This window comes from Camelus dromedarius, unplaced genomic scaffold, assembly GCF_036321535.1.
Source record: "Camelus dromedarius isolate mCamDro1 unplaced genomic scaffold, mCamDro1.pat HAP1_SCAFFOLD_31, whole genome shotgun sequence".
Classification (NCBI taxonomy): Eukaryota; Metazoa; Chordata; class Mammalia; order Artiodactyla; family Camelidae; genus Camelus; species Camelus dromedarius.
In genome coordinates this window covers 931,541-1,219,898 of record NW_026989830.1, presented here as the reverse complement: position 1 = coordinate 1,219,898, position 288,358 = coordinate 931,541, and the positions used below count along the sequence as shown (strand labels likewise).

Below are 288,358 nucleotides of genomic sequence, written 5' to 3'. Positions count from 1 at the left end.
AGAAACCAACTGTTCAAATCTCTGAGGTCCTGCCAGGCTGTTTTCCAAAGTAGCCACACTGTGTTACATCTCACCAGCAAGGGCTGCTATCTCTGATTCCTGTGTGTCCTCATTAGTTCTTGTTATTCTTTTTTTAAATATAACCTTGTAGTGAGTGTGAAGCGGTTTCTCCTAGTGGTTTTGACATGATTTCCCTTACAGCTAATGATTTTGAACATCGTTTCATTGTGCTTATTGGCCATTTGTATATTTTCCTTGAAAAATACCGTTTCGGATCCTTTATTCATTTTTTAATTTAGTTGTCTTTTTTGTTGAATTGGAGGAGCTCTGTTTTATTTGGAGATACAAATTCCTAATCAGATAAATTATTTGAAAATATTTTCTCCTGAGTGTTGTTTTTTCACTTTCTGGATGGTGTCCTTTGAAGCGAAGTTTTAAATTTGATGAACTCAAATATATCTCTGTTTTCTTTTTTCCTTGTTCTTTTGGGGCAATATTTAAAATCTGAGGTATTTGATTTAAAATTTACATATAAAATATCTTAATTCTTAGGACCGTCCTAGAAGACGGGTGCTGTTGTTGTCCCCAGTCTATGGATAGGAGGCTGAGATGCAGAAAATTTCACTGACTTATGAGTGTCAAAGCTACCCAGTGCTGTGGGAGTTCAGAGCCTCATGATTGTCCCCAGCATCTATGCTCCTCACCACCATGCTCCACTAATGCCTGGAATCGTTAATGAAAAAGTCTTTCCTTTTTTGGTTTCTTGTTTGTTTGTTTTCTCATTGGGAACCTCATCTCCTCATTTTCCTTTCGGATATCAGTGTAGGTTTATTTTAGGTCTCATGTAGGCAGAAGCATTGCTATCAGTTAACTTCTTTATTACTCACTCTCCGGTGATCATTGTTGCTATTTGACCTAATCAAGTCATGCTTAAGTCTTTCCTGCTCATGACACTGAAAAGAGTCATGACTTACAGAATGCTCAGAGAAGAAAATAATTGATTGATTTTATTTTGCTACCCAATCAAACCAATCAAATAAAAACCCCGGTGTTGACACAGTCGGTATGCCCTCCAGAATAGGGTCACTGTCTTCCTTGTGTTTCATTTGTTTGGTCACATTGTCTGGATAGTGACTTGCTGTCCAGCAGTTTTGTGAGGATACGGTGCTCGTGAATCATTGTAAGGACAGAATTTTGACAACAGACTCTATTGGTCATTTCACGAGGGAAAAGTTAATATAGAAATACTGCTCAGATCTATTTTAAAATTAAGTTTGGAATGTTGAGAAGAGTTCAAGGAACCATACAAAGATCTTTTTCACTTATTTTAGATCTATCTTAGGCATATTATGATTACATAGCAGAGTAACTTATCAACTAGATTTGACAAGAGGGGTGTATTATTGATTATTTGTTTTAGTTGAAATATTCTACCTGGGAAAAAGTAATCAGTGCCCATAAATGAACAAATATGTTTGTATTTCTATGTAACATGGGAGCAGACTTCATATGTTTCTATATAATATATATGACTGTGTGTTTTAATCTGTCTGTCAGTGTATTTATAGTTTTTCAGCAATGTTCTAACTTTAGAATTCTTCTAAGAAAATCACCCCAGATTCTAGTGCAGTTTGTACTGTGTATCCTGTCTTATGCATGGGATTCCACTGTCTCCTAAGTGAGGAATTTCCTCCCCTACTGAGGTAGTAGCAGAGTTAAAGGAACTGTGATTTCTAGGCCTTTGCTCTCCATGTGTTTGCATTTGGCTGTCAATCGCGATTTTCCCTTTCTTGAATTTTCATTGTTCAATTAGAATTTTTGAAAATAAGTGTTAATATGTTGTATTTGTCTCCCTAGAAACTTGATGTGTTTGTGCTTTTCAGTTTTCAATTTCTTAAAAATGTAAATGCACTCTTGTTTTTAAGTAGTCCTTTTTCACTAGATATTTGTTTACCTCTTTATAGTTAAAATACATTTTTTCCAATGAATGAATCGGTGTGCATGTTTTAAAAGATACCTTACTTTTTATTTTCCTTATTATAACAATTATATTCATTCTAGAGAATTTAGAAAATAAGGATAAACACAGTAATAACTTAAAAATGGCCTCTAATCTCACCTAGAGATACAGTTGTAAAGTTTCAAATTGAGAATTACAAGTCCTCTCATGTTGTTCTTCTTTTTCAAGATCGTTTTGGTTACTGAGACCCTCGAATTCCCATATGAATTATAACAGCAGCTAATCAGTTTTTGCAGAGGAGCCCACTGGGATTGTGATCGAGACCACGTAGAATATACGGATCACTCTGGGGAGCACTGCCATTCCAAGAGCATTGTCTTCTGATCCAGGAATGTACTTGGCGTGTCTGTCCAGGTATTTAGGCCTTCTTTAATTTTTTTTCAGCAATGCTTTGAGTTTACAGAATATTATTTTACTTTTTTTCTTTGCCTTTATACTGAGGACAAGTGTGCAAGGTACCGGGATCAGAAGTGTATTTTAGCCCCGCCCCTTGCTGCCAACATGGTCGCTGCGCTCTTGCTTTGCCTTGTGTACAATCTTGCACAAAATAGGACCTCAGTAACTCTCTCTTGAATGAATGAATATATGATTGAAGGATGATGCTTGAGAGTCCTTGTGATGATTTTTTCCTCCAGCCTTTCCCCAATTCTTAACTATGCCCTTTCTCTTCCTAAACTCCAGCCTGGTTTTCAACCTGCCTGTGACATTGATTTTCCCTGTCTGTAGACTCTTCTTTTCACTGGTTCACGATAATGTTACACGTGGGCTGTGGAAACTTGCTAGATGTCAAGAAAGAGCAAATCCATTGCATGCTAGTATTTTTACAGTGTGGTATTTTTTATCGATTGAAATTAAATCAGGCTGACCCCCTGAGCCCTCCCGTGAGCTCTTTTCACTTTCCTAAATCTGATACTGCTCTGGTTGCTACATGTGCCCTTCCCCCAGCCTTGGTTTTTGGGTTGAGTAAGTCATCATCAGTGGACCCCTTTCTTTAAAAGATGAAGAGAACATTGTCTCTTTCTCACTGGTTGGGGACTTGGATGAGATGAGTTACCAGATAAAGAATGGAGCTCCACCTCATTCTGACCCCCGCTCTTTCCGTTCCGTTCTCCAGAGGAAAAGAGTACAATTCAACAGTATAAAGATTGATTGTGAGCTAATGAGATAGACAAGACAACCGAAAATTTATTAAATATCCTTTCATGCCAGAAACAAATGTATTATACACACAAAAAGCACATAAAGCACGGTAGTACTGTGGTTACAAACATGGGTCTGAGATCGAGTCCTGCTCTGGAGTGACCAGTCCTGTGAGATGGAGAACTGGTAGGTCGGCTTAGGCTCTCCAGGACTGGTTTTCTGTCCTGCAGAGATGGGGCTCGCTAGGCTTCCCTCCCCCGTAGAGGTGCTGTGGGGTGTAACTGTCACGCGTGCACAACTGCTCGTTCCTCGTAAGTGCAGGATAGCATAGATTTTGCGGTGATGGCTTTATGACCGCCCCGTGTAGACTCTCAGTGATCCAAAGGGATGCCTTGTGGTTTGGAGATGGGATTCTCATTTCTGTAAATACCCAAGGATTGTGTTATTGGGCCCTGCTGATTTGAATCTATTCTTTAGAAAGTACATATTGTAGATATATTTTTCAAGCATGTGTGCTTTATTTCTTTTATTATTTATAGTTCTACCCTCTCATCTCTTGGTGTGACTTTTCATGGAATCCAGGAAACAGTCCTAAGCTATCTGCCTCTTCACTCTTCTCCGTGGTGGTTTTCTTCCCTGACTACAAGAGGGTTTTGCACAGGAAATTTTATTTGTTCCCCTTTTCCTGGAGTCTCTCTTTCGGTCTGCCCATCTCTCACCTGTTCATCTGTCCATTTATCTACCCACTTATTCTTCTGACTTGTTCCAAAAAGCATTTCAGGCAGCTTACAGAAGAACAGATACCAAATAAACAGGTTAGAAAATTGGGCCAAGTTCAAACTGTGAGGCTAGGAGGCGAGCCTGTGTGATGGTTGCAGCCATAAGACACACGCCTCTGCCCTGTGACTTATAAGATCGACAGCATGATTTTACCTGATGCTCCCAGCAGACACAGAGTAACAGGGTTTGTGGGAGATGCTCACTGGCTGTGAAATAAATAATTGGCTCAGGAGAAGCCCAACCTTTCCAGCTACAAAGGCTTAGGAGAATATTTTGAGTGTCTTCCAAAATCAGGGTATTGCATTGTTTCTTTTTTCAGAGTTCTACGTATAGTTGGTTACATTCTATACCTGGAAATTTCTCCAGAACTTCTTACCAAGTGAGTGCCATTGCTCGGGAATGGGGTGGTTCTGCTCATTGACGGGGGTTGGCCAGAAATCAAAAATGACAGCTTCAAAGGGGCCTGGGATTTGTCAGTTATGTTTTGTCAGTGCTGTAGATTTCAGGAAATGCTTTCACACTTTCTCTCCATCTGAGGCGGCAGCGTGCTCTCTTAGCAGCATCAGGAGCTCAGAGCCACGGGATGTTGGGGGCGGACTGCACTGCCGTCAAGACAGCCAAGACAGTCACTGCAGGCGTGCTCCTTTCACATAGTGCATTTCATGTTCTATAGTAGAAGGTTTCAACAGGGAGTTAATTAACCGAGTTAATTAACATTTAATAAATATGAAGCTTTGATGAAAAGTCTGTTATAGGCAGAATATAAGTTGTGAACACTTTGAAAACGGTTTCATTACAGAAATTTTAGTAGGGAAGATAAACAGTTTATCTTATTTATGCCTCTCTTTTAAAGTAACACAGAAACAAGGCAGAAAAGGCAGAGGATGATTTCTGTTATTCCTCTCGGCTTGCAGGTGCCCTCACATCCAGTGGCATCCATCCAGACACCAACACTGACACTGGCCATGCTCAGAACTACCTCAGCCCTGAAGACACAAGTGACAAATAGAAGGGGGCCGCGCCCTGTTACAGCAGGTGCTCTCATTTTGTGGGTCCTTATGTAACTGCGCGGTGTTAATCAGGATCGCCCGTTCTACATTGTGTGGCGCTGCTGCGGTGTCTCCTAGTTATCTGTTTCTGTAAGTACTCGTGTATTATTCTCCAATGTGTGTTACTACACATCTAAAAATGCTTTTTTCAGATGAAAAATAATATATATTTAATATAATAAGTCTGAAAAAAGGGACAAAAGAGGCTATCCAGGTCCCACTACTCAGAAATAATAATGAACACTTTAACATCTACTTTCTGTTCTTTTCATCAGTGTGTATCAGCTCTGTCATAAAAACCAGTGAGCACTCTGTGCCTGTTTACTGTGTGGAGACCTCCATTTTCCATTCGGCTTATTACATGATTTTCTACAATATTCTATCTCCCCTGGCATGATTTTTAATGACCAGTATAGCATTATGTCTTGTGGAGGCATTGTCCATTTTACTTCAGACTTAAATAAACTTTTAAATTCCAAGTGTACTTAACTGAAATACTGAAAAGAGAACTGTCGTGGTACCAAAAGAGCCTACCTCCCTTCCCCTTATTTCCTGAGTGTAAAAGCTGTTGCCAATGTGGTGTATATATTTCATGACCTTTATGCCTATGACATATATATATACCCATACATACATACATACATACATATGAGAAATCTATGTATATGTGTGTATATATGCTTTTTTGAAAAATAAGGCCATACTATATGTTTTCTGCAGCTCGCTTTATTCACTCAGGGGTATATCATAGACGTCCTCCCACTCCAGACTCACCCGGTCCTTTCAGATAGACTGGAGGGGTCTCCTGATGTGCAGGTGTGGTCTCTTGTGCAAGGACAACTTTGGTGGGAGAGTGCTGTGGACAAGGCCCTGGGCCACGGTCAAACGCCGGCCCCCTCAGTGCCCACAACTCGCCGTGATTTACCGCATCATTGTCTTGATGGTGGACACTTAAGTTTTCTCCATTTTCCACTGTCAGAAAGGATGTTTGACTGGCATCTTTCTTTAACAGACATTCCTGTGATCTTGTATGAGCATGCCTTTAGTTAAGTCTTCTGGAAATTTAGTCCCTGGATGTGACATTTACGTTCATCACAGGCTACTTTCAAGTGACTAGAAATTCCTTCTCCAGTGTGGAATGAAAAATGGAGAATTACTTATGTAACCAATTCTCTATTGCTGGATATGATTTCACTTCAGCTTTTCTTCCCACCAGTGTAAACACTACATCTATTTGAACTGATTTTTTTTCTAAACGAAACGATTCCTAGAAGTGGGGTTGAATCAGTGTGTACACACGTTTTCAGAGTTTACATATCCATTGACATGTCATCCTCCAAAAAGGTCGCTCACAGTTTTTTCTCCCACAGATGGACACTAGCTACAATATCTTTTAAAAATATTTACCAATAAGATGAGCAAAAGTGCTTTTTCATTATTTTAGTTTTCATTTGATGACCAGTGAGGTATTGAGCATTTTTCACTGATTAGCCATCTGACTTTTGAAAAGTGAATGATCCATTTTGTCCTTTGCACAAATTTAAGTGAGGAAGCTTCTTTTTGCTTTGTGACAGCTCTTTGTATGTTATGAACATTAATCCCTTGTCTTCATCAACATCTATCACAGAGTTTTTCCTTGTCATTTCTTTCGTTTCATTTTGTTCAGTAGGTTTATATTTGTTGTGGCTCAAAATATTCTTAAGATAGTAAATGTCTTCCTTTTGGGTTTTATCTTTGTTATTATTCTTAGAAATACTTTCTTATAATGGTATAAATATCTTATGTAGGTTTATTTAATGTCTAAGATGGAGATGATAATAGTACTTGTTATAGTGAGGAGAAGTTGAATTAATGTGAGCAAAGAATTGTATTTGCTGTTATTAGTATTTTAATATTTAAACCACTATCTGTAATTTTTTTTGTGGTCATTATGACAGGAATAGAATTTGTTCTTTCCAGGTGATTCTCTGATTGTCCCAGGACAATTATTGAATTCACAATTCGCTCTTTGATTTGAAATCCCACATGCACAAAATACTTATGTACACTAGAGTCTCTTTTTGAGCTCATGCTATATTTCTGTCAACCATACTTCCTTACTCCAGTGCCATATCTTACATATTGTAAAAATTAATTATTATCTGACAGTGCGATTTTTTTTGTTCTTTTCTTCCATCCCAAACTTTCTTGGCTATTATTATGACTTTATTATTCCTAAAGAATTCTAAAATATTTTGTTCAAGTTAAAAAAAAAGTCAGATAAGAGTATTCATGGGATTTTTATTAAGTTTTGAATTATTTTTAGGAGAACTTCCATATTTACAAAACTGTTTTCCTCCATGCAATATGTTGATGTCTCTACATTCACACCTCTAATTTACCCCTCAGTACAGTCCTGTAGTTTTCTCCATGTACAACATGGGCATTAATTTTGAGTTTATTCCAGATTATTGTTGATGTTTTTCTTAATTTTGTAAGTGAGAATTTTTTGCTATTATATTTTTTAACTGTTTAAACTGACACCTAGGAAGGCAGATTCGGTTTGTAAATACTCACTTTGTAACAAATCATTTAAAATTGTAAGTATTAAGTAATTGTTCGAGGATCCTTTCTTTTGTGTTTTTAAAAATTTGTTTCCAATATTATCAAAATGGTCATAGCTAAGAAGTATAGGTGTGGAGACTGATGGAGAGAGGTAGTGTGGCTCATGTACAAACTGTGAGCACTTTCATGGCTACCTTTAGGCTGGAGAAGCCCCAGAAGAGCCCAGGTTAGACCAGGGGTGGCTTTGTATGCACTTGAAAGCCAGCTTTCCTACCTGTATGGTGAAGCCTGGTGGGCGTGGCAGGTAGATGATCAAGGTCTGATCAAGGTCATTGGCTGCACAGAGCGCTGTGTCTGTGAGAACTGGAGTCCATCGCCATGGGAAATGCTTGGTGCCAGGAACACTGCAGGGGAGCTGGGGAGTCTGTTAAGGATTTTCCAGTCCTGGGAGTGGGAAGATCAGACTCTGCATTCAGATCTGAGTTTGAATTCATCCTCTCTTGTTTACTGGTCCTCTGACTTTTGTCAAGTTATCTACCCTCTTTGAACTCCTATTTTCTTATCTCTCAAAATAGGAGGATTACGGCCTGCTGCTAGAGTGTTTGACCAGGATAAATGATTTGTTTCTATAAGATGCCACGTACAGTCACAAGCTCAGTGAGAAATGGGCTGTCACCTCTTCATCTGCATCTCAGTGCTCGACAGGACATCGGGGCAAAGCCAGTCCGTAATTTGTTTGTGATGCAAGTAGGAACAAAATTAATGTCTTGCCTTTCACTTGCAGTATTCTTACTCCTTTGCTTCATTTACTTCTTTCCTCCTTTCCTTTCCCCTCCTCCACCAAAATATCCTGAGACTCTCTCAGAACACTAGATTCAAATTACTTTAAAGGGTGTCTCATCCTCATGAAATGACAGTAACTTAAAAAAAATCTGTACAGATCCCAGACGTCATTGTATTTGATTTACACACACACACGCACACCCACCCACACACACAATCATACTACCTACCACTTGCTGAGGGAGAAGGACCAATTTTTCTGAGTTTTCATTCACTGAGCGTGAGAGCAAAGTCTCTTACACAGACTTTCACCTTGCTTAGTGCATGGTGTTTTTAATTGGATTTCTGCTTTGTGGCCATAGAACTATTCTTATAGAAGAGAGGATGTGGAGACATAGACATTCTGCTGAGATATTGGTGTCAAAATATTTGAGTTGGAAAGGACTTAGGACAGCATAGAGTCGTAACATTTTATGGGTGAGAATTCATGATGGTGTAACTTGGACAAGAACCCGGGTCTTCTGTCTTCGTGTCCACGTGGATGAAGAGGCAACAGGGCGGGAGATGGCAGGGATCCTTCTTGCTTGAGTTCCAGGGTCTTGCTAGTTTTCATTGCTCAGCTATCTTTAGTTTAGGTCCGTGTGGCCTCTCATGGGAAGGTCACTCTGTCCTGAAAGACTGAGTTTCTAATCAGCAAAAAGCCCTGGACCCACTCATATTTCCCAGAGTTTTTCTGCTGTCCTGCTGACAGTTTATATAAATGATACCTAAGAAACTACTGGATATAAAATCCTTACTGTTATCATTTGCCCTCAAGTTCCATAGGAATGGGGTGCTGTCTCAGGCTGTCTAAGGCTAGATCTGAACAAAGATAGGGTGATAGGCTGTGCTGCTGGACCCTCCCCAGTCGAAAGGGATTTCCACCTTAGTATTTAGAATCAGACAGATGAGTTCAAATCTTGCCTTTACCAGTTATTAGCTTTGTGAACTTGGGGAAGAAACTGTACTTGTTTGTGTCCAATTTTCTTTATCTGTAAATAAGTTCAGTATTTATTTTAGGGTTTTTGTTTTAGAATTGAATGAGCTAATTTCCTCATTTATACCTAAATTACTGATCGCGTGGTTCTATGCTGGTGCCTTGGTAGAAGATTACTAAGGGACTCAGCAGTGAGAATGCAGGTGGGGGACCTCTGGATCATAGAGCTTATATTCCAGGATATGCTTTTAAAAAACTGGATGTGCAGTGGATTTTTAGTAAATGTCCATTCCTTTCCTTATCCACATTGATTGTGTATATATCTTTGTACAATATATGAACAATTTTTTATTGCAATTTAAATATCTTTGTAGTATTTAAATTATGTAGCTATAACAAAATACGTGAAATAAAATGATTTGTCTTTTATTTTCTTTTCAATATGCAAAACAAAATAAAATAGAAAAGAAAAAAGGTTTTGAAGGAGTAGAAATAATTTTATTTCTGTGGAATCAATTCCCTATGTTAGGTTTTTTAGTTGTGTTGTTAAACAGCATATAAAATTGATAGGTTGTGACTTCAGTGTTGATAGCTAGGTGAGTGTAGTTTCTTTTTGTGGTTGTCTTTGATGAATTATTTGAACTAGATCATAAATGATGTGCATGTTACATATTGGAAACGAGGAAAGAGTGGAGACATACTACCTCCAATGCAGTCATCTTGTTACCAAGTCGAAACTCGTACTGCTTGCTGTATGACAGGCCAATAAATCGGGAGATTGAGGTGTTGGAGCAAGGAATAGTGACTTTATTTGAAAAGCTGGCAGACCCAGAAGATGGCTGAATGACATGCTGGAGAACCGTCTCCCCCAAGTCAGAAATCAGTCCGCTTTTATACTAAAAAGGGGCGGGGATGTGGTTGGTTGTTGCAAACTTCTTGCGGTATGAATTGTTTCTCCTTGGAATTCTTTGTTCTTGCAGCTGTCCACGTGGGTCAAATCATGGTGCCCCTCTAAAACCTCCAAAAAAAACCAAAGTTGATTTTCTATTTTGCAACTTGCCATCTCAACATAAGTGCAGAAGAGTTAACATCGTGAAAGATCAGAGCCCGGAGAATAGGCTCTCCTGGATATTTCAGGCTAAAGACAACTTTCTTTTACAAAAGGTACAGAGCTACCAAGTCTGAGCCTAGAAAACAGCAAAGGTTTAAAGCCAAATGAACAGATCTAACATGCAGTCAAATTTATTCTTTTCTATTACAATTTCTTTTCCCACCACATAAATAATTTTAGTAAGAAACATGAGCAATTTTTTTAGTTTTGCTTCTTAGTAACGGATAAGTGGGCCAAATACATTTATGAGAGCAGGGATGCTGTGTGGGCATTGGGGTCACAGCAAACTCTTGTTGGGGGTGGTTGACTCTGCAACATGTCTGATGCCCCGTGGGTGTTGGTGAGGGACCCCATAACCAGGGGCTCTCTTCAGGAACCAGCATATGGGCATTGACCTCTGGAGACCTTTTTCAGCTGCCGGAAATTTTTTCAGATAATGTGACTGAAAAACCACTTCAGCTGGTGATAATTAGGGAATAAAGGAAGAGGAAAAGGGCTTGGATTAGATTAGAAGAGAAGGACAGAATATCAGGGAACCTGGGGGCTTGGCAGTGGGTCCTTGGGAGAGAGGGGAGCAGAGGTGGGGAGGGGCACGGCTCTGGAACCAGCTCCTGCACCTGTCCCAGGGCCCAAGTCACACAGCTTTAAATTGGCCCAGGACGCTTTCCTGTCTGGGTGTCACCCTGGGCAGAACCTTGAGAATCGAAGGTAAGGGGTGGGCAGCACTCACCTAGGGGATCACTGAGGACTTAGTTCAAGTCCACGGTGCCTTTTCTGGTCATGTGTCTTCACTTGCCCTTTATCTTAGTATCTGAGAAGCAGGAGCAAGGAACGCAGGGAGAGATCCAGTAAGACATCTGACTGTGTTAAGAGACGACAGTCATAGCCACACCGGGAGCAAGGACACTTGCAGCAAAGTAAAACGACTTCACAACTATTGCATCAGAGCTGCCGGTGTGAGAGAGCCTAAGCCTGTCTCAGAGTGCAGGGGACAAGCAGAAAGGAATGGTAAATTTCCACTGACAGTTGAAATTTTGTTAAATAGCCTGCTACTGTTGCTTGTATCACTTGAATGAATGCAGGCATATTTCTATGGGCATTTATATGTTCACTCAAACCCACCAGCCACTCTTGCCCCCATCGGGGATGGGCTTTCTCAAGCCCAGTGCACCTGCTGCTTGGATGGGCCATGCTGCGGGTCCTCGCCTGGGGCCGGGCTGCTGCAGGGCACTGAGTCCCCGAGGCACGGCCTGCGAGACACGACAGGAACACCTCTGCTCTTGACTGAGGGCCTCCGTTTCCCCCTGCAGTGTAAGAATGCTGGTGCCTGAGTTAGAAGCATGCTTCAAAGCTGTCCGTGTCCTTGCCATCCAGAAGCAGAGCCTGGGAGCTTCCTAATTTCTCCAGAATGGGGTTTACATTCATCTTCGACAGGTGAGTTTATGTCCTTTTACAAGTGGAGGAATTACTGCAGTTTTCCTGGAACTAACTCACCACTAGTCCATCTGATTTTTCTGTGCTAGGATTCAATATGGCATGCTAAAAATTCTGGAGTCAGATCTTGAAACCCTGATGAAGAGGATTATTTTATTTCTTTATATGATAGTATTTTACTTTCAAAATTCAGAGTTTTCAGTTCTTTCAAAAATTTTTTGGGGGGTTGGAGAAACAAATTTGCTCTTACCATCTTTGTGACCTGTTGCTATATGCCTGTCACCTGTCTTCTGTCACTTGTGAGGCGGTTCCATTTGTGACCCTGTCCAGGTTGTTCATGTTATAAAACATAAAGTCTGTAAAAGTACAATCCCTTTTACTCCGAGGACATTCCACAAATACTACTTAAATCTGGGTGTGGTTTTAAGAAGACAGAACCATTAGAACATGTACTTGCAGGTTGCTAGTGCAAAATCCCCAAATCAATAGTCTAGCTCAACATCTAAAATCTTTCTAATCTACCTTGGATTTGTATGGATAAGTGAAGCAGTTTGCTAAGAACTCAAGACCAGGGTTTGAATACAGGCTGGTGTAGCTCAGCAGGTCCTCCCAAGCTGATGCTCTGGCAGAGGGCAGGTCCTAGGGGAGAGGGCGTGTCCTCCCATCCCTGAGCTGACAATTTGATGGCAAAGACATTCATCAGGTTAAGAACTTGGAGATTCTTCTAAAAACAGTGGGTTTCAAAACAGTCCTAAAAGCGTGGGAGTGACACAATCCCATTTGTCTCAAGTAGGGGAGAGTGGCTTTGAGGCCACTTGGGAGACTCGTGAGTCCAGGTGGGCAGTGTTGGTGGCTTCCACTTGAGCGGTGGGATGGTCAGCGGGTAAAAGCGAACAGATTGAAGGCAGGTTTAGATGGTAAAAAGGAAAGGATGAATGATTTCTGTGAAGGTAGGATGGAGTAAGGAACAGGTTTCTGGGTGGATTAATGAGGTAAATGATGGTCCTGCTGTGCTCTGAGGAGGGAAATCTGTAGAGGGAGTTCTGGGGGATAACTGATGAGTTCAGCTGTGGGTAAACTGAAAGGCTGTTAGATGTGTGGTTTGGGAGCTCAGGTGAGAGCCAGTAGTGAGTAGGGGGAGGGGAGAGAGACTGTCAAATCAGTTTGTCTTGTGAACATACAAATAAGGATGAGTAATGACACACTTAAAACCTCTATATTCTGTATTTAAAGCCCAGTAACATTTTGCTATATTGACTGCAGAGGTTCTTAATTTTTTTTAATAGAAATAAAATAAATAGAAACAAAATAGTGGAGTTAATGAACATCTTAGAGTTGATGTGTGTCCTTGTATGTATTTTCATACCTCATCTGTTTATAACCATAATCTACAAAAAGTTCGCTTGCTTAGCATAAGAGTTAAACAGAGGGAAGTGACACACAGTGTTGGGGCTTGAAGCTGATCTTCTCGGGCAAATTATGTCACCTCTCTGTGCCTTAGTTGCATCTTCTGTGACTGCCCCCGGGCCCTTCATCACAGCTGATTTCCTAGACTAGATGTTGGGAGGGAGGCTGCTGAAGGGAATAAGAAGCGGCAACTTCTAGGGATATTGAAGAGAGAGACAAAAACAGATTAAAGCCGATAAACTGAGTAAAAATACCATCAAAAGAGAAAGAATCCCGCAGTATTTTGAGCCCCTTAGCGTAAGGGAAACAAAATCAGGTTGAGCCAAAGCTCTTGAGCATGTGAGTATTGTGGGTGGGTGGGTGTCATCAGAAAAGGGTTGAGAAAAGGCCTTTTCATTTCCCTAGATGTTTCCAGTAAGGATGGGGAGCAGAAAAGAAAACCCCCTGCTTCACAGTGGAAGCTGCTGTTTTGTGCAAAACTGACCAAAGGTTGGAGACCATTCATCAGCGGTGCTGGCAAATGAAAAGACTTCGGGATTGGGTGGGGCACTTGCTGCGACTTTCAGGTGACCTGCTGGCTGGGTCTGTATGGCGGGCAGTAGGTTTGCAGGGTGACCCGGGCATAAACCCTGGCTCTGAGGCTGCTGATCTGACTAGCAAACCTGGGCACCCGCAGTCCTAATGGGGCAGCTCGGGATGTGGCCTGGGACACCTGCTGAGGTGAGGGCGAGAAGAGGGCTTTCCTGAGGGGGTGTCATGCGGAGAGTGGGAACGTGTTCCTGTAGGGGAGGAAGAGCCTCTGAGTAGGGTGCTGGATGCACAGGCAAGACCAGCCTGAGCACGGAGGCTTCTGGGAGCCAGAAGTCATACAATGGCCCGAACCGCCTTGTTCCTGCGAGACTGCAGGGAAAAGATGCTGAAAATATAGGCTAGGTTCACACCCTGTGGTGTTTTATGAGTGACAGTAAAGGACTGGTCCGGCAGGCAGGAGAGAACCCTGTGGGCGTCCCAGCTGGGGTGTCACGCCGGAGGGAGGAGCAGAGTTATAGACTTTGCCACTTATTAGCTGTGTGACTTTGAGCAAGATCACCCCACCTCTCTATATATATATCTTCATCTGTAAAGTGACAGAGTGACAAGCTCGTGTCATCAGAAGGCTTAGTTTAGCTCTGATCCTCTTTGTCCTGTCCTGTCAGTGCTGCCCTGTGAGGTTCTGCAGCGGCTGCTCTTACCCTGAGATGGGAGGGCCTAGAGGGACTTTGTAGCGCCCGAGGGCAGGAAGGCGTTGCTTTAAAAGCAGATATGTTGCCGCCTGCAGGCAGTTTGGTTGAAGGTCCTGCAGGGGACTTTGGAGGCCTTAGGTTGTGGAGAGTACTTTGGAATCCTTAGCTTCCTCTTAAGTCTTGTTTTCCCTTGCGGACAGGATTTGCCTTTGCAGATTGATGCTGAAGATTTGGGCTACTAGCAAAGCTGTTTTCAGAGATGGGTATATACGTAAAATATCGTATAAAATAAAATGATTTATTTAACGTGTGGGACTTCGCAGCTGTTGGGAACAGCTCTGTTGTCCTGGTCGTCACGGAGGACACCAAGGGTCAGCAGAGCGTGCGGGAGGACAGGTAGCCTGCAGTGCTGCTGCTGGGTGTTCTCCCGAGTAGAGCACTCTGCTGAGTTGACTCTTCTCTGAGTTTGGTTGCCAGATGAGCAGACAGCAAATTAATGAGTTCTGGTGGGATTGTATAATGACAGGAAGAAAGAGGAAACCGTAATTTTTCCAGACTAAAACACGCTTTTGTTTCCTGATCCAGTGTGTTCCATTACAGAATTGATGAGTTCTGTCTATTCTGGGACTTCATTGAAATAAACGTTCAGCCTAAATGTTAAGAGTTATGTTTTATTTGGCTGGAGGACTCTAGCCGGGATGGCAACCTCTCAGATCACTCTGAGGGACTGCTCCCAAGAGGTAGGGGAAGAGCTAGGATATATAGAAGTTTTACAAGAAAGACCAGGTAGTTGGAACAATAAAATATTTCTTGTTATCTAAAGAAAACCAGATATCTCAAGATCAAGTATTTAGTGCTTTTCTATGTATGGGAGGAAGCAAACATTTGTGTCATAGAATTCATCCCTTTGGCAGGTACCTAGGTATCTAGGGCTAGTATCCTGTCCTTTCTTACTCTGAATCCACTCAGAGGGCACCACTGTGAGTGGCTGAGAGGCTGGGCTGCAGGCATGCACTCGCTGGGGGGTGGCAGCAGCCGCTAATGACTTGGTTTCAGCATTCTTTGTTTACTGACATGGTTGCAGTATTTTCATTCACATTGTAGTATTTTCATTCACGGACTGATTATGGATAATCTGCAACCTTGGAAAGCAACTGAGATGGAATTACTGCAGGTACCTTCTACTTTAATAAGCCGTGTGCAAAAATAAACATGGAGGAAGCATACATTTGGATTTGGTGGTGTAGTGAAAGGTGACTGCACATTATAGGAGAACGCAATGCAGAATTCCTTAAGTCCACGTTTCTTTTCTGTTGTGGTTTCTGAGAACAGTTTATGGTAATTAACCAACATTGACAAATGCTGGCACACATTGCATTTAAGAGCTGGACGGCTGCAAACTTGTGTATTGGACAGGTGGAATTCATAGGCAAGTGGTCAGGTGGATGGGAGAGAGATGGAGGCTAAGCCTGGGCCCAGATTCCGGTTTAAATCACCATTTCCTCACCATACGGCCTTGGACTAGAATATAACCTCTCTTAACCTGTTGGTGAATCTGTGAAATGGGCATAATAATATTCGTTTCTTCCTGGGATTGTTGTAAGTTCTAAAGAGTATTGTAGCACACATGAAGCACTTAGCAGTGTTCACTGTGTGTGGCCGCCCCGCTTGGCGTGTGTCAGAGCCGTAAAGGCAGCATTTGTCTGTTGAGGATGCACTGGTAGCCCCTTGAATATGTTGTGAATTTGGTGATTTCCTTTAATCTTGGTAACTCTGTGTGCCATGGGCAGTTATTTTCATGGACAGATGAGGAATCTCAGGGTAAAGAAGACTGTGTAATTTGCCCAAAGTCAGACCATAATTTTGGGTGCATGGGCCTCGGTTCAGCATGGGCCCCAGGGCCTTCTGCCCTCTCCATTCAGCACCAGAGCCAGATGTGTGGTCGGCTGTTTCCCAGCCCAGAATATCGGGCAGGCCACAAGACACACCTGGCCCTGCGCTGCTTGAGCAAAAACTCCGGAGGAGAGGAAGTTACAAAAGGGATAAACATAAAAACAGATGACAGCAAACTGTGATCAGCACTGAGAAGGAAAGGAACACGCCTCACAATGCAGAGCTGCGAGCTTTCCCGTCGGGTCTGCTCTGGGGGCGTTCATCTCAGCTAAACAAACTCTGCTGCTGCACCAAGGCAGGAAGGCAGGGAGCGTGTGGCCAGGTAGACAGGGCCTTGTTAATCATACTCATTCCCCATTAAGCTGCAGCTGTCACGGGCACTTACCTAGTAAACAGATGTCTTCCATAATCATCACGCAGTTTTCTTGGTAGTTTTATTACCCCACTTTTGAGATGAGGTCATTAAAGCTGGGGAGTTTGCTGCATGCCCGTGATCACCATGGAAATACCCCCACTGGTCTTTCAACCTAGACTGGTGTGGCTGTCATGTCCCAGCCCTGTGAATGGCATCATGTTGCCTCTCCCAAGCGGCCCAAATGACTGACATTGATATTCTTAATTCATAGGAAATGGTATGTGACAATAGGAGAAAAAGGTATTAAGAAATTGTTTGGAAAACTAGAACAAAATCCAATTCTTCCCCAGCTGGGGGAGCGTACCCTGTTTCACTCACCCCACTCACTTCGTGTCACCTCCTCCCTGCCGACTCCACTTTCAGAAGCCACTCTGAGTCTTTGAAGAACATTTTGCCTCATGACATTGTTGACTAGGACCTGCGCCCTCTCTGTCCCTGGTTAACTCTCTCTTGAAAGCCATTTAAATTTCTTGCAGGCTCCTCCGCTCAAATGTAAGAATATCCTCTTTCGACTTCTTGATGCAGCTCCTTAATGAAGATCTCGTGAAGGAAACTTAGTCAAAACCTGGGAAGTATGCACACAGTGACTGCAAACTCAGCACTTTATGAAGTTCAGAATCAGATTTGTGGATGACTCAGGAAAGGCTTTTTTATGGTAACAAGGGGAAAGTGAAAGGATGCAGGCTGTGTGAGACTGAAACATCTCGTTCCCAGCCAGCAAGGCACCTGCTTTCAGGATGGTGTGTGGGGAGTGCAGAGTTCTCACAAAGAAAGAATTGTTGTGATGGGAGGGAGGACAGTTAGGTACTTTACTGTGGAGGGAAAAAGTGGGTTAAGCATTTCCTGGTTGAACAAGAGGATTGTGACATGATGTGCTTGTATTTTGGAGAGAAGGGTTTTTTGGGGACAGGCCTAGGGAGAACGCTCTGTGGCTGGGGAGTCAGCACAACAGAGAAACACAGAGAACTGGGCAGACCCCAAGGCCCCTGCTGGGGAAGAGGCTGCCCGCCAATTCGAGCCCTGGGGGCGGCTTCTGTCCCTTAGCTAGGGCCTCAGAGCTCCCTTCACAACCCAGTCCTGTTGATACAAGGAAAAAAACGTGAGGCATGAGAAGGGCTGTGTCCCAGGCTTTGGTTGAGCCCCTGGGATGTGTCCCACCAGATTTTGTTCCTTGGCTTCGTGCAGTAAAGTATTCAAGAGCAAGCCAGTGTTGAGAAAAGGTAGATTTATTCACAGAGACACATTGAAAGGCAAGAGAAAGGCCACGAGGTGTGGGGTTTGGGTGCTCAGATTAAAAGTAGGTACACACTCCACAGAGTGTGGGCTTTCTCCGAAGAGGGAGAGAGAGGGGTGACCGCGAGGTGGCGCTGTGTTGCTCGTTTTCTTGGGCTTGGTGGTTTCATTTGCTAATATGTAGAAGAACCAGCCTAAGGGCAAGGGGCTGGGATTCCCAGGGAGTTGGCCATTTCCCACCCTTTGACATTTTGTGGCTAGCCTTGGAACTGCCATGGTAACTTGGGGCATGATATTCACCATGTTACTATTACAATGGGTGTATAATGAAGCTCAAGCTCTGCTAGAAGTTAAATCTCTTCATCCTGAGCCTCAAGGCCTTCTGGGGGTTGAATCCTTCACCATTTTGATGTTAATTGCTGTGGCCTTCCTTGAATGGCTGTGCTCTGCCCCTTCCATCCTGTCTCACTGTGATGACACAGAGAGAGCAAAGGCCGGGCCCTGCCTGTGCTCCTGCATTTAACAGCGGGAAGTGTGGAGTGGGCTTATGATGACTCTGAGTGGTGAGAAGGATGTTTCAGATTTTGCCACGTGAGACATGGGGACCTGCCAGCAGCCATCACAGATTTATCTCAAGGGCATTATCGCTTGTGTTGTTACGGAAAGAACAGGCCAGCCAAGAAACAAGCACTGAGATTTATTATGCTGGCGGGCTCAGAGGGGCTCCTGTTCCGAAGCTCTGAGCACCTCCAAGACCTGCACATGAGGTTCTATAGGGTTAATTACAAGTAAGGGGCTATTAGCCAATAAGGCTCAAACAACAAAAAGCAAGGAATCAGTACACTGAAGCTTATGAATTTGGAACAGATCACGTTACTGACAATTGTTGACCTTGGATTTACGAGTTAGGTTATTAGCCCAGTAAAGTGACACTAAACTTCAGATTTACGAGTTAGCCCAGCAATACTTAGATCAGTAAACCGACACTTATCACACTTAGATTTGTGACTTAGCTCGTTAGCCCAGCTGGGCTTTTCCTTCACAGTGTCACTCATCTTTTCTATATTTCTTTTTTTTTTTTTTAAGTATTTAATCCAAATTTAATATCAGGTTTTATTGGAAAGAAATTTCTCTTTTTCTTTTCTTTGGGACTCTTTTGGGGGGGTAGGTAATTAGGTGTATTTATCTGTTAGTGGAGGCCCTGGGGCTTGAAACCGGGACCCCGTGCACGCTAAGCACATGCTCTACCACCCCCCCATGATCTTTTCTTTTTGCTTTAGCTGCCAAGAATCTGACAGCTGAATTTCTAGTCGGCCTTTAACACTTGCCCTGACTCCAGGGAATCCATTTTTATGACTTTACCTCCCCCAGGTTTCATTTAAGTATTGAATCTCCTTTTTCTCTTCACTGTCACTTTTGTCTTTTTGTTGTTATGGTTGTTAAGCTGTGTTTAAAAAAATTGTTTAATTTCTCTTTTAGCAGGAGGCTGAAAGTAAATAAATATGTAAACAAACAGCACACTTAAATGCTTTTATACATTCTAAGCTGTTTAGTAGTTACTTAAAAACCGAATTGAATATTAAAGTGATAACATTTTTAAATTATTTTTTAATTTTTTACAAAGATATAGCTGATTTAAAATGATATGTTTCAGGTGTACAATAGATGCTCCATTTATAGTTACTGTAAACATTGGCTGTATTCCCTGTGTTGTAAGATACATCCCTGAAGCGTTTTTACATTACATGTTGCAGTTTGTATAAGAAAGTTGGGTAACACAGAGTCTGGTGCATGGCTGTGTCTGACCCAGGGTCATGCTCACCCTGCCTGTCAGAGCCCAGGCCCTCACTCCTGTCTGCAGGGCAGCGAGTGGAGGCAGCCCTCATCAGCGCTGGCGCCACCCTCTGAGAGGCAGTGACAGCAGTGTCTGTGTGTGGACGTGCAAAGTGTTTTTCCAGGGGCTTTACATGCATTTCTGCATTTAATAATTAAAGCCCTCCTGTGAGGAAGCGTTTTATGATTTTAATGAATAATACATTTTATTTTGATATTGATAGACTTCAAACCTCCGGAAAATTTACAGAAGTAGTACAGTAAACGCTTAGATACAGTTCACCTTAAAGGGCACTATTTGTCCTTTTGTGTCTGGCTTATTTTCGCATAAAGTTTCAAGGTTCATCCATATTGTAGCCTGAGTCACTACTTTATTCTTTTGGTTTCATAATATCCTTTTTCTTTTTTTTCGTTTTTGGTCTATTTAAAAATATTTTCATTGAAGTCTAGTCAGTTTATAATGTTGTGTCAGTTTCTTGTGTACAGCACAACAATTCAGTTAAATAGGAACATACCTGTATTCATTTTCATATTCTTTTAAACATAAGTTACTATAAGATATTAAATATATTCTCCTGTGCTATACAGTATAAACTTGTGGTTTATTCTATACATAGAATCTGCAAATCTTGAACTCCCAATATATTCCTTCCCACACCCTCTCCACTCTGGTAACCATAGTTTGGTTTCTATGTCTCTGTGTCTGTTTCTGGTCTGTAGATAAGTTTATCTTTTTGTGTCTTTGTTTTTTGATTTTTTTTTTTTTTTAAGATTCCACATGTGAGCGGTCTCATATGGTATTTTTCTTTCTCTTTCTGGCTTACTTTTCTTTGAATGACATTCTCCAGGTCCATTCATGTTGCTGCAAATGGCATTACTTTATTATTATTTTATGGCTGAATAGTAGTCTATTGGAGAAATATACTACAGTCTCTTTATCCAGTCATCTTTCAGTGGACATTTAGGTTGTTTCCATATCTTGCTATCGTAAATAGTGCTGCTGTGAACATTGGGGTGAAAGTGTCTTTCTGAGTTAGGGTTCCTTCTGGATATATGTCCAGGAGCGGGATTGCAGGGTCATATGGGAAGTCAATTTTTTGTCTTTTGAGGAACCTCTATACAGTTTTCCACAATGGCTCCACCAAACTGCATTCCCACCACAGTGCAGGAGGGTTCCCAGTTCTCCGTAGCCTCTCCAGCATTTACTGTCTGTGAACTTCTGAATGATGGCTATTCGGACTGGTGAGAGGTGAGTCTTGATTGCAGTTTTGATTTGCATTTCTCTGATAATGATATTGAGCATTTTTTTCATGTGCCTATTGGCCATTTGTATGTCTTCATTGGAGAAAAGTTTCTTTAGGACTTCTGCCCATTTTTGAATTGAATTGTATGTTTTTCTTCCTTATTAAGTGTAAAAGCTGTTTACATATTCTGGGAATTAAGCCCTTGTCAGTTTCATTTATTGCAACTATTTTCTCTCATTCCATAGATTGTCATTTTGTTTCCTTTTCTGTGCAAATGCTTGTAAGTTTAATTAGATCCTACTTATATTATTTTGCTTGTATTTCTATTGCTTGAGTAGACTGCTCTAGGAAAACATTGTTGACATGTATGTCAGATGTTTTGCCTATGTTTTCTTCTAAGAGGTTTATAGTGTCTTGTCTACATGTTTAAGTCTTTAAGCCATTTTGAATTTATTTTTGTGTATGCTGTGAGGGAGTAGCCTAACTTCATTGATTTACATCCAGCTGTCCAGTTTTCCCTACACCATTTTCTAAAGAGGCTGTCTTTACTCCATTGTATGTTCTCACCTCCTTTGTCAAAGATTCAATGACCAAAAGTTTGTGGGCCTATTCTTGGTAATTTTGTTTATCCGTTCATTGATGGATGGATATTGTTTGTAACCTTTGGCTACTCTGAATGATACTGCCATGAATATTGATGTGCAAGTTTTGTGAGAATATATTTTCATTCTGTTGGCTGTAGAGTTGGCCCGCCATATCTGTAGTTTCCACTTCATGGATCCAGATGGCTGATTGTAAAGGGACTCGAACATCCTTGGATTATGGTATCCAGGGTGGGGGTTTCCTGAAACAAAATCCCGAGGATACTGAGGGATGACTCTATTTGTAGGAGTGGAATTGCTGTGCCATATAATTCTAACCTTTTGAGGAAACACCAGGCTTTTCCAAAGAAGCTGTACCATTGCCCCTTTCCAACGGCTGCGTATTGAGGGTTCCCATTTCCCTGCCTCCTGACCGACACTTGTTATTGTCCATGTTTTGATTATAACCATCCTAATGAGTGTAAAATCAGATCTCATTTTGATGTTGATTTCGCTAGTGATGCTGAGCATCTTTTCATATGCTTATTGGCCAATTGTGTATCTATTTAAATACTTGGCATATTTAAAAATTGGGTCGATTTTCTTTGTATTGGTCAGTTGTAAGCATTTGTTTTATATCCTGGATACTAGTCTCTTATTAGATATATGCTTTGCAAAATTTTTCTCCTATTCTGCAGATTGTCGTTTCACTTTACTTTTTTTAAACATTAAAACAATTTCTTTCTAGGGGAGGTAATTAGATATATTCATTTTATTTTTCTTGCTAAGGACGCACTCTATCACTTGAGCTACCCCCTTCCCCTTTCATTTCACTTTCTTGATGATGTCCTTTGTAACAAATGGTTTTAATTTTGATGAAGTCCATTTTATCTTTCTTTTTTTTCACTTGTGCTCTTGGTATTGTATCTAGGAAGCCATAGCCTATCCTAGGACCACAAAGATTTAAACTATGTCTTATTTTAGAAAGTTTATACATTTAGTTTTTACATTTCCGTCTGTGATCCATTTTGAATTAATATTTTATTTGTTAAATAAAATACGGGGGTCCAGATTCCAGATTGATTCTTTTGCCTTCAGATACCCAGGTGTCTCTGCACCATTTGTTGAATAGACTATTCTTTCAATGGAGTGTTGTTGGCACATTTCTGGAAAAATGACTGTAAATGTAACTTTCCCCCCTGGATTTTTTATTGTGTCTCATAGATTTATGCATTCAAACTTATGCCAGTACCATAATGACTTGAGTACTATAGATTTGTAGTAACATTTGAGTGAGTCCTCCAACTTTGCTCTTATTTTTCAAGATTGTTTTGGCTGACCTGGTTCCCTTGTACTTCCATATGAATTTTGGCATCAGTTTTTCAATTTTTGCAAAGAAGTCAGCTGGAATTTTGATAGGGATTCCATTAAATTTGTAGATCACTTTGGGGAGTCTTAACATTTTTAAGAATATTGTCTACCATTCCATGAAGATGGGATGACTTCCATATATGTAGATCTTTTAATTTTTTTTGGTGATACTTCAAAATGTTTAATGTGCAAATCTTGTAAAATTTTGTTAAATGTATCTCTCATTTTATTTTTAATGATGTTGTAATTGGAAAGGCTGAGCTTCCTAAGGGTGGGACTATATATCAATTTATTTATTTCTAGCATTCCTACACAGCAAATACCCTAGATTTATATTTGCTACATAAATCTATCCACAATTCTTCCCACCCCAATGTCATAAGAAACCAAGACCCAGGTTAAGCTACCTGAACACCTATGTGGAAGTGAGAAGTGAGACCCTTGGGTGGGGCTTTGTGCAGATTATACTGAAAGCTTATTCATTATGGCTTCATCTTAATTTCTTTTAAACAATCCTCTCAGTGTATATAGTCAGATATATTAAGAAAATGCCCTTTCGATGTGTGGAGGAGCTAAGACTATAATTTTCAAATAATTTCTAGTGAGAGTGTTGTATTTGAAACTAATTTGCATCAATCTTTGAAGATTTATGTTTCAGGAGTTTTGACTAAAGAACACCTGTCTTTATTCATTAGTGACAATTAAATGCTCAAGCAACATGTACGAGTTTGAGCAAACTGCCCCCGCCCCGTAGTGCTGGTTGGCTGCAGCTGTAACTGGAGTCAAGGCTTACCTATCCCAGTACGCTTGGGCGGATCTGCTCAAAGGGGTTCGTCCAATAGTTTGTCGGTAGTCTTTTGGACAAAGCCATAAAGCATTGATTTAAGGTTCCTGGAATGCATTATATTCTTATTAATATTAAGTAAGCACATATTGAGTGCTTACTGTATGTTGGGAATTGTCCTTAACTTCACATGAATATTATTTTGCTTAAAACCTCTCATATTTTCTTGTTATTCACACTTTACAGATAAGGAGTCTGAGGATTAGGTCTTCTCTCTTTTGGGGGGAGCTCATTATCAATGATGCGAAGTTGTAAGGAAAAGATATTGATTCATCCAGAGAAAACAATTTTCTGAGAGTCAGCACTGAAGAGGGTGATCATTGTTTGAGTGAGACGAGCCCCGGGTTGTACGGAGTCAGAATCCCTGTCCTGGACACGGCACATGTAGCGCTGCGTGGTGGGTGAGGCGGCGCGGCCGCGCAGGGTACGCGGATGAAGGGGCCATTGGGCTGTGCTCAGGCCCGGTGTGACTTTCTCCTAAGGGAAGTGGAACGTCATTGTCAGATTTTAAGTAGGGGAGAGGGGTTCTCTCGTAGATCACTTTTGTCTTGTAGAATGCTTAGAAACATTTAGAAGGCTCGGCAGGAGGTGATGTGATAAGTCAGAGTAGGGTGGCTGTGAGGTGTAGCAGTGTTCAATTTTCAAGTGATTTTCAGTCCCAGGTTTGTGGCTCAGTAGCCGTGTCACTTTGGATGACACACTCAAGGAAGTGAAACAATTTATCTTATTAATTGAAGCAGTGATATACCGACTTCCCAGGACTTCTGTGGAGATCCAGTGAGATAACGTGTGCTCAATGTGCAGCGTGGTCCCCAGCACAGAGTTAGTGCTGTGGGAGTGCCAGTGAGAATCTGGTAGGTGAGGTGCTGGTGGTGGGACTCGTTGACTGAGGAAATTGGGCCCTGAAGGAGGGGCCCAGTCACATCTATGAGTGATGGGACTGATCTGGGAGAGGCAGAGAGACCTTGCCCCCCGACAAGGGGCCCTGGGCAGGACGGCTATGGGAGGAGCACCGTGAAATCAGCTATTTGCAGGTGGAGTTGGAGGTGCCCTTGAATCATCTAAGTGCAGTGCCACAATCATAGAGGAGGTCTAGGCCCGGGCTGTGCATTTTCCTATAATCTCAATCCCTGAGGATGCCGAGGTATTGATCATTGAACGTGAAGACATACTTACAGGACAAGTGAATAGTAGTATCATCTCTGTCATCAAAGCTCACGTCTCTTTATTCATCACTCACTTTGCTAATTGGGTACTTACAGAGCTCACTTCACCGTCCTCACCTGGGCTCAGGCTCCACAGAAAAGATCTTGTGTGTCTCCCTCTTTTCCAGAAGAAAACACATTTAGCTGGTAGACTTCTCTACCTCGCCAGACTTAGAATTTTAGTTTGTTGATTTAATTCTGTATTCTGTTGGCCGTCTCCTGACAGGAGAGACATTTTACCTCATGGTCAGGTTTCAATTAGCTGTTATTGAGAATTGCTGATCTGATCCATAGTGTATGTTTTCTATTAAATTTGTAGAGTAATTATAATTTTTCTGTCTTTGCCCTTTAATTTTGTTTCCTCTTCAATGTTCTATCCTATTTGGGGCTTTATTTTATTTTTTAATTAAAAATGTCTGTTAGCAGTTAAGAAAACAAAAGCAACGAAAAAAATGCACATGATAGCTAGATTTAGAAAATATCTAGTGTGTTTTCTGTCTCGGCAATGCAGGGTTCTAGAAACTCTTGAAAACCTTCATTACATAAGTTCCTTAAAATGCTGATTAAGAAATAAGACCTTCCTTCCTCATCTTTCAAGCTGCACAGCTAATTGTCAAGAAAGTGAGGGGAAATCCTCAGAAGCCAAGTCAAACCAGAAAGCAAGGATTCTGGGAGATACGCGAGCCTTAGAATCCCTGGGGGGCCGGTTGGCTCCTGAACTGAGTTTCAATTGCATTGACAGGAGGGCAGGAGTTGAGCCCCAGGCCTCTCACACTGGGAGTTGGATGGCTGTTCTTATGTAAGGCCAAGAACATCCTGAATCCTGCTGTATAAAAGGGTGAATTAGAAAGAAAAGTAAAAAAGCATTCCTCAAGGCAAGGAAGTAAGGAAAGTCAATTTTTTTGGAAGCGGGGGAAAATAACATATCCAATGTAAGTATTTAGTTTAAATCTGTTCTGGCATGAGAGTGACAACAAACTCCTGGCAGAAAATCACAGCTCCTCCCGGAAAGAGAAGTTGTGTTTTGAATGAATCAGTGGGCAGCCATTCCAAAAAATGTCTCCAGAGTCTTCTGGATCAAGATACTGGACCCAAACACCTCCCTTCCATGGTCTCATTTAAATAACCAGAAAGGTTTTAAAGGAAAGAAGCCATAATCATAGTTCTATTTATTGACATTAATATATGCTTGGAATTCAGAGGTGACTATGGAGTTGTCTCATCTTTTATGGACCTTCCTTTCTATTTGACATAGTTAGGGAACTTGGTGGAGGGTGGTGTTAGTCTGTTGCAATTAGCCAGGAGAGGAGATTAAGAAAACAGTGAAGGGTGGGTGACATTTTTAGCTGAGGACAGTCCTGTTCAGTTGGTTTGTAATTGCAGACTCGTTGAGTTGTCACTGGAGGGAATTGATCTTATGGAATTTGGACTTAACTCAGACCTCTTCAGAATGGACAAGTGAACCTGGAGAAAGACAGTCAAATCTGTGCAGACATTAAAGTCCAAGTGAACGTGCTGTATCCCTGAGCCAAAGATAGGACAAGTAGGAAGCACTTCTTGAGGACAGAGGAGTGGTTTTTAATGTTCTCCAAGAATGAATCCCAGGGAACTGGGATGGCCAGTTGTCAAACTGTGACTTTGCTCTTTCGATGGTGTACCCACCGAGGTTATTGGCCGTTTATAGGTTTCCATTTCTCTTTAATGCATGACAGGTGATGAGGACGTGGACATACACTTTTGACACCTTGTCGAAGTGACTGGGTACCTGCCTAGAAGCGCGGGCACAGCTATGGCTGTGCCATACATCTTACCGCCCATCCCGCTCTCCGGCTCCGTGATCACGGCAGAGTGGTTCCTTGTTGAGCTGTCCGTCTCCTCTGTGACATCGTAACCCAACAAAATACCGGAGCGTATTAGCTTGGCTTTGTTCTTTTCCATCCTTCCCTTCAAATGATGATGACTGATAATGGACCCAGTTATGTTTGCAGATGATTTACACGTAGGGCTGTCAGTAAAAACCTTGTAATCCCCACTGTGTGATCTAGAGAAGAAAGTTACATTCTTTCCAAATTGTTTTGATGCACTTATGTGGGAAAATGATGTACGTTTGAATATGTATTTCCTCTCTGAATCATCATGGCTACAGATGAATATTTGTAGACATGGAATGAGTTTACTGTATTTGAACTGTATGGTCCCCTAAATTCTCCCCAGCTTTTTAAAGTCATCACTGGAGTGCTACCTCCAGAGTGTCCCAAAGCATCCACCACTGCCTGTTCTTCGGACACTGTGAGTTTCCAAGTTGGAGAAGGCTGCTGGCTGTTGAGGCATTCTCTGGCACATCTCTGGCTGGCTGATGTGAGCTTAGCACACAAGATTTGGCAAACAATATCTAACCATGGTCACGTCCATTTCTGGAACATTCATTTAGGATTTTACACCTATGCTAGTGGCATACGTTATTTCATTTAGTTTTCCCAACAATCATAATTAGATTTTATCAGCAGTATTAATAAGGAAACTGTCAAAGCGAGTGATGTGCAGACTTTGGACTGGAACACTGGTCTTTCTGATCCCTATCTCTGTTCCCTCCCCAGCCTATCCTTCCAAATGGCCAGGAGACTCTTCCTCAGTCTTGAGTTTCCCGCTGATGTTACCACTGTCTTTGTTTCTGGAGAGGAAACAAGTCTAAACTTACTTTCCAGTTGGAAGTGGAATGGAGAGTTAACGTTGGAAGCCGGGAGAGTCTGTCCTGTGATGAAGCGGTCTCTGAGCCACTTCCATGGGGACGTCACGTCACTGTCTGGGCCCCTTGCACAGCCTGTGCACAGGTGATAAGCCAGATGTGCCGAGCAGTCCTACCGGACAGGGAAGTGCGTTGGAAATCAGTTTGGGTATTTGGTTTCATTACATAGGTTCCTGAGGGCCTTGGCCTGGCACTTCAAGTGGGACCACTCCCTGTCCCACTGACTCATGCTCTGGGCCCGTGCAGACCTAACGTGGCCTCAGCCTGAGGCTCAGGGCCCGTGGTGATGAGGAGCATTTTAGTCCAGGGTCTGCCGGAGTCTCTGACACTTCTTGGCCTTGGGAATTTGTCCAGGATGATAATAAATCCTCCCCGAGATTCAGATTTCCTTGCCTGTTAGCCGGGGTAGTAATAGTTTCTGAAATGATTGTAATGATTCAGTAACGGGCACACCGTGTGCTGGCAGGTAGCTTGTGTTTAAGGAGCAGAAGTCGCAGTCACTCTGTCAGCCTCTCACTGTGTGCTCTGTGCTTTGAGAGGTTGTGTGTTTGGTGAAAGTCCCGCCCAAACACTAGGGTGTAGATGAACTGTTGTTCCTTTACTTTCCCATCCTTTTCCTCTTTCCCTTCTCTGTGTCCCATGTTTAGGTAGCAGATTCCTCTGTTTCAGGGAATACGCGCCTTTCTAGTAAAAGGTGAGGCGGAACGTGGAAAGGTGGGGACCAGAGGAGGTCTGGAGCGTCTGCACAGCGCTGCTTCCCTGCATTTCTGCATCCGGTCCCATCAGTGCACGAAGTCAGCCTTCCTCTTCCTTCTTGTGTCATTGGGTCTCTGTTTTAAGGGAAAATTTTTAAGGGTCTTTTTTCACTTACATGTTTCGTTCAGATGCTAGTTGCTTTTCTCCCTGTGCTTCAGCATTCCTAGGAGAGAATTCAGCAGTGCAGCATCCTCTCCGAGCTCTATGAGTTGATCGGCTTCCACCGCAAGTCCGCCTTCTTCAAGCGGGTGGCCCCCGTGCAGCGCGCGGCCCCCGGCATTACAGAGCCTGGCGGGAAGGCCTGCTACCGACTCCTTCTGCAGACGCTTCCTGGCTACAGTCTGTCGCTGGATCTGCAGGAATTCAGCAATGGTGTTGGAACTAAAACATTGCTTCAGTCCCATTAACCATGCCTGGTTTGGGCCCTGCTGTCCTGTCTCATCAGGGTGAATTGTGATTCGTTTAGAACAGGGCTCAGCAGAGTTTTTCTGTCAAGGGCTTGGGAGTAAGTATTTCAGGGTCTGCAAACCTCCTGATCTCTGGTGCAGCTGCTCAGCTCTGCTGTTCAGACGCCAGAGCAGCTGGACATTCCACACACCCACAGAGTTTTATTAACAGCTTTGGCTGGGGCTGGATTCGGTGTATGAACTGCAGTTTTTCCCCAGAGCTCCTCACTATTGACGCCTGCACCAGAGCGTGCATTTGCGACAATGGGTGAACCTGCACTGACAAGTCATCATCACCCAGAGCCCAGACTTGACACTAGGATTTACACTTGGTGGTGTGCACTCTGTGGGTTTCGACAGATGTGCAATGACATGTATCCACCGTCACAGCATCATACAGAGTAGTCTGTCTTAGTGACCTTAAAATGCTCCGTGCTGCACCTCATTCATTGCTCCTTCCCCTCTAGCCTCTGACAGCCACTGATCTTTTAGTCTCTGTGGTTTTCCCTTTCCCAGAACACCATACAGTTGGAATCAGACAGTTGCGGAACCTTCCCAGATTGGCTTCTTTAACTTAGTAATATGTATTTAAGGTTCCTCCATGTATTTCCATGCCTTGATAACTCATTTCATTTTAGCACCAAATAATAGTCCATTTTCTGGCTGGACCACAGTTTATCCATTCACCTACTGAAGAACAGCTTAGTTGATTCTGAGTTCTGGTGATTATGAATAAAGCTGCTATCAACATCTGTATGCAGATTTGTGTGTGGACACAAGTTTCCATTTCGTCGAGTAAACACCAAGGAGCACAGTTGCCAGATCATATGGTAGGAGAATATCTAGTTTTGTAAAAAATTGCCAGACGGTCTTCCTAAGTATTTGGGCCATTTTACATTCCTAACAACTATGCATGAGAATACCTGATGCTCCACATCCTCACCAGCATTCGGTGCTGTCAGTGTTCTGCGTTTTGGCAGTTCTGACAGGTGTGCAGTGGTACCTCGCTGTTTCAGTCTGCATCCCCTTTATGACAGATGCTGTGGAGCATCTTTCCATAGACTTCTTTGGCATGTAGATTTCTTCTTTGATGAGGTGTGTGTTCAGGCATTTTGCTCATTTTTTAATCAGGTTGTTCATCCTTCTTGTTGAGTTTAAAGAAATTTTGGTATATTCTGGATATCAGCCCTTTATCAATGTGTCCCTGCCCTTCACCTGCAGCACCGGAGTTGTCCTTTGGGTCTCAGTGGAGTGTCAGCTCTTCAAAGAGGTTCCCTGTCTTCCCTCAGCCTAAATACTGTCCTTGTATTTTTCACTTTCATTGACTCATTTTGTTCTTTTTAAATAGCATTTCCCATAATTTGTAAGTACATTAAAAAAAAGGGCAATGATTGAACACCACCTCCCCCACCAGGCTGTGTGCCCTGTGAGAGCAGAGGCCCTGTCCCCACTCACCGTTTCCCATGACAGCACATGGCACATGTCCATGTAAAAGTGTGTAACGTTGGGCCAAACCTGATGAGCAGCTATGATGACATGTGTTGGCTACCATTTATTGAGTAGACTTTGTTTCTGATCTTAATTATTAAATCATATGAATGAAACTTGTTTGTTTTGAAAAATAAACAACAAAGCACACCTCCATTTGATTGGTAGTTTTCACTTAGCCTTCTGACCCAGGAGGGGATGTTCACCATCATTTTGTGGAGGAGGTTGGGGAGGTAAAGTAAGAGAGTGAGATTAAATAAAGTAAAAATGATAACTATCCGTTGGCTTTATTTTCACTAAGACATAAAAGTTACTTTAAACCCTATCTCAGGTGTTGTTCTGTTGTTTTAAACATTTCTCATAGAATTAAATGGAAGCCCACTAAACCCTGAAAGGGAAATTGTGTGCTCAGGTCCTGAAAAGTGTTTATGTCTATTTCTTGAAATGCACATTTTCCCTGCTGGTTACAGAAATTCGAGGCGGGAACACAGCCATCCGCTGTGTATCTGCCGGGTTCACGGGCTGCTCACTTTCATTTTCATTTTCTTGTGTTGCAGTTTATGAAGGTTTTCCATAAGATATATTGCTCAGCCTTTTCCTGAATGAAGGATTGAATTTTCCACAGGAAATCTTATGAAAGAGGGTAACAAGGCACATGGGTTTCCCAAAAAGGAATACTTGATGTAATAAACTCTCACTATGGTGAACTTTTTTAATACAAGCCAGTTGAAAATTTTATCACTAGGTCATAGGCCACAAATCTGTCTTAAGAATAAAAAGATTCAAATTTTATAGAAGAAGCAGTTTGAATCAAGTAGAAATTATGATATGTACACTAGTTGGTGTTAGAACTTATACTCAGTCTTATCATAATTGCCTGTGGTAGGAACTGGATCATTATTTATTTATTAAAAAAAAATCCACTAGGTGCTATTTGCCCCATTCTTGATGCAGCAGTGCTGAGGTTAGTTATGTTGGGCCATTTAGGATTGTTAGCTAGGTTTTCCGGACATTAATTTCAGCCTCTTTATCTTTTTTACAATCTCTTCTTTTGTATCGGCCTTTGGTCTTTTGACAACGTGGAAATACTCCACGGATCTGCCTTTCCCTTTTTTCCTGTCTTTGTGGGAAAAGATTTCTGAAAGACAAACTACTAGGATATTAAGGATTTTGTGTGGGGTAAGTTTATTCAGTTCTAAGGATTTCAATTAATACGTATTAATACTTGCCATTCAGCTAATGACAGTAAAATTATAAACTAACTTATGTATACATCAGTAAGTATAGTACAATCAGCCCATTACCCAGATTAAGGAATTAACAAACTTTTCCATATTTCCTTTATTCAGACCTTTGTTCTTTTATTTGTCCTTTGTTGAAGTATTTGACAGCAAATCCAAGAAGACATGTCATTTTACACTATGTGTTCAAGTAGGCATGTCTGAAAAATGAGGGCCTTTTTTGATCAGGATTTTCCATTTGACACATGTGCTTGTTAAGTATCAGCTTTATCAGGCATCTCACTAGGAATTAGGGATCCTTGGGGCAATGAGACAGTCCTGGCTCCCAAGGAATTTAAGGGCTGATGGAAGAAATCAACACAGGAGCTTGGGTGCCTCACTTAAGGTCCCTACTGGATGACACCAATTGGACAAAATTTGTGCACAATACAGTAGGATTCACAGAAGGGGCTGGTCAGACTTGTAGGGCAGGCCGTGAGAGAGGCGGTCAGCAGGGCTACAAGAGGAGGACTCATTTGATCAGAATCTGAAATCCTTTCTGCCAACCTTTCTACCAAGCCCCCAGGGCCCATCACACACAACCCTGTGCTGTAACTGTTTTTGATTCCAGTTACCACATCTCCTTGAGGAAGGATTTTAAGTTGGAAAATATTTAAAATCCGTAATTGTTGCCAGAAGGGACATAGAAAAAGGAACATGTAAACAACACAAATGTCCATCAGCACATGACTGGATAAAGACGAGGTGATACATATATACAATGGAATACTACTCAGCCATAAAAGATGCCATTTGCAGCAATATGGATGGACCTGAAGACTGTCATTCTAAGTGAAGTGGGGTGGAAAGAGAAAGAAAAATGCCATATGACTTCATTTATGGGGAATCTAAAATTAATAGCAATAATAATAAGACCACAAATGAACTAAATATTGTTTTGATTTTTTGAATATATGCAAGCACATCTGACTGTCCTTTGTGATTGGATTACCATATTCTGTTTATTCTTTTGTAGATGTCCTTATTCCTCTAGTAACTAATTTTAAAAATCTAAAGCTCTAATCTGTTCTTAGAAACAATAATTAGTACATATATTTAAACAAAAAATGCAGTATGCTCTATATATGTATTTGCATGCAATATGTGTATGTGAAGTTGAACTGTAAAAATTCTACCTAATAAAACTGAAAAAGGAAAAAAAATAAAAAATTTATTTTAAAAAATCACCCCTCTTTACATATTAAAACGTTCATTTCTGGGATTCTGTGAAAGACAGCATGGAAGTAGGTTTTTAAGATTTTCTCCTTGTTCCTCGGTGAGCAGCCTGGGCTGCACAGCTTGGCCGCCACAGGCCCCCAGGACTTGCCGGCTTGCTCCTCACTTGTTGGGAGGAAGATTAGCTGCTTCAGGAATATTTATGTTCTTAGAAGTTGCTGAAAACCCCACAGAGCTTCTGTTTACATGGAGTGTATCTGTCAATATACCCCATTTTAGAAATTTGAACAGAAAATTTAAACCCAAGAACTGACAAGCACACGCTGCCCCAGCACGTGGTCAAAGCAGTGCTGCCACGGTGGCGTGTGTTGGTTCTAGAAAAAATGCACAATACACTCAAGAATGAGGGTGAACCCACAGATCTCATCTCAGCAATGCTATGAAGAGGTGGGAACCAAAGCCCCTAAAACAGTGTTGAAGTCCCCAGATGTCTCAGAACACACAGAGCCATGGGTTCAAGAATCCAGTGTCTCATGGATCATCAGCTGTGGAGACCGCGTCCTGGGTCAGGAGAAGCAGAATTAGGGACAGAAAGCACACAGTCCTATTGACAGCAAAGTTTTAAATGTTTTGAATTGACAAATTTTGGCAAAGATTTGCATTTAGACTACTACATTTCCTCTCCTGGAGACGTTAGAAGGATAACACTGATTAATAGAGGATGATTGTAATGGATTAATTATGATACTGATGACATGGGCTGCGAACACTAACCCTGCACTCAGTGTATAATAAGAATTTTATGTACACAATTCATTAGGTCTCCACACCCCTGCAACGTGGCATTAAGCACTCATACAACCATGAAACCAGTGACTATAAAACAGTCACAAGCCTTCCTCTCCAGCATGAGGTAGCAAAACCAGAAAGGATTTTCAATGACAAAAGCCAAAATCATATATTTTGGGGAAGGAAAGCAAATGAAACACTGAAGAACAATAAACCAAAAGAGCAGATGGAATGGAAAATTTTATTGAAGAAAGCAATGATTGATTCAATTAAAACAGCTAATGTCCCTGGTATAATTGAACCATCAATCCAAATTTTTGGAAAAGTGGGTTGTGAAATTACTGTCTCATTTAATATTGGAATTCCTATTTGGACCAATTTGATATGCACCACTGGTGTGAGGTTAGATATTTAGGTAAATAACAATATTCCTATTTTTTAAGTTAACAGGAAACATAACACAGGACTCCAGATTTAGGGAGAGAATGCAAAAAACTACTATCATACTCCATCCAGTAAGGACAAGTGTCCCTGCGTCACCAAAGCAATGAGAATTTGCACAAAGAAAACACAGTTCTCCAATTGTGACAAATACTAGACCGTGAGCCATGAGTTACGAGAACAAGCAACTGTTTAAATGCCATGGGCAAATTTTTTTTATCATCTTGAAAACATCACTGATGTTCTAGGTAAGAAATAGAATTGTTTTACTAACAAATCCAACTGACACAGGGGTATTTCCAAGTGAGAAGGTGATTCCAAAAAGTGCAGTAAAATGAGTAAAGATGATCTGCACAGTGACGGAGATGGTCTTAGACTAACCAGCACCACGATTCCTGGTTTTACACTTGCTTTCTGCTCGTCACCTCTGACACAAGAACTCATCAAATGATTGTTTTTTCTTTAGGGAAAAAAAATAAATAAAATCTAACTGCAAGATGTGGTATGTAAAGCGGTAATGAAGTTTTCTAACCTTACGATGCAGCCAGTGTAATGTAGCACTTATTCGGGCACTAGAATTTTTAATTTATTTCTTTTATACCCTATTTCTATCCTAAAGGAGACACTTAAAGTTTTCTACTTTATTCAATGTATCTTGTGAGGGTTGTGATAAACACTGGTATGGCAGTTTTCAGAGATTCAAAATAGCCTCTGTGGTTGAGGTCAGGAAAGGCAAGGCTCCCTCACTGCTGCGAAGGAGAAGGAATCCCCGGAGTCAGCCTCCGGGCAGCTTCCGAACCGCATTTGCTTGCACTTAGCACAGGACACCATCAGCAATTGTAACTCTGACAAGGAGAATTCCCCGGGGACATGGAGGTGCTCTAACATTCTGAAGCCACTTGTTTCCCATTTAGGTAAGGCTTGAAAAAATAGTTTATTAGAAGTGACTCTCTTTGTATGTGCCTTTTGTCCTGAGAGGTCACTAAGTAGCATAGAATATAAAATACCCCATAATATAAGAATTTAGGCACCACATCTTTCCATCTACCTATTTGTTTATCATATTTATAGTTAGGTTACATTTTCTATGACGTTCACTTCCGGGCACCAGAAAAGAAAGGTTACAAAATATTTATTATAAATAGGGGGGACTGGGTCTAAGAGTTAAAAACCACTCCTGCTAACAATAAAAACCATATAATAATTTTAATCTCAGTTGCATCAGACCTTCCAGAATTACTCCCTCAATTTCACTGTTAAAACAGTAATGGAATCTCTGTTCTTCCAAGACTCTGGCCTGATCACCACCCATCCAGACATCTATCTGTGGGTCCCTACTTGTCCTCGAGGCCCCCGAACACACCATATGGGGTGAACTTTCTTCAGTGTCCCTACTGTAGGGGGAACCTGGAAGTCCCAGGCACTGTCCAGGAGTCACACCTACCAGCAAAAATCAAAGTCATGTGACTGAAACGGGACAACACAGGTGGTGTGATAGGGCTGAAAGCTCACCAAAACAGGTTTGGGGGCCTAACCCAAGCCCTCCGGCTCCTAACATGAAGAAGGACAGGGAGTCCCAATTAGCCACGAGACTGGGGGGCTTCATTACTCCATGAATAAAGGATTTGTGCCATTGCCACCTTTAGACAGGGAACCCCAGAACCCAGACTTTGAAGCATCCTGTCCCCTACCCTCTGAACAAATATTCTCTCAAGATACGTAGTGAGAGATGGGAGCCCCAGTGAGCTCTGGAATAAGATGCAATCTGAAAGACTGCTGGTAACAAATGGTGTGGAGCTCGGGCAGCCCCCAGGGCCACCAGCCATTCTGGTACCACTGATGCCCACACTTCCATCCACAACAGCTTCTTCAGGACACTTACGCACAATAACCATCACACAAAAATGGTTGCTTAGACATGTTTTAAGAGAAATAACATTAAGAGAATGCCAAATTCATGACAAGTCAGAGAAAAGACCCCAGAGTATTTACTGAATGAGATCTCACGTGTGCTCCGCATGAGCTTTAAACCCTTAGGACACAGTCATGGAACAGTAGGCATTTTCTTTCTTTCCTCCAAGTTGGTTTGCTGGAGAGCTCCGTAGACAAAGGAAGACTCTGGATCCCACCTCTACTACTTACACAAAAGGCACAACACGTAGAGAGGTATCAGCGCTGGTGCGACCGCCTCCAATGTGCGCACTGCAGTGCCCAGCTCCCCGAGGAGCAGAGCTTCCCCCACAGGAGCAGAAACCCCCAGGAGCAGAGCTCCCCCAACGGGCACTGCAGTGCCTGCGAGAATCAGGTATCTGATGAGTGAGCCTAGGGCGGGCAAGACAGGAAGCAAGAACCACTCCCTCACTCTCTGCAGGTGATCTCTGTGTCATCTTGAATAAATACAGTCAGCATTAAAGATGTTTGACCAGAGGGTAATAGGTAAGGCCTCCCCAAATCTCGCATTCCTTTAGTGGGAGTCCTGTTAGAACACATGGTGACAAGAGACGCTGGCTTTACATGCGCAGGTTGCCCTCAGGGCTGCAGTGGAGGCCACGGTGCTGCCTCTGCCCCACCTCCTGCCTTCTTCCCGCAGACCTCACAGGGGCCGCTGACTTGTTCCTTTGACTTTCTCTCCTTGGTTGTGCTGCTCTTCCAGCTTTTAAGAGCTCATAAGAACCTCACCAGAAAATCTTTAACAATGAACGCAAATCAAATGAAATCAACCAAAGAAACACACTGCCTTCATCATTACTTTACATTTTAGGATGAAATTCTTGAAGACGACTCCCTGACCTGAAGGGATGGATGGAGGAGTAAAGAAAAGAAGACAAGCATCTTTGGCCCATAAAAAATGAGAGGTAACCAGATGGTGGCTAGTTTTCATTGCACCTCTCTGCCCTCCTCAATTTCACATGCCCCTCCCAACTCAACTCATCGGAACTCCACTGAAGGAGACGGCTTTGCAAATTTATTGGTAGCCAAAGAAATCGCTTGAGAAATAGTCTCCCAAACCCAACGAGAACACTGAAAGCTGACCAGTGCCAGGATCTGAATACTAAAACACACAGATTCAAACTCCGACACCATCCCTGGTGGGTGTACTTACAGTGGGGGTGTGGCCGTGCAATTTGTCAGCATCCAACATATAAAAATGAAAGGGATACCAGTTTTCAACATCACAGTCCCTCTGAAACAACTGGTAGTCAATTAGCGTTTGTCGGCAGCAAAAGTCGATTTTCTCCCCTGCATGTGGATGTGAACACACAGAAGGGACTGATGATCCCCGCTGCGAGTGTAGCTAAGTGTGTCCAAGCAAACTGACTCCACCAGCCTTCTGATGAACAGGGGAGTGTGTGAGCCGTGTGGCTTTGCAGACTGATGGCCAGGGAAAGAGGGCGCTTCCTTAATTTTGGGAGAAAAACGCGGAAGCAGCACTCGCTGGAAATAAATTCTAATTAAAATTTCAGTTGCGCTTCCTGCAGCGTAACCCACGCCAATAGATGAGGCTCCTTCCGTGCTGTCCAGTCATGTGAGCCAGGCTCATTACTGTACCTGTGTGTTTGGCTTAGCAAGTGAATCATGTCTGTTTTCTGGAAATTACATGAGGGTGGAAAACTTCCAAACATGTTCATTTATTTGCTGTGGAATTTGTTTAATCCTCTTGAGAGCATTTACAATGACAACCTTCTTAAATAAGCATCTTTGCCCGAGAAACCTTCCAAGGCACATGCGCCGAAACCTAGGACAACCCAGAAGCAAAATCAAAACCGTTAATAAATAATAATATGTCATAGCACTAACCACCAAAATTATATATATTAAAAAAAAAAAAAGCCAGGGCTTTATGCTGTCCAGGGTTTGAATCATTTATTTAACGTGTCAATTATTACAAGAATAAACTTTTCTAAATGTAAAACCTCCTCAGAAATCTTCAACTACTATTCAAGAAAAATATCACAGAAAATTTCTGAAAAGCATTTAAAGGAAAATCATTTTTAACTGAATCTTATTCTAGGCACACAGAATAAATTCTCTTTAGAGAACTCCTACATTTTTTTTAATAAATGACCTATAAAAATACAACCAGCATTAATCAGTAAATCTTCATTCCTTATTTTTAAAATTTTTAGGGCATGCTATTTTTTTTAAATCAAATGAGGAGGTATTCGCAAGCCAATGGACAACGGAATTACCTAAGGAGACATTATAAAGCAGCAAGAGCAACTAGCATTTTGACAAGCATTCTGCCTGAGAGTCACTCGTACCATCTCATTTTGACCTGGCCACTTGGAGGTGAGCTCCATCAGCCCACTTAACACATGAAGATACTGAGGCTATGGGTGGTCATGTTTCCAGTACTTAGGGGAGCCAGGATCCAAACAGGGATCACTGTCTATAGAGCCTGTGCCTTTACCAGATCACACTTACATTTCTCACACTTCAAATGCACTCAGTCCCCGAGGTAACACACCTTCCTTGTGTTTCTAAGAGTTTTAGGAAGTACTGAAATACAAAGACTTATCAGACATTTGTGTGGGCTAATTTTTTATTTTCTGATTTTCCTGAATCAGTTCAGGCTGAATTCATACTACTTATGAGGAGAAGTCCTGAGGCCGAGGAGAGAGGGGAAGATAGTCCAGACATAAACAATTTCAAGAGATCCACTTCATCAAGGAAGCAAAGTATTAAATAAACAACTTCAACAACAAGCTTGTCAATAAACCTTGGTGTCTCTGTCTCTGCCTGAAGGAGGGTAAGCCCTCCAACCCATCTGCCTTCCAGCCACATACCCTGGATGATCTTGGTTCAATCACCTGTGACACGTGTGTTCTCCAGGAAATCTTTGTAGAGATTAAACGATAAAACTATATGCATAGGGGATACTTATTTGTTAAGCAGTAGGCACTAAACAAATAATAAAATTATTTTATTTCATGAAAATGGGAGATAGGTCTCCCAATTAAACATTCCTGACAGAATCCCAACAAGCACTTTAATTTATCTGCCAGAAATTGTAAAATAACATTTCTTTTTAAAGGCTGTATCCATTCTCCCTACTTTTTACCAATCCTGGCTGTTATCCTGAAAATCTATTCCCAGAACTTGGCATCCATCTCCCATATTTAAATCCTTTAAGTTTGAAATTATGATGAAGCTTGGGCACATAAAGATTCACACCATAATTCACAGAATAAACAAAGACCACAGGAACAGGGCCACTTCCAGACCCCATGTGCTCAGGACAGGCTCCAAACTTCATAAAATCAGATGCATGCTGTTTGAAGGGAAAGAAAATTGAATGTGATCAAGGAGGTTGACATAGAGCACTGGCTGGCTCAAGAGACGACTCCTTCAACCCCTCGTCTGACTTAAGTCATCTAACAGTTATCAGGTGATGTCTAACTAAAAGTAAAACAGGGGTAGGGTTGAAAAGTAATTTTTTTCCTACAATATATACATATTGTCAACTAAATATTGGCACGTGTCATCTGCCTCTGATTTGATTAAGTCATGAGCCACTGCAGCTGCTGACCTTCAACACCCTCTGAAAGTAGTCCTGTGTGGAGATCAGGAATGGGGCGCTCTGTGCTCTGGGAAAATGGGCAGAAAATCTTTCAGATATTTAGACATTTTCAGGAAATTTTATGAGCCCAAATTCTTGCATCTCCTCCTATCTAGAAAAGCACTAAAATCATTAACAGAGACACCTGTTCCTCGACTAGCAGCAGCCTCGGACTTAACGTATACTTGACTGCACGTCCGCATACAATGAAATCTCATATAATGCTGAGCTCCACCTCATCGTCAGAGCAGTTCCTCCGAGCTCTCTGAGATGCTGTCACCTGGGTTCTGGTCCTCATTTTGCCGCAGATAAAACTTAACCCAGAACTCTCACGTTGTGTGCCTTATTGACAGTACCACAAAAATTAAGCTTACATACTTAAACTCATAGTAAACATTCAGTATCAAATATTTCTTGACTTAAATTATTTTTTAAAAGTAAATAATTATTCCATTTCTTAAATATAGCATCTTTAAATATAAATTAACAGATATTTGTGAATTTTAGAATAATAAATTCTGGAGAAATTTTTAGCTACTTAATAAAAAAGCTATTGTGTGGAGTTTTAGAAATTCAGAAGTGGAAAAGAATAGTATTGTAACTCAAGTTCTTGTTTTAATTGCAGAGATCCTGAGGCCTCAAAAGACATATAAAGTTTCCTGATTTTATACACTGTCCTTTAACAGAAAGCCTAGAACTAAGATCCTGGTCTTTGAGAAACCAAGACTTGATCGGCTGGTGCAGGGCTGAACTTTATGAAAATGGGTCATGAGAAAGAACCAGAATGCTGGGGCCTGGGCAAGGCAGCGGAAGGAAGGAGGGTCTCACATGGTCGTGGGTGAGAAATAGGCTCCCGCAGTGCTGGTGTGATGGGCATCCCTCAAGGGCCTGAAAACTACTATTTAGCACACCTGCCACCGAAAAGCACACTTGCTGTTTAACAAGAAGGCTGACCAGGAGGCTTTCTCAGTGACACAAGGTGCTATTTTCATGTGAACTCTACAACTACAGGAAGAGAAAGAATAGAAAGCTGATATTAATTACTAATAATTTACACCAAGAACCAAGGAATTTCCAGGAGAAATATAAAGAATTGTTGGAAGTTTCATTATGTGAACTTACTGCCAATTCAGTTGTCTTAAAAATTGTTCTATAAAATATATAGTCCTTTGCTGTTCCAAATCACATTTGAAAGAATAATGTTTCTTAAGGGTGTTTCTGGAATTTTCTTCTATTTCCTAACACCAAATCTCAGAGCTTTAGAGAAATGGAGGGTTGGAATTTCGTCCACTCTTCTCTAGGCAATTTATTGTTCCTGCAAAGAACAAGGGGGGAATCACACAGAAAAGCATTTGAGCATCAGGCTGCTTACATTTCCTCTGGAAGTCTTGGGAAATAACGTGGAAATGAACAGCAGGACAGAAACCTGGCGGGAGGGTCACTGGCTAGAAGGTGAGAACAAATGTGTTTTCCAACGTGCTCTGGTCGCCACTTGTTTAAATGAACCGAGAAATTGGTCCAGCATACACGCACTTCTACGGGAAAATCTCAACCGTTACCAAACGATCAGTGCAGCCCGAAGCAATGGACGGACTGCAGATGCCCCCGGCGGCTCATCGTGGTGTCTTACACCATGTGCAGGATGATCGGTTCCTTCCCGCCCACTCCCTCCCCTCCCCTCCAGGGAGATGGCTGGTCCTGAATTGAGCTTACCTCATAGAAAGCTGTCTCTCAGCCCTCTGTCTAAAGCAAAATAAAAGCAGGAAAGCTACAAGGGACTTTACAGAACCATCCCAAAAGGGAACTGAAGCACATTTCTTCCCTCCTTTCTGCTCCTGGAATGTGGACCTGATGGTTGACCCTCAGGCAGCCAATTTGGGCCATCATGTTGATGGGCTGAAGATAACAGGCATCTTGTTCTCTGACCCAGTGGCCATCATGCAAACCAGCCCTGGGCTACCGATTGCTTGACTTCTTTATGTAAGAGGGAAATACAATTTTAGCATGTTTAAGCCACTGCTGTTATCTGGGGAACTAGGTGTTGTACATTGCCATGGTAAGACCTAATAATAAAGTTCAATATTCACCAAAAACTATTTACCAAATAGTTAATAAATGATAAAGAGTTCTTGATTTTTGTTTTAATGCTATGAAATGTAAATCAAGTTTCAGCATATGCCAATAAAACAAGACACTGTGGAGATGAAGCAAAACAGAGTTTGTAGAACAGAGACCAAATCATCCTCCTCTCTAAGGCACAGGAGTACAGCCGTGACTATACATGCCAAGGCTGTGGTCACATGGGCTCCCTGTTTTCCATGTCTTGGGTTGTGTTCTGTTTCCAGCCTTGGGAAAAATGGATAAGGCTGCTGGTCAAATCATTTCAGGAGCAGTTTCCATCATGTAGAACCCATGTATCTTCCTTTCCTCTGCCTCCTGGAATGTTCTGACACAATTAATCAGTCCAGCCTTCTAAACTGAGCAAATGGAGCTCAATCAATCTGCTTTTAGACAGAGCTAAAAATAGACATTAAAAAGCATAACTAGGAAATCTTACCTTCCAGAGGTCATTGCACAGATGAAATAGGAGAATATCTGTGAATCACTTTGTAAACACTAAGTACAATACAAAAAATATTAGTACTGATTCTATGTTACATTCATCAGTAAAGGAATACAGAACCCTTTCTTACCAGAAGGAAAAGTGCTTTGAAATTTTCTGTCACTTTAATTCTTCAAAAGTTTCTATAAAATTGATGTCCTTAAAAAAATCAGTATTTGGAACTAATTTTAATTACTTCATCTCCCCCGGTTTAACACATATCAAGAATGTTACCATTTCTAGATATATTATTTAGGAAAGCCTTTGGTATTCATGAGGCACAGAACACGGCAAATTGTCAGTATCACTCAGGATAGGAAAAGCATTTTTGATACCCGAACTTGAAGACATGAAGAAGATGCCTGACATGTCCCACTGACCTTTCAAGCTATTCTTTTTCAAACACTTGCTTCTTCTTGGTCCAGAACAGACACGCATTTGTTGATGTGAGACTCTTTAAGTGAAAAGGTCAACCCATCATTACCACTTTAGAGACTGAAATCTTACCCTCCTCATCCATGTGGACATAGCATCCTTACTGATTCCTAACATGAAAAATGACCATCGATGACATCTCAGGATGCTCCAATGCAGTGGTTCTCTGCTGAAGTGAGGAAGAAAGAGCCGTATGCTTCAAGACTCACTTCCTGTCTGTAGCTCACTTGGCAAGATGCTACAACTTGTCTAAGCTAAAGCTTAAAATTGGAGAATACAGACAACATCTATGGCAAAGGGCAATCGGAGGCTAATTCCTTGGCCCCAATTCATCGCTTCTCAAGAGCCTTGGGCAATACCTTGAGAAAGGCAGCAACATGGTACCCAATTCATCAAAACCTGCACCTCCTACTAGTTGACAGTAAAGCAAGTGTCATCTGGCTCAACAGATCTCCCTGTGTCTCTACAGTGTACGGCTACATTTTCTTTATTTTCTCAGTTGGGGGACATTCCATTTCTGAAAATCCCCCTCCCTGCAGTAGAAGTTCTTAGTTTCCCAATCACAATGCAGGATTGAAGGGGGGATAAAAGATCTGACAAAACATAGATCACTATTTATTCCTTGATATATTTTTGGCACATGGACTAAAAATATTTGGGTCAGTTGGGCACCAAGAACATATCTAATTTACACAATTGTCAACTGTCATTTTATTAACAGCTCCTGAAACAGTCACGTGGTCACTAGTTTTTTTTTTTTCTTTTCTTACCTTGACCCATGGATTTGATGATTTCTAAACAGACACAATAGATTTTTGAAAAGAAATCTGTTTCACCTTTTGCTTTTAAACCTAATTTGTGTACCTGACCCTGACTTCACTCTAACATTCACAAAAAGCTTTCCAAAGACACCCCCTTTTGACATCATCTATAGATGTCTTGAATATACTGCTCAGCTGATTCTTCCAGATCTTTAAAATATATATGCACATTATGCTGTGGTCCTCTTCAATTTGTGGTGTTTTCAGTAATCATTACCTCTTTGGATACTTTATTACACATTTAGCATTTCTTTATCCAATTCAGTTACATTTGTATATAAGATTTCAAAAGAACTGGTTTCTCAAAATGATGATATTTAACATCTATGGCCTTTTCTTAATCAAGTAATTCTATAAGGCTGTCAAGGGCAGCAGTGAACTTTGTGTGTGGTGATTGCTGCTTCAGAGTCTCCGGTGCTGACCCAAGATCTTGCAGGTGTTTATGCATCCTTGTGAATGTCAACACATCAGTCTATTAGGAGCTGAAATTAAACTACCTGGATGCTAATTTTTCTTTTTAAAAACAATAAACTCAATTCCCCTTACTAATTCTTTATTGTTTCTTATACTGAGTCTCAACACTTTTCCTAATATATATGTTTGGTGGGGAGGGGGGCACAGCCCTGAATGCCTGCAGACAGCAACAACTCTATAAGATTAACCAGAGGTGGCCGTGGATGTTGTGTGACTTCAGTCACTGAGCACGAGCACCTGCTGTCCCTCCAACTGTTCTGCCTCCATTGCTGACAGCCCTGAAAGTCACTGCCTCTTGTAAAATTCTACAACATTACAGTTCATATATTTTTAAAAGGTATCAACTTGTGAAAGTCATCTGTGTTAAATGGGTGGTACTTGTCTTTGCTCATTTCAGGCTAAACTAAGTTCAGAAGGCCACACTCACACACACACACACACACACTCAGTTCTGAGTGCCCCCAAAGAAAAGTATAAAAGGCTTCGGGACAGTGGTGACACTCAAACCTTTGGAATTTTGAGCTCTATGAAAGTATCACTTATTCAGAAATTAAGCATTATAATTCTAGGCCAAGAGAATCAGTATCCCCCACAAGTTACTTACCAGAATTTTTTTAAAGAAACTATCTTCCCTAAAATCCAATGATAAATCAAATATCCATGGAAAGAATATAGATCAGTAATATCAAGCAACAATTTCTACACTAATGCTGATTAGCCATCAGCCCAAACCAAAGGACATAGAAATAAGACAACTGGAGATAAAGAGATGGAAGGGAGGTATTAAAAAGCAAGAATATAAAAGAAGTAATGGCCCTATGGAAACCTGCTCATTTTTTTGAAATAATTACTTGGTTAAAGGAACTCACTGTTGAGGATTTGAAATGCACCAAGGGGAAATCTAGCAGGGAAAAGAAGCAGAAGCAGGTCTCAGTTTTCTCCGAGGATGATCCTAAATGAAAAATAAATCCTTGGCTTCCACAATACACAACCTGCATTGATGTCTAAGCAGAAGAGTGAGGAGGAGAGAAAACCGAAAGTGTGTGGAAGCCATCCTTCACCAACACTGCTGGAAGCACAGAACTGTGGTGTTGGGGCACTGCCCGACTGATATATATAACAGCAGGAATAAGCTCTAACTAGGTTTCTGAGCGAAAAATGCTTTTAGCTTTAAATCTACTCAAGTAAACATGCAGAGAAATCATGGTAAGTGCTTGAGATGAAGCCTTGCTGTTTAGGTAAGATAAAGGAATGCTTCTACACTTGTTCCATTTTGGAAACATATGTGAGTAGAAGCCAACCTTCACCAAGGTTTTTGAGAACCCAGAGTTTCTGGCCTCGGGGAATTACGGTACTTTCATATATAAGGGGAGGCACAATCTCCAGGAGGCTTTTCCATTCCAAAGAGCTTTCACTTGAAACCGGCTTTCAGAATCATGCTGAGAAATCAGAGTTAGTGTTTCTATATGTCACTCCATCTTTTATGCTGTATGAAAGAACTCCACACCACATGCTCAATTTTTAGATATGTATGAGTTTGGAAGCCATCCTTCAACTAGCTAATTGGGAACCCACAGTTTTTGGGATAGGGAAACTACGCTACATACATATCTATTGGGATGCACTAGTACCAAAAAGGTTTTACACTGCAAACCGCGTTTACTTGCAACCGGCTCTGAAAAGCATACTGAGAAATCAGTGTAAGTGTTTCAGTATGTCACTTAACCTTCAATGCTGGATGAAAGAACGCCTCTCCACATGATAACTTCTGACATTTGAATGTGTGTTGGAGCTGTCCTTCACCTAACTTGTTGGACACCCAGAGTTTCTGGTCTAGGGGTACTACGCTACTTACATATCTAACCGGAGGCACTCGCTCCAACGCGGTTTTCCTAAGCAAACCACTTTTACTTTGAAACCAGCGTTAGTAAACACGCTGAGAAATCAGAGAATGTGTTTCTACATGTCACTCTGCCTTTTATGATGGGTGAAAGAACGCCACTCCACATGCTCTATTTTCAAATCTGTATATGTACGGAAGCCGTCTTTCACCTAACTTTTTGGGAACCATAGTTTCAGGACTAGGGGAACTACGCTGCTTTCTTATATTTGGGGACGTCCTAGCACCAACTCGCATTTCCACTGCAAAACGTTTTTACTTGAAACGGATTTCAGAAACATGCTAAGAAATCAGAGTGAGTGTTTCAGTATGTCACTTAACCTTCAATGGTGGAAGAAGGAAAGCCTCCCAACATGCTCACTTCTGACATCTAAATGTGAGTTGAGGCCATTCTTCACATTACTTCTTCGAGAACAAGGGTTTCTGGTCTAGGGGAACTACGCTGCTTACATATCTAAGCAGAGGCTCTCGCTCCAAAGCGGTTTTCCACAGCAAACCACTCTTCCTTAGAAACTGGCATTAGGAAACATGTTGAGAATTCAGAATAAGTATTTCTGTATGTCACTTATCCTTCAATGCTGGATGAAAGAACGCCTCTCCACAAGATCACTTCTGACATTTGAATTTGTGTTGGAGACGTCCTTCTCCTAACATGTTGGAAAACCAGAGTTTCTGGAATACGGGAACTACCCAATTTACATATCAAAGCAGAGGAACACGATTCAAAACAGTTTACCAAAGCAAAGTAATTTTTTTGAAACCATCATTTCACAGTAAACATAAAAGGCAGAGTGAGATGTACAAACACGTTCTCTGATTTCTCAGTATGTTTCTTAAACCCGGTTTCAAGTAAAAGCAGTTTGCAGTGAAAAACTGAGTTCGTGCTAGTACATCCCCATATATATGAAAGCAGCGAAGTTTACCTTGGACTGAAAATCTGGGTTTCCAACAAGCTAGGTGAAATGCGGGTTCCACACTCCTACATTCCTGAAAATTGAGCATGTGGAGAGGCGTTCCTTCAGCATAAAAGGCAGAGGGACTTCTAGACACACATTCTCTGATTTCTGACCGTGTTTTTACGCCGGTTTCAATGTAAAAGTGGTTTGATCTGGAAAACGAAGTTGGAGCGAGAGCCCCCCCTTACATATGTAAGTAGCATAGTTCCTCTATACAAGAAACTCAGGGGTTCCAACAAGTTAGGTGAAGGACTGCTCCACTAGAAATTCAGATGTCAAAAGTGAGCTTGTGGAGAGGCTTCTTTCATCAAGCCTTGAAGGTTAAGTTACATACAGAAACAAGTACTCTGATTTCTCAGCATGTTTCTCAAAGCCGTTTTCAAGTAAAAGCGGTTTGCAGTGAAAAAAATCGAGTTCGTGCTAGTACATCCCCATATATTGGAAAGCAGCGTAGTTTACCTTGGACTGAAACACTGAGTTTCCAAAAAGCTAGGTGAAGAACGGCTTTCACACTCATACAGATCTGATAATTGATTATGTTGAGACGCGTTCCTTCATGCAGCATAAAAGGCAGAGGTATTCGAGACACAAATTCTCTGATTTCTAAACATGTTTCCTAACGCCTTTTTCAATGTAAATCCAGTTTGCTGTGGAAAACCACTTAGGAGCGAGTGCCTCCCCTTAGATATGTAAGTAGCGTAGTTCCCCTATACCAGAAACCCTGGGTTTCCAACAAGTTAGCTGAAGGACGGCTCCAACACAAACTCAGATGTCAGAAGTGAGCTTGTGGGGAGGCTTTCTTTCATCCAGCATGGAAGGTTATGTGACAGAAATAATTACTCTGATTTCTCAGCATGTTCCTCAAAGTCGGTTTGAAATAAAAGTGGTTTACTGTGAAAAACCTTGTTGGTGCCAGTACGTCCCCATATATATTAAAGCAGCGTAGTTTACCTTGGACTGAAACTCTGGGTTTCCAACAAGCTAGGTGAAGTACGGCTTCCATACTCATACAGCTCTGAAATTTGAGCATGTGGAGAGACGTTCTTTCATGCAGCATAAAATGCAGAGGTATTCTTCACACACACTGTTATCTCAGCAGGTTTCCTACCTCCGTTTTCAATGTAAAACCGGTTTGCTGTAGAAAACCAAGTTGGAGCAAGTGCCTCCCCTTAGATATGTAAGCAGCTTAATTCCTCTATACCACAAACTCTGCGTTTCCAACAAGTTAGTTGAAGAATGGCTCCAAGACACATTCAGATATCCGAAGTGAGCTTGTGGAGTGGCGTTCCTTCATCCAGCATTGAAGGTTAAGGGACATACAGAAAGAAATACTCTGATTTCTATGCATGTTTCTCATAGCCGGTTTCAAGTAAAGGCGGTTTGCACTGTAAAATCGAGTTCGTACTAGTACGTCCCGATATATATGGAAGGAGCGTAGTTTACCTTGGACTGGAACTCTGGGTTTCCAACAAGCTGGGTGAAATACGGTTTCCACACTCATAAAGTTATGAAAATTGAGCATGTTAAGAGGAGTTCCTTCATGCAGCATAAAATGCAGAGGTATTATAGACACACATTCTCTAAAATTTCAGCATGTTTCCTAACACCGTTTTCAATGTAAAAGCGATTTAGTGTGGAAAACCACGTTGGAGCAAGTGCCTCCCCTTAGATATGTAAGTTGCGTAGTTCCCCTATACCAGAAAATCTGGTTTTCCAAAAAGATAGGTGTAGGACGTCTCCAAAACAAATTCAGATGTCAGAAGTAAGCCTGTGGAGAGGCGTTTTTTCATCCAGCATTGAAGGTTAAGTGATATACAGAAACACATTTTCTGAGTTGTCAGCATGTTTCTCAAAGCCGGTTTCAAATAAAAGCGGTTTGCAGTGTAAAACCGAGTCCGTGCTAGAAAGTCCTCATATATATGAAAGAAGGGTAGTTTCCATTGGACTGAAACTCCGGGTTTCCAACAAGGTAGTTGAAGGATGGCTTCAACACTCATTCAGTTCTGAATATTGAGAATGTGGAGAGACATTCATTTGTGTATAATAAAGGGAATGGTTTGCAGTAGAAACACCTACACTGGATTCTCAGTAAGCTTCCTAGTGCTGGTTTGAATTTCATACAGTTTTCATTGTAAATCCCAGTTGGAACTAGTACCTTCACATTTACACAAATGTAGTGAATTTACCCACTCATAAGAAACTGTGTTCCCAACAAGCTAGCTGATTGAAGACTTTCACACAACTTAACTCTCAGAATTGTGCAAGTGGAGAGACGTTCATTCATCTAGCATGAAATAATGGGTTGCAGTCGAAACACTTGCTCTGGTTTCTCAGTATGTTTTCCTAGTGCCGGTTGGAGATTCATGCAGTTCTCACTGAAAAACCGAGTTGGAGCTTGTACCTCCCAAAATATATTTATTTAGCTTAATTTTCCACACAAAAGAAACTGTGTGTTCCCAACAAGCTACGTGATTGACGGCTTTCATACTCATTTAAAAGTCAGAATTGAAAATGTGAATAGACGTTCGATAATCTAGCATAAAGGGAATGGGTTTGTAGAAACACGTACTCGGGTTTCTCAGTATGTTTTCTACTGCCGGTTTGATGTTCATGATGTTTTCACGATAAAACCGAGTTTGAGCTAGTACATCCATATACATATATAAGAAGTGTAGTCCCCACATAAAAGAAACTGTGTGTTCCCAACAAGCAAGGAGATTGATGGCTTCACAATTAAATCTCATAAATGAGCATGTGGAGAGAAGTTCGTTCATCTAGCTTAAATGGAATGGTTTCTACTAGAAAGACTTCTACTGGGTTTTCAGTATGTTTTCCTCTTGCCAGATTGAAGTTCATGAAGTTTTCACTGTAACACCGAATTGGAGATAGTACTTCCCATTATATATGTAAGCAGTGAATTTCCCGGCTCTAACGAAACTGTGTGATCCCAACAAGCTAGGTGATTGAAGGTTTCCAACACACTTAACTTTCAGAATTGAGCAAGTGGAGAGACATTCGTTCATCTACACAAAGGTAAAGGGTTGAAATAGAAACACTTACCCTGGACTCACATTATGTTTCCTAGTGCCGCTTGGAAATTAATGCAGTTTTCACTGTAAAACGGAGTTGGAGCTATACCTCCACACATGTATTCATGTAGTGTAGTTACCCACTGAAAACAAAATGTGTTTCAAACAAGTAAGGTTTAGGATGGCTTGCAAAATCATTTATCTCTCAGAATAGAGCATGTGGTGAGATGATGTTTCATCTAGCAAAAATGGAACTGATTGGGGTAGAAAAAATTTCACTGGTTTCTCAGAATCTTTGCCTAGTGCCCTTTAGAAATTCATGAAGTTTACTCTGTAAAGTCGAGTTGGAGCTAGTAATTCCACATATATATGTATGCAGTGTAGTTACCCACTGAAAAGAAAATGTGTTCCAAACAAGATAGAAGATAGAAGAATTCCCACACACTTAACACTCAGGATTAAACATATAGACAGACGTTCGTTCATTTAGATTAAAGGGAGTGGTTTCTAGTAAAAGAAATATTCTGGTTTCTCAGTCTGTCTCCTAGTGCCTGTTTGAAGTTCATGCGGTTTTCAATGTAAAATCTAGTTCGGGCTAGTACCTCCCCATATATATGTATCGAGTATAGTTTGCAACTGAAAACAATCTTTGTGTTTCCAACAAGCTAGGGGAAGGACTGCTTTCATACACCATTATCTGAGAAGTGAGCATGTGGAGAGAAGTTTTTCATCTAGAAAAAAGGGGACGAATTGCAGGAGAAACACCTACTCTGGTTTCTCAGACTGTTCCTAGTGCCGGATTGAAGTTCCTGCAGATTTCACTGTAAATCTGAGTATGAGCTATTAAATACCCTTATAGAGGTATGTAGTGTAGTTTCCAACTGAAAAGAACCTTTGTGTTACCGACAAGCTAGGTGAAGAACGGCTTTCACACACACTTATCTCTCAGATCTGAGCATGTGGAGAGACGTTCGTTCATTTAGCACACAGGGAACGTTTACAAGAAAATCACTTACTCAGTTTTCGCACTCTGTTTCCTTGTGTCTGCTTGAAGTGCCTGCAGTTTTCAATCTAAAACCGAGTTGAAGATAGTACCTCCCTATATATACGTACGTACTGTAGTTTCAAACTGAACAGATTATTTGTGGTCCCAACAAACCTTGTGAAGTTCGGTTTTCACACACAATTATCTCTCAGAACTGAGCTTGTGGAGAGACGGTCGTTCAACTAGCACAAATGGAATGGCCGCAGGGAAAACACTTAATCTCGGTTCTCAGTCTGTTCCCTAGTGCCGGTTAGAAGTTCCTGCAGTTTTCACTTTAAAACCGTAATGGAGCTATTATCTCCCGAAATATATGTAAGAAGTGCAGTATACAAATGTAAAGAAACTTTATGTTCCTAACAAGCTAGGTGAAGTAAGGTTTTTACACATACTTATCTCTCCGAAAAAAGCACGTGGAGAGACGTTCGTTCATTTAGCACAAAGGGAACGGGTTGCAGGGAAATCACTTACTCTGTTTTCTCATAGTGTTTCCTAGTGCCTGATTGAAATGGCTGCAGTTTTCCCTGTAAAACCGAGTTGGAGCTTGAACCCACCAATATATATGTATGAAGAGTAGATTCCAACTGAAAAGATATTTGCGTTCCCAACATGCAATCTGAAGGACGGCTTTCACACACACTATTCTCTCATAACAGAGCATGTGGAGAGACATTCGTTCATCTAGCACAAGGGGAAGTTTTTGCAGGATAAACAATTACTGTCGTTTCTCAGTCTGTTTCCTAGTGCAGGTTTCAATATCCTGCCCTTTTCCCTGTCAAACTGCGTTGGAACTTGTGCCTCCCTGTATATATTTATGTTTGGTAGTTTCCAAAGGGAAAGAAATTTGTGTTCCCGAAAGTTTGTTGAAGGACTGATTCCACACACAATTACCTCTCAGAAATGAGCATGTGGATCTACTTTCGTTCATCTAGAACAAAGGGAACGGGTTGCTGGGAAACAATTACTGTGATTTCTCAGTCTGTTTCCTTGTGTCTGTTTGAAGTGCCTGCAGTTTTCACTGTAAAATCGAGTTGGAGCTAGTACCTCCTCATATATATGTTTGTAGTGTAGATTCCAACTGAAAAGAAACTTTGTGTTCCCATCAAGCTAGCTGCAGGACGGCATTCACACACACTTAATACTCCGAAATGAGCATGTGGATAGACGTTCGTTCATCTAGCAAAAAGGGAACGGTTTTCAGGGGAAACATTTACTCTGTTCTATCACCCTGTTTCCTAGGGCTTGTTTAAAGTTCATGCAGTTTTCCCTCTATAACAGAGTTGGAGCTAGTACCACCCCATATATATGTATGAAGTGTAGTTTCCAAATGAAAACAAACTTTGCTTTCACAAAAAGTTTGCTGAAGGACGGATTCACACACAGATAGCCCTCAGAACTGAGTAAGTGGAGAGAAGTTCGTTCAACTTGCACAAAGAGAACGGGTTGCAGGAGAAACACTTACTCTGTTTTCTCAGTCTGTTTGCTAGTGCCGATTTGAAGCTCCTGCAGTTGTCACAGTAATGAATACTTGGAACAAGTACATCTACATATACATGTATGTAGTGTAGTTTCCAAAGGAAATGAATCTTTGCGTTCCCAACAAGCTTGGTGAAGGCGGCTTCCACAAAAAATTATCTCTCAGAACTGAGCATGTGGATAGACTTTCGTTCATCCAGCACAAAGGGAACGGGTTGCAGGGAAAATACTTTCTCTTGTTTCTTAGTCTTTTTCCTTGTGCCTGTGTGAAGTTTATGAAGTTTTCAAACTTAAAACGTGTTGGAACTTCTACCTCTCCATATATATGTAGATAATGTTTTTTCATCTGAAAAAAATTTGTGTTCTCAACAAGATATATGAAAGACGGCTTTCTAAGAAACATCTCTCAGAACACAGCATGTTGACAGACGTTCGTTCATCTAGCACAAAGGAAACGGTTTGCAGTGGAAACTTTTTTCTGCTTTCTCAGTTTGTTTCCTAGTGCCCGTTTGATGTTCCAGCAGTTTTCATTGTAAAACTTTATTGGAGCTAGTACCTCAATATATATATCCATATAGTGTTCTTTCTAACTGATAAAAAATTTTATGTTCCCAGCAAGCTAGTTGAAGGACGTCTTTCACAAAAAATTTTTTCTCAACTGAGCATGTGGAGAGACGTTCCTTCATGTAGTCCAAAGGGAACTGGTTGTAGGAGAAACATTTACTTTGTTTTCTCAGTCTGTTTCCTAGTTCCGGTTAGAAATTCCTGCAGTTTTCAATGAAAAAATGAGTGGGAGTTTGTACCTCCCTTTATACATTTATGCAGTGTAATTTGAACTAAAAATAAACCTTGTGTTCCCAAACAGCTAGGTGAAAGGTGGCTTTCCCACACACGTAGCTCTCAGAACTGAGCAAGTGGAGGAATTTCATTCATCAAGCTCTAACGGAAAGTGTAATAGTAGAAACAGTTACACTGGATTTTCAGTCAGTTTCCCAGTTCCCGTTTCAAGTTCCTGCAATTTTCACTGAAAACAGAGTTGGACCTAGAACCTCCCCAAATATATATGTATGTAGTAAAATTTCTAACTGTAAAGAATCTTTGTCTCCCCAACAATTAAGGTAAAGTACGCATTTCACACATACATATTTCTCAGACTGGGCATTTTGAGAGATATTCGTTCCTCTAGCACGAAGGGAACGTGATAAAGGAGAAACATTTTGCTTTCAAAGTGTTTTTCTTTCTGTCGGTTTGAAGTTCCTACAGTTTTCAGTGTAAAACCGAGCTGGAACTTGTACCTCCCCATATATGTGTAAGTATTGTAGTTTCCAAATGAAAAGAAAATTTGTGTTGCCAACAAGATATGTGAAGGGCTGCTTTCACACGCACTTCTCTCTCCGAAAAGACCATGTGGAGAGACGTTCGTTCATCTAGCACGAAGGGAACAGTTTGCAGGAGAAACACATAGTCTGGTTTCTCATTCTGTTTCCTAGTGCCGGTTTTAAATTCCTGCCCTTTTCACTGTAAAACTGAGTTGGATTTAGTACCTAGCCATATATATGTATGAAGTGTATATACCAAATTAAAAGAAACTTTGTGTTCCCAACAAGCTAGGTGAAGGACGGCTTTCACACACACTTAACTCTCAGAAGTGAGCGTGTGGAGAGACGTTCGTTTATTTAGCACAAAAGGAACGGTTTGCAGGAGAACACTTACTCTGGTTTCTCATGCTTTTTCCTAGTACCGGTTTCATATTCCTGCCGTTTTCACTGTAAAGACGAGTTGGAGCTAGTGACTCCCCATATATATGTATGTAGTGTAGTTTCCAACTGAAAAGAATCTTGTGTTCCAAACAAGCTTGTTGAAGGACGGTTTCCACACAAAAGAATCCCTCAGTATTCAGCATGTTGAGAGTCGTTCGTTCACCTATTCGAAAGGGAACGGGTTGCAGGGAAAATATTTTTCTCTGATTTCTCAGTCTGTTTCCTAGGTTCTGTTTGAAGTCCCTGCTGTTTTCACTGAAAAACCGTATTGGCGCTTGTACCTCCCCATATATATGTATATATTGCAGTTTCCAAATTAAAAGAAACTTTGTGTACCCAGCACGCTAGGTGAAGGACGGCTTTCACACACACATATATCTCAGATCTGAGCATGTTGAGAGACGTTTGTTCATCTAGCACAAAAGTTAAGTTTTCAGGAGAAACACTTACTCTTTTTTCTCACTCTGCTTCCTAGTTCCTGTTTCAAATTCCTGCCGATTTCACTGTAAAACCAAGCGGGAGATAGTAACCCCCCAGATATATGTATATAGTGTAATTTCTAAGTGAAAAGAAACTTTATGTTCCCAACAAGCTAGGTGAAGTACGGCTTTCACACACAATTAACTCTCAGAACTGAGCATGTGGAGAGACGTTCGTTCATCCAGCACAAAAGGAACGGGTTGCAGGGGAAACTCTTATACTGGTTTCTCAGTCTGTTTCCTACTGCCGGTTTGATGTTCCTGCAATTTTCACTGTAAACCCGTGTTGGAGCTAATACCACAACACATATATGTATATTATGTTGTTTCTTCCTGAAATAAACTTTATGTTCCCAACAAGATAGTTGAAGGACGGCTTTCACACACACTTATCTCTCAGAACTGAGCATGTGGAGAGACGTTCGCTCATGTAGTAGAAAGGGAACTGTTTGAAAGATAAACAATTACTCTCTTTTCTCCGTCTGTTTCCTAGTGCTGGTAAGAAATTCCTGCAGTTTTCAATGAAAAACCGAGTTGAAGCTTGTACCTCCCAGTATATATTTATGCATTGTAGTTTCCAACTAAAAAGAAACTTTGTGTTCTCAACAAGCTAGGTGATAGTCGGCTTCCCCACACAATTATCTCTCAGAACTGAGTATGTTGAGAGACTTTCTTTCATCTAGCACAATGGGAACGGGTTGCAGGTGAAACAATTACTCTGTTTTTTCTGTCTCTTTCCTAGTGCCGATTTGATATTCCTGTATTTTTCACTGTAAAACCTATTTGGAGCTAGTACCTCCCTATATATATCCATGCTGTTTTGCTTCTAAGTGAAAGGAAACTTTGTGTTCCCAACAATCTATGTGAAGTTCGGCTTTCACACACACTTATCTCTCAGAACTGAGCTTGTTTAAAGACGTTCGTTCATCTAGCACAGAGGGAACGGCTTGAAGGTGAGACACTTACTCTGGTTAGTCAGTCTTTTTCCTATTTCAGGTTTGAACTTTAAATTTTTCACTGTAATACCGTGTTGGAGCTAGAAACTCCCCATATATATGTATGGAGTGTAATTTCCAACATAAAAAGAGCTGTATGTTCCCTATAGTCTAGGTGAAGTTAGGCTTTCACACAAATTTATCTTTCGGAACTGAGCCTGTGGAGAGACGTTCTATAATTTAGCAGAAACGGAAGGAGTTGCCGTAGAAACACTTACTGTGGTTTCTCAGTATGTTTCCTAGTGCTGGTTTGGAATTAATTCAGTTTTCACCTTAAAAACCTGTTGGAGCTTGTACCTCCCCACATATATATATTTTCTGTTATTTCCAACTGAAAATAACTTTTTTTCCATCCAACTATGTGAATGTCGTTTTTCACACACATTTATCTCTGAGAACTGATCATGTGGCGAGACGTTCGTTCATCTAGCACAAAGGAAATGGGTTGCTGTAAAAACACTTACTCTGGTTTCTTAGTATTTTTCCTAGTACCGTTTTGAAGTTCATGCAATTTTCAGTGTAAAACCGAGTTGGAGCTTGTACCTACCCATATATATGTATGTCGTGTTGCTTCCAAATTAGAGAAACTTTATGTTCCCTACAAGCTAGATGATTGACGGCCACACACACACGTATACCTGAGAACTGAGCATTTGGAGAGATGTTCTTTCATGTAGCACAAACGGAATTGGATGCTGTAGGATCACTTACTCTGGTTTCTCATTCTGTTTCGAAATGCCAGGTTTTAATTCATGCAGTTTTCACTGTAAACCCGAGTTCGAGGAAGTAACAATAAATATATATTTATGTAGTGTAGAATCCAACTGAAAAAAAAATTGTTTTCCTAACGAGCTAAGTGAATGTCTTCTTTCACTCACACTTATATCTCAGACCATAGCATGTGGAGAGATATTCGTTCATCTAGCTCAAATGTAGTGAGTTTCAGTAGAATCACTTACTCTGGTTTCAGTATGTTTCCTAGTGCCTGTTGAAAGTTCATGCAGTTTTTACTGTAAAACAGATTTGGAGCTAGAACCTCCCCATATATATGTATGTAGTGTAGTTTCCCACTGAAAAGAAGCTGTGTTCCCAACAATCTACGTGATTGACTTTTTCACTCACACTTATATCTCAGAATTGATCATGTGGAAAGACATTCGTTCATCTAGCTTAAGGGAAATGGTTTGCAGTTAAAACACTTACTCTGGATTCTCAGGATGTTTCCTCTGCCGATTTTAAGTTCCTGCAGTTTTCACTTTAATTCCCAGTTGGAACTTGTTCCTCCCCATATGTATGTATGTAGTGTTGTTTCCCACTTAAATGAAACTGTGTTTTCTCAATAAGGTAGGTGACTGACGGGTTTCACACACACTTAACTCTCAGAATTGAGCATGTTGGGAGACGTTCGTTCATCTAGCATAAATGGAATTTGAAAGTGATGATCATGACCTGTGCTTGTAAAAAAACAGTTAAGGGAGCATTAATTTAGAGCCTTTATAGTTATGGCCATGAGACATTACAGAATTTCGTTTTCAGCAGTTGATTTCTTTTTTTTAAACTTCAGAAAACTTAAGTCTTTCCTGTAACTGGATATAGATAGTGAATATCTTAAAATCTTGAGCGACCGCTTCAAAGTAGATTAGTTACTTTGCTTTTGGTCTTTAACCTAAAGGAATATCCAGAAGTCCAGTGGCAGTTCGTAAGCAAGGGCATTATCCTTGCCTTTTCATTTTTTATGTGGAATAGGTATAACTGTATACTAGGTTACTGTGTTTATCTGAAGAGCTTCTTGAATATGTATATGTAAGTTATATTTTCAAAAATTATAATATTATGAAAATCAATTAACCTTGGAGATATATTTCATATATTTTATTCTTTAATAATATAGATTTAGATAGCCCTGTTTTATGTAATACTTATGAAAATAAGTTGGCTTTATATAAATCCTTTTTCGATAAATCATTTAAAAATTGGTTTTTTTATCATTTGCTTCTTAAAAATAAGATATTAATTGCACAATATGTATTTTCCTTCAAGTTCATCCTTTTTTCTCTATACTATCTTGAGTTGCTTAGATAATTTTTCCCGCAGTATTATTTATTTTAAACACTCTATATGTGCTTCTGTCTGTTGCTTTATTAGAGAGCAAGAATTCATTATTATTTTTAATAAAATATACTTTCAGGAAACTATACTGGGATTCTTTCATTCACACAGTTAAGCAATGATACCTGTTTTGTTATATCAATTGTCTAAGCCTCTCAACTTCCAAAAGATTACATGGACAAAGTTTAAAACGTCATAAATGATTGACTAACAAAGTTTATTGTGTTCCTTGATTAAAAGTACAAATATGAGTCAGTCTTAAATTCGGATGTAAACGTCTTATAAATTACATGAGTCTTCTCCAAAATTCTTTAATTTGGGCTTTAAATCCTCCAGTAAAAAACTGGTTTGAAGAAGAAGAAAGTCGAGAATAGATTCAATCCAAATTCTATGGGAATAAACAAAGCTAAATGTTTCACTCATTTTTTTGAAGTAGAATAGGTATGTTTTGTGCACCATATGATTTTAATAGTATTCATCTGAACATACGGTTTTGACACCATGAGACCACAAGCCAGCAAACAAGATCTCAGGCAAAGCAAGAAAAACAACTGAGGGGATTTTCTGCTGCAAAATTTCCCCTAACTAAAACTGTAATTGAGAACAAATCTGACGCCATATTGGATCTGTTCCTTCAGTTTGAAGCACTGTGCCCTGTTTTCCAGGCTTAATCTTGCTGGCTTTGCACCTTTTGTAAAACAACGTTGCCTTTAGCCTAAAACCTACAGGAAAGCCTATTCTCGGGGCTCTGACCTTTAAGGATGTTAGCACTTCTGCACTTATGCAGAGATGGCAAGTTGCAAAATAGAGAATAACCTTTGTTTTGTTGGAGGCTTACAAGGACACAATAGCCTGAGCCACATGGATGGCTGCAAGAACAAAGAATCCCGGCAGCAAGAAGTTTGCACAACCAACCACACCCCCTCCCCTTTTTAGTTCAAAAGGAGCCTTAATTCTGACTTGGGAAAGATGATTCTCCAGGACATTAGTCCCCCATCTTCTTGGTCTGCCAGCTTTCTGAATAAAGTTACTATTCCTTGCCCCAAAACCTTGTCTCCTGATTTATTTATTTATCACTGTTGTGCAGTGAGCAGAACAAGTTTGGCCTCAGTAACAGAACCAGCTTTGTCATTCCCTCTGATGTGAAATCTCTCTGGGTGTACAAGTGCTTGCCTGGTGGTGGTGGTGGCGGTGGTGGTGGTAGGCAAAAATATTTCACATCTCCTGATTTCAATAGGCTAAAATTTACTGCTATTTAAGTCAACTCTAGACTTTTACTGAATCACCTGCAGATGTGCTTCTGGGAGCTACAAAAATTCCAACAATGAAAATAATTCTATTGTCTCCAGACAAGATAATTTTCCTCAAAATTGAGCAGCTCTGAAACACACTTCAGGAGTACAGATAGATGCAGTGTTCTTCATTTCCCATGCTGTTCTGACACAATTTTCCACTTATATCAAAGTAAATTAAAATCAGTCTTCAATAGCAGATGCTCTGCCATGATACAACAATGTCAATTCCACTTATTTATTGAGCCAGAGCAGCTTTAGAATAAATGACTTTATACCAAACTCCTGCTTGATATCCTGTCTTCTCCATGGTGGCTAATTCCTTCTTCTTACTTCCTAAAAGTTCTCCTGTTATGGGAAGTTAGCCTTTACTGTGCACATTCAATTGGGAAGGCACAAATTAAATATGTGAGGGGATGACATACATATTTAATTCTTACTTATACATAAATACAAGCACACAGGACCTGTGTCGTGGAAGATGTCACTTTCTAATGTGGGCAAAAGGATGGTCTATAGTTCAATCAATGATCTAAAAGCAGTTTTCTAGGATATAATAAAGCAGTGCTTGAGTTATAAGACAGAACAACTCCTGGATATGAAACAGTGGCACCAATCAGCGGGTGCACATGTGTGCATACACACGCCTATGCACACGGAGCAACCTTGGAGACACTCCATCTGTGCTGATGGAGCAAAGCCATGCTGGGGAGATGAGGAAAAAGTGCCTAATACAATCAAACCAGGACACCTGAGTAATGGGTAATAGGAGTCAATTGAATTTTCTGGTTAGCTGAAGGCCAAACAAAAACACTTTTAGTTTCAAACGTCATTGTTAAAAACTTTCTTAAAGCACAGAAGCCTGTTTTCCTGCTTTGCTTAGTGTCACATGGCATATTAAACATGACAGATTCTTAGTTCTCTGACTGTGGAACGGGAAAGGCCTTGCTGTCATATTTCTGAACATTAGTCTATGTTTTGCAGCACAGTGGATACTAAAAATTGGGCAATTTGAGTGAATGGGAATGGAAATAACCTAGCAGTCATTGACTGTGTGTGATTTGCCAACTTTCTCCAAAAAGTAGGGGTAGCAAGCAAATCAGATAAATTGAGGGATCCTGGGGTGGGGAGTCAGGTGGGCTGACAGCTGGTGGTCCCAGGTAGCTTGTTTTACTGTGTAAAATTGTGACTATGATCCAGACAGTAACACACTGTCAAATTCTTGTGCCTGTAGCTTTGATACCTGGCCAAGTCTGTGAGCCAATTTTATCGATGGTGCATAATGAAGATAACTAACATTCCCTGAGGACCAGGTTGTGTGACTTCCATGCATTGACTCACTGAATTCCCTAAGCACACTTTGTGGTACATAACAGTCTTAAAATCTGCAGCAGGGGATTATTCTTTTTGCAGATGATAAAATGAAACTCTGAACTGTTGAAGCCTGGCCCGAAATAATGCAGATGGGAAGACGCCGTGTTGGGAGCTAAGCTCGGGCCAGGCTACAGAACCTGAAGCTCCCAGCAAGTCCCCTCACCCAGGAACCTGGCCCACAGCCACTGCCTGGCCCTGTTCTATTTCTATGAGTGCTCATAGGAAAAAGCCAGGTACTCAGGGTCAATGCGACTTGATTAAGAAATTCAAACTGGGATAGCCTTTTGATGGGGACTGTAACCTGGGAGTGAAACTGGCAGTGAAGTAAGGGAGGAAACATCTCTGGTTGTAAGAATATTTCTAGGGAAGAAGGTTCCCTGATGGGCTGGCATGGGAATCGCTGTGATTGTGAGCCCCGTGTTGCACTGTTGGGTTGTGGGCAGGGAAGGAGAGAGGCTGTTCATACTGGTCATAGTCAATACAGTTTGTAAACAGCTGAGTTCTGTTCCCTCACAGCTCAGACACATGCAGGACATGAGGATGCTTAGCTAATGACCAACAGTTGTTATCAAAGGCCAAGAGTGGGGTGGGGAGGAGAGATGGGGCCACCTTCTGGAAGAACCGCTGCCCCAGGGGACCAGGAAGGTAGTGAATGATTGGGGATGCACAAAGTGTTTCTATGGCCTCATCAGGTAGTTCCTATTTTAAACTGATAGTCTGGAATATATGGTCAAATGCGGTGGAATGTCTGCTCTTATTTTAAGTTCTACAAACACTTAAACGGATAGATTTCTATCTCCATTATACAAGCACTGCTGGGTGACCTTTATAGTCAATGTGAGGATCAAAAGAGTGAGTACTTATTAATGCTATTACCATGCTTCTACTGAATTAACACTTCAGCAACAGTATAACGGCCACGCTCCTTAACAACTGCCTCTGTAAGGGTCTTGTAAGTCACAAATAATAATTATAAAGAAAATATATTAAAAATAATAACAATTACAGTTACAACAACTATGTTGTTTATAACGATGATAGTGTTAGCATCTCCCTCTCATATTAAACAGTACCCAACACTAGATTCCTTAGGAAACAACACCAATGCATTTTTGGACTTTTCTAAGTCTTCACCCAATGAAGCCTTTTTATTCACATTGGTCCACCAAAGCCAGAATTGCAGTTCCTTGCATGGTGGGCTGCCATGCTGCGATGTTCTGGGCTTTCTGGCACAATGCATCTATACTGGGTAGTCAAGGTTCCACGTACCCACTCTGATTTCCAATATATTGTTCTCCAGAGCCAACAGAGGGGCCACTGGAAAGAGGCCACATATACTGTGGTGAACCCAAACTGAATACCTGTTGAAGGAATGGACACAAAACATGAAGTGGTGGATGGATGGAAGGACAACATAAATTCTTTTACTCCTGTAAAGAGAGAGGGGAAAATGGTGAACTAAATCCCAAAGAGAAAAGAAGTTCATGGTAATAATAATGTTCAACAGTGAAAGAATCCAAACAAAAGGCAAATATAAAATCTCTGGGAAGAAGACTCATTACAACCTGTTTCTTTCACATATATACCCTTAGTAGGAATAACATACTTAAAAATCTTCAACCAACCATAATTATTTGCTCATAATAAACTTGGGAATCTTGAAGCATATTATTCACTCTCAGTGTTGAAATAATACAATCTTGGAAGATGATTTGTATTTGAGGATTAAAAAAAGAATATTGTGGATGTATCTAACAATTTAAATAGAAATAAGAAATGTACCTTTGGGAAAGCTATGCATAGAGAATGTTGGAGGAAATACACTGAATATAGGCAAGTGAGCAAGCTCCCTTGAGTCTGGGAAAGTGAGTGCAGCACATTCAGAGGGTCTATGAAGTTATTACAAGTCACAGAAAGGTATGCAATTAAAGTGTCTTCCTAAGCAAAATATTCTTCTTCAGGAATTTTTATCTTGATATTTCTATGGTCTGTGTGGTCACAGGAAGTCAAAGTTATGGTGGTGGCTTAGAAGTTCTTTTCTCTCTGTGTGTAATTTACAGGGCAATGCTACAGATGGGGCAGCAGAGATCTGTGGTAAGCTGTTCCATAGGGTGGGGGAGTGGTTAGAAATGATAAGGTCAGAGATCTAAAAGACTTTTAGACCCTCCCCTCCTAACTGGCAGACCTTTAAAGTAAACTAGCACAGGTATGTAACTAAGACAGTGGATGAGAGGCAAATTTATAGTCCCTTTAGTGTTACTGCTCAGTCAAGGGGTAGGGACCACTCTGGCCAGGAACGGCAAGACCGTGAATGGGGTGGATGGGTAGGAGGAGCTGACATTTGCTTCTGACCTGAGAGGCAGGCGTGTGTTGCAGAAAAGCCGACAGTGCTGGAAAGATGCAGTAGGTCCACAGCCCAAAAGGAGCTGTCATATTCAGGGAGGTCAGAGAGCAAGAACCAGAGTTAGTGACGCCACAGGGTCAGCAGCGTGGCAGCATTGATGTCAGTATCTGTGTCCATAACCCACCTAACCCTACATGAGCTCATCTGCCTACGGGGGCAGGTAAGTAGCAGAAATGCTTGGAGTGGGTGCAGCCACTGGCAAATTGGCAAGTGGACATCCTAAGGAAACGCAATGCTCACCATCACCATATTGGAAATAGGGCCTCACAGTGTCAGATCTCCTTCTTATTCAAGAGAAGCCAGAAATTATGAGTTTATTAGCAATCAACCCAGATCAAAACCCAGAAAAGATATCATTTTATAATGACAAAGCAGGCACAGACTATTCAGAAATAAATTAATGAAAAATATTAAGAAGATTCTGATAAATGATTTAAAAAAAGAAAAAAAAAAGATGATTGAATGAACAGTAGAATGCACCACCCTCTTCAGTGGGCAGACTCAAATTTGGGGGACATAGAACATTTTTTCTCCAAAATAAATTTAGTATCTGAATGCAAATTTAGTTAATATTCCCAAATGGATTTAAGAAAAAAATCTGAAAGGTGATCCTAAATGTATTCCAGAAATATACCCATATATACAAATAAAATAATGAGGAGGGATGTTTGAATTTGTAGTATTAGAGACATTCTGGAAAAGGATAAAACAGGACCAACTCTAGGAGGTATTAATCTATGTTCATGGAAACATTATAGAAATAGTGCACTGAGAGTATGAATGAAATAGATTACATTTCAAGAATAGACGTGGATATTTGTGAGATTTTAGTAATATTATAAAACTGACACTTCAAATCAGTGGATTCAAGTACTGCAGTAATTAGCTAAATCATTGGAAGACCTGGTACAGTGTCCTCATTTATGACATTAAAATAAATTCCAGATAATTTTTTAATTAAAAAATAAAACACCAGAAATAACCCAACATGATTTAATCTGTTCAGATTTTCAAGCGAGAAGAACTTTCTAAAAAGCTTTTGGAGCAAAGACCAAAAAGAGCAAAGGCCCAGCAACTCAGCAAGGCCAGAAACGCCCACTGTAAAACAAAACTAACCCTCGCCCAACCCTCTCTCACGGTCCTGTGTTGCTCTCTGATACTTTCTACACTTTCTTCTTCCCTTTAAAGTCCAGTTTCTTGGAGAAGTACCTGCGCTGAAGACTTCTCCAGGGCTCAGAGCCCTGCATCCCCCACGGCCCTCATCGCAGCACTGAGACAGGAGTTGCATTGCCGGTGGCTGCGTGTTTCAAACTAGTCGGCACTTCCAGCTCCTATTTATTTGATTACCAGTTAGCTTTTGCCGTGGACAAATATTTTCCTCTCAGTGGAATATTTTCCCCCCTTAATTTTTGTTTTACTTAAATAAATTTAAAAAGCCCAGACAGAAAATTGTGTGTGCACATATGCACACACACAGATACACACAGATCTGTTTTTTAAAGTCTACCTAAGTATAGTCCTCCTCTGCCTTTTCCCCAGTCTTGGCAATTAAAGCTGGGTTTTAGCTCTTGCTTTTTTGCCCCACACACACACCCTTTCTCACTATGCTCCTTTTAGTCAGTGTTCAAATCCCTCTGAAGCCAAGTTACAGCCTTCTCTGTGTTGCCTCAACTAGTTTCTCCCAACTGCTCTGATATTATTCTTTCTCTTGCTGGATTTCTCTTCTCCCATGTGCCATGTACATGGCCCTTTTCCCCAGGGCCTCGTCCTCAATCCTTCACTTGGCAGGAATGAATCGCCCCCACGGCCTCACCCGCAGCTCCTCTGAGCTCCTGACTGTTGAATCCAGCTTAACAACGGGCATCACTCCTCAGATGTCCCATAGACACTTTGCAATCAAAATGCCACACACAGAACAATCTCCTGGAAACCATCTCCTCCCCTTACACTCCCCCTGCAGATCCGCTCTCCAGATGGGTCACTGGAAAGTCACCTCAGCAGCTCTGTGGCCCGCCGCCGCGGCCCTGCAGTCCCCTCTGCAGCAGTCACCACTTCTGCCGCCCACGTCTCTATCCCTCTGCCCAGGGCCTCTCTGCAGGCATGTGCCACTTGTCTGGATTACCTGGAGTGGCCCCCGAAATATCCTTTCCCACCAAAATATGGGCCTCCTCCCAAAAATATTATTTTCCATTCTGCTGCCAGTATAACCAGATCTTCTTTAACATAATCATTATGCAATTCTCTTGCTTACATATATTCCAATATAGCGCTGTTTTTTTAAGGATACATTCAAGTCTAAGCACACAAGACCCATCATGACAGAGGCCTTGTGCACCTGATATTCCCACCTGTGGATACTTTGTTCTAACCCTACTTGTTGTTCTTCAGTCTGGCCAAGCCGCTTCATGCCGTGTACTCTTATATGTCTCTACCTCTCTGCATGAAGTGTCCACTCCCTCTACCACACATTAGAGAGCTAACTTCCTTTCACCTTTCAAAATTCAGTTCAAATATTTCCAGCTCTATGAAGTCCAATGTGTGTTCACCTGCTTAGCAATCCATCAACTACTCGCCAAGTCTCGCCTGCCCTGCAGAGTGCAGACACCATGTCTTACCTGTCTTGGTCTCCCCAGCAGTTGATACAGTGTTTGGCATAGCAGGTGCTCAGTGTTTGTTGGATAGATAAACGAATGAATCAGTAAAGAGATGAGAGGTCTACAATCCCCCCCAGTAACTCAGCTGCCATTTTGGAAAGTTCATTCTGCGGAGTTAAGGAAATGTCAATGCAGGTGGTGAGCAGACAGAACAGAGGTAAGGGCGTGGGGGAGAAAGGCGGTCCTGGAGAGCGCAGGAGAGGCGTGGGTGGGAGAGCACTGGAGAGAGAGGGAATGGAGGGGGCGGGTGCAAGGAGATGTTGAAGAACAACTGATATTAAATGCAGTAAATTAAATAGAGAACATAATAAATGAAGGGAAGATCAAGTTAACACAGCAAGGATGGAAAAGGCAGTACCAGAGACGAAGAGCTCTCACTTCATCACTTACTGCATTTCACTTACGGCACCCGCCCTCTGGGAAGGCAGCGCCAAGTTCTTGAGAGACTGGTGTTTGTGCTGTGGGTGCTCTAAGTACAAAACGGTATCTTATGGCTTCCAGATTTTAAGACTGATAGATTATTTCTCTTATGTCCCGTGTCTGAGTTCTCAAACAGCAGGATCTTTTGCTTCTGGGGGTGAGCTACTGTGGTTAATAACTCAGGGTTACTCCAATAATCTCAAAGGACAGTGGGGAAATCACTAGAACAAATAAAAGAGAAATTTCACTCAGAAAAAAACATATGCCCTATAGAAACTTGTGGGGGCCTTGGGGGCAATGTTACCGCCAACTCATCTAACAGTTGTATGTGAGTGCATTGAAACTCCAAGCTCAAGTCACTTAAACACGTATGAGAACCAGGGTCCAGGCTGTGGTGCTTCAGACATGCACGGGAAGATGAAAAGCCTGACTATTGCCTCCGACAGGATCAGTCCAGCCGGGGAGCGCAATGGACACAGACATGATCACGCACCATCAAGACAAGAATCAACTGCAATTCATGCTTAGAAAGGAGAGCAGAAAATCTCTAAAAAGTTGAGGGTTTGCTGCCAAGGCTTGGCAAGAGCCCTTCCAGGCAGAAAAGCAGAGAAAGATACTTCTGGCGAAGGAGACTAGGGATGGTGGCAGGGTGCGAGGCCTAAAGAAGCAAGGGTGGAGGGCTCCAGGGTCATCTGTCAGAAGCTGTTCCCCTTCAGCAGCTAAGAGGCCTAACTAAAAAGGCAGGTGGGGTGTCATTAATGATCATGGGGAAAACTGGGAGGAGGAAACTGAGGTCAGGAGATCACCACCAAAGGCACTTTATTTGAGAGGAACAAAAATAATTCAAAAAGCACTTGGAAATCCTATCTCCCATGAACGAAAAGAACACAAAATAAGTTTCACTCCAGCGTTGAATACAGAATAACTGACTGCCTACTCTCAAAAATGGATTGAAATTTCTAATTCGTTAGGGATTATTTAGAGAATAGGAAAACGAATAAATCTGAACAATCTCTCTAGAATAGCTGTTACTCCATCCTGTTATGTAGGGTAGAGTTAGGCTGAATTATTTAATTAGTATTTTAATGAGACTATAAAGTTCTAAAAGTCCTATCCATTTCTCCCAAAAGCGTGCAACTTTTCCTTTCAATGACCTTTATTTGACTTAACTAGAACAATAACTATTTTCCAAGGCTTTTTTCGTGTGTGTTAAAATACCAAATGATATGCTGCCCTCAGAATGTTGTTGTTATTATTAATGCTGATAATAGCCCCAATAAGAAATATTTACAATTATGACTCATTTTGGAATAACAGGTCATTGGATTAAAGTCCTTTTGAAAATAAGCAGAAAAAACGAACATAATTTCTACACCAGGGACAGGAGCTGCACCCTTAATCGAACCTGGTCACTAAGCACAACAAAAGCAAAGATGAAACTCAAATCAGACACCAGGCCACAAAGCATAGCTGACTGAAGATGACACAAAATGACCTTTCATTCACCGAGGGAATCAGATGCTTTTCTATGTATATTATATATTTTAAAAGCAATTATTATATATATAGCATGTAATTTAGGAAAAAGAAAACTCCCTCTTTCTGTAGACTTATAAACAGGAAGCCCAATGGGGTGTCTTGCAGACATGAACCGGCATGCATAAATGCAAAGCCTATTGACAAAAATACTTTCCTGTCTCCTAAGCTTAAAAAAAAAAAAGTAATTCAAGGCAGTGGTGAGCTCAAAGGTCTCAGATACAAAACGTGCACATCATCAGCCTTCTAGTAGATAAAAGTGCGCCATGCATAATAGAAAAGTTGAAGTTTCCTAGGGAAATCTATTTTGAGATGCAACAATTTAAAGGCAACCGAGAGCTCAAAACCAAGTTCAAACAAAGAGAAACAAAGGCCAAGCAAATTTACAGAAATGGACAAAGACATTGGAGAAGGAGGGGATCTGTGTTCTACCAATACTCCAGATCAGCAAATTCATCCTGAATTCAAGCCAGTGATGTGCCATGAGGTGACTCAAGGAACCAGGCTGAAACCATCGGCCAGAAGAAATAGGAAAAATGTCAAAGGCAGGTGTGAGGTGTGGAAGGGGTGACCCTGTGACCCTTGCTGCCATGAGGCAGGATGCTCTTGCGGGCTTTCTGCACAGGCTGGCGGGCTCACATGACTCTGTTTAGAAGGATATCAGCCAACAGCTGTGCCACACGGGCTGCAGCCCGTGCTGAGTCACATCTAGTAACGGTTCTGAGTTCATCCTTAGACGACATGACCAGAAGGATCTGAGAATCAATGATGGAGAATTACCTGAATGAGTATTCCATTTCATTCCTTGGCAGTAAACCTTCAGCATTGTACAACATAAATATTGACAAAGATATACACAGGCAACCTATTTGAAAGCCTGACTGCATAATTGCATCTAATTGAGAAAAGCGGGATCCGTTTCGGTATGCTAGGTCTTTGTTTGGCTCGGTAACCGATGCTTCTGAGACCCAAAGCATATTCTAGTATAACCGACAGCACAGAAATCCCCACTGATGACTTACTCATTTCAGGGTATTCATAAAATAACCCCAGTTTGCCCGTTGGATACAGATGGTTGTCCCATTCCCATCGTGGGGTGGTCTGTTCTGCTTCCGTAACTGTGGCATCATTAGATTCATGACCCAGCTGTCAAACAGATCAAATTATAAAGCAAGATATTATCAGACCAAGGTCATAAAAGTATTACTGACATTTCAAGCTGAACACATCATCTTCCCAAGAATTTAATTTCTTGTTTTCAGGATAAATTTCTTTTTATTGCTGCCTACCTACACTCAAGTATTGTGAAAACTAGTCCTGACTACGTACCTTGTGTTTACCAAAATTGTAACGACTACTACTACTTTATCTCCTACCTCCTTTTCAGGTGGGCACTTTAGCTTTTAGAAGATACCTACCCTCATTAGTTTTTTCCCCCTATTTCTCTGCTATTATCCACCATGGCATTTCCAGTTTGTAAATTGTCAGAGAAAATAAGTAAAAGAAAGAAATACAGGGTCGGTGAGCTGGTGATAAGTGCTGCAGAGGAAAATAAAGGAGGGCGAGGAATGTGTGGTAGGGAGGAGTGTGGATGGGGCAAGTGACCTTTGAATAAGGCAAAGACGGAGGCAAAGGTGTGGGCAGAGGGAAGAGTGATCACAGGCCTTGAGGTCCCTCACGCTGGACAGACAGCATGGAGGCTGGTGTGGGCCAGAATGAATAGGAAATAAGTGGTGGTTTTGGGGGGTGGAGCCTTAGAGGCTGCCGTGAGGATGTTCATTTTTCCCTCTGAAGGAATTGTGGAACCATGGAGGATCACTGATCAGAAAAGTGATACTCTACCGTTGGATCGAACAGGTCCAAGACCCTAACTTCAGCTGAACAAATCAAGGGCCAAAGAAGAGACATGCCACCTCAAATTCAGTGCAGAGCTTGAAAGAAACAGCCTCGACTCGCAGCCCAGTGCTCTGCACCCTTCTGGATGTTGTCCCACAGAGCTGTCTCTAAGGTTAAATTTTTTCCTCACTCAGAGGCTTGTGGGACAACTGAATGCTTCCCCCTTTTTCAAATGGCAATTTGTCCTGAAAGGAATTCGGAGTTGGCAGTGAAACAAGGCATGGACCTGTAGACTACAGAGCTGTTGTTCCTGAAAGCAACAGCTGGCGCTTGGTTTACTCGTGGAGTTCAGCAGAAGAGACAGAGCAACAACAGACAACTTAGCGTCTGGCGGAGCTTCGGCTGACTGCACTGCACGTTTGGATGGATTTCAAATTTGGACAGTGAGGCGTCTTCACACGAAAGGCAGGTGTATACATCATACATGCCCACACGTCTGTATGCACACACACGTGGACACACACAGAGTATATGATGTGACTTGCAAAGAGCTTCCCCTGCTAGGTTTCCCACTGCCTCTGATCTCAGCGTTAAACTTTCCCTGGCCATGCTCCCAGGGTTGCTACGAGATTTCTTTGCAATGGAACATGCCCTTCGCTTCACAAACTTTCCCCAATTCTTTCAATGATATTAGGGGAAGAGCAGGGAGCTCTGTGAAGGGGTGGGGATATGGACTCGTGATACCCCTGAATCTGAATCCACACTTCATGGCTTATTTGTTATTTAACTTTATTTACATTCAAAATGCAATTGTTGCAGATCTCAGAAGTTGATTTACACTCACTGCTGTGGCAGAATGTTGCGGTCAGTAGACCCATCACTGGATCCTCTTATTCAACACGTCCTTCCAATAATTCAGATATTACTGTATCACAAAATGCCCATTTCTATATTTTGATACCTGCTTTTAAGTATAATTATCTTCCTTCTTTATTCTCTAAATCTTATGATTTTTAAACATTTTTCTGAGAAGTGTTCCACAGGCACTTTACATAAGATAAGTTGATAAAGAGATCCTGGAGTTCAAAACCACATTTAAATCCTGAGATAAACTCATCTGTGCCGTATACATGGCTAGGTTTAGTCTGCTTCCTTTGTTACTTTGTTTAGTAATTTTTGTTTCAAACAACAAGATCCTACTGCATAGCACAGGGAACGACATTCAAAAACTTTTAATAGCCTATAGTGGAAAAGTATATGACAAGGAATATATATATATATATATGTATGTATATGTGAATCACTATGCTGTATACCAAGAATTAACACAATATTGTACACCAACTATACTTTCAACAAAAAATGTTGAAATAAAATTGGGAAGTGAAACTTCGACTGCCCAGGCTGCTGTCAAGATGAAACGATTCAAAGCAGGCCAGGTATTAGCAAACCCCCTAACACATCAAAACCCCATATGGGATCTTCTTTTTGAGCAGCACAGGCTAACCAGCTGTGGTCACCTGTAAATAAGGTTGAAGTCACTTAGACCCTTGGCTTGGGAACGCCGTGGCCACCGGGGTGGGGGTCACTGCAGCACCTACGAGAATGACGGGGACAGCCTGCTCCTGATGCCGCTCCCCAGGCCGCAGCCCGGAGCACTGCAGTCAGGTCTGAGGTCCGGCCGGGAGCGCACAGCTCCACAGCCACTCGGAGCCCTGCGGTGCGGGTGGAGCTGGGACCGTGCTCGTCCATCACCCTTCCAGGCACCCAGACTCGGGAGTCCCCTGGGGGAATTTTTCTCTGCCTCATAATTCCTGTCTCAGCCTCTTGTGGAATGCGGTCCATGCCCAACGGAAGCAGGGCTTTAACCCTCCGGGACCCAAATCCATCACTGTTTGGATCCAGGATGTAACTTCCATGTTAACTCACCTGGTGCTCCCTTCTTGTGCTGAACTGCCCTCCCCCGTCGATGACATTAGGTCGTATTAGAAGTCCCGACTTGCTTGTCCTTAGCTAAGACTCTGAGCCTCTTGCTCAGTCTTCCTGACTGGAACCACTCTTCTGTGGCAGAAAAGCTTGGGCTGTCGGCAACCCATCATTGTCCTCGGTCTTTTGGGTTTTCTGTTGGTTTATGGTTCTCATGCAGGGATACCAATTTGCACATGAGAAACACCTGTAGACATTTTAAAAAATACAGACACTGGATCCTCCCCACTCTTCAGCCAAGGCTGGAAGCTTTCTCCCTCTAGCAGGGGTTACACAATAATTTGCTTGGGAATTGACCACACATATTGGCATAATCATGGTAAATTGCCCTTTACTCAGTGCTTCCCACGTGGCATTTTCTACTTCATGTTGTCTTAGTACGTTCATTATCACATTTAATCCCTGAATTATAGATAATCACCTTTTCTTTTGAGGACACTCCTACTTGCTAATCTTGAATACAAGTATCTTTGATTCTCTTAATCTATTTCATTCCTGAGTTTCCTGTTCCTGGATTTAAAGAGTGAATTATGGACACATGTATTTAAGATTCTCTTAATATATCTATCTGACTCATCCTCTAACCAAATCATATCTGGAGAAGAGAGATTTTCTCTTTTAAATATTTGCATTTTCTTACTATATAGTAGTGCGTACACACGGTGGAAAATGTAGAAAGCATATAAAGTAAGAAAATTACAGCCATACATTATCTAAACACCAAAGGACAGTGCTATGTCATGTTGGGCATTTAACCATTTTTCTTAATATTTTATCATAAAATTTCCCTAGGGCAAGTTACTTAACCCTGGAATTGTACTAGACTTTTGTCAAGTACAGAATAACATTCCCAGAAATGACCCCAACATCAAAATAGTACGGGAGGCTGGGAAGGCCATAGGGCACTCAGCTTATTCTCTGAGTCCTACAAAGAATGCTGTTAATTCACTGATGTTACTCATTCGATGCCTGTGAGTCACTCACTCACTCAGCTGGCTCGGACTGAGACCTACTTTATACCAAGTGCCGATCCAAGTGCTGGGGAGACCCCAGAGAGAGCCTGGATCACGGCATCACTGTCCTTCTTCATTTGCTCCCAGAATCCTACTCAACAAACCCACATGGGATTGGGGGGTGGAGGCAGGTGAGATATGGTAAAATTCATTTCATTATGTTCCTTTAGACATATTTAAATAGCATGAAAATAGTCACTAACTTTGATAAGTTTTCTTTTCCCTTCCGATGTATTTTTGAGGATGGGTATAGTTTTGGGGCAGCAAGAGTAATTGATAGATCTTTAGTATGTTAGGATTTTATATGAAAAATTAAGAAGGAAACTGGCACCTTATACAAAGGGAAGAGGCAGTGAGGAAAACACAAGCCACCCTCGAACTTGGCTACCATTCAGAATTTCTGGTATTCAAAAAAGGGAAACATAATTCAAAATATTTTCCCTAAATATTTTAGCCCAGAGTAGAAATACATGTAGGCAAAGTTCAGCTCACTGGAACCTACAACAATGTGCTTACTTAAGCGAAGGTATAAACAGACCACAGATACTATAATGCATCCTTTACTTTAAACTAGTTAATGTGAGCAAGTTTCATTTCACATGAATTGCTCAGTACCAATTTAGGAAATATATCCTTCTTGATTGGTAAAAATAGCTCACTGATAACCAGATTCAACAAAATTTAGTGTTAAATAATTAACCTATTTCCTTCAGGAAATGCTTTTGAGTAATCTGAGTTAAATATTTCCTCTATCTGATCTATTTCTTTTCACAGAGAAAAGTAGTATTATTTGCACATGAGCTACTTTTACTCCTCTGGAGAAATCTGACTGTGAGCTCAGGGTAAGAGTTGTCTACTGCACAGTAGGGAAAAAAAAGATTCATTTCACAGCAAAGATCAGAATCTTTTTTTTGAGGGGCATGGTGAGCTGGGGGACAAGGGAAATGCCTTTGTTTGGAGACAGACCACAGTAATCCATCCTGAAGCTGAAAGATGAAAACCTTGTGAAGAAATGTGGAAGGACACACTGACACACAAATGTGTTCACTCTGCAAAAACAGAAAGAAGGAAAGAAAAAATAATTTAACTGCCCTATAAAGAGAATGGACAGAAAATTGGTAATAAGGGAGAGTGAAGGAAAGTTAGGGAAGGGAGGAGAAACAGTGAAAGGGAACTTGGATGCGGTGGGCAGAATAGCAGGTTTCTGGAGCTTACAATGAAGGATGATAAGAAAAAAAGTAAAGTTTAAAAAAAGTTACAAAGTTTAAAATAGTTTAAAAATTAAAAAATGAAGTTAAAAAATAATTTTTCTATAGTGACATGGAAGATTGTAAAATGATGGAGGATTTTATTTCAAAATTCAAGTTGTTTGAGTTTCTCCTCCATGCTCCAAACAACAGTAAGATCTGCTTGTGTAATTGGTTTTGGGGGACACCACAGAGAGGGGTGAGCAATGCAGTTCGGTTGGCCAGGAGCAGAATGCTTTTGTGGAAGGCAAGACAGAAGAGAGATCAACAGTTTCATGAGGACAGAAACTCAAAGCCAGAAATTATCTTAAAAAGCTTAGTGTGGTGGGCAGAAAAATGTCCCCCCCCAATATGTCTATGTCCTTATCCCCAGAACATAGGAAGAGGTAATTTTCCCTGGCAAAGGGGGCCTATGTTTGCAGTTGTGGTTAACGTTGCTAACCAGCCTACTCTAAGAGAGATGAGCTGGATTATAGAGGTGGGCCCATTTTAATCACCAGGGTAGTTAAATGAGGAAGAGGGAGACAGAAGAGGGGAGAGAGGAGAGGAGATTTGACCACAGGATCAGAGTCAGAGGCACACAACCATGCTGACCTTGAAAGAAGGAAAAGAGGTCACAGGCCAAGAGACGTAGGTGGCCTCTGGAAGCCAGAAAAGTCAAACATACAGTTTCCCCTGAGGCCTTCAGAAACAGCCGTGCCAATATTTTGACTTCAGCAGGCTCCTGCGTTCAAGAACCCTACAAGGTTAAATTTGTGTTGTTTAGTGGAGACTATTTCTTTTTTCTTCCTACTACCATGTCATTTGGGGATACTTGTTACAACAGAAAGTGAATACACTAAGCTCCTTGAAATGTTCAGAAATTGCAGATAACACTGGACTGTCCACTTTGATATGGGATAGGGCTTATGTGAAAGTCCAAAGGACAGTGTGACCTTTGCTAACATCTGCTTTTCTCATTTTTAGGAAGAGAACAGTAAGTCAAAACCTCTGTAGTTATTATTTTAGACAAGTGTCTCTTAAAACATTATGTAGCCCTGTGCCTTAGGACACCAAGAGAGTCTCTGTTCTTAGAAGAACATGAATCCCATGAGATAGGGTCTTACATCTGAGTCCCACAGTGGTCTCTTATTGGCAATGAGAACTTGGGCAAATCATTTACCCTCTTTAAGCCACAGGATCTTCATTTGAAAAGGAAGATAAGAATAAGGATTGTTTGGGTGATTAAATTGTACACACACACACACATATATGTACAACATTTAATACAGTGACTAACACATACTAGGCACTCAACAAATTCCTGTTATGGATTTTTAAATGCATGTATAAAAGGAGGAGAAAGTTGCGGGAAGTTGTGGGAAAACTTAGTTCATGGCCCCAAAAAGGGCCATCTCTCAACGGGCTCTGATCAGTCAGTCCCCAGTGATGGGCTAATAAGCAGAAACTATAGCACTTGAGGATTTAATTTAAACATAAAAAGGAAGGAATTTAAACATAATTATTAAACAGGAGGTATGTTTACACTGTTGGCTGGATCATCTTATCTGGAGAGCTTTAATAAGCAGAGAGTCTCCCCTGTTTTAGAGATGGGCATGCAGGAAAATTACTTGGATGGGTGGGCCGTTCTCACCCCAAGATCACATGACTTAGTACTCACGGAAGTAACACCTCTTGTATGTTATTCCAGATGGACTGTCCTCCCATGATTATTGTCAGCTGCATCATCAGTTCAAGGAGACAGCCACCTGGGTCACACTGGAATATTAGAAAGAAAATCTCATTTAAATTTTAGATAGCTGTAACATGAAATAAAGTCATTATTTTATGCCTAAAAAAATCTAAGGAACAGAGAGTAAAGACACTCTTCATTGGGCAACTAAGAGAAAACATGAAACAGGTTAGACTGTCAGAACACAAAGCTGTATTCACACGTCTTCATTTCTGTATTTTCACAGCCAATACACCAGATCTCCAGGATAAGTCACAAATCTGCCATTAAAGAATGTGATGTAGAAACACGAGGAGTAGTATTTGACAAACTGGAAGAAGAACACCTTCATGGCTAGGTTGTTCCCACAGTCAGTCTGGTCCTTGGGATCTCTGCAGCTAGAATAAAGAAAAGTTAAGTCTGTAAAACTGTGAACAGCTTTGAGATCATAATCAAAGCCACGGACACATGAGTTAACAAGCTAAATATGTATATATATATATATATATACACAATTCACACTTTTTTCATATAAGCTGTTTTGAATTCCTTAAAATAGCTACTATGTTAATTCCAACTGTACACACTGTTGTAAGAGTTTCTCCCACTATGAATGCAATATCACACAAGGCAAAAAAAAAACAAAGTCACCCGTTCCTTAAAATTTATAAGCACAACAGTATCCAATGGGCAAGAACTGTCCTCTGTCAGGTGTAAGTTGAAAGAAAGCTACTTCTAAACATCCTGCTAAGTGAAATTCTCTTGTCTCCCTGAACGGCAGGAAGGTAGGACTATTGAAGAAAACAAACAAAACACGGGGCAACTTGCTAGAAGCATTTGGGGAACATAAAACATCCTCCTAGTTCAAAATTTGAATTGGTCTTAGTGTTTTCAGAAGATGACCACTGAGCAGACAACTGGGAGAACGACCCAGCCACATGCAGTGTGTGGGAAGCAGTTAACTAGGGCCGCTAAGCCGCTGGCTGGGATACAAGCCAGAGAGAAGAAACATTTGTTATAGAAGCCACAGCTGATGAGAATGGAGCTACACTAACAGGAACAGCATGGGGGGAGGACACATAACAGTGTGATTACTTGTCCTCTCCGTAACGCACAAGCAAATCTGCCACTGGAACCACGACCCTCTTCCACTTATTTGCAATAGAGAGACTATTTACTTTCAACAATAGGGTACATGATCTAATGTAATTGAAATTATTATTAAGCACTGACATATTTACACAGAGCTTGGACATTCTAAAGCTATCTTTGTCCCTTTTACTAATGCATAGCTGCAGCTAATTCACTTCTCATATAGGCTAGAGAAAATACGTTTACACTTGAAGTTTTCTAAAGACTGTAATGTACTGGAATTGAAGTGCCTAAAAGATAAAGTCTCTGTTTTGACCTGGTTCTAAAACTGGTGTAGAAATGACCTCAGCTGCAGAAGGAGCTTAACAGACTCAGTCATCTTGATTGCCACTTTCTCATATATGGCGTTCAGGGTCACGATGATGTTAAAACTGATGAGGGAAGCAGTGATGGGCGTGGCCCACCTGCACAGTCAGGTACTTCTGGATTGGGTCTCTTCCATTCAGGTTCTTGGGAAGTTCTGCTGAAAATACAATGAACACTGAAAGTCCGTAGACAATGATCCCAATAACTGAAGCAATGGTCAACAGGACCTGACAACCCAAAAGCCCAGCAGCATAAGGCTCACTAATGATCATATTTTTACACAGAAAACTTGCCCCCAATCTACGCTTAAACAGACAACATGCACGTGCTGTAAACCTCACATAAACCTGAGAAGTGATGTAAATCTCATGTAAATGCCACAAGAGACGTGAATATCCGGCATGTTAAATTTTAGGGGAGGAGGAATGAAGGATGTCAAAAAGAATGAGTGCATCCACTAATGTAACATGCTGACAGCAGGAGCAGCTGTGTGCAGGGCATAAGGAATATATGGGAACTCCACTTTCTGTGAATTTTTCTGTAAACCTAAAACTGCACTAAAGAAGGAAGCCTGTTAAGTATATCTTTAAATGGCTGAAAATGGAGTAACTGGTGGCATGTTCTTTTGGAGACAAGTCTGTGATAGCAGAACCAATGAAAGTATCCCTTCTACATCTATAGAATTATTTAGGTTATGAACTAGTTGTAACCCATGAAGGGGATATGCTTTCTTTCAAGGGAGAACCTATCACTGATTCAGGGGTCAGCAGGTGCTAGCTGTCATCTTCATTCTGAATAGGACCAGTGAAGCTGTGGACATGCCCTGAGGGAAATAGTGGAAGTGACTGCAGGTCTCTGCTGATGAAAGCTTCACATGCTTTTCATACTCCTTGAGATCTTAAAATGACAGGTACTCCTACTCCCTGCATTTGCACAAGATTCATGTCCCTGATCCATTGTAGTTCTGACTGTGTGGACTCAAGGGCAACGGGAGTGTCTGAATCATAATTTGCACGTGGCTGGTAAGGCTTCAGTTCCTCACTAGGCAGGTATTTTTCTGCCCACTGAAGAATGCACATTAAAGGTACCATTTTTAAACTGTTTTCCTTCCATCTACCTTCTTGGTCATAGTCCAGAAGCATGTACTCAGGGTCCCTGGCTGCTCCTGATGGCTGCCCCAGAGAGAAAGCTACAAAGAATGTGAATTTCAAGACTAGGTGAACCACATCATGTTATTTACAGTAACAGCGGGAGGCTGGCTTGCACCTGCAGGGGAGAGCAGATGGAGTGTTTACAAGCCCCTCCTGGAGCCACACTCCTGCATCTGGATCCCAGCTCCGATGCTAGCTGTGGGGCCTTGTGCAAATTTCTTAACTTCTAGGGGCTTCAATCTCCTCACCCATATAATGGGGGGATAATAATAGCAATTTATAGGACTATTGTGATGAGTCAATGATTTATTAATTGTGAAAACAATTAGAACATTAACCACAGGCATGTGAAAAACTATACCTAAGTGTTAGCTATGAATATGGTGACCAAAGTCTTAAAAAGGTGTTTTTCTTAGTTTTTAAGCCATCACTTTGTAGAGAAAGCATTTTATTTTCTCCTCTACTCTCTTTCATCATCCTTTTCTTCACAGTAAGTCTTCATGATTGTGAAAGGAATAACTTTTTGGTGTGTGTGTGATTAAATGTGAAAATTAGTTAAGGCTGTGAAAAATGTATTATACAAGGTATATTAAGCCTTCCTCTCTTGTACAGCACATATAGGCTATTTAAATACTATGCATTTTTAAAAAGTCTGCATAATAATTTTTTAATTATATATTAAGTAATCTTAATAGTTAAGATTCTTTAAATGCTTACTATTGCTTCAGCACACATCTATTTTTCTAAATCCTCACAATCACCCTGTTGGGAAGGTAATATTATATCTCTTTTACAGATGAGGAAATAGGGCCACATGGAGATGATGCAATTTGCCCCAAATGAAGCAACTATTAAGTGAAAGAACTGAAATACTCAAAGAGCCCAAAGACACACTAACTGTAGAGCACTGTCTACTACATGGTCTGTGAAATCAATTGTAATTCATTTCAGAACTTTTACAAACTTGACACATTTCCATTTTTCTTCCAAGCACTTAATGGGTTCAATATTTCTTACGAAACAGGAAAGCTTTCCATTCTCCTTCCTCAAGTTTCTTCTTATTTATCATCATTTCTGATCATAATTTTAACATTTGCTCATTAAAGATAATTTGAAAGTACTCAGTACTGGACAGAACTGTTGTCCTGGATCTGTCCCCAGTCTTAGAAGAGGGCCCAGAATTTGCTTTAGGATAAATAACCTCCCTTTTGTTTTTAGTCCTGTGATTTAAGCTCGATTAACCAACTCTTTCTGAAGCACCAGAGGTAGATCTCAGTTGGTTTAAGACAAATAATACCCCTCATTGTATTGGCCTCACACATGATTGGAGAATTGGCAAATAACCCAGTAAGAGCCACTATTATGTGAGGAGATACGTGCTTGTGCCCATGTGAATGATAAGCTTCCTCTATCAAGAGAGGAAGCTGCCAAAGAGACCTCTCTTGGTTTGGATGGATGATCTGGGATGCTGAGTGCCTAGAAGCAGCATGCTGAGACATAATTGGACACAGAATGAAGACAGGAGAAGACCAGCCCTTGACATCATCTGGGCTACAGTATCTCTCCTTGACTGAAGCCAGACCTCAGATCTGAGGTTTTCATTTACAGGAACCAATAAATCCCATGCATCCCCATTTTTTGGGTGTTGTTTAAACACATTGGAAATTGATTTTGTCACCTACAATGAAAGGACTCCAACTCTGAAAATGAATAAAAAATAAAATAAGGAAAATGCTTCTACCTATAGACATAATTCCTTCAGAAGGGTACATTGTTTGTATATTACAAATCATTTTATATATTAATTTTATTCTCAAGCCTATCGTAAGTGTAACACTTTGACATGTCATAAAATATTTTCATGGACACACTTTTTCATGGCTGCAAACTATTCTACTTTGTGAACGTTTGGAAGAATATTTTGGCTGAGATTTTATATATATATATATACATATAAAAATATGTCTGTGACTTGCATCCGTACTGACTTTTCCCTGCCATTTTGAAATACTTCCTGATTAAAAGTTTTTCAAAGCTGAATTAGTTGATTAAAACATAGGAATATTTTTGACTCTTGATATCAACTGCCAGACTGCTTTCTAAGAAAGCTTGAGGAGTACACCAGAAATTAACACAGCATTGTAAATCAACCATACTTCACAAAAAATATCCAGTAACCTAGGCATGGGATTGGTGATCACTGGCATTTCATCCTCATAAACAGAGCTGTGTCACTTGAGAGGTGGAAAACTACTTCATTTTGATGTGCACTGAGTGAATTACCATTGGAGTGTGACATCTATTTTTCTTTGTGAATGTGTGTTCCTTTTCTCTGCCTTCTATGCTCCTGAGATTTTTTGATGTTACCTTTGAAGTGATCTGAACTCTCTATGTATTGAAGGAATTAGCCCCTTGTTGGATTTGTAAACAAATAACATCCTCTGGTGTTTTGTTTAAAATTAGGATGCTTCTGATGCATGGAAATCTTTGTATACTTTCCTCAGAAACTTACTGTTCATCTAGAGTTTGTGTAAACATCCATATTTATTTCTAGTTTTTTTCTAATTGTGTTACTTTTTAAATGTTTCTGGAATTTATCACAATATATGGTTCACTGTATGATTTCAATCTTTTCTTTTCCCCCCAAGTAGCTAACGAGTGTTCCATTCACTGAATAACCTTTATTTATCTCCCTGATTTGTAATGCCTTCCATCTCTTATATTAAATTATTATTGATATCAGAGCCCATATCTGGACTTCCTGTCCTATTTTCTAATCTGGCTATTCTTGAACTACTAAAAGTCTCATTATCTTATTAATTATTATATTACTAATATGATTTTATTCACAATAAACCCCAAATCAATTTTATAACTTCTGATATTTTGGAGATATGATCTTTTAATCTAGAATCATGTGATTAAAGCATCTTTTATATCTTTCAGTAGTTTTTACTTTTATTTTTTGATAGTTCCTACTATCCTTTTCTTAGGTTATTCTTAGACATTTTACCTTGGTTGTTACTCTTGGGAAATTTTAGAAATCTTAATGCCTCCATCTGGTCTCTTAATCAGACCCTGGAGAATCCTAAACCACTGATCTGATTTGAACAAATGAGGTGAAAAGAATAGGGGGAAGCACTGTGAGCAGAAGAGACTGTGGAACCTCCAGAGTGGCGCCCTGCATTGGCTCAGATGTTCTCTGGAAAAAGTTTTCTCTATGAGACTTCATAGTTCCCAGCTTGATTTTCAGTTTTCTCAGGATTTCACATTAGATTTTAAAAAGTCTGTGGCAGGTTCTTACCCAGAAAAAGAGCACTTGCACAAAGGGTTATATGTATAAACTTTCCCCAGGTGGTAAATGGAAAACTCTCTTCTTCCTAATTAAAAAAACAAGTTAAGTCAATCAAGGGATTACACCAATGAAATGACTTTTCTCCTAATTGGTCAATAAATCCTAAACATAATTTAAAAAAAATAATTTTCAGACATAGCCTCATTATTTGTAATTGCATGGGTTTTTTCCTTTTTTTTGTTCTTTTCTTTTCCGTTAACGATGTCAAACAAACAACAAAATACGTACAGTGTTCATTTTAATACTATTTTTTGAAAATGCATATGTGAACAGTAAACTATTTCCCTGCCATGGTCTGAGCTTGGGGGTCTGGGTACCTGACGAGGCCTGAGCTTGCCTTAGATTTCAGAAGTGACGGTAGTGACAGCATAGAGTCTGTGCAGGACAGAATGTATCAGAGGTATCGGCAGCTAACTGGTCTCCACTGTGTGTTTCTTGGTTGAGCTTTATGTGTTAATTAGCTACAACTATGAAGTTTTAGTGTTTACATTTTAGAGTTTATATTTCGAATATTTTTAAGAGATGAAATCAGTAAGAATCAAGGTTTACCTGGATTATAAAAACAGATATAGTATAATAATAGCTGTCCCTAAGTACATGACCCTTCCTCTGTGCCAGGAAGTCTTCCAAGTAGATTCTGTACATTACTTCGACCCGTCATTGCCACAGTCATGAAGAAGCAACCCTCTTATTTTTATTTTATAGGAAACTATGGCACAGAGAAGTTAAGTTGTCCAAGATCACTCAGGAAGCAAGCTGCTGTGTTCAAATATGAATTTAGGCAACTTCATTCCCAAGCTCTCACTACCACAACGCTGGCCTCTCTAAACAATGGAGCATACTTTCGCAAGTAAAGTAAAATGCTTCAATTAAAAAACTAAACAAAAAAATATTAGGCAATTTTTTAAAAAAGGAAGTACGATAAAGTGAAATGAGTTTTCATCTTCAATTTTTCAACAAGCATGTTCTAATGAAAATTTAAACTTATTAGCTGGCAATTTTAAATTTAAAATTGGCAGTTTAAATGACCAAAAAACTTTTCTTCAGTATGTTTTGTATGCTGCCAATATGATACGTTTTTGTTTTTCAGGACTCAAAAGCATTATGTACATCTAATTTTGTCTAAGTTTCAGCTTTCAACTCTGAATGTACAGTCTTTTACCAACATATGCTTTGACCCCCATCTTCAGTTGTAAACAATGGGAAATATTCATAATGGGGATTATTAGAAGCTTATTACATTGTAAAAGACAAATGTCACTTTCTATTGGTAGCTGAACCTCATTTTTTTCCATTTATAAAAAGAGGAGTTTTACCTGCTCCCTCCAGAACTTTTCAGTGCCAACATTCTGTAGATCTGTGATTCAATTTATTAAATCTATAGTTGGAGACATTTTCAGATGCTCCTAGTAAAAGCATTTTCTTTCCAAGTGTTATTCATGTTCACAACATACTGTCCTGCTGCTGCTGACTGCAAGTACCATCAGCTCTAAATTATCTCAGCTGATGGAAAGAAGCAATAATACAGATGACTCAAAAAATCATCTTTTCATAGCTCTGGAACGTTGATACAAAGATATATAGTTTTATTTTTTTAATTTTGCAGCAGGAGTGGCAGCAATAAATTTACATTTCCAATTATATAAAATGCCTAGCTCAAACACTGCTCAAACACTGATGGCATCTCAACAAATGTTTCCCTGCTTCTCCTAACCTTTCTCTGACTTTAGGATGAGAGTCATGCTGCTTTGTGCACATCCCAAATGGAAGTGGGAGCAGTGACCGGGACTTAGTTAAAGACAAAGGGGCACCTAGTCTACGATGAAAAGGAGGCGGCAATAATGAAGGCACATGTGAAAAAATGGGAGTCAACTATAAAAACCAATGTGTCTTTCCTCCTACATCTATGTCATAGCAGCTAATTTATATTTTGCATTTATTTATTGGTGTTATGAAAGGATAAAAGTCAATGCCTCTTTTCTTATACACTTATACAAGACTTTTTCTTTTCCCCCATTTTACTGTTACTATGAATGAAGGACCACACTTCTCTTCTGTGTACACCATTCCAGTCAGTGCTCCTTCAACTTGGCTGCACATTAGAATAACCAGAGGAGATTTAAAAACTTCCCTATGCCAGAATGCACCAAAGGCCACTAAGTACCATCCGAGTTAGCAGTGATGGAATCCAGGCACCAACATTTTTTAAGGTACCCTGGTGATTCCAACATGCAGCCAAGGCTGACAAGCCCAAAAGTAAACAGACTAAAGTGCATCTAAACAGCGCCCGCTTTTCCTGGGTAATCTCATCTGTCTCCACGTGGGGACACCGCGCCTCCTATTCTGGCTGGACTTGTTCTTCCTGTTCAAACGTGTCCCATTTTTACTCAAGTTCTGCCTGGCGCCGCTTCCAGAACTCCAGAAGTAAGGTGACTAACAGAGAGAGAGAACAGCAGAATGTGGATCTTCAGTGATGACTGATGCTTCAGAAACCAGCACTTAATATTTATTACCGTTAACACTTTGGTAAACGGTTAATAAAATCACATTTATTTATAGGCGATACTAAAGAGAAACATGAGTTAATGCCTTTTTTTTAGAAAAAAGAAAATGTAGATTATTTATTGAACTTTTGGAAACAGACTAGCTCTCTAGCTCAAGAAAAAGTTATTAACGTGATGGTCTGACGCAGGTGACTGTGTCTGATGCTAAAGTACCTGCTACCAGCATATTATGCCCACTAAAAACACAAATATCAGGGGGATGGGTATAGCTCAGTGGTAGAGCACGTGCTAAGCATGTACAAGGTCCTGGGTTCAACCCCAGTACCTCCATTAAAAAAGAAAATTAAAAAAAAGTAAAATTAACTGTCACAATTTAAAAGCAGTGCACGGTCCACCCTCCAAGCCTTCTCCTCACATCCCTGTCTCTTCTGTCCAAAGGACCTGAGGGTGGGGAAGGGGATAACAATGCTTTAGTAACCCTTGCATTTCTATTTTCCACCACCCCAGTCACACAAAATTAAAATAATATTCTTAAATATGGAAAACTGCCATTTTCCTCAATCTTCGGTAAAGTAATTTTTAGAAATCGTCAATCTGTTTTAAGACTCGTAACTTCAAATAGTAGACAAAAACAACATGAAATGTTTATTGAAAAATGTGGCTTCAGGGTAAATCCCCTAAGCCCTTCTTCCAACCAGACTGTTACCCCTAGGCCCTAACTCTAGAGAAATTCCAGAATAACCACTGTTCCCTCCACCATTATACCTGAGTCTCTACCATGCTCTGAGAATAAAGAGAAAAAAGACACAGTCCCTGCTTCCGGGAGCTCCTAGGTGCACAGGACTCATCATGAAATGATGGCTGAGGAGGCGTGTTAAGACGGCTTGGATAACAGTCAGCAGTGGGTGCTCGGGGCAGAGAGCCGGAACTGTAGCCAACGCTCTCCCAGAGGAGGGAACCACTGTGGTGAGTTCTGAGATGCCCTAGAAGTGATCAGGTGAAGTTATAATGTTAAGGCCATTTCTCCCTGGGGAGCTGCACATGCAAAGGAGGGAGGCCAAAGAGAGCCAGGTCACTTCCAGGAACTGCAAATAGTCTAGAAGTGAGAACAGGGTGTGGGAGGCAGGTGAGGCAACCAGGTGGAGAGATCACAGGTGCACATCACACAGGACTCTGTGTGCCTCCAAGGTAAAGGAGACATGCAAAGTGATCTAGAAAGAAAAAAGATAGAGGCAGGGAGACCTATTGGCAGGTTCATGTGAAGGCCTGCTGAGGCCCCGCTAGGAGGAGAGAGAAGAAAACATTTCAGCAGGTGGACGGATTGGCCACAGATGTGATGGAAGGGCAGGAAGAGGTCAAAGATGCCGGCCAGCTTTCTGGCTTTGGCAGTGTCCTAAATTATAGTGCCATTTCCTAAAACAAGAAGGGCAGGAAGAGGAGCAAGTCGTGAGAGGAGACAACTGATTCAGTTCTGGCTGGGTGCCTGTGGGCTCCAGGAGAGATGTCCAATAGGCAAATAAAAGTCTAGAAATCGGGAGAAAGTTCTAGGCTGAGCCAAGTAGTTTTCCTGCTTCAAGAGGCTAATGGTTGTGAGTGGACAAGCTCACGAGAAGAGATGTAGAGGGGTAGCTCTCACCGTCCTGCACATGGGAAGCATCTGGGAGACTTTAAAACATAGTGCGCCCCAGCCTGGTGTGGGGCCTTTGTACTGTTTATTGTTTTTTAAATACTTTCCTTTGTTGGGGGGGTAGTTAGATTTATTTATTTTAATGGAGGTACTTGGAATTGAACCCAGGACCTCTTGCATGCTAAGCAAGTGCTCAGCCACTGAGCCATACCCTCCCCACCATTTTTTTGTTTTTAGACATTAGCTCTACTGAGCAGTCAGGGTTGAGAATCAACCTGTAGAGAGCAGAGAGCCTTGGGGTAGAGATCAAGGAGAAGCTTCCCAGAGCCCTGCAGACCCCAGCAAGGGCAGCCGGAGATGCAGGGAGCCTCGGATGGGCTGTGAGGAACGTGAACTCAACACTCCCCAATGACAAACATGTTTCAAGCACCCACTTCCCAGCAGTGTTTCTTCTGAGTTTACTACTTTTCCAGTAATACTGGGTGAGAATAGAAATAATCTGGACAAAGGGATCAAATTCAAATGCTCGTTCTGACCATTCTTAGCTGCGTGATTACTGATTAAAAGGTTACCGGTCTGCCACGTGTAAACTGGGGGACCTAGAACCGTGCTCGTGGGCTGCTGTGAGCGTAATGAAATGACAACTATAAAGGCACTCCTGACTCTCAGAGGTAATTGCTACTATTGTCCCCATTTGGGACACCAAGAAACAGAGTCACAGAAAGCTTCAAACATTTGCCCAAGATGAAGGTTAGTGTCTGGAATCAAGCCAATGACTTCGTGGATCCAGAGCCCAGGATCTTCTTACGAATAACACGGCACTGCCCAGGCTCCCTGCTCCAAAACCCGCCTCCCTTTGGCTCAGTTCCATGGGCCCTGCGCTGCACAGATGTCGTCACTGCCTGCCTGCCCGCCCGGTGTCTGACCCCGGCACTGCTCCCTCCATCTCACACACCGCTTCCTTGGGCACACCAACCCTCACGAGGCCATTGCTGTGGGTACTCGGATGTTTACACGGAAACGCAGGTGGCAGCCCAGCTTTTTGCTATAGATGCTGCTGTCAGTGGAGGCAAAGAGCTCACAGTTGGTGGCGGAGGCCACTTCTGGTATCCTCCTTGGCTGGAGAGCTGGATGGAATCCAGTTTCCCTCTGCAACTTAGACATCCAGCATGAGAGTTATGTAAGGCCATCTGGCCTCTCAACATAGAAATGATGCCCCCGCAGTCGTACTTAATATTGTAATCTCCTGGCTCCACCAGGGAGCAGAGGCCATGGCCTGTTGTCCAACAAGTTTTGTTTCCTTACACGACAGCTACAATAGGGTGAGTAAACACCGGACCAGAAAATCTACAAAGCCCTCGTGTACTATTTCCTGACACTTGCAGGTCACCCAAATACCCCAGATCCTCCAAGTAAACAACTAGTAAGAGGAACTGAGCTGGCTCGTCTGTCAGATCCCTGATGGCAGGACGGATTTGTCCTCTCCTGCTCTCGGGATCATCCGTTCTCCTTCTGTGTGCCCTTCCCCGATTGAAGGAGACTGTTCTTTGTTTATGGGCTATGGAGTATTTGTGGCTGTCTGACGAGAACCTTCGAAACTAGAGCTCTTGGTGAGAATGGAAGCATGGCACCCATGTCTCATGAGCTCAGCTACCGAACAGCCTCATCTAGCCAAGACTGTGGCCAACACCAGGGGTCCACGCTGTTGAGTGTTGGGTCTGGAGAGCAATGCCTCCACCACTGAGAAGCTGCCCCACCACTTGTGCCCTTGTCCCCATCCAGGGGGAGGTGACGCATCCATGGGGTGAAAGCCTTGAGGGCACTAGGTGACTGTGGACCAAGCTGTGACTGGCTGGTCCTGCCCCCCAAGTGACCCATGTTACCCTCACATGCAGAAAATCCCCAAAGAGACCCCTGCTTGAGGGAATGGGTCACCTATAAGCCAACTGTCCTTGGGCCACCTAAGAAGCAACACAGTATACACAGTGAGCCACCCACTCACTACAGTATCCAAGGCTCACAGTTCCCTCATGTGACACCATGTACCCCCAGCAAAAAGAAGACCGTTACTTTGTAATTGACTTGAGAATTCTACTGAAAACACTGCCTTCCACCTTCCACTTATGAAGTTCTTTCCACTGTGTCCCCTGCTCTGCAATTGTGCAATCAGTCCAGAGCTCCCTCATGAGAAAGGAAGGGGCCGGGCAAATCCAATAAAGGAATGGCACAGCCTTTAGCACCAAGATGGTGGAAAAGTCAACTCCCAGTAGATCTTGAGCTTCAATACACACTCACCGAAATACAGCAGGATGTTAAATGGCACTCCCACAGGTCCCAGGACAGGTTCAAGGCTGACCATAAAATGTCAAAGGGTGAGTGGTGGCCCAATTTCTGGGAATCCCAACACCTTTCCCAAAGCAGTTGGAATATTCCTCCCACTTATTAGCATATGAAGATACTGAGTGCATAAAATCTAACTATCCCACAGCTCGTGGTTGCTCTCTCTGCTGAGATAGACAGCCCACACACTGTCTGTGGAGTGTGTATCTACTTTTACTTTAAACTGGAGCACCCAACCCCCATGCCTCATGGCCTTTCTGTTGCCTTCTGAAACAGCCCACTCTGTCTATGGTGTATATATCTCTCTGAATAAATCTACTTTTACTGAACTGTGGCTCTCGAATTTGTTGCTGGGCAAACCAAGGACCCACACTTGGTGAGGTGCATCCCAGGGACCCAAATACGACCTGGGATATGGCCATCCTCTCCCCCACATTTTCCTGTATCATACATTCCTTCCCAAAGGATCTCACCTTGTGCACTCCAAAATAGACAGCACTCATGTGTCCTGACCAGGATCTGCTCCTGTGTGTATCATTTCTTATTTCCACTAGAACATCAACTTCAGGAGGACAAGGATTTGGTTCTGTTCACAAAGGAAGCACCAGCACATCACAGGTGCTGGAGAAGTATTAGCTGAATGAATGAGCTGTGGGAAGTCCTGGGATTTCCACCTGGAACTCCTAGCCTCTTGGGTCCCAGCTGACTACAGGTGCTCCCTGCTACTCATGGCTGACCTCTTGCCACCACTCTCTGCTCTGCCATCACCTGAGCTGGGATGAGCTGAGATGGGCACACACCCCGGAGAGCATGGCGCATGGTTCATGCCGTTACAACACACTCGCCCCTTGACTGTTAGAGGTTACTTAGGGTGGACAAACTGAAGGCAGCACCATGTGCACCGCCCTACCCCACAACTCACTTGAAGCACCAGGACTGCACACAGGGGAAACGCTGGCCCTTTACAACCTAAGGAGAGGGACTATGGGTGAGAAGAGGGTCTCTGTCAACTAACAGTCTCTTTACAAGCCCAGTCTTAGGAAAGCTCTTTAAAGATACTTTTTGTATCATCCTTGTGTTTCTATAATCCCTCTAGATTTTGTCATTTTAATCTACACATCAGAAATACAGATATTCTTGAAATCTCTATTGATTTTCAATGAAGAAAATCCTCAATTTCCTACACTGCTAAGAAAATTACTGCACTTTATTTAAAAAAAGCAGCTTCCTTTCATGACTTCCTATCTTCAAACACCTAATTTCACAAGAATCAGTGAAGCAGGACATGAAAATCATGCTATGCTTTATCACCTACAGGTGGGCAGGGATGAAATGAATGAGTACTGATCTCATGAGACGGGTGAGGGTGAGGAAGGACCAAGGATGAGAAACCAACGTTTTCTAACCCATTTCTCTTTTTCAGAGTCCCAGACAAAACAGTGTGATTGTATCAACTAAAACAAGAATATCTGCACCCTTCTAAATGCACGCTACAACTTTACTACTACACACGGCACTCTGTCATTGACCTAAAGGCTGATGACAGCCAAGAAATTTGCAGGGATCTTATTCTGTGCTCATCCCTTTTTGTCTTTGGAACCTCAGGATATTTGCCTCCTCTCCCTGAGTGTCATTTTCCTCATCCTTCAAATGGGAGTGTAACTGTCATTCATTTGCTCAGGGTCTATTCGACAACTGGAGACGGCTTATGAAAACAACAAGAACAAAAAAAGCAAAACAGAAATTCTGATCTGTGTTGTCTTCCTCCTCCTCCCTGAACTTGAATGGCATCTTTCACTGAATCCCGTACTTAAGGAGTAGTTCTGATGAGGAAGTCACAGGACTGCCGTGTAACTGAGAAATGACCTGGTGTAAAAGAATGAATTGCCAGCAAATCCTCAAAACCCATAAGGGTGCAAACCCTGGGAGCTACAGGCATGGGTGGGAGTTCCTTGGTTCCCCATTTCACAAATGGGGAGAATTTTGCAGGGTCCATGAAAGACACAGATAGCCCAGTAAAACCACACCATGTTTTGGAGTACACCAGGGCCACGTCGATGCTGACCTGTACTTCTTCGTGTCCCAGAGCAAGGGCCCTGGGCAGGGGTGACTGTGCTTGAGGCTGGACAAGAACTTTCTGTTCTGTCTCTTTTGCTCTCTCTCTTCCTGCAATAAAACAACTGGTAGGACTCTGGTGGGGAGCAATATACCCACATTCTCTGGCAAGCCACACACCAGGCAGCTCTAGCTGATCTGAGAGAGGACTCTTCAATGAACATATATACATCAAAGTCAGGCAGAAGGCTGCCTGTGACCTTGGGAATCCAAACCAGCTTGTCCTCTTAATCAGGATATTAGACATCTAAAGAAAGTGTGCACCAGATGAAGACGATGCATTAGACAGCGTTGGTGGTTATGGCCAGCAGTATCTAAGGACAAGTCATGCTCTGGCAGATGGGAGCATTTTGGTTGCTTTAAGAGTTTGCTACTGAAGGGCTGGGACATTTCATTGGGCCTTGAATCTCCAGACCTCTTTACTCACAAAGGCAGACAAGTTAGGTGAGCCAGCTCAGCCTTTATTCCAACTTCCTAACCAAAATGCTATGAGGTTGAAAATATATTTCTCAGACTCTTCTGCAGCAAGGGTTCCAGATGTGGCTTTAAAAATGCCCATCAGAGATTGAGATTTACAAATATTAACAACTATATATAAAAATAGCTAAAAAAACTAAATTTCTTCTGTATAGCACAGGGAACTATATTTAATATCTTGTAATAACTTTTAATGAAAAATAATATGGAAAGGAATTCATACATATATATGTGTATATGAATGACTGGAACATTGTGCTGTACATCAGAAATTGACACATTGTAACTGACTATACTTCAAATAAAAAAAAATATATATATATATAATGCCCATCAGCAGCTTCTGAGTGTCACTTAAAGCAGAAAACCAGATGAATGGAGGCAAAGGTGGGTGGAGGAGCTACGTTATTTTGCTGGGGTGGATGCAGCGGGCCTGGCAGAGATCTAGAAGGAATGCTCACAACAGCCACTTACTGATCTGCAAGTGAGTTTTGGTAATAGCTTCCTGAAATCCTCCCCACCCCTCCTGATGAGCCAGGTGTCTGGCGTTTCTCTGGAAATCACTAGGCACAGCCTGGGACTCAAAGGTAAAAATTAAAAACTGCAGTAAGGTAGCGAAGAGGCTGGCAGGACGTGTTGGACAAAAGTAGGTCAGAATCAACAAAGAATGAGGAGGGGATACAACGTGGGCTGAGGACCCTGACTACAGTTGTGGATTGTCTGTGTTAAGGACTCTGAGTCAGTATGAGTAGATGGATTGGTGTGGACTAAAATGGTGGCCATTGTTCAGATAAATATGTGATTTGGACTTTATTTATTAGAGGAGGGATTTTTTTCCCCCTTCAACATTGATCATTCCTAGGGAGCAGAAAAATACTCTGCCACACAACATCTAAGTGCAAAAGAGATGCTACGGGATGGTGGTGGTGTGAAAAATTTCAGTCCCGCAGTTCCAAGTTTTCCTTAATGAGGTTCACAGAGTTGGTACTTAAAATAAAATAAGGTACTTATAATAAAGACATCATCATATGTACATATCCTTAAAGATACACATATGGTGCTATAAGTGGGCCTGAAATGTGTTCTACATTCTAAAATCCGATGAAATATAATCAGTAGCTCAATATGCCTCTCGGCTCTATAATCATGATGTAGCTAATGATCACAGAAAACAAGATCAGCTAGTAAATTTGAAATTTGTCTTTTCCAGTGTCGAAGATAATATTTTTTGCTTTACTTAAAAAGCATTTTTTTAATTAGGACTGTCAGTGTCCATTGGTATATGGGGTTCAGTAGATATGTTCAGATGTTCTAGACAGTGAATCAGAGCAAAGACTGAGGTTTAGACAGTAGTTAAATGCCTCACCCGTGTAATCAGCATCCACATATTGCTATACTGAAAATCCTTAAAACTGAGAACTTCATTAAAGCAACTAAAAGAAAGGGAAAAAAATAGCCACAGACTAGTGGAAGATTTGTAACGTGTAAAAATGACAAAGGGCTATTCATGAGCATATTCTTAAAAACCCCTACACTTTAATAAGTAAAACAACAAACGGACAACAGGTTGCACACTTCTCCCTGTAGGAGAAGCCATGCAGATGGACTCTTATGTGAATGGGGCTGTAGCTGTAGAATTAGTTACTCTTGCAAGTAACTCAGTTAAAAACAAATGCAAATGGGATACACTTCTACAATATCTGAGTAAAAATCTTGGAAAACTTACTCCTCTGTTAAGCAATGACAATGGCAAAATTTGTTAAAATTAACCTCTGCAGAACTCTGGAAATTTAACCAAGGCTTCCAGCAATAAGGGGAATGTTTATTTGAGAAAAAATAACAGCTAAATCTCCATAAAGATAGTCAGGTTTGTCATATCGTAACTTGAACTACCCCCATCCCCGTATCCTCACCTAAATGGTGGCCTTTGAAAGCAACAGTCTCACAATCAAGGAAGAGGCAGAAGTGATTTGAAGTTACCCAAAAAATCCGCCCCCAGAGAGCTGTCACTAATTCACCTATCTCAAACTCATGCTGTGCAAACAGCCTGTCCCCAGAGTGTTTGTGGAAAACAATCAGCAGTGAGTAACTTTACAACTGCATGAGGCAGTGGTACCAGTACAGGCTAATTAGATGCTGACTAGGAAACTTAGAAGGCAAAATTGAGTATTGAGACTTTCTGGGGTTGGAGGTAGGGTTAAATAGCTCCAAAAAATTCTGAGAATTGTAGAAGTCCGTACACATGTGTGGCATATGGCAAGGAAAGATCTGAGAAAATCTTAAGCCTTCAACTCTGGCTGAACTTGAGGTTCTGCATAAGCAAGAACTAAAGTCTACAGAATAGCTGCAGACTGCCTGCCGGTGCTGAGGGCTTCCCTCAGCACGCAGGCACACAGCCACCTGGCAACAGCTCAAACGATTGGCTCCAGGCATTGAAAGAATTCACTGTCCAATCATTATTACAGTGATGACAACTAGGCTTTCTGCACACATACAGATCTCATGGCCATGCATGATAAAGAATACAGACTTTACAGAATTTGTTCAGGAAAGTAACTACATAAATAGCTGCAGCAGCAATGACAATGGAAGCAACGATAAACCCTGGAGATGAGGAAAATCTGGCTTTCAGATCTGCCATATTGTAATATTTTAAATGTCCAATTTTCAACAGAAAATTACAAGATGTACAAAGAAACAGAAAAGTTTGGCCATAACACAGGGGAGAAAGTAGTCAATAGAAACTCCCTGAGGAAACCCAGACACTGGACTTACTAGACAAAGACATAAATAAGGAATTACACATATGATTAAAGAGCTAACCGAAACCATGCCTAAAGAATTTAAGTATGTGAACATCTCATTGTACAGAGAATATCAATAGATAAAATTTACATTAAAAACCAACTGGACATTCTAGAGATACAAATATAATGACTAAAATGAAAAATTCAATAAGAGATTTCTCTGTAGATATGAACTTGTTGAAGAAAAAGTCAGTTAATTTAAAACTACTGAGATTATCCAGTCTGTGGAACAGAAAGAAAAAGGAATGAAAAAAAATAAACACTGTGTCAGAGATAGGTTGGACACCATCAACAATACCAATACACATATAATATGAGCGCCAGAAGGAAGGAGAGAAAAGAAGGGGTAGAAAAAATATATAAAGAAATAATGGCTGAAAACTTCCCAAATTTGATGAAAACATTAATTTGTACATCCCAGCAGCTCAACAAACTCCACGTGGTATGAACGTAGAGACATCGAAAATAGGCACATCAGACTAAGTGTGTCAAAAGAGAAGAACAAAGAATCTTGACAGCAGAAAGAGAAAAGAGGCTCAACATATTCAAAGGCTCCTCAGTAAGACAGTTGATTTCTCATCAAAAACCATGGAGACCAGAAGGCAGTGGGATGGTATCGTCAAAGTGATAAAAGGAAAATACTGTCACCAAGTATTTTATAGCCAACAAAATGATTCTTCAAAAAAAAAAAAAAAGAAGAAATTAACACACTCCTACAAAATCTGAAAGGATCAATTGCTAGCAGGCCTGCCCTACAAGAAATACTAAGGATAGTCCAGCAGGTGTAAATGAAAAGACACTCACTTGAAAAATAAAGAGCACTACTACATGAGTAAGAAAATAAAACAGTATAAATACAGTATTACATGTACGTGTTTTCTTCTATTTGATGTAAAAGACAACTACATAAAACAATACTTATGAAACAGTGTAGATGCACTTATAAATGCATAAAGGTGTAACTTGTATGACAGTGACAGCATGAGGAGGGGGAGGGAAAAGATTGTTATCAAAGCAAAGTTTTTGTGTACTATTGAAATTAAGTTGGCATTCATGTGAATAAGATTGCTTTAAAACAATATGTTAATAATAATCTCCAGGGCAATGGAGGAGAAGGAGGAGGAGGAAGAGGAGGAGGAGGAGGAGAAGAAAAAGATAAAATAAACAACAAATTAAAATGGCACACTTGAAAATGCCTACTTCGTACAAAAAAGTGTAGTAATAGAGCATTGGGGAAATAAAAAGTCATATAGAAAGCAGATAGCAGATGTAACTTCAACCTGATAAGAAATTACATTAATGTAAATGAATTAAATATTCTAATCAAAATAGTAAAGGCAGAAATAAATGGAATAGAGAATAGATGAATAACAGAGAATAATCAACAAAAAGAAAAGTTGGTTCTTTGAAAAGATCAAGAAAATTGACAAATTTTTAGCTAATACTGAAGAAAAAAAGAGAGAAGGTTCAAATTACTAAGATGAGAAATGAAAGGAAGGATGTCACTACTGCCCTAACAAAAATAACAAGGAATATAAGGGAATACCATGAATACTTGTATAGCCAATAAATGAGATAATCTAGATGAAATGGATAAATTTCTAGAAGGATATGTGACTAAATCTAATTCAAGGAGAGATAGAAAACTCAAATAATCCTACAATAAGTAGTGACTGAAACAGTAATCCAAAACATTCCCACAAGGAAATGCTAGGCCAGTATGGCTTTGCTGGTGAATTCCATCAACTACTTAAAGAAAAAACAAAAACAAAAAACAAACAAACAAAAAAATGCTTCACAAACTCGTCTAAAAATAAAGAGGTGGGCACACTTCCCAATTCATTCAATGACACGAGTATCACACTGATACCAAAACCAGACAAAGGCATCACAAGAAAACTAAAGACTATCTCTTATGGATATAAATGCAAAAGTCCTCAACAGAATAAAAGCAAATCCAATCCAGTAACATATAAAATAGACCACAATTCAGTGGGATGTATCCAGGTATGCAAAGGCATTTCAACATACAAAAGTCAATTCATGTAATATGCCATATTAATAGAATAATAGATAAAAACTAGGAATAGAAGGGAACTTCCTCAACTTGACAGAGAACATCTATGAAAAACCTGGAGCAAAGATCATACATAATGGTGAAAGACTGAATTATTTCCTCCCAAAATCAACATTGTACTAGAGGTTCTAGTCAAAGCAAACAGACAAAGAAAATAAAGCCTCTAGATTAGAAAGAAAGAAATAAAACTATTTCAATTCCAGATGACATGATATTATACATTGAAATCACAAGGAATCCACAAAGAAAAAAGAGAGAGAGAGAGAGAAAAAAAAAACTATTAGAATTAACAACATAGTTTGACCAAAATTGTAAGACACAAATCGATATATAAAAAAGTAATTATATTTCTATACAACAGCAGTGAATAATCTAAAAATAAAATGTAGGAAACATTTTCATTTACAATAGCATCAAAAAGAATAAAATACTTAGGAATATTAAGAAAAATTTGTGGAATACTGAGGAAAATGTCTGAAACTTGTATATTGAAAACTAAAATACTACTGATAGAAGTTAAAAATGACCTAAAATAAATGGAAAGCTCTTCTGTGTTCATGGATCAGAAGCCTTATCATTGTTAGGATGGCATTTGTCCTCAAAATGACCTATAGATTCAATGCAAATCTGGCTTTTTGGGAGAAATGAGCAAACTGTTCCTAAAACTATGGAAATGCAAGATACCCAGAATAGTCAAAACAATCTTGAAAAAGAACAAAGTTTTGAAGTTTCCAAATTCAAAACTCAGTAACAAAATGGTAATCCATACAGTGTGGTACTTGCATAAGGGACACACAAATAGATTGAGAGAAAAGAACTGAGAGTCCATAAACAAACTCTTACATGTAGCCAGTTAATTTTTCGTAAAGGTTCCATGACAATCCAACGGGAAAAAAGTAATTTTTACAAAAATGATGCTGGGACACCTGAACATACACCTGGAAAGAAAGAAAACTGAACTTTTACCTTAACACCATTTATGAAAATTAACTCAAAATAAATCACAGACCTGAAATTATAAAACTTTTAGAAAATGAACAATGAGAAAATCTTCAGGATTTTGAAGTACAAATACTTCTAAGATATGACAGCAAAAGCACAAACAACAAAAGAAAATATATCAAGTGAACTGGACTTCAGTAAAATTAAACACTTCTGTGCTTCAAAGGACTTCATCAACAAAGTAAGAGGACAATCCACAGAATGGGTGAAAATATTTCCAATATTTTCCCTGATAAGGGACTTTTTATCCAGAATAGACAAAGGAGACTTAAAACATGAAAATACAAAGACAAATACAATTAAAATGGGCAAAGAATTTGAATAGATGTTTCTCCAAAGAAGACATACGAATGGGAAATAAGCACATAAAAAGATGTTCAACATCAGTAGGCATTAGGGAAACAGAAATCAAAAGCACAATGACATGCCACTTCATACCAAATAGGATGACAAATATATATGATATATGATATATAAATATGTATCTATAAACTCGGTAATAAAAAGTGTTGATGAGGATTTGGAGAAACTGGACTCCTCATACATTACTACTGGAAATATAAAATGGTGCAGTCACTTTAAAAACTACTTTAGCAATTCCTCAAAATGTTAAAAGTAGAATACATCCCAGCAATTCCATTTTTTGATATATCCTGAGAAGAACTGAAAATATGTGTTCACACAAAAACTTGTCCATGAGCATTTACAGCAGAATTATTCATCATCAACTGATAGATGGATAAGCAAAGTGGTGTATTTATAACAATGGCATATTATTTGAACACAAAAAGGACTTTGGGTACTGATATATGCTACACCATGGATGAGCCTTGACAACGTCACACTAAATGAAAGACGACAATCAAAATAGGCAGCATACTGTATGGTTCTACTTATATGAAATGCCCAGAACAGGCAAATCCGTAGAGACAGAAAGTAGAGTGGTGGCTGCTGGGGTCTAAGGGAAAGGAAGTTTAGGGAGTGACTTACTAAAGGGTACTGGTTCTTTTTGGGAGTGATGGCTACAAAACACTGAAATGTACTTAAAATCCTAATGCACAATTTCAAAGGCTGCATTTTATTGTATGTGAATTATATCTCCATAAAGCTGTTACTTTTGAAGCTGAGCCCACATATGGAGCAACTGGCCCAGCACTGACTGCAGCATCTGGAGGGGGAGTGACCCACCCACCCACCACAAAGGAAAGGATCACCTGACCCAGTGTTGGAGGGGTGCAATCTTCTTGCCGAAAGACACTGTGAGCAGCACAGACAAGGGGGCAAACAGAGCAAGGTGAGTTTGTGAAACAGGGCGAAGACACAAAGGCCTCTCAATAAAACCATTAAGAGCACACAGTCTCTAGGAGAACACATCTTTGTTTTTAAAATCTTTTTATATCTGTTTTATTCCTATTACATTTTTAATCTTTATTTTTAAACAGTCCTATATGTTTACAATTCTCATTTCATTTATATTCTCTTGGTTTTGATCTGTTATTTATTAGTCACAGTTTTCAAATATTGTATTTTGAATTTTCTCTTCTTTTTATTAAGATTCTTAAAAGATATCTCAACTCGATTGCTATTCTGCTTCAACTTGCTCTTCTATTATTGATTATACACTCTTTTCAAACCTTCTTTTCCTCCATTCTTTTAAAATTCTCTCTCTCTCTCTTTTAAGTTTTATTCCCACATAGGCTTTAGATAGATAAATAAATAAACTCCTTTAAGGACCACAATAGATAACTGATACTCCAAAAGCCACAGGGCCAGAGAGATATGAGCAGAATGAGGAAGCAGAGGAAGTCCTGCCAATTAAAATAGCAAGAGAAATCCCCTCAAAGAACGATCAATAAAATAGACATTGATGGCCTACTAGATCAAGATTTCAAAAAAGAAGTGATCAAATTACTGAAGGAACTAAAAGAGATAGTCTTTAGAGACATAAAATATATCAAAAACAAAATAGAAGCTATAAAGAAGAGCCAAGTAGAATTGGTAAATTCATTGGCTGAAATGAGATCTGACCTAAAGGCTGTACAAAGCAGGCTAGATAATGCAGCAGAACGAATAAGTGACCTAGAAGACAGGACAACAGAAAGCACCCAATCAGAACAGCTGAGAGAAAAACAAATATAAAACAATGAAAACAATATAAGGAACCTATGGGATAATATAAAGCATGCCAATCTATGCATAATAGGGGTACCAGAAGGGGAAGAAAGAACAAAGGGGATGGAAAAGGTAATTAAAGAAATCATGACTGAAAACTTCCCAAACTTAAAGAAGGAATCAGACACCCAAGCACAGGAGGATCAGAGGGTCCCAAACAGGAAGAGCCCAAAGAGAAACACGCCAAGATATATCATAAATCAAGATGGCCAGACTGAAGGATAAAGAAATGTTCCTAAAGGCAGCAAGAGAAAAACAAAGAGTGAGTTACAAGAGAAGGCTCTCAGCTGATTTCTCTACAGAAACACTACAGGCCAGAAGGGAGTGGCAAGATATATTCAAAGTCCTGAATGAAAAAAAAAGATGCAGCCTAGGATACTTGCTCCAGCAAGGCTATCCTTTAGAATAGAAGGAGAGATAAAGAATTTCACAGAGAAGCAAATACTAAAAGAATTTAGCAACACTAAACCCATGCTAAAAGAAATATTGAAAGGTCTACTCTAAATAGAAAAGAAGCAGGATGCTACAGAAATGAGAATTCATGACTGTGAGAGTATTTTTCCTTTCTTCTTTTTTTTTTTTTTAAATCTTGTTCTCAGTAGGATGGGTTTGAGATTACATTAATATCTGTTTAGTACACACAGTTACAGTAATTGGTTAACAGACTTACAAAAAAGTGTAATCACAAGCCAAAAACTTACAAGTGAGTCACAAAAACTAAATACAATACAAAGGAAAATTACCATACCACAAAAGGAAGAAGAAAGGAACCAAGAAGAAATACCAAATCAACTGCAAAAATAAGTTGAAAATAGCAATAAACTCTCATCTATCATTAATTACTGTAAATGTTAATGGTCTAAATGCTCCAGTCAAAAGACATAGTAGCAGACTGGATAATAAAGCAAGAACCTTCAATACACTGCATACAAGAGACACACTTTAGGGAGAAGGACACATATAGATTGAGAGTGAATGGACGGAAAAGGATATTCCATGCAAATGGAAATGCCATAAAAGCAGGTGTAGCAGTATTGATTTCAGACAAAATAGACTTTAAAACAAGGCCCATAAAGAAAGATAAATAAAGACATTTTATAATGATTAAAGGATCAATACAAGATGAAGATATTACAATCATTAATATATATGCACCCAACATGAGCACCTAAGTACATTAAACAACTACTAACAGAGATAAAGGGGGAAATTGATGGGAATACAATCATTGTCAGAAATTTTAACACCACATTAACATCACTAGACAGATCTTCCAGACAGAAAATAAATAAGGCAACAGAGAAATTAAATGATACAAGAGAATAATTGGATTTAGTGGATATTTTCAGAGCATTACAATCCTCCATAATAGAATACATATTCTTTTCAAATGTGTGTGGAACACTTTCTAGGATTGATCATGTACTTAGTCACAAAAGAAGCCTCAACAATTTTAAGAAGATAGAAATTATCTCAAGCATCTTTACTGACCACAATGCCATTGAAACCAGAAATCAACTTCAGAGAAACAAAGGAGAAAGAAAGGAAAGCATTGAGATTAAACAACATGCTATTAGAAAACAAATGGGTCGATGATGTAATCAAAGTTGAAATTAAAGAATACCTTGAGACAAATGAAAATGAAAACACAACCACACAAAACACGGTACACAGCAAAAGCAGTACTAAGAGGAAAGTTTAGGGTAATGCAGGCCTTCCTCAAAAAAGAAGAACAATACCAAATAAACAATCTAACCCACCAGCTGAAAGAACTAGAAACAGAAGAGCAAAAACACACAAAAGTCAGCAGAAGGAAGGAAATAATAAAGATCATGGAGGAAATAAATAAAATAAAGATTAAAAAAATAGAGAAAATAATCAATCAAACCAAAAGCTAGTTTTTTGAAAGAGTAAATAAAATCGACAAACCTCTGGCCAAACTCACAAAGAAGAAGAAAGAGAGAGCACAAATTTGCAAAATAAGAAAGGAAAATGGAGAAATTACAACAAATAACATAGAAATACAGAATATCATATGAGAATATCATGAAAAACTACATGGAAAAGTGGATAACCTAGAGGAGATGGACAAGTTTCTGGAAACATACAGTCCACTAAGACTGAATCAAGAAGAAACTATCCACTTGAACAAATGGATCACTAGGAATGAAATTGAATTAACAATAAAAAACTTCCCTACAAATAAAAGTCCAGGACTGGACAGCTTCACCAGGGAGTTCTACCACACATACAAAGAAGAACTCATACCAGTCCTTCTCAAACTCTTCCAGAAGATTGAAAAGAAGGAATATTCCCAAACTCATTCTATGAAGCCACCATTACCCTGATACCAAAACCAGGCAAAGACACCACCAAAAAAGAGAATTACAGACCAATATCACTGATGAACACAGATGAAAAAATCCTTACCAAAATACTAGTAAATAAAATCCAACAGCACATAAAAAAATAATACATCATGCTCAAGTGGGGTTCATCTCAGGGACACAAGGGTGGTTCAACATATGAAAATCAATCAATGTAATACTTCACATCAACAAGAGAAAGGACAAAAACCACATGATCATCTCAATAGATGCAGAAAACTTTTGATAAAATTCAACACCCATTTATGATAAAAATTCTCACCAAAGTGGGTATTGAGGGAACATATCTCAACATCATAAAAGCTATATATGACAAACCTACAGCCAGCATAGCACTCAACGGTGAAAACCTCAAAAGATTCCCACTAAAATCTGGGACAAGTCAAAGATGCCCACTATCACCACTCCTATTCAACATAGACTTGGAAGTCCTGGCCACAGCAATCAGGCAAGTAACAGAAGTAAAAGGGGTCTAAATTGGAAAAGAAGAGGTAAAAGTGTCACTATATGCAGATGACATGACAATATATATAGAAAACCCTAAAAGGTCCACACAAAAACTACCAGAGCTGATCGAAGAATATAGCAAAGTAGCAGGTTACAAGATTAATGTTCAAAAATCAGTTGCATTTCTTTACACAAATGATGAATCAACAGAAAAAGAAAGTAAAGAAACAATCCCCTTTAAAATAGCACCCAAAGTAATAAAATATCTAGGAATAAATCTAACCACAGACGTGACAGAATTATACACAGAAAACTATAAAGCATTGGTGAAGGAAATTAAAGAAGACTTTAAAAAATGGAAAGGTATCCCATGCTCTTTGATTGCAAGAAGCAATATTGTTAAAATGGTCACACTGCCCAAGGCAATCTACAGATTTAATGCAATCCCTACCAAATTAACCTGGACATATTCCATAGAACTAGAACAAATCACAATAAAATTTATATGGAACCATCAAAGACATAGAATTTCCAGGGCATTACTGAAGAAAAAAAGAAAGAGGCTGGAAGAGTAACTCTCACAGACTAGAGACAATACTATAGACTTACAGTCGTCAAGACAGCATGGTATTAGTACAAAAACAGACATACAGCCAAATGGAACAGAATAGAGAGCCCAGAAATGAGCCCAAATACTTTTGGTCAACTAATATTCAACAAAGGAGGCAAGAATATACAATGGAATAAAGATAGTCTCTTCAGCAAGATAAACATAAGACAAGATACAATAAACCTCCTAGGAGAAAATACAGGCAAAATATCTGACATACATCTCAGAAATCTTCCCCTAGGGCAGTCTACCCAAGCAATAGAAATAAAAGCAAGAATAAACAAATGGGACCTAATGAAACTTACAAGCTTCTGCACAGCAAAGGACACCTTAAGTAAAACAAAATACAACTTACAGAATGGGAGAACATTTTTGCAAATGAAACTAACAAAGGCTTGATCTCCAGAATATATAAGCAGCTCATATGACTTACTAAGAAACAACCAAATAACCCAATCCAAACATAGGCAGAAGACCAAAACAAGCAATTCTCCAAGGAAGATATACAAATGATCAATGGGCACATGAAAAAATGCTCAATATCACTAATTATCAGAGAAATGCAAATCAAAAGTACAATGAGGTATCACCTCAAACCAGTCAGAATGGCCATCATTCAAAAATCCACAAATGACATATGCTAGAGAGGCTGTGGACAAAGGGAAACCTCCGACACTTCTGGTGGGAATGCAGTTTGGTGCAGCCACTGTGGAAACAGTATTGAGTTTCCTCAAAAGACTAGGAATAGAATTGCCATATTACACAGGAATCCCACTCCTGTGCATATATCCTGAAGGAACCCTACTTCAGGATGACAGCTGCAACCCCAATATACATAGCAGCACTATTTACAATAGCCAAGACATGGAGATAGCCTAAATGTCCATCAACGGATGACTGGCTAAAGAAGTGGTATATTTATACAATGGAAAACCACTCGGCTATAAAAACTGACAATATAGGGCCATTTGCAGCAACGTGGATGCTCCTGGAGAATGTCATTCTAAGTTAAGTAAGCACGGTAACAAGGAATAAAGAGAAGTTACCTCTAAGTACAGTTATTTTGATTAAAATATACATACAGAAAGCAAGTCACCCCCACGACTGCTGCCAGAAGGAGCATCTGAATGTAATAGCCCAGCCCAAGCAAAGTAGATTCCGACCTTCTCTCCGTAGAATTTCCTGTAGAAAGACAGAAGGTAGTTTCAGAAGACACACATATTCACTCTGTAGCTTCATCCTCATGTTAATTTCTTTTTTCTTTGTTTTTTGGTGGGGCATAAATAGGTTTATTTATTTGTTTTTTAAATGGAGGCATTGGGGATTGAACCCAGTACCTCATGCATGCAAGGCATTCACTCTACCACTGAGTTATACCCTCCTTCCATCATACTAATTTCTGATTCTAAATCAAGGGGGCTTTAAGTTTAAACCTCTGACTCAATTCACACTTAAAACATATGCGCTTTCACAGCAGCCCCCAAATTCTACCGTGAAATAAGAAGTATTTTACGTATCATAGAAATACAGATCACTGGTTCACCTGCTGAAGAGAGATAAATGAGAACAGAGCAAAGGAGGGGACGAGGCCGACTCCGGAGCAGATGCAGGGGATCATCACCACTCACTGGACAGTCTGGCACATTCAACAAATCCCACCAAAGATCATTCTTAACAGGCTTGACACAAGTGGACTTCAACTACTGGCTCAGTCATCTGAGTCTGCCTTATCTCGGGAACTTCCCAGGAGCAAATGCATCGTAAACCACAGATAATAAGGAAATGGCTGATAATGATAACAACTGGGAGTGCAATGTCTCTCTGACAAAATATTTATAAAACTCATGTAGGAATGGGAGAGGGCAGGAGGGATGTGGCTGAGTAAGGAACTGCCCTGTATTCTTTTTATCTAGCACGTCGGCTGTTCCTAGGTTTCAAAAACCCTTCAATGTTACTCAGTTAATCTGGAGTAGACGGAACAGGCCAGGGAGGCAAGATTAGAAGAAAGGAGTCAGGGCACGAAGCGGTGCCAGGCTGGTCCTGAAAGGGAGACAGACACAGACAGGCAGACACAGAGGGCTTAGGGATGAGGCGGAACAATGAGGCGGCGGCTCAGGTGTGTTTGCTGCTGCTGATACTTCCCTCAGCTGGAGCACTGCTGACGCGGCAGTGCTGGGTAAAACCTGTGACTTTCCTCAGCTCTGAGTTCTCTCGGAAGCTTCCGGCTCAGTCTGGAGCTGAGATGAGCTCCGAGGGCCTAGTCTAGGGGGGACTCAGCTCTGAGAACAGCCTGGAGTCCTGAGAAACTTCACGCAGGAACCCCTAGGGCTGGACCAGCGCTCACAGGGCTGCTGTGAGACCAGCTCCATCGTCAGAGACCTGGGCGTGGACCATTCCATGGGGAAAATGGCTGAGCCCGATGCCAAATCAGATAGGAGGGACAAAGTGTGTTCATTCTCATGTGACTGGTCTTTGTGGCCTGGCTCACAGATGGCAGGCTCAGGATGGTGTCTGGCAGAGAAAACCCTGGCAATGGGTTTGAGATATCTTGGACTCTTTCTTGTTAAGCTTTTTGTAATACATTCTTATCAACTATCCATCCTGAAAATGCCACATTCAAAACTGAAAGAATGTTAGAAGTTGCTTGCTCCAACTGGCCAATGGTAAACACACCCTGCTACAGTTAGAGAGCTGGTCAGGCAGCCTCTGCCTGCATATTTACAATGACGGAGAGTTCATTACTTCCAAAGGTTACATGTCGGCAAGAATGTCAGAAAGAATTTTTGAACCTTAAACAGATGTCTGCCCCCTAGTCCTTGCTGAAAGGCTAGAAATAATGAGGATCCCTTCAAATGTAGTTTTGTCTGATTGTTATCTCTCTCTGTCAAAAACACCCCAATTCTTAACATCAATTTTTCAAAATTCAGCTTTGATTTCTTTTTATCAAACTTATACCATACATTCATTAAAGAGTCAAACAGTTCTCGAACACCGATTGTAAAAAGGAGCAGTTCCCAACAACCACCCCATTTCCTGGTCAGAAGCAACAATGTTCAGCTCCTACTGCTGACTCTTGGAATAAAAGCTCCCTATTTCTGACTAATATCCTTGTAACACAGCCTACTGACTTTTTCAGCTTTATGTATCACCTATTTAACTTTCTATTTTGGAAAATGAATATTAAGCTCTCTTTCAAACCACATCTCCTCTACACACCCAAACCTTCATTCTTCCAACCTTTTGATACAAATACATTATAATTTTGATCAGCTCAGTATCCCTGCTTTACATTATTAGGACTCTCTACAGACTGTTCACAGCTGTAGCAAGTTGTCTGCTAGGCTTACTTTTTTATTCCCTACTTTGTTTTTCCTGGAGTTAATAATTGTCTTGGTGGTTCATAGCTTAGATTTTTCTGCGCTTAACAATTCAACCCCATACCTTCTCCTAATGAATAACTTTCTCAATACTTTCCAATTCACTGTCTACAAATTTCATCTCCTTGAATAAATCTCTTCAGATCTCCTTCAACCTGGATTAAAGACATGCTAGTCTTGTCACAGAGCTCAAGGGGCCACTAGTGGGAAGCAACAAGGGAATACATGGACCAGGAGAAGGGAACAGATCAACATAATTTCCTTCACAAAACATACTTAAAATAGTGGGAAAATTGTTTTCTTTACAAACACAAACACACACACCAACCCCAAAATCCCATAAAGAATGATTAAATAGCCATCAAACCCATTGCCCTGCCATCAAATTTTGTATAACATAAAACAAAAATAACAGAAGGAATATATCATATAAATATGAATCTCAAGGGGGATGGGGTACACTCAGTGGCAGAGTGTGTGCTCAGCAAGCATAAGGTCCTAGATTCAATCTTCAGTACCTCTATTAGAAAAAAACATTAGAAACAATAGAAAAATGTATCAACTTTAAATATTTACAAATATAAAAACTTCCTGTTTTAAAACTGTTCTACAGGATAATCCGGGTTAATGAGAAAGTGCCTCTTCATGACTGTGATCCTGCTGATAATTGTGGGAGGAAATTAGAGTATGACCACATGAAATAAAATCCCTTATGTAATAATGATCCCGGGTGACAATCATTATTGGCTGCTGTCATCACAAAAAAGAGAGTCAACTGGACATTATGTACCTTATGACAGGAGTACAAAACTTCATATAACAAATATTCTTGCACAAATTTGAACCTCGTTCAGATCAAGCTTTTAGGGGAGGATAAAATCACTTAGCTAAAGCCAATACATAGGATGGAGAAATAAGTCTAACCACAGGGGAGAATGAAATCAACCAAACAGGAAATAGAGAAATCCCTCAGCAATTTCAAGGAAAATGAGAAACAGGAAAATTATAGATTAGAACCCACTTGAGAGATATGCTAGCTGCAATGTGTGAACTTAGTCTGGATCCTGATTTCAACCCCAAAACTGCTTAAAAGTGTATTTTTGTGACAATCAGGGAATTATTTTGTAACCCTAAAAAAAATGAATATTCCAATTGTATTTGAAAGAGACCTTGTCATTTCACTAATGAAAGGTTAAGCTACGTAGGATTGCCTTCAAAATGATCCCGAAGTGGGGGAGGGGAAGAGGTGGAGATGAAAGTTGCAACAACAGTGACTCTGAGTTGATAATTCTGGAGATGGGTGACTGATACAGACAGGCTGGCTGTGCTGTTCTCTCTACTTCTGTACGTGTTTGTATCTTTCCATAAAATGTGAAACAAACAAAAAGACTTCAGTGATTTAAAACCCTCACTTGGAAGGTTAAGAGGTTTGCCCAAGTAGGTGGGCATCTGAATGGGGCACTGAGATTAGGAAGATCAGGCACCTGGCTCCAGGCCGACCTGGGGCTACCTTGACCCTTCTCTTCTCCTCACCATCCACAGCCAGCCCATAACTGCATCCTGTCAGCTCCACTCCCCAAACGCATTCTCCCTGGCTCCCACCATCTCTCATCTGGCCCACTCCAAGAGCCTCCGACCAGGCCTCCCTGCTTCCTGGGTCCCTGCAATTCATTCTCCACATTATCTTTGCAAATTGTGAGAGAAAATTACCTTAGTGCTTAAACTATCATGACTGCTTCTCACTGCACTTAGAGTCTACACTACTTTCCGTGCTCCTGATGCCCTTCTAAACCTCGCGTCTCATCACTCTCACCAGCGTTGGCTCCAGTATCTCCTCAAACCTGCTGAGCACATTTGTGCCTCGGGGCAATGGACAAGCTGCCTCTATTCCTGGGGTGACTTATCCCAGATCCTCAAAGACCAGCCTCCTTATCACCATCTCAGCTCACATGTAACCTTCTCAAAGATAGCTTTCTTGACTCCATTTCCCCCAAGTCTCCCATCTCAACACTGTATTATTTCCTTCATTTCAATCTGAAATTGTTTCCTTATTAGCCCGATTATTTTTGTTTGCTCAGTTGTCCTTGGCCTCCCTCCTCCCAGAAGCCTTGCACAAACAGCATAAGCTCCCGGGGAGCAGCCGGCGCTGATGCTCTGAGAATACACATGCTGAGCGCGACATTACAGTCACGTGGTGTAGTGAAATGGTGTCGAACAGCAGATAGAGCTAAGCAGTGAGAATACTTCTCTTATTTTATAATTTAAGTGAAACCTAACATTTACTCCTGTTTAATGAAGAATTTGGTAGGTCTTTGTTCCCAGTTCCTGGACGGCAACCCCTAAAGCCTTGAAATTTCCCAAGATAGGAGTGTCTTTACTATTCATGGTGGACCCTTGGATGGCTTGTGTTCATGAGATAACTCAGGATGGGGACTGGCCAGCCAGAGACACCAACCATGTGATTAGAGGAGTGGGGCTTTGAGCTTTGTGACAAGTGACTGACCATCAGGAGAGGTAGGGGCTCAAATGTTAGGGCTTTGACTTACAGTTATTGTGTGGGGTAGCCATGTCAGTAGTGACCCAATAAACCATGTCTTTGTAATAAAGTCTCCAGTAAAAACTTGGGGCAACAAAGCTCAGAGCTCCTGTGAGCTTCCTGGTTGGTAACACTCTCGGAGGACTGTCACACTCAGAAGCCATGAGGGCAACCCTGAGCCCTTCCCACTGGAGTGCCCTCCACAACAGCTCACCTGATGAGATCTAAGGGCTGCTTCTTGTCTATGCTTCGAGGAGGAGCACATTCCCTGTACAGAAGGCCCTGTTCGCTGGGGCAGCTGAGGTCCTCTGATGGAGGCTGAAGTTGCACTGGGAAGCAGAAGCAAACAGGTGAGCGTCACTGTCACCACGTGTTCACATGTTCTGCTAATAAAATGTGGTGCTAACACTTTGTGGTCATTTGTAAATAAGGGGCCCTCCTTTGCCAGAAGGGATGGAGGTACCATATAATTTTTCATAATTCTCACCGAGGATTAATACTAACCCCTTGAGGGTCATTTGCAAACGTGGCTGGAAAGGAACACTTGGATGTTACACTCCTGGGACCACCGTGGGTACCTGGTGAGGGCCTTGCAGATGCTTAATGTCCTACAACCGGGCCAGTCTTCCACAGCAAAAAAAACTACGCCACCCAAGTGCCCAAACTGCTTCAGTGGAGGCAGCAGCCCCCTCCTTGGACACCCAGAGGAACCTGGACTCTGGCTGTTTAGGGGCAGGGTCAATTCTAAAACCCAGGCTATTTTGTCCCCACAATTCAGTAGTTATTCGGTGACAGCACATGGAATATAAACAATAAAGAAACTTGACATGATGTTATATATTTAGCTTACTCAAGAAACAAAATTTAAATCCAGTCATTCTCCTTCCCACCTGACCTACTTTCCTTTCTCCTGTACTAGAACCAGATTATTACCCACCCAGCCTTAGCATGGGTCCTGACTCCACTTACCTCCCTCCCAAACAACACATGAGATGATTCCTCAGCCTGGATGTGGAACCAGCAATTACAACAGGCTTTAGTGGAAAAGAAATGGTTGTGTGCAGATGCCAACTAAACACTGTAGAATCCTGGTGTCCCACATTAGTAATCATGACAGCTGTTTGCAAGTGTCCCCAAAGTTCATTTCAGACTCTCACTGCTAATTTTGCTCGGATATAAATATAAAACATGTGGACTGCTGGGCTGGACTGCTATGCTGAGTCTCTGATCCAGGAAGCTCAGTGTCTGCTCCCTGCAACCAGCTCCCTGTTCTGTTCATGCATGTGCATCAAGCAGCTGTTTAGTGTCCATTTTAGTATCTTAGACAGTGTATTTCAGTATGGTCTTCATCCACAAATACGTGTACCACACAGTAGTAATGATCAATCTCAGTCTTTGCTTTCTTTTGTCTTAGAGAGTCAGATAAACGGATAGCAAGGTAACAAAGTCATAGAGCGCTATAATATAGTATTTCCTTTATTTCAATGACAGGATTTATTTAAAGAGCTTAGATATAACATCTTTGCATTTATGGCATCATTTAGCGTCTGAAGCTCTTACATTTTACAAACTTCATTTCATGCGAGATGTTGTCAGTTAGAGAAGTGCTTCTGAATTTGAGGGGTTGCTGTCATCTCAGATGGAGTCCCTAAAAAATGTCAAAACTCTGCAGTATTGTCATCATGACAAGAACTCAGACAGATGAAATTTGGAAAGCCCTGTGATTTACTAGTGCACAGACAGAAAATGGTATTTCAGAGGGAAAAAGCCTGAATTACAGAAAATGATAAATGAAATGGTCTAACATGCATTTCCCTTACAAAGAACTAATACTTCTTTGGTTGATAATAACATCTGTCAGTAATTATGAAAAGAGCTGGCAAATGCATAGTACTTAATATTAGCCAGGGCTGTTCTAAAATTCAAGCAGATTCATTAATCCCCATAGCATCTCTACGAGGTGGGTACTATTATTATCCCCATTTTATTGATGAGGAACTTGATAAACACAGAGGCTAAATGACTTTTACAAGGTAGACAGCGAGAAACCAGCACAAGTGTTCCAGCCTGAGTCTATGCTCTTGGCCACTTCTACCTTTTTTTTTTTTTTTTTTTTGGTGGCAGGGAGATAATAAGGTAATTCTGGTGGGGGGGTGGGGAGGTAATTAGGGTTATTTGTCTATTTTAGAGGAGGTGTTGGGGGCTGAACCCAGGACTTTATGCGTGCTAAGCATGCGCCCCATCACTTGAGCTGTACCCTCACCTCTCGTGTCTATGTTCTTAGATGCTAATCCACACTGCCCCACATGGTAACTCTGGGGGAAATACAGTTCATTCATTCACCCACTTGTTAAACTCAGCCTTCCTGGTGCCTGGGATTCAGCAGTGAACAAGACAACATGGTTCCTGCCCTAAATGGGCTTGTCGACTCCTGACATATTATCTTCATTTTACCCAGGAAGTAACAAGGTCAAGAAGACTCACCTTTTCCTGTTAACACCGGAGGATACATGAAGTGCTTTATTTCATTTCTGCCATTTGACTTACACCATGGGAAGGGAAAGCTGCCTTGCAGATCCCGGAGCTCACAATCCAGTTAATCCTGAATTTTTTTTTAAAACTGTCCCTTACTTGATACTTGATCTGAGAAAGGATGAAGTAAACCTAAATAGATTCTAAGAAAGCGTGTGGTTTATACAGGGTAAATAACCAGCCACTGTTTACTATCCTAACAGGAATCTGTAGGCATATTTCTTTTCTTTCTCTTTTTTCATTTTTATGGGCAGCTTTTAAAAACCAAACCAAACCAACAAAACCAAATCACTTATAATTCAACAGCAGGTTCTAAATCACCCCCAAGACAGCAGCTAAACTCGGTTTAGACTTACAGTGCGGCTCCTGGTGGTTGGATTGATGAATGTATCTCTATCCTGAATATAAAAGTCGTTCACGCAGCTCTTCTCAAATAGGGCAATGAAAAACTCTTGTTCCGGTTGTTGACACTTTCATCCACTTGGAGGACTTTCATAAAACAGCTGAAGGTATCAAAGGCTGAGGACACGGTTTTCAGATGATTGGGATTCAGAGGCAATTTTATGTACAGTATCTCAGCGTATGTACAGATCACCTCCCACAGGGTGTGTACATTTGCAAATACAAGCTTGTCATCCAAAACCTATATTGGGAGAATGAAAACACAAACCAGGAAACTATTTTCACATTTTTAGTACACAGATTTTTCTTACATTGCTGGTAGTTAAAGCACTTGTGCAAACACACACAGATATGACACTGGTAAAAGTGAAGATATAATGAAAATAGATTTGCAAACCATCATACATTTTTGCATTAAAGTTAATTTCTTTGTTGAAATTACTGAAAAGTTATTTAAAATCCTTACAATTCATTCATAAAATAACCAATGTTTTAGATGAAGAAAAGTAAACTTGTTAACTTTTAGTCCAAATTAGTAACTAAGAATAGAAACACGAAAAAATTCTTTGCAGGGGCACTGTAATGACAATTTTTTAAATTTCTTAAACCTAGGACTATTTACATATCTGTTCAATATAATGTTAAACAGCCATTAAAAGGGATTTAAAAGAATTATATTTATTAATATGGAATATATAATAAAAGGAAAAAGAAAAAAATGTGAAATAATAATTTTCATTTTTGGAAGGGAAAAATATCTACATTTGAACAAAAAAATGTTTAGAAGGATTTTAAGATTCTTTATGTATAACTAAGGTACAGATGATTTTTAATTCCACTGTTTTTAATTCCATTGGATTTTAATTCCAATGTTCTTTCATTTTCAATTTTGGGGGAAATTTTTATAATAAAAAAACTTTAAAATTGTTCTTGCATAAATACATTAATAGATATATTTATGACTACATTCTCTGGCTATTAAAAAAGATCTCGTAGCTTTGGATCTGAAAAATACATTCCATAATGCAGATTCTGACTGACTCGCCTCCCAGTCCAGAGCGAAGGCACGGCTAGGGTGACATGTTTCATATATCAGTCCAGGGAACATGCAGGCTCCCAGCCAACGGCTGCAAAGGGACTGACACTGATCTGCTTGCTCCCAGCTGCAGACCATCACAGATGAGTTTAGATTCATAGGCTCAAGTTTTCTCTGTCAAAAGAAATCAGAAAATGTTAGGCTTTTACTTTCACCAAGGGAACAAGAAGTTGTTTGATTTTCTTTTATTAAAAAAAAAACAACAAACCAATTTGAACCTGAAGAAAAGACATTTGCTCAAAATACCACAGTAGCAATGAAGGTGCTCTGGCTGGCAGGGACTTGTTGGATTCCTTTGAGTGCTGGACTCCTCACATGGAATTCCCTTGGCACTCCAGAAGGCCTGTGGTTGTCCCCATGGGTTTGTGGCCATATGTGGTGCACAAAAGTCTCTGGCTTTGCCACAATTTCAAAGCCTTTTTTGGCTTATGAAAGGCTTTGCACTCAAATGGAGTTTTCTTGAGTCCACTCACTGATGTCATTCACCAGAGTTATAGTCCAGATCTGACATTCTAGACTCTTAAAATCTTGCAGACATTCAAATGGTTCAGGTTTGGATGTGTATTCACCTCTGCAGGCCTGGACCAAATTCCATAAAGCCACCCGGACAAGTTCAGCAAAATGCAAAGACATTTTTCTTTCTGCAAGACTGAAATGTCTGTGAAGCTATAAAAACTTCTGCATCTACAAAAATAGGGAACCAACTCATCAATAACATATCTATCCATAATGCATGGACATTTGAAAAAATACTGTATTTACTCCTATTAAATTCTATCTGGCTTTTGCCAAATTGTGTCCTAAACTGTAAGGAAAGTATATAAATGTAGAGAATTTTTGACCTTTTAAGAGAAAAAGGAACCCTCCTACTCGGTTGGTGGGAATGTAAATGTTGCAGCCACCATGGAGGACAGTATAGAGTTTCCTTAAAAAACTGAAAATATACTTCCGTGTGATCCAGCAATCCCATTCATGGGTATATGTCTGGAGAAAAATATAATTCAAAAAGACACATGCACCCCAGTGTTCACAGCAGCACTATTTACAATAGCCAACACACTGAAACAACCCAAATGTTCACTGGCAGATGATTGGATAAAGAAGTTGTGGTATATTATATATATATGTATATTTACATATATACACGCATATACACACACATATATACACATGAACACACACACACACAATGGAATACTGCTCAGCCATTAAAAAATTAAATAATGTCTTTTGCAATAACATGGATGGACCTACAGGGTATTATGCTAAGTGAAATATGTCAGAGAAAGAAAAACAAATATTCTATTTATTAACTTATATGTATATCTAAAAAATAAAACAAATTAATTACTATAATAAAACAGAAATAGACTCACAGGTACACAGAACAGACTGGTGGTTACCAATGGGGAGAAGGAGGAGAGGGAGGCAGGAAGGGGGTAAGGGATTGAGAGGTAAAAAGTACTATGTATAAAATGGATAGGTTATAGGGCTGTATCATACAGCACAGGGAAATATAGCCATTATTTTATGGTGACATTAAATGGAATATAATATATAAAGATGTTGAGCCTCTGTGTTGTACACCTGAAAATAATATGATGGAAATCAACTACTCAATTATAAAATACTTAATCAAAGTTTTTTTCATATTATTTGCAATAAGTTAGAAGCCAGCACTGTCAATAGAATCATAGTGCAAGTCACAATTTTCCAGTAATCCCATTTAGACAATAAAAAGGCACAAGTGTACTTAATTCCAGGAATAATTATATTTATCCCAAAATATCCAATATACTATCATTTCAAAAGTGTGATTAACACTTTGAAAACTTTTAATAAATATTTTACATTATTATTGTTGTACGAAGTCTTGAAAATCTATTATGTATTTTCCACTTATAGAACATCTCAATTCACAATAGCCACATGTGGCTGGTGGCTATCATACTAGACAGAGCAGATTACACCATTCACACTTCTGATAAATTACCTGCTCTTATTTATTTAAAAAACTTCCAGAAAAGGCTTTAGATATTCCCTATATCTAACAAAGCAACCTTGACGGGTGAGGAATATCTTCATTATAAAGTGAAAAATAAAGGTAAGAGAGCCATGGTTACATGTAAGTTAATGTAACAATTCCTTCTTAATTCATTCAGGACTTTACAATCTTTCTTCATATTCCAAGGATTCACTGTCACTGTGCAATGTTTTTCACTATAATCATCTTTGGAATTGAGAGGCTTCTGATGACCCTGCTTTGTGCATCTGTACATAAAAGAAAATAACAAAACAGAGAAAAAGACCTTATTAAAGATAATTTAGGGGAGTATAGCTCAAGTGAAAGATCATATTCTTAGCATGCACAAGGGCCTGGGTTCAATCCCCAGAACTTCTTATAAAAATAAAATAAATAAAAACCTAATTACCACCCCCTGCAAAAAATTAATTAATTACTTTAATTAAAATTTAAAAAAAGATAATTTAGAGAAGCCTTATCAGGCTACAAGAGCTACAATGAATGCCCCTCCTCCATTAATTTAGAAGAAGTTTCACAATATTTCCCAACATAAAGGCTAAAATATAATTCGGAACACTTCCTGATGGTCAGCATCATTTTAACAAAAATGTAGATAATTACCTCCCTGGTGTCAAAGCTCTGTCAGAGATGGGCACAGAAAATTTAGTAAAAATTATTTTGCAACTACCTTTGAAAGAAATGCTGAGAAATGATCTTTTCTGTTGGAAATTAGCCTGCTTTTACATTCTGCAGTAGGCATACGTGTTTACAAACCAGGCAGGAACTGGATCATATTTTACACATACTTTAGAAACTGATTTGAATTTTGCTCTCTACCTGCAAGGCTATTTCTTAGGTAATAACATAAGCTGGCCACTATACTAAATTTTGTTTCCCTGTTTGCTTAATCCTCACAACTCTGTAAGCTGCTATTATTACACCCATATAACAGACATAGAGCTTGAGACAGAAAATAATTTGGGTAACTTGGTAAATGGTGGAGCTGGGTAATATCGCAGCCAGTCTGACACTCAAGTCCATTCTTCTCACCGATGTCTGATACTGCTGCCTACATTCAGCAATGACTCCTGATTTCATATTTAAGTGTGTCATTTCTAAAAGTGCAAAGCTATATTAGTACTGCTGTGTAAATTATTCTTTTCAGATGTGATTGCCAAAAAAACAAAAACAAATAAAATCAGGGTGCCACTGAGGGGAGGGCGAACTGCATATGGATGGACACAAGGGGACTTTATGAGGACACAGTTGCACAACTCTAGAAATAGTTAAAATGGCTGAATTGTACAATTATAATATGTGAATTGTATGGCCTGTAAATTACACCTTAATACAGCTATTAAATTAAGAAACTGAGATACCAAATTAAGACTAAAACACATATATATATATCATACATAGTACAACAGGCAAATATCATTATTTACTGCACTATTTTCCTTCATGCAGCTTCCTTTCCTCACCTGTTAATGAAAGGATGATTCATTTTTAAAATAGCCTTTTAATTTATTCAGCAAATAATTTTTGACGGCCTACAATGTACCCAGGACTACTCTAGGCACTTGGAATAGATCAATAACAAAACAAAAGTCCAGTCCTCACGGAGCTTGGTTGGAGTCTAGCTGGGGTGGGGGGTGGAGATGACAATACACACAACAGAGCAGCAGAGGAGGTGGCATGCTAGGAAAGAGGAACCATGGAAAAAAGTAAAAAGGGCAAAGTAAAGAGAGTTGAGGGTATAGGATGAGGGTGATGTTGTATTAAATACCAGAGCAGGGCACACTGTGAACTGAGGTTAGAATTAAGACTAGGAGGTGAGAAGTCCCAGGAGGACGGAATAACCATCACCAAGGCCAGCGTGACCTCGCATGTTCCAGAATGGGGGCACGGATGGAGCTGCGGAGAAGGGTCAGTGCAGATCCTGTATGGCCTTGGAGGAGATTGTAAGGACTGTGGCTTTTACCCGGAGTGAAATGGGGAGGCACTGCAGAAGGACGACACAATCTAACTTAGGTTTTCAAGGCTCACTTGACTGCGGGGTGAGAATAGTGCAAACGGGTCAGAGATGAAAGGTGGGAAGCTACTGAGAAGGGCTATGCAGGAGGAGAGGACAGTGGCTCAGGGCATGGAAGCAGCAGTGGAAGCAGGAGCCATGGTGAGAAGTGGCTGGGCTCTGGATATGTTTTAAAGGCAGTGTTAAACCAGATCTATTGACAGAATTCATGTGGTATGTCAGTGAAAGTCAGAATAACTCCAAGTTTTTTGACCCAAGCAGCTGGAAGGATTAAGTTTCCACTAACTGAATGGGGGAGGCTGCATAAAGAACCAGTTTGGGGGGTAGGAGGACCAAGAGTTCAGTTTTTACACATGTTGGTTTTAAGATATCAGAGTTCCAAGTGAAGATGCCAAATCAGCAGAATATTATAAGAGTCCAGAGTTTGAGAGAAAAAGTCTAACGGGAGACAGAACTGTGGGAATCATGGGTCACACAGGTGGTACAGGAAGACATGAAACCCAGGTACTCAAACATTAAGATACCCTGGCATTAACCATAGAAGTTATCCTTGAGGGCTTGCCTACTAGGTGAGGATATCAGTCCTATTTCCCGACCACTCGAGTTTTAAAAAGGAACTTACAAATGAATTCGTGCAAGACACTGCCTCCAGTGTGTGGGATCAGAGCTGGAGTCAGAGAATGGGATGGTGCACGCTACTCCCTACGGCACATTGTGTGTGCGTGTGTGTGTGTGTGTGTGTGTGTGTACGCATATTTGTGTGAGCAGGGGGATGAGTTACACCTGTCTTAAGAAAAAGAGGTAGAAATTCTAGAAGCCGAAAGATGAAAGAACATCCAGATCTGGTAGAGGGAACAGGGGAAACACTGTGTACTGTAAGACATATCCCCATAATGCCATTTCCCACCATTCTTTTATCAGGAACACAGTTGGAACCTGGGGAATTATGTAGATACGTGTGATGTACACAAACTTTCTGACTATGTAACACTAAATATCTACATATGTAGCAAGTTAATGATATTTATATCTGCTTCAAGTTTAATAACAAGTTCACAACAGAAGGAAAATAAAATATTGAGGACTGGTAGAATAATCCTTGAAGGCCTTTCAATGCTCAGAATGGAAGCAAAAGCGGCTTCACCCCACAAAGTATGTCATTAACAGTCAAGAATGTATTTATTTGCTTAAGAAATTGAGAGTTACAACTTCCTGCTTTAAAGAGTTAACTTTAAGACAGATACCATACTATAAACAACATCTATACTGGTGCTTTCTTAAAGCTATTTTTAGTTCCTGCTTGTTCTGATGTACTCCAGAAACTCTGCAAAGAAAACCTTCTATTCAAAGGCTTAAAGGAATAAAAAAAGAAATAACACCGCATTCTTTTAAGTGTTCTCTGTACTGAAAGTCATTTGCAAATGCAGCACTCTGCCACATATCTACATTTTTAACAATAAAGACTTTTGTGCAATTTTTCAATTGCTATGTGACTTTGCATCAGTCTCTCACTCAGAAGCAGAATGGAGTACCAGAAAATGACACATCATGTCTAAAACTACAGATGTGGAATATGAACTTACACCAGGAAACAGCTAAGTGGGAGGGTAAGGTTTACCTTTTAAGTTACCGTAAGTGCAGTTACACCTTCTCCCTGCTTCCCCTGTGAAGTGAAGAACTAGTCTTTTCCAGGAAAGCTCTCATTCTGAGTACTGTTTTCTTTAAAATATTTGGAGATTCTTTTTTAAGGTTCTTTCACTTTTAAGTCTTTCCCCAACTCTACATCCCATAACAAGTGTTAAAATTATCCAATAGCCTATTGTTACAGAACATACTCTACAAAAGCTGAGGTTGCCCAGGGCTTGGATCCCACAACTCTGCTACCAGATAATCCTAAAGCCTTCCTTCCATAACTGACTCTTCTGCCAATTCCCAGCTGAGGGCAAATTTGGCTTCTCAGCACAGTTAAATTTCTAACTCTGCCTACAAACACTCTACTGCCAGTAAGGGAACTCTAAGGGAGCCAACAAAGCCCCTAGTGAGTGTTGCCTCCTTCAAACAATCAAGATGCCATCACCAAGCAAATATTTAAACCTACTGCAAAACTTCTGAAGACACCTTACAAACAATATAGTTTATATAGATTCATACTATTTGCTCTGGAATAGTGATTTCCAATGGAGGGAACAAAGGACCACATGACCCAAGCAATTATTTAAAATTTCACATAACTATCCCTATTCACCTGAGGATTCAGGCAAGCCCGTCTTATAGGTCTAGGTGTAACAGAATGGCAGCACCTCTTCAGTAGGGTGAAAAACAGCGAGGTAGACTTTTAGTGAAAGGGAGTGATGTAATAGGACCCACCGCCCACTTACCTCCCACCACAGGACAATCATCTCAGATCGAGAACAAACACTTTGGGAAACAGAAGTTGTTTATGTTTTTATGGTTTTCTGGTGGAAATAATGCCCTGAGTCACGTGAAGTTGTGGCTGCAAAATTGAACAGGAGACCAGACATTTTCACATTCAGGACACAAATAATCAGCCCCCGAGTGGTCACAATAACTGTTCTCCCCTTTGCCTGTTCACCCCAAAAGCTGCAGGACTCTCCTGCTTGCAGTGACACCCACCATTTCTCACAAATTCCTGCCAAGTTCACGTCAGCAGCTGGTGGTGTCAAAGTCAACATTTGTACTGCTCTGAAGTCTCTCCATTACTTTATATCCTTCTATTTTCTCTGTTGTCTTCCTAGCTACCCTTGCATTCAGAAGCTGGTTAACGCACTAACATTGACTCTGTAATCAGTCCAGGATATAGGAAGCAGAGATTCAACTGTAACCAGTCCCAGAATACTTGTCATGCCACTCTAGTGTCCCAACAAAATACTCTGGCATCCCTCATCTCACCCAAAGAACCACCGCATTACTTAGAGGTTGTAAAATTAGAGGGTTTCTCTACTGGGAAACACTGGCTTGTGGTAGAGTCTTGATTTCAGTTTTTGCAACTAGTTACAGGCAAAAAGACATGGTCCGCAAATTTTCTTCAAGCGTTTGGAATTTAAACTTTTATTAGATACAGAGCCGGCGGACTAACCGTAATCTATGAACATATGGTCATATTATAAAATAATGTCCATGTCTGCCTTACAGCCATGTAAGAACTTGAATTACACCTGCATCCTGTAGGCCTTTAGAATTGGATGTGAAGCATCCTGTGTTAAAAACCTCCTATCCAGTCCCAGAACACCTTAAAGACAACATCACATTAATGCCACTGAATACATTAGTATAGAACTTGTATGGTTAAGTTACATCTCCAATTTCCCAGAGCTGGAAAGCAGATGCCTAGAAAGGCTGGAAAAGCCCAACTACCAAAACAGCTCAAAAGTTGAAGCAGACTCCTGCACCTCCCAGGGCGGAAGGCGGAGGGTGGAGGGGGCATTGCCAACCACACTGTCCTCCCCCAGGACGTGGCATGTGGGGAAGCAGGCAGAAGTGGGTGGCTGGGACTCACAGGTGGAGAGGTGATGAAAGCAGGAGTGGAACTGCTCTGGTCCTAGAACAACAGAGCTGTAAAAAGCTCGGCTTCAGTTCAACCCGCTTACTCTCCCACTTCCCCTCCCACCTAAGTGACAAACAGAGCACAGTCAGGCACTTTCTGCCCATGACGGTGACTACTAGCAGGAAAGGGACCAGGATAAAAGCATGTCCTACAAAAGATCAGTCTGATTTTAAAGACTGTGTTATAATCAATGAACAGCAGTGTCAGAGTGGGACACTTGTGAGGTGCTCAAATAGGGAGGAAGAGGCTGAGGATCCATTTCCAGCACTTCCATGTCTTTTATCACTCCTATTTCTGACCTTTCCTTTGCCACGTTTTGTAGCACTGCCATCACTGGCAGGTAAAGGGGCAGCAATGAGACTTGGCCGTTTGGCTGATGGGGCTACATTTCCCAGCACTGGAAGAGGAGCAGCTGGAAGATGTGAACCGCGGTCCTGGCCTGTGCCAAACACTAACCAGGTGACCCTGGGTTAGGCTGTTAGTCTCTCTGGGCTTCCAGCTGTTTACTTAAAAAAGAAGGTTTTGTCATTGCACAAATATATCCAATATGAAATGTAACGTGAAAGTCAAACATAATGACAACTCACCTGCTTGCCTCAGGGAACTGTAAAAGCACTGAACACTATGTGAATGTAAACACAGAATTAAGAAAACTGTTGAGGTAAAGCGCTAAACTGAACATGGAGATAAAGTTTTATGGATTTTCTTGGCTTTCTTTTTTAATTGCAACACTGAATTAATAGTTATTAGCTATACTCCAAACCACCACCCCTGCGAATAAAGTAGGTTAGCACTGCCTGGATGCCTGCTATTGCCCGATGCTAAGCAGGGTGAGGGTATAAAGGAGGCTGAACAAGGGAGTCTTCTCCAGTTACCAGCTAAGTGAGGAGACACATTGGAAACCAACCGGCAATGGTACCAAGTCAGTACTCAAAGACTAGATTACAGGCTACCGATCATGAACAGTGCAGAAATACAAAGAGGAGCTAGAAATATTTGGAGTAAATAGGGAAGAATCAATGAAGGGGATGGGGCTCCAACTAGTTCTCAGGGCAATTCTAAGCTGTTTTAACTGAGGACTGGATAGGAAAAGACTGGTGACTCCTGGTTTTTAATAAGGCACAGGTTACCCTAGGAGGCTAAGTCACATAATGATTGGAACAAATAAGGTAAGGCCAAAGTGATTAAGGGTCGAGACTACCTGGCTGAGATCTGGTTGTGGTAAGTCTTTGACTTGACTCTAGATGTTGGAGGGTCAAAACTGAAGGTTGACTGAAAGGAGGGGAGAGAATATTCAAGAATTCAGCAGAAGGAAAAATTCTTGTATCAGGGATGAACGCTCTTCATCAGAGTATCAGCAATCAGAATAGACATTTGAAACCAAAAACATACAGTTCCAGAAGCCAAGAATATGTGGAGGGTGGTGAGAGAAATATAAATCAAAGACCATTCCAAGCCTTTGGGTATTCAAGACTAGAAGAATGATTATGCCACTGAATAAATGGATACGCTGCAAGAAAAATGATTATGAAATCAGCTTTAGACATGTTGAATCTGACATATGAGCTAAGAGTAGGTGTTCTCTAAGAAGCTCAAAATTCAAAACTGAAGCACAGATCTAGAGTACAGGCTTAAGATGCAGATGGACAAGACATGATAAATCTCCTAAAAGAAAACATACGCAAAACATTATCTGACATAAATCTTAGCAACGTTCTCCTAGGGCAATCTACCCAGGCAATGGAAATAAGAGAAAAAAAACAAAAGGGACGTAATTAAACTCATAAATTTCTTCACAGCATAGGCAACCATAAGTAAAACAAAAGGAAACAACAACCTACGAATGGGAGAAAATATTTGCAAATGATACGACTAACAAAAAAGCCTTAATTTTCAGAATATATAAACAGCTCATACAACTTAAAAACAAAAAAACAAACAACTCAATCCAAACATAGGCAGAAGACCTAAACAAGCATTTCTACAATGAAGACACAAATGGCCAATAGGCACATGAAAAAATGCTCGATATCACTAACAAACAGAGAGATTCATATCAAAACTACAATGAGATATCAGCTCACACCAGTCAGAATGGCCATCGCTCAGAAGTTCATGAATGATAAATGCTAGAGAGGCTGTAGAGGGAAGGGTACCCTCTTACACTGCTGGTGGGAATCCAGTTTGGTGTAGTCATTATGGAAAGCATGGAAATCCCTCAAAAAACTAAAAGTATACTTACCCTATGACCCAGAAATCCCACATCTGGGTATATAACTGGAAAGAACTCCAATGTGAAAAGATATCTGCACCCCAGTATTCATAGCATCACTTTATACAGTAGCCGAGATATGGAGGCAAGCTAAATGTAGCAACAGATGACTGGATAAAGAAGTTGTGGCATATTTATAGACTGGAATATTACTCTACCATGAATAGGACAAAATAAAACCATTTGCAGCAACATGGGTGGAGCTAGAGATCGTCATTCTAAGTGAAAGCAGCCAGAAACAGAAAAATACCAAATGATATCACTCATATGTGCAATCTAAAAAAATAGAGAAAAAGACACTGTGAACTCATCTACAAAACAGAAACAGACTTGCAGACTTAGTCAACAATCTTAAGGTTACCAGGGAAAGGGGATGGCAAGGGATATATTTGGGAGTTTGAGATTTACAAATGTTAGCCACTATATATAAAAATAGATTTTAAATAAAGTTTCTTCTGTATAGCAGAGAAACCTATGTTCATTATCCAGCAATAACCTATAATGAAAAAGCCTATACAGCCACCAACTGAGGAAGCAAGAGAAGAAAGGAGAGTTAGTTATGCTGGGCTAGAGCCCACTTCCAAAATCATTGTCAGCCACTGAGGCTGCCCCGAGGGCACTGAGCACTCCTCCCAGGGACAGACTGACATGACATGCGTCCTGTGAACCTGGAGCAGCAGAGGCCGTCCACAGATCTGGCCCTGGGGGAGATGGGAGCAAGTCCACCTGATCCCCTTGGGGCAGCACCCCTCCCCGCAGACCCCGCCTCCTGACTGCACCGCTCCTGCCTCTCAGGAACCCACTGACTTGAAAACAAGTGATCCACGAACCTGGGGCAGCGGCAGGGAGATGGGCAGCGACCTGGCAGGCTGGTCGACTTGCCCCCTTCTCTCCCACGGCCTGTCCAGGGCTCGGCTTTTGCTGCTCCAGGCATGGTCCGCAGGTCAGCCTGCTTCTGGAAGGAGGGCACGGTGTGGTCGAAGGCAGTGGCGGGTTATGGGGTCTGCCCATGAGAGCCCGTGGATTGGCTTCAAACTCCCCAGCGCATGACCTGAGATTGGCCTCTGCTGCCCCAGATTCGTGGAACTCAGGTTACAGGCCAGCCTGCTCCTGGAAGGCAGGTGCTGTGCTGTCAGGGAATGGCGGCGGCTGCGATGGCGGGACTGGGGCTGCCCTGTGAAAGCGCGGGGTTTGCGACCATTTCCCGCTGTTGCTGCAGCCATCCCAGCACACTGATCACACTGCGCCCACCTCCCAGGGGCAGCCTGACCTGTAACCTGAGTCACAAGAACCTGGGGATTTAGAGGCCGCCCCCAAGGTCAGGCCGCGGGGAAGATGGGAGCAAATCCAGGGGCTCTCATGGGGCAGCCCCCATTGCATCCGAGGCCCCGCGACCGCACCGCACCCGCCTCCCGGGAGCAGGTCATGGTCTGAGGGCCCGTCAGAGATGCTTCGAAGCCGTCCGGTGCCCTCCCACCTCCCGGGGCAGTACCTGCTCTCCTAAACCCGGGTATAAGCGGCGGCAAAAACGAGGGGTTCAGGAACTACTAATAGCGGGGTTACCACTAACCACAGCGGCGGCTGGGAACCGCCTCAGGGTCCTAACGGGACGCGCGGCCGTGACCTCACCTCCGCACCCCTCCCTGTGCACCTCCTCAGTCGCACAGCCCAGGCGTCACCCGCCGGCTTCGAGCAGCACGCCCCCACCAGCACCCCCTTAACTGCCCGGCAGCGGCAGCCAAACCAAGGGCAAGAGGCGGCCCAGACCCCAGGCCGTGTTCCTCTTCCAGGAGCTGGTCCAGGAACAACCGGCTGCCTCCAGCTTCCACTCGTTCTGGGCGGGTTCCGGCGTCCGCGCATCTGTCCGTCAGCGCGTGCGCGCCCCTCCTCCTCCTCCCTCCTGCAGCGCAAACTGCTCGGGTGGGTCTCCTGCTTTACCAGACCTGGCCACTGGGGCCGGGAGGAGCCAGGTGGTGCCCCTCCTGCTCGTCCCGCCGGGTCTCCATCCCCAGAGCCTTCACCCCGCCACCGACTGGGTCCTGGCACTGAACTAGAACCACGACTGCCCTGGGCCAGGCCACACCCCACCAGCCCCACTTCCCCTGCTCACCTTCCCCTCCCTGTTACTACCCTCCCACCCCTGGCCAGGCCCAGTCTCCCACCAGACCTTAAAGACAGGGCTTCTTCTCCTCACACCGAGGTCTGTGCCCTGACACTCCGTCCTGCTTGGTCTTAACCTATGGCCCCTACACCCTCATGCCTCACCACAGGACCCCCAAAATCCTGAAACTATACTCCTCACCTCTCAGCCAGGTCAGTTCCAATCTGAGCGGCCCCACACTCCTCAACCTATACCCCCTCACCATGGGATCCCCTTCACTCTGAGTGCACCCCTACCCTAAGCTCACTCCCTCACCCCTAACCCTGTGGTTGGGGTGGGGAAATCTGAGCTCCAGTAATGATGACTACTGCCACCAGCGGGGGATCCAGCCTAGTGTGCACCTTCATAGTTAGTGTCTGAGGCTACAGGGCGAGGCAGGCTGGGCTGAAAGAGGTTCCAATTCCCGCCCTGGCACCCTGACCCCCGCACCCTGTGTCTCATCTGACCCGATGGGTCAGGGTGATCCCAGGCTGCCAGCCAATGGCCTGTGGGCCTTGGGTGGTTGATGGTCCTGATGGTGATCTGGACCCCTAGGGCGGAGGCACTAGGCACGCGGACGTTTGGGGTGGGGGAGTTCAGAGGGTGCACTTGAGCCCAGGGGTAGACAGCAGATGGTGGGCTGTGTGCATGGGGCTGTGTGCGTGGCCTGGCCTCAGCCCAGGTGGGTGCAGGTATCTTTTTCATTCACACCAGGCCAGAGGGAAGAGGGACGGGAGCTTTCAAAGCATCAATTTTAGGAAGCCAAGGCTGGAGAGAAAAGTAGGAATGTGCACTGTCCAGGCCACCATGGATCCCGCCGTGACGCTGGTCCCTTGCATCAGGGGAGACTGGCAGTTAACTGGCCAATGAGACATCCCCTGCTGTGGTATAGTTTACAGGCAATTGAAGGGATTTTGACAGGTAATTTTAATCCAATAATTGTCACTTTCTCTGCGGGAGATCAGGTCCAAAGTCATGGTGAATCTGGCAGGGACCCTGCCTGAACTGCAGCCTGGGACTGTAGAGGACCCACCCAGGAGTCATCCTCTTAGCTCTCACCCAAAGGCACTGTAATAGAGAAGAACAAATCTGACTCCATATTGGATCTTTTCCTTTCCTTTAACCCTCTGCCGTGTTTTCTAGGCTTAGTCTTGCTAGCTCTGCAACTTTTGTAAAACAATGTTGCCTTTAGGCTGAAATAAACAGAAGATCCTATTCTCAAAACTCTGACCTTTAAGGATATTAACACTTTTGCACTCTTATAAAGATAACAAGTTGCAGAATAGAAAAAGTTTGTTTTGTTGCAGGTGTTACAGGAACACGGTGATCTGATTCACGTGGACAGCTGCAAAGGATTCAAAGGACAAAGAAATCCGACACCAAGAAGTTTGCAACAACCAACCACAGCCCCTCCCCTATTTACTAGAAAAGGAGCCTGAAGTCTGACTTGGGGAAGATGGTTCTCCAAGATATTAGTCTGCCATTATCTTGGTCTGCAGCTGTCAACGTAGACCAGGTCATAGGGCCTCTGTAAAACCTCTAACAAAGCAAAAGTTATTTTCTATTCTGCAACTTGCTGTCTTTATATAAGTGCAAAAGTGTTAATATCCTTAAAGACCAAAGACTTGAAAATAGGCTTTCCTTTATATTTCAGGCTAAAGGCAACACTGTTTTACAAAAGGTGCAGAGCTAGTAAGATTAAGCCTAGAATATAGGGCACAGGGTTAAAGCCAAAAGGACAGATCTTCTATGGAGTCAGATATTTTTCTTTTCTATTATAGTATATTCTATTTTTGTTTTAAGTTTACAAGAATAAAGTTTAGCCTTTTCCCATTTTAAATTGTGCAATTTTAAGGAGCATTAAGTGCATTAAAAATGTTGTGAGACCAACACCACTGGTTTAGACAATTGCCTTCCTCAAACTAAAAGCTTGTATACAAAGCGCACCCCACATCCTACCACCCCCAGCCAATGAGAAGCACTAATCCCCTTTCTCTCTCTGTCTTAACCTATCCTGGATGTTCCCTATCAATGAAATCATATAAAAGGTGGCTTTTTTTTTCTCGCTGCCCTCATATTTTAAGTAGGGACGGGTGAATTTTTTGTTTGTTTGTTTTCACGTGAATTAGCATTTTTGTATTTTGAGAGGGAAATCCAGATGGATTAAAGATGAGACGTACCAAATGAAGCCATTTTGGTAACTCTGTGCATAATCTCGTGGTAGGCACTGCTGTTCTAAGTGTGAAACCAGAGCCAGAAGGGAGATGCTTAGCTCTTCTTGTGGCAAAATAAAACCAAACTAAAGCAGAAAACAAAGGCCAAGAAAGACAGCTGGAAAGAAAAACCACAGCCTGGAAAAAGCTTTCCTCATGACCCAAGGTCGGAGAAAAGCTTCACATCGCTGTGGTGCAAAAACCTCTTGAAGCCCAGTGTTCTGAAAAGAAACAAAACACACACAGGCAGTTCCAACGAGAGGCAGTGCAGGTGGCCAGTGTGTGCTAGAGATGCTCGACCTGTAAGGTGAGGACATAGGCAGATGGACAGACTGCAGAGATAGCATTGGCCACCATCACACTGGCAGGTCTTTAGCCCGGTGACAACCAGCCCTGGTGACAACGTGAGCAGGCAGAGGCCCCAGGAGGTCCCCTGGAGGGAAGAGCAAATGGACGCTCCTCTCCAGCAGAACAAGGTACAGGATACATCAAAGTGCCACAGGAACATCCCTTCCCTAGCAGTGCTGGTCCTTAGAGAAGATTCCACCAAAGTGTTTGCACAATTTTCAAAGATAATTTTTCTTTAGTAACATGAATTCAAAATAATCAATATGTCATCAAGGGATTTTCAGAAGTGACCTGCCCTGCGCCCGAACAATACACACACATAAATACACACATATACACATAAATATATACACACATACACACCGGAAAAGAGACAGACAGACTGAAACACAGAGAAGCAGGGGAGACAGAGAAACAGAGAGAAAAGACAGAGAGAGAGGCACTGAGAGACAGAGACAGAGAGAAGGAAAACTGGAGCTGGGAAGGTGTGGAACTCACGCACATTTTCACAAGTCAGTCTGCATGTCAGAACCTGGTCTCAAAGTCCATCCATCCTCCAGGGGAGGGTGTGGGGATCACAAAAGGGCGTGGGAACTGAAGGCAAAAAGTATGAAGCCATTGTGGGGCAGTCCACCACAGAGGCCGAGATCAGACACTGGGCCTGTATGTCAACATGACAGAAAGACCTAGGAGGTTGTATGCCAGAGCTGACGACGTCAGAGTTGTATTTAAATTTAGTCGCACGACTGGGAGCTGGGAAGCAAGCAATAAGGAAAGTGACTTTCTCCAGACCTCAGGGCAGACCCAGGCCTGTGTGGCATCTTCTCTGCGCTCCGCCAGCCCTCTGTGGGGTCATTCCTTTGCTAAGTCTGTGCACGAGCTCCCTGTGATGCTAGCCCATGGGGGTGACAGATGCAGTAGGTGTTTCTAGGCCTAGAGACAGGATGGCTTCTCTAGGAAGCAGGGGCCAGAATGATCCCCACTGTGCTGACGGGAGATTGGGGAGACCCTGAGAGGCACGTGGCTTTTCCATGGTGATAGCACTGTTGAGTGGGGGGAGCCATGTCTGAACCCAGCTGTATCTTCAGAGCTGCAGCACTGGCTGCATCCAGGCCTCCCCAGGGCTATGAGGGGGGCTGAGTTGGTGTCACTGTGTGTGGACATGGCATGGAGTGAGAAATGATAGATCGGCAGCCCAGAAAGGTCCTTGGGGAGCTATGTGTCAGGAGGAAGCTTGGGTAAGTGGACCCCAGGAAGTGATCTCATTTCCCCAGCAATAGAGCCCAACAGAACTTGGAACTAAAGTCACCAGGCACCCACTCTGTAGAGAAGTCCCTACTCAGCTCACTTGATTGGAGACAGAGTCACGTTCTGCTGCATCCCAATATCCCGAGGCCACAGACCCCGGAAAGCCCGCAGCGAGGGGCTTTACCAACGCTGCCAGCGCTGGGTCATGTCTCACCCAAGGCGCCTCTGGACTTTTGGCCAGAGAGACCCAAAGGTAACACAGGGAGGCCCAGGGCAGGCCCGCCCAGGCCAGGCCACCACTCTGATCCCACCCAGGTATCCCGACGGCCGGGTCCTGGCTGGTGGAGGTGGAGCAGTCAAGTTGGGGATGGGTTTCTGCCCAAAGCAAGAGCAGTTCAGAGGCCTGGTGGGCCGGTCACATCCACAGCCCAGGGCAAAGCTGGCTGGCTGGGATGTGGAGAGCCAGGGAAGGGTCCTGCTGCCCAAGGTGGAGCCCATGCATTCTGGGTATGTCTTTTCCCTCCCGGGTGTCTGAGCTGAACAAGGTCTCGGTCTGATCTGGCAGCAGAGGGTCGAGTGGACAGAAGCAGGAGTGTTCCTGGCCGGGCAGGGCTCTGAGGCTTCCAGGCCGGGTCAGCTGCTGGTCACTGTCATTGCAGAGCTAGATACCACATATTGAACAGCAGCTGATGAATAAGAAAACCAACGCCCCCTCCCCCAAGTGAAGGGCTGATGTGCCACTCTTCTGAGGGCCAGCGCAGGATCCAGGTGGGTCTGGATATGGCAGGGTCCCCTCCACCGTGGCCCACAAATCAGTGGGGCACGCCTCCGACCCAGAGATCACCCAGGGCTCTCCCCTGGTACCTGCCCGGGGATGACGGGTTGCTCAGCACACCCTGCTCTGACATGGAGCACAGTGCCCACCTCGCTGCAAGTCAGGTGGAGGACCAGGAGCCCCCAAAACAGAGCCCAAGTTCAGGAAGGCAGGGCTGATGCGTGTGTGTAGGTGAGGGAGGGGCGAGGGCTGGGCCACACAAGGAGGTGTACCCAGAAGCTACTGTTGGGACCAGAGAAAAGAATGGCCTCAGACCACCTGTCTGGAAAAATTCAGTCACAGAACACATCCTGTGGGCACTTTCTGGGTGGGAGCTGTCTGGAAAGCTCTGGGAAGTTTTCTGTCCTTGAAGAGGCACATGGAAAGGGAGGCAGGTGGGTAAATTTTTCCTCTCACACAGCATGAGCTCTTCCACAAGACTTAAATCTCTCTCCACATCCAATAGTTACAGAGGAGGCAGGGGCAGGGGAAGATGTCAGAGACCAAAAAAAGGATGATCTGGATCCAGCAGGAGACCGCGAGTTCCCTCCTGCCGCTCCTGCAACTCCTCCTGAACCTGCATCTGCAGCTGGACTGCTGGACAATGGAGAAACAGTTCAGGCATCACCACCAACTGGGGCAGAGCCCCCTCTGCACCCACCCACACCTTCTTCTCCAAAATGTTCTCCAAATTCCCACTATCATTCCCCTCCCCCTCCCAAACTTGACTTCCCTTCCTCTGGAGATGTTTTTGTTTGGTTTTCTTTAGTTTCCTTTGTTTGTTTCACTTCATTTATGGCAAGCTTTATTTTTCTTTTTGGAGTTTCATTAATAAAATATAGACTTTTCCCCTTTTAAGTTGTGCAACTGAGGAGCATTAGAGGCATTCACAATGTTGTGCGACCATCACTACCATCTAGTTTCATACTATTTCTTTCCTCAAAGTGAAACCTTGGATCCAGAGCGCGCACTCCCCTCCCTCCTCACCCAGCTCCTGACAACACCAAGTCCTCTTTCTCTCTGAGTGTCTTTAACTCTCCTTGGTGTTCCCTGTCAATGAAACTTTAAAAAAGTTTTCTTTTATCCCTGCCCACTTGTTTTTAGCTGGGGCTGGGGATTTTTTTTGTTTTCACTTGAAACAGCATTTTTATCATTTTAAGGGGATATCCAGGGCGATTAAAGATGTGATGTACAAAATGAAGCCCTTTTAGTAACTCTGTGCATAATCTCAGGGTAGACACTGCTGTTCCCCCTGTGACACCACAGCCAGAAGACATAAGGGAGATGCTCAGCTCTTCCTGTGGCAAAAACAAAACCAATCAAAAAAATTAGCAAAAGCCCAGAAAAACTGCTTGAAAATGAGACCACAACCTGAAAAAAGCATTCATCATAACCCAAGGTTGGAGAAAGGATTCCCATCCCTGTAGTCCAAAATCCTTTCGAAACGCAGTGTTCTAAACAGAAACAGAACAGACATGGGCAGTTCCAATGAGAGGCAATGCAGGTGGCCAGTGTGTGTTAGAGATGCTTGACCTCTCAGGTGAGAACACAGGCAGAAGGAAACTGCAGAGAGAGCACCGGTCACCATCACACTGGCGGGTCTTTAGTCAGGTGACAACCAGCCCTGGTGACAATGTAAGCAGGCAGAGGCTCCAGCAGATCCCCTGGAGGGAAGAGAGAAGGGACACTCCTCTTCAGGAGAACAGGGTGCAGGACGCATTAAAGGGTCACAGATGCAGCTCTTCCCCAGAAGTTCTGATCCTTACAGTTCATCCCACTAAAATCCTTACACACCTATTCAAAGATGCCTTTTCAAGGGTGATCATCACAGCACTGGTTGAAACAGTCTGAATTAAAGCAATACTAATGTTGATGAAGAGTGTATGGGGTCCATTTTTTCTGGTTCATGTGGATGAATGAATGCTGTGCAGTTGGAAAAGTGGGTGTCTGGTCTCAACCCAATGTCAAGGGAGGCCTCAGGGTGGAAGTATGCAGACCCACTGTCTGCACCCAGGGTCCCATCTGCATGACCACATATGTGTGAAATCAGTATAGGTGTAAACTGATCTGATTGTGAGTGTGCGAGAGACAGAGATGGAGAAAGACATACTGAGAGACACAGAGACTGAGACATAAGAACCAAATCATTCATGATAGTCACCTCTGTGGGTGGGAATTACAAATCTCTTCTCTTTTAGGCAATATTTCAATTTTTTGTACTGTGTCTATATTACTCTACTAATTCTAAAAGGATTAAAATCCTATCTTAATGTGACCCATTCATTACTCATCTAGTAATTAAAGTACATTAATCCTATTTTTAAAAGAATTTAAAGTCTTCTCAGGACGCAGTTCCATGTCAGCTCCATGGCAGCAGAGGTTCTCCAGGAGGTCGTGTCTCTTCTGAATCAGCATCCAAAGAGGTGAGGAAGAAGTACCAGACTTGGACACTTAAGACTACAATAGATTAGAGATTCTGTTGAGAGAAACTAAGACCTACATTCACAGAGAATAATCCCATATTCATGGAGCAGAAGGCTTCATTCTACTTAGATGACAATAGTCCACGAATAGATCTAAGGATTCAAAGAATGCCTACCCAAATCCCAGGTGGTGTTTTGCAGGAATTGACAATCAATCTAAAAGTCATGTGGTAAATCCAGGGGCTCAGAATACATGAGTGAATGTTGAAAAAGAAAACAAAGTTCGAGGAATGGAAAGTCAGATGGAACCCATGGTTAATACAAAAGCACTTTAAGCTGAAGACACCTGAGATTCAATAGATGTAGAAGAAAACCTGTCATGGAAGCCAATTCTCTCCTCTCCCTTTGCCCTATTAAGTTAGGTTGATAAAAAAGGCTTTAACTTTCACCATTTAACATGGTACTTACTTTTCTGGTTGGCTCCTGCTTGTGTATAAATAAACCGTTTCTCTCGTTCATCTCCTCCTTACCTCTGTGTGCCCTTTGGGAGGGACTCTGGATGATGGGGACCTGCTCTTTTCTCACCTTCTTTAGTGACATCTTTTGTCCATGGTGAAGTGCTTAAAACAAAAAGGCTCATTGGTTTTGGGTCAGATTTGGAACATGTAAACCTTTGGAGAACCCCTGGAGGTACAAGGGGGTTCAATACTGCTGGGAGAATTTACTTGTCCAAATACCTAACAAGATACAATTTGCATAGTTGTTTGTTTTTTTTTTTTTAAAGATTCTTACCCTAAAACAAATACCCTATCTAAACCTCTTGGATGATCAAATAGAAAGAAAAAAGAGAATCATGTCTAGCCTAAGAACTCTTCCTTAATAAAATGGAAGGACAGAATCAGATTCAGAGCAAAAAGTAAAATCCATTTATACCATCAACCCTCCCACTCTTTTGTACACTGTCTTCATGTAATCTGCCAGATGGCGCCCTGGAGAAGGCCCTTTGCCCGGAACTCGTGCTCATTTTCAGAGCTCTGCCAAGAATGAGGTTGGTCCCCAGGGCCTGAGAGGGGCTACTTGTGAAATCTTCTCTGCTGAGACCCACCGGACTGAAGGGAACTGTGTGCTCTGAGGGAGAGAGAGCACACCAAGCCTCTGTGGAGGCATCTCTGACATCATTCCAAAGGCACACAGCTCTAACTGTGGGCATGGGAATTTTTGAGTGGCATCTTAGATGGAAATCTCCTCCTGGATAGAAAGAAGCCGATTCAAGATGTTGCAATTGGATGGGCAGGTCGGCCTCTCGAATTTGTCGATGAGAAGGACACGCAATTCACTGCAGAATTAGGAACACCCATCCCTGCTCTGCTGACTTCATCTACAGAGAAACAGAGACGCGGCTCTAGGGGGAATTAAACACCCACCAACCCTTCTTACCGATGTCAACGTCCCCACTTTATTCTCCTTTCAGGTCTCTGCACAAAAACTGTGGCTCAGCCCCAAATATCACATAACCATCACCCTGAACCACTCTGTGTCTGTGTCCAACTCGAGCATTAAGGCCTGTTACCATTACTGTCAAATCGTGTCCCCCTTTCAGCCCGTCTCCCGCCATCATCCCAGCCCAACCTCGGTGTCTCTCTCCAGGTCAGCAGCACTCTTCCCATTGGCTTCCCATCAGCTTACCTTGCCCTGCTTCCATTGCTTATTCCACATATATTACCCACAACGGTCTTATTAAATTATGAATCGGAACAAGCTGTTCCGCTTTGCAAAATAATCTCGTAATTTTCCATTGTATTCAGAAGGATATCCAGAGTCCCTACCAAGGCCCTGTGTGATCCGGTCCCTCACCCGTCTCTGCAGCCTCAGTTCTCACCGTTCTGCTCCAGCCCATCTTCAACGCCCAGATGGTCCCCACCAGGAGAGCTGTGTTTGTAACTCCAAGTCTCGTACCTACACTTCTCCCGGCCTGGGAGGCTTTTCTTGTCTGTTACCTATGTGGCTTATTCTTTTGCTTCATTCAGGACTTTGTTCAAATTATTTTACCCTCAGAGAGGACTTACCTGACCACATTATTTAAAATAGCACGCACATATTTCCTATTCAATCATTTTCTCTCCTAATATGCTTTATGTTTCTTTCTGGCAATTATTAGAACCTGGCAGTACGTCATATATTTATTTGCTTACTGGTTTATTGTCTGTCATTCTTACTAGACCTATATTCATGGAACCACAAATAACTTTTAACCAGTAACTTTCAAAACGCCTTTAAATGAATTCTTTTATAGGATGAGAATTTCAGATGCTTCCACGGGTTGCTTAGGGGAAAAAAGAGAAAGGATTCAGGTTGAACTAGGTTATTAAGGACCTGGGAGTTGGTTATTTATTTTATACATAGTAGTGTGTATCTGTTAATCCCAAACTCCTAATCTAGCAAAAGACTGAGCTGACTACTATTTTTAAAAGACATTTTTTTCTTTTTAAACTTGGGTTCTTTGAGATCTCTTTTCTTATTTGTTATTTTTCTTTTATTGTAAAGACTTTTTCTTATTATATTTTTACACTGAGGTACTGCGAATTGAACCCAGCATGTACTCTACCCCTTCAACTATACCATCCCCTCCAAAGACAATTATTTTTATACTTTGACAATACCATATTGAATTAAGATTTTTTGTTCCATTTTCCCTTCATAGAGTTTATAACTGAGGGAGAGAGTCAGAGGAAGCCCTGGGCCATCCTTTCCTTCCAGCGGGTCACTACACAGCAGAGGAGCTTGGCTGTTTCCAGGCCCAGCTCACCTTTCTGCTCTGAGGGCCTACTCAGGCCACTTCTCTAAACAGCGGCATGTTAGAAGCAGCAGAAAGCCAACTAGCGAGCAACAATGACAAAACTGACCCACCTGCAGTTGGACATCATCTGATCTGAAATGACCCTCTTAAAGCTCTTCTTCCTATTAGTGGATGGTTTTCAAAAATATTCCCAAGGAAATGAATCTCACTCTATTTTTCTGGATTTCTTGGGACTTCTATTACTTTAACTGCAGGCTTGATTTTCTGCAGAACATCTGTAGGGAAGCCAGGCAGAACATGTGAACAGACCCTGAAGGTCACGGCTGAGGCCTCCGGTCAAAACATCCTTGTTGTGCAGAGCGTACGTTCATGGGACCATTTTCATGACTGCTGTAATTAGTTCTCATCCAAGTGTCCCACCTAAAATGTTTCTAGATAGAAGGTGGTCTGACGCAGGTGAGCAGTGGGGATGTGGGATGCAGATGGCAGACAGACTGGAAGGAGAGAAGTGAAATGTTTCTTCAGGCTTCAGTTTGGAAGATTTCTGATTTTTATATGGACATTAAAGTTGGTCAGGCTGAAGCACCGTTTGTTCTAAGACGGGGTGATGTACACGTATCCCTACAACTTCTAAAAAATATGTTGAAGCTGGACGTGACAGCCTAGGGGACAGACAGCTTAGAGTGACACCTCCGTTCCAGGCTGCCTATGATCTCGGGCTCACAAAGAGGAAAAGTATACACATATTTTTCCTGTGTAGTTCTATGTGAAATTATTTTGACCCTTGCCGGATGGTGTAAGATCAGACATCATGTAGTCTTTCTTACATCGCAAAGACGACAATTCTTGATGAGTCAGCAGACTATTTCCGATGGCCCGGGGTCTGTGCCAGACATTAGCTGTCTAGACAAATACCACACAGCCCCCATCCCTCAAGGAGATCACAGTGTGTCATGGAAGAGACAAATTTAAATAGGTTTTCAAAACAATGTGTTAAGATTCACTTGGCATCATGTTTACTGTATGTTCAGAGGGGCTTTTGCACTGCCTGGGGCAGGGTTCTAGAAGGTAGGGAAGGTGTCAGAGAGGAAATGCTTTCTGCACTGACATCTGAAGGATTCCAGCAAATCTGTAGACCAGGAGAGTGCGTGGTGGGGACGGGATTCTCAGCAGCTTGCGTGTCTCGTGCAGAGGTCTGGTCGTGTCTAACAGCACTTTGCAATTAGGGAAGGAAGGTCAGTGAGGCTAGAGGCTGTGAGGAACTAACGGAAGCTGAGGCTGTAAAAAAGCAGCAACTAGGTTATGAGAAGGTGTGACGTTAAATCAGAGAGCGGGGACTTCCTCACATACGCAGCGGGGAATTCTTTGGGGTTTTAAGGAGGAGAGTGACACAAATTTGTCATTAAAAGTGAGCAAAGTGGATTGTTCACTCTAAAGAACAGCACTGGGCAGACTAGCAAGGGGTGGGAATTAATGCAGTGGGGAGCGAGGAGCAGGGACTTAGTTGGGGGACATTAAGGAATAGAATAGTAGTACTGACGGGGGTGAGGGAGTGGAAAAGTAAAGGAAAACTCCCAGATGTTTGGCACGGAAAACAGAAGGGATAGTGATGCCGTTGTTTGAAAATGTAAACCTAGGTCTCAGCGAGTGTAAATCAAAACATACAGAGCTTGAGATTTTTATGGGCTAATAAAATGGGAATGTCTAGTTGTCAATTATACGTATATTTCTGGGACTGAACTGAGATGCCCATGCTGGAAAAGATTTGACAGTTAATCAGTGGACAGAGAGCAGTTGAAGCCACGGGAATAAATGCCACCCACTGACAGTTTAACAAAGGAAGGGGAAGCAGGGCACTTCTGGTTCAGAAAATATGGCAGACCAGAAACTTGAAGACCCACTAACTAAAGACACATAAAAAAGTAGGACAAAATGCCGCCAATCTTTTCTTGTTTTTTTACAGGCACGTTTATTGTCGTATGATTCCTGTACAGTAAAATACACATATTTCACATGTTCAATTTGATGAATTTGATAAATGTCTACACCTAGAAAACCATCACCACTATCAAGATAGCTAACATTTCCATCACTCCCCAAGACGGGCACTTTTTGAATCCCCATATTTATCCCTTCCCATCCCCTTCTCTCCCTGGGAACCGTAAGTTTGTTTCTCTATGTCTGTGGGTCTGTTTCTCTTTTGTAGTTAAATTCATTTGTGTCTTTTTTTAGATTCCACATATAAGTGAAATCATATGGCATTTTTCTCTTTTTCTGGCTTACTTCACTTAGAATGACTATCTCTACGTCCATCTATGTTACTGCAAATGACATTGTTTTGTTTTTTTTCATGGCTGAGTAGTATTCCATTGTATAAGTATACTACTACTGCTTTATCCAGTCAGCTGCTGATGGACATTTGTGTTGTTGCCATGTCCTGGCTATAATAAATAGTGCTGCTGTGAGCATTGAGGTGCATGTGACTTTTTGAATTAGAGTTTTCTTCTGACATATGTCCAGGAGTGGGAAGGCTGGATCATGAGTTAAGTCCATTTTCAGTTTTTAAAGGAACATCCACACTGTCTTCTCTAGTAACAATGCAGCCCATTTTGTGAAAGCAGAGCCATTCTCAGAAAGTAACGGGTATTTCTAGGGGCCAGATATGAAACACAGTGAGTGTGGCCTGTTCAAAAATCAGAGGGCAGTCTGCCAGGGCTGGAGGAGAGTGACAAGGGAAGTGTGGTACAGGTAGGATTCAGACCACATGGGGACCTGACAGGCTGGGATAAGGAGCCTGGGCCTCCAGTCATTCCTTGGTAACCATGGGGCACTTGTTCCAGGACTCCCCCCAGACGTCAACATCCATGGATGTTGACACCTCTTGTATAAAATGACATAGGACTTGCATGGGACTCATGTACATCCTCCCATCTACTTTTTCAATATATATACAAACTTTTTTTATTGAGATATAGTCATTTTACAACATTGTATCAAATTCCAGCATACAACAGAAGTTTTCAGTTATACATGAATATACACGTATATTTGTTGTCACTTTCTCTTTTGCTGTGTCCTCCTGTGTACTTTAAATTATCTCTAGGTTACTTCTGGTATCTAATAAAACATGAATGCTATGTAAGTAGTTGCCAGTGTATGGCAAATTCAAGTGTTGCTTTTTGAAACTTTCTGTTTTTTCCCGAGTATTTTCAATCCACAGTTAGTTGAATCTGCTGGATAGGGAGCCCCTAGATCCGGAGAACCCCCAAGCTCCTCCTTCCCACCTCCTAAATTTCCACTGCAAGCACTGAAGGGGTCCAAACATAGAAGAGCGCCATCTACCTGCTGGAAACCCTGAGGAATTCCGTCAGCGTATGTAGCGCAGGAGAGAAGGCTTAGGGCCAACTAGTGGGAAAGGAGGGCCTGCCTGGAGTGGAAGGAGGAAGGACCGCAGCGGAAGCCATCTCGTACTCTTACTGGAACTAGCTGATAGCAGTGAGGGACGCCGAGGAACTGGGGACACGGTGCATGGGGGGCGATCCTGGCCGCCAGGTGCAGGGTTCACATAGCTGGGACCCAGTTTGCAAGATCAAAATAACAAGGAGGGAGAGGGGCTGCCTCAGCCCCGGGATCCTGACAACGGCCACAGCGCCTTGACCCCAGCTAATGCGGCTCCCCTAGTAAGCCAGAAAAAGGAAACTCTGTGCCAAGATATTGCAGATTCCACCGCAGCCACACGGATAACTAGATCTCTAAGCTGACAAAATGTAACCACCAGAAACAGGAATCTTTCCTTTTCTCTTCCTTTGGACCTTTGGACAGGGAGTCACACATCTTTAACTGGAACCACCTTTAAACCGATAGAGAGCTCACTTTTTCAGGAATAAGCATGGAGAAAAAGAGTGGGGTGATGGTTTAAGGCGGAAGTCAAAGTGGAAGCCCATGTGATAAATGGTAAAAACATGCTTCTCAATGAATTCGAGTTATGGCAAAAAGAAGGAGGAAGGTTAAGGAAATCTCTATTAATATCCATTCAGCATACAAGACTAGCCAGCCATAAAAAGACAGCACCTTAAATTAAGAATTTTTTTTTTTTTTTTTGGTGATGAAAGACAATGCCTTAATTTAAAATAAGGTTTGGGCTATGAACAACACACTGAGAGTTGTTGATGAGGAGAACATAAATCTGCATATAGATATGAAAGTTTTCCAAGTCAACCGCTTGAAAAAAATTAGTCAATCTTGTGTCCAGTTGATTGGGAAATCCCGATAAGTAAATAACTCAAAAGTGGGAAACACATGGAATTAAATAGTGTTAGTGAGCAATGAAATCCAAGATGTTTATACCTATATTTTCTTTGTTAATGTAACAAACTTAAAGCAACTGTCTAAAAAGTAACTGGAGCACACAAACACACACACGCACACACACACACACACACACACAGTTTGGAAGAGCAGAGAGGTAAAATATGCTAAATTTTTCATTATTGAGGAACAGGATCTAATAGATTATTTCATTTTTGAGACTCTTATAGGAATACTGGTCCAATTGCATATAAAGTTACGAACTTAGAGATGATTTTTAAAAATTTAGAGAGAATTTTCATTAAGAGGTAATATAGCTTCCAAATCACTGAAGAGAAAATTAACAATAAAAAAATTAATTAATCCAGGTAATATGGAGTAACACTGACCATAATTACCACCCTACAATAAACCACAAAATGGATAAAATATATGAAGCAATGATTTTTAAGACACTTGAAAACGATCATCCACTAGGACCTTGTCCTGCCACCTCTATGCCAAGGCTGCTAGGCCTCCTACTGCCATCACCAATAATGTCCACCAAGAGGCGGCATTTCCTTCCTCTGCTCCTACTGCAGAGCCAGTCCTGAGCAGTCCTTTTCCAGGTTTTGGCAGGCAGCTCCCAGAAGTGCTCTCATAGGCCTTGGTCCCTTTTAGCCACCAGCAAAGGGATCAAGGATTATCAGTGAGCATCCTTCCTCATCCAAGACCTAGGAACCTTTCTGACTTCTGAGCAGCCCTTCACTCTTGTCTGCTGTCTGGTACTCTCCGCCCAGCTTCCCGAATCCCCGGCTTGGGCAGCCTGCACGCTGGCCACAGCCCATCAGAATCTGTTCCCCCGCCAAGAGGCCACGCATGATCGTGAGCAGGGCTCCAGGCCTCTGGAACAGCGTGGCTTGGACTGCGTCCTGGTCCTGGGCTCGCTAGCCCCATGTCCTTGGTTGAGTCAGTTAACATCTCTAAGCTACAGTTTCCTCATCAGTGAAATGAAGACATAATCAATATGGAAAAAAAATCAGAATCTGAGGGGGAATAAATTTCTGGTGATTGAAGATTATTTTAATTTTGAATTATACAGCAAAGGACATCATACAATTTTTATTACTTCATAATTCTAAAGGACAGCTTCTACTATTAAAACTAATACATGCACGTACACACAAACACACGTGCAGACACACTGGCTCTGCTCCACATACATCCCCACGGGCACACACACATGGAGTCATGTAACACACACACACTCATAACATACACACAACCACACACGTTCTCAGGCGCACACACATACATAACATACAGAACCATATACATCCCCAGGCATGCGCATGCAAACACACACACACACAGTCATGTACCACACACGTCCCCAGGTGCGTGCATGCGTACACACACGTCTTACACACTTTGGCGTTATTCTAAATCAATTTACAATTGAGGGTCACAGTGTCCATTGTTTTATCCACTCAGAAGATCCTGACTTTGGAGCGTGAAGCAGGAACCCCTCCTCTCTGGAGATGGTCTTTACCACTTACAGTCTCAGTAGAGCTAACATAACTGCTCTGGACCTTTGGAAGTGCAGGGCCAGAGCATACCTGGGAGCTCACATCCTATATATGTAAACATGTTAAGTGCAGTAGGGTCTAATCTCCTGCCTTTACAAATATACATTCATTATAAGGGGGAAGTCCAGGTTCAAATTTAGAATTCCCAGACACAGGGGAGTCCGGCAAAGAAAGTGAGCGTGTGGGGAGAGCTGATTCCCAGTCTCTGATCACTAGCCTGACCGTTTTCTTCCCAATGCTGGGTCCATCCCTTGCCACAAGGGGCCTTGGATGTGCACAGGGGGACACACAGACCTCATGTCCGGGCTCTGCTCATACCCTCCATGCAAACAGCTATGCTTTGGCCTCTCTGTGAGTCCTAGGAATCTGAACTCCGGGGAGAGCTGATGCAGGCACTAGAAATGGGTCAGGGGCTGCTGAGACAGGGCATTTGGGGTCCTGGGTTTCTAGAGCACAGGGCGGAGCCAATGACCATGTCCCCTTGGCCCTGCTGACTCCACCCCATGGAGGGCATGGCCAGAGGAAGTGTCAGGGCCAGAGGGACCCTCTGTAGTGCAGGACCCAGGTCAGAGGGCCCCCTTGCCGGGGTCTAAGGGCAGAAGCCCCAAGAAAAGGTCTGAGGAGGCTGTAAGGTATCTTCATTCCCATTAATTAAAAAAAATAAAAGCATACCACAATCGTGGGTGGAAAGGTTTTGTTACAAGGGAAGGCACTTGACAATGTCTGGCCATAGAGGGCTGGTAGGTTTGCCAGGTTGAGGAACCAAGATGCCGTTAGTCTCCACTGGGTCTAAACACCTCCTGAATTCCTCCGGGTGACACTGAAATGCAGTGAGACACGGAAACCTCTTAAGTTGTTAAAATCTTCATGGTGAGCCATTCAACTCTCTCCTCATTCTTGGCTATGAAAGCACGATAAACACAGGCCAGAAACGCATCAGCCTGTTGGTTGGTTCACTATCCGCCTGGTGCTCCCTCTTGTAGGAGCTTTTATCACATCACCCAGGGCTGACCCGGCTCAGGATTATAGCTGATTTTCAGCACGTGGCATCACTTGCTGGTGACACGAATCAGGCAAGTTAGCCACCTCCAAAACTCTGAGGCTCCTCCTGGGAGGAGCCTGCAGACCCCCAGTCTAGCCTCTGCACCACAATGCTCCTTATTGCCACTCCCATCTTGCTGCCCTGGCCTCTAGCTCTGACCAGAACCTCGCTGGATTGTCGATAAATGTCACCCATATACCACGTCTAAGCTTGGGGTCCAGATGTGACCATGGTTCTTATTTACTTCCCATCGATTGATTGATCTTTGTGTAATCGTGTTGGCAGGAAGGCCATTACCACCCTCTTGAGGCCTCCTCGAGCCGCCTCTGTGTATAAATGTCCTAGCACCCCAGGGGATCGGGTCTGAATCCTGGAACTCACACAAGATGGCACCTGGAGAGACAGGAATCCACTCTTGCCTTGGCTTCTGCTGAGGCTCGGTGTGGCCATAAAAACGGATCCCACAAGCCCTGACGTCACTTGACTCGCTGCAGGGATGCTCCCACACTGCCCCGTTCCCCCCAGAGACTGAGGGCTTTCTGCTTGTTCCCGAAGGCCCCAGCCCCGTGGGGGCACCGGGTCCAGTGGAGCATCCAGCCTGGTTCCCCGCCAGCCCTTAGGGCCTTGGTGGGGACTGGAACATCAACTACCCTCCCCTTAGGGACCCGTTTGTCTTTTCCAGCCAACAGACCTAGGTCTTAAGCACTTTAACTCACCTGAGGGTGTTTTCCTCACTTCAGGGGCAGTGAGGACTGGGCTTCTTCACACTCCAAGAGCCCCCGGTCTGGATGCAGACAGTCTGGCTCTCCCCCCAGTCCTGCAGTTCCCGGCCACACCTGCTGCTGGTCACAGTCTGTGCTGTGTTCTCTTCCAGGACAAGAGGTGCATTCTGACCCCAACCCCGCCCCCACCAGCGGTGGCAGAGGCAGCGGACAGGCAGGTGAGCAGGGGCCTGAGACCATCTCCGAAAATCAGTGCCCCAGAGGCCGCTGGTGACTAGAGGGGCCACGGGGCAGAAGGCAGCATGGGATGGGAGGAAGAGGAAGGCTCAGGACAAGGAGATGAAAGGGGGAACAGATAGCACTGTGAGGACCTCGGCCATGAAAGGGAAGAAAAAAGATAGTGACAGCTGAAGCGGTGTTGGCGTTAAAAGCTGCGGGCTTTTTCATTTAATTTTATTAATTACCATTACATATAGTGGCATATTTTTATTTGATTAAAGATTAGGTGCCATGCCATATAACAGGATACAGTATGTTATTATTTATTAAATAATACATAATAGTGGATATACTACCATAATATGTTCTGTTTATTTATTATCAGATAGTATATAATACGTATGTAGGTATTTATAAACATAATATATAATTCATGCATCTATATAATATATAATACATAAAAATGTAGGATTATGATTAATATATTTTATAACAAGATTACATAACAATAATGATGTAATATTACACATTGTATGCCTTGGTTCATGACACAATCTCACCTTAGGTGCCTTTGAGAAGTATTTATGTATTAAAATTAATATTATAAGAAACAGTTGTGAACCTATCACCCAGCATCAGAACAGGACTATTGACAGTGACATACTGTGTCCTAACCTGCACTTGGCCTCTTCTCACAGGAAGTAACCAGCATCCTGAATCCTGGCTTACCCTTGCCTTGTGTTACTTTCACACACACAACACTTAAGATCAGTTAAAACAAATGAACTGCAGGTACATGCAGCGAAGTGGATGAATCACCCACTCTATGTTAAATTGAAACATAAGCCCTAGAAGGTAGGCGATAGTGTGCTATGCTTTTAACTGTGTATATATATGTCAACTAATCTCACTGAATTAAGAACTACAGCTAGAGTCCAGGTGGGAGAGGGACAGATAAAAGATGAGGTGAGAAGATTTGCTGCAGGTGAGCGAGTTCCTTTCCAGTGACATGTCATTCTCTCTGAAGCAGGAGGGAAGACCATCTGATGGGAGTCAGGGAAGAGACAGAGGGAAGCTTAGAGGTGTGCAGAGAGCAGAGAATGTTGACACCACTGAGTGATAAGTGGGGAAATGTGCTCACTAGAGAAATCCTGGAGGATTGCCTGGCAGTGGCAACACGGTGGGCATTGATTTGTAGTCTTAGAAACCTGTGCTGGGAGAGCCTGCTGCCTGCAGGCTCAGAACAAATAGAGCTGGGTGAACCGAGATGGAAGTCGGCCTGGTGAGGAACTGAAAAGGTCAAGGCTCAAGGGGGTTTTGTTTGTCATAAAGAGAGTGCTGACTGTGGATGCAGAGCTGGAAGGTGGGGTAGTGGAAGTAAGAGGAATGTGGACAGGCAGGAAAGCAGAGGAGTCAGTGCATGATGCCTTAGTGAGGGTGAATGAGGGCCAACGAGGCTGGTGGAGAAGCAGCTGGATGGCTAGAGGTGGGCACTTAAAAGAGAGAGGCTAGACCTGGGGTGGAGACACACCCGGGTATGAGCCCGTGGGTAGGGTGAATGGGGGGTGGCTGGCTCAGGCTGACGGTGAAGAAGAACCTAAAATGAACATACTGGGTGGTGGAGGGAGAATGAACTTTGACGTCTTGATGGTAGGAGGCGAGGCAATACAGAGCTGGTGGTCCAGGTGCTCCTGACTGAGGCAGATGAGCAGGGAGGCCAGGGTGGCAGGCACTGCTAGGAAAGGATCTGGGATTTCCAGGTGCTCCCAGGAGAGTAGGAACAATCATCTGAAAGGGGAAAGTGAGCACAAGGAGGCAAACCCAGGCTCCTTATCAAACGGGGGGTGTGAGGGGGCAAAGTGTCAACTCCAGAGATGGTGGGCCAGGAAGCAGGGACCACGGGTGAAGTGAGGGGACACTCAGAAAAGAGAGGGAGAAGAGTCTTCTGGGTGTAGGGGAAAGAGAGGCCCCAGGACAAAGTAGCAAAGGGGCACATTGATGAGGATGGACTGGCTCTATGGTGACACTGCAGGGCTGGCTGGATCTTTGTCCTGAGGGCTTAATTTGGGGGGGGCTGCTGGCCTCACGAGGACACCCCTCTCAGCAGCCTGGACAGACGCTCCCGTTCTTGAGAGCTGTGTGGCCAACACTGTTCTCGGAGGGGCTCTGCCTCCATCTTCTATCAGACTTTCCTGCCCAGCCCCCGTCCGCCAGCGAGGGAACCTGGGCCTTGCAGCTGTTTCCCGTGGAGGGAGACAGGCTCCTTGGAGAAGCAGGCTGATCTTACTTTTCTCCGTAACCCAGGTCCTAGCAAAGCTCCAGTGTGGCCCATTCAGAGGATCAGATACTTAATAAATTAACTTAAAGCAGTAGAATAGCAGAGCTGGAGGAATTGACCACTGAGCTCACAGAATTCACTGCCCATACCCCCATTCTACAGATGAGGAAACAGAGACCAAGCGGTGAAACAGCCTTGGCCAAGGTCACGCTGCTCCTTAATGCTGGCCTGTGTCGGGCATGCCAAGTGATGAGCTGCAGTGAAAGGCCTGAGAGGGGGCTCTGGGGCCAGACAGTTTGGGTTCAAGTCCCAGGTCTGCCATTTACTAGCTGTGTGATTAATGACTGTCCTTCCTGTAAAGTGCCACCTCATTGGGTTGTCGTGAACACAGAGTTCCTGGAACAGCAGGACAGAGTTCTGTAAGGGTTTGCTGTTGCTTTGTTTACTATTATTATCACCAAGTGAACCCTGAAATGAAGAACAAAGACAGCAAGAATTTTTATTTTAAAGGATTTTAAAATCCGATGATGAATGTTTGATTTAGTCTATTGAAGTCTGCATTTGACCCTTATTAACAACTACACAATGGATGACTTTTGAGGAAATGTTGCTTCATGTCTTTAATTCTCACTAACGACACAGGCTATTCAACAGGAAGCAGCTTTTTTCCAGGAAGAGGGACAAAAATTTAACAAAATCTCGGTAACTCTCGGTCCCCAGTGAATTGGTTGTGACCTGTCAACCCAACTCTGGGGAACTGCCCGCTCCTCCTGGGCTTGCTGCACTGCCCCGCGGCATCCAGGGGGCGCTGTACGCCCACACGAATCCAGTCTCTTGGTTCATATCTTTGCTTCAGATCCCTCAAGGACTGCCCATGCCCCAGGGCCCCATCTGCCCCGCCAGCCTCGCCTGCTGGACTCCAGGACACCATCCTGGGTCTCAACCATCCTCTCCTCCTATGCCCGCCCCACTACTCTTCACTTTGTCCTTCAAATGTGGGCTCCTGTGGCTCTCCACCCAGCAGGGGTCTCCCTGTCCTCCACCTCGGGTAACTGCATCGTCCTGCACGGTGCGGTGCGTAGCAAATCCTTGTGGAGTCAGGAAGAATACAGAACAACAGGTGCTCAGAGGGGCTGCCTTTCCCACTGCAGGGGCCCTTGAGAGCTTTCTCCCGGCTGGTTATTCACAGGCGCTGAAGCTGTAGAATCTCGATCTCACCAATTTAAAGTGCATCATCACTAATTACAAAAGCAATCATTTTTTCAGTAGCAAAAGGACAAAAGACTTTGTGCCCCGCACCTCCAACTTTCTTCCTCCGCCTTCAGAGGTGATTCTCACTCTCTGGGCAAGGGTAGAAAGCAACACACAGAATATTATTTTTCAATGTTTTCTTTCCCACTATGAAGATTGCTTTCCCAGAACCGATGAAGGCAAGGATGGTTTGGCTTCCCTGCACTGAGGATTCAGAGACGCAGGGGGGGAGGGGAGTGGGGAGATAATTCAGCATTATTGAACCAAACCGAGACATTAAAAGTTTCTATTCTAAACAGAAAGAAAGCAGGATGCTATACAAACGGGAAACCATAGTTGGAAATGCAATAACGAGTTACAAGACAATAAACATGAAGATGGAAAAAAGAAAAATTACATCAAAATACAAAAAGGTGGTAATGGGAGACGGTAGCATGAAAAGATAGATTTTTTTCTCTTTCTTTCTTTTTTTTTTCTCATTATTCTTAGGATGTGTTGGAGCCTACGTGATTATCAGTCTAAAGGAAATAGATATAGTAATGAGTTGATATACTTGAAAAAATAGATAACCACAAATCGAAAGCATACAATAGAGTCGCAAAAAAAAAAAAAAAGAAACAAGCTCAAAATTGCTTAAAGACTTAAACATTAGACAAGACGCTATAAATCTCTCAGAAGAAAACATAGGCAAAATATTATTTGATATATATCTCACCAATGTTTTCCTAGGGCAATACACCCAAGCAACAGAAATAAAATACAAAATAAACAAATGGGACCTAATTACACTTATCAGCTTTTTCACAGCAACAGAAACCATAAGCAAAACAAAAAGACAACCTATGGAATGGGAGAAAATTTTTGCAAAAGATGAGACTGAACATGGCTTAAATTCTAGACTATATAAATAGTTCATACAACTTAATAAGAAAAAAAAATAAACAACCCAATCCAAAAATGGGCAGAACAACTAAACAAGCAATTCTCCAATGAAGATATACAAATGGCCAATAGGAATATGAAAAAAAGGTTCAATATTGCTAATTATCAGAGAAATGCAAATCAAAACTACAATAAGTTATCATCTCACACTAGTCAGAATGGCCACCATTCAAACATCCACAAACCACAAATGCTGGAGAGGCTGTGGAGAAAAGGGAACCCTCCTACATTGTTGGTGGGAATGTAGTTTGGTGCAGCCACTGTGGAAAAGAGTATGGTGAGTCCTCAAAAGACTAAAAAAAGACTTATCATTTGATCCAGCAATCCCATTCCTGGGCATATATCCAGAGGGAGCCTTAATTCCAAAATATACCTGCACCCCAATGTTCACAGCAGCATTGCTTACAATGGCCAAGACATAGAAACAAACTAAACACCCACAGACAGATGATTGGATAAAGATGTAGAATTTAGATATAGAAGAATATTACTCAGTCATAACAAAGAAGGAAATAATGCCATTTACATCAACATGGATGGACCTGGAGATTATCACACTAAAGTGAAATAACTCAGACAGAGAAAGACAAGTATCATATGATATCACTTGTATGTGGAATTTTTAAAAATGATACAAATGAACTTATTTACAAAACAAAAACACACTCACAGACTTAGAAAACTAACAGGAGTTTGGGATTAACAATTACAAACTACTATATGTAAAATAGACAAACAACAAAGATTCACTGCAGAACACAGGGGAAAATATTCAGTATCTTGCAACCTTTAATGGAAAAGAACCTGAAAAAGAATAGACTATGTATATGTACAACTGAATCACTATGCTGTATACCTGAAACTAACAAAACAGCTGTATATCTGAAACTAACAAAACATTGTAAATCAACCACATTTCAATTAAAGAAAAAGATAAGTTCTAAATACCTTTATTCAAAGAAAATCTTCAACTCTTACCTCTTACGGAAAGTAAAATGGGAAGCTTGAGCAGGACCAAATTATACTGAATGAGAGGTTACATACCGTCTCCAGCACGTGGCCCATGCTACACACACATCGTGTTTTCCTTCAGGTAAGAATGGCCCTTACTGCCCAGGGAGCGAGTCCTCCTTAGACAAGGCCTGTGTGGCAGTGGCCTTCTTGTCACCGCTCCATCTCACCAGGAGGCCAGGATTTTCAGAGCGGAGGGAACACATATCTCATACACTTCAGATCTATTTCCTGAGAAAAACTATGGAAAGACCAAATTCACCTGCAGTGCGGGAAACATGAGCAGGACCCCTTAGCAGACCGACAAGCCCGAAGCAAGATGGCCTGATGTTCACATCAGAACCAGAACAACAACCGTCTGGCCCCAGTTAAACGATCACCATCTCCCCTGCAATGAACGGTTGGTACTCAGTGTCAGGGATGTTTCTGTTGAGACTTGAGAGATCAAAAAAGTCAGACCAGGGAATCCGGACCTGGTGGATGTCCAGGCTCTGCCAATGGTAGAGGCGGCCCCAAGGGGGTATCACCAGCACCGATTCCTCCATTTTCAGCAGGGTCTTCAGGAGGAAGGCGATGTGGATACAGACGCTCCTATGGAGGCTGAAGCCCTCTGGAGGGTTGACGTCACACAGAAGGTACCTGGCAGGGAGCAAAGGAGAGCGGGTCTTCAGGGCCAAGCCTCTGCACAGGAATCCCGGCTTAGATAGAACAGATACAACGGGAATCCCTGCACAGCCCATGGCCTACAATCCAGACACATTCAGCAGCTTCTGGTTTGTATAGTGGAGGCACTGCCCACCCGTCTCCATGTGTCCAATTACTTCGAGTCCGGGAGCACATGCAGAAGACATCTTGGCATCTGTCTAACAACGCTAAGTACCTGACTAGTACCTGAGCACACGTTCTCCAGGGGCTCTCAAGCTTCTTGGCCTACAGACCCCTGTACACTCTTAATTACTGAGGATTCCAAAAGGCTGCTGTTTATGTGGGTTAAATCTATCAATAGTTCCTGTGTTAGAACTTAAATAAGAACTTTAAAAAATGCTTATGATTTCACTTAAAAATAATAACAACCTACTACATGTTACCATTAATACTCTTAAGCAAAAAATAAGTATATTTTTCTAAACAAAAATCATTAATGAGAAGAAGAGCAGTGATTTTAATTTCTGCAAAACTCTTTTGGACTGGTGAGTTCTGAATTCTATCTGCCTCTAAATTCCCTGTTTTGTGATATCACAGACCAGGTTTTCCCTGGAAATCCCCACAGGAAACTCGGGAGTGCAAGAGTGTGCAAAAGGCAGGTGACATACCGGCGTTTCTATCAAAATAGTCTTGCATCTCAGGGGCCTCAGACACACTTTGATAACTGCTGCCCTACCCTAGGCGAGACTCTCCTACACAAGAGCCAGGCAAGGGTCCTGGCTTCTTTAATGAGTTATCGCAGCCACACTCCTCCCTTCTCTGTGTTAATGTTCCCACAACCTCCATTACCGCAGATGAAGATGTAATCCTCAACTGGGGACTCTAATCCCAGAAGACTGCCAACTTTGAGAGGGAAGGCCCATCTACCATCCCTACACCCCGCACAGTCTATTTTGAGTCAAGCCCTAGATAACTGCTAATCGGCAATGACCCTTGTCTTATTCCTGAGTTTTACCGAAGGAGCCAACATCTGGATGGAACTGAAATTTCCCTGCAGATAAACAAGGCTGATAAACCACCCCATTCCAACATCTGATTCTGGGGCTCTTCAAAACCCGGATAAGGCCCCGCTTCATAAAAGTCAGGTCCTCCGCCTGCCCTTCCCGGGGGTTCTGGGAGGCCGCGGCCAAGCAGGGCTACCCGGACTCGCGGTCCCAGCCCCAGTGCCAGAGGGGGAGGAAAGCCCGTGGCTGTGCCCCAGCCCTGTCCTCCCCGCCCCAACCCGCTCCCTGGCACCACAGCGCCTCCCCGGCAGCCACACCAACCCGGATCCCACCCCGGTCCATGTCCACTGGCCCCGCCAACGGCGCGGCCGTACGTTTACCGTCTGTGGGACGCCGCCCCAGACAGGATGTCGGCCTCCGACTGACCAGGCAAGAACTAGTCGCCCAGGCGAGCAAGCCGCCAGCCCCAGCAGCAAGCACCGCCATGGTCCCGGGTAGCTGCACACTTCCGGAGCCCGCTGCCCGCCCCAGAAGCTCACACCGGCCAGCGCAGAGCGCGGCGCATGTAGCCATGGCAACGCCGCGGGGCCCTCCTCTAGCGCTTGCGTCTGTGTCCTCCCGAGGCTAGACGTGAGAGGGCAGAAATTGCGGAGCCAATGGGAGCCAGGGCTCGGCCAGGACGGGGGCTGGGGGGAGGCTTATGGGGCAGCTGGGCGGGGCCGGGGCGGGCGGTGCCGAGCAGACGTCCTCACCTGCAGCTGGCGCCGGCCGGATGCTGGGGCGGTGCTGCCACCAGTGGGCGGGGCTGCGGGGCGGTGGGGCAGCGGGGCGGGGGCACCCTCACCTGTCCGTGTGTGTGGCTCAGCCTGGGCTCCGCGGCCTCCCCTTGCACCGGACGTGGACCCAGGCTGCCGTTGGGCAAGATAGAGGACTGAGCCAAGGCACAAACGGCTGGCCAGGTAGGGCACCTGAAGTGCAGATCCTCCAGGCCCGCTGCCGGCCTTGAATTCACGCTGCTGGGCAGTTTCCAAGGAGACGGGATCTGTCCTAAGAGGGGAGATAGGGCAGGGGTGCCAGATGCCGGGTTAGGTGCAGTCTTACAGGCTAGCCACGGTGAGAGTGTTCAGAAAAGCCCCTGTGTTGGCGGGGCTAGGAATTTGGGGTATGGGGTGGGGATTGTGTGTGCCATGCTCTGTGGTCTCCCCAAGAACTCTCACCCCCAAGCAAGGGACCCTGCTCCCTCCACCATTCACTGCACCCCCTGCCTTCCCCAGCACCACTACCCCTGCCCCCGGAGTGTCCCATGACCTCTCCCCACACCGGGCACCGTCCCTGTTACAGGTACTGAGGTCCTGGTGGTTCCAGCCCGAGGGTGGGGGCTGTATCTGACCAGTTAGGATGCCTGGAGCTTTGTATGAAACCTCAGAGCATAATGCAGACGTGCACAGAGGCCCCTCAAACAGGATTCCCTGCATGGCCCTCCCACCACGGACCCACAGCGCAGCTGCCACATCAGGCCAAGCCTGCTGGAAGACCGCTGGTCCCTCTCATCCTGTTCCTGATCAAGAGTGCACCGGCCACACTGCTGGGTATTTAGGGGGCCTTAGAAGAGCAGCTGGTATTTTCATGGGCAAATATTTGCTCTTTTGGGAAGATTTCAGTGCAAAGGGATGTAGGATATGCTTTTTCTGTTGCCCTGAAACTGGTGACTAGGATGCAAACTTAAGTCAAAACAGGTTTTAGAGAGAGCTGCAAAATATCTAACCCAAAGATCACTGTTCCCCAGCAAAGGCAACACCACCTGGCCGGTGGGGTCCTGGTCCCTCATTCTGGAGGTTGGGGTTTGCACCCTCCAGCTGGGACAGAGCCCGAAACAGCTCTGAACACGCTCCAACAGGCTTTCCCAGCAAAAACGGCCTTTATTTTGAATCTGGGTGAAGGAACCAGCTGAGACATCTGAGTAAATCTTCCTGGGTGTAACCAGGCCTTTTATGCTGAATGAAAGAGCGGCTCTCCACATGCTAACTTCTTAGAACTGAATGTGTGTCAAAACCTTCATGCATGTAGCATGTTGGGAACAGCGTTTCATGGTGAGGGGAACTATAAAACTTACATGTGTATGGGGAAGCCCTCACTCCAACCGGCTTTTCCTGCGCACACTGCCTTTATTTCGAAATTGGCTGTTGCTGAGAAATCTTGGTAAGCTTTCCTAGGTGTAACCATGCCCATTATGCTGGACGAAAGAGCGGCTCTACACTTGTTCACATCTCAGAAATGAATGTGTGTTGAAGCCGTCATTCATGTAGCGTGTTGGGAACAGTTTCGTGGTGAGAAGAACTATGTAAATTACATGTCTATGATGAAGCAATTGCTCGAAATGGGTATTCCAGCGCATACTGCCTTTATTTCAAAACTGGCTTCTCAGAAGACCTGTGGTCTCCACTGCAGGTCTGTCTCCAAGCTCTGGGCCAGCATGGTGACTCTGCTCCCCCTGTCTATTCTGGGAGGTCTAGGGGTCCTCCATGGCCCTTCCACCATTGTTTCTTTTGGAAACACCCCACAGATGAAATGGGCCTGAGAACAGGAGAGCTGGATGCCAGCAGCCACTGCCCAGTTTGTGGCTCCTAGGAGGGGCATCTCCTCTCTGTGGGCTCTGATCTCCCCTACCCTCTCCCCTACCCCCACCCCTCTCCTCCTGCATTTCCCGATTGATCCCTGGATAATGGTCCATACCAGGAATGACCTGGGAGAGGTTTTATGAGTCCTTAAGGGAAAAAAAAAGAAATCTTTAAACAAATTACTGAAAGTAACTTCCAGCTTTCCCGGGAAAGCCCTCTTTCCAATGTTTAAGGCTAGTTGACAGGGTGTCAAATTGCCTAACCACTCACATCTGAGCAACTGCTAACTCTTTCCAGTTCCCCGCAGCATCCACCTCTGGCAGCTTGGCCACAAGAGGGCAAGAAAGCTCTTTCCCCATGCCAGCTCCAGCGTGGCTTTGGAGGCAGTGGAGGCTGAGAGAAAGGGCCCCGCCCTGAAGTTTGGGGGGCCTCCAGCCACAGCCAGAGGAGCAGGAGTTTTCAGAGTGCCCCAGGAGGGAAACCAGGCAAGGCTGCCTGGCCCAAGTCTTCCCTGCCCAGAGAGCCCCATGAACTGCTTTGGGCCCCACTCCCCATTTGGGCCCCCTGCAAAAAGGTACCACGGGATCCACACCTGAGAAGGCAGAAGGATGGCCCTTTGGCCTGGGGTCCCAGCAGGTGTGTCCTGTGATACCTGTGGCCACATATCTTCCTTGTCTCTCCAGGTCAGTGAAGGGTCTGTGCTGGGCACCTTGGTGCTCAGGAACATGGGAACAACTCTAAACTCAGAAGGACAGAGAGACTCTGCCTGGAAGCAAGGATTCCAGGGAGACGCCTTGCCCAGAACTGGGGGACTGTGTGCTGAGTAGACTCCTGGAGGCAATGTGGGGCTGTGGGGTCCTCATCAGAGAAGGGAGCAGGTGTGCTTTCCGGGGGTGGAGCCCTGCTTTGTCCAGTCATGTCCTTGTGTAAGACTCATTTACAAACACCTTCCAGTCCACCTAGGGGTGGCCTCAGAGTTGGGGGTAGAGGAGGAGAGTGAAGGGTGCAGACTTAGGGCCCCCTGACCCACCCAGGGAGCCAAGGGTCAGTGGGAACATCGTGGGAGTCTAGTGCAGGGGTGGAGGACGAGAACTAAGAACATGCCAAGTCATGCAATAAAGTGACCTGTGATCACGAGACACAGGTGGCTGTACACCAAAGGAGGGAGATAGAAATTTAGACCCAAGCTCTGAGAACCTTGAGAGGGGCTGGAGGGTCCCAGGAGCCCTGAGGAACAGCTCTTCTAGGGGCACAGATATCCCAATAAACACATTTCTCATGGATGCTTTTTGGGGTGCAGAGTGAGTTACCAGGATCCTAAAACTAGTATGGAATCCCACCCCCTTGTTCATCACGATTCCTGGCAATAAATTGCTGTCATTTGTTCCTGGACATGCACAGGGGAGGTGACTGCTGTGGTGGTCACTGCAGGACTAGAATCTTCTGGTGTGGGCTCTGTGACCACAGAAACCCAGGGGGATTTCTTAACGGGAGCACCTGGAGTCCATGCCTTCAAGGACCACCCTCATGGGATGGCCAATGATCCCGTGGTACCCAGGTCACCAAGTGACGAATTTGTGAGGTTGCCTGGGGTAACCTGGGGACATGTAGGTTTCTGTGGTCAGCACGTGGGCCCAGCACTGCGGGATGGTCTGCACAAAGAGGGGCCTGCCCTCCTGATGATGGCTTCTAACACCTGCAGGGAAACTGCTCCCTGGGCGCCTGGAGGTCCATATTGAGAGCGTCCTGCCAGCCATGAGAGATCACCTTCCCCTGATGCAGAGGCAGACCTCTCCCCCTTGAGGCCCAGTGGACACCTGGCTCAGGTCCCAACTGTGTGCCCTGGACACACAGAGCCCCAGATCTCTGGCACAGACTGGGGTGTGGTTGTGTCGGGGCAGAAAAGGCCCAGGTAAGGGGCTCATTCAGGGACAGAGGCCACTCTGCAGGGATACTGGACCTGGCAGCAATACACTGCTTCAGAACTTACCTGGGCTGGGTTTCCAAGCTGTGGGATGGAAGGGCCTCTCCTTCCTGCGGTGCAGTGGGGGGAACTAGATCCATCGTCAATATCAGCCCTGAAAATGGAGGCTGCACTACATCCATTCCTGGAAAGAAAAATCAGGCCCCTCCAGTCCAGGTGACTCAGAAAGTCATTCAGCAATGTTCGGGGCCCCCAGTTTAGGCTTTGAATTAGAGCTGAGCGGCTCAGGAGGCCAGATCCCTGTCCGTGGCTCCAGGAGTAGGCTTTCTGCTTGGGGACAGGATCCTCACAAACACCTGTGTCTTTGTGGGACTTTCCCCTCTGACCAGCTGGGAGGCAGGGTGCAGTTGTGGGAAATGGTGTTTCCATGAGCAGAGGGCCACCAAGTGGTGGGGGCACAGGAGACTGTGAGAATGAGTCCCGCAAAATTTCTGGAATCAAAAAACTGGCAAATGTGAAAAAGTGCATAATTTGTTTTATCGAACAGGCTGCTTATGTACGTTTGGAGGGCCAGGTTCAAAGACTCTGCATCCATCCAGGACAATAGCATCAAGAGAAGAACAGACAGAGCAGAAGGAGATCTGGGGTTTCCCCCAGGAATGAGGTGGAACAGGGATTTCTGCAGATTTGCAAGGCGTCCCCTACCACTGAGCATGGGGTTACAACCCCACGTGACTACCGTCGTGTTTGGCTTGGGCTCTGGATCTGGCCTGCTCATTTATTCTTCCAGCTGAGTTCCAGAAACTCAGAGGGTGGACTTTGAGGGGCTGCGTTTGGAACCTAGTGAGGAGCTGGATGGTCCTTTATATTGAGTCCCTTCAGCCTAATCACCGTAGCTGAATCCCAACACCCCCCAGGCACCCAGGGTGGCTGTGGAGGGAGAGAAAGCCTGGCAGGCGACCTAGGGGTCCCACTGCTCTGTCCCTCCCTTGTCTTCATTCCCTTTCACCCCAGAAGGTGTGATTGTCTCGTGTCATGGTGGCCGCCGTAGTGTCCCTCCCAGCAATCTCTCTTCTCCATCAGGTGGGGTTCCCAACCCCACTCAGCCTTCTCTCTGCATGGATGCTGAAGGACCAGGACCACCTGAATTTCTGAGCTTGAGCAGTAAGGTGGAAAAAAAGAAACCAATGGAAACAAAGAAACAAGTTATTGTGGCAAAACTGCCCACCACAGAGAAGCTGCCCTGAGTGGAAGGGAGGGTGTGGGCATGCCCATTTGTTTCCTGTCTCCCAGTGCTCTTAGCTTTCTTATTGCAGACCTGCATGGTTACAACAAAATGATCTGCAAAACTGAAAATATTTACTCTCTCGCTTTTACAGAAAAGGCTGGTCAGCCTCTGGTCCGGTACCAGGCAAGTGATTGGAGTCCCTTTCCAGTTTGGAAACATCTGGGCAGGCCCAGGTTTGCAAAAGTCTTTAAGAGTAGTTACGGAGTTTTGCTTCTAAAATTCTTTACGGCTGTATATACTTCTGAGATGCGGTTGTGCTGTGTAATTCTGAGCCGGGATTTTCTCAAACTGTTTCTCACTTCTTATACCAGACATTCCTAAATTCCAAGGGGAACTGTATATTAAGGAAGCCATGGAATTTAGGAAAAGGATACAGATCTCATTTCCTTTTAAGCATCAGTGTACCTCCATCATGGCAGTATTGGTTATGAGTTATTGATAGGGGAATTAAATAGTAACCAGATTAATAGAAAATAGGGGATTTTAGGTACACAGGTTCATCTTTTCAACATTTTTTGTAATATTTGCAGTTTAAGATGGCCATTCCTGAGAAACAGGTAGCCTCTTAGAATGAAATAGCATTTCCTCTGAACCATACTTAATTTTTATTTCGTAGACAGCAGGAAGGGTAATCACACATCACACATTTGGGGACGTCAAAGAGAAAATGTAACTTTCTGGGAGCGCACTCCCCCATCTCCCCCTGCTCTTTTCACTGTCCCATTCTCCCTGGAAGGCTCTTTCTTATCTTCTTCTCATGGCTCCAGTAACTCTTTCTTCCTCCTCATCCCTCAGCTGATAAGGTTACTTTTCTACTTTGAACAAGCAAACAAGCCAACAGAAGAGAAGTTTCACAAGCAACTCCCAGCACATCCGCTCACCTAGTGTTGTCTGTGACCTCACTCTCGGTGCCCCACCTCTTATTACAGGTAACATCGAAAGCCAATTCCTCGAAAAGTCCCCAGGGCCCCATCCCTCCCATCTTCTCTGGGTTGTCACTCCCAAAACCATCCTCTCTTTCACTACCTCATCTATTTTGTTCTCCTGCTAGTTGGCTCCCATCAGTATATAAACGTCCATCTTCTTAAAAGAAACAAACAGCACTCCTTGACCCTAATTCACCCCCACCAATTGCCACCCTGTGTCTTTGCAGCAAATATTTAAGGAGTTGTTTAAACTCACTGTCTGCATCTTCTCTTGAGCCATCCCCTTTTACACCCACTCTGGCTCTTCCCCTGATCCCTCGCTCTATGGAAACTGCTCTGTCAAGGCCATCAGTGACCACACGTTGCTAAATATAGTGGTCAATTTTCAGTCCTCATCATGAGTAGACCCTCGGCAGCATTTGACCCAGCTCTTCCATCCCTCCTCCCCCGTGTTCCTGCTTCACTTAAACTCCAGCCCATCGCTCAGTCTGTTTTCTGCTTTTGGTCTACTGGCTGGTCCTTTGCCAATGTCTCCTCTTTTTCCCAAACATACACTGTGGGTGTGCCCCAGGGTTGGCTCCTGGGCCTCTCATCTCTCTCTCTGCTATTCCTTTGGTGGAAGCAACCCAGCCTTGGAAAGTGGCATGCCATCAATTTCTCGATTTCTCCAAAACTCCCTGATTTGCCCTTTCCATCTGGACCTTTATCCCTGAGACTCACATTCTTTTTCTTTCATTAATCTTGCTTTCACATTCATACATATGTTCTACTATGTAATTACTTTTCCAAATTTTGTATCAGTAAATATATATATCATGTAAAATGCTCAAATCTGTATTATTTCCACTAAGATGCTTATTCTAACTTAGAACCTTTCTGCATTTCTGTATTTATGTGGAAAAAGCGAATAGCATTTCTACAAGCCTCATAGTTAAACAGTGTGTTTGTTTGGGGCTATTATGTAACATGAAATAATGATACATTAACATAGTCCTTTTTCATTTATTTTTATGTAACACCAAGATGAGGTTTTTTCACTGAACACTGGTTTTATTGAAATTTTACCTACGTTATGGACAGTCAGTTTATGTGAAAGCCCTCATTTCTCCCCTTTCTGATATATTTTCCATTTGGCTATATATAACATATACCTTGGCATGAAACAAACTTCCCAAATCATTCACATAATACAATTAATACATTTAAATTATATTTTTTAAATGTTAAAAAGAAAAAGAAAACAGACTCCTCTACCTATTAGGCATTTCTGTGGCAATATGTAATACACACCTTAACCATGACATTGAAGAACTGAGCTGATACCAGCCCCTTTCCACCTGCTCAGCCCCACCTTGTCCCATCCCTTGTGGATGGAGAGGACATCCCTCCCATTGTCCAGGTCCAGATGTTGGAACAATGTTCTTTCTGTCTTTCTCTTACACACACAGACAGCAAATCCAGCTTGTTAGAAAATTCTGGGTATTCTGTCTTCATTAACCACCTGCTCCCTGCTCCCCGCCCTCCTAAGAGCCACCTTCAGCCCTTCCTGGACACCAATAGCCTCCTGTTTCCATCTTTGCTTTCCTACAATCTCTCATCCACACAGAGTCACAGGGAGCCTGCAAAACATACATTGATGGGGTGGGTTTAGTTCAGTGGTAGGGCGCATGCTTAGCATGCAAGAGATCCTGGGTTCAAAAATGATTATAAATCAATAAAAAATGTTAAAAAAAAAAAAGAGATCCTGGGTTCAATCCCCAGCACCTTCATTAAAATAAATAAATTACCTCCCACAAAAAAACACAAACACAAAAGCTTAAGTTGGACTATATCACCCCTCCCCTCAAAACTCACTAAACGGGTCATCATTTCATTAGGAGCCAAAGTCATCACAAAGGCCTCAGGACCCGGCGTGCTCTGCCTCTCTGCCCACACTCTCCCCCTCACTCAGGGGGCCTCTGACTCCGGCTCTTCCTTCTTCCTCCGGATCTATTCTGCTTCAAGTTCATTACTCCGTGAGATCTGCCAGGATTGCCTTATTCCCTCCTGCCTGCCTCCCACCCCACCGCCATCACCGGAGTTTGCTCATATCACTCTTTTTTTTTTTTTTAATTTTTCCAAGCTCTTACTACCCCCAACATGCTGCCTGTTTCCTCTACTAAAACTCTGAGCCCCCAGTGATGGGGAGTCATGTCTATTTTGTTGACTGATAAAGCCCGAGAACCTTGTGAATTGGTCTAGTTAGGAGATTCCCGTACGTAGTAGGAGCTTATACACATTTGCTGAATGACTGTAGATGCCCTGGTCCAATCCGATGGAGCACTTCTGTGTCCTGCTCAAAGAATAACTGTCCTTTCCACCTGAGAGGGGGTGACAACTTCCTTGGTGATCAAAGGCAACATCTTTTTGCTTTATGCTGTTAACCTTAGGCGGGGAGACTGGGGGATCTTCATATATATTTTTAAATTTGGTTCACTCTGCAGTTTGTCTTTGGTCTCTGTATAATTTTGAAAAACTCTTTATGAGTGATCATTCTTCCATCAGATTGAACAGGGTCCAGGGGGAAGGACCAAGCCTGTCCCATCGGCCATCCTATGTGTCATGTCCTGGGACCCAGTGGATGCTCAGCACGTAAGTGAACAGACTGGAGTGAGTGAAGAAATGGGAGCATCTCCTTATTGTGGTGGCTGCTCTCTGTCAGATGCCTTGAGATTTGAGGAAGGGTTTACAAGTGCGGAGAGGGGAGATCAGGTCCTCTGTGCTCTTCCTGAGTGCCCTGGCTTTACCCATTCCCCCAGCCCACTCTGGGCAGCCAAGTTGAGGAGCTGGGCCACCGGAGGTTGTGCTGATCAATAATCCACCTTCACCCCAAGTCCGGGGGGTAGGGACCCCTGGTTGTAGTCTCTGGAGTCAGGTCCTTGGAGGAATTCCTCACTGAACTATGTTTTGGACCTTTTATTTTTCTCTTTAACCTCCAGCTGAAGAAGATTGTCTTAGACACATGGAAGCTGAGGACGCCTACTGTCCCCTCGGAACCCAGGTGGGGCTGGGAGTCTGCTGTTTGTATAGCCGGTGGGCTCGTGTTGCTTTGGGCATCCCTGTGTCTGAATTCCTGCAGTACACTCGGTGGTAAGGAAGGGGTGCCTGGCAGGGAGGGAAGTGGGTCGGGAGACTGCACAGCTGGGGAGATGTTAACCTGGGGTGTGCAGGAGCCTGCTGATGCATGGCATCTCGGTTCAGGGAACTCTTCACGCTCAGAGGGGTTCCCACTCCCGCAGGGGCCATTTGATCAGGGTGCTGGGCTGTCAGGGGACCGCAGGGGTCCCAGTGAGGATTACAGTGCCTTCAGGCAATGGGAAATGAGGGGTCCAGCGGCACTTGAATTAACTGTGCACCCAAACCCAGCCCCCACCTCTTTCAGCCTTTATCCTTATCTGCAAAACTGGAATTTTATTAACCATCCCGCGGGGTCGTTGATGGGCTAGGACAGACTAGACAGTCAAGAGCTGGAATTCCTCTGTCCCCTGATTGTTTTCCTTCTTTCTGACTATTTGCTCTCACAAGCTCAGTCTCTCTGTCTCTCTCTCTTTCACTTCTAACTTTCTCTCATGCTCTGGTTTCATTTGACTTCCAACCACCGCCCCTCGCCAATCCCCAGATGAGTGAACTTGATTTCTGTGTGTCAGTTCCAAATTCCCAGGAAAGATGCTCTGTCTCCCTCTGGATCTGTTGTCCAACCCATCAGTTGTGGCCAGATGAGGGAGTCCCTCTGGGACCAGTGGAGGGTCTCCGCCCAGCCCCCCAGCCACCACTTTGGGAGCACATATCTCTCCAAGGAGGAGGTACTGGCTGTGACCTTGTGTCAGTCAGTATGAATTTATGTCTCCTCTTGCCCCTCCTTCATCCTCCTAAACAAAGATGAAAATTAAACACTCCCGGGATTTGTGTCATGGAACACGCAGGGTGGGGGCTAAGGGGGCTGGAATCTCTGCTGCATTTAAGGGACTACAGTGAATCCCCAATGAGAGCCTGCAAAGGGAACACCACCACCCCCACCTGGCACTTATGGTGCTGAGTCTGAGTGATGTTGAGCTAGGCTTCTGACCACAGCTCAGGGGTCTGGTCTGACCAGTTAGCCTTTGAAACCAACCAGCTTTGGATTCCTCAATCCCTCCCTGAGGTTTTACCTGAACCACCAGCTTCTGCATCTCTGAAGACAGATGATGAGGACCCTTCACGTAAGCCGTTCGCACAGCCCTGTGCAGGCCTTTGTGCTGCGCGTTCTGCCCGGCGAGATAACTGAGGTTGGTATTTTACTGATGTTAGAAATAGTCTGGTTTCCCTATGTACTGTTTCACTGAACAAGCAACAGAAGCCACCTCTCGCTGATAAAAGCAAAAAGGGACTTAATGAGAAGATGCTGGGAGGGTGTATGGATTGGCCAGGACCGGAGCCAACCCAGGAGCTGTAGGAGGTGTTAGGGAGCCCCAGGCACCAGGCCGGGCTGGGTGCTACCGGGCCCCCTTCCACCCCAGAAGGGACCCCTCTCCACCCGACCCTCCACCTCACTCACTGCAGGTTCATATCCCGGCAGGGCCAGGTCACACTGAAGCCACCAGCACACACCTCAATGGGGGAGTTGACACCGTCTCAGCTGAGGGCGTGCCCGGTGTGGGGAGAGGCCCAGTCAGAAGAAGGCGGTTCCCCTACTATTCCGAGTTAAGGTGCAAGTCAGTGCCCATCACTCAGGAGAGCCAGGCTGGACGGACCTCATTGCGGTGACTAGGCCGTCTGAGTTCACTTAATACTTTCTATGTTTGAAGGCCCTGGAGGGAGAAAAAGTGAAGTTTCTAGAACTTATTTTGTGTTTCCCATGTACCAGGTGCGGTAAGCAAGCCACTTCAGACAAGACCCAGAGCAACCACGTTAATAGGCCACGGAGCAAGTAGTGCAGTCAGGCCTCTGTGGACCCGAAACCCGTGTCCCCATCAGCTCAGTAGTTACCAGTGGAAACTGGGGGGATTTATGGGACTGTGTGCTCCTGTAGGGGCTGGGATGTGTGTGTTTAAATCCACATCTTCAGAAACTCGGCTAGAACCACAGAAACTTATTGCACGAAGGCAGAGGAGGGGAGGATTCCAGCCTTTGTTCCAGCTCGTGTGGAGCTCAGAAATTTCTCCTTCTGTCCTGAAAACAACACCAGAGCTGAGGGAGCTGCAATCCCACTGTACTTCTTAGATCCCAGAAAAATGAGGGGAAAATCTGCTCCCAACACAGAGAGGCAGCCAGGCAGGCTTGGCGAGTCACAGCTCCCAGGGCAGAACCCGCTTTTGTAACAACCCCCAGGGCAGGCAGATTTAACAGGTCCCTGAGGCCAGTGGAAATCTCAGCGTGGGGAAGTCCGAGTGTGACAACTCCAGGGGGCCAGTCAGAGGGGCCCCCTGCTCTTTTTCATGCATTTTACCTCCAGGACCGTGTCCTGTTCTCAGAATGAAGGCCTCAGAGGATAACTCCTCATGCTTCCTGCCTGGAAAGGAGAAAATAACTCTATTGAAATATACCCAAAACATTCTGTTTCATTTGGGGAAGTTGTTTTTTGTTTGTTTGTTTTTTTAATGAGAAATTATTTTACCAGAGCCTAACCAACCTGGGAGAAGGGAAATCCCTTCTGTCTCACCCAAATTGGGGTGGGGGGAAAGAGACACAGTTGTGGAGGTCACAGCTCAGGGCATAGGCTCAATGAGAACTAATCACAGGACTACAGATGCCCTGCTCTGTCCTGCTCCCCCAACACCTTACCTCCATGTCAGTAGGGCCCCTGTGTAATAACAGGAATAAAACTAAAAGAAGTAAATGTCTCAGGAGTGTCAAGGGAAAACCCAAAGACAGTGGGGAGATGAAAACAAGGACACACAGGCTGTTTTAGCCTCTCATACCAATAGCTGTAGCAAACTACACACAGCCCATCCCAGTAGATAAACAGAAAACCTCACAGAAGAAATTATTTATTTTGGTTCTCTTACCCAGTGCATTCCATGGTGCATCCTCGCCTAGAATTGAGTGGAAGCAAGTCCATCTCAGAAGGGACATAACTGAAGAGGGATGGCTTTCCAGACTCTGATGGGCAGCGAGAGCTGCAGCCTGGGTGAGAGCATGGTGAGGGGTGGGGTAGGGGGTGGGCTGCCTTCTTCCCCAAATAAGGAAACTTCCTGAGGCCAGCACAGGAGGGAGGGCCATGGGGTGGAAGCAGCCAGACTTCTTCCTGAGAACTGATGGGATGCCTCAAAGGGACCATTCAGGTACCAAAACTGGGCCGTGAGTGTGGGAGCCAGTCGGTCTGACTCAGAGCCCAGGACTGAGGTGGGCGTACAGCAGGCCAGTCTTACTTGGCTGGATCCATTTCACTTCTCCGAAGCCCTGTGTAAAACATGAAGCGTGGACGGCCTGTTGAGCACAGCTCTGCCCTCAAGACCTGTTTCAACTCCTCTCTTCCCGGAAAACAGCATCTCTGAGCCCGCCCTTGGTGACCTCAGAGAGATCACCCTAGTGGCCCAGGCTAGTGACCGGGAACATGTACCTTCCTGCAGCCAACCCCAGACGTCCACTGATGCATCATATACTGGCAAAGATGTGAGTTCCTGTGCATTGGTCTAACAGCAGAGACTCTGCCACAGGCCCAAGAGGTGGTGTGTGGGACATGCAGAGGTGCAGGAGTGTAGGCAGTGCAAAAGTGTAACTGGTGACAGGGGTGCAGGGGCTGTGGAGGGCGCAGGCAGTTCAGGGGATGCGGGGGTGCAGGGGTGCAGAAGTGCAGGCAGTGCAGAAGTGCAGATAGTGGCAGGGGTGCAGAGGTGCGGGGAGTGTAGGGATGCAGGGAGGTGCTCAGGCACGTGGCCAGGATTAGAAGGCAAGTGCACATCCTCGCAGTCAGCCTGACCCCGGGAGGCTAGTCCAATCGTTTGGGGCGGCGGAGGCGGCGGTGCGTGGGAGGCTGCCCGGGCAAGCCGGTCGATTTCTTCTCTTCCCTGCAGCCTGGCCTAGGGGGGCCTTGGCCGCTGGAGATTCGCCAGATGTTGGACTCCAGGTAAGCTTGCTCCTGGGAGGTGGGGCGGTTAGGTCAGGGGGCAGCGGCAGCGACAGGGGGGCGGAGCGCGGCTGCCTCTGGCGAACTGTTGGAATAGCTGCCTTCTCCCGGCTGCCGGGCCTGGGAGCGGCCTCTGCTGCCCCTGGTCACCGTACACGCCTGTCCCGCTCAGCTTGCTGAGTGGGGACGGTGCCATTAATGTGCGGGGCCCACGGGGTTAGGGGGGCTGCCGCGCGGAAGCCGGTCAGTTCGCTCAGCTCTCCCCCGCGGCGGAGCCAGTGGCAGCTTCTGCTGCCGTAGAGGCGGGACGCCGGTCTCCAGGTGAGCTTGCCCCTGGGAGGCGGCGGCGGCGGCTGCAGGGGGAGGGGGTCCGTTCCAGGGAGCTGCTCCATTTCTTCTGTCCCGCGCGGCCTGGCCTGAGGGCGACCTCTGCCGCCGGAGATTTGCCTGCGGTCCGACTCCAGGTGAGGTTGCACCTGGGAGATGGGTGCGGTGCAGTCAGGGGGCTGGTAAGGTGGTGGCTGCGGGGATAGGGAGGCTGCCCCGGGGGAGCTTGTGTATTAGCTCCCATGTCTGTGCCGCGTGGCCTGCAGGCGGCCTCTGCTGCGCCAGGTCCCCGGACACCCCTGTCCCACTTTGCCTGCTGGGGGCGGGAGGCAGGGTAGTCAGGGTACACGGGTGGCGGGGGTCGGGGGCCTGCAGCGGGGGAGCGGGCCCATTTGCTCCCATCTTCCCCGCGGCTTGTCCTAGGGGCGGTCTCTGTTGCCCTGGGTTACGGGACACGTGTATCCTAGTCGGCCTGACCCCGGGAGGCGGGCGTGGTACGTTGGGGGTGGTGGCAGCAGCGGCAGGTTTTCCCATGGAGCCGGTCCATTTGCTCCCATTTCCCCCCATGGTTTGCCCTGAGGGCTGTCTCTGTTGTCCCAAGTTCGCCGGACGTCCATCTCCAGGTCAGCCTGCTCCCTAGAGGAGGCCACCGTGAGATCAGGGGGCAAGAGAGGTGGCTGCTTCAGGGGTAGGTGGCTGCCTTGGGGAGCTGGTGGATTGGCTCCCGTCTCCCCGATTGCCTGGTGTGGGAGTGGCCTCTCCTCCCCCAGATCACCAGACACACCTGTCCCATTCAACCTGCTGGGGGAGGGGTGCCCTGGGCGGTGCCTTTAAGGTGCGGGGGTGGCGACGGCGGGGGTAGAAGACCTGCAGCGCTGAGCCTGTCAATTTGCTCTCCTCTTCCCCGCTGCCAATCCTGGGGGCGTCCTCTGCTGCCCAAGAAGCCGGATGCCCGTCTCCAGGTCAGCTTGCCCCTGGGAGAAGGGCGCGATGCGGTCGAAGGGCAGAGGCAGCTGCGAGGTCCGGCTGCCCGTCCTAATGGGGCCACTTCTTCTCCTCTCCACTGACCTGGCCTGGGAATGGCCTCTCCCGCGCAAGATTCGCCTGACACCCCACACCCGGTCAGGTTGCTCCTGGGAGGTTGGCGCGGTGAGATCAGGTGTTGGAGAGGAGAGAGTGGCTGCCCCTGGCGAGGTGAAGGATAAGCTCCCATCTCTCTGGAGGCATGACGTGGCCGACCCTCGTTCCCAGGTCACGTTTCTCCGGGTCATATTGCCCCGGGGTTGCAGTAGGGTGAGGGGGCGGCGGGGTGTTGGCTGGGGTATGGAGCCTGCCGCTTGGGAGCTGGTGGTTTAGCTCCCATCTCTTCCGCAGCTTGGCCTGGGGGCAGCCTCTTTTGCCCCAGGTCCCAAAGCACAGTTTCCCTGACAGCTTAGCCACTGGAGGTGGGCAGGATGTGCTGAGGGGGCGGAGGCAGCTGCCAAGGCAGCGACGAAGGGGGCTGTCCCTGGCCAGCTGGTCAATTTGTTCCCATCTCAAACTTTGCTGCCCCAGTTTCGCAGAACGCCCTTCTCCAGTTAATTCTTCTCCTGGGAGGTGGGCGCAGTGCATGCAGCCCAAGGTCTGGGCTCTCCCCTGGGGAGGGGCAGAAACCTCTTGTTCTCCTTTGTCTTTATTCTTCAGCAAAGGGGTTACTTGACCCAATTCTTAATTCTGAGGAAGTGTAGCCTGTGTTACGGAAGAGTTGCTGGACAGTGAGGTTTCTGGGTGGGTTTTCACATCAGCTGATGCCCCAGGCAGGCAGGAAATCTATTACTTAGAGCTTCTTAGTCTGGAGTTGGGGGATGGCCCCGCCATCCTCACCATGCTTTTTAAAAATGTGTTACTCCTCTCTTTTTCCTAGGTGACATTTTAGGTTATTGGGTCACAGATTGCTGGCACACTCATCCCTGTTCTCAAATATCTTTTAAACTTGGGTGAAGTGATAAGTAGGGGAAGATGATTTACTGAAAGGTAAGAATACTTAAATTTGCATTAAAGCTAAATTCTGTCAATCTTTCTCAAATGATTTTTCTCTGATTCTAAATCCACGACCTAGTGAATGTTGTACTCCTGTGTAAATCATTGATCTTCACATCACATTGGTTGAGTGGTCAGCGAGATTTGTTAATTAGATTATTCCTGAAAGGAAAAGCTCAGGCTTTTGAGAATTCCTTGTCGGATGTCACCCAGGCAGTCACAGTAGAAGACAGAGCTGATATAAAAATCCCTCACCTGCCTGAACTGCAAAGCTTCTGGAATTACTGATCCCTGAAATGCAGGTGACATTTGATGATAATCTGGGGGATGGTTTATATGATCAGATTCTTCCAGTCCTGTAAATGGTTTCCGTGGCCCCAGCCCTGAAAGAACTAGTCTTAGGGGCCATATCATGAGGGGTGGGATGGGAAGGCAAGGTCTAAGAGCTGAAATCACTGAGATTCCACACTCGCTAAACACAGACTCCAGAGCCTAATTTTTGTCAGGTTCTGTTCTGGATTTGAGAGTGTGTTCAGACATGATTCTTGCCCTTCAGGAGACACTGCCTGCGTGGTAGTAACCTTTACATAGATCTGGGGAGGATGGCAATTAAGTAGATGGGCTGTTACGGTTCTCAGTGTGCCCAGGCTCGCTCTTCCAGGCATTCGTGGGACTAACGAGTCATCTTATTCACTCATTCACTAATTTATTACCATTGAATTGATCATTTGTCCCACAGTAAGTGAAAGAAGGTATCAGGAAGCTGAGTTTTGTCCCCTCTCCTATCACTGATTGTATCTGTCAGTCGGGCTCCTTGAGTATGCATTGTGAAATGGTGGTATTTCTTGCCCAATGGGGCTGCACTGTGAGTTTTGAGAATCAGGGGAGTCACGTGGGTAGGACAGCACCCTGACACACATGGCCACCCCACCACATGAGACAGCATTGTCGATGCTCAGGTGACCCGATGTAGACCGCTGTGCTAAACCTGAGCATGTTTAGTGATCTTGGTGGCTATGAAAATACAGACTACCCGTCCTTACCTCTGAGACTCTGAGGGTGTGCACACCAGAATTCTGCATTTTAAGAAGCACTTTAACTAAATCTGATGAAGATGATCTGATTGTCCCACTGAGAAACACTGGTGTGCGAGACACCAATATTGTGGATTCTCAGGAAGCGATGTCTTTTCAGGATTGTCCAAGGGTCCTCACTTGAGACTTTTGCCTTGGGTGTAATTGTATGTGTTCAGAAGTGATGTCTTTCACTTCCAGTGCTTGTCAGCATGCTCTCTGCAGGGGTTTGCTCTCAGTAGATGGCAAAAACTATGATTCTTCAGGTCACCGAGCTAGAGTGTGAGCGATATTTTATTTTGGTTTTCTTTATAGCAATGCAGAGTCTCCCGAGAACAGATTCAGACTGAACAGATTTGTGTCAGACTTTGGGAGACCGCTGGTGCCCCAGATGTTCTCTGGCAGGTCAATGACGAATCTAGGTCCATCTTTCACTGCTACGTCAATGAAGTGGGCCACTTCGACAAGGCCAAAGCTAGTATCCCCACCATAGCCCTTGACAGTGATGTTCGGCTCCAGGAAGCCATCAGATGCAGCGGACGGCCAGAGGAGGAGCCGAACTTGCCCATGAAATGTGACATCCCCAACTTCATCAACACGGACCAGAACTCTTCCTTTGGGGAAGATGATCTGATTTTCGAACCACCGAATGTTCTAGAAAATAAGCCAGTTGCCCAGACCCCACACAAAGACTTGAGTTGAGAAACGTGCTTTGTCAGGTGTCTTTTTGAAGATATGAATTTTGTCTTTGTATGGCAGGAAGTCCCGTTTCACAAAATTGTATGTGTTTTTCTCTGAGAGAGAGAAATGGAGACAGACAGAAAGACGAAGAAGCAGAAGAGAGCGCCCTCAGAAGAGAGCTAGTTAAGGTGAGTTTTGTGCCATTAAAAAATATTTGGGGTTTTGGGGGGAACAAAGTATTTACACTGTCTCATTCTCCTCGTTGGAAACCTTGGCCCCACACTCAGTGTCAGCATCCTTGAACAGGGGTTGGCACGGTGCATTTTATCTCGCGCTGCCTCTTCCACGTTCTGCCTTTAGCACGTTGTTTTGCCTCCCAGGGCTGCCACCCTTTAAACTGTAATGTGAGGAGTCTGGAGTAGATGATCCATCCCAGCTCTGCTGTTTTGCAAATTTCTGATTTCGTATTCGGATTAGGCTGGGATACACCCAGAGCAGTATAAACCAGGCCCTACCTCCTGTCTCTTGCTGGGGCATCCCTCAGGTCTGTGCCTTCTACTCAAGCCTTTACTGAGCCCAGCTTTTGTCAGGAGCCCAAGTGCCTACCGGGATGGCAGGAGACCTGTCTCTCGTGGTCACGGTGGCCGAAAATTCTATTTGTTGTGCTGAAACAGCTCTTCTGAGATCCTCCGGCCACCCTTGCTCCAACCTGAGGACAGACCTACCGTTCCTTTCCTAGGAGGAGGATCAATCCATGGTGCATTTTATGACAATCCTGTCCCCAGGAATGCACGGAAGGTTATCAGCTGAGTGAGGGGAAGTGCCTCTGTGTCTCTGTGTCCCTGTATCTCTGTCTGCTCACAGTGCCCTGCCACCGGCTACTGAACAAGAAAAGTGCTATTCACCATGCTGTGTCTTTTGCAGATGTGTAGGTGATGGTCTTGTGGCTCATGTGTGGGCTTTGTGCTGGGATGGTGAAGGGCTTATAAATACCTCATCAACATGTATTCGAGATGGCCTGGTGCCACACAGACTTGATTCATGAAGGCATCAAGCCTGCACACTGGTTTGGAAACAACTTGGTTTTGATCAGTCACACTGCATGCATGACTCACTGCTGATCTCTGGGTGTTTTTTTCATTTTAGATTTATTCACCCAGTGTCTTGCTTAAGCTGAAAAATACATTTATTTCACTAGAATATTCTCGGATTCTTTGTTTCACACATCCAGTTGTTTAATTCTTTAAAAATCATTTTGTGTTTATAATGCCTCCTAATTTCTATCAACTCTAGGTTCCCAGTGGCCTGAGCCATGCACCAGATTTGATGTAGGAACTGTTCCACCAAAAGAAATCCCTTTGCCATAATATCTTTTGAGGAAAATATTATTCTTTAAGGCTCTAACAGTAAATCGTAGAACAAAGCATGGAACATTTATTGTAGTTAATACATGTTCATGCAAAAAGAAATGATATTTTCATTAAACAATGTTGATTTTAATAACTTTTACTAATGTGAATATTATTATTCATAATTTAAATAACCAAATAAAACCACAGTTATTTATTATGAAGATTGAAAACTATTTACACTGTCTCTCAATTAGAGGTAGCTTTATTAGAAGACTGAAGGGTATTTAAAAGATGGAAAAATACCCATGATGACACCATCATTTTTATTAACTAAATATCAAGAACTGTGCAGGGTTAAGATTTAACCATCTGCAAGCTGTCAAGTTAGCATGAGGTAGTTTGTGGATGCTGCCAGAAGACAGGAGTCTCCCTCAGGATCAGAGACAAAGAACTTCCTGCCAGCACAGCAGGCAGCTTGGGGTTCATGTTCATGTTGGTTCCTGAGTTTCTTTCCTTTTGCTGTTGTAACAAAGGACCACAGACTCAGTGGCTTAAAGCAATACACATTCATCGTCTCACTGTTCTATTGTGCAGAAGTGCAAAGTCATTGTCAGTGGGCTAAAACCAACGTGTGGCCAAGGCTATGTTCCACACCGAGGCTCTAGGGAGGGATTCGTCCTCCTAACTTTCCCAGCTTGCAGAGGTGTTCACACTCCTTGGCCCAGGGCCCTGTGTCACTGTGACCTCTGCTGCCACTTTACATCTCTGTATCTGCCTATATAGATATGAAGGAAGAGTCTTCTACATCTGGTATGGACCGTTTTTCCTAAATGGACATTGTATCTCTATGTGCAGATTAAAACCCCTTCCCTCCAGGGTGTGGTGGCATCAGCTCACAAGATTACCACTCTGGGCTTTAAGTGTCCTCTTTGTATTGTCACCTGGGAACTTCTCTTTCCATAGTTAGCTCTGTGTTACATTTGTTGTTGTATTTTACCCGGTATTACTGAAAGTTTTACTTAAAAGGGATCCTAATTAGCTCTGTTTACCTGTTTCCAGAGCTGAAAGCTTCAGTTCTAGAGTATCTGTTTGATTTCTCTTAAAAATACATTCCAGTATATTTCTCTGGTGAAAGTCTTTACCCTGTTATCTATTCTCCCATAATTTCCTTATTTTCTTGAATATATTAGAAGTATTTCATAGCCTTTATTGGTAACTCTGATGCCTACATCACCTGGGGGTTTGCATCCTTTGTCTAATGTTTCTTATTCTCATATTATCCGTTATATAGTCTTGACATGTTGCATGTCTTGAAATTCTTTATTACAAGGCAGACATTGCAAATGAAAAATCCATATGTTATTTTCCGTGAGAGGTTTTCTACCTTCCTGTTAGGCAAACAGGGTGAGGGACTGATCATGTCACTCCAATCAGGCGCTGAAGTGGATCAGGACTGAAGTGCCTTTTTTCTTAAAACAGCTTTGAGGTATACTTGGCAAAGTAATTTTCACACGTATAAAGTGTACAGCTAATAAGTTTTGACATAAGTATATCCCCAAGAAACCATGACCACATTCAAGAGAGTGAACATACCCATCACCCACAAAGCTTCTCTCCTGCCATTTGTTGTCCCTCCCTCCCTCCCAATCTCTTCCCCTGGAAACCATTGATCTGCTTTCCATCACAACATATTGGTCTGCATTTTCAACATCGTTGTATGAATGGATTCATGCAGTATCTACTCTATGTTGTCTGACTTTTTCATTCAGTGTAATTATTTTGAGAGTCATCTGTGTTGCTGTATTAATAGCTTTTTTGTCTTATAGCAGAGTATTGTTTTGTGCTGAGTTTTTACTGAATAGTTTGTTGTGAGCAGTGTTTGGATAGACCATCATTTGTTTCTCCATTTACTTCTTGATGGATGCATGGGTTATTTACAACTTGAGCTATTATAAATAAAATTGCAGTGAATATTTGGTTACAAGTCTTTATAAGGACATATGCTTTTCTTTTCTAAAGCACCAGATGAGGAATATCTGGGTTATATGGTAGATAGGTATTTACCTTTTTTAAAGAAACTGTAAAAGACTGTTTCAAAATGGTTGTACTATTGTAAATTCCTTGTGGTGTGTATCAGCTCTGCTTGCTCTACTTCCTTACCAGCACTTTGTAAGGTCGGTCTTTCTAATCGTATTCATTCTTGTATGTATGTGTACTAGTATCTCACTGTGGTTTTTGAAAGCATTTCTCTAATGACTAATGGCATCTTTAATCAGCATCTTTTCATATGCTTATTATCCATCTGGATATCTTTACTGAAGTGTGTTTTCTGGTCTCATTCATTCATTCAGGTGTTTGCATTATTATTGAGTTTTGAGACCTCTTTATTCTGGATCAGATACAAAGAGAGACCTTTATCAGATATATGATCTGCAAATAGCTTCTGTCTATGGCTTGTCTTTTCATTTGCTTAGCAGTGTTTAGAACAAATTTTAAGAGTCTTCATTTTGATAAAGTTCACTCTATCAGTTTCTTTTTAAAATAGATTATACTTTTGGTGTCATAGCAAAGAAATATTTGCCAAACCCAAGGTTATAAAGATTAAGCCTATGCTTTTTCTCCTAGCTGTTTTGTAGTTTTAGATTTCCTATTAAGATCTATGATCCATTGTGAGTTAATTTTTGTATATTTTGTGAGGTGTGGATCAAAGTTCATTTTTTTTTTTGCATATCACTCTCTAATTCTTCCAGCACCACTTGTTGAAAAGATCCTTTCTCCACTGCATCCTTTTTGAGAATCAATTGTCTATATAAGTGTTGGTTTAGTTCTGAACATTCTATTCTGCTCCATTATTCTATTTTCCTGTTTTACACCAACACCATACTTTCTGATTACTGTAGTTTAAAAAAAAAAAAAAGCTGAAAATCAGATAGTGCAAGTCTTCCAACTTTGTTTTTCTTGTTCAAAATTGTTTTGGATATTTGGGATCCTTTGAATTTTTATATGAAATTTAGAATCAGTTTTAAAATTCCTTACATCCTGTTCTGCCAAAATTCCACCCATGTCTTTGGCCATCTCCAAAGCCACATTTTTTGAAGAAGTCTCTCTAGATCCCAGGTGAAAGGAATTTCTGTTTCATCTGTGCTCCAATCACATTTGATAATATTTGATTACATTTATTCATATTTGGCTGGATGTACTTGTGATCTTTCCTGCCATATAGTAAATCTCTGAAGATTTGGAATCTTGACTTGGTTCCCTCTGTCTGCTGAGAAAACTAGTTCTATGCTTTGCAGGACAGCGCCCTGCAGTAAGAGCTATCTGCAAGACACATCTAGCTCATTGCTTGCATATCGTCAAGGAATCCTGCAGATTTAGAATTGTTTATTGATTGTTGTCTCCAAGACGGCTCAGCCTTTTTTATTTCTATTGCTACTGCTGCAGTTTCAAAGGACAATGGGCTAATTATTTTCCAAATATCAAAACATACTGTAATTGAGTTGTGACGCAAATTATGTGCTGCTGTTTCTTAACAACCTGCTTAGTGTTCACAGGTACCTTCACTCATGGAACTTTTGGGAGAATGTCATATCCTCAGAGATAGCAATGCTGTCTTTGGCGACCTGAGCGGTAGTATCTGAACTCACTCCTGCTGTTTTTCCAGTGCCCCCTCTAGCCCTCCTCCAGCCCTCCATGGGGGGCCTGAAGTTCTGCCCTCGAAAATCCTGTTGCTTCTCAGGAAGAATTCCCTATGAAGCATATTCATGTCCTTCTTGTGGGGACATTCAGTCCAGAGACCTGACAGCAGGGGAAAATGTTTAGACTGCTTTTGGTAGAACGTAAATTCTTCCATACTTGTTAGAAGCAAATCCAATGAGGAAACTGTGTTGTCATCTAACAAATCAGCATAAATGTCTGATGAGGAAGATCAGCTTCCCCATCCCACTCAGGCGTCATGTTGATGTGACACTCACCTTGGCTAACATTTTCTCCTGTGAGCAACGTGAAGTTCAAGACGTTATGAATGGCTTTTTGTTTTTCTTCCTTAGTCTTTCCACATTCACTGTGTCTGGTGAGATTATATGAATCCTGCTTATTTTCAGCCCAGCACTAAGTTTTTAAAAGGATCACGTGTTTAAAAGGCTAGTGGACAATTTGTTAGAAGATCAAAATCCTTAGACTTTGGTCCTAGAGTTGAATCTTGGTTACTGGTGAATGAGAATTCCCGTTAAAATTTTAAATTCAGTGATATAAAGTTTTAAAAATAGTTATATATTAGTCAATTTCATTAAACACTATAGCAGTTATTTACATTTAAGCCTGTCTCTGGGGCAATTTTGCAATGATTCCCTCCCTTTATTGATTCCCTCTTTATCAGAATCCTTGAGAGTTCCCTGTCATCGTTGTCAGTATCATCATCATCATCACCATCATCATGGAACTGATTCCTCTGGGAGATTCTAGGAAAATAAAGAGCCGGACGTGGTTATGTGAAGGTCAGTGTGTGCATATACAGTAAGAAGAGTTGTCAGACATTAGATTCAAGATACCCTTTCCATTTAGAGAAGAATGTGGTCATGAAATCCTGATGTGCTGAATGAAGGAAGTGATGGGAACAGGGTAGTCAATGGAAAGGAGGAGGAAGTGAGTGAAGCGGGGAGCATAGAGCCTTGGATAGGTGATCAGCACATCAGCACATTGAAAATGAGGGGAGTGTGATGGCAGAATCATGTCCCTCCCCGGCCACAGGGTAGCCACCTGTGACATGTTACTGTACATGGCAAAATGCATGACAGATATTTTAGGACAAAAATCTTAGAAGATTTCTGTCTTCTAAATTGTCTATCAGTTAGCGTTTTAAACCCATGATACATTATTAAAGATTAGTGCAGGGGAACAAATAAAAAGGATTCATATAATCCACCAGACATACTGAATGCAGAAAGGCTAAGGAAGAAAAACAAAAAGTCATTCATAAGTGCCTTGAACCATAAAATGCTCATGAGAGGAAATGTTACACAGGTGAGTGTCGCAGCCACATCCATAATGCCTGAATTGGATGGGACAAGGGGATCCTGAGATGAGATAATAGGGTGAGTAGCCTGGATTGTCCATGTGGGCCGAATGTATTCACAGGGGTCCTTAAAATGGAGGACATTTCCCAGCTGAGTTTAAAATCAGAGGGAGGTGTAGCCATAGAGCAATGTTCAGAAAGGCTGCTGACCATGAAAATGGAGGAAGTCGTTGGGCACAAGCTAAGGAAGGTGGGTGACCTCTGGAAACTGAAAAAAAAAAAAAAACAACAACAAGGAAACATTCTCTTCTAGACCCTCTAGAAGGAAGGAAACCTGCTGCTACCTTGAATTTAGCACAGTGAGAACTGTGTTGGATCTCTGACCTCCACAGCCATAAGCTGATAAATCTGTGCTGGTTTAAGCTCTTAAGCTTATGGAAATTTCTTACATTGGTAAAAGGAAAATAACATAGTGAGCCGTAGTGTAACGGATTAAAGGTATAGGATGGGGTGTGGAGAGGATTCTGACATTTACACCTAAAAAACAACCAGGTGAAATGGGAAGGTGTTTTAAGGAAGACTTACCTGGCAGGGCTGTTAAGCAGACTGGAGCGAGGGGAGCATTGGAGTTAGAGGAATCAATTAAATCTCCACAAGAAAAATAAGGAATAAAATGTAACAGGGCTTCAGTGATAGTGGATGTAGGAATGGAAATGGGCAGAGAGATATAAATATTACTTTGAAATTAGCTACAGGTTTGATGACTGCATGTTGGGGAGACTTAGCCGATGTGTGGACTGAATGTTTGCATCCCCTCAATATCCGTATGTCGAAACCCCATCTCCCAGGGTGATGGTATTGCGAGGCGGGGCCTTTGGGAGGTGATTTGTAGGATAAAATGAGGTCATGAGAGTAGAGCCCTCATGAATGGGATTAGTGTTCTTATACAAGCCCCCAGAGTGCTTGCTTCTCTCTGCTCTCTGGGATATAAAGATATTGGGAAGACAGCCATCTTCGAGCTGGCAATCCTCTCAAGGATACATTGACCTTGAAAGTCTCAGCCTCCAAACCATAAGGAATATGCTGTTTGTTTAAGCCACCCGACACGCGGTAATTTGTTACAGCATCCCAGACTGACGAAGACAGTGGAGAATGCCTCTGAGTTTGGCACTGATTGCCTGGAGAATGCTGAAACCCAGGGAAGTGGGCAGCACAGACGTTTACTCATTTAATCCTGCCAACACAGTAGGAGATAGAGTCCACATATTCCTCGCTACTTAAAAGGTAAGGAAAAAGAGGCACAAACAATAACAACGACAACAAAAACAACAATAATTTGTCCAAGATTCACACAGAACCCCCTGGAGGCAGAGTGAGAATTTATACTCAGGCAGGCTGGCCCAAGAGCCCCTGCTCATAACTAATAAGTCAGATCACCTTGCTTATGTGGATCAGTTTTTTCAACTGTGATATAAGGATACTGTGTCTAGTAACTTATAATTTCAAAATACATCACTGTAACGGAATCATTAGTCACAGGCCTTACAAACCACAGAAACCTACACATACAAAAATAACTCGTTAGGTCAAGATAACCAATAACGTTTTTAAGTATTTTACCTGCTGGGCCTTTGCAATAAAATGTCTTTTTATAATTCTGTCTGGCTACAGAATAACTTCATAATCCTGCATGTTGCTGGTGGCTCCCATGTTGGACAGCACGGGCCTAGAGATTTTAAATTACTTGCCCAGACTCACCCAGGAAGCTCGTGGTGGGATCCTAGCTATAGTCTGGGACTTTTCCTTCCTATCCAACAAGTCCCTCATGGAAGTTTAGAAGCTTCTCCTTTGGTGCCCAGCTGTCTATCCGTACTTATAACATCTTGTCAGGTGTTCCAGCCTGCTCCTGAACATCAGCCAGAACCCACTTCTGCTCTATTTTGTCCAGGTAATACCTTCTAGCAACTTCCATTGCCTTCTTGGCATCAGTTCTTACCTGGAAGGGTAGTGGCTAGAGGTGGAAATGTGTCCACATGACAGGTTTTTCATAAACATAGCAGGAGTGTTCAAGAGAAAAAAACGTCAGGAAGATGAGTAGAAGCAGGTCATTTAATATACCAAATGGGTACTTTCAATGTCTGTGTTTCCGAGTCCAGGCTTGTTCTGCTCGTGCATTACAGGCCAATAAATCAGGAGACCAGGTTTTGGGGCAAGAAATAGCGACTTTAATTTGGAAAGCCAGCTGAGAAATGGTAGAATAATGTCCTGAGGAACCATCACCCCAAGTCAGATTTCAGGCTCTTCTTTTATTAAAAATGGGAAGTGGGAATGCTTGGTTGTTGCAAACTTGGTGTATGAATTCTTTGTTGTTAGAATCCTTTGTTCTTGCAGCTCTTCACCTGGGTCACATCCGTGTAAACCTCCAACAAACAAATGTTATTTTCTATTCTGTAACTTGTTATCTTTATGTGAATAGAAAAGTGTTAATATCCTTCAAAGTCAGAGCCTTGAGAACAGGTTCTCCTGTATATTTCAGGCTCTAGGCAACATTGTTTTACAAAAGGTGCAGAACCAACAAGACTAAGCCTAGGAAACAGGGCACAGGGTTAAAGTCAAAGGAACAGATCTAGTATGGAGTCAGATTTTTTCTTTCCTATTTCAGTAGTGCCATGGAGAAGGCAGTTTGGGCAGCTTTTCGTAGGGTCCTGGAGGCTTTCTCTCTCAGCCTCTGTGTGCCTCTGTTGAAAACCCTTCATAGCTATCTAGCCTGCTGGAAAACCACTCCGCCTGTTTTGCCCTGAAGATGTGTTCTGTTTATAACTGATCTCTACTTCTTGGAAAACAACTCAATAAAAACTCAGTAGGTTTTCCACCAGCCATGGGCAGGGGTGAGGAATAGCACTTTATTATTTTATAAAAAAAAAATAAAAGAAGTCTTAAAACAGCACTGGGCACATAGGAGAGAGTCAATAAATGCTTCCTGGCTAAAATCAAAATTGATGGCTCAGTGATTCCATGGCTGCTGTATTTGCTGAGCTTGCTACTCCTTTGCTCCATTACACATTTTTTTAACTGAAAAAGAAATACATGCATGTGGTTAAAAAATTTCAAACAGAGCACAAAAATACACAAGTGAAAGAAGTTTTCCCTCATCCTCTCTTCTGTCAGCCCTCCCTGGAGATGCCACTGTTTACAATCCTTTGTGTGTTTTGCAGATATGCTATGCACATTCCGACCTATGTATGTAAATTCCTTTAAAGTATTACTTATTTTTAACTTAAAGGGATTTAAAACCTCGTGTCTTCTGCCCTGGTAATAGAAAAGAACAAATCTGACTCCATATTAGATCTTTTCCTTTGACTGTAACCCTGTGCTCTGTCTCCTAGGCTTCATTTTGCTTGTAAAACAATGTTGCCTAGAGCCTAAAATATACAGGAGAGCCTATTTTGAATGCTCTGACCTTTAAGGATATTTAACACTTTTCCATTCATATAAAGATAACAAGTTACATAATAGAAAATAACGTTTGTTTTGTTTGAGGTTTACAGGGATCTGACCCAGGCAGATAGCTGCAAGAACAAAGGATTCTAACAACAAAGAATTCCTACACCAAGAAAATTGCAACAACCAAGCACGTAGGAAAGGAGCCTGAATTCTGACTTGGGGAGATGGTTTTCCATGACATTAGTTTGCCATCTAGGTCTACAGAAAGTTGCTACTCCATGCCCCAACAACTGGTCTCCCAACTTACTGGCCTGTCCTGCACTAAGGAGAATGAATTTGGACTCAGTAACACTCCTATCTTCCTAGCAAGCTGGGCACTGGAATTGAGGGCAGCTATCCCACACCCAGGGACATACTGTGTGCCTTTGATGGTTCCCCGAGGGTGGGGAGTGGTTTACCCAGGAAGGATGGGGACTAAGCACCAAAACTCAGGCAGTATGCTCCTTTTGGGATCTGACCTTGTACCTCCCGCTCCCCGCCAACACAACACCTGGGACAGTGGAGGTAAGGCAGACATCTTGCCTGCCTGTGTCCCAGCATGTAAAAGGGGAATATGTACTCTTTCCAAGGTAGTTCTGAGCGACAACACCTGCGGGTGCTTGGTTCCCAGAGCAAGAGAAACCCAGCTCCACTTGGGAGCAACGGGTGTGATCCCCATAGGGGTTCTGCAGAGGCCTTGGGTGGAGGGCTGGACCAGGGAGGTAAAATATGAGCTGCGGGCCTTAAAGGGTTAGAGAAGTGTGCAGAGGCAGGACTGTTGCCTCCTTCAGGATGCCCCCAGAGTTAAAACTATTTCTCTCCATCTCTGCTACTGTCCTCCACCCTCCAGATCCCTGCCTTCTCTCTGTTCCTCCTGTCCATGTCTCTTCCTCCACTTTTCCCCTTCTCCCGTCCTCCTCCCATCTTCTCCGTCCCTTGCTTCCCCACCTTCTCTCACAGAACTCGGAGAGGATCGCTGGCCCTCCTGCGCATGCGCAGTCTTTGCCAGCTGGAATGAGGGTTGGAAGCTGCAGCTCCGAGCCGGGGATCGGCCCCAAAGGCTGCTCAGCTCTTTCGCCCGGTAGGACATTTGCTCCTGCCCCGGCGCCCCGGCCACAGCTGTCCAGGGTCAGGTGTGCACCTGCCGCCTCTCGCCCCAGCCGGGCTCCCCTGTGTCCGTGGCTGGCGTCCCTTTCCCTTCTCCCACCCGCGAGTCCTCTCCTCCCGGGCTGCCTCTCCTCGGCCGCCGGCCCGTCCCCGCCCCTGGGCGGGCTGTGTCCCGGGCGGGCGGGGTCTGCGGACCCGGACGGGGGCGGGCGGCTGGGGCTGGGGCTGGGGCTGGCCTCCGAGCGGGGCTACAGCCCGCGTCCCCCCCCCCCCGCTTTCCCTGACCCGCGACCCCGGGGCTGCCCTCCTCTCCCTTTCCCGCCCCCTGGGGACCAGCTCAGTGGCGTCTGCGCTGCTCCCCCGGCTGAGTGCCTCCGGCTGTAAACCCCAGCTTCTCCTGGTGGAGTCGGGAAAAGGGAGCGTCAGTGCTGAGCGAGCTTCCGTCTCCTCCCTCAGTGTTTCTGCCCCAGGTAAGTACCTTGAACCCTTTCACGTGTTATGATGGCGGTGCTTGATGATGTCACTGTTTTTATAGTGAGAGGGATTACAGTGTTGAAAGCAAGGCTTGGTTCAGTTAAAAATCAGCTGAAGGCATGAGGCTGTGACATCCTCCATCCTTCCCTCTCCCAGGGTGAAACGTGTGACCGTCGATGTTAAAAAAATAGTTACAGTCCCTAACTAGCCCAATCCAGCTAGGGTTTGTTAACAGGAACAGCACCACCAGAGGCTTTGTAGACTCAGGGACATTGCAGTCCTAAAGAGCTCCTGGCAAAATTTGGTTTGTTTTGGTTTTTTTGTTCTTCTTAAATTGTGGGGCAGACTAGTTGTATAGAGGGAAAAATAATTGTCAAGAAATATTTTTTCATTTAACATCTTTATTGTGATATTGTTCACACACCATGAAGTCCACCCACATAAATGCTACAATTCAGCAGCTTTAGCATATTCACAGTGGTGCAACCATTAATATTCCAGAACGTTTTCATCACTTCAGAAAGACCAGTGGAAATGAATGACCTATCCACACCTTCCCAGTGCTGGTTCTAAAGAAGTTTCTTGGCTGTTCCTGACCATAAATTATCTTGTTACCCATAAAAAATCTGGTAGGAAATCTAAACAGAATTGTATTGAATCTGTCTATCAAAGCAAGAAGAATTAATGTCTTTATGGCATAAATTTCTTCTAGCCATGAATATATCTCGGACCCTATAATTTCATATTTCCAGAGCCTGGCCCATGGGAAGTCCTCATTAATTGTTGGGTTTGTGAATGATGAGATACATCGTTAGTTGCAACTGAAGCCTTTCACAGAAGAGAAAATAAACTCACTGAAGCCAAGTGACTCTCTGATGGTCAGAAATAGTGACAGCCAGTGCTGGAGTGATCCAGTGGACTTGGTGTTTGTAACCAGAATTCTCCAGCACCTACAGCTAAGGGGATCAGAGTATTCTTTTATTTTTTCTAAATGGCGTTGCTTTTATTTTTACTTATTTTTTAAAATTATTTTTTATTGAAGTGTAGTCAATTTAGAATGTCAGTTTCAGATGTACAGCAGAGATTCAGTTATAAACATATGCATATGTATCTACATATGTTTTAGATTGTTTTTAGTACAACTCATTACAAGAAATTGAATATAGTTCCCTGTGCTATATAGTAGGTCCTTGTCATTTATTTTATATTTATTAATGTGTATCTGTTAACCCCCCTTTTCCTGCCTGCTAACCACAGTTTGCTTTCTATGTCCATGAGTTTATTTATAGCAGCATCGATTTTCCTAGTAATATATGCTGGTAGGCTGCTTTCAGTTTCAGTAATTCCAACTTATCTGTGGGCATTTTCCTTCTGGTGCGCCTGTTTGTGTTTTGCACACGTGATATAAGAGTTGTGTATTTGGGAGAACTCCAGGCCTCGTGTAGTGCCTGGTACAGAGCACCCACTGAGCTGATGCTTGAACTGGGAAAAAAAACATAGTAAATGTTGGAATTTCCACTATGGTTGAGACTTCCAGGTTTCTATAACCGGTTTAGCCCACCTTAATATTGGCTGCACCCATACTGTGTAATTTGGTGGAACTTCATGGTATGGTGGTGTAGAGACGGGGCCTTGTATGCTTCTTCTCTTTCCGTTTTCTAAGACTCATTCTCCTGGGCCTTCCAGATCCTCCCCCAGCAGAGCACAAGTCTGGCTTGGTGCTGCGCTGAGGCAATATTTGTTAATAAGGCCCTTTCCTCATCTCTTCTGAGCCTCCGTTTCCTTCTCTGCACAATGAAGACTTAGACTAGAAAAGTGCTTTTCAGTTTCTTTTAAGCCATGTTTCCTTTGAGAAACAGAAAATACAAATCTCTCCTCCCATTCAACATATACATTTTGACACATCCTCCAAGGAGTGACATAGCTCTTTGTGGAAAATTGAAGTGATTGTGATTCCAGGTGGCACAGAAAAGACTCTTCAGACATTTACTGCACGGAGAGGGCAGGAAAGGGGCAGTATATCCCACTTTCTAGTGTGAGCACTGGAACAGGGGCTTGGGCTTATATACAGTGTCCGACGTGGCCTCTCTCTAATCTTTTTTTTTTTTTTGCCTCTCTCTAATCTTGCACAATGTGATAAACTTCTCTCCCTCAGTTTCTTAATGCGTCAAGTTGGGGTGATAACAATTTAACTCTTTTGTGAAACATTATACACATAAGATATTTGTTTCTCGGTAGAAACAAAACCTGCGGGAGAATCAGGGATTTTTTAAAAAAAAAATAAAATCTTGTCCACAGCTCTCTGTCTGTGTCTATTTTGAAGTTCCTTGAGGGTGAGGGTTGGGTCTAAAGTCCATCGTGGGACAGGTGGCCCATGGGTCTGTGTGCCGCAGATGGCCCCCTCCTCCCCAGGCCTCTTCCTCTCAGTCCAGGATGAGGTTCCCTAGTAGATTTACACAGAGATCTTGTGGAAATGGCTTTTCATTTTATTGTTTCATGAAGAAGGGCTGCCATCATGATCTCTGTGGTCAGGTTTTGGTGACCTGAAGGCTATGCAATTACGTTTTTCTATTTAATAAAAAGAAAAAATTTACAAGTACAAAATTAGGCCTACGGTGGTGGCAGGGGCTCTTGAAAGTGGGGACCATTAGCTTTGTTAGCTTCAGGTGCAGGGGCCTCTGGCCATGAGGACACATCATCGTGCTCTGAAGTTGGAGGGACCAGTGGGCTCAGTGGGAATGTTTACTGAGTGTATCTCATGGGCTGGGCATTGACCGATTTGTACTGTGTGTTCCTTATTTGAGACAATGAGCTCATTTAACCTCAATAGCCTCTTTAATAAATTAGACTTTTTAATTTTGAGATATAATGTAGATTCCCATGTAGTTGTAAGAGATAATATGGAGAGGGCCTACGGACTTTTTGCCCAAATTTCTTTAAAGGTTCCATCTTGCAAAGTTGGTATACAATTCAGTAATGACTCACTAACCCTTTGAGGTTTGTGTTATTGCCCTCATTTCTATTCATGATTAAACTGGGGTTTAGAGGAGCACACAGGCCTGCCCAGGTCACCCATGGTTAGTGTAGAGTATGGTGAAACTTGGGCTTGGGATTTCCTGGCAGTATCATCATGATTCTCTGTGGCAGGGAGCAGCATTCACATTGCTTGATTATTCATTCATTCAACAAGCATTTATTGAGTAAACCCTGTGGGTCAGATGCTATCATAGATTTATCTGATTCTTCAGCAGTATGGAGAATCCGATAATGTTTCCTTCTTTTTTTTAATCTGAGAAAATTAGCTCTGAGAGGTTATAAACCCCCCAAAGGAAATATAGCTCATAAATGAGGGATAGTAAATTTGTACAGTTCCTTCTTCTTATGCAGGTGGGACCCTAGGCATTTTACATTTGTAAACTTCCATAATCCAGATATATTCTTGTAAGGCAAGGATTTTTTTTTAATTGAAGTATACTCATGTTTACAATGTTGTGTCAATTGCAAGGTGTTCTTTTTTTCTTGAATTTGGAATTCAAAAAATATTTTTTGAGGGGGGTAAATAGGTTTATTTATTTGTTTCATTTTTTTTAAAATGAGGTACTGAGGATTCAACCCAGGACCTCATACATGTTAAGCATGTGCTCTACCACTGAACTGAACCCTCCTCCCCAAAGCAAGTTTTCTTATCAAGTATTCTGCAGCTTAGGAGTTCAAATAAATTGGAGTTGAAATCCAGGTCTTTTGATCCTACTGTGTTTCTTTGCATTATATCCTGCTGAGGGGTGTGGAAGCAGTTCCTTTATTCATTCTTTTATTCAGCAGTTTTGAGCACTGACTTTGCATCAGGGCCTGGCTAGGTGCTTGGAAACAGAAAACAAGAAATGACCCTTTCTGCAGAGGTCGGAAGCCTAGACCAAAAGCTGCGTAATGTGATCCGACCTGCGGTAGCCATGTGCAGATGCTGAGGACAAACTGTACCCCCGGCTTTGTTTGGGCTCCCCCTGCCTTCTGACTGGTACACACCAGGTCACCGCAACCCAGTGAGGCCCGCAGCCTGCAGCACAGTATGTACCTCGGTCTCCTCTTCCCTCTCGTCAGGGCCTGCAACATGAACATCCCTGACTACGTGCAGTGTGCTTAGGACCACCAGACTCTCCCCGTGGTGGTCCAACCCGTGGGGATCATCTCAGAGGAGAATTTCTTTTGCATCTATAAGCGAATCTCCTTGGTGAGGCAGATCATCCCTTGCGGCTCGCAGTGGGCACTCTGTATCCACTACAGTCACCACTATGCGCCCGAGAATGGGTGGAGAGACTTCGAGACCCACCGCAAGGTCGTGGGCCTTTTCACCATTACCGACTGCCTCTTGGCCAAGACCTTCGAGAAGCTCCACGTGCAGAGGAGCTGTATGGCACCACGCTCTATGACTCTCGGCTCTTTGTCTTTGTGCTGCATGGGGAGGTTGCCGAGCAGCCGCGCACCAACGTGGCCTTCAATTTACGAGGACTGCAGGGTGGTGGAGAAGAGGATCGAGGACTTCACTGAGTCTCACTTCATCATGCTCAAGTCCAAGTGGCTGGACTGTGCATCCGACAAGACTGGGGACAAGATCCTCCTGCTCTACATCCTGTTTGAGAAGGAGGACTTTGTGGGATTGGACACAGAGAGCAGGAAAGTCTACCTGGATGCACGGACACCCTGGCTGTGTGAAGGGTTGCTTCCCTACATCCAGAAAGGGATCAGCAAGGAGGAGGGCTGTCTTGTAGCCAAGGCGTGAGGGAGGTGAAACCCGCCGGTTTTCAGACGTTTAAAAGTGAATCCACCTTTGTTTCAGAGAGATACTTTTAGGGTTATTATGGACACTTACTCCCGCTTTTCAGCCAATTCCCCTGGTGTGACCCCTGGAGTTGCTGTCCAATAGAGTAGCCAAAGCCACTGATGCTAGGAGAGCTGGGGAGGAGGCTGCTCTGAGCTGAGATGTGCTCTAGGTCAAATGCACATCAGACGCTGAGACTTGTCTAGTAAAAAGAATGTAAACTATCTTGTTACTTTCTTTATTGATTACGTGTCAAAATGATAGTATTTTACATACAGTAGAATAAGTAAGATATGTTCTTAAAATCAGTTTCTAGGGTTTTTTTGGGGGGGGTTACATTTTTAAATGTGGCAACTGGGAAACTTTCTTTACATGGCTGTCATTTCATTCCTGTTGGACAGCATGTCCTGGGACAGTCTCATCCCTTTGCTTATAGATGTCATGCTGAATCCTGAGACGCAGAATGAGGTGCTGGTTGAGCTGGGGGTGGAGCCAGTGTCTCCTGCCTCCCAGGTCCAGCACCTGCACGGCTTAGGAGCTCTCTCCCTGCCTGACAACCACCATGCCAATTTAGGACAACAGAAACACTGCCAGGGGCTTCCAAATGAGCTCCTTACGCAGGGAAAGGCGTGTCACGGAGCATGGGGCACACAGGGAAAGATTCGTCCTCACTTTGTCCCTGTGATTAGGTCAACGGACCCACTTTGCCTTGGAAGTGCAGACGAGCTCTTCTGGGCTGCCTACCCCCCCACATTCTGCTCTGTTTCCCTGTGTATCTATCGAGATGTCCCTCGGGAAGAAGAAGGTGAGATGCCTTTGCCGAGAGGTGGTCCCCCTTTGCTGGGGAGAGTGTGGGAATCTGTGCCACCCCGACCTACGGCCTCGGGCCTTGAGTATTGAGAGGGCTCATGGCGGTCCCACAGGTGACGGTCGGAGGGCCTGGCACGAGCTGCCGGGCCTGATGTGGAGGAGGGTTTCTGCGATTCTCTGTGAGTCTAAAATCAGATTCTACTTTCTGGTTGTTGGTAAGTTGGAGGAGAAGATGCCAGAGAATTGATAAAAAGATAGTCCAGACCAGTCCTGTGAGTGACAGGCACAGGGGACCCGAGTCCCACCTGCTTGTGGTGCCTGGCGGGCTCTGGATGAATTTTCACTTCCTCCCCGGACATACATCTATATCTTAAGGAAGGGGCGAGGCTTGTCGTCTCCATGACCTGTACTTGTCCTCACAGGGCCCCGTGATCTACACGGCTTTCTCCCCTTCTGCTTCTTGTAGATGAGCTGGCAGATGTAGTGGCCTGGGCAAAGCTGAGGACACAGATGCCAGCACCGTGCCACTCCCAGGCTGGCTCCATTCCCGTCACCTGTCACCTCCTGCTGAGTCCCCAGGCGTCAGTCAATGTCGGTACATCGGTGCAACGTAAGTAGGGACCAACATCTCCCCCTGGACATAATGGTGGGTGAGCAGTGGAAGCCTGGAGCCCTGCCCCAGCCCCCTGACCAGTGCCTCCTCTTTTGTCACAGGAGGCACTGGTGACATGTTTGCTCAGCAACTGCTTGGCTCTGAGTCTGCAGACCCACCAGAGAATACCAGCTTGTTTTTGCCTTTTGAAGTCTGTCCTTGGGATTTGGCGGAGTAGCTGGATGTGTGCTTAGCCCATAGTGGTTGACACTGTCACCATTGTTTACCCAGAACCTCGTGTACCAGGCATGGCTCCCGGCATCAAAATACAGCAGGGCATTAAACCTCCCTCCTGGTGGGTCTGTCTGTTTTGGTACCGTAAGGGCTCAGCCAGCCTCTGAACGTCAGTGAGATAACGCGGCCAGTGAGCTCGGGTCAAGTAAGTTCTCCTCCAGTCACTTTTACTCCATTGTTTCTTTTACTATTACACAGTCATTAATTTTTTAAACAATGCTTTGGTGCAGGAACAGAGCCTAATTCTCTCCTGTTACTCTTGGTGGGAGTGAGTAAAATTGTCCAGCTTGAAATGCGACCACATTTTGTAGCTCAAAAGCTGTTTACACGCATCTAGGTGAAGTTTAGGTTTGGGGCGCTGACCTCGTTGTGGTCCCCCGGCAGCGCCGCTCGCCTCAGGCCCCTGCCTTCCCTGGAACAATAGGTGAGGGTGGGTCTCACCGTCCCCTCGTCCCTGTCCTCACCAAACTCACCTAAATTCTTGTAATTGCTCTCAGTTATTTTTATTCTCATGTGTTTCTAATTTTCGCTGTTCCTCTTTTCCTTTTTCTATTTCCCTTTCTATCTTGTACCGCCCTGTGAGCATGTTGTTGCGTCTGAAAAGTGGACTGTGCACACCCTGCATTGGAAATAGCGAGATTGTCCTCCGTGCTGTCCCCATCGCTTTAAAAAGCAAAAACCTTAACAGTTGCCTTGATCCATATATTATCCTAGTCATCTTTTTATTTTCTAGATTTTTGGAATTTTTGCTTTGTTAGCACATCACCCACTGGTGTTTGATACCTGTTAAAATCCTTGCTTTGGGGAACAGTTTGGTCCTCCTTATGTTTGGTGACAAATGCGCCCTTATTAAATTTGTTTGATTGTTTTGAAGAAGTGAGATGTGAATTGATTTAGGCGGCTGCTGAGGGATTTTTTTTCAAGGAGTATTTAAACTTGGAATGTCAAAATCTGCAGCATCTTCCTTGATTCTGGCTTTTAGACAAACGTGCTTGGCACGCGGTTCAGGGCTGTCGTTGTGTGACGTGCGTGACGGAGCTTCCTGGCCGGCGGTCACTGGTGAGAAAGTGGCAGTCTCGGGGGTGAGCAGCTGCAGGGGATGCTGTTGGAAGAAGCAGTCACCGGTTTTTTGTTTTTTGTTTTTTCATTCACCTTCCCGGTGCCATTTAATTTACTTTGCCTTCATAGAGAGGCAGGAGCGGGTCTAAACTCCATGCCACTCTTATTTTCCCTTTACGAGGCTGGTTTTTCTGAGTATCAGAACAACATGGCCTTCTCCTAAGTAGCTGGCTCACTTGGATCTGGTGGACACAGGGACCTCTAAAGGGGACTGTAGCTTCCTCTCTGCTCCAGCCGGTGGGCATTCAGAGCCGGGTCTGTGGTTTGCCTCAGCAGCCATGCAGTCCTCCCTGCACCAGCCTTTACTATTAACCCATGTTGGCAGTAAATAGCTGACTCCGTGTCTGTTGCAGCTGACGTCCACCACTGACGGCCGTGTCGTTAGTTTGCGGTAGTGAGTCTCCAACACCCTAGTCAGCTGTGAAGTGACCTTGCATTCTCACCCACACCCTGGTTCATCTCACCCGGGGGAAGGGTTTGGCCACCACTGTCATGCTGGCCATGAGACCTTGTTTTACCTTTCATGCCCTGGTCCAATTGTGGACACTTCATCCTTCACTGACTTGGTCTCGCTTGAGACAGACCAGACATTCTGAAAGAGCCCATCACATTCTGGGGGGGAACAGAACACAAGAATCGCAAGTAGGAGTCTAGGCTCTCTGGGTTGGCAAATGCAGGCTGGGATCTGTGAAGGCTGGGCTGTGCCCTTCACAGGCCTTTCCCGTGGCTCCCGAGAGCCCAGGGGTCGGAGTGAGAACAGCCTTGCCTGGGTTCCCCCATCCTCATCTGCTCACTGGCAGGTGTGTCTGCTAACTAGGAACTCCCCCAAACCTCGGGCCCTGCAAAGTTCAGACCACAGGAGAACCTTGAGTCCCTTCTCCTGGGCCTCCTTTGTGAGAATCCAGTGCCTTCTGAGGTGACCAGAGGCAGGAGATGCCTCCCACTCCAGGGAGCTCTCTTCGGAGGACTGTGACGCACTGCACCTTGCTGTCAGCTTGTGGGGTTCCATCCGTGGTCCTTGCAGAACCAGACTTGAGATTGGCTTAGCAATAGAAATGACAAGACTGATTCCAGGGCAGGGCCGGGGGGAGGAACAGGGGAAATTGAATGTGACCTCAAACACCTAGGTGGGTTCTGGGTCTGTTACTAAAATCGGGAGCCTGGGAGGTACCTGCCAGGAATCGAAATCTAGAGTAAATGGTGGACATGAGGCATTTTTAAGATTCCATTTGTCATCCAAGTTAGGACTTCAAAGAGGCACTTGGGTCTATGGCCCCGGGGCTCAGGTGAAGGAGCCGGACTAGAGATACACGTTGGGAGTCGTCATTCTTAGCTGGTGTTCACAGCCGTGCAGGTGGATGAGTTCATCTCGAGAGGTGCAGACTGAGGCTGAGGCGGGTCAGGGCTGTGCCTGGGTTGGAGGAAAGCCCAGACCATGCAGCTTTGGCGTGTCACTCAGTGGCGTTTGGGATTTTCAGAGCAATGGCATTTATCCTTAAGGGTCTTGGGGGTGGGCAGGGCCACCCAGGAAGAAATCTGAATGGAGGGTTGTGGCCACGCGTGCGCATCTGGGGATGAAGCAGTGGCTGCATGTTCCAGGAGGGGAACCTCCTCGGAAGATGGAGTCGGAGTGGGGAGTGTTGAGAATGTAGTCACACTCACCTGTGAGGGAGGGACAGAGGCCTAATGAGTCTCCACCCTAGCGGACTCTCTTTCCCATGAACAAAAGGCCAGCAGACAGAAGATTTGAGGTGAGAAATAGCCAAAGTGGAGAATGGTGGTTGGACAGTTCTGGAATTGTCTCCCTGCAAAATAGAGTTAAAAAAACCCAGACTCTTAAGAACATTGATAGTGACGTTGGAGGAGATAGTTCTTTTTCTGGCCTCCTAAGGGTAAGACATGTATCCGGGGATACACAGAAGAATCGGGCAGTCTGGTCCGGGGCTTGACCCTTACCAGGGGGAACAGGGCAAGTTTAAAGGGGGAGAAGGGCAGCGGAGGGAAACTAGCCAGGTCTCGTGTCAGGTAGCAGTCGGCCTCACTACTTGCGTGTTGCATTCACATCCGTGCCTCCCAGGTGGGCGGTGGCAGCCCCCTTTTGCAGATTGGGAAGCCTTCTCAGAGGGGTTAAGGAATTGGTCCATTTCGCGGCTAGTAATTGCTGTAGCAGGATTCAAGCAGGGCCTTGTCAGACTTCAAGGGCATGTTCTCTCTACTAATTCCGGTACCTCCATGTTGTACCTGGATTGGTGAATTGGGTCAGTATTGGAGCCTTTCACAAAAAGTACGATTTAAGTGCCTCAGGACTCTTTCCCAAATCTCAGTGTTCTTTAATTGTTCAGAAGCACCGCAGTGCTTTTCGCCCCACAGAGGTAAGGTCTTACACTTTTGACGATGACGTGGTTGCAAATGACGTACAGGTGCAAAACCAGACTTAGCAGCTTCTGAAGGGAAACTCTCCAGTTCTCCCTTGATAGGCTTTCTTCCACGGGATGTAACCTGCTGCACCGTAGGTCTGAGCTTTCTGTATGGAGTGAGGGTTTGATATCCAAAGTTAGCAAATAAGGGTCAGATGGAGAAAATCGACGTTAACTATTTATTTTGGGGTTTCATTAGACAAGATGCACTATCGCTTAATGGCCCATATAACGTAAGTAATTGAGTACAGAACATTGCATTCCTTACTTTCTAATGAGAGGTGTCTTGCATCGTAATGTTGTCTGCTTTGGAACTTCAGCTCAGCCAGTAGGGCACCTGTCAGTGTGTTGGTGTGATTGCATTTACACAGTGCATGTAATCTGGGCTTCCTCTGCCCCAAACACTCCAGTGCAGAATCATAGGCTGTAGCCATCACTTAATTATACAAATACTTCTACAACTATATGATACAAAAAAAAAAAAAAACAAAGAGAGAGAGAGCGAGAGAGATTGCCTTATCAAATTTCCTTTGATTTTAACTGCAAACTGTTGTTGAGCAGCTCTGGTTTCCTTTGGATATGAATATGTACATTTCTTTGCATGTAACTTGGATCTTAGACTAGAACACCAACCTCTTGCTTTCCATGAGCCACAAAAATCATAACCAAATGACATACGTATTAAACATTTTATTCTTTTCTTCTGAGACAGAATCCTTGAATCTGGGACTTGGGCTGTGATTTTGCTTTTTGCTCTTCCCACCCCTCTTATCGTCTCACTCCTTTTTCCCACGTGGCCTCCAAGAGTTCATGGTCTCAGAGGAGCAGGTGGACAAACACCAGTTGGTCGCCAAGCAGTCCTGCTGTAGAGGGAGCCCAGCCAAGAGCTAAAGGACTTCATCAGAGAGGGCTTCCTTGAAGAAATGGGCTCTACATTCAGTTATGAGGACAGAGTAAGAGTCAGCCAGGAGAAGGAATCAAGAGGGTGACTCAGGTTGCAGGAGCAGCCCGGGTAGAGGCCTGGAGGCTTGTGGGGTGGGGACTCGGGGAGAGTGCACTGTGTGGTCCAGGGTGGAGGGTACCCCTGCTTGGGAGGACACTGGAGTGGGCCTAGGGATGGAGGGCTTAGGAGGAGCTTGGTTTTTTACTAGAATTGACACAGAAGAGGCAGTGAAGGGTGTCAGCAGAAAGTGACCCTCAGGAGAGGTACTCCTGGTTTTGCTTCTGATGTTCTACAGAAAGAAGGGGTCGGGGTGGGCGAGAGCAGCTCTGCCCGTCCCTTTGAGACCCACCCCTTCATTCATTTATTCATAACACATGCAATTCTGAGTGTCCAGGGGAGAGAGGGTGGACTCACAGTAGTAAGCAAAATGTATTGCTTCTTGAGAGTTTAGCATTGTCAGAAGTTGTCTTAGCGTAGAATGTTCTGGGAACACAGCAGGGGCACCTAACCCAAAGTGTAGAGGTTCGAGGGAAGGAAGGCTCCCTTGACAAACCGTCAAAATGCGCCTGGAGGCAAGTGGGGAGTAGCAGCAGTTCAGGGGGCGCCTGAGGTCATTGTGGACCTGGGTACTGTGGTGAAGGTGGGCGAGCAGCGTCGGGGGTGGGGCTAGAACTCTACCAGGGAGCCTCTGAAGGGTTTGAAGTGGGGGTGATGTAATCAAATTTGTGCTTTGGGAAGGCTGTCCTGGCTCCGTGTGTGTGTGTGTGTGTGTGTGTGTGTGTGTGTGTGTGTTTGTGTGTGTGTGTGTGAAGCAGGGAAGAGGGGGAGAGTGCCACCAACTGGGAGGGTCATTAGAAGACCATTGACAGGCTGGGCGGCCACCAGTGGGAGAGGGGCGTCGGGGCTGCTTGGGGACGGCAGGGGCAGTGTGAATGCCGGATTTCCTCATGAGGAGAGCTTATTAACGGGGACCCCCTAGCGGCACCTTGTGGCTGGAAGAAAACGGATGCAACCAGGTGGACTTTTCTCTTCTTCCCTGCATTGTGTGATGATCTTAGCTCAGCCAACATTTGGAAGAGAATAGCTAAGTTTCAGGGTAGCACAGGATATTTTTGAGCTCGTTCGAGAGAGATCTGATAGGATTTAGTCTTGTGTTGAGATCTGCATGTTCACTTAGCTAGAAACGTCCCGTCTTTTGGATTTCCATAGGGGTATTTTTTCTTGATAAAGATTGCTTTCTTGGTGAGAGGAAATTTAATACAGCTGCTGTGTTTCTCAAAAAAAATCTTATCTTTTAAGAAATTTAATATTCAAAAGAATAGCAAAATTTTAAATTGATAAAGTAAGGCTTTGGTGTAGTTTCTTTGGTTTCTGAGTTAATGTAGAGTTAGAGCCTTTGCATTACTTAAATAGCACATCCTTGTCAGTATTTAAAGAGCTGTTAGTGAGCGCCCCAGGCCCCACTTCTCAAAGCATCATTAAATCTTGCTCTGAAATAGTGAAGTCATAAAGGTCTTGTTGGCAGAAGCCAAATAGTTGGTTTATAATTTGCAGCATAGCACCCTTTATAAAATAATAATAGGTTCAAAATTAAGAAAGTGGAAAATAATTGATTTTTTTAAAGCTGAAACATAATCTTTCTTGTGTTAATGTTGCAACTGGAAATTTCGAAAAGAAAAATCCTACTGTAATATCATCTACGTGGAATACATATATGTCTATCACGTTTGCAATGTAACTGCGCAGTGGTTTTTGAAGTCAGGACAATTCCAGCTGAGTTACTGGCAGTGATGGTGGCTGGTTTTCAATGGAAGACCCTAAATTTGCCTTCTGAGCTTTATTCTTTTCTGTTCTCTCTCTCTCTCTTTTTTTTTTTTTTTTGTAGTGAGAGGGCTCAGTAGTGCTTTGCCAGCATGATTTTGGGGCAATTTGGGGGCAGATATCGTGCACAAGCAGTGAGATATTTCCATGCATTTTACTTTCCGGACATCACCATGGAACATGTGGGGGTTTGTGCCTGCAGGCCGGGATGCTGCAAGACTCCCTGGTCCATCACCTTTATGTCTTGGAGCTGCTCCAGTCAGTGAATGACTTTCTGTGTCTTAGAGGTAAGGTGATCTGATGCAGATGATCAGATGTGTAACTAAGTACTGTTACTTGAAATAGAAAACCTATCAAAAATGGCTCTAAAATACAGGATGAGGGAGGAGAATTGTCTGAGCTGCTTGCATGGGGAATATTCTCAGGTGACTCCCTCATTGTGTCTCCTGTCACTCCTCCCCAAGCCCTGCACGGCAGTCATCGTGAAGCAAGCATGCACTTTCTCAGAAACGCGCTGAATTTCCTTGTGCCTCTGTTTGTTGGCTTTTTTTTTTTGAAAGCACATCTTGCCCTTTGCTTAAATGCCATCCCTGCCTAGTCACGTCTTACACTCATTCGTCTGGAGCTCGTCCATACATAGCTGCTGAATGGATGAACAGAATGTAGTATCTCCATGTAGTGGAACATTATTCAGACGTAAAAGTGAATAAAAAAGAAAAAATAAATAAAGGGGAATATGAAAAAGGCCACCTGCTCTGGGAAGTCCACACTGACTGCTCAACCAGCCCTTTTCCCTTTGAAACCCAATCACTTATGCTCCTCTCTACTCTTTTTGATAGTACTTACCACCTTCTAATAAACTTTAACACTTTCAAAAAAAAAAAGAGAGATGCTGATACCACTTCAACCTGGACGAGCCTTGATAACAGCACGTTTAGTGAAAGGAACCAGACACAAACGGCCACATATTGTTGAATTCAGTGATCTGAAATGCCCAGAATAGGCACATGCAGAGGCAGAGGGCAGGTGATGGTTGCAAGGGGTTGGGTGGAGGGGGGTTGGGGAGTGATTGCTAGTGGCAGGGGTGTTCTTATGGGATGATGAAGTGTTCTGGAAATAGATGGTGGTGAGGGCTGCACAACCGTGAGTGTGCAGAAGACTGCTGAGCGCTGTCTCTGGGAGTGCCTGTGGTTGGGGGCGGGTTTATTTTGTTCTCATCCGTGAAGAGTCATCTTGTGCTGAGGCCATTCTACTGCTGTGAGTGGTGAGGGTCAGAGACTTTGCAGAGTCATGTGTTATTTTCCCACTTGCTGAGTGTAGGCAAAAAAGGTTTAAGCCTGAGAAAGTGCTCCATCTGCAGAAACGTCTTTTAGTTTTGCATGGTGTAAAATTCTTGAGAGCTTTTTAATAGTTGAGGACAGCCTGTGGGGGGGAAACAGCCCATGAATCCTGGGTGAGTCCCGGAAGAACTGCGCTTCCCTCCCTGACACGGGTGGGGATTTCACCCCCGTTCAGGCAGTGAAGGGCCCAGACCCGAGAGCGGAGTTGACAGTCGTGAATATTTACATGTATCCGCTGCTTCATCTTGGATATTAATTTCAAGCTGAGTCAGTATGTGGCGGCAGCCTCATCCTACGTCAGGAATCTATAGTATCTGCTCTTTGAGGTGAAGACCTGACAGACTTGATTATTTAACAGTCTCCCTTGAATTGATATGTCAGATTCCTTTCTCAATAATAGAACAGCAGAATTATAGACGTCCTTTATTGCCGATGTGACCTGGAGCAGGTTTAGTCTCTGTGCCTCAGTGGCCTTATCTTCGGTTGGGGAAGATGATAACAGTGCTTCCCTCAGAGGGTCTGGTGAGGGGGGAGTGAGAAGTAGAAAGGGAGGACTTACACGTGATGCTCATGAATGACCGAATTTAGTGCTCCCAGCCTGGTGAGGCCTCAGGGGCAGAGATGGCAGAACAGACCATTCGTAGCCGGAGCTCGATCTGTGTTGGCAGCTGTTATGATCAGGATCACCCCTGTGGGTTATCAGGCAGTTTTAAGACTTGGTAATATGAATTCATGAATAATGTTAAAAGATTAGACAACTCAGATCCGGTTTACATAGTTCTCAAGATTTCCTGTGAGAAATGGATATTTTTTTCCCCATCTTAAATCTGAGTTGATTCTCTAAAAAAAATTCTGCATTCCTCCACCTTTTTGAGTTAATTCTCCATTTCTCAAAAAAAAAGTTTTTAAATGGAGTTACTGGTGTCTGAACTGAGGGCCGCATGCATGCTGAGCACATACTCTCTCAAGTGAGGTATAATCTCCCCCCTGATTTTTTTTAAACTTTACTTTCTTTGTATGCAGAGGTTAGTGACCTCTAATTCTTTTTCTGGAGACTTGTCCATGAACCTGTAAATCTATAATTAGTGGACAAAATTTGATTTATTAAAAAAATCAATGGAACATTCTGCAATCCATTCAAAAGGAAATGCTCATTGACATAAAATGTTTCTCCTTTATGGTGATTTCTAATTTTTGGTCTGCCTTAACTTATTAAAAGTAATCCTCATCATCATAATGACCAAGCTTGCTCTGAGTGGACACTTACCTAAGGCTAAAATGCTTTCCTCATGTTTTAATTCATAGCAGGTGTTTAAGGGTAGGTATCAGTGTCTCCTTTTCTGCAGCTGAGCGGTTGAGAGATGGGGCAGCTTGTCCCAAATCTCACGCAGCTGGCGCTGGCAGGCTCAGTGCTGGAACCCAGGCTGCACAGGATGCATTCTCAATGGCTCCTCTGATCAGCCCCAAGTTGAGTGGTTTCCCGAACTCCTGTGAGTCCATAAATGAACGATTTTAGCGATCTCAGCTTCATGAAGCCTTCAAAGGAGAGACACCAGTGAGAATGTTAGACAGAGTGGCATAAATTAAAATTGTACATTTTCACAAATGTTGCTTTCTCAGGCAATGAGTTAAAAACTTTATATTTTTTTATTTTAGTGCTCTGTAAACACTAAAATCAAAACATTAAAAATGATTATAGTGCAAAATTGGAGTGGGCTTTGAAAGTCCAACCATTTCTAATGATGTTGCTTGTTTTTCTCTAGTGGTGCTTATTGACAGAAAAATTTACAAAGACTGAATTGGTTCTATGTAGTCTTAGTATGGAGGAAAGTTTTGTCAGTGAATATTGTAAGTAAAATCTTTACTCTTTTCTTTCCTGATGATGAATATGTAAGTTGTTTTCATGGCTTAAGTACATTTCCTCATTTGTGAAATTTGAGTGATGCCCTTTACCTTGTTTGACTGTGAGAGGTGGACGCCTTGTATATGAAGCACCCAAGAGCTGCTTATAAAAATATGCTGTCACAAGGACAGATAGTTTAGAAGGATCAACTCTGAATACTAAAGAGGGTGGCTTGTTTCTGATGCATATTCAATATGCATATTTATGAATATATGAATATGGCTTAAAGTAACAAGGATTCAGGGTTTTGTGTGTGTGTGTGCAGTATGAAGTTTTAATGAAATCTTTATCATTCTAGTGAGACAGGGACTAGTAAAATCACCTTAAGCAGACGGCCTTGAATATTATTTACACAGAATGTGTGTTGTTACAACTCAGAATTCATGTTGCCGTGTAACCATCCACTCAGACATTTAAATTCGTAGGAATCTGACCAGAACCATTAAGTTTAGAAAAATCTACATTGATCATTTTCAGGGAATAAGCTTCTCTCTTTTGTGATTAAAGAAAATTTTGATTTATTTTTCTGCACTCTTAATAGGTTTTAAAATATCAAAACATTGATTTGACATGTCACTTTTTTTAATAGAATAAAGCTCATGCTGTTTTAATGTGCAAATAAATGTTTTTGAATTTCAATACACTTGTATGCTTTCCTGGCACTTTGAGAAGTATTTTGCAAGATACCTAGATTAATTACTGTTGGAAAAATACAGACGTGACTTTTATGAATATAGGCCTAGTACAGATCTGTTGGTTTTTGCTACAGTGCAAGACATGAGGCCTAGGAGAGATTTGCTGCTGATTGCCAGGAGGACAGATCCCAGATCTCAGTCTCCCCTCCTGTAAAATGAAGTGGCTGGACTGGATTCTTTCCTCTACTAAGAAGTTTCCATGAGCCTATGTCTTTTGTTTATATTCAGGAGTATTAGCAATGTCAGATTAAATACTGAATACACCTCCCTTCCCCGAAGCAAAGTGCACTATGTGCTACATAAGATTTAATTATCTGATTCTTCTTTCTGATCCAACAGGCAATTTTTGTGTTGCATCTTTCCCAGCAACCTGGAAGGTGTTTTTAGCCATAGGTGGTGCTGTTGCACCTTCTAACAGTCTTAATATTCCTTTTGCAAAAGAAGGTTTAACAAATGTTATTTTGTTTTGATTCCGTTGCTTAGTGCTTCAGAATAGCACAATGTCCATTATGTCTGTCTACCTGGAAAAATTATTCTGCTTATGTCTTAGACTTATTCTGTCATCTCGCTGTGAACATTTCAGACTTGCTGTGCAAACAATGGCAAAATCGGTCTTTTCTTCCAGTGTTAGCAACCAGTGAGCCGGAATTTTATAAAGCAGCTAAGAGCGGCCTCTGGAGCACCTTAAAGCTGAAAAGTGTACTGAGTTCCCTGAGTATTGACCCAGCAGCTGTGTATCAATTGTTGGGAGGTGATTTTGTACATATAAGAAGGGGTGTAGTTTTTTGTCTTGGGTTTGCGTGCACGTGCTGCCACTGAGCCACGTGAGCCTGAGTCAGTTTGCTCTGAGTTATTCCCTCGTCTGTGAGATGGGGACGCTCGTATCTGCTTTGCAGAATTGTGAGAATTAGAAATTATGTAAAGTGTTTAGCACAGTGGGAATGTCAAAGGGCTCATAAAGTTTAGCTCCTGTTTTGTATGAAGCCATCATTTTACAGTCTTTGGCAGTTACTAAGAAACAGGAAAATAAGAAAAGCTGGTTTTATGCTGAAAGATATTTGAGGAGGTTCCATATTTCCTATACCCATAATTTAGCATCAGCAGGGTCAGGACAGTTACACAGTCGCCTTGAACCAATGTTAAGCCACAGAATTTTTTGTTACTTCATATATATTGGGGCTTAAGGGGACCCAATACCTATACACATGTTTTCTCCAGCAGCCAACTGAGAGATGACACAGAAGAACAGGCAGGCGATAAATGTCTCCTGTATTACTGATGAAGCCACGTTCTCCATGAACTTCAGGGCTGTGGGAAAATGCGTGTCATGATACTGTGCCCCAGAACTAGAGACTCATGCAGTCCCAGTTAGCTCTGGGCCACAGTGAGCCTTCCCTTAAGAGGATCTGCCCCATCATGCACAGGGCTGCCCTGCCATGGAGCTGAGCATCCCGGGTGCTTCCCAATGGTGGCCAACACTGGAGGGAAAGGAAAGGTTTCATATGCCCTGCTTGTCGATCCGGACTCACACCTCAATCTGTTAGTGTGAGGAGGGCTAGCCGTTGTCCAGAGGTCAGGGGTGTGAAGGGAAAAACACTCTCCATGGACCAGATTGTGGAGGAGGCATCCCTTCCCTCAGTTTAAACAAGTGGTGGGATGCAACAGAAGGGTGCTCCCCAAGAGTTTATAAGAAGGGAAATAAGGATTTCCTTTGGGACTCAGACTAGCCATGAAACACAGAAGATGATTAGAAGGGAGATTTGTAAATCACTTTCTTATTAAATTCACATTTGTTGAGCACCAGAAATGTGCTACATTCTTTTCTGAGCGTTTTACAGAAATGAATCCTTCAATCTTCACAACAAGTGAGTAAGGAAGGTTTGATAGTTATCCCAGGTTTACAATGTGGAAATTGAGGCACGGAGAGAGTAAGTAAGTTGGCCAAAGTCACAGAGCTAGTAAGTGACAGAGCTGGTATTTAAACCCTGGCTGTCTGGTTTCCAGGCTCCCAGGGATGGGCTTTGGGTGTTTAGAGGTATCTGCATCCCTGGATCTCTGTACCTCTGTGCATCACTTAGCCCAGAAAGGACAGGGAAAGGAGAGATACACAGGTGCTCACAGTCGTGTCTCAGCCACAGTCCACGGACAGTGCACTGTGATTGGCGTTAAATGTCTTCTGGGCAGCAGATCTTTTCGTATAACAGAAATTTAGTCCATTGAGTTAATCTAGAAACCCTTCCTGCTCTGCTTCTGTCCACTCTTGTCATGTGACTGCCTGCCTGTGATTGGGCTGTTGAGGAGAATCTGTACTCATGGTTGAACTCTGATATTTCAGTCTGGTTTGTAGTTTCACATCTCCTGTTACATTAATAAATTAAATTTCTGGTTTTCTTGCATCGGTCTCTCATGAGTTTGGTTAATTTGAAACCAGTCCATGGGAGCCCAGGGGTGATGACGGTATAATTTCTGAGCACGTTGTGGCACTTCTACCTGTGCGGACCTGCGTGGAAGATTTCTGCACAGCAATGACCCAGGCACTCAGCTATAAACGCTGGGCGTGCTTGCTGTTAGATAGTACATTATTCCCAAAACAGGGACCTGGCTGATCTGGTGGTCTGCTTTGTAATGAAGATATCTAAAGAATTTATCTTGTTCCCCTCTCCCCATGTCTCCCCTAAAGGTAAACTAAGCCTTTTTACTCATTGCGGATTCTACAATCTCTGCCTCATCCCATCTTTCACGAAGTTCCTCCTTACTATCACACAACTGTTAAAGACTATTTCCTTTGATTATACACAATAAATATGGGAGCATTTGAGAGGTTCTTGGAGTTGGCTCCCTAATCCCTCTCGCTTTCTTTCCTTTTTCCACAGTCTTGAGTAATTCATTCCATGTTGGTAAGACTTTTGCCAGCCAGAATCCACAGTTCCAGGTGAGAAGGATGCAGACTTTATCTCTCCTACCCGAGGGAGAGAGAGGAAAGAATTGAGGTCTGCTCCCCCGTGGTCCCTTTCTGCCCCAGGGCCACTCATGTTCACCTGCAGCCTTCTGGCCTCTGCTCAGAAGGCCTCTGTCCCAGGACTGACTGCAGCCTTTTCTTCCCTTGTCTATATTTCCTGTGCCTTTCAGAAGTTGGTCTCTTCTCTGCAATTCAACCCTGGCAGATGTGATGGTGGTCAGCGAGCTGGTGGGCAGTCATTTGGTGACTCCCAGGAGCCATGATGATTCTCCTGAGTCTCTCATTCGGGGTTACAAATCTGTCGAGCACCGGAGGAAGCCCATTCACGTGAGGTCAACACAACATCACATCACTTTAATTTTGTTTTTGAATTTTCAGTGGAGAAAGTATTTGTAGGAAACTGTTCCAGATTTTCGGCCGCCTGCTTTCCTCACCATTATTTCCTTTTTGGCTCTGGCGCTTTTTTAAAGAACCAGGTTACTTCTCTGGTCATTTGTAGCAGGTGGGCTTGCCGAATCCTTGATCTGCATTTGAAGCAGAATGCTTCTTCGTGATGTCAAACTGATTTTCCTTGTCATGTCTTAATAATTTGTGTACACTCATCAACTGTTTCAAGTTAAATGCTCTTTTCCAATTTCTGTTAACTCACATTTGCTGAACTCCTGCTTTCATGCTGAGGGCAGTTTCTTCTTCCTGTAATAAAATTTAGCAATTTGCATTTACTATGGGAAGGTAACTGGCTGGAGGTGCTTTTTTTCTTACCAGTTTTAATAACAATTCACCCATTAAAATGTACGGCAGTTTTTACTCTATGCCCAGAATTGTTCATCCCAGTCAATCTTAGAAAATTTTCATACCCCCAACAGGAAGCCCCTTACGCATATGCAGACATCCCCATCTTCCCCATCTTCCCACAGCCTCAGAAAGCCACTTTTCTCTCTCTGTGGATTTGCCTGTGCTGGAAATTTCATGTAAATCTAGTTACTTCATGTAAGTGGAACCATCTATTGTGACTGACTTCTTTCACACTGAGTAACGTTTTCGATATTTGTCCAAGTTGTGGCCTGGGTCAGTACTCTATGCCTTGCTATTGCTGAATAATATTCCACTGTATGTCTGGGCCCCTCTGTTTACCCATTCATCACGTGATAGACATTTGTGTTGTTTCTGCTTTTTGGCTGTGATGAGTAATGGAGCCGTGAATATTCCTGTAGGAGTTTTTATATGAACATTTGTTTTCAGTTCTCTTACGTGTGTGCTCAGGAAGCAAAATTGCCTGGTCATTCAGAAACCAAATGTTCAACTCTCTAAGGACCTGCCAGGCGTTTTTCCAAAGTGGCCAGTCTGTGTTACATCCTCACCAGCAACGGCTGCGACCTCTGCATCTTCTGTGTCCTCATTAGTGCTTGTTACTCTTTTATTGATTATAATCTATTGTAGTGAGTGTGAAGCGGTTTCTCCTAGTGGTTTTGACTTGATTTCCCTTACAGCTAATGATATTGAACATCGTTTCTTTGTGCTTATTGGCCATTTGTATATTTTCCTTGAAAAATATTTTTCAGATCCTCTATTCATTTTTTAATTGAGTTGCCTTTTTATTGTTGAGTTGTAGGAGGTCCTTTTTTTTTTTTTATACATACAAATTCCTTATCAGATAAATGATTTGAAAAAATTTTCTCCTGTGTGTTGTTTTTTCACTTTCTGTATGGTGTCATTTGAAGCAAAGTTTTTAATTTTGATGAACTCCAATTTATCTCTGTTTTCTTTGTTCCTTGTGCTTTTGTGGTAATATTTAATATCTGAGGTATTTTATTTAACCTTTTATATATAAAATAACTTAATTATTAGGACCGTTCTAGGAGACGGGTGCTGTTGTTGTCCCCAGTCTATGGATAGGAGACTGAGATTCAGAAAATTTCACTGACTTATCAGTGTCAAAGCTACACAGTGCTGTTGGAATTCAGACCCTCATGTTTGTCCCAAGTATCTGTGATCCTCACCACCATGCTCCACTCCTTCCTGGAACCGTTAATGAAAAAGCCTTTACTTTTTTGATTTCTTGTTAGTTTTTGTTTTTCTCATTGGGGCCTCATCTCCTCATTTCCTTAAAGAGATCAGTGTAGGTTTATTTTAGGTCTCTTGTAGGCAGAAGCATTGCTATCAGTTAACTTCTTTATTACTCACTCCCCAGTGATTGCTGTTGCTAGTTGACCTAATGAAGTCTTGCTTTAGTCTTTCCTTCTCATGACACTAACAACAGAGTCATGACTTACAGAATGCTTAAAGAAGAATGTACTTGATTGATTTTATTTTGCTAACCAATCAAACCAATCAAATAAATACCTGGTGTTGAAATATACGGTAAGCCCTCCAGAATAGGGTCACTGTCTTCCTTGTGTTTCATTTGTTTGGTCACAGTGTCTGGATAGTGCCTTGCTGTCCAGCAGTTTTGTTAGGATATGGTGCTTGTGAATCATTCTAAGGACAGAATTTTGACAACAGACTGTGTTGTTCATTTCACGGGGGAAAAGTTAATATAGAAATACTGCTCAGATCTATTTTAAAATTAAGTTTAGAAATTTGAGAAGAGTTCAAGAAACCATACAAAGATCTTTTTCACTAATTTTAGATCTATCTTAGACAAATTATGGTTACATAGCAGAGTAACTTATCAAGTAGATTTGACAAGAGGAGTGTATTATTGATTATTTGTTTTAGTTGAAATATTCTAGCTGGGATAAAATATTCAGTGCCCATAAATGAACAAATATGTTTGTGTTTCTATGCAACATGGGAGTAGACTTCATATGTTTCTATATAATATATATGACTGTGTGTTTTAATCTGTCTGTCAGTGTTTTTATAGTTTTTCAGCAATGTTGTAACTTTGCAATTCTTCTAAGAAAATCACCTCAGATTCTAGTGCAGTTTGTACTGTGTATGCTGTCTTATGCATGGGATTCCACTGTCCCCTTAGTGAGGAATTTCCTCTTCTATTGTGTTAGTATCAGAGTTAAAGGAACTGTGATTTCTAGGCCTTTGCTTTCCATGTGTTTGCACTTGGATGTCAATCACAATTTTCCCTTTCTTGAGTTTTCATTGTTCAATTAGAATTTTTGAAAATAACTTAATTTGTTGCATCGGTCTCCCTAGAAACTTGATGTGTTTGTGCTTTTCAGTTTTCAATTAATGAAAAATGTAAATACACTCTTGTTTTTAAGTAGTCCTTTTTCACTAGATATTTGTTTACCTCTTTATAGTTAAAATATTTTTTCCCAATGAGTGAATCGGTGTGTATATTTTAAAAGAAACCTTACTTTTTATTCTTTTTATTGTAACACTTATATTCATTGTAGAGAATTTAGAAAATAAGGATAAACACAGTAATAACTTCACAATGGCCTCTAATCTCACCTGGAGATACAGTTGTAAGGATTGAAATTGAGAATTACAAGTCCTCTTAAATTGTTCTTCTTTTTCAAGTACGATTTGGTTACTGAGACCCTTGAATTCCCATATGAATTGTAGCAGCAGCTAGTCAGTTTCTGCAGAGGAGCCCGCTGGGATTGTGATCGAGACCATGTTGAATATACGGATCGCTTTGAGGAGCACTGCCATTCCAAGAGCTCTGACTTCTGATCCAGGAATATGCGTGGTGTGTCTGTCCAGTTATTTAGGTCTTCTTTAATTTTTTTTTCAACAATGCTTTGAGTTTACAGAGTTTTATTTTACTTTTTGTTTTTTGCCTTTATACTGAGGACAAGTGTGCAAGGTACCAGAATCAGAAGTGTATTTGAGCCCCGCCACTTGCTGCCACAATGGTCGCTGCGCTCTTGCTTCACCCGCTCTACAATCTTGCACAAAATAGGACCTCAGTAACTCTCTCTCTCTCTTGAATGATTGTATGATTGTTGGATGATGCTTGAGAGTCCTTGTGATGATTTTATTTCCCCAGCCTTTCCCCAATTCTTTACTATGCCCTTTCTCTTCCTTTCCTCCAGCCTGGGTTTCAGTCTACCTGTGGCATTGATTTTTCTTGTCTGTAGACACTACCTTTCACTGGTTCACGATCATTTTACATGTGGGCTGTGGAAAATTGCTAGATGTCAAGAAAGAGCCAATCGATTGCATGCTAGTATTTTTAGAGTGTGTTACTGTTTTATCGATTGAAATTAAATCAGGTTGACCCCCTGAGCCCTCCCGTGAGCTGTTTTCGCCTTCCTACAGGTGATACTGCTCTGGTTGCTGAATGTGCCCTTTCCCCAGACTTGGTTTTGGAGTTAAGTCACCATCAGTGGAGCCCTCTCTTTAAAAGATGAAGAGAACATTTGCTCCTTCTCCCTGGTTGGGGACTTGGATGAGATGAGGTACCAGATAAAGAATGGAGCCCCACCTCATTCTAACACCCGCTCGTTCCATTCCTTTCTCCAGGGAAAAAGAGTACAATTCAACACTATAAACATTGATTGTGAGCTAATGAGATAGACAGGACAACCGATCATTTATTAAATATCCTTTCATGCCAGAAACAAATGTATTATACACACAAAAAGCACACAAAGAACGGTAGTAACGTGATTACACACGTGGGTCCGAGTTCGAGTCCTGCTCTGGAGTGACCAGTCCTGAGAGATGGAGAAATGTTAGGTCAGCTTAACTTCTCCCGGACTTGTTTGCTGTCCTGCAAAGACGGGCTTGCTAGGCGTCCCTCCCCCTTAGAGGTGCTGTGGGGTGTAAATGGCGCGTGGGCAGCCCGAGCACAGCTGCTCATTCCTCGTAAGGGCAGGATAGCATCGCTTTTGCGGTGACAGCTTTATGACCGTCCCGTGTAGACTCTTAGTGCTCCGAAGGGATGCCTTGTGGTTTGGAGATGGGATTCTCACTTCTGTAAATACCCAAGGATTGTGTTATTGGGCCGTGCTGATTTGAATCTATTCTTTAGAAAGTACATAATGTAGATATATTTTTCAAGCATGCATGCTTTTTTCTTTTATTATTTATAGTTCTACCCTCTCTCTTGGTGTGACTTTTCATGGAATCCAGGAAACAGTCCTAAGCCACCTGCCTCTTCACACTTCTCCGTGGTGGTTTTCTTCCCTGACTAGAAGAGGGTTCTGCATAGGAAATTTTCTTTGTTCCCCTTTTCTTGGAGTCTCTCTGTCTGTCTGCCCATCTCTCACCTGTCCATCTGTCCATTTATCTACCCACTGAATCTTCTGACATGTTCCAAAAAGCATTTCAGGCAGCTTACAGAAGAACAGATACCAAATAAACAGGTGAGAAATTGGGGCCAAGTTCAGACAGTGAGGCTAGGAGGCAAGCCTGTGTTAGGGTTGCAGGCATGAGAGACACGCGTCTGCCCTGTGACTTATAAGATTGACAGCAACAGTGTGCCTGAGGCTCCCAGCAGACACAGGGAAACAGGGTTTGTGGGAGATGCTCACTGGCTGCGAAATAAATAAGTGGCTTAGGAGATGCCCAGCCTTTCCAGCTACTAAGGCTTAGGAGAATATTTTGAGTTTCTTCCAAAATCAGAATATTGCATCTTTTCTTTTTTCAGAGATCTATGTATAGTTTGTTACATTCTATACCTGGAAATTTCTCCAAAACTGCTTCCCACATGAGTCCCATGGCTCGGGAATGGGGTGGTTCTGCTCATTGACGGGGGTTGGCCAGAAACAGAAAATGACAGCCTCAAAGGAGCCTGGGATTTGTCAGTTATGTTTTGTCAGTACTGTAGAGTTCAAACTCTTTCACAGTATCTCTCCATCTGAGGAGGCAGCGTGCTCTCTTACCAGCATCAGGAGCTCAGGACCACAGGATGGTGCGGGCTGAATGCACTGCCATCAAGACAGCTGTGCTTGTCACTGCAGGTGTGGTTCTTTTTCATACGGCATTTCATGTTCTTTACTAGAATGTTTCAACAGGGAGTTAATTAACTGAGTCAATTCACATTTAATAAATATGATGCTTTGTTGAAAAGACAGTTATAGGCAGAATATAAGCTGTGAAGAATTTAAAAACGGTTTCATTACTGAAATTTCTGTAGGGAAGATACACAGTTTATCTTATTTATTCCTCTCTTTTAAAGTAACAAAGAAACAAGACAGAAAAGGCAGAGGATGGTTTCTGTTCTTCCTCTCCGCTTGCATGTGCCCTCACCTCCAGTAGCATCCATCCAGACACCAGCACTGACACTGGCCGTGCTCAGAACTGCCTCAGCCCTGAAGACACAACTGACAAATAGAAGGGGGCTACACCCTATGACAGCAGGTGCTCTCACTTTGTGGGTCCTTATGTAACTGCACGATGTTAATCAGGATCGCCCGTTCTACATTGTGTAGCGCTGCTGCGGTGTCTCCTAGTTACTTGTTTCTGTAAGTATTCATGTATTATTCCCCAATGCGTGTTACTACACGCCTAAAAATGCTTTTTTCAGATGAAAAATAATTTGCATTTAATATAATAAGTCTGAAAAAAGGGGCAAAATAGTCTATCCTGGTCCCGCTACTCAGAGATAATAATTAACAATTTAACATTTATTTTCTGTTCTTTTCGTCAGTGTGTATCAGCTCTGTCATAAAAACCAGTGAGCACTCTGTCCCTGTTTACTGTGCGGAGATCTCCATTTTCCATTCGTCTTATTACATGTTTTTCTACAATATTCTATCTCCCCTGGCATGATTTTTAATGACCAGTGTAGCATTCTGTCTTAAGGAATGCATCGTCCATTTTACTTCGGACTTAAATAAACTTTTAAATTCCAAGTATACTTAACTGAAATACTGAAAAGAGAACTGTGGTGGTACAGGAAGGCCCCTAACTCCCTTCTCATTATTTCCTGAGAGTAAAAGCTGTGGAAAATTTGGTATATATATTTCATGACCTTTATGCCTATGAGATACATATATATACACATATGAGAAATCAATGTATAGGTGTGTGTATATATGATTTATTTAAAAATGAGACCATACTATATGTTTTTCTGCAGCTCGCTTTATTCACTCAGGGGTATATCATAGACGTCCTCCCACTCCAGACTCACCCGGTCCTTTCAGATAGATTGGAGGGGTCTCCTGATGTGCGGGTGTCGTCTCTTGTCCACGGACACATTTGGTGGGAGAGTGCTGTGGACAAGGCCCTGGACCACGGCGAAACGCCGGCTCCCTCAGCGCCCACAGCTCGCCTTGAATTACCGTAACATTGTCTTCATTGTGGACAGTTAAGTTTTCTCCACTTTCCACTGTCAGAAAGAATGTTTGACTTGCATCCTTCTTGTACAGACATTCCTGTGATCTTGTATGGATATTCCTTTAGTTAAGGCTTCTGGAAATTTAGTCCCTGGATGTGACACTTACATTCATCACAGACTCCTTTCAAGTGACTCTAGAAATTCCTTCTCCATTGGGGAATGAAAAAATGCGCAATTACTTATGTAACCAATTCTCTATCGCTGGATATGATTTCACTTCAGTTTTTCTTCCCACCTTTGTAAACAGTGCTGTGTAAATGCCCTGATGGATACATCTGTTTGGACTGATTGTTTTTTTTCTAAAGGAAACGATTCCTAGAAGTGGAGTTGAGTCAGTGTGTATGTACGTTTTTCAGAGTTTACATATCCATTGATATGTCATCCTCTGAAAAAGTCGCTTATGATTTGTTCTCACACAGATGGACACTAACTAGAATATCTTAAAAATATTCGCCAATATGATAAGCAAAAGTGCTTTTTCATTGTTTTTGTTTGCATTTGATGACCAGTGAAGTTTTGAGCTTTTTTCACTCATTAGCCTTTTGAATTTTTTAAAATGAATGATTCATTTTGTCCTTTGCAAACATTTAAGTGAGGGAGCTTCTTGTTGCTTTGTGACAGCTCTTTGTATGTTATGAAAATTTACTTCGTGACTTCATCAACATGTATCACAGAGCTTTTTCTTGTCATTTCTTTCCTTTCATTTTGTTCAGAAAGTTTTTTATTCTTGTTGTGGCTCAAACTACTCTTAAGATAGTAAATGTCTTCCTTATGGGTTTTATCTTTGACATTCTTAGAAATACTTCCTTATAATGGAATAAATCTCTTCTGTAGGTTTTTTTAATCTCTAAGGTGGTGATTGTAATAGTACTTGTTATAGTGAGGAGAAGTTGAGTTAATAAGAGCAAAGGGTTGTATTTGCTGTTATTAGTACTTTTTAATATTTACATCACTATGTGCAATTTATCTTGTGGTCATTATGACAGGAATAGAATTTATTCTTTCTAGGTGATTCTGATTGTCCCAGGACAATTATTGAATTCATACTTTTCTCTTTGATTTGAAATCCCACCTGTACAAAATATTTACATACACTAGAGTCTCTTTTTGAACTCATGGTTCCTTTCTGTCAATCTCCATTCCTTATTCCAGCACCATATCTTACATATTGTAAAAATTTATTTAATCACTGGCAGTCTGATTTTTTTTGATTCTTTTCTTCCATCCCAAATTTTCTTGTCTAGTATTATGACTTTATTATTCCTGAAGAGTTCCAAAATATTTTGTTCAAGTTAAAAAACATCAGATTGGAATTTTCATGGGAGTTTTTAGTAAGTTTTGAATTATTCTTAGGAGAACTTACATCTTTACAAAACTGCTTTCCTCCATGCAATATGTTTATGTCTCTACATTCATACCTCTTACTTTAACACTCAGTATAGTCCTGAAGTTTCTCCATTTAGAACATGGGCATTATTTTTGAATTTATTCCAGTTTATTGTTTATGTTTTTGTTAATTTTGTGAGAATTTTTTGCTATTATATATTTAAATGCTTAAAACTGACATTTAGAAAGGAAGATTCGGTTTGTCAATACTCAATTTGTAACTTGTCATTTAAAATTGTAAGTATTAAGCACTTGTTCCAGAATCCTTTCTTTTCTGTTTTTAAAAATTTGTTTCCAAGATTCTCAAAATGGTCATAGCTAAGTAGTAGTATAGGTGGGGAGACAGATGGAGAGAGGTAGTGTGGCTCATGTACAGACTGTGAGCAGTTTCATGGCTGCCTTTAGGCTGGAGAAGCCGCAGAAGAGCCCAGGTTAGACCGGGGGTGGCTTTGTATGCACTTGAAAGCCAGCTTTCCTGTCTGTATGGTGAAGCCTGGTGGGCGTGGCAGGTAGATGATCAAGGTCCGATGGAGGTCATTGGCTGCACAGAACGCTGTGTCTGTGAGAACTGGCTAACATTACCATGGGAAATGCTTGGCGCCAGGAACACTGCAGGGGAGCTGGGGAGCCTGTGTGTTAAGGATTTTCCAGTCCTGGGAGTGGGAAGAGCAGACTCTGCATTCAGATCTGAGTTTGAATTCATCCTCTTTAGTTTACTGGTCCTCTGACTTTTGTCAAGTTATACATCCTCTTTGAACTCCTGTTTTCTTGTCTCTCAAAACAGGAGAATTACGGCCTGCTGCTAGAGTGTTTGATCAGTGTAAATGATTTGTGTCTATAAGATGCCACGTACAGCCACAATCTCAGTGAGAAATGGGTTGTCGCCTCTTCTTCTGCAACTCAGTGCTCGATAAGACATCGGGGGAAAGCCAGTCCCTAATTTGTTGTGATGCAATGAGGAACAAAATTAACGTTTGCCTTTCCCTAGCAGTATTCTTAATTCTTTGTTTCATTTACCTCTTTCCTCCTTTACTCTCCCCTTTCACCTCCTCCACCAAAAGAGACTGAGACTGTCTGAGAACACTAGATTCAAATTACTTTAAATGTTGGCTCATCCCCATGAAATTACAGTGACATTAAAAAAAATCTGTACACATCCCAGACGATTATATTTGATTTATACACACACACACACACACACACACACACAATCAGGATGCCTCCCGTTTGCTGAAGGAGAAGGACCACTTTTTCTGAGTTTTCATTCACTGAGCGTGAGAGGAAAGTCTCTTAAGCAGAAATTCACCTGGCTTCGTGCATGGTTTTTTAAATTGGATTTCTGCTTTGTGTCCATAGAAATATTCTCCTATTAGAAGAGGGGAAGTGGAGACATAGATATTCTGCTGAGATATTGGTGCCATCATATTTGAGTTGGAAAGGATTTATGACAGCATAGAGTTGTAACTTTTTATGGGTGAGAATCCATGATAGTGTAACTTGGACAAGAACCCGGGTCTTCTGTCTTCGTGTCCACGTGGATGAAGAGGCAACTGGGTGGGGGATGGCAGGGATCCTTCTTGCTTGAGTTCCAGGGTCTTGCTAGTTTTCATTGTTCAGCTGCCTTTAGTTTATGTCCATGTGGCCTCTCATGGGAAGGTCACTATGTCCTGATAGATTGAGTTTCTAATCAGCAAAAAGCTCTGGACCCACTAATGGTTCCCAGAGATTTTCTGCTGACCTGCTGACACTTTATATACATGAGACTTAAGAAATTGCTGGATATAAAATCCTTAATGTTATCGTTTGCCCTCGAGTTCCATAGGAATGGAGTGCTGTCTCAGGCTGTCTAAGGCTAGATCTGAACAAATATAGGGTGATAGGCTGCCCAGCTGGACCCTCCCCAATCTAATGGGATTTCCACCTTAGTTTTTAGAATCAGGCAGATTAGTTCAAATCTTGCCTTTACCATTTATTAGCTTTGTGACCTTGAGGAAGTAACTTTACTTTGTGAGGGACCAATTTTCTTTGTCTGTAAATAAGTTCAGTATTTATTTTAGGGTTTTTGTTTTAGAATTGAATGAATCAATTCCTTCATTTATTCCTAAAATACAGATCACATGGTTCTATGCTGGTGCCTTATTAGTTGATTACTAAGGGACTCAGCAGTGAGAATGTGGGTGAGGACCCCTGGATAATAGAGCTTATATTCCAGGATATGCTTGTAAAAGACTGGATTGCAGTGGATTTTTAGTAAATGTCCACTCCATTCTTAATCCCCATTGATTGTGTATATATCTTTATACTAATATATGAACAATTTTTTATTGCAATTTAAGTCTCTGTAGTATTTAAAGTATGTAGCTATAACAAAAATACGTGAAATAAAATTATCTGACTTTTATTTTCTTTTCAATAAGCAAAACAAAATAAAATAGAAAAGAAAAGAAAAAGTTTTGAAGGAGTAGAAATAATTTTATTTCCGTGGAATCAACTCCCTATGTTAGGTTTTTCGGTTGTGTTCTTAAACAGCATATAAAATTGACAGGTTTTGTGTTCAGTGTTGATAGCTGGGTGAGTAGTTTCTTTTTGTGGTTGTCTTTGATGAATTATTTGCACTAGATCATAAGTAATGTGCATGTTACATATTGGAAACGAGGAAACAGTGGAGACATACTACCTCCAATGCAGTCATTTTGTTACCGAGTCCAAACTCATTCTGCTCACCAAATGACAGGCCAATAAACCGGGAGATGAGGTGTTGGAGCAAGGAATAGTGACTTTATTTGCAAAGCTGGCAGATCCAGAAGATGGCAGACTGATGTCCTGGAGAATCATCTTCCACAAGTCAGAATTGAGTCTTCTTTTATACTAAAAAGGGGCGGGGTTTTGATTGGTTGTTGGAAACTTCTTGCTGTATGAATTGCTTGTCCTTTGAATCCGCTGTTCTTGCAGCTGTCCATGCGGATCAAATCATGTTGCCCCTGTGAAAACTCCAAAAAAAAAAACAAAGGTTATTCTCTATTTTGCAACTTGCCATCTCTACATAAGTGCAGATGAATTAGCATCCTTCAAGATCACGGCCAGGAGAATAGGCTGTCCTGGATATTTCAGTCTAAAGGCAACTTTCTTTTACAAATGGTGCAGAGCTAGGAAGTCTGAGCCTAGAAAACAGGGCACAGGTTTAAAGCCAAAGGAACAGACCTAACATGGGGTCAAAATTGTTCTTTTCTATTACAATTCCCTTTTCTGCTTCATAGATAATTTTAGTAAGAAACATGAGCAATTTTGTATTTTTGCTTCTTAATAACCGATAAGTGGGCCAACTATATTTTTGTGAGCAGAGATGCTGTGCGGGCATAGGGGTCACAGCACACTCTTGTTGGGGGTGGCCGACCCTGAAACATGTCTGATGCCACGTGAGTGTTGGTGAGGGTCCCCCTAGCCAGCGGCACTCTTCAGGAAGTAGCATATGTGCTTTGACTTCTTGAGACCTCATTTTCGGCTGCAGGAAATTTTTTCAGATACTGCGATTGAAAAATCACTCCAGCTGGGGATAATTAGGGAAAAAAGGAAAAGGAAAAGGGTTTGGAGTAGAGTAGAAGAGAAGGACATAAGATCACGGAGCCTGAGTGCTTGGCAGCGGGGCCTCGGGAGAGAGGGGAGCAGAGGTGGGGAGGGGCCTGACCTTGGAACCAGCTCCTGCACCTGTCCCCGTGCCCAACCACATAGCTTCCAATGGGCCTGGGCCACCTCTCTGGGCTGGATGTCACCCTGTGCAGAACCTTGAAAATCGAATGTAAGGGGTGGGCAGCACTCACCTAGGGGGTCACTGTGGATTTCAGTCAAGTCCACAGTGCCTTTTCTGGTCATGTGCCTTCACTTGTCCTTTATCTCAGGATCTGAGGAGGAGGAGAAAGGAACTCAGGTAGAGATCCAGGAAGATATCCGACTGTGTTAAGAGAGGACAGACACAGTTAAAAGGGGACCGAGGACACTTGCAGCAAAGTAAAATGACTTCACAACTATTGCTTCAGAGCTGCAGGTGTGAGAGAGCCTAAGCCTGTTTCAGAGTGCAGGGGACAAGCGGAAAGGAATGGCAAAATTTCCACTGAAATTTGAAATTTTGTTAAATAGCCTGCTACTGTTGCTTGTATCACTTGAATGAATGCAGGCATATTTCTGTGGGCATTTATATGTTCACTCAACCCCACCAGCCACTCTTGCCCCCATCGGGGATGGGCTTTCTCAAGCACAGTGCACCTCCTGCTTCGGTGGGCCACGCTTCGGGTCCTCGCCTGGGGCCGGGCTGCTGCAGGGCACTGAGTCCCTGAGGCACGGCCTGTGATACACGACAGGAACATCTCTGCTATCGACTGAGGGCCTCCTTTTCCCCCTGCAGTGTAAGAATTCCGGTGACTGAGTTAGAAGCATGCTTCCAAGCTGTGCGTGTCCTCGGCATCCAGAAGCGGAGCCTGGAAGCTTCCGAATTTCTCCAGAATGCAGTCTACATTCACCTTCGGCAAGTGAGTGTATGTCCTTACACAAGTGGAGGAATTACTGCAGTTTTCCTGGAACTTACTCACCACTAGTCCATCTGATTTTTCTGTGCTAGGATTCAGTACGGCCTGCTAAAAAATCTGGAGTCAGATCTTGAAACCCTGATGAAGAGGATTATTTATTTTATTTCACTATATGATAATCTTTTACTTTCAAAATTCAGAATTTTTGGTTCTTTCAGGCATTTTTGGGGGGGTTGGCAAAACAAATTTGCTCTTACCGTCTTTGCGACCTGTTGCTTTGTGCCTCTCACCTGTCTTCTGTCACTTGTGAGGCAGTTCCATTTGTGACCCTGTCCGGGTTGTTCATGTTATACAACATAAAGTCTGTAAAAGTACAGTCCCTTTTACTCCGAAGACATTCCACAAATAACTCCTTAAATCTGGGTGTGGTTTTAAGAAGACAGAATCATTAGTACATGTAATTGCAGGTTGCTAGTGCAAAATCCCCAAATCAATAGTCTAGCTCAACATCTAAAATCTTTCTAATCTACCTTGGATTTGTATGGATAAGTGAAGCAATTTGCTAAGAATTGAACACCAAGGTTAGAATACAGGCTGGTGTAGCTCAGCAGGTCCTCCTGAGCCAGCGCTGTGCCAGAGGGCGGGGCCGAGGGAGAGGGCGGGGCTTAGGGAAAGAGGAGGGCCAAGGAGGAGGGGGGTCCTGCCCTCCCTGAGCTGACAGTTTCATGGCAAACACCTTCACCATGTGAAGAACTTGGAGTTTCTTCTAAGAACACTAGGTTTGAAAAGAGTCATAAAAGAACGGGAGTGACAAAATCTAATTTGTCTCAAGTAGGGGAGAACAGCTGGAAGGCCACTTGGGAGACTCGTGAGTCCAGGTGGGCAGTGTTGGTGGCTTCTACCTGAGCGGTGGGACAGTCAGTGGGACAGTCACCGGGAAAAAACGAACAGATTTTAGGCATGTTTAGATGGTAAAAAGGAAAGGATGAATGATGTCTGTGAAGGTAGGATGGAGTAAGGCCCAGGTTTCTGGGTGGATTAATGAGGTAAATGATGGTCCTGCTGTGCTCTGAGCAGGGAAAGCTGCAGAGGGAGCTTTGGGGGAACCCTGATGAGTTCAGCTGTGGATAAAGTGAAAGGCTGTTAAATGTGTGGTCTGGGAGCTCAGGTGAGAGCCAGTAGCGAGTAGGGGGAGGGGAGAGAGACGTTCAAGTCATTTTGTCTTGTGAGCATACAAATACTTATGAGTAATGATACACTTACGCCTCTATATTCTGGATTTAACACCCATTAACATTTTGTTATATTGACTGCAGAGGTTCCTAATATTTTTTAATAGAAATAAAATAAATAGAAACAAAATAGTGGAGTTAATAAACATCTTAGAGTTGATGTGTGTCCTTCTATGTATTTTGATACCTCATCTGTTTATAACCATAATCTATAAAAAGTTAACTAGTTTAGCATAAGTGTTAAACAGAGGGACGTGACACACAGTTTTGGGGCTTGAAGCTGATCTTCTCGGGCAAATTATGTAGCCTCTCTGTACCTTTGTTCCATCTTCTGTTACTGCCCCCGGGCCCCTCATCACAGATGATTTCCTAGACTAGATGATGGGAGGGAGGCTGCTGAAGGGAGTAAGAAGTGGCAACTGCTAGGGACACTTAAGAGAGAGACAAAAAGAGATTAAAGTCAATAAACTCAGTACAAACAAATACTCTCAAAAGAGAAAGAATCCTGCAGTGTTTTGAGCCACTTAGCATAAGGGAAACAAAATCACGTGGACCCAAAGCTCTTGAGCATGTGAGTATTGTGGGTGGGAATGTGTCATCAGAAAAGGGTTGAGAAAAGGTCTTTTGGTTTCCATTGACGTTTCCATTAAGGATGGGGAGCAGAAGTGAAAACCCTCAGCTTCAGTGGAAGCTGCTGTTTTGTGTGAAACTGACCAAACTTTGGAGACCAGTCATCAGCGGTGCTGGCAAATGAAGAGGTTTCGGGATTGGGTGGGGCACTTGCTGTGACTTCCAGGTGACCTACTGGCTGGGGGCTGTGAGGCGGGCAGTAGGTTTGCAGGGAGACCCGGGCATAATCCCTCGCTCTGAGGCTGCTGGTCTGACTAGCAGACCTGGGCACAGGCAGTCCTAATTGGGCAGCTCGGGATGTGGCCTGGGACACCTGCCGTGCTGAGGGGGAGAAGAGCGCTTCCCTGAGGGGGTGTCCCTGCGGAGAGTGGAAACATCCTCTTGCAGGGGAGGAAGAGCCTCTGAGCAGGGTGCTGGTTGCACAGGCAAGACCACCCTGAGCACTGAGGGTTTGGGGAGCCGGAAGTCACACAGTGGCCAGAGCAGCCTTGTTCCTGAGAAACTAGAGGGAGAAGAGGCTGAAAAGTCAGGCTAGGGTCAGACACTGTGGTGGGTTATGAGTGACAGTAAAGGACTGGTCAGGCAGGCACGAGAGAACCCTGTGGGTGTCCCAGCTGGAGCGTCACGCCAGAGGGTGGAGCTGAGTTATAGACTTTGCCACTTATTAGCTGTGTGACTTTGAGCAAGATTACCCCACCTCTCTATATATACCTTCATCTGTAAAATGACACAGTGACAAGCTCGTGTCATCAGAAGGCTTAGTTTAGCTCTTATCCTCTGTGTCCAGTCCTGTCAGTGCTGCCCTGCAAGTTTCTGCAGTGGCTGCTCTTACCCTGAGATGGGAGGGCATAGAGGGACTTTGTAGCGCCCGAGGGCAGGAAGGGGTTGCTTTAAAAACAGACATGTAGCCGCCTGCAGCTGCAGGCCTGCAGGCAGTTTGGTTGATGGTCCTGGAGAGGACTTTGGACGCCTTAGCATCGTCATAAGACTTGTTTTCCCTTGGGGGCCAGAATTGCCTATGCAGATTAATGTGGAAAATTTGGGCTTCTGGCAAAGCTGTTTTCAGAGATGGTAATATATATAACATATCGTAGAAAATATAATGCTTTTATTTAATCTGTGGGACTTTGCAGCTGTTGGGAACACCTCTGTTGGCCTGGTCTCCACGGAGGACACTAGGGGTCGGCAGAGCGTGCGGGAGGGCAGGTAGCCTGCAGTGCTGCTGCGGGGTGTCCTCCCGAGTAGAGCACTCTGCTGAGTTGACTCTTCTCTGAGTTTGGTTGCCAGATGAGCAGACAGCAAATTAATGAGTTCTGGTGGGATTGTATAATGACAGAAAGAAAGAGGGACCCGTAGTTTTTCTGGACTAGAACACGCTTTTGGTTCCTGATCCAGTGTGTTCCATTACAGAATTGATGAGTTGTGTCTATTCTGGGACTTGTAGACTGAGAGAAATGTGTAGCCTGAAAGTTTAGAGTTACACTTTATTAGGCGGGAGGACTCGAGGCGGGATGACAGCCTTCAAATCTGTCTGAGGGACTGCTCCCAAGAAGTAGGGGAGGAACTAGGATTATATAGGAGCTTTACAACAAAGACCAGGGAGTTGGAACAATAAAAGATTGCTTGTTATCTAAAGAAATCCAGGCATCTCAAGTTAAAGAATTTAGTGCCTTTGTATGTATCATTTGACCTCACTGGATTCATTCTTTAGACAAGCACCTAGCTATCTAGGGCAATTATCCTGTCTTCTTATTCTCAGTCTGTTCAGAGGGCAGCATTGTGAGTGGCTGTAGAGGCTGGGCTTCAGGTCTGTCCGCACTGGGGGGTGGCGGCAGCCTTGATGACTTGGTTTCAGCATTCTTTGTTTACTGACATGGTTGTAGTATTTTAATTCACATTGTAGTATTTTCATTCACAGACTGATTGTGGATAATCTGGAAACTTGCAAAGGAAACGAGATGGAATTACTGCAGGTACCTTCTACTTTAATAAGCCGTGTGCAAACATAAACATGGAGGAAGCATACATTTGAATTTGGTGGTGTAGGGAAGGGTTTCTGCACATTACAGGAGAACGCAAGGCAGAATATCTCTTCTTTGTTGGCAGGGATGTGGGTCAACCTGTCATTTCTGTAGCGGTTTCTGAGAGCACTTTATGGTAATTAACAAACATTGACAAACGGTGGCACACTTTGCATTTAAGAGCTGACCTGTGCAAACGTGTATTGGACAGGTGGATTTCATAGGCAAGTGGTGAGGTGGATTGGAGAGAGGTGTAGCCCAGGCCTGGGCTCAGATTCAGGTTTAAATCGCCATTTCCTCACCAAAGGACCTTGGACTAGAGTGTAACCTCCATTAAACTGTTGGTGAATCTGTGAAATATGCATTATAATATTCGTTTCTTCCTGGGTTTGTTGTAAGTTTAAACAGTATTATAACACACATGAAACACTTAACAGGCACTTAGCAGTGTTCACTGTGTCCTACCGCCCCGCTTAGCGTGTGTTACAGCCGTAAAGGTAGCATGTGCCTGTTGAGGACGTACTGGTAGCCCCTTGAATAGGTTGTGAATTTGGTGATTTCCTTTAATCCTTGAAACTCTACGTGCCATGGGCAGTTATTTTCATGAACAGATGAGGAATCTTAGGGTAAAGAAGACGGTGTAATTTGCCCAAAGTCAGACCATAATTTTGGGTGCAGGGGCCTCTGTTCAGCATGGGCCCCTGGGCTTTCTGCCCTCTCCGTTCAGCACCAGAGCCAGACGTGGAGTCGCCTGTCTCCCAGCCCAGAATATCCGGCAGGCAGCAACACAAACCTGGACCTGTTCTGCTTAAGCAAAAACTCCGGAGGGGAGGCAGGTACTAAAGGGATAAATGTAAAAACAGACGACTGTAAACTGTTATCAGCTCAGAGAAGGAAAGGAACACGCCTCGCCGTGCAGAGCTGGGAGCTTTCCCTTCCGGGCTGCTCTGGGGGCGTTCATTTCAGCTAAACAAACTCCGCTCCTGCACCAAGGCATGAAGGCAGGGTGCATGTAACCAGGCTGACTGTGCCTCGTTGATCATATTCATTCTTAATCCAGTGTCAGCTGTCACGGGCACTTACCTAGTAAACAGATGTTGGCCATAATCATCACGCACTTTGCTTGGTAGTTTTATTGGCCCCACTTTTGAGATGAGGTAATTGAAGCTGGGGAGTTTGCTGCATGCCCGTGATTACCTTGGAAATACCCCCACTGGTCTTTCAACCTAGACTGGTGTGGCTGTTACATCCCAGCCCTGTGAATGGCATCGTGTAGCTTCTACCAAGTGGCCCAAATGACTGACATTGATTTTCTTAATCCGTAGGAAATGGTATGTAACAATAAGAGAAAAGGTGGTAAGAAATTCTTTGGAAAACTAGAACAAAATCCAATACTTCCCCAGCTGGGGTAGCGTACCCAGTGTCACTCATCCCACTCACAGCCTGGCACCTCCTCCCTCCCGACTCCGTGTTCAGAAGCCACTCTGAGCCTTCGAAGAACATTTTGCCTCGTGACACATTTGACTAAGACCTATGACCTCTCTGTCCCTGGTTAACTCTCTCTTCAAGGCCATTTAAATTTTATGCAGGCTCCTCCACTCCGATGTAAGAAAAGACTCTTTAAACTTCTTGATGAAGCTCCTAAATGAAGATCTTGTGAAGGAAACCTAGTCAAAACCTGGGAGGTTTGCACACAGTGACTGCATGCAACCTCAGCACTTTGTGAAGTTCAGAATCAGAGGGGTGGGAGACACAGGAAAGGCTTTTTAAGGTAGAAAGGGGAAAGTGAAAGGATGCAGGCTGTGTGAGACTGAAACATCTCGGTCCCAGCCAGCAAGGCACCTGCGTTCAGGATGGTGTATGGGGAGTACAGAGTTCTCACAAAAAAGAAGTGGTGGGATGGGAGGGAGGACAGATAGATTCTTTACTAGGGAAGGAAAAAGTGGGCTGAAAATTTCCTGGTTGAATAAGAGGACTGTGAATTGATGTGCTTGCATTTTGGAGAAAAGGGTTTTGTGGGGACAGGCCTAGGAGAACGCTCTCTGGCTGGGGAGTCAGCACAACAGAGAACCACAGAGAACCGGGCTGACCTCAGGGCCCCTGCTGGGGGAGGGGCTGCCCGCCATTTTGGTCCTGGGGGCTACTTCTGTCCCTTAGCTGGGGCCTCAGAACTCCCTTCACATCCCAGTCCTGTTGATACAAGAAAACATAAGTGGGGCATGGGAAGGGCTGTGTCCCAGGCTTTGGTTGAGCCCCTGGAATGTGCCCCACCAGACGTGGGTCCTTGGCTTCATGCAGGAAAGATTTCAAGAGCAAGCCACTATTGAGTAAAGGTAGATTTATTCACAGAGACACATTGGAAGGCAGGAGAAATGCCACGAGGTGTGGGGGTTGGGTGCTCATATTAAAAGTAGTTACACACTCCACAGACAAAGTGTGGGCCTTCTCCGAAGAGGGAGAGAGAGTGATGACCGCGAGGTGGCGCTGTGTTGCTGGTTTTCATGGGCTTGGTTGTTTTATATGCTAATAATTAGAAGGAGCAGCCTAAGGGCAAGGGGCTGGGATTCCCAGGGAGTTGGCCATTTCCCACACTGTGACCTTTTGTGGCTAGCCTTGGGATGGCCATGGTGCCTTGGGGCGTGTTATTCACCATGTTACTATTACAACGGGTGTATAATGAAGCTCAAGATCTGCTAGAAGTAAAATCTCTTCATCCTGAGCCTCAAGGCCTACTGGGGGTTGAATCCTTCACCATTTTGATGTTAATTGCTGTGGCCTGCATTGAATGGCTGTGCTCTGGCCCCTTCCATCCTGTCTCACTGTGTTGACACAGAGAGAGCAAAGGCCGGGCCCTGCCTGTGCTCCTGCATTTAACAGGGAGAGGGGTGGGGTGGGCTGAGGATGACTCTGAGTGGTGAGAAGGATGTTTCAGATTTTCCCACGTGGGACATGGGGACGTGCCAGCAGCCACCGCAGATTTATCTCACGGGCATTATCGCTTGTGTCACTCATCTTTTTCTATTTTTCTTTCTTTTTTTTTTTCAAGTATTTAATCTAAATTTAACATCAGGTTTTCTTAGGAAAGAAATATCTCTTTTTCTTTTCATTGGGGCTCTTTTGGGGGGGTAGGTAATTAGGTGTATTTATCTGTTAGAGGAGGCCCTGGCGGTTGAACCCGGGACCCCGTGCACGCTAAGAACACGCTCTACCACTCGCCCCATCATCTTTTACTTTTTGCTTTAGCTGCCAAGAATCTTACGGCTGAATTTCTAGTCGGCCTTTAACACTTACCCTGACTTCATGGCATTCGTTTTTATGAGTTTACTTCCCCCTGGTTTCATTTAAGTATTGAATCTCCATTTTCTTTTCACTCTAACTTTTGTCTTTTTGTTGTTATGGTTGTTAAGCTGTGTTAAAAATTGTTTAATTTCTCTTTTAGCAGGAGGCTGAAAGTAAATAAATATGTAAACAAACTTATCACACTTAAATGTTTTATACATTCTAAGCTGTTTATTAGTTACTTAAAAACCGAATTGAATACTGAAGTGATAACATTTTAAAATTATTTTTTAACATTTTATAAAAGTATAGCTGATTTACAATATGATATAAGTTTCAGGTGTACAATAGTTGCACAATTTTTATTGTTATGCTCCATTTATAGTTATTGTAAAACATTGGCTATATTCCCTGTGTCGTAAGATACATCCCTGTAGCGTGTTTATGTTACATGGAGCAGTTTGTATAAGAAAGTTGGGTAATACAAAGTCTGGGGCGTGGCTCTGTCTAACCCATGTTCCCGGTCACCCTTCCTGTCAGAGCCCAGGCCCTCACTCCTGTCTGCAGGGGAGCAATTGGAGGCAGCCCTCATCAGCACTGGCACCACCCTCTGAGTGGCAGTGACAGCAGTGACTGTGTGTGGACGTGCAAAGTGTTGTTCCAGGAGCTTTACATGCATTTCTGCATTTAATAATTAAAGCCCTCCTGTGAGGAATCATTTTAGGTTTTTAATGAATAATACATTTTATTTTGATTTTGAGAGTTCAAACTTCCAGAAAATTTACTGGAATAGTACAATAAAGGCTTAGATACAGTTCACCTAAAAGGGCACTGTTTGCCCTTTTGTGTCTGGCTTATTTTCGTATAAACTTTCAAGGTTCATCCATGTTGTAGCCTCAGTCAGTACTTTATTGTTTTGGTTTTATAATATCCTTTTTCTTTTTTTTTCGTTTTTTCTCTATTTAAAAATATTTTCATTGAATTCTAGTCAGTTTATAATGTTGCGTCAGTTTATAATTTTGCATCAGTTTCTTGTGTACAGCACATTTCATTTATATAGGAACATACATGTATTCATTTTCATATTCTTCTTCAACATAAGTTACTATAAGTTATTAAATATATTCTCCTGTGCTATACAGTATAAACTTGCTGTTTACTCTATACATACTCAGTATCTGCAAATCTTGAACTACCAATTTATTTCTTCCCACACCCTCTCCCCTCTGGTAACCATAGTTTGGTTTCTATGTCTGTGTGTCTGTTTCTGTTCTGTAGATAAGTTTATCTTTTTGTTTGTTTGTTTTTTTAGATTCCACATGTGAGCGATCTCATATGGTATTTTTCTTTCTCTTTCTGGCTTACTTCACTTAGAATGACATTCTCCACGTCCATTCATGTTTCTACAAATGGCATTATTTTATTATTTTTTTATGGCTGAATAGTAGTCTATTGTACAAATATACTACAACCTCTTTATCCAGTCATCTGTCAGTGGACATTTAGGTTGTTTCCATGTCTTGCTATTGTAAATAGTGCTGCTCTGAATATTGGGGTGTAGGTATCTTTTTGAATTACGGTTCCTTCTGGATATATGCCCAGGAGTGGGATTGCTGGGTCATATGGGAGGTCAATGTTTTGTCTTTTGAGGAACCTCTGTACTGTTTTCCACAATGGCTCCACCAAACTGCAACCACAGTGTAGGAGGGTTCCCTATTCTCCACAGCCTCTCCAGCATTTATTGTTTGTGAACTTCTGAATGATGGCTATTCTGACTGGTGAGATGTGATATTTGATTGCAGTTTTGATTTGCATTTCTCTGATAATGATATTGAGCATTTTTTTCATGTGCCTATTGGCCATTTGTATGTCTTCATTGGAGAAAAGCTTCTTTAGGCCTTCTGCCCATTTTTGGATTGAATTGTTTGTTTTTCTTTCTTATCAAGTGTAAAAGGTGTTATATATTCTGGGAATTAAGCCCTTGTCAGTCTCATTTATTGCAACTATTTTCTCCCATTCCATAGGTTGTCTTTTAGTTTTGCTTACTGTTTCCTTTGCTGTGCAAAACCTTGTAAGTTTAATTACATCCCACTTGTATATTTTTGCTTGTATTTCTATTGCTTGAGTAGACTGCTCTAGGAGAACATTGCTGAGATGTATGTCAGATATTTTGCCTATGTTTTCTTCTAAGAGGTTTATAGTGTCTTGTCTACATGTTTAAGTCTTTAAGCCATTTTGAATTTATTTTTGTGTATGCTGTGAGGGAGTAGTCTAACTTCATTCATTTACATGCAGCTGTCCAGTTATCCCTACACCATTTGCTGAAGAGGCTGTCTTTACTCCATTGTATGTTCTCACCTCCTTTGTCAAAGATTCAATGACCAAAAGTTTGTGGGCCTATTCTTGGTAATTTTGTTTATCCATTCATTGATGGATGGATATTGTTTGTAACCTTTGTCTACTCTGAATGATACTGCCATGAATATTGATGTGCAAGTTTTTGTGAGAATATGTTTTCATTCTGTTGGCTGTACAGTTGGCCCGCCATATCTGTAGTTTCCACTTCATGGATCCAGATGGCTGATTGTAAAGGGACTCAAACATCCTTGGATTATGGTATCCAGGGTGGGGGGTTCCTGAAACCAACCCCCCGAGGATACTGAGGGATGACTTTACATGTAGGAGTGGAATTGCTGAGCCATATAACTCTAACCTTTTGAGGAAACACCAGACTTCTCCAAAGAAGCTGCACCATTGTCCCTTTCCACTGGCCGCAAATGAGGTATCTCTGCCTCCTCAACGACACTTGTTATTGTCCATGTTTTGATTAAAACCGTCCTAGTGGGTGTAAAATGAGAACTCATTTTGATTTTGATTTGGCTAGTGATGCTGAGCTTCTTTTCATGTGCTTATCGGCCATTTGTGTATTTATTTAAATCCTTGGCAAATTTAAACATTGGGTCGATTTTCTTTGTATTGTTCAGTTGTAAGCATTTTTTATATATCCTGAATACTAGTCTCTTCTTAGATACATGCTTGGCAAAATTTTTCTCCTATTCTGCAGATTGTCCTTTCACTTTATTTTTTTAAGCATTAAAACAATTTCTTTACAGGGGAGGTAATTAGATGTATTGATTTATTTTATTTTTCTTGCTAAGCATGCACTCTGTCACTTGATATACCCCCTTCCCCTGTCATTTCACTTTCTTGATGATGTAATTTGTAACAAAAAGGTTTTAACTTTGATGAAGTCCAGTTTATCTGCTTTTATCTTCTATCACTTGTGCTTTTCGTATTGTATCTAGGAAACCAAAGCCTATCCTAGGACCACAAAGATTTATACTGTGTCTTCTTTTAGAAAGTTTATAGGTTTAGTTTTTACGTTTCTGTCTGTGATCAATTTTGAATTAATTTTTATTTATTTAAAATATGGGGGTCCAGATTCCAGATTCATTCTTTTGCCTGCAGATACTCAGCACTCCCTGCACCATTTGTTGAATAGACTATTCTTTCAATGGAGTGTTGTTGACACCCTTGTGGAAAACTGACTGTAAATGTAAGTTTTTCCCCCTGGGTTTTTATTATGTCTCATAGATTTATTTATCCAAACTTATGCCAGTACCATTCTGACTTAGTACTATAGCTTTTTAGTACCCTTTAAAGTGAGTCCTCCAACTTTGCTCTGCTTTTTCAAGATTGTTTTGGCTGACCTGGGCCCCTTGCACTTCCATATGAATTTTGGGATCACTTTTTCAATTTTTGCAAAGAAGTCAGCTGGAATATTGATAAGGATTCCACTGAATTTGTAACTCACTTTGGGGAGTCTTAACATTTTTAACAATATTGTCTACCATTCCATGAACATGGGATGTGTTCCATATATGTAGATCTTTTAAGTATTATTTCGGTGATACATCAAAATATTCAATGTACAAATCTTGTAAATTTTTGTTAAATTTATCTCTCATTTTATTTTTAATGCTGTTGTAAATGGAAAGGCTGAGCTTCTTGAGGGTAGGACTATATATTAATTTGTTTATTTCTAGGATTTCTACACAGCAAATACTCTAGGTTTATATTTGCTACATAAATCTATCCACAACTCTTCCCACCCCCGTGTTATAAGAAACCAAGACCCAGGTTAAGCTACCTGAACACCTATGTGGAAGTGAGAAATGAGACCCTTGGGTGGGGCTTTGTGAAGATGATACTGAGAGCTTATTTAGGATGGCTTCATCTTAAATTCCTTTAAACAACACTTCTGGTGTAGTCAGATACATTAAGATCATGCCCTTTTGATGTGCATAGGAGCTAAGACTATCATTTTCAAATAATTTCTAGTGAGAGTGTTGTACTTGAAATCAAATTTGCATCAATCTTTGAAGATATATGTTTCAGGAATTTTGACTAAAGAACACCTGTCTTTATTCATTAATGACAACTAAATTCTCAAGCAACATGTAAGAGTTTGAGCAAACTGCCCCAGCCCCGTAGTGCTGGTTGGCTGCAGCTGTAACTGGAGTCAGTGCTTACCTCTCCCAGCACGCTTGGGCTGATCTGCTCAAAGGTGTTCGTCCAAATGTTTGTCTGTAGTCTGTTGGACAAAGCCATAAAACATTGAGTTAATTTTGCTGGAATGCAATATATTCCTATTAATATTAAGTAAGCACATATTGAGTGCTTACTGTATGTTGGGAATTGTCCCTCAGCCTCACATGTATATTATTTCACTTAAAACTTCATATATTTCCTTGTTATTCTCACTTTACAGATAAGGAGACTGAGAATTAGGTCTTCTGTATTTTGGATGGAGCTCATTATCAATGACAGGAAGTTGTAAGGAAAAAGATATTGATTCATCCTGAGAAAATATTTTTCTGACCGTCAGCAGTGAAGAGGGTGAACACTGAAGAAGGTGATCATTGTTTGAGTGAGACGAGCCCCGGGTTGTACGGAGTCAGCATCCCTGTCCTGGACACGGCACGTGTAGATCTGTGTGGTGGGTGAGGCGGCGAGGCCGCGCAGGGAACGCGGATGCCGGGCCATTGGGCTGTGCTCAGGCCCGGTGGGGCTTTCTCCTAAGGGCAGTGGACCGTCATTGACAGATTTTTAGTAGGGGAGTGGGGTGCTCTCGTAGATCACTTTTGTCTTGTAGAATGCTTAGAAACATTTAGAAGGCTCTGCAGGAGGTGATGTGATGAGTCAGATTAGGGTGGCTGCCAGGTGTAGGAGTGTAGAATTTTCAAGTGGTTTTCAGTCCCAGTTTTGTGGCTGAGTAGCTGTGTCACTTTGGATGATGCACTCAAGGAAGTAAACAATTTATCTAATCAATTGAAGAAGTGATGTACCGACCTCCCAGGACTGCTGTGGTGATCCAGTGAGATAACGTGTTCACAGTGTGCAGCGTGGTCCCCAGCACACAGTCAGTGCTGAGTGAGTGCCAGTGAGTACCTGGTAGTTCAGGTGTGGGTGGTGGGACTCGGTGACTGAGGAAATCTGGGCCCTGAAGGTGGGGTCCAGTCACATCTGTGAGTGATGGGCCTGAGCTGGGAGAGGAAGGGAGACCTTGCCCCCCGACCAGGGGCCCTGGGTAGGACGGCTATGGGAGGAGCACCGTGAAGTCAGCTCTTTGCAGGTGGAGCTCGAGTTGCCTTTGAGATATCTAAGTGCATTGTCATGAGCTCAAAGAGGAGGTCTGGGCCCGGGCTGTGAATTTTCCTATAATCTTAATCCCTGAGGACGCTGAGGTATTGATCACTGAACGTGAAGACATACTTTACAGGACAAGTGAATAGTAGTATCATCTCTGTCATCAAAGCTCACATCTCTTTATTCATCACAAGTTTGCTATTGGGTACTTACAGAGCTCACTTCACCGCCATCCCCTGGGCTCAGGCTCCACAGTAAAGAGCTGGTGAGCCTCCCTCTTTTCCAGAAGAAGACACATTTAGCTGGTAGAATTCTGTACCTCGCCAGACTTAGAATTTTAGTTTGTTGTTTTAATTCTATTTTCTGTTAGCCATCTCCTGACAGGAGAGACGTTTTACCTCATGGACATATTTCAATTAGCTGTTACTGAGAATTGCTGATCTGATCCATAGTGTAAGTATTATATTAACCTTGTAGAGTATTTATCATTTTTCTGTCTTTGCCCTTTAATTTTGTATGCCCCTTCAAGTCTCTATCCTATTTGGGGCCTTATTTTTTTTAATTAAAAAATGTCTATTTGCAGTTAAGAAAACAAAAGAAAAGAAAAAATACACATGATAGCTAAACTTAGAAAATATCTAGTGTGTTTTCTGTCTCGGCAACGGAGGGTTCTAGAAACTCGTGAAAACCTTCATTACACAAGTTTCTTAAAATGCTGATTAAGAAATAAAACCTTCCTTCTTCATCTTTCAAGCTGCACAGCTAATTGTGAAGAAAGTGAGGGGAAATCCTCAGAAGCCAAGACAAACCAGAAAGCAGGGATTCTGGGTGATACGCGAGCCTTAGAAACCCTGGGGTGCCTGTTGGCTCCTGTACTGAGTTTCAGTTGCCTTGACTGGAGGGTAGGAGGTGAGCCCGAGTCCTCTCACAATGGGAGTTGGATGACTGATCATATGTAAGGCCAAGCCCATCCCGAGAAGCATGGTTTACTAAAGGGTTAACTATGAAAAAAAATTCCTCAAGGTAAGACATTAAGGAAAGTCAATTTTTTTGGAAGAGGGGAAAAATAACAAATCCAAAGTAAGGATATAGTTTAAAGCTCTTCTGGCATGAGAGTAACCACAAACTCCTGGCAGAGAATCACAGCTACTCCTGGAATGAGAAGCTGTGGTTTGAATGAATCAGTGAGCAGCCATTCCGAAAAAGGCCTCCAGAGTCTTGAGGATCAAGATACTTGAATGCAAACACCTGTCTTCCAAGGTCTCAATCAAATAACCAGAAAGGTTTTAAAGGAAAGAAGCCATAATCATAGTTCTATTTCTTAACATTACTTTATGCTAGGAATTCAGACGTGACTATGGAGTTGTCTCCTCTTTTATGGACCTTACCTTCTCTTTGGGGAGACAAACTGACATAGTTGGGGAGCTTGGTGGAGGGAGGTGATAGTCTGTTGCAATTAGCCAGGAGAGGAGATTAAGAAAGCAGTGAAGGGTGGGTGAACTTTTTAGCTAAGGACATTCTTGTTCTGCTGGCTCTTAATTGCAGGCTCAATGAGCAGTCACTGGAGGGAATAGATCTTACGGAGGATGGACTTAGCTCAGGTCTCTTTAGAATGGACAAGTGAACCTGGAGAAAGACAGTCAAATCTGTGCAGACATTAAAGTTCACTTGAACGTGCTCCATCCCTGAGCCAAAGATAGGACAAATATGCAGCACTTCTTAAGGACAGAGGAGTGGTTTTTAAGGTTCTCCAAGAATGAAGCCCAGGGAACCGAGATGGCCAGTTGTCAAACTGTGACTTTGCTCTTTGGACGGTGTACCCACCAAGGGTATTGGCCTTTTATACATTTCCATTTCTCTTTAATACATGTCAGGTGATGAGGACGTGGGTACAAGTGTTTGACACCTTGTCGAGGCGACTTTGGGTACCTGCCTAGAAACGCGGGCACGGCTACAACTGCGTCACACATGTTGCCGCCCATCCCGCTCCCCGGCTCCGTGATCACGGCAGAGTGGTTCCTTGTTGACCTGTCCATCTCCTCTGTGACATCATAACCCATGAAAAGACCGGAGAGTATTAACTTGGCTTTTTTAAAGTCAAAGGAACAGATCTAATATGGAGTCAGATTTGTTCTTTCCTATTTCAGTATTGCCATGGAGAAGACAGTTTGGGCAGCTTTTTGTAGGGTCCTCGAGGCTTTCTCTCTCAGCCTCTGGGGGCCTCTATTGAAAACCCTTCATAGCTGTCTGGCCTGCTGGAAAACCACTCCGACTGTTTTGCCTTAAGATGTGTTCAGTTTATAACTCATCTCTACTCCTTGGAAAACAACTCAATAAAAACTCAGTTGGTTTTCCACCAGCCATGGGCAGGGGTGAGGGATACCTTGTTATTAATTCATAAAATAATAATAATAATAAAAATAGTAATAATAAAAATAGTAATAATAATAATAATAATAATAATAATAATAATAATAATAATAATAATAATAATAATAAAAGAAGTCTTAAAACAGCACTGGGCACATAGGTGAGTCAATAAATGCTTCCTGGCTTAAATCAAAAGTGATGACTCAGTGATTCCATGGCTGCTGTATTTGCTGAGCTAGTTACTCCTTTGCTCCATTACACATTTTTTAACTGAAAAAGAAATACATGCAAATGGTTAAAAAAATTCAAACAGAGCACAAAAATACACAATTGAAAGAAGTTTTCCCTCATCCTCTCTTCTTTCAGCCCTCCCTGGAGATGCCACTGTTTACTATCCTTTGGGTGCTTTTCCAGATATGCTATGCACATTCCCACATATGTATGTAAATTCCTTTAAAGTTTTAGTTATTTTTAACTTAAAGGGATTTAAATCCTCAAGTGGCTTCTGCCTGGGTAATAGAACAGAACAAATCTGACTCCATATTAGATCTTTTCCTTTGACTTTAACCCTATGCTCTGTCTCCTAGGCTTCATCTTGCTTGTAAAACAATGTTGCTTAGAGCCTGAAATATACAGGAGAACCTATTCTGAAGGCTCTGATCTTTAAGTATATTTAACACATTTTCATTCATAAAAAGATAAGAAATTGCAGAATAGAAAATAACGTTTGTTTTGTTAGAGGTTTACAGAGATTTGACCCAGGCAGATAGCTGCAAGAACAAAGGATTCTAACAAGAAGGAATTCCTACACCAAGAAGATTGCAACAACCAAGCACGTAGGAAAGGAGCCTGAATTCTGACTTGGGGAGATGGTTTTCCAGGACATTAGTTTGCCATCTAGGTCTACAGAAACTTGCTATTCCATGCCCCAACACCTGGTCTCCCAACTTATTGGCCTGTCCTGCACTGAAGAGAATGAATTTGGATTTGGTAGCACTCCAATATACCTAGCAAGCTGGGCACTGGAACTGAGTGTTATGGAAACAACAGGCCAGCCAAGGAACAATCACCACTCGGAGTGTTGGCGTACTCAGATTTATTATGCCGGCGGGCTCAGAGGGGCTTCTGCTCCGAAGTTCTGAGCACCCACCTCCAAGACATACACATGAAGTTTTAAAGGGTTAATTACAAGTAAGGGTGTATTAGCCAATAAGGCTCAAGCAACAAAAAGGAAGGAATCAGCACACTGGTGCTTGTCAACTTGTAATAGACACTTGTTGAGCTTCTATTTACGACTTAGCTTGTTAGCCCAGTAAACTGACACTAAACTTCAGATTTACGAGTTAGCCCAGCAGAATTTAGATCAGTAAACCGACACTTATCACACTTAGATTTGTGACTTAGCTTGTTAGCCCAGCTGGGCTTTTCCTTCACATGAGGACAGCTCTCCCACACCCAGGGAACTACTGTGAGCCCTTGATGGTTCCACTAGGGTGGAGTGTGGTTTACCCAGGACGGATGGGGACTATGCACCAACACTCAGGCAGTCTGCTCTGTCTGGGGCTCTGATCTTGAACCACCCCGCTCCCTGCCAGCCCAACACCTGGGACAGTGGAGCTAAGGCAAAGATCGTGCCTGCCTGTTTCCCAGCGTGTAAAAGGGGAATATGTACTCTTCCCAAGGTAGTTCTGAGCGACAACACCTGCGGGTGCTTGGTTCCCAGACCAAAAGAAAACCCTGCTCTGCTTGGGGGCAACAGGTGTGATACCCGTAGGGGTTCTGCAGCAGCATCGGATGGAGGGCTGGATCAGGGAGGTAAAACTTGAGCTGCGGGCCTTGAAGTGTTACAGAAGGGTACAGAGGCAGGACTGCCGCCTTCTTCAGGGTGCCACCAGAGGTAAAGCTTTTTCTCTCCATCCCCGCTAGGACCTTACCCTTTCCAGATCCCTCCCTTCTCTCTGCTCTTCCGGTCCATCTGTCTCCCTCCACTTTTTCCCTCCTCTCCTCCCCCTCCCATCTTTTCCCTCCCTCACTGCCCCACCTTCTCTCGCAGAACCCAGAGCGGATTGCTGGCCCTCCTGCGCATGGGCGGTCGGTGTCAGCTGGACCGCGGGTTGGAAGCTCCATCTCCGAGCCGGGGATTAGCCCCAAAGGCTTCTCAGCTCTGTCGCTCGGCAGGCCTTTAGCTCCTGCCAGGGGCCGGTGCCTCTGGCTGTGGAAGTGCAATGTGGGGTCTCCCGGGAAAGGGGTCAGGTGGCTGCGGGAGGGCGGTCCGCGTGTCACAGACCACGAGGGCGTGAGTCAGCCTGTGTTCAGCTGAATTGCTCTGGCCAGACCCCTCTGCCCGCGCCACCTGCCCCAGTGCCCCAGTGCCACAGCTTCCCGGGGCCAGGTGTGCACCTGCCGCCTCTCACCCAGCCGGGCTCCCCTCAGTCCGCTGCTGGCGTCCCCTTCCCCTCTCTCGCCCGCGAGTCCTCTCCTCCCGGGCTTCCTCTCCTCGGCCACCGGCCCGTCCCCACAACTGGGCGGGCTGCGTCCCAGGCGGGCGGGGTCTGCGGACCCGGACGGGGCAGCTGGGGCTGGGGCTGGGGATGGCCTCCGAGCGGGGCTGCAGCCCGCGTTTCCACCCATTTCCCTGCCCCGTGACTCCGGGGCTGCCCTGGTCTTCCTTTCCCGCTCCCTGAGGAACAGCTCAGTGGCGTCTGCGCTGCTCCCTGGGCTGAGAGCCTCCGGCTGTAAAGCCCAGCTACTGGTGGAGTCGGGAAAAGGGATCCTCAGTGCCAAGCGAGCTTCTGTCTCCTCCCTCAGTGTTTCTGCCCCAGGTAAGTACCTTGAACACTTTCAGGTGTTATGATGGCGGTGCTTGTTGGTGTCATGTGTTTTTATAGTGAGAGGGATTACAGTGTTGAAAGCAGGGCTTGGTTCAGTTAAAATTGAGCTGAAGGCATAAGGCTGTGTCATCCTCCTTCCTTCCCTCTCCCAGGGTGAAACGTGTGACCATCGATTTTAAAAAGACAGTTACATTCCCTAACTAGCCCAGCCCAGCTTGGTGTGTTAACAGGAACAGCACCACCAGAGGCGTTGGAGACCCAGGGACATTGCAGTCCTAAAGAGCTCCTGGCACAGTTTGGTTTGTTTTGGTTTTTTGTTTTTCTTAAATTGTGGGGCAGACTAAGTAGTATAGAGGGAAAAATAATTGTCAAGAAATATTTTTTCATATAACAGCTTTATTGTGATATTGTTCACACACCATGAAGTCCACCCATTTAAATGGTACAATTCAGCAGCTTTTAGCATATTTACAGTTGTGCAACAATTATTATCCTAAACGTTTTCATCACATCAGAAATACCAGTGGAAATGAATGACCAATCCACCCCTCCCCAGTGGTGGTTCTAAAGAAGTTTCTTGGCTATTCTTGACCATAAATTAACTTGTTAAATTCCATGAAAAATCTGGTAGGAATTCTAATCAGAATTGCAATGAATCTGTCTATCAAAATAGGAAGAATTATTGTCTTTATGGCATAAACTTCTTCTACCCATGAATATAACTGGGACCCTATATTTTCATCTCTCCAGAGCCTGGCCCATGGGAAGTCCTCACTAATTTTTGGGCTTGTGAATGATGAGATTCTATACATCATTAGTTGCAACTGTAGCCTTTCACATAAGAGAAAATTAACCTCAGTGAAGCCAAGTGACTCTCTGATGGTCAGAAAGAGTGACAGCCAGTGCTGGAGTGATCCAGTGGACTTGGTGCTTGCAACCAAAATTCTTCAGCAGCTACAGCTAAGGGGATTAGAGTGTTCTTTTATTTTTTCTTAATGGCGTTGCTTTTATTTTTACTTATTTTTTTAAATTAATTTTTATTGAAGTGTAGTCAATTTACAATGTTAGTTTCAGGTGTACAGCAGAGATTCAGTTATGAACATATGCATATGTGTATAAATATGTTTTAGATTGTTTTTAGTACAACTCATTACAAGAAATTGAATATAGTTCCCTGTGCTATATAGTAGGTCCTTGTCATTTATTTTATATTTATTAACGTGTATCTGTTAATCCCCCCTTTCCTGCCTGCTAACCACAGTTGGCTTTCTATGTCCATGAGTCCATTTCTAGGAGCACCATTTTTCTTAGTAATATATGCTGGTTGGCTGCTTTCAGTTTCAGTAATTCCATCTGTGGGTGCTTTTCTTCTGGTGGCCTTTATGTGGTTTGTACACGTGGTAATAGAGGTCTGTATTTGGGAGAACTCCAGGCCTCGTGTAGTCCCTGGTACAGAGTTCCCACTGAGTTGATGCTTGAACTGGGAAAAAAACATAGTAAATGTTGGAATTTCCACTATGGTTGAGACTTCCAGGTTTCTATAACCTGCTTAGCCCACCTTAATATTGGCTGCACCCTTACTTGGTAATTTGGTGGAATTCCATGGTATGGTGGTGTAGAGACAGGGCCTTTTATGCTTATTCTCTTTCCTTTTTCTAACACTCATTCTCCTGGGTCTCCCAGATCCTCCCCCAGCAGTGCCCAGGGCTGGCTTGGTGCTGCGCTGAGGATATATTTATTAATAAGGACCTTTCCTCATCTCTTCTGAGCCTCCATTTTTTTCTCTGCACAATGAGGGCTTAGACTAGATATGTGCTTTTCAGTTTCCTTTAAAGCCATGTTTCCTTTGAGAAACAGAAAATGCAAATCACTCCTCCCATCCCAACCCTTTAGATTTTGATACAGCCTCCAAGGAGTGACATAGCACTTTGTGGAAAATTGATGTGATTGTGATTCCAGGTGGCACAGAAAAGACTCTTCAGAGATTTATTGCAGGGAGAGGGCAGGAAAGGTGCAGTATGTCACACTTTCTAGTGTGAGCACTGGAGCAGTGGCTTGGATTTAAATACGGTGTCTGACGTGGCCTCTCTCTAATCATGTACAATGTGATAAACTTCTCTACCTCAGTTTTTCTTGATGTGTCAAGTTGGCGTGATAATATTTTAGGGCTTTTGTGAAACATTATACACATAATCCATTTGTGTTTCGGTAGAAATAAGACCTGCTAGGGATTCAGGGATTTGTTTAAAAAAAAAAAATCTTGTCCATAGCAATCTGTCGGTGTGTATTTTGAATTTCCTGTAGGGTGAGGGTTGAGTCTAAAGTCCATCGTGGGACAGGTGGCCCATAGTTTTCTGTGCGCCTGATTGCCCCCTCCTCCCCAGTCCTCTTCCTCAGTCCAGGATTAAGTTCCCTAGTAGATTTACACAGAGGTCTTGTGGAAATGGCTTTTCATTTTATTGTTTCACCAAGAAGGGCTGCCATCATGATCTCTGTGGTCAGGTTTTGAAGGGCTGCCATCATGATATCTAGTCAGGTGAAGGCTATGCAATTGGGAGTTTCTATTTAATAAAAAGAAAAAAATTACAAATAGAAAATTAGAACAAGGGTGATGACAGGAGCTCTTGGAAGTGGGCACCATTAGTTTTGTTAGCTTCAGGTGCAGTGGCCTCTTGCCACGAGGACCCATCCTCTTGCTCTGAAGTTGGAGGGACCAATGGGTTGAGTGGGAATGTTAACTGAGTGTATCTCATGTGCTGGCATTGTCCTATTTGTGCTTTGTGTTCCTTATTTGAGACAGTGAGCTCATTTAACCTCAATAGCCTCTTTAAAAAATTAGACTTTTTATTTTGAGATATAATGTAGATTCCCATGTAGTTGTAAGAGATAATATGGAGAGGGCCTATGGACCCTTTGTATAGTTTTCCTTAATGGTTCCAACTTGCAAGTTTGGGGTACAATTCATTACTGACTCACTAACAATTTGAGGTTTGTTTTATTGCCCTAATTTTATTCACGATTAAACTGGGGCTTAGAGAATCACACAGGCCTGACCAGGTCACCCACATTGTTAGTGTCGAGACGGGTGGAACGTGGGCTTGGGATTTCCATGCAGTACCATTATGATGGTCTGTGGCAGGGAGCAGCATTCACTTTGCTGGTTTATTCATTCATTCAACAAACATTATTGAGTAACCTCTGTGGGTCAGATGCTTTAATAGGGTTATCTGATTCTTCAGCAGTCCTGAGAATCAGGTAATGTTTATATTTTTTAATCTGAGAAAATTAGCTCTAAGAAGTTATAACCCCCCCAAAGGAAATATAGCTCATAAAGGAGCGATACTAAATTTGTACAGTCACCCCTTTTTATGCAGGTGGTACCCTAGGCATTTTACATTTGCAAACTTCTGTAATCCAGATATATTCATGTAAGAGAAAGATTTTTTTTTTAATTGAAGTATAGTCAAGTTTACAATGTTGTGTCAATTGCAAGGTTTTTTTTGAATTTTGAATTAAAAAATATTTTTTCAGGAGGGTAATTAGGTTTATTTATTTGTTTCATTTTTTAAAATGAGGTACTGGTGTTTGAACCCAGGACATCGTACATGCTAAGCACGTGCTCTACCACTGAATTGTACCCTCCTCCCCAAGGCAAGTTTTCTTATCCATTATTCTGAAGCTTAGGAGTTCAAATAAATTGGATAGAAAACCAGATCTTTTGATCCCACTGTAGTACTTTTCTTTATATTCTGCTGAAGGAGGATGGGGAAAGCACTTCCTTTGTTCATTTCCTTATTCAGCATTTTTCAGCAGTGACTTTGCATCAGGGCCTTGGTAGGTGCTTGGAAACAGAAAACAAGAAATGACCCTTCTCTGCAGGGCAGGAAGCCTAGACCAAAAGCTGGGTAATGTGATCCGAGCTACGGTAGCCATTTGAAGACTCTGAGGACAAACTGTACCCCCGGATTTACTTGAGATTCCCTTGCCTTCTGGTTGGTACACACCAGGTCACCGCAACCCAGATGGGCCTGCAGCCCACAGTACAGTATGTACTTCGATCTCCTCTCCCCTCTCGTCAGGGCCTGCAACATGAGCATCCCTGACTACGTGCAGTGTGCTGAGGACCACCAGAATTTCCCCGTGGTGGTCGAACACGTGGGGATCATCTCAGAGGAGAATTTCTTTTGCATCTATAAGTGAATCACCTTGGTGAGTCAGATCAGTCCGTGCAGCTCCCAGTGGGCAAACTGTATCCACTACAGTCACCACTATGCGCCCAAGAATGGGTGGAGCGACTTCCAGACCCACCGCAAGGTCTTGGGCCTTGTCATCATTACTGACTGCCTCTCGGCCAAGGCTTCGAAAAGCTCCACGTGCAGAGGAGCTGTATGGCACCACGCTCTATGACTCTCAGCTCTTTGACTTTCTGCTGCATGGGGAGGTGGCCGAGCAGACGCGCACCGAAGTGGCCTTCAATTTACGAGGACTGCAGGGAGGTGGAGAAGAGGATCGACGACTTCACTGAGTCACTCTTCATCTTGCCCAAGTCCAAGTGGCTGGACGGTGCATCCGACAATTCTGGGGACAAGATCCTCCTTCTCTGCATCCCATTTGAGAAGGAGGACATCATGGGACTGGACACAGAAAGCAGGTAAGTTTACCTGGAGGCCAGTCCACCCTGGCTGTGTGCCGGGTTTCTTCCCTACATCCAGAAAGGGATCAGCAAGGAAGAGGACTCTCTTGTAGCCAAGGGTGGAGGGAGGTGCAGCCCGCCGGTTTACAGACATTTAAAAGTGAATCTGCCTTTGTTTCAGAGAGATCCTTTTAGGGTTATTGTGGACACTTACTCCAGCTTTTCAGCCAGGACCCTGGTGGGACCCCTGGAGTTGCTGTCCAATAGAGTATCCACAGCCACTGATGCTAGGAGAGCTGGGGAGGAGGCTGCTCTGAGCTGAGATTTGCTGTAGGTCAAATGAACATCAGACGCTGAGACTTGTCTAGTAAAAAGAATGTAAACTATCTTATCACTTCCTATATTGATTACATGTCAAAATGATAGTATTTTACATACAGTAGGTTAAGATTTGTTCTTAAAATCATTTTCTAGTATTTGTTTTTTGTTTGTTGGTTTGTTTCTTTGTTTACTGTTTTAAATGTGGCAACTGGGAAACTTTCTTTACATGGCTCTCATTTCATTTATGTTGGGCAGCCTGTCTTAAGATAGTCTCATCCCTTTGCTTGTAGATGAGATGCTGAATCCCGAGAGGCAGAACGAGGCGCTGGTTCAGTTGGGGCTGGAGCCGATGTCTCCTGCCTCCCAGGCCCAGCACCTGTTCGGCTCAGGCCCTCTCTTCCTGCCCGACAGCCAGCATGCCATGTTGGGACATCAGAATCACCGCCAGGGACCTCCGAATGAACTCCTTATGCAGGGAAAGGCATATCACGGAGTATGGGAAAGAACAGGGAAATGTTCATCCTCACTTTGTCCCTGTGATTAAGTCAACGGCCCCATTTTGTCTCGGAATTACAGACGAGCTCTTCTGGGCTGCCTACCCCCCCCCACCATCTGCTCTGTTTCCCCGTGTATCTATAGTGCTGTCCTTCGTGCAGAAGAGGGTGACATGCCTTTGCCGAGAGGTGGTCCCCCTTTGCTGGGGAGAGTGAGGGAAGCTGTGTGCCCACGGCCTACGGCCTCAGGCCTTGAGTCTGGAGAGAACTCATGGCGGTCTGACAGGTGACGGTCGGAGGACCTGGCACGGCTGCCGGGCCCACTGTGGAGGCGGTGCTCTGTGATTCTTGAAATTAACTAAGATCAGATTCTACTTTCTGGTTGTTGGTAAGTTGGAGGAGAAGATGCCAGAGAATTGATAAAAAGAATGTCCAGACCAGCCCTGTGAGTGATAGGCAGAGGTGACCCGAGTCCCCCACGTGTGTGAGGTGCCTAGCGGGCTCTGGATGAATTTTCTGTTCCTCCCGGACATAACTCTATGGCTTAAGGAAGAGGCAAGGCATGTCATGGCCTGTACTTGTCCTCACAGGGCCCTGTGATCTTCATGCCCGCACTCCCCTTCTGCTCCTTGGAGATGAGGTGTCAGGTTTAGGAGCCTGGGCACTGCTGAGGGCATAGCTGCCAGCACTGTGCTACACCGAGGCTGGCTCCGTTCACCTCACATGTCACCTCCTGCTGAGCCCCCAGGCGTCAGTCAAGGTAGGTGCATAGGTGCAACATACACAGAGACCACGTTCTCCCCCTGGACAGATTGGTTGGTGAGCAGTGGAAGCCTAGAGCCCTGCCCCAGCCCCAGGCCCGTGCCTCCTCTTTTGTCATAGGAGGCACTGGTGACATTTTTGCTCAGCAACTGCTTGGCTCTGACTCTGCAGACCCACCAGAGAATGCCAACTTGTTTTTGCCTTTTGAAGTCTGCCCTTGGGATTTGGCGGAGTAGCTGGATGTGTGCTTAGCCCATAGTGGTTGACACTGTCACCATTGTTTACCCAGAACCTCGTGTACCAGGCATGGCTCCCGGCATCAAAATACAGCAGCGCATTAAACCTCCCTCCTGGTGGGTCTGTCTGTTTTGGTACCATAAGGGCTCAGCCAGCATCTTAACGTCAGTGAGATAACGTGGCCAGTGAGCTCGGGTCAACCACATTCTCCTCCAGTCACTTTTACTCAATTTTTGCTTTTACTATTCCACAGTCATTAATTTTTTAAACAATGCTTTGGTACAGGAACAGTCTAATTCTCTCCTGCTACTCTTGGTGGAAGTGAGTAAAACTGTCCAGCCTGAAATGCGACCACAATTTGTAGCTCAAAAGCTGCCTAGACGCATATAGGTGGAGTTTTGGTTAGGGGCGCTGATCACGTTGGGGTCCCCCGGCAGCGCCGCTCCCCTCAGGCCCCTGCCTTCCCTGGAGCAGGAGGTGAGTGTGGGTCTCACCGTCCCAGCATCCCTGGCCTCACACACTCACATAAATTCTTGTACATGCTGTCAAAATCATTTTTGTTCTTGTGTGTTTCTAATTTTCTCTTGTTCCTCTTTTCCTTTTTCTTTATTCTTTTTCTCTTGTACTGCCCAGTGAGCATGTTGTTGCGTCTGAAAATGTGGGCTGTGCACACCCTGCATTGGAAATATCCAGATTGCCCTCCGTACTCTCTCCATCGCTTTAAAGAGCAAAAACTTAACAGTTACCTTGATCCATGTATTATCCTAGTCATTTTTTATTTTCTAATTTTTTGGAATATTTGCTTTGTTAGCACATCACCCACTGGTGTTTGATACCTGTTAAAATCCTTGCTTTGAGGAACCTGTTTGGTCCTCCTTATATTTGGTGACAAATGCGCCCTTATTCAATTTGTTTGATTGTTTTGAAGAAGTGAGATGCGAATTGATTTAGGCGGCTGCTGAGGGATTCTTTTCATGGAGTATTTAATCTTGTCAAGTCAAAGTCTGCAGCATCTTGCTCGATTCCTGCTTTTACACAAACGTGCTCTTCACGCGGTTCCTGGCTGTCACAGTGTGACGTGCGTGATGGCACTTCCTGGCCAGCGGTCACTGGTGAGAAAGTGGCAGGCTCATGGGTGTGCAGCTGCAGGGGACGCTGTTGGAGGAAGCAGTCACCGTTTACTTATTTAATTTTTTTTTTTTTGCATTCAACATCCCTGTGCCATTTACTTTACTTTGCCTTCATAAAGTGGCTTAGGGGGGTCTAAAATCCATGCCACTCTTGTGTTCCCTTTACGAGGCTGGTTTTTCTGAGTATCAGGAAAACATGGCCTTCTCCTAAGTAGCTGGCTCACCTGGATCTTGTTGACACAGCGACCGCTAAAGGGGACCGTAGCTTCCTCTCTTCTCCAGCCAGTGGGCATTCAGAGCCGGGTCTGTGCTTTGCCTCAGCAGCCGTGCAGGCCTCCCTGCCCCGGCCTTTACTTTTAACCCATGTTGGCATAAATAGCTGACTCCGTGTCTGTTGCAGCTGATGTCCACCACTGACGGCCGTGTAGTTAGTTTGCGGTAGGGAGTCTGCAACACCCCAGCCAACCTTGAAGGAAGAAGTTTTGGCCGACCTAGGACCTTGGATTCTCACCCCCATCATGGTTCATCTCACTCGGTGGAAGGGTTTGGCCACCACCATCATGCTGAACATGAGGCCTTGTTTCTCCTTTCATGCTCTGGTCCAAATGTGGACACTTCATTTATCACTGAATTTGTATCGCTTGAGACAGGCCATAATATCTGAATTAGTCCATCACATTCTGGATGGGGAACAGAACAGAAGTAAGTGTCACAATTAGATGGAGTCTAGGCTGTCCGTGTTGGCTAATGCTGGCTGTGATCTGTGATGGCCGGGCTGTGCCCTGGACACAGGCCTTTCCCGTGGCTCCCGAGAGCCCAGGGGTTGGAGTGAGAACAGCCTTGCCTGGGTTCCTCCATCCTCATCTGCTCACTGGCAAGTGTGTCTGCTAATTAGGAGCTCCCCCAGACCTCGGGCCCTTCAAAGCTCAGACCACGGGAGAACCTTGAGTCCCTTCTCCTGGGCCTCCTTTGTGAGAATACAGTGCCTTCTGAGGTGACCAGTGGCAGGAGATGCCTCCCCCTCCAGGGAGCACCCTACGGAGGACTGTTAGTCAGTGTACCATGCTGTGAACTTGGGGGGTTACGGCCATGGTCCCTGTAGAACCACATTTGAGATGGGCTTAGCGACGGAAATAATAGGACTGATTCCAGGCCAGGGATTAGGGGAGGGAACATTGGAAATTGAATGTGACCTCAAACACATAGTTGGGTGCTGGGGCTGTTACTAAAATGGGGAGTCTGGGAGGTACCTGCCAGGAATCGAATTCCAGAGTAAATGGTGAACATGAGGCATTTTTAAGATGCCATTTGTCATCCAAGTTAGGACTTCAAAGAGGCACTCGTGTCTATGAGATTGTGGCTCAGGTGAAGGAGCCGGACTATAGATACACGTTGGGAGTCGTCATTCTTAGCTGGTGTTCATAGCCTTGCATGTGAATTAGATCATCTCGAGAGCTGCAGACTGAGGCTGAGGGGGGGCAGGGCCCTGCCTGGGTTGGAGGAAAGCCCAGACCATGCAGCTTTGGTGTGTCAGTCAGCGGCATTTGCGATTTTCAGCCTAATGCCATTTATCTTTAAGGGGCCGGGGGGTGTGCAGGGCCAGCCAGGAAGAAATCTGAAGGGAGGGTCGTGGCCACGTGTGTGTCTTGGGAAGATGCAGAGTCTGCAGGGTCCTGGAGGGTAGACTTCTTAGAAGCTGGAGTTGGAGTGAGGAGTGGGCAGAAGGTAGTCACACTCACCTGTGAGGGAGGGGGGAGTCCTTGGGAGTCCCCACCCTACCGGACTCGCTTTCCCATGAACAGAAGGCAATCATACAGAGTATCTGAAGTGAGAAAGGATGGGTGCTGGGAGGGGAGCCAACCTGGAGAATGGTGCTTGGAAAGTTCTGGAATAGTCTCCCTGGAAAATAGAGTTAAAAATACCCAGAATCTTAAGAACGTTGATAGTGACTGGGGAGGAAGCAGTTTTTCTGGCCTCCTAAGGGTAAGTCATGTATCCGGGGATACACAGAAAAATCGGGCATTCTGTTCCGTGGTCTTGATCCTTACCGGGGGAACAGTGCAAGTTTAAAGGGGGAGAAGGGCAGTGGAGGGAAACTAGCCAGGCCCCGTGTCAGGTACCAGTCGGCCGCCCTACTTGCGTGTTGAATTCACATCCATGCCTCCCAGGTGGGCGGTGGCAGCCCCCTTTTGCAGATCGGGAAGCCTTCTCAGAGGGTTAAGGAATTGGTCCGTTTAGTGGCTAGTAAATGCTGCAGCAGAATTCAAGCAAGGCCTTGTCAGACTTCAAGGGCATGTTTTCTCTACTAATTCCGGTACCTCCCTGTTGAACCTGGAATGATGAATTGGGTCAGTTTTGGAGCCTTTCAGAAAAAGTACGATTTAAGTGCCTCAGGACTGTTTCACAAAGCTCAGCGTTCTTTGATTTTTCTGAAGCACCGCAGTGCTTTTCGCCCCACAGTTGTTAGGTATTCTCCATTCTCGATGACGTGGTTGCAAATCACGTACAGGTGCAAAACCAGACTTAGCAGCTTCTGAAGGGAAACTCTCCAGTTCTCCCTTGATCGGCTTTCTTCCACGGGATGTAACTGTGCTGCAGTGTAGGCCTGAGTTTTACTTATGGAGTGAGGGTTTAATATCCAAAGTTAGCATAAAATGGTCAGATGAAGAAAATCGACGTTGACAATTTATTTTTGGGTTTCATTAGACAAGATATACTATCAATTAATGACCCATATAGCAAATGAAATTGACTACAGAACATTGCATTTCTTACTTTCTATTTAGAGTTCTCTTACAGAATAATGTTGCCTGTTTTGGAACATCATCTCCACCACCACGGCACCTATCAGTGTGTTGGTGTGATTGCATTTACGCAGTGAATGTAATCTGATCTTCCTCAGCCCCAAACACTCCAGTGAAGAATCACGGGCTGTAGCCATCTCTTGGTCACGCAAATACTTCTAAAATTATATGATGCCAGAAAAGAAGGAAGAGAGAGAGAGAGATTGCCTTTATCAAAGTTCCTTTCAATTCTAACTGCAAACTGTTGTTGAGCAGCTCTGGTTTCCTTTGGATATGAATATATACATTTCTTTGCATGTAATCTGGGTTTTGGACTAGAACACCAAGTTCTTGCTGTCCACAAGCCACAAAAACAGTAGCCAAATTGCACACGTGTGAAATTGTTTATATTTTTCCTGAGAAAGTATCCTTGAATTTGGGACTTGGGCTGTGATTTTTGCTTTTTGCTTCCCGCACCCCTCTTGTAATCTCTCACTCCTTCCCACGTGGCCCCCAAGAGTTCGTGGTCTCAAAGGAGCGGGCAAACACCCAGTTGGTCACCATGTACTGCTGCTATAGATGAAGCCCAACCAAGACCTAAAGGACATTATCAGAGAGGACTTCCTGGAAGAAATGGACTCTACATTCATTTGTGAGGACAGAGTGTCAGCCAGGAGAAGTAGTCAAGAATGTGGCTCAGGTGGCAGGTGCAGCCCGGGCAGATGCCTGGAGGCTTTTGGCTTGGGGAAACGGGGAGAGTGCCCTGTGTGGTCCAGGGTGGAAGGTGCCCCTGCTGGTGAGGACACTGGAGAGAGTCCGGGATGGAGGGCTTTGGAAGAGCTTGGGTTTTACTAGAACTGACACAGTAGTCAGTGAAGGGTGTCATCAGAAAGTGACCCTCAGGAAAGGTAATTCTGGTTTTTCTTCTGATATTCTACAGACACAAGGGTCGGGACGTGTGAGAGTAGGTATATCTGTCTCTTTGAGACCCACCCCGTCAATCATTTATTCATAACACGTGCACTTCTGTGTGTCTAGGGGAGAGAGGGTGGAGCCACATTAGTAAGCAAAATGTATTTGCTTCTTGTGAGCTTAGCATTGTCAGAAGTTGACTTAGCCTAGAATGTTCTAGGAATAGAGGAACAAATTGTGGTAGTTGGAAGGAGGGAAGGCTTCCTTGGGAAACAGTCAAAATGAGCCTGGAGACAAGTGGGAAGTAGGAGCAAGTCAGGGGGCCCCTGAGGTCACTGGGGACCTGTGTACTGAGGTGAGGCTGGGCAAGCAGTGTCTGGGGTGGGGCTAGAATTCCACCAGGGAGCCTCTGAAGGGTTTGAAGTGGGGGTGATGTAATCAAATTTGTGATTTGGGAAGACTGCTGTGGCTCTGTGTGTGTGTGTGTGTAGCAGGGAAGAGGGGAAGGGTGCCACCAACAGGGGGTGTCATTAGAAGAACATTCACAGGCTGGGAGAGAGGCGTCGGGACTGCTTGGGGACGGCAGGGGCAGTGTGGATGCCGGATTTCCTTATGGGGAGGGCTTGTTAGCAGGGCGACCCTAGAGGCGACTTTTGGCTGGAAGAAAACAGATGGAGGCTGCCAGGTGGACTTTCCTCTTCTCTCCTTCCCTGCCTTGTGTGATGATCTTAGCTCAGCCAACTTTTGGAAAAGAAGAGCTAAGTTCCAGGGTAGCCCAGGACTTTGTTGAGCTCGTTCGAGTGAGATCTGATAGGATTTAGGTTTGTGTTCAGATCTGCATGTTCACTTAGCTAGAAACGTCCCGTCATTTCGATTTCTATAGGGGTTTTTATTCTTGATAAAGATTGCTTTCTTGGTGAGAGGAAATTTAATACAGCTGTTGGCTTTCTCAAAAAAAATCATATCTTTTAAGAACTTTAATATTCAAAACAATAGGAATCTATTAAAATGTTAAAGTAAGTCTTTGGTGCAGTTTCTTTGCTTTCTGAGCTAGTGTGGAGTTAGAGCCTTTGCATTACTTAAGAGCACATACTTGTCAGTATTTAAAGAGCTGTTTGTGAGCGCCCCAGGCCCCACCTCTCAAAACATCATTAAAGTTTGCTCTGAAATAGTGAGGTCATAAAGGTCTTATTTGCAGAAACCAAACAGTTGGTTTATAATATGCAGCATAGCTCCCTTTATAAAATAATAATATGTTCAAAATTAAGAAAGTGGAGGATAATTGATTTTTTTAAAGCTGAAACATAAACTTTCTTGTGCTAATGTTGCAACTGGAAATTTTGAAAAGAAAAATCCTACTGTAATATCATCTACGTGGAATACATATATGACTTTCACTTTTGAAATGTAACTGCGCGGTGGTTTTTGAAGTCAGGAGAATTCCAGCTCAGATACTGGCAGTGATGGTTGCTGGCTTTTAATGGAAGGGCCTAAATTTGCCTTCTTAGCATTTTTTTTTTTTTTTTTGGAGTGAAAAGTTTGAGTAGTGCTTTGCCAGCATGATTTTGGGGCAATTTGAGGGCAGATGTCGTGTACCAGCAATGAGATATTTCCATGCATTTTATTTTCCAGACATCACCAGGGCACATGTGGGGTTTGTGCCTGCAGGCTGGAATGCTGCTGGACTCCCTGATCCATCACCGTTATGTCCTGGAGCTGCTCCGGTCAGTGAATGATTTTCTGTGGCTTCTAGGTAATGTGGTCTGAGGCAGATGATCAGATGTGTAGTTAAATTACTATTACTTGAAATAAGAGTAACCTAGAAACATGGCTCTAACAATACAGTGTGAGGGAGAATTGGCTGAGCTGCTTGCAGTGGGGAGTCTTATCAGGTGACTCCCTCACCGTGATACTTGCCAGTATCCGCCCCAGCCCTGCACGGTAGTCCTGCCGAAGCAAGCATGCTCTTTGCTCAGAAACGCACTGAATTTCCTTGTGCCTCTGTTTGTTGGCTTGTTTTTTGAAAGCACGTCTTGCCCTTTGCTTAAATGCCATCCATGGTAGTCACTACTTACACTCATTCTACTGGACTTCATTCATAAATAGCTGCTGAATGGAAGAACAGAATGTAGTATCTCCATGTAGTGGAACATTATTCACATGTAAGAGTGAATAAAAAAGAAAAAACAAATAAAGAGGAAAATGAAAAAGGCCACCTGTTCTGGGAACTCCTCCCTGACTGTTCAACCCGCACTTTTCCCTTTGAAACCCAATCACTTATGCTCCACCGTACTCTTTTTGATAGTACTTACTACCTTCTAATAAACTTTAACGTTTTCAAAAAAAAAAAAAAAAAGAGAGAGAGAGATGCTGATACCACTTCAAAATGGACAAGCCTTGAAAACAGCATTTTAAGTGAAAGGAAGCAGACACAAACGGCCACATATTGTTGATTTCAGTGATCTGAAATGCCCAGAAAAGGCACATGCAGAGGCAGAGAGCAGGTGATGGTTGAAAGGGGCTGGGTGGAGGGGGATTAGGGAATGACTGATAGTGACAGGGGGTTTCTTCTGGGGTGATGAAGTGTTCAGGAAATAGATGGTGGTGAGGGCTGCACAACTGTGAGTGTGCAGAAGACTGCTGAGCTCTGTCTCTGGGAGTGCCTGTGGTTGGGGCGGCTTTATTTTGTTCTCATCGTGCAATGAGAAGACTCATCTGCTGCTGTGGCCGTTCTACTCCCGTGAGTGGTGAGGGTCAGAGACTTTGTAGAGTCATGTTTCTTTTTTTTTTGCCCCTTGCTGAGTGTAGGCAAAAAAGGTTTAAGCCTGAGAAAGTGCTCCATCTGCAGAAATGTCTTTTAGTTTTGCATGGTGTAAAAACCTTGAGAGCTTTTTAATCATTGAGGACAGCCTGTGGGGGGAAACAGCCCGTGAATCCTGGGTGAGTCCCGGAAGAGCTGCGCGTCCCTCCCTGACACGGGTGGGGATTTCACCCCCGTTCAGGCAGTGAAGGGCCCAGACCCGAGAGCGGAGTTGACAGTCGTGAATATTTACGTGAATCCGCTGCTTCATCTTGGATATTAATTTCAAGCTGAGTCAGTTTGTGGCGGCAGCCTCATCCTACATCAGGAATTTATAGTATCTGCTCTTTGAGGTGAAGACCTGACAGACTTGACTATTTAACAGTCTCCCTTGAATTGATATCTCAGATTACTTTGTCAAAAGCAAAACAGCAGAAATACAGACGTCCTTTAATGCCAATGTGACCTGGAAAGGGTTTAGACTCTGTGCCTCAGTGGCCTTATCTGCGGGTGGGGATGATGATAACAGTGCTTCCCTCAGAGGGGCTGGTGAGGGGAGAGTTAGAAGCACACATGGAGGACTTACACGAGATGCTCATGAATGACCGAATTTAGTGCTCTCAGCCTGGTCAGACCTCAGGAGCAGAGATGTCAGAACAGAGCAGTCCTAGCGGGAGCTCGATCCGTGTTGGCAGGTGTTACGATCAGTATCACCTCTGTGGGTTATCAGGTAGTTTTAAGACTTGGTAATATGAATTCATGAATAATGTTAGAAGACTAGACATCTCAGATCCTGTTTACATAGTTCTGAAGATTTCCTCTGAGAAATGGATGTTTTCTCCCCGTCTTAAATCTGAGATGAGTCTCTAAAAAATTCTGTATTCCTCCATCTTTTTGCTTTAATTCTCCATTTCTTAAAAAAGAAAGTTTTTAAATGGAGTTTATGGGGACTGAACTGAGGGCCTCATGCATGCTAAGCACATACTCTCCCAAATGAGGTATAATCTCCCAAATGATTTTTTTTTTAATTTACTTTCTCAGTATTCAGAGGTTAGAGGCCTCTAATTCTTTTTCTGGAGACTTGTCCATGAACCTGTAAATCTATAATTAATGGACAAAACTTGGTTTATTAAAAACATCAATAGAACATTCTGCAATCCATCCAAAAGGAAATGCTGATTGAATTAAAATGTTTCTCCTTTAAGGTGATTTCTCCCTTTTGGTCTAGCTTAATTTATTAACAGCCATCCTCATCATCATAATGACCAAACTCGCTCTGAGTGGACACCTACCTAACACTAAAATGCTTTCCTCATGTTTTACTTCATAGCAGGTGTTTGAGGGTAGGTATCAGTGTCTCCTTTTTTGCAGCTGAGGGATTGAGAGATGGAGCAGCTTGTCCCAAATCACACGCAGCTGGCGGTGGCTAGCTCGGTGCTGGAACCCAGGCTGCACAGGATGCATTCTTAATTGCTCCTCTAATCAGCCTCCCGTTGAGTGGTTACCCGAACTGCTGTGACTCCATAAATGGCCGATTTTAGTGATCTCAGCCTTATGAGGCCTTCAAAGGAGAGACACCAGTGAGAATGTGAGACAGAGTGTCAAATTAAAATTGTACATTTTCACAAATGTTTAATTCTCAGGTAATTACTTAAAAAGTTAATTTTTTTAATTTAGTGGTCTGTTAGCACAAAAAACAAAACATTAAAAGCAATTATAGTGCCAAAGAGAAGTGGGCTTTGAAAGTCCGACCACTGTTAATGATGTTACTTGTTTTTCTCTAGTGGCCCTTATTGACAGAAATACTTACAAAGACTGAATTGGTTTTATGTAGTCTTAATATGGAAGAAAAGATTGTCAGTGAATATTATAAGTAAAATCTTTACTCTTTTCTTTCCTGATGGTGAATATGTAAGTTGTTTTCATGGCTTAAGTACATTTCCTCATTTGTGAAATTTGAGTAATATCGTTTAACTTGTCTGACTGTGAGAGTTAGACGCCTTGTATACAAAGAACCCAAGAGGTGCTTAATAAAAATGTGCTGTCAGAATGACAGATATTTTAGAAGTATCAACTCTGAATACTAAAAAGTGTCGCTTATTTCTGATGCATATTTAATATTTATAATATTTATATATATGATATATTTGAATATGGTTTAAAGTAACAAGGATTCATTTTTTTTTTTTAGTGTAGTATGAAGTTTTAATGAAATCTGTATCATACTAGTGAGACAGGGACTAGTTAAATTGCCTTAATCAGACGACCTTGAATATTACTTACACAGAATATTTATTGTTACAACTCAGAATTCATGTTGCCGTGTAACCATCCACACAGACATTTAAATTCGTGGGATTCTGACCAGATTCATTAAGTTTAGTAAAATCCACATTGATCATTTTCAGGGAATAAGCTTCTCTCTTTTGTGATTAAGCAAAATTTTGATTTTTTTTCCTGCACTCTTAACAGGTTTAAAATATCAAAACATTGATTTAACAAGTCACTTTTTTAATAGAATAAAGCTCATGCTGTTTTATTATGTAAATAAATATTTTTGTATTTCATCAATCTTGTATGATATCCTGGCTCTTTGAGAATTATTTTGCAAGATACTTAGATAACCTACTGTTGGAAAAATACAAACGTGACTGTTATGAATATAGGCCTAGTACAGATCTGTTGGTTTATGCTACAGTGCAAGACATGAGGCCTGGGAGAGCTTTGCTGCCGATTGCAGGACAGAACCCATGTCTCAGTTTCCCCTCCTGTAAAATGAAGTGGCTGGACTGGATTCTTTCCTCTTCTAAGATGAGTTTCCATGAACCTATGTCTTTTGTTTATATTCAGGAGTATTAGCAATATCAGATTAAATACTGAATACCCTTCCCTTCCCCCGAAGCAAAGTGCAGTATGTGCTACATAAGCTTTTAGTTATCTGATTCTCTTTTCTGATCCTACAGGCAATTTTTGTGTTGCATCTTTCCCGGCAACCTGGAAGGTCATTTTAGCCATAGGTGGCGCTGTTGCACCTTCTAACAGTCTTAATATTCCTTTTGCAAAAGAAGGCTTAACAAATGTTATTTTGTTTTGATTCCGTTGCTTAGTGCTTCAGAATAGCACAATGTCCATTATGTCTGTCTACCTGGAAAAATTATTCTGCTTATGTCTTAGACTTATTCTGTCATCTCGCTGTGAACATTTCAGACTTGCTGTGCAAACAATGGCAAAATCGGTCTTTTCTTCCAGTGTTAGAAGTCAGTGAGCCGGGATTTTATAAAACAGCTAGAAGCGGCCTCTGGAGCACCTTAAAGCTGAAAAGTGTATTGAGTTCCCTGAGTATTGACTCCGCCGCTGTGTGTTAATTGGTGGTAGGAGGTTTGGTACATATACGAAGGGGTGTAGATTTTTGAGTTGGGTTTGCGTGCACGTGCTGCCACTGAGCCACGTGAGCCTGAGTCAGTTTGCTCTGAGTTTTTCCCTCGTCTGTGAGATGGGGACATTCATATCTGCTTTGTAGAATTGTGAGAATTAGAAATTATGTAAAGTGTTTACCACAGTGGGTATGTCAAGAGGGCTCATAAACTTTAGCTGCTTTTTTGTGTGAAGCCATCATTTGAGAGTCTTTGGCAATTACTAAGAAACAGGAAAATAAGAAAAGCTGGTTTTATGCTGAAAGATATTTGAGGAGGTTCCTTAGTTCCTATACCCATAATTAAGCATCAGCAGAGTCAGAACTGTTACACAGTCGCCCTGAACCAACGTTAAGCCACAGAATTCTTTGTTACTTCATATATTTTGGGGCTTAAAGGGATCCAATACTTATACACATGTTGTCTCCAGCAGCCAACTGAGAGATGACACAAAAGAGTAGGCAGGCGATAAATGTCTTATTTGTTACTGATGAAGCCACGTTCTCCATGAACTTCAGGGCTGTGGGAAAATGCGTGTCATGATACTGTGTCCCAGAATTAGAGACTCACCCTGTCCCATGTAGCTGTGTGACACAGCGAGCCTTCTCTTGAGAGGACCTGCCCGTTCATGCACAAGGCTGTCCTGCCATGGAGCCGAGCATCCCAAGTGCTTCCCAATGGTGATCAACACTGGAGAGAAAGGAAGGGTTTCAAATGCCCTGCTTGTCTCCCTGGACTCACACCTCACTCTGTTAGTGTGAGGAGGGCTAGCTGTTGGCCAGGGGCCAGGGGTGTGAATGGAGAAGCACTCTCCATGGCCCAGAGGAGTGGTTAGGAGGCATTCCCTCCCTCGGTTTAAACAGGTGGTGGGATGGAAGAGAAGGGTCCTCCCCAAGAGTTTATAAAAGGAGAAATAAGGATTTTCTTTGGGACTTAGACTAGCCAGGAAACACATAAGATGATTAGAAGGGAGACTTGTAAATCACTTTGATATTAAGTTGACATTTGTTGAACACCCAAAATGTGCTATATTCTTTTCTGAGAGTTTTACAGAAATGAATCCTTCAATCTTCTCAACAAGCGAGTAAGGAAGGTTTGATTGTTATCCCAGTTTCACAGTGTGGAAATTGAGGCACACAGAGGGTAAGTTGGCCAAAATCACAGAAATAGTAAGTGGCAGAGCTGGTATTTAAACCCTGGCTTACTGGTTTGAGGCTCCCAGAGATGGGCTTTGGGTGTTTAGAGTTATCTGCATCCCTGAATCTTTGTACCTCTGTGCATATGTTAGCCCAGAAAGGACAGGGAAAGGAGAGTTACACAGATGCTCATAGTCATGTCTTGGCCACTGTCCACAGAGAGTGCATCGTGATTGGCGTTATTTGTTTTCCAGGCAGTAGATCAGTTCTTATAACAGAAATTTAGCCCATTGAGTTAATCTAGAAACACTTCCTGCTCTGTTTCTGTCCATGCTTGCCATGTGACTGCCTCCCTGTGATTAGGCCATTGAGAAAATGTACTCATGGTTGAACTCTGATATTTCAGTCTGGTTCATAGTTTCACGTCTTCTGTTACATTAATAAGTTAAGTTTCTGGTTTTCTTTCATCAGTGTGTCATGAGTTTGGTTAATGTGAAACAAGTCCATGGGAGCCCAGGGGTGATGACGGTATAATTTCTGAGCACGTTGTGGCACTTCTACCCTTGCAGACCTGGCGGGAGTATGTCCGCCTTCCTCACTGATTTCCCCCAACAGCAGGGTCCTCTCCCACCCCCGCATGTGAGGCTGGGAGCTCTCTGAGTAGGCCAGTCAGAGGCCAAGTCCACCAATCAGAAAATGATGAAGTACCTGGAAGTGGTTTTAATAGAAGAAAAGGGTTTCCAGGTAGTCCAATGGGCTGTTCGAGCCCGTTTGGTGAAAAGCTGTCCAGTGTCTGTGGTTGAGGTGCTTCTTTGCTGTTGAAAAGCCTGGATTAGATGAAGGGATTTTAAAAAGCAGAAAAGGAGTGATTTCAGGTGAGAAGTGATGGATGACCACCTGTGTGAGGCATTGACAGGGTCTTACAAACTTCTTAAAATAACTTTAAAAGCTCTTCCATCTGAGTGCATTTCATATGGGGTCCAGTTCATCACTGGTCACCCTGAGAGGGCAAATAATTGATGATGGCAGAAAGGACACGGAGGTATCAAAAAGGTCTCAGTCATTTTCCCTTTTTAAAGGATGTGGCAAAGTGTAATATATTTGAGCTGGTTTTTCACTGAACAATTTTTAGTGTTTTCTGGGACTCCCCAATGCCCCAAGGTTCCATGCAGCTGGGTGTCCCCTCAGAGCATGTCTGTCAGAGCTTGCCCTGGGTTGACGTGGTGTCACGGGGAGCAGGACGGTCAGAGTCCCCGGATCTTCCGAGCTCCGTCTCCTCATCCTCAGTGCCGGGTTTCTCATCCGTGTCTACTTAGGGTTGTTGAGAATCACACGTGATGGTTCAGGTGTGATTTGTGATTGTCTCTGTGATTGGCATATAGTCAATATTTGAAAGAAACACTTTTTTTTTAGTATAATTGTAGCACATAGATTGCAGTGCTTTTTAGTCTGCTTTTTTTATATAACTTTATTCTTATTTTTAAATATGCACTTATTTTTATTTATTTTTTTGGAGGTACTGGGGACTGAATCCAGGACATTGTTCATGCTAAGCAGGTGCTCTACAACTGAGTAATACACACCCTCCTTGTCTGCACTTGAAAATAAATATTTCAATACACAAAATAGCTCTTAAACACCATCATGGGACCTAGTCACTGTATAGAGAGTTGAACACGTATGCTTTTTCAATAAGAATAAATGTTGTTGAGACATACATTTCTGAATCTGTTAATGTGCTTAAAAACGATCATAGGTAGTGATAAACACGAATCTTTGATCCAGTACTTCTTAGGGTCTGTTTTGCCATCAAGTGAAATTACATTCTACAGAGAAAGCTAATTGGATCTCTTTGATATTTGGATGGTTTAGCAGATGATCAAGGCTTTCAAAAGCTGACAGATTTGTATTTTAAACTAACTACAAAGTTATCTTGTAGAAGTTGGAATTCCTAAACTTGTGAAGTGCCCAGTAATCCAGGGGGTATGTGTCTGTGTCTGAGTGAACGTTTGTGTGTGTGATTTCAGGAATCTAGAAATAAGTTTCATATGGACTTCTGATACCTTTCTCCTACAGTTCAAGGTATAGGCATATATTTACACAAATAAATTGATATTCTTTTGTCATTTTGCATATTTGTGGGAATAAGAGTTTCTCATACTTGTTTCAGAAGGGTTGGGGAGCATGAGCTCAGAAAACGGGAGGAGAAAGAGGCAGGGAGGCACTTCACATTTTGTGCAGGACATGAGAAACAGTAGCTTTTTTTTCTCTTTTCTTCTAAAGCAAACTGGCACTGAATTGTAACCTACTATTACCCAGAATTGCTTTTCTGATCAGATACAAGTGCCTCAGATTTTTCAAGGCAACATGAATGATGAAATGTGTTTTAGCAGTTATCATTAAAAGTAGTTTTATTTTTCAAGTAAAAGGCTATAGCGTGTTCTTCCAGCGGTACATGAAGTCCTCATTGATCTATGCACATGATCTATGTGCTTAGTTCCTTTGTTTTTTTTTTTTTTAAGTGCTTGTTTCATTGTGGTGTGAATGAATGTTTAAAATTTCTGGATTTTGATCTTTAGAACATGCTGATTTATCAGAGCTGTTAAAAACCTGATTGTTATTTGGTCCTTGTTTGTTGGGGCACCCTATTGATTTCTGTTGTCTGTTAAAGCGGGAAATGCTTCCTCTAGCCTGCAGATCATTAAGTGAATGGTTTGCAGTGTGCCTTTAAAATTATTTGAATGCATTGAGCATGTTTGTCCAGTGAATTCTGAATTAACTCATTCTATTGACTTTGCTTTGGTTCTGTGGCTTTTGCTCCTCTCCACAAGAATTTGAATTCTCTGTTGCATTTTGTATACGTGTTCTTAACAGGGGAAGAAATTTTGCATTTTTTACAGAGGTGGCTTTTCCTATCCCCTCTGAATGCCTTCTATAATTGATACAATAGTAATCTGTTATTGCAGTGCATAATTCTTTCATAAACTATTTTTTGGCATAATCAGAAACAATGACAAAGTATGATAATAAAAAATATGAAAACCTTCCTTCCTTTGAAGAATAGAAATGAGGTGGTCAGGCTCACACCTGCTTTGTGCCTGACACACTTACTCTCATGTCATTGTGTATCATGATTCGGAGATGGAGTTGCTCCAGGTTTATAGATTTTTGTTTTAACATTTGTGTTGAATTCTTTCTCCAGGCTGATGTTTCCTGTTGGTTTTGTGGAAAGAGTAGAAGGGAAACAAATCCTTTGTTTTGTTTTCAGGAGGCCTGAGTTGATGAGAAAAGGGTTGAGGGTGGGCTGAGGAAAAGAGTGACACTCCCTCTCCTCCCGGCTGAAATTGATAAACAAAGAAATCAATTAAGTGTATCGGTATTTGACCAATAGAAGTTAGAGAGCCCAAAATGGCTAGATATTCCCAATGGAAATTACTGAATTCACCTGCAGAATTATGTGCTTTACCAAGTAGAAGCAACTTAGAGCAATCAGAAAAATCAGTAATATGATGAGATATAAAAGGAATATTATATCTTTTATTTCTGAAACTTTTCTACGGTAAGTTGTGTAGAGCTAAAATTAAGTTTCAAGCACCAGGAGTTAAGAGTGTGGGTAGTTCTGTAGGATCGTTATTCACGGATGTGCCTAGACCCTGCTAGAGTGGCTGAAGATGGCAGGAAAAGACCCAGAGGCAGGATTTGTCATCCTAGGGTGTCCTCCATAATGGTTCCATGTGGGACCCCATGATTGGTTTAACAAATTGTAACACACACCAGCCTCCTGTGAACTTTAAGAAGAAAAATATATGCTTAAAAACTGCTTTGCAAGCAAGTGCCTGTACATCCTCACTCCAGTCTCCTTGCCTTAAAAAGCAGAGACAATGCTTTGCTTGCATAGTTGAGCTTTTAGATAGCACTCTGCTGGTTGCAAAGCAAGGACCGAGGCCCTCAGCTATAAACGCTGAGCTTGTGTGCTGTTAGATAGTCTATGATCCACAGAACAAGGACCTGGCTGGTCTGGTGGTCTGCTTTGTAATTCACATGTCTGAAAATGTATCTTGCTCCCCTCACCCCATGACTTCCCTAAAGATACACTAATCCTTTGTACTCATTGTGTATTCTACAATCTCTGCTTCATACTCTCTTTCCCGAAGTTCCTATTACTATCACACAACTGTTAATGAATTTTTCCTTTGATTATACACAATAAATAAGGGTGCAATTGAGAGGCTCGTGGAGTTGGCTCCCTACTCCCTCTCGATTTATTGACTTTTTCCACAGAGACTTGAATAATCATTCCATGTCGGTAAGACATCTGCCAGCCAACCCACAGTTCCAGGTGAGAAGGATGCAGGTTTATCTCTCCTACCCGATGGAGAGAGAGGAGAGAATTGAGATATGCTCCCCATGGTCCCTTCCTGTCCCACGGCCACTGCAGTTCACCTGCAGCCTTCTGGCCTCTGCTCAGAGGGCCTCTGTCCCAGGACTGACTGCAGCTTTTTCTTCCCTTGTCAACATTTCCTGTGCCTTTAAGAAGTTGGTCTCTTCTCTGCAATTCAACCCTGGCAGATGTGATGGTGGTCAGCGTGCTGGTGGGCAGTCCTTTGCGGACTCCCAGGAGACATGCTGATTCTCCTGAGTCTCTCAATCGGGGTTACAGAACAGTCGAGCACCGAAGGAAGCCCATTCACGTGAGGTCAACAGAGCATTTTATCACTTTCATTTTATTTTTAAATTTTCAGTGGAGAAATTATTTGTAGCAAACTGTTCCAGATAGTCGGCCGCCTGCTTTCCTCACTACCATTTCCTTGTTGGCTCTGGTGCTTGTTTTAAGAACCAGGTTTCTTCTCTGGTCATTTGTAGCAGCTGGGCTTGCTGAATCCTTGATCTGCATTTGAAGCAGAATGCTTCTTCCTGATGTGAAACAGATTTTCCTATTTCTGAATATTTCGTGTACACTCAGCAACTGTTTCAAGTGAAATGCTCTTGTCCAATTTCGGTTAACTCACATTTGCTGATCTCCTACTTTCATGCTGAGGGCAGTTTCTTCTTCCTCTAATAAAAGTTAGCAATTTGCATTTACTAGGGAAGGTACTGGCCCGAGGTGCTTTTTTTCTTACCAGTTTTAATACAATTCACCCATTTAAATATACAGTCGTTTTTACTCTATGCCCAGAATTGTGCATCCCATTTAATCTTAGAATATTTTCATTCCCCCAAGAGGAAGCCCCGTATGCATAAGCAGTCATTCCCATCTTCCCCATCCTCCCCCAGCCCCAAGGAGCCACTCTTCTCTCTCTGTGGATTTGCCTGTGCTGGACATTTCATTTAAATCGAGTCACTTCATGTAAGTGGAACCGTCTATTGTGACTGACTTATTTCACACTGAGTAACGTTATCAAAGTTTGTCCACGTTGTGGCCTGGGTCAGTACTCTATGCTTTGCTATTGCTGAATAATATTCCACTGTATGGCTGGGCCCCACTGTTTACCCATTAATCAGGTGATAGGCAATTGGGTTGTTTCTGCTTTTTGGCTGTTATGAGTAGTGTCGCCATGAATATTCCTGTAGGAGTTTTTATGTGGACATTTGTTTTCAGTTCTCTTACGTCTGTGCCCAGACAGCAGAGTTGCTGGGTCATTCAGAAACCAAATGTTCAACTCTCTGAGGACCTGCCAGGCTGTTTTCCAAAGTGGCCACGCTGTGTTACGTCCTCACCAGCAAGGGCTGCGTGCTCCGCTTCCTCTGTGTCCTTATTAGTGCTTTTTACCCTTTTTTTTTATTATAACCTATTGTTGTGAGTGTGAAGCGGTTTCTCCTAGTGATTTTGACTTGATTTCCCTTACAGCTAAAGATATTGAACATCGTTTCTTTGTGCTTATTGGCCATTTGTATATTTTCCTTGAAAAATACCATTTCAGATACTTTATTCAACTTTTAATTGAGTTGCCTTTTTATTGTTGAGTTGTAGGTGGTACTTTTTTTTTTTTATAGATACAAATTCCTTATCAGATAAATGATTTGAAAAAAATTTCTCCTGTGTGTTGTTTTTCCACTTTCTGGATAGTGCCCTTTGAAGCAAAGTTTTAAATTTTGATGAACTCCAATTTATCTCTGTTTTCTTTGTTCCTTGTGCTTTTGGGGTATTATTTAAAATCTGAGGTATTTTATTTAAAATTTTATATATAAAATAACTTAATTCGTAGGACCGTTCTAGGAGATGGGTGCGGTTGTTGTCCCCAGTGTATGGATAGAAGACTGAGATGCAGAAAATTTCTCTGAAATATCAGTTTCACAGCTACCCAGTGCTGTGGGAGTTCAGACACTCATGTTTGTCCCAAACATCTGTGATCCTCACCACCATGCTCCACTACTGCCTGGAATCGTTAATGAAAACGTCTTTCCTTTTTTGATTCCTTGTTAGTTTGCTTTCTCATTGGGGACCTCATCTCCTCATTTTCCTTTCGGATATCAGTGTAGATTTATTTTAGGTCTCATGTAGGCAGAAGCATTTCTATCAGTTAACTTCTTTATTACTCACTCTCCAGTGATGAATGTTGCTAGTTGACCTAATCAAGTCATGCTTAATTCTTTCCTTCTCATGACACTAAAAACAGTCATGACTTACAGAATGCTAAAAGCAGAAAGTACTTGATTGATTTTATTTTGCTACCCAATCAAACCAATCAAATAAAAACCCGCTGTTGACACAGATTATAAGCCCTCCAGGATAGGGTCACTGTCTTCCTTGTGTTTCATTTATTTGGTCACAGTGTCTGGATAGTGCCTTGCTGTTCAGCAGTTTTGTTAGGAAACGGTGCTCGTGAATCATTGTAAGGACAGAATTTTGACAACAGACTGTGTTGTTCATTTCACAAGGGAAAAGATAATATAGAAATACTGCTCAGATCTATTTTAAAATTAAGCTTGGAATTTTGAGAACAATTCAAGAAACCATACAAAGATTTTTCACTAATTTTAGATCTATCTTAAACACATTATGGTTACATAGCAGAGTAACTTATCAAGTAGATTTGACAAGAGGAGTGTATTATTGATTTTTTGTTTTAGTTGAAATATTCTATCTGGGATAAAGTAATCAGTGCCTATAAATGAACAAATATGTTTGTATTTCTATGCAACATGGGAGCAGACTTCATATGTTTCTATATAATATATATGACTGTGTGTTTTAATCTGTCTGTCAGTGTTTTTATAGTTTTTCAGCAATGTTGTAACATTAGAATTCTAAGAAATTCACTCCCGATACTACTGCAGTTTGTACTGTGTATCCTGTCTTATGTATGGGATTCCACTGTCCCCTAAGTGAGGAATTTCCTCTCCTATTGAGTTAGAAGCAGATTTAAAGGAACTGTGATTTCTAGGCGTTTGCTCTCCATGTGTTTGCACTTGGGTGTCAATCACAATTTTCCCTTTCTTGAGTTTTCATTGTTCAATTAGAATTTTTGAAAATAACTATTAATATGTTTCACTAGTCTCCCTAGAAACTTGATGTTTTTGTGCTTTTCAGTTTTCAATTTATGAAAATTGTAAATGCACACTTGTTTTTAAGTAGTCCTTTTTCACTAGATATTTACCTCTTTATAGTTAAAATAATTTTTTTCCCAATGAATGAATCACTGTGCATGTTTTACAAGATACCTTACTTTTTATTTTTCTTATTCTAACAGGTATATTCATTGTAGAAAATTTTGAAAATAAGGATAAACCCAGTAATAACTTAAAAATGGCCTCTAATCTCACCTGGAGATACAGTTGTAAGGTTTGAAATTGAGAATTACAAGTCCTCTCATTTTTTTCTTTTTTTCAAGTACGTTTTGGTTACTGAGTCCCTCGAATTCCCATATGAATAGTAGCAGCAGCTAGTCAGTTACTGCAGAGGAGCCCGCTGGGATTGTGATCGAGACCACGTTGAGTATACAGATCGCTCTGGGGAGCACTGCCATCCCAAGAGTGTTGTCATGTGATCCAGGAATGTGCGTGGTGTGTCTGTACAGGTATTTAGGACTTCTTTAATTTTTTTCAACAATGCGTAGAGTTTACATAGTATTATTTTACCTTATTTTTTTGCCTTTATACTGAGTACAAGTGTGCAAGGTACCAGGATCAGAATTGTATTATAGCCCCGCCACTTGCTGCCACCATGGACGCTGCACTCTTGCTTTGCCCTGTGTAAAATCTTGCACAAAATAGGACCTAAGTAACTCTCTCTTGAATGAATGATTATATGATAGCTGGATGATGCTGGAGAGTCCTTGTGATGATGTCTTTTTCCCAGACTTTCCCCTCTTCTTAACTATGCCTTTTCTCTTCCTTTCCTCCAGCCTGGGTTTCAGCCTGCCTGTGGCATTGATTTTCCCTGAGTGTGTACTCTTCCTTTAACTAGTTCACGATAATGTTTCATGCGGGCTATGAAAACTTGCTAGATGTCAAGAAATAGCAAATTCACTGCATGTATTTTTAGTCTGTGGTATTATATTATCCATTGAAATTAAATCAGGCTGACCCCCTGAGCGCACCCCTGAGCTCTTTTCTCCTTCCTACGGGTGATACTTCTCTGGTTGCTGTCTGTGCCCTTCTCCCAGACTTGGTTTTGGAGTTGAGTAAGTCACCATCAGTGGAGCTCTCTCTTTAAAGATGAAGAGAACATTTGCTCCTTCTCCCTGGTTGGGGACTGGATGAGATGAGGTAACAGATAAAGAATGGAGCCCCATCTCATTCTGACCCCCGCTCTTTCCGTTCCTTTCTCCAGGGGAAAAGAGTACAATTCAAAAATATAAAGATTGTGAGCTAATGAGATAGACAAGACAACCGAACATTTGTTAAATATCCTTTCATGCCGGAAACAAATGTATTATACACACAAAAAGCACACAAATCACGGTAGTACTGCGGTTACAAACGTGGGTCCGAGTTCGAGTCCTGCTCTGGAGTGACCAGTCCTGTGAGATGGAGAACTGTTAGGTCGGCTTAGCCTCTCCCGGACTTGTTTTCTGTCCTGCAGAGATGGGGCTCGCTAGGCGGCCCTCTCCCGTAGAGGTGCTGTGGGGTGTAAATGGCGCGCGTCGGCAGCCCGAGCACAGCTGCTCATTCCTCGTAAGGGCAGGATAGCATCGCTTTTGCGGTGACAGCTTTATGACCGTCCCGTGTAGACTCTTAGTGCTCCGAAGGGATGCCTTGTGGTTTGGAGATGGGATTCTCACTTCTGTAAATACCCAAGGATTGTGTTATTGGGCCGTGCTGATTTGAATCTATTCTTTAGAAAGTACATATTGTAGATATATTTTTCAAGCATGCATGCTTTTTTCTTTTATTATTTATAGTTCTACCCTCTCATCTCTTGGTGTGACTTTTCATGGAATCCAGGAAACAGTCCTAAGCCACCTGCCTCTTCACACTTCTCCGTGGTGGTTTTCTTCCCTGACTAGAAGAGGGTTCTGCATAGGAAATTTTCTTTGTTCCCCTTTTCTTGGAGTCACTCTGTCTCCCCAACTCTCACCTGTCCATCTGTCCATTACTCTACCCACTGATTCTTCTGACTTGTTCCAAAAAGCATTTCAGGCAGCTTACAGAAGAACAGATACCAAATTAACAGGTGAGAAAATGGGGCCAAGTTCAGACAGTGAGGCTAGGAGGCGAGCCTGTGTGAGAGTTGCAGGCGTGAGACACGCGCCTCAGCCCTGTGACTTATAAGATCGACAGCAACAGTGTGCCTGAGGCTCCCAGCAGACACAGGGAAACAGGGTTTGTGGGAGATGCTCACTGGCTGTGAAATAAATAAGTGGCTTAGGAGATGCCCAGCCTTTCCAGCTACTAAGGCTTAGGAGAATATGTTGAGTTTCTTCCAAAATCAGAGTATTGCATCTTTTCTTTTTTCAGAGTTCTATGTATAGTTGGTTACATTCTATACCTGGAAATTTCTCCAAAACTGCTTCCCACGTGAGTCCCATGGCTCGGGAATGGGGTGGTTCTGCTCATTGACGGGTGTAGGCCAGAAACAGAAAATGACAGCCTCAAAGGAGCCTGGGATATGTCAGTTATGTTTTGTCAGTGCTGTAGATTTCAGAAAACGCTTTCACCGTTTCTCTCCATCTGAGGTGGCAGCGTGCTCTCTTAGCAGCATCAGGAGCTCAGGGCCACGGGATGGTGGGGGCTGACTGCACTGCTATCAAGACAGCTGTGCCAGTCACTGCAGGCGTGGTGATTTTACATAGTGCATTTCATGTTCTTTAATAGGTTTCAACAGGTAGTTAATTAACTGAGTTAATTAACATTTAAGAAATATGATGCTTTGTTGAAAAGACAGTTATAGGCAGATTATAAGTTGTGAACACTTTAAAAACGGTTTCATTACTGAAATTTTAGTAGGGAAGATTTAGTTTATCTTATTTACACCTCTCTTCAAAAGTAACAAAGTAACAAGACAGAAAAAGCAGAGGATGATTTCTGTTCTTCCTCTCGGCTTGCAGGTGCCCTCACCTCCAGTGGCATCCATCCAGACACCAGCACTGACACTGGCCGTGCTCAGAACTGCCTCAGCCCTGAAGACACAACTGACAAATAGAAGGGGGCTACGCCCTATGACAGCAGGTGCTCTCACTTTGTGGGTCCTTATGTAACTGCACGATGTTAATCAGGATCGCCCGTTCTACACTGTGTGACGCTGCTGCCGTGTCTCCTAGTTATTTATGTAAGTACTAGTGTAATTTTTTCAATGTGTGGTACTAGACATCTAAAAATGCTTTTTTCAGATGAAAAATAATGTGTATTTAATATAATAAGTCTGAAAAATGGGACAAAAGTGTCTATCCTGGTCCCACTACTCAGAGATAATAATTAACACTTTAACATCTATTTTCTGTTCTTTTCATCAGTGTGTATTACGTCTGTCATAAAAACCAGCGAGCACTCTGTGCCTGTTTACTGTGTGGAGACCTCCATTTTCCATTCGGCTTATTACATGTTTTTCTACAGTATTCTTTCTCCCCTGGCATGATTTTTAATGACCAGTATAGCATTCTGTCTTGTGGAGGCATCGTCCATTTTACTTCGGACTTAAATAAACTTTTAAATTCCAAGTATATTTAACTGAAATACTGAAAAGAGAACTGTGGTGGTACCGAAAGACCCCTACATCCCTTCCCCTTTTTTTCCTGAGAGTAAAAACTGCTGACAATGTGGTGTATATATTTCATGACCTTTATGCCTGTCATATATATATACACATACATACATGTATATGAGAAATCTATGTATATGTGTGTGTATATATGCTTTATTGAAAAATAAGGCCATACTATATGTTTTGTGCAGCTCGGTTTATTCACTGAGGTGTATATCATAGACGTCCTCCCACTCCAGACTCACCCGGTCCTTTCAGATAGAGTAGAGGGGTCTCCTGATGTGCAGTAGATTTGGTCTCTTGTGTAAGGACACCTTTGGTGGGAGAGTACTGTGGACAAGGCCTTGGACCACACCAAAACGCCTGCCCCTTAGTGCCCACAGCTCGCCTTGATTTACCGCATCATTGTCTTGATGGTGGATACTTAAGTTTTCTCCATTTTCCACTGTCAGAAAGGGTGTTTGACTGGCGTCCTTCTTGTACAAATATTCCTGTGATCTTGTATGAGTATTCCTTTAGTTAAGGTTTCTGGAAATTTAGTCCCTGGATGTGACAATTACATACATCACAGGCTCCTTTCAAGTGACTCTAGAAATTCCTTCTCCTGCGGGGAATGAAAAGATGTAGAATAACTTATGTAACCAATTCTCTATCGCTGGATATGATTTCACTTCAGCTTTTCTTCCCACCATTGTAAAAAGTGCTGTGTAAATGCTCTGATGAGTACATCTTTTTGAACTGATTTTTTTTCTAAACGAAACGATTCCTAAAATGGAGTTCAGTCTGTGTGTACACACATTTTTCAGAGTTTACATATCCATTGACACGTCGTCCTCCAAAAAGATCGCTCAGTTTGTTCTCTCAAAGATGGACACTACCTAGAATATTTTTTAAAAACATTTGCCAATATGATGAGCAAAATTGCTTTTTCATTGTTTTAGTTTGCACTTGATGACTAGTGAGGTATTGAGCATTTTTCACTCATTAGCCATCTGACTTTTAAAAGGTGAATGATCCCTTTTGTCCTTTGCACACATTTAAGTGAGGGAGCTTCTTGTTGCTTTGTGACAGCTCTTTGTATGTTATGAACATTAACCCCTTGTCTTCATTAACATGTATCACAGAGCTTTTTCTTGTCATTTCTTGCCTTTCATTTTGTTCAGTAGGTTTATTTTTGTTGTGGCCAAAAATAATCTTAAGACAGTAAATGTCTTCTTTTTGGGTTTTATCCTTGATAGTATTCTTAGAAATACTTTCTTATAATGGTATATATCTCCTCTGTAGGATTTTTTAATCTCTATGATGGAGATGATAATACTACTTGTTATAGTGAGGAGAAGTTGAAGTACTATGAGCAAAGAGTTGTATTTGCTGTTATTAGTACTTTCTAATATTTACATCACTATCTGTAATTTTTCTTGTGGTCATTATGACTGGAATAGAATTTGGTTTTTCCAGGTGATTCTCTGATTGTCCCAAGACAATTATTGAATTCATACTTTGCTCTTTGATTTGAAATCCCACCTGTAAAAAATATTTATGTACACTAGAGTCTCTTTTTGAGCTCATGGTTTATTTCTGTCAGTCTTACTTTCTTACTCCAGTGCTATATCTTACATATTGTAAAAATTTATTTAATATATGACAGTGCGATTTTTTTATTCTTTTTTCCATCCCCAATTTTCTTGTCTAGTATTATGACTTTATTATTCCTGAAGAGTTCCAAAATATTTTGCTCAAGTTAAAAAAAAAACAGATAAGAGCTGTCATGGGATTTTTAAGTAAGTTTTGAATTATCTTTAAGAGAACGTTCATCTTTACAAAACTGCTTTCCTCCATACAATATGTTGATGTCTCTGCATTCACACTTCTTACTTTACCCCTCAGTACAGTCCTGTGTTTCTCCATGTACAACATGGGCATTGTTTTTGAGTTTATTCCAGATTATTGTTGATGTTTTTGTTAATTTTGTAAGTGAGAATTTTTGCTATTATATATTTTAACTGTTAAAACTGACACCTAGGAAGGCAGATTCAATTTGTAAATAATCACTTTGTAACTTGTCATTTAAAATTGTAGGTATTAAGTACTTGTTACAGAATACTTTCTTTTCTGTTTTTAAAAATTTGTTTCCAAGATTCTCAAAATGGTCATAGCTAAGTAGTATAGGTGGGGAGACAGATGGAGAGAGGTAGTGTGGCTCATGTACAAACTGTGAGCACTTTCATGGCTGCCTTTATGCTGGAAAAGCCACTGAAGAGCCCAGGTAAGACCAGGGGTGGCTTTGTACGCACTTGAAAGCCAGCTTTCCTGTCTGTATGGAGAAGCCTGGTGAGTGAGGCAGGTATATGATCAAGGTCGAATGGAGGTTATTGGCTGCACAGAGCACTGTGTCTGTGAGAACAGGAGACCATCGCCATGGGAAATGCTTGGTGCCAGGAACAATGCAGGGAGCTGGGAAGCCTGTCTGTTAAGGATTTTCCAGCCCTGGGAGTGGGAAGATCAGACTCTCCATTCAGATCTGAGTTTGAATTCATCCTCTTTAGTTTACTGGTCCTCTGACTTTTCTCAAGTTATACATCCTCTTTGAACTCCTGTTTTCTTGTCTCTCAAAACAGGAGAATTACGGCCTGCTGCTAGAGTGTTTGATCAGGGTAAATAATTTGTGTCTATAAGATGCCATGTACAGTCACAATCTCAGTGAGAAATGGGCTGTCGCCTCTTCTTCTGCAACTCAGTGCTTGACGAGACATAGGGGAATGTCAGTCCCTAATTTGTGTGTGATGCAAGTAGGAACAAAATTAAAGTCTTGCCTTTCCCTAGTAGTATTCTTACTCCTTTGCTTCATTTACTTCTTTCCTCCTTTCCTTTCCCCTTTCCCCTCCTCCATCAAAAGATCCTGGGACTCTCTCAGAACACTAGATTCAAGTTACTTTAAAGGTTGGCTCATCCTCATGAAATGACAGTAACATAAAAAAAATCTGTACACATCCCAGAATGCATTGTATTTGATTTACACACACACACACACGTGCACACAAACACACACACAATCAGGCTACCTCCCACTTGCAGAGGGAGAAGGAACACTTTTTCTGAGTTTTCATTCACTGAGCGTGAGAACAAAGTCTCTTAGGCAGACTTTCACCAGCCTTCGTGCATGTTGTTTTTAATTGGATTTCTGCTTTTTGGCCATAGATATAGTATCCTAATAGAAGAGAGAAAGTGAAGACATAGACATTCTGCTGAGATATTGGTGTCATCATATTTGAGTTGGAAATGGCTTAAGACAGCATAGAGTCATAAATTTTTATGGGTGAGAATCCATGATGGTGTAACTTGGACAAGAACCTGGGTCTTCTGCCATCTTGTCCATGTGGGTGAAGAGGCAACTGGGTGGGGGATGGCAGGGATCTTTCTTGCTTGAGTTCCATGGTCTTGCTAGTTTTCATTGCTCAGCTGCCTTTAGTTTATGTCCAGGAGGCCTCTCATGGGAAGGTCACTCTGTCCTGATAGATTGTTTCTTATCAGCAAAAAGCTCTGGACCCACTCATATTTCCCAGAGTTTTCTGCTGACCTGCTGACACTTTATATAAATGAGACCTAAGAAACTACTGAATATAAAATCCTTATTGTTATCGTTTGCCCTCGAGTTCCATAGGAATGGGGTGCTGTCTCAGGCTGTCTAAAGCTAGATCTGAACAAAGATAGGGTGATAGGCTGTGCTGCTGGACCTCCACAGTCGAAGGGGATTTCCACCTTAGTTTTTAGAATCAGGCAGATGAGTTCAAATATTGCTTTTACCAGTAATTATCTTTGTGACTTGGGGGAGAAACTGTACTTTTTGTGTCCAATTTTCTTTGTAAATAAGTTCAGTATTTATTTTAAGGTTTCTGTTTTAGAATTGAAAGAGCTAATTCCCTCATTTATACCTAAAATAGTGATCGCGTGGTTCTATGCTGGTGCCTTGGAGGTTGATTACTCTGGGACTCGGCAGTGAGAATGGGGGTGGTGGACCCCTGGATAATAGAGCTTATATTCCAGAATATGCTTGTAAAAGACTGGATGTGCAGTGGATTTTTAGTAAATATCCACTCCTTTCCTACTCTGCTTTGATTGTGTATATATCTTTATACTAATATATGAACAATTTTTATTGCAATTTAAATATCTTTGTAGTATTTACAATATGTAGCTATAAAAAATAGGTGAAATAAAATGATTTGACTTTTATTTTCTTTTCAATAATCAAAACAAAATAAAATAGAAAAGAACAAAGTTTTGAAGGAGAAGAAATAATTTTATTTCCATGGAATCAATTCCGTATAATAGGTTTTTTGGTCGTGTTGTTAAACAGCATATAAAATTGATTGGTTGTGACATACTGGAAATGAGGAAACAGTGGAGACATACTACCTCTAATGCAGTCATTTATTTACCAAGTCCAAACTCGTTCTGCTTGCTGCATGACAGGCCAATAAATCGGGAGAGGAGCTTTTGGAGTAAGGAATAGTGACTTTATTTGAAAAGCTGGCAGACTCAGAAGATGGCATACTGATATCCAGGAGAACTCTCTTCCCCAAGTCAGAATTCAGTCTCCTTTTATACTAAAAAGTGGTGGGGGTGTGGTTGGTTGTTGCAAACTTCTTGCTGTACGAATTGATTTCCTTGGAATCCTTTGTTCTTGCAGCTGTCCATGTGGGTCAAATCATGGCACCCCTGTAAAACCTCAAAAAAACAAAGTTTATTCTTTATTTTGCAACTTGCCATCTCTACATAAGTGTAGAAGAGCTAACATCCTTAAAGATCAGAGCCCGCAGAATAGGCCCTCCTGGATATTTCAGGCTAAAGGCAACTTTCTTTTACAAAAGGTGCAGAGATAACAAGTCTTAGCCTAGAAAACAGGGTACAGGCTTAAAGACAAACGAACACATCTAACATGGAGTCAAATTTGTTCTTTTTTATTACAATTTCTTTTTCCACCTCATAGATAATTTTAGTAAGAAACATGAGCAATTTTTTTACTTTTGCTTCTTAATAACGGATAAGTGGCCCAACTAAAGTTTTGTGAACAGGGATGCTGTGCGGGCATAGGGGTCACAGCAAATTCTTGTTGGGGGTGGTCGACCCTGCAACATGTCTGATGCCCTGTGAGTGTTGGTGAGAGTCCCCCTAACCAGGGGCTCTCTTCAGGAACCACCATGTGGGCATTGACCTCTGGAGACTTCTTTTTCAGCTGTAGGAAATTTTTTTAGATGCTGTGATGAAAAAATCACTCCAGCTGGGGATAATCAGGGACTAAAGGAAGGGGAAAAGGGCTTGGAGTAGTGTAGAAGAGAAGGACAGAAGATCAGGGAGCCTGGGGGCTTGGGGGCGGGGCCTCGGGGGAGAGAGTAGCAGAGGTGGGGAGGGGCCCGGCTCCAGAACTAGCTCCTGCACCTTTCCCTGCACCCAAGCCTCACAGCTTTTAATTGGGCCCAAGACTCTTTCCTGTCTGGATGTCACCCTGGGCAGAACGTTGAGAATTGAAGGTAAGGGGTGGGCAGCACTCACCTAGGGGGTCACTGAGGACTTTGGTCAAGTCCACAGTGCCTTTTCTAGTCATGTGTCTTCACCTGTTCTTTATCTCAGGATCTGAGAAGCAGGAGCAAGGAACTCAGGGAGAGATCCAGGAAGACATCTGACTCTGTTAAGAGACGACAGTCACAGCGACACGGGGAGCGAGGACACTTGCAGCAAAGTAAAATGACTTCACAACAATTGCATCAGAGCTGCAGGTGTGAGAGAGCCTAAGCCTGTCTCAGAGTGCAGGGGACAAGAGGAAAGGAATGGTAAAATTAACACTGACAATTGAAATTTTGTTAAATAGCCTGCTAATATTAATTGTATCAAATGAATGTATGCAGGTGTATTTCTATGATCATTTATAGTTACACACAACCCCACCAGCCCCTCTTTCTCCCATCGGGGATGGGCTTTCTCAAGCACAGTGCCCCTCCTGGTTGAGTGGGCCACGCTGCGGGTCCTCGCCTGGGGCCAGGCTGCTGCAGGACACTGAGTCCCCGAGGCACGGCCTGGGAGAAATGACAGGAACATCTCTGCTCATAACTGAGAGCCTCCATTTCCCCCTGCAGTGTAAGAATGCCGGTGACTCAGTTAGAAGCATGCATCCAACCCGTCCTTCCGTGTCATCACCATCTAGAATCGGTGCCTGAATCTTCTGAATTTCTCCAGAATGTGGTTTAAAATCACCTTCGACAATTGAGTGTGTGTCCTCTTACAAGTGGAGGAATTGCTGCCGTTTCCCTGGAACTTACTCACCACTAGTCCATCTGATTTTTCTGTGCTAGGATTCAGTATGGCATGCTAAAAATTCTGCAGTCAGATCTTGAAACACTGATGAAGAGGATTATTTATTTTATTTCTTTATATGATAGTGTTTTACTTTCAAAATTCAGAGTTTTCGGTTCTTTCAAAAAATTTTTGGGGGGTTGGAGAAACAACATTGCTCTTACCATCTCTGTGACCTGTTGCTTTGTGCCTCTCACCTGTCTTCTGTCACTTGTGAGGTGGTTCCATTTGTGACCCTGTCAGGGTTGTTCATGTTATAAAACATATAGTCTGTTAAAGTACAGTCCCTTTTACTCCGAAGACATTCCACAAATACTCCTTAAATCTGGGTGTGGTTTTAAGAAGACAGAATCATTAGAACATGTACTTGCAGGTTGCTAGTGCAAAATCCCCAAATCAATAGTCTAGCTCAACATCTAAAATCTTTCTAATCTACCTTGGGTTTGTATGGATAAGTGAAGCAGTTTGCTAAGAACTCAAGACCAGGGTTAGAATACAGGCTGGTGTAGCTCAGCAGGTCCTCCCAAGCTGATGCTCTGCCAGAGGGAGGGGCCGAGGGGAGAGGGCGTGTCCTGCCCTCCCTGAGCTGACAATTTGATGGCAAAGATCTTTACCAGGTGAAGAACTGGGAGTTTCTTCTAAGAAGAGTGGGTTTGAAAAGAGTCCTAAAACCGCGGGAGTGACACAATCCCTTTTGTCTCAAGTACGTGAGAGCGGCTGTGGGGACACTTGGGAGACTCGTGAGTCCAGGTGTGCAGTGTTGGTGGCTTCCACTTGAGCGGTGGGACGGTCAGTGGGTAAAAGCGAACAGATTGAAGGCATGTTTAGATGGTAAAAATGAAAGGATGAATGCTGTCTGTGAAGGTAGGATGGAGGAAGGCCCAGGTTTCTGGGTGGATTAATGAGGTAAGTGATGGTCCTGCTGTGCTCTGAGGAGGGAAAGCTGCAGAGGGAGCTCTGGGGGAAAACTGATGAATTCAGCTGTGGGTGAAGTGAAAGGCTGTTAGATGTGTGGACTGGGAGATCTGGTGAGAGCAGGTACTGAGTAGGAGGAGGGGAGAGAGACCTTCAAATCATTTTGTCTTGTGAACATACAAATAAGTATGAGTAATGACACACAACACCTCTATATTCTGGATTAAAACCCAGTAACATTTTTCTATATTGACTGCAGAGGTTCTTAATTATTTTTTAATAGAAATAAAAAAAATAGAAACAAAATAGTGAAGTTAATGAACATCTTAGAGTTGATGTGTGTCCTTGTATGTATTTTGATACCTCATCTGTTTATAACCATAATCTACAAAAAGTTAGCTTGTTTAGCATAAGAGTTAAACAGAGGGACGTGAAACACACTGTTGGGGGTTGAGGCTGATCACCTTGGGCAAACTATGTCCCCTCTCTGTCCCTTAGTTGCTTCTTCTGTGACTGCCTCCAGGCCCCTCATCACAGCTCATTTCCTAGACTAGATGTTGGGAGGGAGGCTGCTGAAGTGGCTAAGAAGTGGTAACTGCTTGGGATACTGAAGAGAGAGACAAAAACAGATTAAAGCCGAGAAACTGAGTACAAATACCCTCAAAAAAGGAAAAAAAAATCACACAGTGTGTTGAGCCACTTAGCGTAAGGGAAACAAAATCACGTGGACCCAATTTTCTTGAGAATATGAGTATAGTGGGTGGAAGGGTGTCATCAGAAAAGTGTTGAGAAAAGGCCTTTTGGTTTCCCTTGACGTTTGCAGTAAGGATGGGAGCTGAAGCGAAAACCCACTGTTCACTGTGGAAGGTGCTCTTTTTTGCAAAACTGACCAAAGGTTGGAGACAAGTCATCAGCGGTGCCGGCAAATGAAGAGACTTCTGGATTGGGTGGGGCACTTGCTGTGACTTCCAGGTGGCCTGCTGGCTGGGGGCTGTGAGGTGGGCAGTAGGTTTGCAGGGTGACCCGGGCATAATTCCTGGCTCTGAGGCTGCTGGTCTGACTAGCAGACCTGAGCACCCGCAGACCTAATGGGGCAGCTCGGGATGTGGCCTGGGACACCTGCCATTCTGAGGGCAAGAAGAGGGCTCCCCTGAGGGGGTGTCCCTGCGGAGAGTGGAAAAGTCCTCCTGCAGGGGAAGAAGTGCCTCTGAGCATGGGGAAGGATGCACAGGCAAGACCAGCCTGAGCATGGAGGTTTTGGGAAGCCGGAAGTCATAAAGTGGCCCAAGCAGCCTTGTTCCTGCGAGATTGGAAGGAAAAGATGCTGAAAAGGCAGGCTAGGGTCAGACCGTGTTGTGGGTTATGAGTGACAGTAAAGGACTGGTCAGGCAGGCACGAGATAACCCTGTGGGCGTCCCAGCTGGGGCATCACGCCAGAGGGAGGAGCAGAGGTATGGACTTTGCCACTTATTAGCTGTGTGACTTTGAGCAATATCACCCCACCCCTCTCTATATATATCTTCATCTGTAAAGTGACACAGCTCGTGTCATCAGAAGGCTTAGTTTAGCTCTGATCCTTTTGTCCAGTCCTGTCAGTGCTGCCCTGCAAGGTTCTGCAGCAGCTGCTCTTACCCTGAGAAGGGAGGGCGTAGAGGGACATTGTAGTGCCCAAGGGCAGGAAGGGGTTGCTTTAAAAGCAGACATGTAGCCGCCTGCAGCTGCAGGCCTGCAGGCAGTTTGGTTGATGGTCCTGGAGAGGACTTTGGAGGCCATAGCATCATCTTAAAACTTGTTTTCCCTTGGGGACCGGATTTGCCTTTGCAGATTAATGTTGAAGATTTGGGCTTCTGGCAAAGCTGTTTTCAGAGATGAGTATATACATAACATATAGTATAAAATAAAATGCTTTTATTTAATCTGTGGGACTTTGTAGCTGTTTGGAGCAGTTCTGTTGGCCTGGTCTCCACGGAGGACACTAGGGGTCAGCAGAGCGTGCGGGAGGGCAGGCCGACCGCTGTGCTTCTGCGGGGGTTTCTCCCCAGCATGGAGCTCTGTTAAGTTGAATCTTCTCTGAGTTTGGTTGCCAAGCGTGCAGACAGCAAATTAATGAGTTCTGGTGGGATTGTATAATGACAGGAAGAAAGAGGAAACCGTAGTTTTTCGGGACTAGAACATGCTTTTGGTTCCTGATTCAGTGTGTTCCATTACAGAATTGATGAGTTGTGTCTATTCTGGGACTTCATTGAAATAATCGTTCAGCCTAAAATTTAAGAGTTATGTTTTATTTGGCGGGAGGGCTCGAGCCTGGATGACAGCCTCTCAGATCTCTGAGGGACTGCTCCCAAGAGGTAGGGGAGGAGCTTGGATAAATAGGAGCTTTACAACAAAGACCAGGTACTTGGAACAATAAAAGATTGCTTGTTATCTAAAGAAAGCCAGATATCTCAAGTTCAAGTATTTAGTGCTTTTCTATGTATGGGATGAAGCAAATATATGGGTTATTGAATTCATTCCTTTGGCAAGCACCTAGCTATCTAGGGACAGTATCCTGTCCTTTCTTATTCTGAGTCTGCTCAGAGGGCACCACTGTGAGTGGCTGAAAGGCTGGGTTTCAGGCATATCCTCGCTGGGGTGTGGCAGCAGCTGCTGAGGGCTTGGTCTCAGCATTCTTTGTTTACTGACATGGTTGCAGTATTTTCACTCACATTGTAGTATTTTCATTCACAGTGCTCCCCCTTGGTCCTAAATTCGACCTATATTTTGAGAGACATTTCATGACCAATTTTGTCCCACGGTGCTAGGATGGCTCATTCCTATTTCAGGTGAAGAATTTTCTGAGCTGCCATTCAAGGTGTTAGGTTTTTTTTCAGGGCCTGTTGATACTAAAAGTTTTCTGGATCGCCTGTCTTACTAGTCTATTATGATCCAGGAAATGTTTGCCCTTCGTTGCTCATTACCATACCTAGAATCACACTATTACATTTATTTTATGCAGGGTTAAAAATTTTATCTATTTCTTCAGGATGTTTAGCCATCATCAATCTTGTAGGCCTAGTTACACGTTGGGAAATGTAACAGACAACAATTTAATAAAATAGAGATCATATAACTAATATAGCTAGTAACGTTTTAAAGTCACGAGTAAGAATTTAATAGTAGAGAAGTTGTATATTTGGGTTAAAATTTTGCTTGTATTTCTGATTGAGTTTGAGTGATCTTATGAGAAAGTTCATATTTATGGTCAGGCTCCGAGCAGGTATTAATTGGCCAGGTGAGTTCTCCCACGTTGTAAGATCAACAGTGGCCTAAACAGAACTATAAATTATTTTTAGAATAACGTTTCTGAGGGCTATCTAGTTAGAGCCTTGGAGTAGGGAAACCCACCAAGGTAACACAGAAGTACTAGACATAGGTAATTTACCATAAACTTAACACTTGGAGTAGTTCATAATCAAAGGTAGGAGAAATTGTCAAAGTAATTGGTATACAAGCCTGGTCCGTTGTCTTGGGTCAGCTGTCGAGCTCAGATGTCGTCTTCTTCTCATCCTGGCCTGGTAGCTTTTTCACTATTTTGGCATTGTTTTCAGGTGAGCAAGTGCTCTATAGGCCAGTGAACTGAAGGGGCTGTTTCTGATAGGAAATGAATCCGAAATTCCGTTTCCTTCAGCTTTTGTGTGTATGGTCTAGTTAAGAGTACTTGATAAAAGGTCTTTCCATTCAGGTTGGAGACAGTTCTTTAAGTCATGCATGTTCCAGTATGTATAATCCCCTGGCTTAGGTCATGGAGCATTGGAAATTTACACAAGGATAGATTACTGAGCTTCGGAAACAAACCTAGAGTATCCTTTTCATAATTAAATTAAACTGTACAGCAATATGACATAAAAGCAAGGAATGATCTGGGAAGTGTCTTAGTAAATATAGACCTCAATTAACAAAACTAGAACTTAATATCCAGTAAAATATAATATTTTTTCTCTCTAAAATTACCCTCATTTTTCTCAAATAAAGCCAAATCAAGATTAATTTCTTTACAAGTCAAGTCTGATTATTTGATCATATAGGCTTTTTTAAATTGGCTGTGTTGGAACTTTTAATAAGGAGTCTCAGGGTAGAATGTTAATAAGATTTGCTAAGGCCTGGAAAGCCACGTCAATGGCTTGTCATTGATTTCTGCCTTACAGATTTAGGTAATTTCTTTTCTCTTTAAAATTCTTAAAATACCTTTAGATTCTTATATCTGTTAGGAGATGATCTTCCTCATTTGTCTGATTGAGCCATTGGGGACCTAAGAGTTTTTAGTCTCTTGAAGGATCAGATAGGGAGAAAAGATAACTGTATCAAGTCTGCTTACATAGGTATAATTTATCAAATTTCTGTGATTTATAACTAGCTTAAAAGGAAGAGTTTATGTCTGGGAAACAGGTTAAAAGCCAGTAGTAGTTCAAACAACATCAAAAATTATAACCATATTCATCAGTTTACTTAGTCCCACATAACTAATTCTTTTAATCAGAGTTTTCATTAGATATTTAAAATTTCTTACCCAGTTTAGTTCAGTGCTATAGTTTGACATTTATTAGAAATCAGTAAATCTCCTTGAAGAGAAAGCATTTTCAAAATCATTAGATGAAAACAATTAAAAGTCTATAAAAGACAAAGATTTAAAAGCATGCTTAAACACCGTTATAGTATAATCGATAAAGAAACCTGGTCACTATACCCAGAATTATCACTGGTAACATTTCAGATATACCAGAATTTTAGGGAGACCATATAATTATTAGAATATCTATATTAATAATATTTTCTCATACAATATAACCTTAGAAGATTTATTATTCATTTGACAATATCATGTTATTTAACATGCCAATTGAAACTTACTGTTTTAAAATCTCTCTTTGGGATGTTTCAGGGGCCATCTGTAACTTCCCAAACTTAACTGGAGATTAAAAGAACTTTAATTAGAAATTGATATCTGGGGATCTTTTTAAAAGATTTCAGAACACTTGGTCAGATAAACATATAGGTCACTGTAAAGCAGTACTTATTCATTAACAAGAAAATACGTCAAAGGTAAAGGCAGAACAGATCAGTTAAGTGGTATAAGAAGGTTTACAATCTGTTGCTGAAGGTGGATTAACATTTCCAAAAACATGTTTCCTCTTAACAGCGAGAAAACCAAATCTAGTCTTGTACCAACTTACTTCTAAGATTCATTTACTTTGCCCAAGTTGATTCTAAATTTAGCCAATTCCGACAACGTACGAAACTCTTTCCTTAGGGTACCTCTTCCACAAGCCTTCCACAGCTTTCTATTCTCATATTAGTGTGTCCCTTATTTTCTGTTCCATTCAGAAATAACCAGCTTCAGGACAAAGTCACCATTTTTCATTAACAAAATATAATTCCATTCTTATATCTTCCTTTACACATTTATCTTACTTTCCTAGGATACTTAGATCATTCCCTTAAAAATAGAGTCTATTTCAGGGTGGCACCTACCATTTATTAATATATCTAAACACCTTTAGTTTCTCTGTAAGAGTAAGTTAAATGTTAAGTAATTCATATTTCAATCTTATTTTATCTGAAAATGGCATAGCTATTAAATAAAATCCTATCATTTAACTTAATTTAGCACAACTCTAGAATTTAAAGATACCAAACATTTAGAGATTATGTTAAGCATACATTTTAAAAATATATTTTAAAAATTTACCCAAAGCTCTCATCTCATTTGCATTTAATTTACTTAAAATTTTACCACACCACATTACTGTTATTTTTTTCTTGACAAATCTTCACCAGATATAACAGAATCTTATTTGACTTTCATTAAACCTAGGTACAGTAAAGGTATTATACTTAATATTGATGACTTTAAAGATGTCTATATTAATTAGAACATACTTAAACTAAACAATATCAAATATTATCTTAATATTGAATTTTTCCAGTTCACGTGATGCTGAAAGTCAAATTGTTCAGTTTTTATTTTAAAAATACTTAATTTGTAAGCTCTTATTTTTTACGTCAATTAAGCAGAGCTCTTTGACTTTGATTTTTTTTTTTTAGCTGTATAAATATCTCACATCTGTAATGTGTACGCAGGTTTATAAACAGACAAAAGCTAGAGATCTCATAGCTTCACTTTAAAAGTTACTTATAAGATAGGTATAATAATAGTTCTAGTAAGCTGAATTTGCTTGCTCAAATCACTAAGGCTTACTATTTATGAAACAGATATTTAAGATTTCTTGACAAAGTCTGAAGGACCCGTCAGAGTTCTGAGTTCTAAAATGCCAAAAATTTCTTGGCCCTAAGTTTTATCTCATTGAGCTAATTAGGCTCAGTCCTAGGTCACTGTTTCTGTATTTACATTTCTGGTCTGCAAGACAAAGACACACGCTTCCAGTTCCCCAGAGAACTGCTCTGTCACCCAGAACCAATTGTATCTCCTTAATTGGCATTTTTTTATCAATCAGGAGAGCTGTAAACAAAGAATTCAATGTTTTAAAACTTTAAGGTTTACTTTATCATGTCTTCCAAAGCTTGCATAAGGTATTTAGTGATGTCTTTTTTCCTTGAGTTATAAGTTAAACCCAGGGTAAACCTCTTATTATATTTTTTTTATTAGCCACTGTATATTAGTTTTTAGTTCTACGTTATATTGGATGGCTCATGTAACTCTATTGGTTTCCTTTACTTTGTTCAATTAATATTTTCTGAGGGACAGATATGTGCCCAGCCTTATAATACCAAGAAGGGGAAGCGTTTTTCCATTGAAACAGATCTATCCCACAACATAATTAAGCAAAAGGTTTATATAAAGACCATTTAAATATACCAATTTTATAAACATTTATCTCAAATTTTTTAAATCTTATACCTTTAATTTCTATATTTATTAGGTTTAATCAATAATTTTTATTTCTAGAAGGATTGCCAGAAACTTTTTTGTTGTTGTTGTTCATTGTATCTAATTTTATAGAAAAATCTCTAGGATGCCCAAGTTTCAGCCAAAGTGCTTAGGACCTACTCAATTTTTAATTTGATTAATTGGTCTGTTGTCCCAATCATTAATCAAGTATATCAGTCTATATATACATATATTTTAAACTGTGGCAAATAAAATGGACTTGTTTGAACTTTAATGTTGGGGGACAGTAGGTGATCTCTTTGGCCCTTTTTTTTAACTTTACTAGTGTAGTATCAAAACCTTGTATCTATTCCAAAAATGTCCATTTTATTTATCTCATTCAAAATAACCATATAAAAATATTTATCCATTTGGGATAAGCCCTTATCTTTTTTTTTTCCGAAATTTTTACAATCCTTTTTCCAGTTATTCAATTTAATTACCAATAATTATTCTAAGTTTTTATTAACATCTCTAGAACCATTTATTGGAAAGGAAAAACACAAATGTAGCTTTTCAAAACAGTTTTTTTTTTTTAACTAAGTTCTTAGGTTAACAATTAGATATATTTTTCTATCTTTAAACTTGATTTTAATAGGTACCAATTAAACAGCTGTTTATAATGAGATCTCTTTCAACTTTCACAAATTTAAAAGTTTTTCCAAATTAAAGGATCCATCATATGGCCATCAATTTATATATATATATATATAGTGATTTTAAATGAATAAGATGAAGAGGCTTTTCCACATGAGAGTGGGGGTGTTGCCTAAATAAAATTCAAAGCTTTACTCTCCAAAAGCTAAAGGCCTTTGTGGTCCAGGCTGATGCAACAAAGTTTAAAATGGCAAAATATCTGAAAATTGGTACAAACAAAGAATTGCTTAGAATCCAATTTATTTACGTGGCCACCATATGTACGCAATACTTGTACCTTTTGTATGGCACAGTCCAAGGTTTCCTTTAAAAAGAAAGTAAACATACATATACATACATAAACACACTTAAAAGACCCAGAGAAAGATAAAACGTTTACATTTCAAGGACACAGGAAGAGAAATCCAAGTTCCCCCTAAAGTGGATTTTGTTTTTATAAGTTCAGAATTCCAAAAAATGTTTCTATCAGGCCTGATTATTTACTTTCAGATTGAGATTTTCTTTTATAATTCCCAATTAATGTTGTAAGTTTTGTATGTACATAAACCTGGCTGGGGTATTAATTGGAGGCTGGCAATCTGTCATTTCTTTTTCTTTTCTTTTCTTTTTTTTATTTTTTTTGAAAGTTCTATTCCCCATTGTAAGGTCGGGTTCTCAGAATAAATTTGCTAGTAAGATTTCCCGCAGGGACAACTCTATGGCATGAAGTCTTTGTCTCTACCACTCCTGCAAGATTCTCTGTCACCCGAGAAAGCTGTTACCAGCCAGGAGGATGGTCCCATTTTTGGAGTTGAAAGGTTCCTCATAAGAGTTTTACTTTTATCCTGAAAAATTCAATGGATGTAACCAAATTGAGGAAAACATTAGACCAGCCTCTTACCTAACCACTCAGTCCTGAACCCAGTGTTTTCAACTTGGACCCACTCAGGACGTCTCCACTGGGTGAGTATTTTCCTAATAGGTTTCCACCAGCCCACTTCTGACGTCTCTTCAATGTGGGTATTTCCCGTTACCTTTCAACGAGGTCCCACCCAGTATGTCTCCACTGGGTGGGTAATTCCCCCCAGTCTCCTTCAACTGGAGGGCCAGGTACCTGGAAACACCGCCAAATAAAACTCAGGATTATCAACCAATATATGAGATCCGAGAACCAGGAGAGACTCACCCAAATTCATCTGGACTCCCCGAGGAGGCGGATGGTCACAAAGGGCCACTGCTGGTACAAAGGCCCCAGTTACTCGGAGAGTTCAGGTGGAGAAAGTCTGCTCTGGGTCCCTTCATGGTGTCCAAAACAGTTGACTGAAATACATGTGCCACCTAAAATTTAAGAGTTATGTTTTATTTGCGGGAGGACTCGAGCCGGGATGACAGCCTCTCAGATCTCTCTGAGGGACTGCTCCCAAGAGGTTTGGGATGAGCTAGGATATATAGGAGCTTTACAACAAAGACAAGCTTGTTGGAACAATAAAAGATTGCTTGTTATCTAAAGAAAGCCAGGTATCTCAAGTTCAATAATTTAGTGCTTTTCTATATATGGGAGGAAGAAAATATTTTGGACTCACTGAATTCATTCTTTAGACAAGCACCTAGCTATCTAGGGCCAGTATCCTGTCCTTTCTTATACTGAGTCCCCTCAGAGGGCACCATTGTGAGTGGCTGCAGAGGCTGGGCTGCAGGCCTGTCCTCGCTGGGTGGTGGCGGCAGCCGCTGTTGACTTGGTTTCAGCATTCTTTGTTTACTGACATGGTTGCAGTATTTTCATTCAAATTGTAGTATTTTCGTTCATGGACTGATTATGGATAATCTGCAACCTTGGAAAGCAGCCGAGATGGAATTACTGCAGGTACCTTCTACTTTAATAAGCCGTGTGCAAACATAAACATGGAGGAAGCATACATTTGGATTTGGTGGTGTAGTGAAGGGTTTCTGCACATTACAGGAGAACACAATGCAGAATTCCTTAAGTCCACCATTCTTTTCTGTAGTGGTTTCTGAGAACAGTTTATGGTAATTAACCAACATTGACAAACGGTGGCACACATTGCATTTAAGAGCTGGCCGACTGCACACTTAGGTATTGGACAGGTGGAATTCATAGGCAAGTGATCAGGTGGCTGGGAGAGAGTTGGAGACAAGGCCTGGGCCCAGAATCCGGTTTAAATCGCCATTTCCTCACCATAGGGCCTTGGACTAGAATGTAAGCTCTCTTAACCTGTTGGTGAATCTGTGAAATGGGCATGATATTATTCTTTTCTTCCTGGGATTGTTGTAAGTTCTGAAGAGTATTGTAGCACCCATGAAGCACTTAACACACTGGCATTTAGCAGTGTTCACTGTGTGCGGCCGCCCCGCTTGGCGTGTGTCAGATCCGTAAAGGCAGCATTTGTCTGTTGAGGACGCACTGGTAGCCCCTTGGCTAGGTTATGAATTTGGTGATTTCCTTTAATCCTTGTAACTCTGTGTGCCATGGGCATTTATTTTCATGGACAGATGAGGAATCTCAGGGTAAAGAAGACTGTAATTTGCCCAAAGTCAGATCATAATTCTGGGTGCAGTGGCCTCGGTTCAGCATGTGCCCCAGGGCCTTCTGCCCTCTCCGTTCAGCACCAGAGCCAGATGTGGGGTCAGCTGTTTCCCAGCCCAGAATATCTGGCAGGCCGCAAGACACACTGGCCCTGCGCTGCTTGAGCAAAAACTCCGGGGGGAGGCTGTTATAAAAGGGATAAACATAAAAACAGATGACAGCAAACTGTGATCAGCTCTGAGAAGGAAAGGAACACACCTCGCAGTGCAGAGCTGCGAGCTTTCCCATCAGTGCTGCTCTGGGGGCGTTCATATCGGCTAAACAAACTCTGCTGCTGCACCAAGGCAGGAAGGCAGGGAGCGTGTGGCCAGGTAGACAGGGCCTTGTTATCATACTCATTCCCCATTAAGCTGCAGCTGTCACGGGCAATTACCTAGTAAACAGTTGTCGGCAATAATCATCACGCACTTTTCTTGGTAGTTTTATTGGCCCCACCTTTGAGATGAGGTCATTGAAGCTGGGGAGTTTGCTGCATGCCCGTGATCACCTTGGAAATACCCCCACTGGTCTATAAACCTAGACTGGTGTGGCTGTCATGTCCCAGCCCTGTGAATGGCATCGTGTTGCTTCTCCCAAGTGGCCCAAATGACTGACATTGATATTCTTAATTCGTAGGAAATGGTATGTGACAATAGGTGAAAAAGGTAGTAAGAAATTGTTTGGAAAACTAGAACAAAATCCAATTCTTCCCCAGCTGGGGAAGCGCACCCAGTGTCACCCACCCTACTCACTGCCTGTCACCTCCTCCTTGCTGACTCCACGTTCAGAAGCCACTCTGAGCCTTTGAAGAACATTTTGCCTCATGACACTGTTGAATAGTACCTGCTAACCCTCTGTCCCTGGTTAACCCTCTCTTCAAAGCCATTTAAATTTTTTGCAGGCTCCTCCGCTCAGATGTAAGAAAAGACTCTTTAAACTTCTTGATGCAGCTCCTTAATGAAGATCTTGTGAAGGAAACCTAGTCAAAACCTGGGAGGTATGCACACAGTGACTGCAAACTCAGCACTTTGTGATGTTCAGTATCAGATTTGTGGGTGACTCAGGAAAGGCTTTTTTAAGGTAACAAGGGGAAAGTGAATGGGTGCAGGATGTGTGAGACTGAAACATCTCGGTCCCAGCCAGCAAGGCACCTGCGTTCAGGATGGTGGGTGGGGAGTGCAGAGTTGTCACAAAGAAAGAAGTGGTGGGATGGGAGGGAGGACAGTTAGGTACTTTACTGGGGAGGGAAACAGTGGGTTGAACATTTCCTGGTTGAACAAGAGGACTGTGACATGATGTGCTTGTATTTTGGAGAGAAGGGTTTTGTGGGGACAGGCCTAGGGAGAACGCTCTCTGGCTGGGGAGTCAGCACAACAGGGAAACACAGAGAACTGGGCAGACCCCAGGGCCCTTGCTGGGGAAGAGGCTGCCCGCCAATTCGAGCCCTGGGGGCTGCTTCTGTCCCTTAGCTGGGGCCTCAGAGCTCCGTTCACAACCCAGTCCTGTTGATACAAGAAAAAAAAACGTGACGCATGAGAAGGGCTGTGTCTCAGGCTTTGGATGAGCCCCTGGGATGTGCCCCACCAGATTTTGTTCCTTGGCTTCATGCAGTAAAGAATTCAAGAGCAAGCCAGTGTTGAGTAAAGGTATATTTATTCAGAGAGATACATTGAAAGGCAAGAGAAACTTCACGAGTTGTGGGGGTTTGATGCTCAGATTAAAAGTAGGTACACACTCCACATAGTGTGGGCCTTCTCTGAAGAGGGAGAGAGAGTGGTGACCCCGAGGTGGTGTTGTGTTGCTCTTTTTTCTTGGGCTTGGTGGTTTCATATGCTAATAAGTAGAAGGATCAGCCTTAGGGCAAGGGGCTTGTATTCCCAGAGAGTTGACCATTTCCCACCCTTTGACATTTTGTGGCTAGCCTTGGGACTGCCATGGTGCCTGGGGCATGTTATTCACCATGTTACTATTACAGTGGGTGCATAATGAAGCTCAAGATCTGCTAGAAGTTAAATCTCTTCATCCTGTGCCTCAAGGCCTATTGGGGGTTGAATCCTTCACCATTATGATGTTAATTGTTGTGGCCTTCCTTGAATGAATGTGCTCTGCCCCCTTCCATCCTATCTCACTGTGATGACACAGAGAGAACAAAGGCCGGGCCCTGCCTGTGCTCCTGCATTTAACAGAGGGAGGTGAGGTGTGGGCTTATGATGACTCTGAGTGGTGAGAAGGATGTTTCAGATTTTCCCACGTGAGACATGGGGACCTGCCAGCAGCCACTGCAGAACTATCTCACGGGCATCGTCGCTTGTGTTGTTATGGAAACAACAGGCCAGCCAAGAAACAAGCACCACACAGAGGGTTGGAGTACTGAGATTTATTACCCCGGCGGGCTCAGAGGGGCTTCTGTTCCGAAGCTCTGAGCACCTCCAAGACCTGCACGTGAGGTTTTATAGGTTTAATTACAAGTATGGGGCTATTAGCCAATAAGGCTCCAACAACAAAAAGCAAGGAATCAGTACACTGAAGCTTATCAATTTGGAACAGATCACATTACTGACAATTGTTGACATCGGATTTACGAGTTAGCCCAGCAAAACTTAGATCAGTAAACGGACACTTATCACACTTAGATTTGTGACTTAGCTTGTTAGCCCAGCTGGGCTTTTCCTTCACAGTGTCACTCATCTTTTCTGTTTTTCTTTTTTTTTTTTTTAAGTATTTAATCCAAATTTAATATCAGGATTCTTTGGGAAAGAAATTTCTCTTTTTCTTTTCTTTGGGGCTCTTTGTGGGGGTAGGTAATTAGGTGTATTTATCTGTTAGAGGAGGCCCTGGTGTTCGAACCCAGGACCCTGTGCACGCTAAGCACACGCTGTACCGCCCTCCCCATCATCTTTTTCTTTTTGCTTTATCTGTCAAGAATCTTACACCTGAATTTCTAGTCGGCCTTTAACACTTGCCCTGACTTCATGGAATCCATTTTTATGACTTTACCTCCCACTGGTTTCATTTAAGTATTGAATCTCCATTTTCTCTTCACTCTCAGTTTTGCCTTTTTGTTGTTATGGTTGTTAAGCTGTGTTTAAAAAAATTGTTTAATTTCTCTTTTAGCAGGAGGCTAAAAGTAAATAAATATGTAAACAAACAGCACACTTAAATGCTTTTATACATTCTAAGCTGTTTAGTAGTTACTTAAAAACTGAATTGAATATTAAAGTGATAACATTTTTAAATTATTTTTTAATTTTTTACAAAGATATAGCTGATTTAAAATATGATATATTTCAGGTGTACAATAGATGCTCCATTTATAGTTACTGTAAAACATTGGCTGTATTCCCTGCGTTGTAAGATACATCCCTGTAGCATGTTTACATTATATGTTGCAGTTTGTATAAGAAAGTTGGGTAATGCAGAGTCTGGAATGTGGCTGTGTCTGACCCAGGTTCACGCTCACCCTGCCTGTCAGAGCTCAGGCCCTCACTCCTGTATGCAGGAGAGCGAGTGGAGGTAGCTCTCATCAGCGCTGGTACCAACGTCTGAGTGGCAGTGAAAGCAGTGACTGTGTGTGGACGTGCAAAGTGTTGTTTCAAGAGCTTTACATGCATTTTTGCATTTAATAATTAAAGCCCTCCTGTGAGGAAGCGTTTTATGATTTTAATGAATAAAACTTTTTTTTGATATTGATAGACTTCAAACCTCCGGAAAATTTACAGAAATAGTACAATAAACACTCAGATACAGTTCACCTTAAAGGGCACTATTTGGCCTTTTGTGTCTGGCTTATTTTAGCATAAAGTTTGAAGGTTAATCCATGTTGTAGCCTGAATCAGTACTTTATTCTTTTAGTTTGATAATATCCTTTTTCTTTTTTTTCGTTTTTGGTCTATTTAAAAACATTTTCATTGAAGTCTAGTCAGTTTATAATGTGTCAGTTTCTTTTGCACAGCACAACACTTCAGTTAAAGAAGAACATACCTGTATTCATTTTCATATTCTTTTTAAACATAAGTTACTATAAGATAATAAATATATTCTCCTGTGCTATACAGTATAAACTTGCTGTTTATTCTATACATACTCTGTATCTGCAAATCTTGAACTCCCAATATATTCCTTCACACACCCTCTCCTCTCTGGTAACCATAGTTTGGTTTCTATGTCTCTGTGTCTGTTTCTGTTCTGTAGATAAGTTTATCTTTTTGTTTCTTTGCTTTATTTTTTGTTTTTTGTTTTTTTGTTTGTTTGTTTGTTTTAGATTCCACATGTGAGCGATCTCATATGGTATTTTTCTTTCTCTTTCGGGCTTACTTCACTTAGAATGACATTCTCCAGGTCCATTCATGTTGCTGCAAATGGCATTATTTTATTTTTTTTTATGGGTGAATAGTAATCTATTGTACAAATACACTACAAACTCTTTATCCAGTCATCTGTCAGTGGACATTTAGGTTGTTTCCATGTCTTGCTATTGTAAATAGTGCTGCTCTGAATGTTGGGGTGTAGGTGTCTTTTTGAATTACGGATCCTTCTGGATATACGCCCAGGAGTGGGATTGCTGGGTCATATGAGAGGTCAATTTTTAGTCTTTTGAGGAACCTCTATACTGTTTTCCACAATGGCTCCACCAAACTTCATTCCCACCACAGTGTAGGAGGGTTCCCAATTCCCCGCAGCCTCTCCAGCATTTACTGTCTGTGAACTTCTGAATGATGGCTATTCTGACTGGTGAGAGTTGATACTTGATTGCAGTTTTGATTTGCATTTCTCTGATAATGATATTGAGCATTTTTTCATGTGCCTAATGGTCAATTGTATGTCTTCATTGGAGAAATGTTTCTTTAGGACTTCTGACCATTTTTGGATTGAATTGTTTGTTTTTCTTTCTTATGAAGTGTAAAAGCTGTTTACATATTCTGGGAATTAAGCCCTTGTCAGTCTCATTTATTGCAACTATTTTCTCCCATTCCATAGATTGTCTTTTTGTTTTGCTTATTGTTTCCTTTTCTTTGCTAAAGCTTGCAAGTTTAATTAAATCCCACTTGTATATTTTTGCTTGTATTTCTATTGCTTGAGTAGACTGCTCTAGGAAAACATTGTTGAGATGGATGTCAGATGTTTTGCCTATGTTTTCTTCTAAGAGGTTTATAGTGTCTTGACTACATGTTTAAGTCTTTAAGCCATTTTGAATTCATTTTTGTGTATGCTGTGAGGGAGTAGTCTAACTTCATTCATTTACATGCAGCTGTCCAGTTTTCCCTACATCATTTGCTGAAGAGGCTGTCTTTACTCCATTGTATGTTCTCACCTCCTTTGTCAAAGATTCAATGACCAAAAATTTGTGGGCCTATTCTTGGTAATTTTGTTTATCCATTCATTGATGGATGGATATTGTTTGTAACCTTTGGCTACTCTGAATGAGACTGCCATGAATATTGATGTGCAAGTTTTTGTGAGAATATGTTTTCATTCTGTTGGCTGTAGAGTTGGCCCTCCATATCTGTAGTTTCCACTTCAAGGATCCAGATGGCTGGTTGTAAAGGGACTTGAACATCCTTGGATTATGGTATCCAGGGTGGGGGGTTCCTGAAACGAACCCCCTGAGGATACTGAGGGATGACTCTATATGTAGGAGTGGAATTGCTGAGCCATATATTTCTAACCTTTTGAGGAAACACCAGGCTTTTCCAAAGAAGCTGCACCATTGCTCCTTTCCAACGGCTGCATATTGAGGGTTCCCATTTCTCTGCCTCCTGACCGACACTTGTTATTGTCCATGTTTTGATTATAACCATCCTAGTGAGTGTAAAATCAGATATCATTTTGATTTTGATTTCGCAAGTGATGCTGAGCATCTTTTCATATGCTTATTGGCCAATTGTTTATCTATTTAAATACTTGGCATATTTAAAAATTGGGTCGATTTTCTTTGTATTGGTCAGTTGTAAGCATTTGTTTTATATCCTGGATACTAGTCTCTTATTAGATATATGCTTTGCAAAATTTTTCTCCTATTCAGCAGATTGTCGTTTCACTTTACTTTTTTTAAACATTAAAACAATTTCTTTCTAGGGGAGGTAATTAGATTTATTCATTTTATTTTTCTTGCTAAGCACGCACTCTATCACTTGAGCTACCCCCTTCCCCTTTCATTTCACTTTCTTGATGATGTCCTTTGTAACAAATGGTTTTAATTTTGATGAAGTCCATTTTATCTTTCTTGTTTTTCACTTGTGCTCTTGGTATTGTATCTAGGAAGCCATAGCCTATCCTAGGACCACAAAGATTTAAACTATGTCTTCTTTTAGAAAATTTATACATTTAGTTTTTACGTTTCTGTCTGTGATCCATTTTGAATTAATATTTTATTTGTTATATAAAATACGGGGGTCCAGATTCCAGATTCATTCTTTTGCCTTCAGATACCCAGGTGTCTCTGCACCATTTGTTGAATAGACTATTCTTTCAATGGAGTTTTGTTGGCACATTTCTGGAAAAATGACTGTAAATGTAAGTTTCCCCCCTGGATTTTTTATTGTTTCTCATAGATTTATGCATCCAAACTTATGCCAGTACCATAATGACTTGAGTACTATAGATTTGTAGTAACCATTGAGTGAGTCCTCCAACTTTGCTCTTCTTTTTCAAGATTGTTTTGGCTGACCTGGGTCCCTTGCACTTCCATATGAATTTTGGCATCAGTTCTTCAATTTTTGCAAAGAAGTCAGCTGGAATTTTGATAGGGATTCCATTAAATTTGTAGATCACTTTCGGGAGTCTTAACATTTTTAATAATATTGTCTACCATTCCATGAACATGGGATGCCTTCCATATATGTAGATGTTTTAATTTTTTTTTGGTGATACTTCAAAATGTTCAATGTGCAAATCTTGTAAAATTTTCTTAAATGTATCTCTCATTTTATTTTTAATGCTGTTGTAGTTGGAAAGGCTGAGCTTCCTAAGGGTGGGACTATATATCAATTTATTTATTTCTAGGATTCCTACACAGCAAATACCCTAGATTTATATTTGCTACATAAATCTATCCACAATTCTTCCCACCCCCGTGTCATAAGAAACCAAGACCCAGGTTAAGCTACCTGAACACTTATGTGGAAGTGAGAAGTGAGAACCTTGGGTGGGGCTTTGTGCAGATTATACTGAAAGCTTATTCATTATGGCTTCATCTTAATTTCTTTTAAACAATCCTTTCAGTGTATATAGTCAGATACATTAAGAAAATGCCCTTTCGATGTGTGGAGGAGCTAAGACTATAATTTTCAAATAATTTCTAGTGAGAGTGTTGTACTTGAAACTAATTTGCATCAATTTGAAGATTTATGTTTCAGGAGCTTTGACTATATAATACCTGTCTTTATTCAATAACTACAACTAAATGCTCAAACAACATGTAAGAGTTTGAGCAAACTGCCCCCGCCCCGTAGTGTTGGTTGGCTGCAGCTGTAACTGGAGTCAAGTCTTACCTATCCCAGTACGCTTGGGTGGATCTGCTCAAAGGGGTTCATCCAATAGTTTGTCGGTAGTCTTTTGGACAAAGCCATAAAGCATTGATTTAAGGTTGCTGGAATGGAATCTATTTTATTAATATTAAGTAAGCACATATTGAGTGCTTACTGTATGTTGGGAATTGTCCCTCAGCCTAACATGAATATTATTCCGCTTAAAACCTCTCATATTTCCTTGTTATTCACACTTTACAGATAAGGAGTCTGAGTATTAGGTTTTCTCTCTTTTGGGGGGAGCTCATTATCAATGATGGGAAGTTGTAAGGAAAAAGATACTGATTCATCCAGAGAAAACATTTTTCTGAGAGTCAGCACTGAAGAGGTTGATCATTGTTTGAGTAAGACGAGCCCCGGGTTGTACGGAGTCAGCATCCCTGTCCTGGACACGGCACGTGTAGCACTGCGTGGTGGGTGAGGCGGCGCGGCCGGGCAGGGAACGCGGATGCCGGGCCGTTGGGCTGTGCTCAGGCCCGGTGGGGCTTTCTCCTAAGGGAAGTGGAACGTCATTGTCAGAATTTAAGTAGGGGAGAGGGGTGCTCTCGTAGATCACTTTTGTCTTGTAGAATGCTTAGAAACATTTAGAAGGCTCGGCAGGAGGTGATGTGATAAGTCAGAGTAGGGTGGCTATGAGGTGTAGCAGTGTTCAATTTTCAAATGGTTTTCAGTCCCAGGTTTGTGGCTCAGTAGCCGTGTCACTTTGGATGACGCACTCAAGGAAGTGAAACAATTTATCTTATTACTTGAAGCAGTGATATACCGACTTCCCAGGACTTCTGTGGAGATCCAGTGAGATAACGTGTGCACAATGTGCAGCGTGGTCCCCAGCACACAGTCAGTGCTGAGGGAGTGCCAGTGAGAACTTTGTAGGTGAGGTGTGGGTGGTGTGACTCATTGACTGAGGAAATTGGGCCCTGAAGGAGGGGTCCAGTCACATCTGTGAGTGATGGGACTGAGCTGGGAGAGGCAGAGGGTGGAGTTGGTGGTGCCCTTGAAACATCTAAGTGCAGTGCCACAATCACAGAGGAGGTCTAGGCCCGGGCTGTGCATTTTCCTATAATCTCAATCCCTGAGGACGCCGAGGTATTGATCATTGAACGTGAAGACATACTTACAGGACAAGTGAATAGTAGTATCATCTCTGTCATCAAAGCTCACGTCTCTTTATTCATCACTCACTTTGCTAATTGGGTACTTACAGAGCTCAATTCACCATCCTCACCTGGGCTCAGGCTCCACAGAAAAGATCTTGTGAGTCTCCCTCTTTTCCAGAAGAAAACACATTTAGCTGGTAGACTTCTCTACTTCGCCAGACTTAGAATTTTAGTTTGTTGATTTAATTCTGTTTTCTGTTGACCGTCTCCTGACAGGAGAGACATTTTACCTCATGGTCAGGTTTCAATTAGCTGTACTGAGAACTGCTGATCTGATCCATAGTGTATTTTTTCTATTAACTTTGTAGAGTACTTATCATTTTTCTGTCTTTGCCCTTTAATTTTGTTTCCTCTTCAATGTTCTATCCTATTTGGGGCCTTATTTTATTTTTTAATTCAAAAATGTCTGTTAGCAGTTAAGAAAACAAAAGCAAATAAAAAATGCACATGATAGCTAGATTTAGAATATATCTAGTGTGTTTTCTGTCTCGGCAATGGAGGGTTCTAGAAACTCTTGAAAACCTTCATTACATAAGTTCCTTAAAATGCTGATTAAGAAATAAGACCTTCCTTCCTCATCTTTCAAGCTGCACAGCTAATTGTCAAGAAAGTGAGGGGAAATCCTCAGAAGCCAAGTCAACCAGAAAGCAGGGATTCTGGGAGATACACGAGCCTTAGAAGCCCTGGGGGCCAGTTGGCTCCTGAACTGAGTTTCAGTTGCCTTGACAGGAGGGCAGGAGGTGAGCCCCAGGCCTCTCACACTGGGAGTTGGATGGCTGTTCTTATGTAAGGCCAAGCACATCCTGAGAATCCTGCTTTATAAAAGGGTGAATTAGAAAGAAAAGTAAAAAAGCATTCCTCAAGTCAAGGAAGTAAGGAAAGTCAATTTTTTTGGAAGCGGGGAAAAATAACATATCCAATGTAAGTATTTAGTTTAAATCTGTTCTGGCATGAGACTGACAACAAACTCCTGGCAGAAAATCACAGCTCCTCCTGGAAAGAGAAGTTGTGTTTTGAATGAATCAGTGGGCAGCCATTTAGAAAAATGTCTCCAGAGTCTTCTGGATCAAGATACTGGACCCAAACACCTCCCTTCCATGGTCTCATTTAAATAACCAGAAAGGTTTTAAAGGAAAGAAGCCATAATCATAGTTCTATTTATTGACATTAATATATGCTAGGAATTCAGATGTGACTATGGAGTTGTCACCTCTTTTATGGACCTTACTTTCTATTTGACATAGTTGGGGAACTTGGTGGAGGGTGGTGTTAGACTGTTGCAATTAGCCAGGACAGGAGATTAAGAAAGCAGTGAAGGGCGGGTGACATTTTTAGCTGAGGACAGTCCTGTTCAGTTGGTTTGTAATTGCAGGCTCGTTGAGTTGTCACTGGAGGGAATTGATCTTATGGAGTTTGGACTTAACTCAGGCCTCTTCAGAATGGACAAGTGAACCTGGAGAAAGACAGTCAAATCTGTGCAGACATTAAAGTCCACGTGAACGTGCTGTATCCCTGAGCCAAAGATAGGACAAGTAGGCAGCACTTCTTGAGGACAGAGGAGTGGTTTTTAAGGTTCTCCAAGAATGAAGCCCAGGGAACCGGGATGGCCAGTTGTCAAACTGTGACGTTGCTCTTTGGACGGTGTACCCACCGAGGTTATTGGCCGTTAATAGGTTTCCATTTCTCTTTAATGCATGACAGGTGATGAGGACGTGGGCATACACTTTTGACACCTTGTCAAAGTGACTGGGTACCTGCCTAGAAGGGCGGGCACAGCTACGGCTGCGCCATACATCTTGCCGCCCATCCCGTTCCCCGGCTCCGTGATCACGGCAGAGTGGTTCCTTGTTGAGCTGTCCGTCTCCTCTGTGACATCGTAACCCAACAAATTACCGGAGCGTATTAGCTAGGCTTTGTTCTTTTCCATCCTTCCCTTCAAATGATGATGACTGATAATGGACCCAGTTACGTTTGCAGATGATTTACACGTAGTGCTGTCAATACAAACCTTGTAATCCCCACTGTGTGATCTAGAGAAGAAAGTTACATTCTTTCCAAATTGTTTTGATGCACTTATGTGGGAAAATGATGTACGTTTGAATATGTATTTCCTCTCTGAATAACCATGGCTACAGATGAATATTTGTAGACATGGAATGAGTTTACTGTATTTGAACTGTATGGTCCCCTAAATTCTCCCCAGCTTTTTAAAGTCATCACTGGAGTGCTACCTCCACAGTGTCCCAAAGCATCCACCACTGCCTGTTCTTCAGACACTGTGAGTTTCCAAGTTGGAGAAGGCTGCTGGCTGTTGAGGCATTCTCTGGCACATCTCTGGCTGGCTGATGTGAGCTTAGCACACAAGACTTGGCAGACAGTATCTAACCATGGTCACGTCCATTTCTGGAACACTCATGGAGGATTTTACACCTATGCTAGTGGCATACGTTATTTCTTTTAGTTTTCAAAACAATCATAATTAGATTTTATCACCTGTATTAATAAGGAAACTGTCAAAGCGAGTGATGTGCAGACTTTGGACTGGAACACGGGTCTTTCTGATCCCTATCTCTGTTCCCTCCCCAGCCTATCCTTCCAAATGTCCAGGAGACTCTTCCTCAGTCTTGAGTTTCCCGCTGATGTTACCACTGTCTTTGTTTCTGGAGAGGAAAACAAGTCTAAACTTACTTTCCAGTTGGAAATGGAATGGAGAGTTAACGTTGGAAGCCGGGAGAGTCTGTCCTGTGATGAAGCGGTCTCTGAGCCACTTCCATGGGGACGTCACGTCACTGTCTGGGCCCCTTGCACAGCCTGTGCACAGGTGATAAGCCAGATGTGCTGAGCAGTCCTACCGGACAGGGAAGTGCTTGGAAATGAGTTTGGGTATTTGGTTTCATTACATATGTTCCTGAGGGCCTTGGCCTGGCACTTCAAATGGGACCACTCCCTGTCCCACAGACTCGTGCTCTGGGCCGGTGCAGACCTAACGTGGCCTCAGCCTGAGGCTCAGGGCCCGTGGTGATGAGGAGCATTTTAGTCCAGGGTCTGCCGGAGGCTCTGACAATTCTGGGCCATGGGAATTTGTCCAGGATGATAATAAATCCTCCCCGAGATTCAGATTTCCTTGCCTGTGAGCTGGGGTAGTAATAGTTTCTGAAATGATTGTAATGATTCAGTAACGGGCACAGCGTGTGCTGGCAGGTTGCTTGTGTTTAAGGAGCAGAAGTCGCAGTCACTCTGTCAGCCTCTCACTGTGTGCTCTGTGCTTTGAGAGGTTGTGTGTTTGGTGAAAGTCCCGCCCAAACCCTAGGGTGTAGATGAATTGTTGTTCCTTTACTTTCCCGTCCTTTTCCTCTTTCCCTTCTCTGTGTCCCATGTTTAGGTAGCAGATTCCTCTGTTTCAGGGAATACGGAACTTTCTAGTAAAAGGAGAGGCGGAACGCGGAAAGGTGGGGCCCAGAGGGGGTCTGGAGCATCCGCACAGCGCTGCTTCCCTGCATTTCTGCATCCGGTCCCATCAGTGCATGAAGTCAGCCTTCCTCTTCCTTCCTGTGTCGTTCGGTCTCTGTTTTAAGGGAAAATTTTTTACGGG

The 288,358-nt window shown here is 42.9% G+C and overlaps 8 long non-coding RNA genes across 12 annotated transcripts in view; 6 read left to right on the top strand and 2 right to left on the bottom strand.

Moving 5' to 3' along the window:
• Window positions 1-102,964: 102,964 nt before the first annotated feature.
• Window positions 102,965-111,066, bottom strand: LOC135320883 (uncharacterized). Of its 2 annotated transcripts, none has more exons than XR_010380227.1 (3): window positions 110,650-111,066; window positions 107,976-108,090; window positions 102,965-103,030 (listed from the first exon to the last, which is right to left on the bottom strand). It is a non-coding gene; the product is annotated as an uncharacterized LOC135320883 (long non-coding RNA). The 2 variants fall into 2 exon arrangements; XR_010380228.1 differs by lacking the exon at window positions 110,650-111,066 and adding an exon at window positions 109,322-109,636.
• Window positions 111,067-146,589: 35,523 nt separating this feature from the next.
• Window positions 146,590-149,350, bottom strand: LOC135320882 (uncharacterized). The gene is made up of 2 exons (XR_010380226.1): window positions 149,037-149,350; window positions 146,590-147,646 (listed from the first exon to the last, which is right to left on the bottom strand). It is a non-coding gene; the product is annotated as an uncharacterized LOC135320882 (long non-coding RNA).
• Window positions 149,351-149,499: 149 nt separating this feature from the next.
• Window positions 149,500-159,668, top strand: LOC135320884 (uncharacterized). The gene is made up of 7 exons (XR_010380229.1): window positions 149,500-149,615; window positions 152,977-153,186; window positions 153,746-154,659; window positions 155,282-155,415; window positions 157,957-158,043; window positions 158,391-158,541; window positions 159,593-159,668. It is a non-coding gene; the product is annotated as an uncharacterized LOC135320884 (long non-coding RNA).
• A 1,526-nt stretch (window positions 159,669-161,194) lies between these two features.
• LOC135320881 (uncharacterized) lies at window positions 161,195-163,146 on the top strand. The gene is made up of 3 exons (XR_010380224.1): window positions 161,195-161,557; window positions 161,916-162,042; window positions 162,444-163,146. It is a non-coding gene; the product is annotated as an uncharacterized LOC135320881 (long non-coding RNA).
• A 338-nt stretch (window positions 163,147-163,484) lies between these two features.
• On the top strand, window positions 163,485-167,878 carry LOC135320880 (uncharacterized). 4 transcript variants are annotated; one of them, XR_010380223.1, is made up of 5 exons: window positions 163,485-163,511; window positions 163,765-163,785; window positions 164,727-164,836; window positions 166,231-166,784; window positions 167,271-167,878. It is a non-coding gene; the product is annotated as an uncharacterized LOC135320880 (long non-coding RNA). The 4 variants fall into 4 exon arrangements; XR_010380222.1 differs by having other exon boundaries at window positions 163,497-163,785; XR_010380221.1 differs by lacking the exons at window positions 163,485-163,511; window positions 163,765-163,785 and adding an exon at window positions 163,800-164,074 and having other exon boundaries at window positions 166,675-166,784.
• A 9,607-nt stretch (window positions 167,879-177,485) lies between these two features.
• On the top strand, window positions 177,486-242,682 carry LOC135320878 (uncharacterized). The gene is made up of 6 exons (XR_010380218.1): window positions 177,486-177,578; window positions 177,944-178,022; window positions 184,119-184,262; window positions 184,367-184,683; window positions 210,776-210,899; window positions 241,813-242,682. It is a non-coding gene; the product is annotated as an uncharacterized LOC135320878 (long non-coding RNA).
• On the top strand, window positions 220,744-224,342 carry LOC135320885 (uncharacterized). The gene is made up of 2 exons (XR_010380231.1): window positions 220,744-221,614; window positions 222,830-224,342. It is a non-coding gene; the product is annotated as an uncharacterized LOC135320885 (long non-coding RNA).
• Window positions 242,683-285,075: 42,393 nt separating the features above from the next.
• Window positions 285,076-288,358, top strand: part of LOC135320879 (uncharacterized) — a 5,273-nt gene continuing 1,990 nt past the window's right edge. Inside the window, exon 1 of the long non-coding RNA XR_010380219.1 lies at window positions 285,076-287,587. This is a non-coding gene — a long non-coding RNA (uncharacterized LOC135320879). The remainder of the gene's footprint in view (window positions 287,588-288,358) is intronic.